The sequence below is a fragment of the Pipistrellus hanaki genome, assembly GCF_964339955.1.
Source record: "Pipistrellus hanaki genome assembly, chromosome: 6".
NCBI lineage: Eukaryota > Metazoa > Chordata > Mammalia > Chiroptera > Vespertilionidae > Pipistrellus > Pipistrellus hanaki.
In genome coordinates, this window is record NC_140508.1 from 67,836,227 (window position 1) to 68,124,584 (window position 288,358).

The 288,358-nt window shown below is 46.7% G+C and overlaps 3 protein-coding genes across 5 annotated transcripts; 2 read left to right on the forward strand and 1 right to left on the reverse strand.

The window, feature by feature from the left end:
• Positions 1-8,076: 8,076 nt before the first annotated feature.
• On the forward strand, positions 8,077-22,926 carry OSER1 (oxidative stress responsive serine rich 1). Its single transcript, XM_084888744.1, has 4 exons — positions 8,077-10,522; positions 14,401-14,513; positions 18,403-18,516; positions 21,719-22,926. Exons 2-4 carry the CDS (start codon positions 14,437-14,439, stop codon positions 22,404-22,406), a joined length of 879 nt encoding a protein of 292 aa, XP_084744870.1. The 5' UTR covers positions 8,077-10,522; positions 14,401-14,436; the 3' UTR covers positions 22,407-22,926.
• Positions 22,927-31,609: 8,683 nt separating this feature from the next.
• MEP1B (meprin A subunit beta) lies at positions 31,610-56,646 on the forward strand. 2 transcript variants are annotated; one of them, XM_084888709.1, is made up of 15 exons: positions 31,610-31,896; positions 34,010-34,028; positions 34,830-34,880; positions 34,965-35,008; positions 37,162-37,240; positions 40,402-40,519; positions 41,164-41,342; positions 43,764-43,982; positions 44,812-44,964; positions 46,114-46,329; positions 48,665-49,108; positions 50,878-51,057; positions 52,205-52,475; positions 53,558-53,762; positions 56,443-56,646. In XM_084888709.1, the coding sequence occupies exons 1-15, from the start codon at positions 31,834-31,836 to the stop codon at positions 56,455-56,457; spliced, it is 2,256 nt and encodes a 751-aa protein (XP_084744835.1). In that variant the 5' UTR covers positions 31,610-31,833; the 3' UTR covers positions 56,458-56,646. The 2 variants fall into 2 exon arrangements, with proteins under 2 accessions (XP_084744835.1, XP_084744834.1); XM_084888708.1 differs by lacking the exon at positions 34,010-34,028 and having other exon boundaries at positions 31,610-31,780.
• A 17,120-nt stretch (positions 56,647-73,766) lies between these two features.
• Positions 73,767-206,069, reverse strand: GAREM1 (GRB2 associated regulator of MAPK1 subtype 1). 2 transcript variants are annotated; one of them, XM_084888703.1, is made up of 6 exons: positions 205,611-206,069; positions 157,161-157,301; positions 102,297-102,427; positions 88,941-90,125; positions 76,967-77,130; positions 73,767-74,896 (listed from the first exon to the last, which is right to left on the reverse strand). In XM_084888703.1, exons 1-6 carry the CDS (start codon positions 205,723-205,725, stop codon positions 73,984-73,986), a joined length of 2,649 nt encoding a protein of 882 aa, XP_084744829.1. In that variant the 5' UTR covers positions 205,726-206,069; the 3' UTR covers positions 73,767-73,983. The 2 variants fall into 2 exon arrangements, with proteins under 2 accessions (XP_084744829.1, XP_084744828.1); XM_084888702.1 differs by having other exon boundaries at positions 73,767-74,899.
• Between the last annotated feature and the right edge of the window lie 82,289 nt (positions 206,070-288,358).

A 288,358-nucleotide genomic window follows, 5' to 3' on the forward strand; every position in this document is an offset into this window, starting at 1 on the left:
ATGGTTACATAAAGTTCCTCAATATCCCCTTCTTCCCTTACTATAAATATTGTGTTATACCTTATTTACCATTGAGCAAATAGATGCACCAGGAAAATAAGCTTCTTAGTTTCAACCCCTCCCCCAAGTCCCACTACCAAGGACCCCCGGCCACATTACCCTCCAGGCAGATAAGCATGGCTTTTGAGGAATCAATGGTGATCCTTCTACTCATTAACAAAAGTTCTGTGGCTTAAGGGTTTCTCTTTTTTCTTTGGCTGCCAAGGAAACGTGGAACTACTTTTTCTGCTAAGTCCCAGTCACCACATTAAGCCAACCTCGTTTAGAAAATTCTCTTTTTCAAAGTGTCTTGTTCAGTTTTATTGTGCAAAGAATATACTGTGCCTTGAGGGAAAATTCAGAGGAATAAGGCTTTAGAATTTGATCAAGGTGGAAAATCTGGCCCTGTCTGTGTCTTCCATCTGATGTATCCAGGGAGCCAGACTCAGCATCACACTCAGCGTGTGTTCATCCCCTCAACAAATATTGTGCACCCACCACGTACTAGGCATTTCAATGGCACAAGAGATATAGTGATAAATAGACACGGTCTGCTCACTGTCTTTTTTCCTTAGCAATACATTTTGGAAAGAGTTTCTTATCTATACAAGTCTACCCCATACTTTATAAGATCCAACACTGTATAGATGCACCATAATAAATTGAACAACTTCTACTGATGGACATATATAGCTGTTTCTAATCCTTTGTTATTAAAAACAATGCTGCAATGAACATCTTTATTCATATGCATTTGTGCACATGTTTGAGAATAGCCTGTATGATAATTCTTAGAAATGGAATTGCTGGGTCAAAGAAATGTCTTTGCCAAAGTTCCTTCAGAAGAGGCTGTCCCAATTTATACTCCCCACTAAGTCTATAAAAGTGCCCATTTCCCTACACCCTTGCCAACACAGTATATTTTAAACATTTAAAAAAATCTAGGGTGAAGAATGGTATCAGAGTTTTTATTTGCTTTTTGCCTTATTATAAAAAACATTTTCAGCCCTGGCCAGTTTTCTCAATGGTTAGAGAATAGGCCTGTGGACCGAAAGGTCATGGGTTTGATTCCTGGTCAAGGGCAGGTACCTTGGTTATAGGTTCCACAACCCCAGTAAGGGGCCTGTGCAGGAGGCAACCAATTGATGTGTCTCTCTCATGTCAATGTTTCTCTCACTGTCCCCCGCCCCCCCCCCCCCCCCCCCCGCCATGCCTCCCTCCCATCCACTCATTTCTCCCTTCCACTCTCTAGAAATCAGTGGGGAAAATATTCTCCGGTAAGGCTAAAATTTTTTTAAAATATTTTAAAACACATGAAACGGCCAATAAAAATAGCTCAATGAACCCCCATCATCTAGATATCATCATTATTAAAAACTTGCCAAATGTTTAATTTGGGGGAGAGGGTTTGAAGTATTTTGAAATAAAGTATAGTAATCATGATATTTCACTAACAACTTCAGTATTACTTTATATCTAACACAGGTAATTTTCTTACATAAACCAACACATTTTTCATATTAAAAAATAACAATAAGGGTCTAATATCTAGTTCATAATTAAATTTATCTAGTTGTACCAGAAATAAATGTCTTCATTGCTGGTTTCAACCAAGATCCAATCAAAGACCGTGTGATAAATTCTGTTGTTACACCTTAAGTCCTAGAATGGTCCTCACTCTTTTTAATTTTTCCCTCCATCACCTGGATTCATGAAGAGTCTGGTCAGCTGTCTTATACAATGCTCCACTTTAGGATTTGTCTGGTTGGTCATTGTGGTGTGTCCTTTGTCATATTCGGCCTTTTATTTCCTATAAACTAGTGCTTGGATCTAAATGATAGATTAGATTCAGATTAGACATTTTTGGGGCAAGAATTTAATACTTGATAGGTTGTGCTGTGCGTTTCATTTTGCCTCACATCAGGAAGTCCATAATATCTTGTTGTTCCACTACTAATGATGCCAAGTTTGATTACCAGGTTAAGGTGGTGACCACATCTCTCCATGCTAAATGTTTATTTCTCCTCTCCCCATCAGAAACTTGTGGGTATCCAGTTCCTCATCAATTGATGGTCCTTGTCTAAACCAATTATCAGGGACTGTAAAACGATTTTCTAATTTTGTCTTTTTGTTTGCATTTATCAGTTGGCATTCTTTATTTGAATTTCAATAATTATGAATGAAGCTGACCATCCTTTCAAATGCTTAAAAGCCATTTACATTTCTTTCCCAGCAAATTGTCCGGGTTTCCGTGGGACCTGGGCAATTATAACACAGCATGAAGAGTGCTGTGACTGGGGTGAGGACGGGGCTGTGGTAGAGCCTGGAAGGAACATCCAGCTTGCCTTGCCTCCTCAGGTGCTGCCCGTGCCAGTGAAGGCTTTCAGGTGCAGTGGCTCTCAGTATGGGTTTCTCTGAAGCAGATCCTGAGACAAGAATTCAAAGACAACCAATTGCTTTGGGAGAGAAGGGAAATCCCGGGAAATGAGACAGGAAAGGCAGCCAAGGAAGGTGTGTTGTCAAGCAAGTTAGCACTGTGAGCAGTTGGAGCTTAATCACACAGAGGAATTCTGAGGCTGGTATAAACACCTTGGCATTATCCCACCTGAGGAGGAAGAGAGCTGGGGAATTTATATGCCCAGTTGTTAGTCATTGCTCTAGGAGTGGTCCCAGGAATGTTAACCCCCCAGCACCTCAGGCCTGTCCTGCAGTTGGTAGAGTGGGTTCCAGTGACCACAAAAAGCTCCCTGGCAGTATATATGGGTGCTAGCAGCTGGGGGTTAGCTTGTGTGCACTGAAATGGTCCGAGTCAAAGTGTGTGTGTGTGTGTGTGTGTGTGTGTGTGTGTGTGTGGAGGGGGCGCGGTTGGGATGGGGAGAAACCGATAAGGCATCCAAGATCACCCAGGCACTGATATCCAATGGCCACTGAAAGCCAAAGGGCAGATAGTCAAGAAAGAGAGCAGAGGACCACGGAAGCATGCTTCACTCGCCCCACGTTCCTTCAGCCAGAATTCAATCCTGTGGCTGCCCTCTAGAGGCCAATCGGAGTGGGAAACATAGCCTCTGGCCTGTGCAGCCCCTTTCCAACAACTCTATCCTATGAACCTGGCACACACATCTCTTCCTCATGTAGTTATTATTATCTCCATTTTGCAGATGAAGGAACAAATCTCAGAGAGGCTATGTGAGCTGTAAAAAGTTTTGCAGTCAGAGCGCTGTCTTTCTGAGACCAATGCAGGGACATTTCCTCTATCTCAGTGCTTCACAAACTTGTCATCTCATCAGCTACACCAGTTGTTGCTCATACAGGTTCCTGGACCTTGCCCCAGACCTTGAATCCGAGTCAAGGAAGACTGTGGTAACCTGTATTTCCATCAAGAATTCCAGATGATTCTTACAGAAGGTTCTATACCAGGGGCTACAGCTTAGACTCGTCTTGGGAGCTTTATGAATGCTAATCTCTTGGTCCCAACCCTAGAAATGATGACACTGATATTTTGTAAAAATTCCAGGTGACAGGTGACTGTGATGTGCAGCCCAGACTCAGAACCACTGCCTTTGCTCCCACACCACACTGGATGGTTGTCAGAGCCACCTGAAAGAGCTTTTCAAACTAAAGCAATGAGAGAGAAAGAGCAAGACAGAGAGGAAGAGGGGGAGAGAGGGAGGCCAAAGGGAGTGAGAGAAATAGAGAGAGATCTATGAGTGGAAATTAGCATTTAAGAAAACTCTTCAAAGGATTCTAATGTGCAGTCTGGGTGGAGACCTACTGAATAAATGGATCAGAAGACTCTTAATCAGTATGTTTGGATGAACCAAACTTTTCGTATTTTTAAAGCACCCCCAAGGGGTTGTGATACCAATCCCTAAAGCTCTGCTACTCCAAGTGTGGTCTAAAGCACATGTGTCAAACACAAGGCCCGCGGGCCAAATCCAGCCCACCAGGCCTTGCAATGTGGCCCGCACCGCGCTGTCATCACTGCACTCCGCTGTCAGTTTATGACATTGTCAGTTTATGACGGTTCAGTAAACCATTCGGCCCGCGATTTAGGCTGAATTTTAGATTTTGGCCCCTTATCTGATTGAGTTTGACACCCCTAGAAAGTATCAGCACATTGCCCTGGCCAGTTTTGCTCAATGGTTAGAGTGTTGGCCCTCAGACCAAAGTGTCAATGGGTTCAATTCCTGGTCAAGGGCACAAACCTCAATTTCGAGTTCATGCCCCAGGTGTGCATGCAGAGGGCAACCAATAGATGAATCTGTCATATAAATGTTTTTATCCCTCTTCCTCCTCCTTCCTCCCTTCCACTCTGAAAATCAATGGAATCTCCTCGGGTGAGAAATACATACATATATACATACATATAAGCATCACACATCATAGGGAACTGGTAAGAAATGCAGAATCTCATTCCCTACCCTAGACCTACTGCATCAGAATCCACAGTCTAACAAGACCCCTGAAGATTAGCATACAGCTTAGTATGAGGTGTTGATCTAAGGCACACAGGCTTTTTCTGGGAGGACAGCAGACCAGTCCTCCAATTAGGGCTGGCTCATCTATTCTCCCTCCCCACCCACCTCTTAAAGCTGTAGAACCCTTTCAAGTGTTTCCCGCATAGTCTGTCCTCAAGGGTCTGGGTCTCACTGCCCCCATGCTGTGGCCATCTGTTCACGGATACTTTGTTGGAAGGTCTGGGCACGTGCACAGCGTGATGAATCAACAGGGAAGGACAGCACAGACGACTGGGTGCTTCACCTGAAGGTGTAAAGATGTGCAGGTTGAACAGACAGACAGACTTGCTTTAGGAATTTCTGGAGCCAATCAGAGGAAGTTAAAGGGAGGGAGGTTACAGTTTACTGAGCCAATCAGTCATGATCGCAAGTTTGGTTAGACACAAACTATTGTTCACGCACAATTTCTGTGTTGGTCTCTACTAGTTTATTTTATTTATTTATTTATATATTTTTAAAATATATTTTATTGATTTTGTACAGAGAGGAAGGGAGAGAGATAGAGAGCTAGAAACATCGATGAGAGAGAGTCATCGATCAGCTGCCTCTTGCACACCCCCACTGGGGATATGCCCGCAACCAAGGTACATGCCCTTGACCGGAATCGAACCCGGGTCCCTTCAGTCCCCAAGCTGACGCTCTATCCATTGAGCCAAACTGGTTTCGGCTGGTCTCTACTAGTTTAAAAGCTCAGTGAGGTCAGTGGCTGAGCTACCTGTGGAGTTCATATTATACAGTCTAGCATACTATAGCATCTGCCCAGGAAATATGTTTACTAGAATATAAACAGCTGACATGCCCATTAAGTCCTTGTCTCTTACTGGTAATTTTGTGCACTGTAGATTAGGCATCTTTTTGTGTTCTTTAAAGCATTTCTGTCAGGTGTTCAAACTATCCATTTTTGTTCTCAAGTTCTAATTCCTTTTCATCCAACTTATATTTGCACATTTTTAAAAAAAATATATATTTTATTGATTTTTTACAGAGAGGAAGAGAGATAGAGTTAGAAACATCGATGAGAGAGAACCATCAAACAATTGCCTCTTGCACACCCCCCACTGGGGTTGTGCCCGCAACCAAGGTACATGCCCTTGACCGGAATCAAACCTGGGACCTTTCAGTCCACAGGCCAACGCTCTATCCACTGAGCCAAACTGGTTTCGGCTACTTGCACATTTTTCGTAATGGCAAAATAAAGTATCTCAAATGGCCAATGAAAACAGGTTTGTTAAATAAACCAGGAGCTCTCTCCCACCAAAATACACCCATCCACCAATAAGAACTGTTTATCTGAACAGATCCCAGAAAGATATCAACAGCATGGTTTCTGAGTGGGTGGAATTATAGCTGTTCTCTATGAATTGCTTTTCGTTTGGCTGTATCTTTTTTTCTCCTGTTCTGAGCATCTATTACTTATGAGTAGGAAAAACTAACCAATAGGAAGTGGACTGTGTCTAAACACTATTTTAAAACTCTATACCATTATAGCTAGCTTTATATAACTGGTAATGCTTTTGAGAAACATGCAAGTTGAAAAACAGAGGGAATGTTTCCAATTACTAGTTAACAAGGAAGTTGAGGCCCAAAGTAGTAAAGTGATTTGTGTCAGAGGGTCCACAGCCAGGCAGGAGCAGAACTCAGGCCCTGACTTGCAGACTGGTGTTCTTTCCTTCTATCATTCCCTTCTCTTCCCACTGCTAACCCCTTACTGCTTTCTCTAAGTCAGCAGTGCAGGGGTTATCACAGGCATTCATTGCCTCACAGATTGTATACTCCATTCTGCTGCTGTTTTGTGTGCATTCTAGAGTGGAGAGCCACTAGACCAGGCAGGCAGCCTCCACATATGCCCTTGCTTACTGGGAAACCATAGCACAGATCCAGCGCAGAAGTCCTGTTCCCGAGACCAGGGCAGGAGCTGTATGCCCACTTGAGAATGTGCTACTGGGTGATCTGCAAAGGCTGCAGGCAAGCCCATGCCACTTTGGCCACATGGGACATTTTCTTGGGAGTATCCAGTTATTACTGGTAAGTCCTCCATGGACACTTCCTCCAGGCTGGCTCCGGCTTGCTTTGAGCTAAATGAAAGGAGGGGCCACTTCTCCAGGAGTCCTTGCCATGTTGGGCAGGGCTCAGGACCGGGCTCCACCTTTTTTTCATTTGACAGGACATATTGGAGGGAGTTCAATCATATTCATGCTGCACCTGAGCCTATGCCAGCAGCTCTGAGCTCTGCAGAAGCGCCAGGAGCTTGGCTCAGCTGTGCCAGCCTGGGGAATTCACAGAGTAAACAGACCACAAGTTTCACAGAGAGAAATGACAATGAGGATTTCTTTCCGGTGTTTGGGAGATGAGTCCAAAGGTGGGTGTTGTGGGCCAGTGCAAGAAATTTTTTTTGGAGCTGTGATCTGTGGTCAGGAGTATCTCTGGGCTGTGATAATGATTCTTGGAGGTGGTTCCTGGGTATGGGTGTCCATGGGGAGAAAGTGCTTTGTAGGGGCAATAGAGCAATTCTGAAGGCCAGAGGATGGAGACTTAAACCCGAAGTATTGATGACTTCTTAAGGCCTATATTGAGGATTATTTTCTATATCTTATCAGGGAAAAACCAACAGGCATGTACATAATTAAATCTTAAGAACAGAATGCATAGGGATAATCAAAGACATAGATTTTTTAAAAATTTAATGGTTTTTCAAAAACAAAACAAATAGATGTTCATTATAACAAATGTAAATAATATATAAAGTAATAAGTAAGTCTATTCTCCAGAAGAGATACAAAATAAAATAAGGTATCATTTTTCAAATGACCAGATTGGTAAGTTTAAAAAGAATGGAATGGGTTATAGGCAGGGTTTGCCAACTCCAGCATTACTAACACAATTCTTTGTTGTGGGGCGAACTGTCTTGTTTATTTTAAGATATTTAGTGACAATTAAATATATCTCAGTTTCCTCATTTGGAAGATAACTGTAGTAGTAATCTCTTAGGATTGTTGTGAGGATTAGAATGACACACAGTAAGAGCTATAAAAGTACTATCTTTTATTATTATTTTCCATTTTAATGTTGTTCTGCCCGGCCAGTGTGGCTCAATGGTTGAGCATCAACCTATGAACCAGGAGGTCATGGTTTTATTCTGGGTCAGGGCATATGATGGGGTTTTGATTAGATCCCCAGTAGGGGGCAAGCAGGAAGCAGCTGATTAATGATTCTCCCTCATCATTGATTTCTCTCACCATTGATGTTTTTATCTCTCTTTCCCTCTCCCTTCCTCTCTAAAATCAATGAAAAATTATATATGTATAAATTTATATATAAAAATTATCTATGCCGAAACTGGTTTGGCTCAGTGGTAAGAGCGTCGGTCTGCGGACTGAGGGGTCCCAGTTTTGATTCCGGTCAGGGGCGTGTGCGTTGATTGCGGACACAACCCCGGTGGGGGGTATGCGGGAGGCAGCTGGTCGGTGTTTCTCTCTCCCTTCCTCTCTGTAAAAAAAATCAATAAAATATATTTTTTAAAAAAATTATCTATGTTGTTTTCATCTGCTCCCTGTCAGCTAAGTTCAGTAGTTACATGAGAAATAGGCAACAACACCCATTCAGTTGCTCAAACTAAAAAGCAAATTATCAGCCCCCTTTCTCCCGCTGCTCCTTCTGTACACAATCTCTCACCAAAGCCTGAGCTATACAAGCTTTAAGCTGTTAACTTGTTCTCCATTCCTACCGTCACCTGCTCTAGGGAGCACTGCCATCTCAGGCCTGGGTCACTGTGCCATCCGGGTGGAAACCAGTGTAATCTTTCTAAAATAACATGGTCCTTTCTCTTCTCGTCCACAGCCTCCATGGTTATCAGAATAAATCCCTTGGCATGGTCTTTAAGACCCTTCCTGATTCCTACTTTCATTTGCACTTCAAATTCCTTGTGTCCAAAACTAAACTCTCTGCCCAAACCTGCTGACTCCCTGGATTTCCCTCTTTAGTGAATGGTGCCACCTGCTGATCCCCCAAGGGAACCCCGCCTTCCAAATGCTCCCCGAGTAATAAACCACATTCTCAAAAAAGATCCAAATTCATGACGGAGATATGCTTACATGAAGCACTTTAAAATATTTTGGGCTTTAGTATTTGATGCCATAATGGGTAAAAGTAAACTGAAGAATTCGCCAAAATTATATTTAGCACTTAATAACCTCCAGGAATTCATTAATCTAGATAGTCTTTGCGCCCAAGGATGTGTTTATCTGAAGGAATATTTTGAAATGATAGTTTAAAACACATAATTAGTCTTGATGCTGGTCACTTGGCAACTTCTGGGGGAAAAATGTTTATTTTCCTTTTCTAATCTTTTCTAAGAGATGGTGAGAGAGAGGGGTGTTAAAAGAGGTTAAATCCCAGTCACTTCTAGCTCTGTGTGACACAGGACAAAGGGAGCAAGAACAAGTTCTCAAACCTCTCAGAGTCCCCATCATCCTCATCTGTAACGTGTAAAACCACAGGATAGTAAATGAGAGAACATGTACACAGCTGCTGCACAGCAGAGGGCAGCCATTATCATCATCATTAGGTTTTATGTTGGAACTTTACCATGAACAGTTATTCTTTCATGTCCTATCAACTGAGCCTCTGGTCTGAACAGGAGAATTTTTAACACTTTATCCAGTCCACATTACATGCTTTACATTTGATAACCTTATACAATAGCCTGTAGATTCCACTCCCAAACGTGAGCCAGGCATTCCAAGGTCTGGCTATACTTAAGTTGGCTGTGCTAAACTATTTTCAGCAGCCTGTCTAGTTAGGTGACTACATCTAAGTATTGGGGAATGGAGGTAGGAGGGTCCAGTTTGGGTTCGGGTAACAACTCCCACCCTACATTGAGCCGAAACCAACTAACTCTACCCATTCTATTGAGGAAAGCCAATCTTTCCCACAAAGCTCAGAGAAGTGGAGACGTGGAGCTGTGGCACGATGAGCAAGGGGACACACAACTAGATCAGCAGAATCAGTCCCAGGGATGGAGGGGCTTCCAGCTGTTGCCCAGCTCACCCCTCCCCCGCCTGCCATCGGAGCAACCATCAGAATCATAAAAATGAAGAAAAAAAAATCCCTAAAAATCACCTACTTAGGTGGGCTGCCTAAATTTTTTTCTAAACATTTAGTGCATTTCTCTTCGAAAGGGTCTATTATTTCTCACCAGGTTCTTAAAGGATTCCATGCCTGAGAAAAACGAAATTAGCTAAGATTCTTCACTTAACAGATGGAGAAACCGAGGCAGAGAACGGTAAAAGCAGTTGCTCAAGTCCAACAACAGGAGCACTAAAGCGAAGGCCTTTTCAATGTCAATTCCGGTCTCAACTCCTGGCCTTGTCCCTGAAAGACCCCCCGGAGGCGAAGGCTGGGGTCCGAGCCCTGTGGAGGTGCTGCAGGCGGTCCAGATTGTAACACCGAGGAGACGGGCTAAGCGCTCAGAGGGGCTCCGCAGCCGTGAAGACTCCCACCCTGGCCTCATCCCCAAGGAATTCCGCTGCCTTGGAGCACAGCGAGCCCCGCGAAGTGGAGGCTGCTCCGCGACGGTGAGGAACAGCACCTACTCACGCGCCCGAAGAAGGAGGAAGTAGACGCGCCCCACAAGCCGGTCGGAGCGAACCCGCAGCGCACGGAGGAGGGAGCAAAGAGAATAACAGGAAGTGACGCAAGCGCACGTGCTTCCGAGAAGGCGGTGGCGAGGCGTCGGAGAGGCGGGGCCGCCGCTCCGCGCCTGCGCAGTCACCGCCTGCCGCGCTGCCGAGTCACGGAGGCGGGAGGAGCATAAACAGAGGGCGCGGCGCGTGCCGAGTGACGCAGGCGCAGTGCGACTCCGAGGCGCGGGCGGCCCCCTCCGCGGGTTTGGATCCGGGTCAGTCAGGCTCCGCGATCCGGGACGGACTACCCGAACCGGCCGGACTGGGTAACCGGAGTGCGAAAAGGTGAGCGTCCTGGTTGGGAGGGGTCGCGGCACCGCCCCTCGCCCCCCCCATGGCTCAACCTGGCCGCGGGCGGTTTTTTGGGGCCGGTCCGCCTCCCGTCGCGTCGCGCCCGGGCGCTGACTGCGGGGCCCGGCCGGGCCGGGCTTGGGCCTCTTCGTCACCTCGGCTGTTGCGGCCTGACCCTGCCGAGCTCCACTCTCTGGCTCCTTCCCGCCTTCCTGTCCTCTTGTTGCCCCTGCCCCGTCTTGCTTCTCCGTCTTCTACCGCTGGGCCGTAGCTTCCTCTTTTCACCCTCCTCGGCCGCCCTTTGCCCCCTTCCCGCCCTTTCCCGCTCGTTTCAAAGCCCCTGTCTCGTTGGCTGCCTCGTTGCCTTCTCCTGCATCCCTGGCGCCTTCGCCCAACTGAAATCTCTCATTCTGGACTGCGGAGGCTCCAGGAGGGGCAGCCTCCCAGCCGGAGACCCCAGGCGGCCGGACCGGGGGGTTCCGGGACAACTGCCCCCTCTCCGAGCCCCGCTGGGCTCTGACCTTTCTTCCCGGTCCTTCTCGACGGCGACCACTCCAGGTTGTGGGTGAAAAGAAGAGCACTGTGCTTTGGCTCTAGCTAGAAGAGCGTGTTTATGGGGTGTAAGTGGGAGTGTAGAGAGAGGTGTGAATGTGTTTCATCTCGGGGGGGCCGATTGTTTCAACCTAGTCTTGGCGACTTAGAGACTCGCTGGACGGGGCTTTCTTTCCCCGACTCCCCGCTTCCGGGGTAGGGGGCCGCTGGGAAAGTTTCTAAATCTTTAACATTGTGATGACGCGCTTACGCGGGGATCGTTTATTCTTTCTCCAGGTCTCTCCTAGGCTCGAGGTTGAAAGAGGTTTTGGGTAGAGCGGCAAAATATAAATAAGATTGTGACACATGCTATTCGTGGAAAGAGAAAACCAGAAATGTTGATGGAGGAACCTAGAAGGATTTTGCTTGTCGTTTTTGAAAGGTTGGGGAAAATCGGAGGCAAAAATTGCCCTGTGTGATTTGACTTAGAACAGTTCAAAGTAACTTCTAATAGGCCTTTAAAAGTTTTATCTTTTGGGAGATTGTTCAAGTTCAAGAAATCAGCGCTGTGAAAACGGCGAGAAAGTCTCCCGCAAGTTTAATGTGAATGAAGAGGGGGCAGACCCATTGTGTTTTCCGAAGTTTGTCCTGGAGCTCCTGATTTGAGCGAATAGGAAAGGTAGGAATACTGAGAGTACGAAGCCTTTTGAAAATTACAAACTGGCTCTGATTTAGCTCTTAGGATCGTGCTGAACACTTAACCTTGCTCAGGGTTAGTAATATAACTGAGAGAAAAGGTGAGTAATAAAAAAAATGCTGAAGTCTGAAAATAATTGAGATGGAACTTGGTTCCTAAACTTTTAGTCTGTAGCCAGTTTTTGTTTTGGTCTGCTTTGGTTTTTAACTTTTAGCATGTCAACAAGAATGTTAACTAAGTTTGTTAAGGTCCGGATTTTAGAGGTCACCTGCAGTGCTATTAAATTATCGCTGTATAATTGAAAGTTACATATTTGGGTATAGAGCTTCTTTTTCTTAAAAAATATATTTTATTGATTTTTTTACAGAGAGGAAGGGAGAGGGATAGAGAGCTAGAAACATCGACCAGCTGCCTCCTGCACAACTCCTACCGGGGATGTGCCCACAACCAATGTACATGCCCTTGACTGGAATCGAACCTGGGACCTTTCAGTCCACAGACCAATGCTCTACCACTGAGCCAAACCGGTTTTGGCTGTACGTATAAAGCTTCTTAACAGTTTTAGGGCTGGAAGGAGATTGCAGCCCCTTCAGCACGGGGCTTCACAGCCCCTTCTATGTCCAGTCCCGCCCATACATCCTTAGCATCCAGCCTAGTGCTGATGCCCATGGTAAGAATTCTGTATTTGTGTAAGGAGAGAATTTCTGCCTATAGAACTCAGCAGTGTATATTTAGATGTGATGTACTGATTTCCAGAGAGGCAGAAGAGGGTTAGCGTGGGGTCTGCAGGATTGGGGGAGACTCGGCTTAGATGACTTACCTTTATAAAGGCCACTAGTCTGAGTGAGCATTTGACTGACTGGTTATAAAGTACTTGAGGAAAACTGTAAGTCAAATTTTATTTTAGTTCTGCCCGCAGGATGAATTTGTTTACAACCTATGATAGCACTCTATCGAAGATGCTGTGGGCTTTAAAATTATTAGAATGTGATCTTTGTTCACCCCTCTCCCTAGGTATGTAGGACATTATTGTGCGTGTTTGGGAGGGGAGGGGGCAGCATCTTCCTCTACATCCCGAAGATTACAAACCAGTGAAGTATAGAATTGATAATGTCATACACTGATTAAATAAGCCAGCAAAATATATGTGGGATGTGATTTTTAAGTTTTTTTGTCTTTAAGAAGTTGAGGTGAAAGCTAACAGTTCTTTTGAGAATATTTCAGTGTTCAATGTTTCATTCCCGGGAGAAAGCTGACTAAAACCTTCCTCTATACGTAAATAAATAAAGGAAACAAGTAGTCTTGATTCCTTGCTTCGTTGGTACTACATAGTCATAGTATATCTAACATATTACAACACACTCTGACCTTTGGAATATTAGAGGTCTCACAATGCATCAAGCCCACCCCTGAGGAATGAGTGGAGAGAGAATCAGAGGATCCAGGACTCTCCAGAGGCACTGCTCTCTGGGAGTCCCTGAAGGGGGTGGGGGGGAGGGTAAGGGGTAGCAAGCAGGTTAAATAAAGAAAGAAGAGGTAGAGTGAATCCTTTGCTTCAAAAATTCCTCATCTTCTGTGGTTTTTTTTGTTTGTTTTTTGTTTTTAATGTTTTTCAGATTCTCTGTGATATTACAGTATAGATACTAGTTGAAAACAATAACTACTATATTGTACCAAGTGAAAGAATAATTGGGAAACTAGATTTAAAGCATTTATTAACATACTGCAGTTATGTTTCTTGTTGCTTTGATTGGTCCCCCGTTCCCTTTTCTTTGTTTTAAATGTAATAATTAGGGTGGTGGTGGGGGGGAATCTTGGTTATTTATTTTTTAGCTTTTAAAAAAATTGAACATCACTTAAATGTTCATCTATAGAACAGTAATTTCTCTTTTTTCTTTATTTCCTACCTCATTTATTGGAGGGGGGAGCTAAGTTTGTTCTTTATATTTTTTTGAATTGTAAGTATAATTCATTTAGTTTTTATCTTTTATAGTAAAATATTCAAAGCTATTAAAAAACAAACAAACAAGGCATCAACCTTATAGGTTGACTGTGGAATAACCAGAAATCATTAAACATGTTTGTAATTCTTCTTTGATATTCATATTCAGTTTGATATGTGGATATGAATATTGATATGAATAATGATATTCAGGTCAGGATAGCTTTGGAGAAATGCTGCCATGAAGTTACACATACAGTGTAACTAGAATTTTTAGGGTTAGATTAGATAAATAGCATTTTAAAGAATCAAAATTTGTTGATTCTTTAAAATAAATCTTTGCTATTTGTTGAGCTTTTCCCTTTTATTTCTGATGCTAAAGTCATTTTGTCTATAGGTTTTTAGACCTCTACAAATGGAGAGATTTCCCCCCCTTTAAAAAGTATATTTAAACAGAGATTTTAGGTGATATTGTTTCCAAAACTGTAATAGGATATTGACATCAAGTATTTGGGCATTTTAAATTCTATCTTAATGCAAAAAATCATCTATACTGAAACTTCTTTTTAGAAATAGAAATTTACTATTCCCCTCTTCTCTAACAAACAGTAATAGTAACAGGAATAAAGATTTTAACAAAATATATACTTTTGAACCCACCTGTTTCCACTGTACTCATTTTATTTTGATTTTCTCTTTTAGTATTAGTGGGAACAACATAGTGTAAAAAGTTTCACAATGAAATCCGAAGCCAAGGATGGAGAGGAGGAGAGTCTTCAAACTGCTTTCAAGAAATTAAGAGTGGATGCATCAGGGTAATTAAATATATAATATGTTATTTGGGAATTATTCACTAAACTTAAATAGCCTTTTTCTCTACTAAAATTTCTCATTTGTGGAAGATATAAATGTTAATAATGTGATACTCTACCAAATCTGCACATCATTGTATTTCTTGTAAAAGAAACTCTTCTGTTAAATTTTGAAAAGTTGTAGTTAATTTGTACTCCAAGGTTCAATGGTTTGATTTTCCTTCCTTAACTTTTGAAGAGAGCTTTCTCCTTCTCTCTCTCTCTTTTTTTTAATTTAAAATATATTTTATTGATTTTTTTTTACAGAGAGGAAGGGAGAGAGAGAGAGAGAGCCAGAAACGTCGATGAGAGAGAAACATCGACCAGCTGCCTCCTGCACACTCCCCACCGGGGATGTGCTCGCAACCAAAGTACATGTCCCTGACCGGAATCGAACCTGGGACCTCTCAGTCCGCAGACCGACACTCTACCACTGAGCCAAACCGGTTTCGGCTCTCCTCTTTTTAACCAAACATTATCAAGTGGTGTCCCATTAAGGATTTTCTCATATATCTCTAGGGAATCACAGTATTTTTCACTAAAAGTGAATTACCTCAATAGAAATCTCTGCAGATGTTGTCAATTTCATGGGTTCTATTGCTGAGACTATCACTATGGAAACCTATTCATTAGGGTTCTGTCACAGAGATCAATAATCTTGGACCCTTTGGCCAAACTAATTAGAGCACCTACAGACCAGCTGCTGTCTGAATGTTAAAATTTCACCCTTTGCATAGTGTTCTGTGCAGTATTCTTCTCATCCCCATTCTTTGCCCCAGGCCGAAAGAAATCTCAGATTTTTAATAGATATAAGAACATTTCTTTTCGTGAAAAGAAACCAAACACTGGAAACAGAGTAGAAAACTCCACAACAAGTAATAATAATAATCACTAAATATTTTACTCACTATGTCCTGGACACTAACCTGAGTACTTTATATACATTATGTAGTCCTCACTACCAACTTAGAAGATAGTTATTACTGTTATTCTAGTTTATAGACAAGATGAATTAAGCTACTTGTTAAAGATCACATCGGTAAGAAACCCAGACAGTTTGTCTCCAAAACCTGTGCTCTTACATCATTCCTTGCAGACAACTTGAAGAAATGCATGAAGCTTAATTTTATGTTCCAACAATAGTAGAAATTAAATAGATGTTGTTATAGCTGTCTGCTTATTGCTAACACTGTTTTGGCCTACGAAATGAGATTTATATTAATAGACTAATTTATGCTTAATATACTAATTGTGTAATAGCTGTTACAGGTGCACACATTTGCTTCCATGATACTTTATTTTTTAATTTTTTAATATTTTAAAATATATTTTATTGATTTTTTACAGAGAGGAAGGGAGAGGGATAGAGAGCCAGTTACATCGATGAGAAAGAAACATCGACCAGCCACCTCCTGCACACACACACACACACACACACACACACACACACACACACCCACTGAGGATGTGCCCGCAACCAATGTACATGCCCCTGACCAGAATCGAACCTGGGACCTTTCAGTCCGCAGACCAACGCTCCATCCACTGAGCCAAACCAGTTTTGGCCCATGATATTTTAAATAAGTATCCCTTTCCAGTGTTTTTTTTGTTTGTTTGTTTGTTTGTTTTTTTCAATATTGTGGTCATTTTGCCATGAAAGTTGATTGGCACTTCATAAGCCTTTTTGGGAAATGGAAACAGAGCAGAGAAACAGTTCCAGATTGTGGTCAGTGTATGCTTTCATGATTTTGGGTACAGAAAAAAAAAAAATCTAAAAACAGGAAAATACTAGGAATGCTGCATATATACATGTGCACAAATAAATTTCTTAATATATATATTTTCTAAATAACTCCTGATATACAGATTCTTTTCCTGGTATTTTAAGAAGTTGGGTTCTAGCTGATTTGGCTCAGTTGATAGAGCGTTGGCCTACAGACTGAAGGGTCCCAGGTTCAATTCTGGTTAAGGACACATGCCCAGGTTGCAGGCTCCATCCCCAGTAGGGGATGTGCAGGAGGCAGCTAACCAGTCATTCTCTCTCATCATTGATGTTTCTTTCTCTCCCTCTCCCTTCCTCTCTGAAATCAATAAAAATATGTAAAAAAAATATTGGAATATAAAATTAAGCTGTTTCAGTACTCTTAAAAATTACTTGAACGTTAAAAAATCTTTCAAGCCGAAACTGGTTTGGCTCAGTGGATAGAGCATCGGCCTGCAGACTGAAAGGTCCCCGGTTCAATTCCGGTCAAGGGCATGTACCTTGGTTGCGGGCACATCCCCAGTGGGGAGTGTGCAGGAGACAGCTGGTCGATGATAATCTCTCTTCAATGTTTCTAACTCTCTATTCCTCTCTCTTCCTTTCTGTAAAAAATCAAAATATATTTAAAAAAACACCTTTCAAAATATCTGTATAATATATGACCAAATATATATTTGTAGCATGTGATCTGCTTTGAGTACAATTATAGAAAGAGAAGTAGTAATGAAGAGCATTTGAGAAAACTGAACAAATAAGAGAAGGGGTGAGTCATTACCATGAGTAAGCAAAATAAGACTTGTATAATGTATCCTACATCTCCAGTTGTTTCATTGAGTTGCTGACTTACAAATGGGACATCTGAGGTACTGACTCATAAACTAACCAAGCCTTGCCTGGAATTTAGCATGAACCTGTTAAGCAGGTTTTGATTTCTAAAGGTATTTGTCTTATCAAGATAAATCTTCATATATTTATTATAAAACAACATAAATCTTTATATATTTATTATAAAACAACATAATCCTTTTTATCAGACTATAAAATAATACATGCTTATTATAGACAAGTTCACAAAAATAAAAAAGGAAGTAAACATCACATTTCACCATAATCACTGTTAATATATAGACTATATATAACACCATTTATTTTGTATACAGTTGAGATCATTATGTATAGATATTTATCCATGCTGTTTCCTCTTAATATTATAAGCATTCTCTTATGTTATTAAAAGGTCTTTATACACTTAATTTTTAATACTAATTAAGTTTCTAATATTCCATTGCATAGACCTGCCATAATTTATATAATGGAGTATTTTCTATTTATTAGATATTAAATTATTCCGTTACTTTTTATTTTTAATTATATTTCAGTGGATATCTTTTTATTTTACTTTAGTAGGTTTTATATTTCTAAAGGGTTTTTATCAGTACTACAAAATGTGAGGTAGAAGCGGGTGTGTGTGTGTGTGTGTGTGTGTGTGTGTTGAAAAGTCTGAAAGAATTCATACTAAAATGTTAATGTTGCTAATCTCCAGGTTGTGAGATTATAGATAATTGTTTTTTCGCTCTTTTATATTTTTTCATCTTCTTTGCTGGAAACCCATATTACTTGTGTAATTTCAAACTGCCAAGATTTAACTAAGTAAATATTTCAAGTTTATTAGTTGTAAAAATTGGAATATTTTTCTAAAAGTTGTATAATATTTGAAAATGTGTTCATTTTCAAGTTAGATTGAGTCTCCTAAAGCTTTGCTCCTAAACTTAATTTCCAGCTCTGGTTGCACAGATAAAATAAGTGGTCAGTGTCATTAGCATTCTCCCTGGACATAAGGCCTGATCTGCCCCAGATAAACAGCCTAAAGTCTATTTTTATCCTGGTGCTAGTTATACTTAAGAATCATTCTTTGGCTTGTGATTTTACAACAGTGGGCTTTTTAGGGATCCTCTAAATTTGGTTCTAAAGGAAAATTTGCACTAAAAGCTGAATAATTTTTGAGAAACTCAAACTAGAAAGAAAACGAGTTTTGTTTGGATTGGTGAAAGCAATAAGTTCTGTAGCTGTAAATTTTGTTATTTTCTTAAGGTTCATCGCATCTCTGTCTGTTGGAGAAGGCCCAAGTGTCAGAGCATCAGTCAGAACAGCAGCAGATGATACCAAACCTAAAACCACATGTGCATCTAAGGACAGTTGGCATGGGTAAGAGCTGCCTCTTACAAATGATTTTTAACTCAATACCTTAAAATATTACTGGAATTTTCCCGCCATGTATCCAGAAATGAGTATGTATGATACAGAACCCAAGACTCAATGTTTAGAGAAGATCCATTCTTCCCAATTATGGATGTGCTGAGATTTGCTGTATATTCTGGTGCATAGTCAATTTTTATAAACTTAGTTTCCAGCTTTATGTTTGTTTGAGAATGAGTTTTCTCTAATCATTCTTGAGTTCCATTTATGTCCATTAAACTAAGCTTTTAATAATTATTTAAAATAGTGTTATTTGAATTTTTAAGATAATTTTTTATTAGCTTGACCTATCAATTATTGAGAAGTAAGTTGAAATCTTTATAGGAATCCATTTGTCTGGCTTCCCCTTAAGCTCTATATTTTTGCTTTATGTATTCTGGGGCTATTTTGTAGGTTCATACGGCCTACATTAATTACAGTTTAGAATGTTTTCTTTGTGATGAATTGAGACATTCTTAATCCCTCATGATGGTTTTTGTCTTAAATTCTATTTTGTCTGGAATTAATATAGCTAATATAGTTGTCTTTTAGTTAGTATTTGCCTAGTGTATCTTTTTCTAGTATTTTCAATCATTCTGTGTTTTAAAATTTTAGGTGTGTCTCAAATACATCTGACTTGTTTTATTTATCTGATAATTTTTAACTGCTTAAACTCATTTACATAGATTTTACTTTATGCTATCAATTGTCTTCCCTTCTCCCCCCTTTTCTCATCTTTAAAAAATTGTTTGAAATGGGTTTGTTTTGCTCCCTACTATTTTTCCTTCTATTGGTTTGGAGATTATATACTTTGTTTCTATTATTCTAGTAGTTAGCCTTGAAATTTTATCATACATGCTTAACAAAGACAAAAGTTAATATTTTAACCATTTTTCTTAAAACCCATTTACTCTGATCTGACTTCCATGGTCTAGTTGCCTAATATTTTAGTTCTGTCACTTTTTAGACTTACAAATTAGGTTTTATTTAACTTCATTATTATTTAAATAGACAGTATTTACTTAGATTTATCTCATTTATACTTTGTTTGCTCTTACCATTCTTGCATCTCACACCTTCTATAGGATCACCTTTTTTCTTCTTAAAGTATTTCTCTGAGGTTCTTTTAGTGAAGGTATTATTGGCAAATAGGGCCTCTGTGTTATAGAACTCCATATAGAATAAATTTATTGGTGCCTCTGGAGTTATATAACATCACGTTCTATTGGTAAATACATTTTGCTTTGATTTATCTGAAAATGGCTTTATTTAATTCTTGTACTTTGAAGATATACCTGAGTTGATATATACATGAAATCATAGTTCTAGATAGATAGTTACTTCTCTTAGTACTTGTCTTCTGGCTTCCATGTTGACATTGAAAAGCCTTCTTTTCATCTAATTCAGTGGTTCGCCTAAGACCATCGGAAAACACAGATATTTACATTACTATTCATTAACAGTAGCAAAGTTAGTAATGACAGTAGCAAGGAAAATAATGTTATGGTTGGGGGGGTCACCACAACAAGAGGAACTGTATTAAAGGGTCTCGGCATTAGAAAGGTTGATAACCACTGATCTAATTGTCCTTTTGGAAATAATCTGTCTAGTCTCAAGCAGCTCTTACCCAGTTCCTGTTGGGTTTGGTATTCTATAGTTTGCTGTAGTGTATCTATCATTTGCTTCAGTGTGCTTTCTATATCTCTAGATTCTCTTTCGTCAATTTAAAAAATTTACCAGCTGTTATCTCTTTAAAAACCATTCTCTTTCCTTCTCTGTAGTCTTTTAGAGACACCAGATTTCTTAGTCTTACATCTCTTAACTGTTACTTTTTTCCAACTCTCCATGTCTCTGTATTGCCTTCTTGGTCAGGGGTCAGCAAACATTTTATTTATTTATTTATTTATTTATTTATTTATTTATTTATTTATTTATTTATTTAACTTTGGTAAAGGGCCAGACAGTAAATATTTTAAGTTTTGGTAGGCGAGAGGTGAGATCTGAGCATATTATGTAGGTACTTACATAAGGGAGAAAACTCCTGCTCTACCTGCCTGATCTCGGCTATCTTGCCTGGTGGACACACTTTGTGTTCTGCTGCTGAGAGTCTTAGGATGAAATGACTAGACTTGTGGGATGGCTGGGTTGGGGGCAATGCCAGGGTCAGTTTTACTTTCTGCCCTAGTGGTACTCAGATTCTAGTATGTCTTTCTCTGGCATAGGCCAGACACTCAAACTGAGATTCTGCTTCTCATTGCCCAGTGATTGCTGACAGCAGAGCCCCAACATGTTAATAGTAGCAGCATGGACCCTAAGCAGAGGTGTGGCATGTCTGATGTCTTTTGGCCAGGAAGGCAGGCTCAGGGAGTGATGGGGAGAATGGGCAAAGGGGGACACCTCAGCCTGGTCTCTGTAGCTCTCAGTGCTGGCCCACGGGCTATAATTTGCTGACCCCTGTTATACATAATTTTATATATCTTATAGTTTAGTATTTCTTTCCCTAACTGTGTGCTTAGTCCATCTGTTTAGTTTATTTTCAAATATAAAGTTTATTCCTTAAAATTCTATTTGGTTCTGTTTTCATACTTGCTTGACAGTTTTGTCTCCTTTTTGCTTTGCTCAGTTCTTTTGTTTATTAAGTATTTTTTAAAAAGTTATGTGCTTTATCTGATACGTTCCAGTATCTGAAAACTTCAGGAGTCTAAATCTGTAAGCTGTTAATTATTGATAGAAACGAAGCCTAAACCTGCTGCTCTGTTTAGAGATCTGGCATAATGGCCATTTGTAGCATTAACCTCACATTGATACTGAAGCTGCTGAATTCAGGGCATAGAAACATTTAGTTTTTACACCTTACAGTGGTCTATGCAGGATGCTTCTCCAAACCCCTTGGTTCCTGAGCCAAGGGTTGGGACAGGGTGAGTGTTCTGCACTAAGTGTTTGGCTCAAGAAATGCAGGTAAAAACTACCCTTTACCTCTCGTTTTTATAGCTGGCTATTATGGAGATGTTAACGTTTTGGAGACATAAGGGGAGGCGGGCACATCCCTTTGGGAGAAACTTATGACCACTTAGACTCATATGTCTGAGAGGGGGCAGGTTTCAAACTGTCCTAAAGAATTTGTATAGGAGAGCTCTGCATCCCAACATCTTGTATATTTTTTTCCTCTTAGCTCTACACGGAAATCTTCACGAGGAGCAATGAGAACCCAACGTCGTCGACGGTCTAAGTCTCCTGTCCTTCATCCCCCAAAGTTTATACATTGCAGTACAATAGCATCTTCTTCCAGCAGCCAGCTCAAGCACAAAGGCCAGATGGACTCTCCTGATGGAAGCAGTGGGCTGGCAATTTCAACCCCTAAAGACTTCAATGCAGGAGAATGCTCTACTTCTCTTGATACTAATCACACAGGGGCAGTTGTTGAGCCTTTGAGAACTTCGGTTCCAAGGCTGCCATCAGAGAATACGAAGGAAGACTCTTCTGATGCTACTCAAGTCTCACAAGCAAGTCTCAAAGCCAATGATCTCGCTGACTTTCAATCCGTTTCCAAGCTTAACCAGGGCCAGCCATGTGCATGCCTAGGCAAGGAGTGCCAGTGTAAGAGGTGGCATGATATGGAGGTTTATTCCTTTTCAGGCTTGCAGAATGTCCCTCCCTTGGCCCCAGAACGAAGATCTACGCTTGAGGACTACTCTCAGTCACTTCACACCAGAACTCTGTCTGGCTCCCCACGCTCCTGTTCTGAACAAGCTCGAGTCTATGTGGATGATGTGACCATTGAGGACCTATCAGGCTACATGGAATATTACTTGTATATTCCCAAGAAAATGTCCCACATGGCAGAAATGATGTACACCTGATAGCAAGAACCAGCTAATATGCTTTAAACCAATGAAGGGCTGTCAGAGAGATGTAGTTCATGGCAGACCTGGCAGCCACTTTGTGTGAGAAGACACCTCCTGCTCACTGTGCTTGCAATAAAAACTTTACTTGGCATCTCAGTTCATCTTCATTCTTTAAACTTACTCTCTGAGTTATCACATATCTACAGACTGATCAAAGAAAAAGCCCTTTCACTTAGTTATGTTCCTGGGGGATGAAGAAACTATTGTACAATTACGTGACTGGTAGCAGTGGGTATATGGTAAAAGCATTTTTTCAAATCTGTGAAAGATTTTGTGGCCAAGGAAATGAAATGTGGTTTTGTAATTGGACTGAACATTTGTTATGCAGTAGTTGCCAGCTCAGAATACTAGAACTTCTGTGACTGATTTAAGCCATCTCTGATTTAATACAAAATTTATTGTCTTTACAGGTTTCTTAATATTAAGCCAGAGATCCAGAGTTTAGATTTAATATGAATAAACTAGCTGGCTTGCCCTGTGTTGTTTGAGAGAATCATTAGCCATCACTACGCAAACCCTGCTGGTGGTGGTCATCCTGAGGCATGTTACATGACGTCTCTAATGGAAGCAGCAGCTTGGAGTGGGCTGCTTCAGTTGGAGCGAGGGGATGTGATATTTGAAACTAGTATGTCTTCTCTCTCTCTCTCTCTCACATTTTAATGTATATGGCATGTTTCAGTAGATCTGAAATGTAGATCTCATATTTCAGTTTCAAATGCTTTGGATGGATGTTATCTCTCTGCTCTGCCTTCCTACCCCAGGAACCTCTAAGAGAATTTTATACATGTGTATCCTATGTTTCTGGCCAATCATCCCAAAATGCCTTTTAAAGTTTGCTTAAAAAAAAAAAAAAAAAAAAAATCTGACCTCAATTTCAGCTGGAGGATGAATCCCATCTTTTTCATGTAGTTCCAAAGTGAATTTTACATATGCCACCTAACCTTTAATTCAGACCATCCTAAGCATGCCCATTGAATATAGTGAAAATATATCTAGCCATTTTAACACCATGTTAACAAAAAGTTTGTTTTATGTAGATTACAAAGTAAGATTTACTCTTTACTAAGACATCCCACTGCAGGATTGATTCATGACAGTGGAGTCTGGGCTTACAAATATGTGGACTTCTAGTGGGGAGGGTATTCATTGGAAAAGCCCTGAACTTAAGTAGTGAGAGACCCCAGGCCACTAGTTACTAGTTTTGTGTGGATTGAGTAGTATCTGAAGGCTGTGGACCAAGCAAGGCAGCAGAATGCCTTCCATCACAGCACTAGAGACTGTAACAAATACTGGACTCATAATGCTAACAAAAGGTGCAATATTTATACAGCTGAGGCAGCAGTTCTGGAACTCTCAGGTCTCAAGATTCTTGTGCTTACACATTGAGTATCCCAAATAGCTTTTACTTATATGGGTTATGTTTTTCATTATTTACCATATTAGAAACTATAAGAAATTTTAAATATATATTATAACTGGTGAGCAGAAGGTGATCTGCGGTTGGGGGTTTAAGCAATTAACACAACTTCCAGAGATTGTGAAGTCCACCCCTCTGTGTGAGGACCAAAGCAGCTTGGCCAGGGTGACTCAGTAGTCAAATGAAAAAGGGGGCGGGGTTTCTGGAACAAGGAAGAAGGTCCAGGTGAACAGCTGGAAGTGGTCAGGTCAACCAGGGGTTGTGGCCAAGTAAATAGCTGGAAGTGGTTATATCAACAAGGGGGAGGGGCCAGGTCAACAGCTGGAAGTGGTCATGTCAACGGGCTGGAGGGGCCAGGACAACAACTGGAAGTGGTCATGTCAACAGTGGGGAGAGGCCAGGTCAACAGCTGGAAATGGTCAAGTGGATAAGGCCATTTAGCCCCCGGAATGAGGAGGGTCACATGTGGATACAAAAGTCCCACCTTCCTGTGGTCTATACTGGATGCCAGCAAGAAGGTCCCTGTCCTCAAGAAGGGCATTCCCCATGAATGATGCAGAAAGCTGGCCCTCGGGGCCCCCTTGACCAGTTAGTAACTGGAGGGGGCTGGACAGTGCTCCCAGAAAGGAAAGTGTTTTCAGGGACTTAATACAGCTCTGTGCACTTTCAAAGCCCATAGACGACTCTGAGGGCCAAAGGACACTCCATTGTGAGAGGCCCCATGGTGGGGATGATGGGCAGTCCCTAGGCTCATGGAGTCCATGGCTGTCTTAAAGGGAAGCTGGTGTCCCCTGCTTGGGGAACTCACCCCTGGTTAGGAAGCAACCTGTGAGCAAAAGGGGGGGCTTTTGGGAGTTTTAGTCACTTAACACAATTTCAAGAGATTGGGAAGTCCATCCCTCTATGTGAGGAGCAATGCAGCCTGGCCAGTGTGTCTCATTGGTCAAATGATTAAGGGGGCGGGACTTCTGGAAGGAAGGGGTGGGCCCAGGTGAACAGCTGGAAGTGGTCATGTCAACAAGGGGAGGGGCCAGGTGAAATGCTGAAAGTTGTGATGTAAATGAGGAGGTGGAGCCATTTGAACAGCTGGCAGTGTGACTTAAACAGGAGAACGGGGTGTGGGTAGGAACAGGTGAACAGCCAGAAGCAGTGACATAAACAAGGGGGTGGGGCCTTGTGATCAACTGAAAGTGGTCAGGTGCACTGGGGCCCTAGTCTACTAATAATAGAGGACTATGCAAATTGTTTGGGACACTGTCACAGTAATAGTAACAATCAAACAGCAGGCTGCATGGGGTGACCAGGCCAGAAGTGGGGGGGGGGGGGGCAGTTGGGGGCAACCAGGCCAGTGGGTGGGGGTAGTAAGGGGTGACTAGGCTGGCAGAGAAGGGTCAGTTGGGGGAGACCAGGCTTGTGGGGAGGGTGAGGCAGTTAGGGGTGATCAGGCCGACAGAGGTGGGCAGTTAGGGGAGACCAGGCTTGCAGGGGGTGGGCAATAAGAAGTGACCAGGCCGGCAGGGTGTGGGCAGTTGGAGGTGATTAGGCTGGCAGGCAGAGGGAGTTAGGTGTGATCAGGTTGGCAGAGAGGCAGTTAGGGCGATCAGTCAGACATGCAGGAGAGCAGTTAGGAGCCAGCAGTCCTGGATTGTGAGAGTGATGTCTAACTGCTAGACTGGCAGTTAGACATCCCCTGAGGGGTTCCTGGGTTGGAGAGGGTGCAGGCTGGACTGAAGAGATTTTCCCCTCCCATGCATGAATTTCATGCACCGGGCCTCTAGTATGTATATAAAATGTTAAAGGGACCTCTTTAAGTAGGAGAAGAAAAATAAACACCCCAAAATATGAACAATAAAATGGCAATAAATACAAATCTATCAACAATTGAGTCTACGAAACAAAATAAATGAAGAAGCAGAACAGAAACATACTCATAGAAACAGAGAATATTTTGACAGTTGCCAGATGGAAGATGGCTGAGTGGTGGTTGAGAAAGGTGAAGGGATTAAGAAGTACAAATCTGTAGTAATAGAATTACCATGGGGATGTGAGGTACAGCACAGGGAAATAACATTATCCTAATAACTACGGTGTCAGATGGGTGGAGATTGATGGGGTGATCACTTAGTAAGTTATGTAAAGTCTCATCACTGGTGTGTACACATGAAACTAATATTATAATGTATGTTGGTTGTCATTGAAAATTTTAAAAAATGATTTTAGAAAACACCACATCTATGTAACAGCCACAAGGTGGCAGCTTAGAACTATGACACAGGGATGGATCATTCAAAGACCACACTATGGGGACCATGGGCAGAGTGGAGGAGGGAGAGCAGGTAACATGTGGCTCACCTCTGTGGCTCTCAGATGCATCACAGACTGCAGGCACTTCCTGAGGCTAATATCACTTTTGTTTGGTTTTCATCTGATGTATGCGCTTTAGAACCTAACCCTCTTAGTAAATACAACTCAACTCTGCTTGTAAAAATGTACATATGTCATGTTTAAAAAATATATTCTTGCCATAGCCGGTTAGGCTCAGTGGATATAGTGTAGGCCTGTGGACTGAAGGGTCCTGGGTTCGATTCTGGTCAAGGACACATGCCCAGATTGCAGGCTCAATCCTCAGTAGGGGGCGTGCAGGAGGTAGCCAGTCAATGATTCTCATCACTGAGGTTTCTATCTCTCTTTCCCTTTCCCTTCCTCTCTGAAATCAAGAAAAATATATTAAAATATATATTTTCTTATTTATTTTTTACAGAGAGAAAGGGAGATGGGTGGAGAGTTAGAAACAGCAATCAGCTGCCTCCTGCACATCTACTAGGGATCGAGCTCACATCCAAGGTACATGCCCTTGACCGGAATTGAACCTGGGACCTTTCAGTCTGAGGCCTGATGCCCCTGAGCCAAACCAGTTAGGGATGTACATATGTAATTTTTTTAATGTTATATATATAACATGTATTTTATATCTTGTAAAAATATGTAACATACTAGAGGCCCAGTGCATGAAAATTCATGCATTGGAGGGGAGGTCCCTCAACCCGGCCTGGCCCCTCTCACAGTCCGGGAGCCCTCATGGGTGGGAGGCAATCCAGTGATCAGGGGAAGGCAACATCCCCATCACACCTCAGCTGGCCCTGCTTACCTGAGTCTGGAGCGGCCCTGGGTGGCTGGGCAGCCACCATCCAAGACTTGCCTGTGCCTTGGGCATTGGCTGGGCAACCACTATTTGAGGCTTGCCTGCACTTCGGGCTGGCCCTGGGTGGCTGGGCAGCTGAGGGCAGGTCCAGCTGCACAGTGCACCTGCCACCCCCCTGGCTGGGCTGAAAAGACTGGGGACTCTGGCATGGCTGAGGGGACTGAGCGCCGCCATCTTGTGGCTAGGCACGCTGCCATTTTTGTCATGGTGTGATGGTCAATGATGTCATGGTGTGATGGCATATCTTTATTATATAGGATGCTCTTAAGTCAGGAGCCAGTGCTGTCCACCATGCCTGGGACACAGTAGGTTCTCCATATATGCTTGGAAACAAAGGGGAGGGAAGGGACAGACTTAGCAACAGAGGGAACACTCAGTGTAGCGTAGAGGGTCACAGAGGGCCATACACTATTAAATGCAGCGCAGGGAGCAAGACACCACGATGGAGAAGGAGAATGCTACCTTTCTTCCCTGTCTCAGTGTGCAGCTGCTGGGTTTTATGAACCCTGAGTTCCAGGGGCCCCTCCTCAATTTTTTTCCCCCAATTAAAAAAATTGGATTAATTGATTTAAGTGAGCAAGGGAGAGGGATAGAGGGATAGAAACATCAGTGATGAGAGAGAATCATTGATTGGCTGCCTCCTGCATGCCCCACACTGGGAATCAAGTCCGCAACCCGGCCATATGCCTTTGACCAGAATTGAACTGTGACCTCCCGGTTCATTGGTTGATACTTAGCCACTGAGCCATGCTGGCCAGGCCTCTCCTCAAACTTGATCCAAACTGTCTCCATGCCCACATGTCCTTCTAGTGATCTGAACTCCAGGTCTTCACACATGACTCTGACACACTGGGGAGAATAAGGGTGTCCTGAGGGTAGTTGCTGCAAGGCCACGTTTACTGAGCACAGGCATGCTGTTTGGATGCTGTGTTTCCTGTTCCCTGAACAGAGCAGGCGCTTCATGAAGGCTGATTACAAGGCCAGCCTGCCAAGCAGACGGCCCAAAGGCAGTCACAGACCCCAAGGATGTGGGGGTACTGAAGCAATGCAAAGGGCCTGATATTTATGATAAGCCATTTGCATACGACATAAAACATAGCTTTTGTTAAGGATCTAACAAATCAAAACTACATGTTAGCAAAGTCACCTTTCCTCAGACCCACACTGGCCTAAGAAAAGCTAGGCGTGTAGGGCAATAGGTATTGGGTACTTCTGCCTTCGAGGGACTTATAACTAGTGGGGGGAAGTCACTTGTCCCTAAAAACATTCAACAACGTATAGGATTCGGCGGGAGCTCAGAGGAGGGGGAGACCACTGTTGGTTTTGAGGCGGCTTTCGTGGAGAAGGCTGACCTTGACCCGCACTCTGGAAGGTGAGTCATACCCAGATACCAACAGGAGGGAAGCATTCCTGGCGCTGGGAGACAGGTCAGCAGGTGTGAGGAGAGGGTGGACAGCTGCTCCTGGGGGTGTGGCCGGAGAGGACGGATACAGATGGGGTGGCGCCGGAGGGCTCCTGGTAGCCATGCCCAGGCTGTTCTTCACCTCAGGGACATGGCGGGTCTTTGAGGAGGGTGGAGGCTGAGCTTTTTTAACTTCTTTGTAATTTTTTATTGATGTCAGAGAGGAAGGGAGAGGGAGAGAGAGATAGAAACATCATTGATGAGTGAGAGTCGTGGATCAGCTGCCTCCTGCACACCCCACACTGGGGTTGAGCCTGCAACCCAGGCATGTGCCCTGACTGGGAATTGAACCATGACCACCTGGCTCATAGGTCAATGCTTAACCACTGAGCCACACCAGTCAGACCAAACTGTACTTCCTTTTTTTAAAATATGTTTTTATTGATTTCAGAGAGGAAGGAAGAATCATTGATTGCCTGCCTCCTCTACGCCCCCTACTGGGAATAGAGCCTGATACCTGGACATGTGCCCTTGACTGGGAATTGAACCCAGGACCCTTCAGTACCCAGGCCGAAGCCCTATCCACTGAGCCAAGCCGACCAGGGCCTGGTATAGTATCGGGTTAGGCAGAAAGTAAGTGCCCTTGAATATTTGAGATGTTCAAAGTGATGCCCCATCTCCAGTCCAAGGCCAGAGCTATGACTGAACTGTACTCTCAATTCTCTGGGCAAATGACCTCAGGCAGGTCTCGTACTCTTCCTTAAAAGCTTTTAATTTTTTTCCCCCTGGAGTTTATTATATTTTTAGCTCTACAGTTCACATTTCACACCAAACTACCACTAACCTTCCCATCCATCCACCATCCATCCACCCATCCAAACACAACCCTACATTGTTGAATAATGACACTGTGCTGTAAAGGCATCCATGTGTAACCCATCTCCCTTGTTCAGACCTCATATGGGAGGTGTCTACATTAGCACCAAGGACCATCTGTCACAAAGCCATCCTCAGAAATTTCTAGGATACGTAAAGCAAATCATGCCGTTTCACTCTACAGGGCTGGTCTGAGGGCCAGTTGGTGAAATGTGCAGGTTCTTCTTAGCTCCTGGCCCTCTGACCGGAATGTGCAATTCTTGGTGGTAAAATTCCCCGCGTAAGTTGTCCCTGTGTAAGATGACACTTCTTCTCACGATGGCTCATTATTTCTTTTTTCCTCTCTCTCTCCTCCCTCAGATGAAATGGAGCAGCGGTCTGTACTTCCTGTCTGCTTGTCAGGAAACAATGAGGACTTAATCTGCTGTGTCCACGAGGTGCTGTTCTTTCTCCGAACCCTCCAGAGTCCCTTCTGGGGAGCAATTCCATGGAAACACTGACTGGAGGCTTAAGTAATGACACTTGAATGATGGCACTTGGAGCAAATGTGGTTCTTTGCCTTTTGTTCTCACCCAAAGCTGCGGAGAACCCTGTCTCCCTGAGTTCATTACCCCTGCCCTTCTGCTCACACAGAGAACTGGAGTGCCCAGAACCCACAGTGGCACCTGTCACAGCAGACCCCGTGGTCATCGGACGTGTGAGCATCATTCTTCTATATGCTCCCAGAGCTCCTGAATGTGGCTGCTCTCACCACCACGGTAAAAATCGAAAATCCGATGCTCACGACACAGGTGCCATGACTCTTTTCTCCACCTGGGGTGTGGGTTGTGGTTCAGAATGATAGCTTCCCCCACCCCCCACCCCCCCCACCTGCCTCATCAGGCACTTTGGTGAGCAGCAAACCTCGTCAAACCAGGCTCTCCGGAGTTTTCATCTCTTGGTCTGGCCCGAGAGTCCATCTTCTCTTTTCAATCGGCTTCCTAAATCCAGACAGAGACTCTATGCTTGCATTTCACTGCCCGACCTTGGCACTTGGTGATGCTTTAAAAACAAAACAAAGCACTGGTCAGATTGAGTCCTTACTGTTGATTCAAATGGCAAGTTGATTTACATACTCCTATAGCCCGGTGTGGCTCAGTGGTTGGGCATCAACCCATGCACCAAGAGGTAATCAGTTTGATTTCTGGTCAGGGCACATGCCCAGTTGTGGGCTCAATCCCCAGCATGGGGTATGCAGGAGGCAGCTGATGGATGTTGATGCATCTCTCTCCTCTCCTCTCCTCTCCTCTCCTCTCCTCTCCTCTCCTCTCCTCTCCTTCCCTCTCCTCTCCTCTCCTCTCCTCTCCAAAATCAATAAAAACATATTTTTAAAAATGCTATAGAGGCTTTCTTATTGCTCACCCATGGCCCTCTAGTCCTGGGAACTTCCTCTGACACTTCTGTTCCACTCTTGGCCCCACATGAGTACGTCGGCCGCCCAAGGTCTGCTCTTTCGTACTGCTGCCTGGTGGCTCTAGCCAGGAAATAGGTCTGCTGGGTTTGGGTCTCAAAACCCTATTGGGGATCCCAGAGAGCAAGTGGGACCTTGATGCACACATGGCATTTAACACCCCTTCACTCTCAGAGGGTGGGAACGCCTTCTTGTGTTCATGAAGCAGCCTCCATGCCCTTTGTCTCTGTTACATGTCTTCTAAGATCCTTGCTATTAACATGGGATGGGCCCGGGCCAGCTTGGGTAGGAAAGAAATAATGTGGGGAAAATAATACTTAAAAAATTGAACCTGCTCCACAAGTAAGTTGAGAGGGAAACTGGAGGAACTGAGTTAGTGTAAGTTGTCCCTAAAGGGAAGTTAGCCCAAGAAAAGAAGGAAAAAGTGAAGCAGAATTGAGAGATAGATTGGGAACATCAGCTTATCGGAAAACTGGTAACCAGCCCTGGCCTCTTTACCTGAAGTCCCACCTGAGTTTGCTTGAGGGGAATTTCCAGGAATGGAGTATGTTGGTATTTGGCTACTGTTTACCTGGGTCGCAAATGTACCAGATGTCTAGCACATTAATGGATTTTGTAACAACACATTTTATTAAACGAATGAACAATGAAAAGCTGTGGACACACTGGTCGGAATGGGCAGGCGGAGCCACACAATGTTTACTATTTGAAAGACGGAGCTTAAAAAGTAATCTGACATTTTCTTTCACTCAATAGGCACCCATTGTCTGTGGGCACCAGCAGGTATACATTCGAGAACTTACGTCAGGCACTTGCCTATGGAATGTTGACACACACAGAAAAAAATAGACAAGCAATCAACTCCATGGGCCGTGAGAGGGATACTGGACTTTAACTCCTTGATTGGAGGCATTACCACTGCGGCGAGTTGGCCTGCAAGATGGATCAAAGGCTAGAAGTTATGATGTTTGCCTTTTAAAAGGTAAGCACTGTTCTCAATTGCAGAGTTTGCAACTTGCAGCTGCAGGTGACAGCATGGATTCATGGGTTCTGCCTCGGCTGCTGCTCGCTGCCTCCTGCCTCCTGGTGTCTGGCCTGGTAAGAAAATAATGTGTGGAGGACAGTCAGAAAAATCTGGGCCGTTGATACCATTTGCTAAAGAAAAATTGGTTTGCTTTCTGTTTTTTTTTTTTTTTTTTTTTTTTTTTTACGAATGTTGATGTGTTTGGAATGAGCGTTTCCTTTTGGCAAGCAGGGGCGGGCAGGTCTGAGGAGTCAGAGACATGGACGTAACGCTAGGTTTCTCTCTGTGTCATTGGTATGTGACAAGTTTTCTGCTGATGAGATGGGAAACGGGAAAATCATTCCATTTTTATCGCTGAATGACATCAGATTGCTGGCCCAGGAGGTGAGGCGAGATTGGCGTGAATGGTGCCTGTCAGGGCACAGGACATGCTTAGGAAGGCAGGCAACATGGGATTTCCCAGCCGCTCCCTCATGAAGTGAGACCGGGCCTCTGAGTGACAGACAGTTTGTACCACCACCCAGCCGGAGGGTATACGTGAGGTTCCCAATGCCTGGGCAGCCTCTAGCTGTCCTTTAAAACGACAGTCATTATCATATGCTAATGTTCCGTGAACAGCCACGGTAGTGCTGAGAACAAGAGAAGCCATTGGGACAGCCTTCAAACTGCCATCGGGACAAAAGGCACAGGTTGTTCGGTGGAAACGCTTGCATGCGTGTGTCTGTGTGGCTGAAGCCTGTTACCGTCAGTGAGGACGGTCATGGTCCAATGTGCTCATGCCCACTCTCTCCAAAGGCTCCACGTGAATCTAGAACGTAGACACAGAACCTGCTTTTACACAAAATTGTTCCTTACATCTGGGTGACATTTTGTTATAGTTTAAAAAGTGCTTTCATGTGACATCATGTAAGCCTCACAATGCTCTGCAGAGCAGTGTGACTGGGTTTGACCGAGTGTTAGGAAGGGGAGCTGAGCTGCCTTCCTCGTAGCTGGTGGCATCAGAACTATAACCTAGATGTGCCATCTGCTGGCCCCCTGAGCTTTTTATAGCCCACCCTAGACACTCCCCAGGGCTACCTGATTTTCCCACCGATGTAGTCTAGGTTTCATTGGGTTGCTTCTGTCTTCAGAAGTGTGTTTGTTTGTAATAACAATGCTATCTACACCCATAGGCTTTTAAAAAAACAAACAAAAACGTTTGGTATTGTCTTTGAAGGCAGGGTCTTGAGTAAAATAGAAAAGTAAACCATGATTAATGAGGTCTTCAATAACATTTATTTTTAAAGGATTGTTATACATTATAATAATATTTCAACGTTGGGAATACATTTTTAGGGTTTCCAAACACAACTCCATGAATTCTTTGGAAATGTATGATAAAAGTGAACACATTTCAGGGCTGGAGTCCTATGTTCTGCCTTCTCTTCAATCTGTGAAGTTGGTTTCTAGTTTCTTTCATATACCAGGAAGTTTAAATTTTTTTTTTTTTTTTTTTTACTGATTTCAGAGAGGAAGGAAGAGGGAGAGAGAAAAAGAAACATCAATGATGAGACAAGATCGGGCGCGTTCAGGGTGGTATAGCCGTAGACGAGAAACATCAATGATGAAAGAGAATCATTGATCAGCTGCCTCCTGTATGCCCCACACTGGGGATGGAGCCGGCAACCCAGGCATGTGCCCTGACTGGGAATCGAACCGTGACCTCCTGGTTCGTAGGTTGACGCTCAACCACTAAGCCACTCCGGCCAGGCAGGAAGTTTTATTTTTTTTTTATATGAAATGGGAAGATGCTTTGGTCAGAAAGTCATCTTAGACTCCAATTTAACTGTCTTAGATAAATGTCAGAAAGTAATTCATAGTATTAATGCAGGGGTCTTCAAACTACGGCCCGCGGGCCACATGCAGCCCCCAGGGGAGTCTGATCCTGCCCGCCAGGTTTTTTGGGCAGTGAGCGCAGCCAAGGTGTTACAGTAGGAATTAGTAGTTCATATAGTCCGGCCCTCCAGCTCTCTGAGGGACTGTGATCTGGCCCCCACTTTAAAAAGTTTGAAGACCCCTGTATTAATGGAACCCCTTCTTCCCCCCTTCGCCCCCCTCCCCCAAATGGCTAGATATAAATTGGAACCCAGAAGACCATTAAATCATGGGCATCATAATAATATCTTCTTTTATGTGTTTATTTCCCAGCCAACTCCAGAACATTTTGGTGAGTGTGTTTTGAGATTTGCTCTAAGTTACATGAAAAGGAAGTTAGGTATATAATAGAACAGCAGAACAGAAGAACTTGGGACACATTTAATGCTAAGTGCTTGCATAATTGCATTGAACTTTGATCAAATACTGCCTTCTCTTGATTCATTGAGGAGCATTTTATTTCCTGATCCAGGGTTCTACGTACCCAGCAGAAAAACAAGATGGAGGAGTAGGAAAGGTCAAACACAGTGCCTGACACACAGACATCCATAAATGCTTGCTCTTATTAATTTAGCTATTTTGTGTCAGATCAGATGAACATTCTATTCAGCTGTACACTGAGATATTTGGCCATGTTATTCACCCCTTTGCAATTTAAAAGATAAATTTAAATTTAAGTTAGGGATTTTGCTTGAGAGTTCCAAGATACTCTATTGCAAAGAATATACATATATGGGTAGACGGAACTGGTTTGACCAATTTTAAATATTTGCTTTCTATTTCATCAATTCTGCTACTTAGTCTTCCAAATTGAGTTTAATATTATATGAAGTAAAGAATTTCCTATTCTTGAAGTCATTAGGGATTCAAGGGACAAAAGCATAAATGCAAAAGCTCCATAGCCTTAAGCCTGGTTCATGAGAAGTTCTCAACCAACCAACCAACCAACCAATCAACCAATCAATGTATATGTATTAATTCAGAAACAAGTAATCACTCATCTGATTAGAATCTTGCTCACTTCTAATCCAATAATTGATAAAGATTTCTTCTTTTAGAAACATAACATTCAATGTGTTTTTCTTTATTTCAGTTAAAGATGTAGATGGTGGAATTGACCAGGATATATTTGATATTAATGAAGGTTTGTGGATTTTTTTTTTACACCTTTTATTAACTGAGGAGTTTGAACACATTTGCTAACACGAATTTCTATCTTTCCTCTTAGCTTTGGGTCTGGATCTTTTTGAGGGAGACATCAAACTGGACAGGGTGAGTTGAGACAATGCAAGGAAGACTCTTCTATTAACCACTGGAAGCTAAGAAACATAGTATCCAATATTTTCATTATTGGAACAATATTTTCATGTTTTTAATAGAACCTCACTGATCCAATGTAGTTGAAGCAAAGCTAAACTAAACTTCTACATCTTCAGGGAATCAGGCTTTTTGCCATAAGAGTTGGGTTTTGTGACTTCTATCCTGACAGCTAACAGTCGTGTTGCCAAGTAGAGGTCCTCCCAGACTTTGCACAGAATCTCCCCTCTCAGTGAAGTCCTTACTACACCTTCACAGGCTGCCATTGAATAAGTGAAAACTCCAGGAGTCTCCTTTGCTTCTTCCCTTTCCCCACCACCCAATCTTCAGCAAGTTCTGTCATTGTTATCTCCAATCTATAACTCAAAGAATCCACTTTTCTCCTAACTTGTCCTTCTATTTCAAATATTGCCCCTTTCTAAGGGGAAAACTCAATGACACCATTTCACTTCCTGGCTTGAAACTTCAATAGCTTCCTATTGCATTCAGCATAATGTCCAAGTTTACCCATAGTCTTCAAGACCTCACATAATTTAACTCCTGCCTTGTTCTCCTCTCATTTATCCTCTTCTCCCCTCCCCTCCCTGTCCTCCTCCCTTATCTCATTTCTTTTCTGGCCTAACTCATTAGGCTTCGGCCTCAAATCATCCTCAAAACATACCAAGCATATTCCCCTGTCAGAACCAGGGCGAGCACTGGTTCCTCTTCCCAAGGTTCCTTTTAATTTTGGCTTCTTCTTATCATTCCTGTTCCACCTTAAATGTCCTCCTTTCAAAGACTTCTGGCCTGACCTCTTATTAACATACTCCCCTACCCATTTACTTTTATCTACACTCTCCCCGCCCCCCCTTAAAAAAAATGTCCTCCACTACAATTAAATGCAGCCTGTTTCATCTTAATGTGTTTCCTTACCTTCTACTTGTCTCTTTCACTAGATATTAGTTCCTTGAAGGTGAAGACCTTGGCAGTTTTGTTACCAGCGAACCCCTATTCCCTAGAACGGTGTTCATTCTGTTGACTGGATGATGGCATGGGCGAAATTAGTTCTTTACTATAAAAATTTCAAGTTGTTTAAAAATTTTAAAAATGTTGCCCCAGTTCATGTAACTTTTTCTGACTCTAAGATCAAGATTATTGAGGTTTTGCTATCACTTCCTTTTTGTATATTTGTAATCCTATATAATAAAGAGGTAATATGCAAATTGACCCTCATGCCATCATAAGATAGCTGCACCCACAGCATAGGTGGGGTTCCTGTATTGAGCTGTAATGAGCAATCAGCAGAAACCTGAGTCTGTGTGGGCTGGGGCAGGAGACCTGAGGCTACGCCCCCCACCTTGTGGGGCTTAATGGGGGAACCTCAGGTTCCCCTTCCCGATGCTGGGCCAGGGTACCTGAGGGTGCACTGAGGGACCTAAGGCTGTGTCCCTTGCTCGGCACCAGACTGGGGGACTTGAAGCTGTGCCCCCCACCCAGTGGGTCTTGATGGGGGACCTGAGCCAGCATCCTCTGCCTGGCACTGGGCTGGAGGACTTCAGGCTGCGCCAGGGGTAAGACTGACTGGGTCTGGATTTCACCCAAGGGGGGTGGGTCCAGCTGGGTCTGGGACTGCATGATTTTGAGGTGCACATGGGTGGGTAGAAACTTGACTCTGGGTCCCACAGTGTGCCCCAGACTCTGACAGGAGGAAGATTTTCATATACATTTTACTAATTTCATTTCATCTCTGACACAATATTAAAATATTTCCTCTAATGAATTCCCTTTTAATGTGCATGAATTTTGTGTACCAGGCCACTAGTCTCTTGTATAGGAAACTAGTCTACCAATATTTATAGTTCATTTTATAACAATCATTATTTACACAGTTTTGCATGATTTCTTCTTCAACTCTATAAACAAAATTAGTGATAGAAATTTCCTCCTAGAAACTTTGTTCTAATATGATAAAAGCAGAGGTACATACACAGGCACATGTGCATACACACAGTTTGTTTTAGCTGGTTGGGGAAGTTTAAAACCTCATTTACTGCTAGATTAAATATTTATTGCTTTGTAAACTTTTGCCTGATTCATTTAATTACCTTTTTCATATTTATGTTTTACAGGTGCAAGATAGAAATTCCATCATTGGAGAAAACTATAGATGGCCTCATACCATTCCATATGTTCTAGAAGATAGCTTGGGTTAGTACCCTGTTTCCCCGAAAATAAGACAGTGTCTTATATTAATTTTTGCTCCCAAAGATGCGCTAGGTCTTATTTTCAGGGGATGTCTTATTTTTCCATGAAGAAGAATACGGTACACATTTATTGTTAAATGAAAATAAAGGGAATTTATTACCTGTATACGGTACGGTAGTACGGTAGTTGTCAACACAAACCAGACAAACTGTGAATCCTACAGTATCAAGAATTTACTCATTTATTCAATGACAATCATGTCATCATCTTCTGGAACATCATCATAGCAATCCAATTCCTGAATTTCCTGGTGAATTTCTTGTGACTCCATTTCTTTCAGAATCAGTAGACCAAATCTCTCATGTTTAGCCTAGGGGGGGCCTTATTTTCGGGGGATGCCTTATATTTCACTCAGAAGGAAACCTGTAAGTAGGTCTTATTTTCAGAGGATGTCTTGTTTTCGGGGAAACACGGTATACACCCTGGAGTGTCCATAACTGTTATATGTTCCTGAAAGAATGTGATTACAGTATTTCTAAGAGCATGTAATTGTGTTTTTTGATGGTTTTTTGTTTGCTGCTTTCTGTAGGTATGTAAAGTTACTTAGAAAAATAAGCAAAGTGGACAATAAAAAGAGCCTAAGTGATTTTGTCTGAAATATTGGTTGAGCTTTGGACAATAAAGGAATTAATTTAACCAACATTCCAGGGACACGAAGATTAGGGAGCTAGTGTTTATTGTGAAGCTGTGGTTTCCCATATGTTCAGATTCTCATATGAGTAAAAAACAAAACAACCAAACAAATAAAACTCTAGGAACTGGCAATGCTTTACCAATGTTTCGTTTTGCCAAGTCAGGTGCTTAAACAAGAACCCACTATCTTTTATCACCCTCCTTTCATAAAAGAAATAGTGTTTTAATTGTAAAAAGTCAGAAAAATCTAATTCAAAACCAAGGATAGCTTTTAAAAAATATATATATTTTATTGATTTTTTTACAAAGAGGAAGGGAGATAGTTAGAAACATTGATGAGAGAGAAGCATCGATCAGCTGCCTCCTGCACACTCCCCATTGCCTCTAAATGTCTTCGATGTATCCATTCTTGTCTAACCTTACGTAGAGAATCTTGGCTCAAAAACTCTTCAGTTGTTCCCTAATTATTTCCCATAGTCTCCCAGCTGATCTCCCTCCCAACCAAGGTACATGTCCTTGACCAGAATCGAACCTGGGACCCTTCAGTCCACAGGCCAATGTTCTCTCCACTGAGCCAAACCGGTTAGGGCAAGAGTAGCTTTTCTATAGAAGAAATTTAATTATAATGGGCCACTCTAAAACATGGTCTTTATTTTACTTTTTAATATATTTTTATTGATTTCAGAGATAAAGGGAGAAAGATAGAGAGATAGAAAATTCAATGATGAGAGAGAATCATTGATTGACTGCCTCCTGCATGCCCCACATTGGGTACCGAACCCAAAACCCAGGCATGAGCCCTGACTGGGAATCGAACCATCACCTCTTGGTTCGTAAGTCGACACTCAATCACTGAGTCATGCCAACAGGGCCGATCCTCATTTTGTGTATGGACGAGTGAAAATGATATCAGTTTAGAAACTGCTGTTTGGAAGTTTTACCTTAGAGATTATGCATTTCAGTGGATATTCAGATAAACCCAAAACTAATTACAATAGAATGGAATAGTCATATGATTAGTCATATGTTAAAAGAGCTATGTGAGCCATTTCCATCTAAATGCATGAACATTAGGGAACAGCTGTCACTGAACAGCAGGGGTGAGTGAAGGTTGTGCAAGTTGTACACCATTTATGGGTGCTGGGGAGGAGGGACAAGTGAGATGGAAATTGAGTTTGCATTCTGTTCCTCAAGAGACATTCATTTCTTTGCGTGAAGTGCTTTTCACCCACCACAATGACACTTATAGCATTTCCCTGGTGAGATCCCTCTAGGGAAGGGTGCCCTAGGCCCATGTGCAAAGGCATGGGGAAGGGAAAAACAGCCACCCTTAGCTGGGATGCATACAGGAAGGAAGGAGATAGTGAGGGTGAACAGGGAGGCAGGATCTGGATTGGGAATGTCTATACTGATGGTAATGTGGAACCACCAAAAGTTTTTGTGGAAAAAGATTGTTACCCCTTTGAGACAGTATAGAAATGTATTATTTTAAAAATATATATTTTATTGATTTTTTTACAAAGAGGAAGAGAGAGGGATAGAGGGCTAGAAACATCGATGAGAGAGAAACACCGATCAGCTGCCTCCTGCACACCCCCTACTGGGGATGTGCCCGCAACCAAGGTGCATGCACTTGACCAGAAACGAACCTGGGACCCTTAAGTCTGCAGATCGATGCTCTATCCATTGAGCCAAACTGGTTTCGGCTAGAAATGTATTATTGATAGGGCAATAAGAAAGGAGGAAGATCAGGTGGGAGACTATAGAAGATAATTAGGGAACAACCAAAGAGTTTTTGAGCCAAGATTCTCTAAGTAAGGGTAGACAAGAATCAATACATCTAAGACATTTAGGAGGCAATTTTTAGGTTTAGTGATTGACAGCAAGAGGTCAAAAAGGTAGGCCCAGGTAAAGGGATGCTAGTGCCCAGGAATCATAGCACCTTTAACAAGAATAAGAAATATGTCTTAAAGTGGGTGGGTGGGATAGAAAAGTGTGGTGTAAATTAGTCTCTGGAATGCAGAATTTGAAGTGCATTAGGCTCTCTGTGGTAGAGATATTATGGAAAGTGTTGGTGGGTAGCCTGGTCACTCAGAGAGAGAAATATTTGGGAGTTATTTGGATGTAGGAAAAGGTTGAAACGTGGGCATGAATGACTATCTTTGATGGTGCCTTGCATGTAACAGGTACTCCACAGATAGTGGATCTGATTGAATACCAGAAGATGGTATTGAGTGAGATGTCCAAAGGTGAAATTCAACCTGGGGAGCAACTTTTAGGAACTGGTATACATAGAAATATGGGGTGAAATAAGGGGCCTGAAGAGTAATCAAATACTTGCATTATAATATGGCAGTATTATTGTCCATATTTTTCTCCAACGTCATTTTGTTTTAATGTTGATGAAATGTCATAGGGTTTTAACTCACGTTTATATGAATGAGCTACGTATTTTTGTTTTCTTCCCTCAGAAATGAATGCTAAGGGAGTTATCCTCAACGCATTTGAACGCTATCGCTTAAAAACATGCATTGACTTCAAGCCTTGGACTGGAGAAGCGAACTTCATATCAGTGTTCAAGGGCAGTGGGTACGTGAGGAGTGTTCTCTGAGGGTGTTAATGAGAACTGTGTGGCTGGGACAGGATATCACAGCAATTGCCCGAGGCCTTGATCTTGAGGGAGGGTGGAGTTTCCTTCCCTATTTGTTGAAGAATTAAAGACAGCTGGATCTAGTTTTTCTAGCCATAAAATAATATTTTCATACATGCAAGCCATCTGCCAATCTTTTTTTTTTTTTAATATAAGGAGAGTGGGATTGCATGGCATTCATCTCACAACTTTGTAAACTTCAGCTCCTCTTCAAGTAAAACATGAGTGTGTGTGTGTGTGTGTGTGTGTATTTAAATCTATTTTTACCTAATGACTCTTACTCCCTGAGTTAAGAAGGTGACAGTGCTATTAGCTTGGAGCGCAGCAATTCTGGGTGGTTGCTGTTCAGCATAGCAAGGACCATCAGCATAGCAAGGACCATCCGAAACACTTGGACATCTGGGGGGAACACTGTTCCTAGCTCACCAGGGTTAGGAGAGAAGGGACTCGTGTGCAGGTCCCTCCATGGTGAAGGATCCCTGTGGGTAACTGAGCAGATTAGCAACTAGGCATCTTGACCTGAGACCTCCACCTGCATCGTTATAACACCTTCTCTCCTTCCTCCTGTAATCTCTCCTGTAAGCTGCTGGTCTTCGATAGGAAACAAGCGCGTTGGGAACCAAAGTCTCTCCATTGGGGAAAACTGTGACAGAATAGCAACCATTCAACACGAGTTCCTCCACGCCCTGGGCTTCTGGCACGAGCAGTCGCGTTCTGACCGGGACGACTACGTCAACATAATTTGGGACAGAATTCAGACAGGTATATTCCTCTTGTTTTCTTACTTTTTTTATTTCGTTAAGGACTGAATCTAAGCATTGTGCCCTCTCCTGCCATCTGTGCCCACCTTACACACTGGGAAAACGCTGATGTTTTGATGTCAGTTCATTTAGCTCTAACTCAGTGAGTTGAAGTGGATGAAGGTTGTTGGGGCATAGCCATACCCCTTCATACATTTGAGCTGGACATGATCTTAGAAGCTAATGTTTCCTGAATCACGTGTTAGGGAGCCCTGCTCACCAACATGCTCACGGGTGTTGAGTGGAAAGGGATCCGCGGTCACATGAGTCTGGGAAATCCTAGGTTAAAAGAAATGAAACCATCATGTACACGGCTGTGCTGTTCCGAGTCTTTGTTAGATGAACGTGAAGTATAAATCTCTGAGGCAGGAGCTTTTCCTAAAGCGGCATAATTCCGGGTCTTTTTGTGTTTTCTTTTTGTGGAGTGTTTGGACTTACGGATCCACGGAACCCCCATTGGGGAACAGTGCAGTAGTTGGACAGCCTGAACGCCTGTGACTTTGTGTTCCAGCACTGGAAGGTTTCACACCAGGTCCGGCCAGAGCTCAGGCTCTCCACATTTCCCCACCGTGACAGCTGCCACCTGCCCTGCCTCTGAGAATAGCATCGAGGCTGTGTGGGGCACTGTGAAGTCTGCTCTGTACCGAGGCCTATGACATCATAATCTTTTTTTTCTTAAAGATATTTTTATTGATTTCAAAGAGAGAGAAGGAGAGAAAGATAGAAACATCTATGATGAGAGAGAATCATTGATCAGCTGCTTCCTGTATGCCCCCTACTGGGGATCGAGCCTACAACCCGGGCATGTGCTCTGACCGGGAATCGAACCGTGACCTCCCGGTTCATAGGTCGATGGTCAACCATTAAGCCACACTGACCTGGCTGACATCATAATCTTTTTAAAAAAATATATACTTTATTGATTTTTTTACCGAGCGGAAGGGAGAGGGACAGAGAGTTAGAAACATCAATGAGAGAGAAACATCGATCAGCTGCCTCCTGCACACCCCCTATTGGGATGTTCCCACAACCAAGGTACATGCCCTTGACCAGAATCGAACCTGGGACCTTTTAGTCCACAGGCCAATGCTCTATCCACTGAGCCAAACCAATTAAGGCTGACATCATAATCTTAACACCACAGCTCCTGCTCCTTCCCACGCCCTCTCCCCGTGTCCCGATCTCAACTTGGTAAGGCCAGCAGAGACGAAAGGATTTCTACAGCAAGAGCAGTGCTTGCCTTTACTCCATAGCCTCATACTTTAGGGTGCCTGGCGTCTCGTTGTTGGCAAAAACTTCTGTCTAGATTTGAAAACATATGTATGTGCTTTGGACAACAGACCTACCTCATGGTGTCCACAAAACCATTTGGTTTCAAGTTGCAATCAGTTGCCCATAGGTCATGCTAAGCAGCTTGGTACCTTCTCTAAATGTATTCATTTAAAAAATAGCCTCACAGCCGAAACCGGTTTGGCTCAGTGAAATAGGGGTGTCGAACTCAATCAGAGAAGGGGCCAAAATCTAAAATCCAGCCTAAATCGTGGGCCGAATGGTTTACTGAACAGTCATAAACTGACAATGTCATAAACTGACAGCGGAGTGCAGTGATGACAGCGCAGTGCGGGCCACATTGCAAGGCCTGGCGGGCTGGATTTGGCCTGCCGGCCTTGTGTTTGACACATGTGGAGAGTGTCGGCTTGCGGACTGAAAGGTCCCGGGTTCGATTCCGGTCAAAGGCATGTATCTTGGTTGCGGGCATATCCCCAGTAGGGGGTGTGCAAGAGACAGCTGATCGATGACTCTCTCATCGATGTTTCTAACTCTCTATCCCTCTCTCTTCCTCCCTCTAAAAAATCAATAAAATATATTTTTAAAAAATAATAAAAAATAAAAAATAGCCTCACATATCCCAGGAACCACAAAACCCCTGACTATGGGAATCCATTATATATGCATTATAATTCCCAGGTCCCATCCCACCGCACCTCCCACATCGTCTTCCTTTCACCTCCACCCGCTGTGGACGCCCCGCCCTCCCCTGGCCACCTGCCATGAACCTGCCTGTTCCCACAGCACCTTCTAGAACCCTCCTTTCCCTGTGCAGGTCTCAGAACTATGCGCCCAATGCTAACAGCTAACTTTGGGCTGTAATGAAAGCTTAGATATGTTCAGCGCGATGGCTGGTACCCCAATTCTAAGCCTGAACACTGCATTCTGAGACAGGCTGCATGGAACTCCCCTGAAATGATGTAGAGCAGTTATAGCAAAGGTTGCAGTGAGTTTATTACAGTCTCCGTTCCGACACTAGCAGCGTTCAGAGTAAAATAAATGGAATTCTGTGGCCATCAAGTAATTTAAACATTTTTTTAAATTTACCCTTCAGGCAAAGAGAACAATTTTAACATCTATGATGACCAAGTCTCGGACACTCTGAACGTCCCCTATGACTACACGTCAGTCATGCACTACAGCAAAACCGCCTTCAGAAACGGAACAGAACCCACAATCGTAACGAGGATCCCGGACTTCATGGATGTGATCGGCCAGCGGATGGACTTTAGCGACTCTGACCTCCTCAAGCTGAACCGGCTGTACAACTGCTGTATGTGACCGGCTCTGCGGTGACCTCTTCTCTCTCTGCTCCACAGAGGGGATTACGTTCGGTGCCATTTTGCTGAGCATTACTGAGCTCTCTGAAATGATCAAAGCTTGACTTTATTTTTTAAAGCACCCAAACCCCAACCTACCATGTGGAGGCCGCACTTTGCTTCTCACGCCGTCTGGCTTTCAGGTGCAAAGATACATCATGTCTTGCAGGAACACGTCCCACGCAGGTTTCTGAGTGGTCACGAATGCACACGTGGCCCAGTCTGATCTTCCAAACCCTTTTCAGCCCAAATGAGGCGCATCCATCCTCTAAACGGGACCAGAGGATGCGGGTGCCGGCTTGGTGATCTGAATAGGACAGGAGTGTAGACGTGGGTGCTGAGTCAGACGGTTCCACGAAAAGACTTGGGCCAGGCGGTGGATGCAGATCCGCGGAGCTGCGCCTGTCTTGGTCATGAGACATCCCGGAGTCTGCGAGCCCCCACCACCCAGAACCGGGAGGCGCCACCTTTGTTTGTTTGTTTATTCATTTATTTTATTTTTAAATGTATTTTTATTGATTTTTCAGAGAGGAAGGGAGAGGGAGAGAGAGTTAGAAACACCAATGATGAGAGAGAATCACCGGTGGCCTGCCTCTGCATGCCCCGCTGGCGATCGAGCATGCAGCCCGCGCATGTGCCGTTGACTGGAAGGGAACCCCGGACCCTTCCGTCCGCAGGCTGACGCTCTATCCACTGAGCCAAACCAGCTAGGCTTACGCTCTCTTTCTATTACTTAGATGATCATGATGTGTGAGTATCAATAATTGTTCTCTGCTTTTGTAGCCTCTTCCTTGAGCTTCATGGACTCGTGCAATTTCGAGCTGGAAAATGTGTGCGGTATGATCCAGGGCTCAGGCGACAGTGCGGACTGGCAGCGGCTGTCCCAGGTGCCCAGCGGGCCAGAGAACGACCACTCCAACATGGGCCAGTGCGCAGGTACCGGAGGGAGGCGTCTAGGCTCACGCCCATGGCGCTTCTAGCCTTGCCCTTGGCCAGGAGAGACTGGGGCCTGCTCTCTCTAACTCCTCTCTGCATTACTCACGACAGCCACAGGCTGCCGCCGGGGATCAGATCTGTGCCACAAGGACACAGCTAACTCTCTGCTTGTGGTCTGAGCTGGCTTTACTTCCCGAGTCTGAGCTGGGCTCTGCGAAGCCTGTTACCCCCTCTTCTAGACACCCATGCAGGGGAGGTAGTCTCTCCTGGAGGACCCCATCTTTGGAGTGAGCTGTTTCCTCCAAGCTTGCAGGACGCAAGTGACTTGCTAGGGAGCGGCACTGGGCCGTGGAGTGGTCAGCGTCAGGATTTCAGCTGGCCGTGACTGCATGCTGCCATTACAAAAATACTTGAAGGTAGAGAGTACAATTTATTTAATTTTATTCTCATAAGTATATTTTTCTATTATAATTTTCTTTTGATTTAAGTGGGCTTTTTTTGTTTGTTTTTGTTTTGTTTTTGTTTTTGCCACAAGTACCAATTTTTCATTTATTTGCTCATTTCTGTCAGCAAATAGGTGACAGTACACTTCACAGCCCAGAGGCACTGCCTGCAGCTCAGCTGGTCTAGGCGGGAGTGGGCCTCCAAGCGCGAGAGGCTTCCCCGTTTCCGGGTGGGTGGGTTGGGGAGAGGCAGGTGTTTTTTAAGGGTACAAACTTGCATGAGTAGTTAGTAAGCCCTAGAGCTCTAATGTGCAGCACAATGAATATGGACAACAATGTTGTATTATCACCATCAAGCTTGGTAAAAGGCTAGAACTGAATTATTCCAAAAGGAGGGAAGAGAAGAGAGAGAGAGAGAGAGGGAGGGAGAGAGAGAGAGAGAAAGAGAGAGAGAGAGAGAGAGAGAGAGAGAGAGAGAGAGAGAGAGAGAGATAATAGGACTGGAAGGTGACACATTTTTCCGTTTTTGAAAGTTAGCCTCTATAGATGGATGCCTGATACTGTCTCTCTTATAAACTCCCTGCCCCTGGAACCGTATGTCAGTGCCCTGTACCCTGTGGGCAGTGAAGGGAACTTGGGAGCCACAGATAGGCTTCCTGGACCCAGCAGCTGCTCTCTCTCACGCCTGCTGTTTCCCTTGTCCCAGGCGCTGGCTTCTTCATGCACTTCAACAGCAGCGCTGTGAGCACGGGGGCCATGGCGGTGCTGGAGAGCAGGACCCTGTACCCGAAGCGCGGGTTTCAGTGCCTGCAGTTCTATTTATACAACAGCGGGAGCGGCAGCGACCAGCTGAACATTTACATCCGCGAGTATTCCGCAGGCTCCGAGAACGGAACGGTGACCCTGGTGGAAGAAATAAAAGGTACTGTGCCCACATCCTCTCTGTGTGGGTCAGAGAGAGGCAGTCTAAACTCTGTTCGGTGCACCACCTACAAGAGGGCAGGGCTCGGGGTCATTGCTTTTCAGCTTAGCAGCTGCTCCTGTGGGGCCATGCTGTGGGAAGGAAGCTACGTCCAGGGTCCTCTGCGCTGCGGTGTGACTCACCTAAGAAACCGTAGCTCAGTCTCCGGCATGTAGGTGGCCAGTTCTTGGCCAGGATGGAAGCCAGCTTTGGCAACATGGGAAGCGTCCCCAGCTGGTGTGGCTGAGCTGTGGCATGGACGAGGGAGGAGCTGGCCTCGGCAGGATGGGACCTGTCCCTGAATGCAGCTGGGTGCCTCTCCTGCGTCTCACTGGGCTTTGTCCTCGAACCTGGGGCTTTGGCTGTTTCACTTCTTACCACTTCAGACTGGAAAGGGGACTCTTCCTCTAGTTCCTAGCTTACAAACAAGTCCCGCTGAAGGGATCTGATGTTTAGGGCTTGGCTAATTGAACTTCTGGGGTAATCCCTCTGTGGAGTGAGGGCCATGCCATGTGGGCGCCCACTGTCATTTCAATCATGGCTAGAGGGGGCATGCCAATCCCCTCTGAAAGCCTAGAGTTGGGAAGGGTTTCCTGTGGGGCTGGCAACGGCGTGACTGTCTGCCCACATGGTGGCCTCCTGGTTTGAATGAATTGAGTAAAACCTACTGTAAAATCGATCCATAGTATGCTATAGGTCTTTCTCCCCCCTCCCCCATTAACTAGGAAAAAACCATCTGAAAACAATGATGGTTTCCCTGTGAGCACCCACAGTGAGAGTCTCAATCTCACTTCACATATACACATAGCACACACTGTACACATACCTTATATGCAAGTATATATAATACAATACACAGCACATATATAAGACACAGATATGCCTTTCCATTAGCAATCTGTGCTATTCTCACTGATACACAATAGCACAGAAGGTACTTAAAAACTTGTTCACGAGTCCAGAATTTATTAATTTTTAAAATATATTTTTATTGTCGTCTAGTAGCCCCGCGCACCAATTCGTGCGCCAGTAGCTCTCTGCCACCCTCCTGTAGCTCCTCTCCGTGCCCCCTCACTGCTTGCTGCCCTGCTCTGTCCTGTAGCTCTCCGCCACTCACTTGTAGTTTGCTGCCCCACCCTCCTCCTGATCCATGATCCGGTTGTTATGTGGTCAGTTGCTATGCCTCAGGGTGTAACGGATAATTAGCATACTCCTCTCTTATTACATAGGATAGTATTATAGATATCTTCCATTTTACCTCCCAGCCCCTCCCGACACCTTCCCCAGGTCTTCACTACCCTGTTGCCTGTGTCCATGGCTATGCATATGAGTATAAAAGTTCTCCGGTTGATCTCTTCTAGGAGTGCAGAATTTAAACAGATAGTACTATAATAAAGTGGAAGCTCTCGTGAAAGGCTTTTGCTCAATCTAGAGTCCATCCATGGACAATGGCATTTTCTGTAATCTGGTTATTTCTAAGTTATTTTCAAGCAATTGTGTTTTCTCATTAAGTGCCAATATATTTAAATCTCAAATTGTTGTGTTAATTATGAGTCTCACATCAATTGAGCTGTTCTCTCCCTGAGGGCTTCTGAAAAAAAAAAAAAATGTGAATAGACTCTTTCTTATCTGGGGATGTGATACGGAAAAATAAGACAGGACAGCCTAGCCATGCAGCCAGCCAGGGGTGGGGACACAGTGGCGGGGAGTGCAGTTGGGGAGAGAGGAGACGGTATGAAAATAGATAAATATTTATAATGTTGAGTCACTGGTCTGATTAAGGAGTAAACTGTAGGATGTGGGCTTTGTAGCTTTTGGTGGGGTACTGTTTAACACTGATGAAAAGGTGGTTGGAAATGGTCCATTTAAAGGCAGAGGCAGAGTATAAGTACATTAAAGGAGGTTTTGACTGGGTGTCACAGGCATCCTGGGTACACGTGTAGACTATTGGGCTTGTGTGGCCGTTTAATGAACATAGAATTAACACAGAATGAAAGGTCACCCCTACATAGGGCGTGGAGTACTCATGAGTTTGATGCTGTTGTTGGCTCACCCATCTCTGGGAAAGGGTAACCTATCTGAGAAACAACTAGATAAACATACGAATGTTATAGAGAGGAGTCCGACCCCACAGAAATATGTGGAAGTGAAAGGACAGGGGCTGGAGGAGTGGGGAAGCCAGACCTCAGACCTGTGGAAATCGGTGGTCCTAGGACAAGCGTTCGTCCACCAAGGCTAGAACTCTCATGGTCCACGGTCCTGTGTCTTCTTTGCAATAATAATGTGTGTTTTGCAGATATACCCATGGGGAGCTGGCAACTTTACCACGTACCGCTGAAAGTAGCCAACAAATTCAGAGTGCTGTTTGGAGGGGTCAGAGGTGCTGGTGCATCCCTGGGTGGCCTGTCCATCGACGACATCAATCTCTCGGAAACGCGGTGCCCTCATCATATCTGGCGCATCAGGAACTTCACACAGTTGATGGGCAGCCTCGATGGAGCCCTCTATAGCCCTCCGTTTTACTCTCCTAAAGGTTATGCCTTCCAGATCTCCTTGACCCTAAGCAATCCGACGAACGCAGGGATATATTTCCACTTGATCTCTGGAGCCAATGATGATCAATTAGAGTGGCCCTGTCCTTGGCAACAAGCCACGATGACACTCCTGGACCAGAACCCTGACATTCGACAGCGTATGTCCAACCAGCGGAGTGTGACTACAGACCCGCTGCTGACTGATGGTTCGTGGCTCCTTTTCTTTATTGCACTCACACGGTCCTTACTCGTGGAGGGATGGGTGGCTTGGGAATGACTGCACAGCCTGGCACCGAGGGGTTCTGAGCCCAGGTTCAGGAGCAGAGGGGGAAAGGGGAAGAGTTTCTGCAGCTGTGGACAGTCTCCGGGGCAGGAGAGCATCAGGATTGTCAGCAGGGAAGCGGCAGACAGAGACGATACTGACTGCATTCCTGGGACTGGATGGCCATTCCTGAATTCCCAGTGTTGGGCCAGGAATGCTGGTTTTAGAGTCTGACATGCCTGCATGGAAATCCAAGGTTTGCTTCTCATCGGCTAAGAGAATAGATCTTGAGGAATAACCTCTTGGGGTGTATGTAGTGTCTCAGCAGTGACAGGGGGCAGTGACAACAACCACAGAGATTAGTTATGAGAATCACTCCAGATCGAGCACTGCAGTTTGGGGAAAGGCCCAGAATGAAGAGGCGCCCAGCTGCTGAGTTCTCCTACTCCGGGCTACCCTGATATTGCCACTGGGGGCGCCCAAGCCAAGGCAGCTCTTGTAAGGGGGGTGGTTTTTGTTCAGAACGCAGAGGAGCAGATGCTGTGGAGTGTCGGGAATCGGGGAGCGGATTACACCTTTTTATGGAGTTCTGGAGGACTTGCCAATGGGGGCATTTCCCCCATCTTTCAGTCTCAAAAGGAGCAGAATCCAGAAGGCTATCACATTTCTTCATTGTTTTTTTAATATCCTTGATGGAGGATATGTTTTTATTGATTTTAGAGAGAGGAGAGAGAGAGAGAGAGAGAGAGAGAGAGAGAGAGAGAGAGAGAGAGAGAGAGAAACATTGATGTGAGTGAGAAACATTGCTCTGTTGCCTCCGTAAGTACCTCGACTGGGATCAAACTCGCAAACTTAGATATGTGCCTTCACTGAGAATCGATCACCCACCTTTTGGTGCATGGGATGATGCTCCAACCACCGAGCCATGTGGCCAGGGTACAATGACCACATTTCTCATTTTAATAACCCATTGCCACCTTGGAACCCAATAAAAGGACACGTGGAATTATGGCCAGGTGAATATTATTGCCAGACCTGAACTCTACACACGAAAATAATGGACTTATGTGACATAGGGGGGGAAAATAACATCCACAAAAGGCTGTAAGGATGTGATGTTCAGAATTTCTTTCCTTTTTTTAAAAAAACACATTCCTCCCTGAATGACGGTGACAATGGCTCCGGGTTGGGTGGTTGCCACCTGTCCCCAGGGCACTGCTCTCTCTCTCTCTCTCTCTCTCTCTCTCTCTCTCTCTCTCTCTCTCTCTCTCTCGCTTCTACTCCTGAGGACTCAGCTGGTAGGTGAGCCAGTCAGTTAAGATAAGTCACTCTGCGCTGATATTGAACACTCCATCAGCAGCAAATTGGTTTAACTCAGTCAGCAGGATGATCTACACTCAGAAGGTCATGAGCAATGACTGTCCCGGGCAGTGGGTCTCTGTGCTGGCCCATCAGTGCAGATCTGACTCCCCACCTGGGACACTTCCTGTACCCTGCACCCGGGAGGGACCCAGAGCGTGGTCCTCCCTACCGGCAGCCTCATTTCCTCAGGGCAGGGAAATGGCCAGCGACTTGCAGGGACGCATCCCAGGTCCATGGCGTCATGTAGTCACTGGGGGCTCCATCCTAGTTGGGTTTCACGTTGCCTGTTTCCTACCACCGAGAGCCGAGCGGACGCTGAATGCAGGCCCTGCATTCGAATTGCTTTTGCAGACGATGGGAGCTATGTCTGGGACAGGCCTTCCAAAGTGGGGCAAGAGGCCCTTTTCCCGAACGGAACTCAGTTTAGAAGAGGTAAGGGCTCGGGAACCAGTGCCTTCATCACCCACGAGCGGCTGAAGAGCAGAGACTTCATCAAGGGAGACGATGTTTACATCCTGCTGACCGTGGAAGGTATGGAGATAGCATGGTGCTACCCAAGCTACTTGTGCCATTGCTGTATCTACTGTGGTCTGGCAGATTCTATTTTTAGGCGTATTAACTAGGGATGTGGGAGGAAATGGGCCTGGGTGGAAATCTTATTCTTTTATTTTATTATTTTTTTGGTATGAATCATTAACAATATGAAACTAATTGAAAGGGAGGGTTCCAGGGTAAAGATTTTAATTAGCACTACATGGAATAATAGTAAAAAAAAACTTTTAGCTGGGAAACTTTAGAAATAAGTTAAAGTGTGTGTGTGTTGGGGGGTAGGATCTGGGAGGAGGAGAGGGGTAAAGGGCGGTGGGTGGGAGATATCTGTAATACTATCGACAATAAAAAAAATATTTTTAAAAAAGGTAAGTTAAAGTATAGCCATTATACCCTAGAACTATAGTCTAGGATTCCAGAAATAAAAATGTCACACAAGCACATGAAGTTAAATTTATTCTTATTATATATTTTTTCAAATATATTTTATTAATTTTTTTTTTTTTTTACAGAGAGGAAAGGAGAAGGAGAGGGATAGAGAGTTAGAAACTTCCATCAGCTGCCTCCTGCACACTCCCCACTGGGGATGTGCCCGCAATAAGGCACATGCCCTTGACCAGAATCGAACCCAGACCCTTCAGTCCATAGTCCGACGCTCTATCCATTGAGCCAAACCGGTCCCGGCAGCAGTGCCTTTCCTTTATGGACAGACTCCCCCCCACGCTTCCTCACCAGCTCCCCTTGTCTCCTCATCAGCTCCTTGGGCTTCTGTAGGAATTCAGCTTCCCCAAGTAACTCAGCTGATCTCAAGTAACAGGAGGCCTCTGGCCTCTCAGAACGCCTCTTATTCTTAGGTTAACAGCCACCATGCCCTGAGCCCTTGGCGTTCAGCAAGCCCAGGACCCGGCAAATACGGGGTTCGGATGTAGCCCCCAGGCGGGCCCCGCTTTCTCTTTTATTAGATTTAAGCTGCCTCTGTGTAGTTCACTGTCTCAGGCTGTTGCTGGACTCTGCTGCATGATGACCTGCATCTCTCACCAGCCTGAAAGCCGATCATCTATTCTGAAATTTAGAAGTCAAATACTTGTGAAAGCAAAACCTGATTTCCACCCCTGCTCTCCGCCCTTAGACATATCCCACCTGAATACCACAGCCCCGCAGCCGGTCCCCACCAACAGCACCCCCACCGCCAGCACCTCCACCACCGGCACCTCCACCGCTGGCACCCCCACAGCCAGCACCCCCACCGCCAGCACTTCCACCACCGCCGGCACCCCCACCGCCAGCACTCCCACCGCCAGCACCCCCACCGCCAGCACCCCCACCGCTGGCCTCTGCGTGAACTTCGCCTGTGAGAACGACGGTGTCTGCACCATCTGGAATGGCAAAGCTGAGTGCAGGTGAGGGGTCCCTGGGCCAGACCTCCCCCCTTTTCTGTCTGAAATCCTGTCGTTCCCGCTCTGTACGAGTGAATACTGATACCTCCCATGAGTGAAATCAGCTCATTCCCATCTCAGAACCAGCCATAGGATATTTATTTCTTGCTCTTTATTTGGGACTTTGGATAGTCACAAGAACAATAAAATTACTTATGAAAAAATAGCACACGAGCCTGGCCAGTGTGGCTCAGTGGTTGAGTATCAACCTAGGAACCAAAAGGTCACAGTTTGATTCCCAGTCAGGGCACACACCTGGCTTGTGGGCTTGCTCTCCAGTAGGGGGCGAGCAGGAGGCAGCTGGTAGATGATTTTTCTGTCTCTCTAACCCTCTCTTCCTCCCTCTCTCTCTCTCTCTCTCTTAAAAAAAAAAAAAAAAAAAAAAATCAATAAGAAACAGCACATTATGTTCTCATTGTCTGAAAAAGTCCTCAAGAGCGACATATCTGAAGTCCCCACAATAGTCTGAAGTGGTCAGTGTAACTGCCCTGTTAAGTAGGTGGAGATACTTAAGTTTTGGGAAGAGCTTGGCCAGGGTGTAGAGCTGGGAGGTGAGGGACGAGGACCCTGAGAACTAAATTTTCTCATTCCCCACGCTCCCTTCCTCCTCGGAGCTGCTGTTCTGAGAAGTCATGGCTTCTGATCGTGTCGCCACCTGGCCCATGGTGCCAACTGGCCCGTGGTGCTGGTCCGACCCCCTCTAGTCCGGAGTGAAATGTCCCCACGGTCAAGGACCTGGACGTTGACACACACCTTTCATGGCGAAGATGCTCAGATTTATTTATTTATTTATTTTTTTATTTCAGAGAGGAAGAGAGAGGGAGAGAGGGAGAGAGAAACATCAATGACGAGAGAGAATCATCGATCGGCTGCCTGCACGCCCTACACTGGGGATGAGCCCACAACCCGGGCCTGTGCCCTGACCGAGAATCGAACCGTGACCTCCTGGTTCCTAAGGCCATGCTCGTCCACGGAGTCACGCCCGCCAGGCAGCAGATGCCTGATTTAAATGCCAGCTCCTAACAGAGCTTGCTCTGGCCGCGCAGGTGCCCGTCGGGGGACGACTGGTGGTACATGGGGGCGCGGTGTGAAAAGAGGGGCTCCACGCGCGACACCATCGTCATCGCGGCGTCTTCCACGGCCGCCGTGTTCGGGGTGATGCTGGTGGTCACCCTGCTCAGTGTCTACTGCACCCGGAGGTGCTACCGCCAGAAGACGGGCCCCAGCACGGTCGAAGTTCCTGTGGAAAACGTGAGTCGGGTCTGAGATTTGGTGACTCAAACCTAGGAATGAACTCGTATGAGGAAGAAGGGAGACTTTTAAAAAATATTTTTATTGATTTTTTACAGAGAGAAAGGGAGAGGGATAAAGAGCTAGAAACGTCGATGAGAGAGAAACATCGACCAGCTGCCTCTTGCACACCCCCTACCCGGGATGTGCCCGCAACCAACGTACATGCCCTTGACCGGAATCGAACCTGGGACCTTTCAGTCCGCAGGCCGATGCTCTACCACTGAACCAAACAGGCTTCGGCTACTTTTTAAAATAGACTTTAAAAATGCTTCTCTTCCTTCCCCGTGCTGGGGACCACTGCTTGGGACCATGTGTTTTGGTGGCCTTCACAATGAATCAACGGCTCTCTCTCTCTCTCTCTCTCTCTCTCTCTCTCTCTCTCTCTCTCTTTAAAAAATTATTTATTTTAAATTTTTTATTGTTGAAAGTGTTCCTTATGTCTCCCTTCCCCCACCCTCATTGACCTCTCCCAGCACCCCCAACCCCGCCCCCCAGGCCCTCACCCTTCATTGTCTGTGTCCACAGGCTATGCTTCTATGAATGCACGTCCTTGGGTTGATCTCTAACCCTCCCCTCCCCGCCTTCCCCCTGAGGTTGGACGGTCTGTCTGATGCTTTTGTGTCTCTGCATCTGTTTTTGAATCACCGGTTCTTAAACTGGGGTCCGAGGAGGCTCTGGGGGGAGTTGGTTATCTTCCTGGGATTGGGTCCCTGCTGACGGGCAGAGCCACCCTGCCCGAGCTCCCACCTCCGGGACAGAGGGTGGCCTGGAGGTTTTCGTGGGAAACACCTGTGCGTGATGGCGGGGCTCAGGCTGCGGGGAGGGGGTGCAGGCGCATCTGGGGCCCTCCTGTGAGAGAAGGCTCCCGCTCCGGCTTCACTTGCAGTCACACCTGTCTGGCCAGTTCCCATGTGGAGGGCTGAAGTCTGGCCTCAGACTTGCCACCCCCCCAGGCTCAGCTGGTTGCTGGAAAGCAGGCTCAGGTGGACACTGGCGGGCGGGAGCACTTGGGCCAGAGAGGGCAGCTGGGCTGAGGGCGGGCGGTTGGGCTGGATGTGGTCACCGCGATGAGTGATTAGTGGCCGGAACCGTGAGCCAAGGTGTTTCCTGGGTCGTGTCCCGGAGAATGAGCTCCTCAGACAGAGGATTTAAGTAAAAGTTTATTGCAAGCAGATTCAGGCTCCCTGCAGGGGAGGGGCCCCAAGAACGGGCTGCCTGGGAGAGCCTGGGAGGCCGGGATATGTATTTGCTGTACCTGCTCTGTGCTACCTGATGAGCGTCCTCAATTGTTCTTGCCCAGCAGTGTTTCTGAGTGTGCTTTCCCTGCTCCCGTCTGAACGGTCCCTGTTCCTGGGTGTGCTTTCCCTGCTCCCGTGCTGAACTTTCTGTGTTTCTATGCGTTCGTACACCTGGCTGCTGCAGGCCCGCCTTGTTTCCCCACGCCTCCCGCCTGAGTCCAGAAACACATTATTATTTCCTCGTGGTTGGTCCCTGTGGTCAGGCTGCTCCAGCAGCCGTGTCTGCCCTGCCTCTGTTTCCCCTGGACCCTGCGCTGTCTGCCTGCTTTTCAAGTTAACCCTCTCAGCAGCTGAGGGCTCAGCCCCCCTCAATCTCTGCAGCTGGGATGGCCCCTTAGGTGTGTCCTGAATGGAGGCCAGGGAGGTGCTCACAGCGTCAGTAGCCATTGGATGGGAGCTGTCCCCCAAGAAAAGGGAAACATTGACGAAACTGGTTTGGCTCAATGGATAGAGCGTCGGCTTGGGGACTGAAAGGTCCTGGGTTCGATTCTGGTCAAGAGCATATACCTTGGTTGCGGGCATATCCCCAGTAGGGGGTGTGCAAGAGGCAGCTGATCGATGACTCTCTCTCATCGGTGTTTCTAACTCTCTCTCTCCCTTCCTCTCTGTGAAAAATCAATAAAAATATATTTAAAAAAAAAAGAAAAAGAAAAGGGAAACATTGGGCAAGGGGGTTTGGGAGTAGCACATGTCCTACATGGGAGCCTTCGTGTTAAAGGGCAGGACGACGGGGCCCCAAAACCCACTGTGTATCCCAGTAATAGAGAGCACAGTTTCACATGCAGATTTCTATTCTCACTCACAAAATAGCACCAAAAAAATTGGCATAAGATCTGAACATCACCTAAAACTGAAGCTTTAAAAAATTTCCAGTTCCATTTCATTCAAAATAGTCTCTGAAAATGACTAGTACGTGAAACTAAAGAAAAACATGCCCCATTAGGGTACCTATGAAAATAAAACATTGCATGTAACAAAATTAAGAGTATATTTTCTTAAAAATGAGTATCCAAGACCTAATATATTTTTAGGTTATAATATTTTTTTTATTATTTTTTTTTAAAAAATATATATATATTTAAATATATTTTATTGATTTTTACAGAGAGGAAGGGAGAGGGATAGAGAGCTAGAAACATCGGCATGTACCTTGGTGGTGGGCAAATCCCCAGTAGGAGGTGTGCAGGAGTTTCTAACTCTCTGTCCTTCTCCCTTCCTCTCTGTAAAAAAAAATCAATAAAGTATATATATATATTTTAAATGGGACCACTGGATGGGTTCCACTGGAAGAGCAGCTTTTAAGGTTAGAGGTTAAGTCATCGTTGTTCCTTCCCCGCCAGGAGCATGCGTTTTGAAGATGAGCGCACCGAGGCGGCCTTCTGGCCAACGCAGCCCAAGAGGACTCTGTGTCGCGGATTCCACCTCACGCACCTTGCCACCCCCTCCTCCTTCTAAAAACGGACCCGCTCCGTGAATTGCGACATGCCCTGGAGTAAACCGTTCTTGTGGCAAATGGCACGTTAGTGGAATGTTGTTTGTGCTTTTGTTCTTAAAGGAGGGGAAGCAAGGAAAATAAACGTGAAAAATGAAGGCGGGGAGCACTCAGGCTCCTCCAGAGGCATCGTATTGTCTCCAAGGAGCCAGCAGCTAGGGAGCTGGCCGGGTTTCTCACCCACTCCTGGGCTGGCCCTGGTCTCACAGGGAGGCCTAGACACCCCCGTGGAGCCTTGGCCTTGCTGTGCTGTCCTGTCTCCTTAGGTTAAGGTGACCAGATGTCCTGCTTTTGGCAAGATAGTCCCGATTTTTAACAATTTGTCCTGCGTCCCGCTGGACTGAAACGCCACAGGACGCGGGACAAATTGTTAAAAACTGGGACTGTCCCGCCCAAAGCGGGACGTCTGGTCACCTTACCTTAGGGGGGCAGTGGGACAGCTCCGTGCTCTCTGGGGACACGTGTCCCTCTCTCCCAGACTGTCCACCCTCTTGCTTTCTCACGTAGATCCTGGGGTCTCTGGGTTTGGGTTAGAATTTGTTTGAACCTACAACTACAATCAACGAGGAAACATGAAACTCAAAGGCTTGGGTCTCCATAGCCCTCACCCTCTTAAACGTTATTCAGGGCCCCAGAGAGCTTCTGCTTATGAGCGTGACGTTTATGGACAACTTACTTTGGAATTCAAACTAGGAACATTTTTATTTTTATTATTATTTTTATTTTTTTCAAACCAGAAACATTTAAACCCGCATTTTTATTACTCATTTAATAAAACATTCCCGTGTATGGAAGCATACATCACATTTTTAATGGAAAAAAAAAAGTGTATTTTCCTAGACGAAGACACTCTAGCAAAAAGAGAGACCTTTTAAAGTTTTTTGGTTGCAAATTTCTAATGTCTGATGTAATAGAAAATAGCTGACTTCTCATATATATATGTCTCATTCCAGTCAGTCTGTTCTAATATATTATTTTAGCTGAAGGGCACGAAGAGACTAGCATCATGCGGGCACATAGTTGGAAAAGGCTCACATTTGAACAGTTTCCAGGAGCCTGTAGACATTGCTCTTGCATGCTTCGCTCCATGGTAACTTATGAAAGGTGAGTTGCATTTGAATCTGTGAACATTTCCACTCTGTCCAGGGAACCCACGGCTCTATCGTATGTTTGGATATATGATGGATCCTTCAGCTCTGCGTGGTTTCGTAACATTGAAAAGGGAAAGTTGGACTGGAACGCGGGGTGTTCCCTGGGCAGGATGGTCCGGTCTCTTGCCGGGTGGAGTCGAAGAATGAAACCACGGACAAAAGATGGCATAGGAAAGGACGGACATTTACTGAGAAACAAGCACAGCCTCCCCTGCGGGAGGGGAGGAGTCCCACAGAATCCCTTTTCCCACGGTTTGTGAAGGCTGCAGTTCTTTGTGCCTCGATAGTCCCTCTGATTGGTCACTATGCCCCTTTATTTACTTATTTTTTAAAACATATTCCCCCCCCCCCCCCCATTGATTGTTAAGGAGAGTGGAAGAGAGAGGGAAAGACAGAGAGAAACATCGATGTGAGAGAAACACATTGACTCGTTGCTTCCTGCACGAGTCGGGCTGGGGAGGAGCCTGCAACCAAGGTAGGTGCCCTTGACTGGAATTGAACTTGGGACACTTCAATCCGCAAGCCGACGCTCTATCCACTGAGCCAAACTGGCCAGGGCCCCGCAACTTCTTTTTATTGGGGTGGCCACACCAGGGACAGGTAAAACCTATTGTCCAGCACCCTTATCACCCTCAAAGTTGTCCCCGTTTAGATACTAAGTTATGTGATGGACTTGCCCTTTCTAAAAACCAGTGGGTGAGGATTAACAAAACAAAATAAAAAAAGCTGTAGGAAATCACTTTGGCAACAGGAGGAAATGATTGCCCACACACAGGTTACTCATCTCTGCTTAATTTCCTCAGGAGTACTCACAACGCTGTCGCAAGTCTTAAATTGCATTGTTTATGTCAAGTGCTTCGAACAAGCCGGGCGCGTCATAAGCACTAGGTGCTCGAGAGCTGCTATTGTTAGAAGAGCAACTATGGAGGGAGGGTAAGGAAGCAGGAGGAAAGATCCTGGGTGACAGTGGATTAATTTCAATGAATTGATAGGAAGAACAGTTAAAAGCTTTTCCTAAAGATCTTATTAGCAAAAGCAATTGCATATGAGCCTTTCCTCAAAACACTTATTTTATTTTATTTTTTTTTGTGGTTTGATGTTTATTTTATTTTAAAATAAATCTTTATTGTTCATATTATTACAAATGTTCCTCATTTCCCCCCCCCTCCATTGCTCCCCTCCACCAGGTTCCCACCCCACCCTCTGCCCTTTCCCCACCCCCCATTGTCCTCATCCATAGGTGCACAGTTTTTGTTCAGGCTCTTCCCACTCATGGCTTTTTATTTTTAAAATTTTTTATTTGAAGTAAAAATATTGGTTAAGAATGGAGCTCGTCAAGGTTGCTCTCGTCTTCTATGCATGCTATTGGTCTCTAAGTGTGGTTTTTGGGTGACTAACACTCCCAAGTTAGGGGCAAGCTGTTACTAATTCCCCAATGGAGACTGAGATACGTTTTTGAGAATTTTATATTTTTTACTCTAGGATCAATAGAGGAAAGTGTCCCAAACTTCTTCTATTGAGTTCGATCATATCACTCACATGTAACATATGAACATATTGTAAGGATAGGAAAGGAGCAGGTGTGCATATACTGTAGTAAAATGCCATTTATGGATATCGTGTAGCCATAGAGGGTCCAAATCTTAGTTGCCTGTTAGTTTCAGAATCAAACTTTTGGATCTTGTATGAATTGTTGCTTTAGAGTTGCTTCCAGCGGCTCAGGGAAGACACACACGGGTGGGAGCAGGAGAGGGAGGAGGGACAATATTTTTTTCTTAATTGTTTTAAATTTATCTTTATTATTAAAAGTATTACAGATGTCCCCTTCCTTCTTAACACTTTAAATGATTAGATTTTTAAACATGTTTTCTAATCATTGCATTAGGACATCTAAACTGTGAGAATACATTTTTTTAAAATTGTTTTTAATATATTTTTTAATCCTCACCCGAGGATATTTTTCCCTTGATTTTTAGAGAGAGTAGAAGAGAGAGGGAAAAATAGAGAGAAATATCAGTGTGAGAGAAACACATCAATTGGTTGCCTCCTGCCTGAGCCCCAAGCAAGACCCGGGCCAGGGATAGAGCCTGCGACCAGGTATGTGCCCTTGACCGGAATTGAACCCGGGAACTTAGTTTGCAGGCTGACGCTCTATCCACTGAGCAAAAAACGGCTAGGGCAATTAATAATTCTCCAGTGAAGTTTAGATAATGTGTTGTTAGCTACCTTTAAACAAATTTCCTAAGTATTTTCGAACATCTCAGAAGCTTTTTTGAGTTTACTTGTATTCTTACTCTGATGGTCACAATAAAAAAAATAATTTTTGTCCTAATTTTCTGATAATTGTATAACAGAACAAAAATAATTCCCAGGTTCTCAAGACTCAACTTTTCTGGATGAATAGCTTTAATCCTTACCTGAAGATATTCCCCCCCCCCCACCCCCCCCACCCCCCCACTGATTTTTAGAGAGAGTGGAAAGGAGAGGGAAAAACAGAAACACTGATGTGAGAGAGACACATCGATTGGTTGGTTGCCTCTCTTATGCCCCCAGAACAGGTCCTGAGAGGAGCCTGCAACCAAGTATGTGCCCTTGACCTCAACCCACCTCGGAGACCCTTCAGACTGCAGGCTGATGCTCTATCCCTTGAGCCAAACTGGCTAGGGCCTGAATGAAAAGTTTTCGGTCCAAGGTGTTCTTCTTCTGGGAAATGACCCAGTCATCATAAACCTGAGTGACAGTGGTTTGGTGTAGCCCCAATCAGCTAGGATCACGAAACATTTCCTTTTCCAATGAGCTTTGGAACCCTTTATCACTTGTAATGAGCACATGGAATTGTCAGGATGGTGCTGATAATGCGCTGACTGATAAGGCAGGCTTACTGTCAGCAATGTACAACCAGCACCTGCTGATCTGTAAACCTTAGCCACAGAGGCATCCTGCTCCAGGGAGGTCTTCCTTAGCTGGGAAGAATTTCCTGAATTAATTTTCATGGTCTCCTCTGAAAGCCTCAAGCCAATGTTAAGGTAACTATGAAGAAGGTAGTTGATGTCAGGAAAGATCAGAATACATTTCTCTCCTTGGAAGCTCTAATCATCCTAAGAAACTTACCTATTTTCTACTCTTTGAAAATTATTTAAAAATATTTTTTTGTTGATTTCAGAGAGGAAGGGACAGGGAGAGATAGAAACATCAATGATGAGGGAGAATCATTGATTGGCTGCCTCCTGCATGCTCCCTACTTGAGATTGAGCCCGCAGCCTGGGTATGGAATCGAACCATAACCTCCAGGTTCATAGGTCGATCCTCAACCACTTAATGCTCCTCCAATTGTGGCTTCTTTTGGCTGCTTCTGCCTGTCTGTCGTTCTTTCTCTGGGCTGTATCCTCTGGGATCATTTATAATCTACACCAGTGTTTCCCAAACTTTTGACATACGTGTATCCCTTCTATAATTTTCGTAACTCTGAGTACCCCTCGTACTCATGAGAACATAGAATTAGGTGCAGCTAAGCATGGTGCAGTGCATATCCCCACCAAACTCTTCCCATACCCCTGGGGGTACGCATACCACACTTTGGGAAACACTGATCTACACTAATAAAAGAGTAACATGCTAATTGACTGTACCTTTGTGATGCCCACAGGCCAATCAGGAGTGAGTATGCAAATTAAACCATCAAAGATGGCAAGTTAATTTGCATATGCAGGTGCCTAGCGGTGGGGTGCAGGGCAGGATACACCACCTCAGCTGCTATGGGCCTCTGGGCAGCATAGGAAGGGGGAAAGGTGGCTCTGGCCAGAGCGAAGGTGGTGCTGACAGCCTGGGGAAGGAAGGCCCATTCTTGCACGAATCTTCATGCATCGGGCCTCTGGTAACAATATAAGAAGGAAAAGGGAAGGAAGGAAAAGCTACGGAGTGACAGAATGAGAATGCTTTCTGGAGACCATGCTATGATGCGTGACATTCATATGTTCTGTGAGATGCCCACTTATAGGCGAAACACCAAAAGGACCCTCCATTCCATAGACCAGTGGTCAGCAAACTCATTAGTCAACAGAGCCAAATATCAACAGTATAATGATTGAAATTTCTTTTGAGAGCCAAAAACCGACTTCTGCGCACAGGCCATGAAGTTTCAATCACACTGTATATGCGCGCCCAGAAGTGGTATTTTGTGAAAGAGCCACACTCAAGGGGCCAAAGAGCCGCATGTGGCTTGTGAGCTGCGGTTTGCCGACCACTGCCATAGACCATTTAAAAAAAAAATACTTATTGATTTCAGAGAGGAAAGGAGAGTGAGAGAGATGGAAACTTCAATGATGAGAGAATCACTGACTGGCTGCCTCTGGCACATCCCTCATGGAGATCAAACCCCTAACTTAGGCATGTGCCCTTGACCGGGGCCCTTCAGTCCACAAGCCGACACTCTATCCACTGAGCCAAACCTGCTAGGGCTGCCATAGACCATTTAAATGGACCCCTTTCTCCAGGTTTCCCCACTGTGCTTTCATCTCCCCGCTCGTAAACGCATGCTCCAACTGAGATTTGACCAGAATCTTTGACTCAAGAACCTAGATGTTGAACCACTGCTACCTGGCAGAGCCTATGAGAAATGAGGAAGAAATCTCGTTGTCCCTAACGAGAGTACAGTCCCTGCTGGCTAGTCATAGACATGGCAGTGGGATTTCAGAGAACCGAGGAAGATAAGCTCCAGGAACAGCTGAGTAGAGATGTGACCTTTGGCTGTGCAATTCAGGGCTCCTTGGGTGATAAGCGAAGGAGTTACAGTTTGTTTAAGCGAATGAGGACTTTATGGGCCTGAAATCTTGACCTTCAGAAGAAGGCTGGCAATCAAGCTGGCCCCAGGAATGGCAGGAATCATAAACATGCCTGCCACCAGGACCTCCTCTAGACCCAGATTCTCCCATTTCCGCCTCTCCCCGTGTGCTGGCTGTGTTCTGTCAAACCAGCTGGCTCTCTTTCTGTGGCAGGGGATGTGGCAGAGGTTCTGGCAGCTCTGCCACAGATGGGATGTGGCGCTCTGCCTCCAGCTGCACTTTGAAGCCTGTGGAGAAGGATTTGTGATCCCCATGGTCTAGGTTCCTGGCTAAGGAGGTGGCCGGGCTATGGTGGTGTGATTGGCCCAGGGTGGCTCAAGTGTGCGCCTCTGTGGCTAAGGAGGGGGTGGCACCCTGGCTGCAGGGAAATCACCACGGATGGGGTGCCCAGTCTGTGTTGTGCCTGCAGTAAGTGAATGGTATTGGGATAACAGACAAAAGTTAAGATTGCATTTTCCAAGCAGTTCTTCTAGAAGCCAGATTCCATTCTTTACGCGGCTGACCACTCATTATCCTCTTATCCATTTGGAAAACAGCCACCAAAGGGCAGTGGGGAGAGTCAGGAGGGTAACTTCTGGCAGAACACATGAATGAAACTCAAAGTGGGGATTACTTTGAGGAAAGGTATTTATTATTATGATATATATATATATATATATATATATATATATATATATATATATATATGGGATGTTTGAAAAAACGTTATGTTGGTGTTTTTTTTTATTGTATTTTATTCCACACTCAATAAAATTCATCCTTTTAACATTAAAAACAGTTTTTAAAAAGATAGTTGAGAAAGAAAAAATAAGTAGAAAGAACTAAAAGAATAAACAGTTGAATTTTGTAGGTTTTATTAGTCTATCATTGAAAGATTCAAAGGAATTTTATCAAAGATTATCAGAGGTAACAACATATTTTAATTATATATAAAATAAATATACAACATTCATTATTTGTACATGTCAATGCTATATGCTAAAATATTCAATGATAATGAAAGATTCCCTTTTTTTAGTGTAAATATTTAATAACTGAGGATTACTCAGGACGTACAACATTTAAGTAAATTGTAAAACCCTAACATGAAGATATAGGACAAGAATAAATGGTATGTAATAGTCACAGTTGAGAATTTTAAATAAGGAAGAGAATTAATTCCTAACTAAGTGTAATACACTAGAGGCCCAGTGCACAAAATTCTTGCACTGGTAGGGTCCTTAGTGGCTGCTGGCTGCCAGCCAGGTACTCACTCCCTTTCCCCAGCCAGGCCCGCCCCCTGATTGAACCCCTGGATGACCTTTCTGTCAAGGGGACCATTTGCATACTGCACTTTTATTATATAGGATAGATTTATGCATTACTGATGCATTATCAATGGAAGTTATAACACCACTAGAGGCCCAGGCATGGAATTGTGTACAGGTAGGGCCTCTAGTCCTAGCCTGTGATCTTGGCCATCTTTTGCCCACTTGCTAGTCCCCAGTCCTGCTCTGATGCCATCCCCTGGTTTGCCATTGTTCTCCGATCTCAGCATAGCTTCGGACGGGAGGGAGGGGAGGGAGGGGGACGGGGATGACGGAACCAAGAGGTTGGCCATTCCACCAGCTCTCCAGTGCCGCCCTGCAGCCACTTACCTACTGCTGAGCCACACCAGCCGGGCCATGCACTAATCTTTTAACACGTTTGCTTCTTGTTCTTTTCTGTAAGTTCCCGAGGACAGCTTTGTGTCTCCATGTTTTGGTTCTATCTGTGCCTAGCAATTCCTGGCGTGGACTAAGTACTTAATAAATGCAAGTCTGAGGAGCACATCCGGCAGTGTTGTGTCTCGTGTATCTTTAATCTCCCGGAGTGCCCAGCAGTGAGAAAGACAGAGTCAGCTGTGGGCAAAGATGGCCAATTGCAAGTTCTTGGGCAAAAGCACCCTGAAATCTTGGCTCAAACTCCACTGGCTTCTGAGCCAAGGCTCCAAGGGAAGACTGAAAAGATGAACAGAGCCCAGGCTAGGGGGAGACTGCCAATAGTCAAGATTTTCCGGGTGTTTGGTGAATTTTAAAAATTATATATTTTATTGATTTTTTTTTTTTTTTTTTTTTTACAGAGAGGAAGGGAGAGGGAGTCAGAAACATCCATGAGAGAGAAACATCAATCATCTGCCTCCTGCATACTCCCCACTGGGGATGTGCCCACAACCAAGGTACACTCCCTTGACCGGAATCGAACCTGGACGCTTTATCCACTGAGCCAAATGGGCTGGGGCATGTTTGGTGAATTTTTGAATAGGTCACAGTTGTTCCTTCGGGTTGGATGAAGAGGGAGAGAAAGGAGAGAAGTTGCGAGTTTGGAGTTTGATGCATGGGACACAAATTATTTGTGAAAAAGGTCAAATGATGTTCTTGAGGATGAAAAATGTTTCTAATAAAAGGCAAGCACATTCTGATACCAAAAAATAAAAATAAAAAAAATGACACAGTAATTGTGCTAGTTTGGCTGTTTGTTTTCTCACCGAGTCATGCAAGCATGGTGAGGAAGGGAGAATAAGTTATCAACGCTCTATTAACTCAGCGTGCTCTTAGCTATTAACAAGACATTGATGTCTCCTCTTACGCTCATTACCTCCAGCCATATACGCAAGATGGCCTTCTTAGTATACTCGTGTGTGGATGCCTGGCTTGTTTAAATAGCCAAAGATACCCTGTTTAAGAAACAGGGAACACTTGCATTGCCCATTACCAACATTAGGGTAGAATCTCATTATCCATTAGCTGGTGTCTGCGCGATCTATAACTCTCTTTAGATTGTGTGTATTGTGGGATCTCATGATCTTTGCCACATCATCAGCAGGCAATGTAGGTGCAGTGTCTTCACTCATCAGCTGGTACTATTAGCCAGGCTGATGGCCCCGTGTGGAAATCCCCTAAGACAGGGGTCGGCAAACTGTGGCTCTCGAGCCACATGCGGCTCTTTGGCCTCTTGAGTGGGCTCTTCCACAAAATACCACGGCCTGGGTGAGTCTATTTTGAAGAAGTGGCATTAGAAGAAGTTTAAGTTTAAAAAATGTGGCTCTCCAAAGAAATGTCAATCGTTGTACTGTTGATATTTGGCTCTGTGGACTAATGAGTTTGCCGACCACGGTCCTAAGGGATGCTGCTGATTCACTATTAAGTAAATAGTTAATTTGGATAGTTTTCTTCTAATAGCAAGCTACTTGGAAATTGCTGTCGATAAAAGGCAGAGTTAAATTTCCTTCTATTTTTGTTCATCTCTGCCGCCTTCTCTGCATCTCAGACAGACAATTAGGCTGTGCATCTCTTTGTAGACTTGTGCTCTCTTAAAACTTTTTTAAAAAATGTTTTTTTTTTAAAATTTATTTTTAGAGAGAGAGGAAGGGAGAGGGATAGAGAGATAAAAACATCGATGAGAGAGAAACATCATGGATGATTGATCTGCTGCCACCTGCGTGCCCCCTCCTGGGGATCGAGCCCATCACCTAGGCATGTGTCCTGACCAGGAATCGAACTGTGTGACCTTCTAGTTCATAGGTCAGTGCTCAACCACTGAGCCACACTGGCTGGGCGCTCTCCTGCAACTGCTGAAAGAAGGGACTGGCAAGGAGACCCTCTCGGGAATGGGGAATAAGATGCATCCGGCGGTGGCTGGTTCCCTGCTTTCAGACAAGTCCCCATGATGCAGTTGGTGCTCCCACGGGGAGAGAAGGACACCAAAGAGTCCAATGTTTCAAACCACATCATCATTTAGAGAGAATTACATTCACCGAGGTGCGTTTTTGTTTTTTCCTTATCATTCTCAAGGAGAAAAGGGAAAACCAAAAAGCTTGGAAAATTGGGTGCCTTTTTAAAATATATATATATTTTATTGATTTTTTTTACAGAGAGGAAGGGAGAGGGATAGAGAGTTAGAAACATCAATGAGAGAGAAACATCGATCAGCTGCCTCCTGCACACCTCCCACTGGGGATGTGTCCGCAACCAAGGTACATGCCCTTGACAGGAATCGATCCTGGGAACCGTTAGTCCACAGGCTGACGCTCCATCCACTGAGCCAAACAGGTTAGGGCTGGGTGTCTTTTTTTTTTTTTTAAGCGACATTTTTTTCTTTATTAATTTTTCTCTGAGTTGCACTTTCCCCTGCATAGCATTATCATACATGTACATGGTATCTTTACTATTTGCGAATATGCTATTTGCACTTTCAAATCCCTCTTTCATATAATACGACAGAGCTTCTATTTAACATCTTTTCTTTGCATTTCTAGCACTGTAAACGTTTAAGGGTTTGGTGCCTCCAAACTAAAACAAAAAACACCCTCCTGGGAGTTTTCTCTGGGCTGGGCACCGTGCTAAGTGCTTACTTACATCCACGTGGTCCCATTTGATCCTTAAAGTCACCTGTGAAGAGATGGTCTTAGACCCATTTTACAGATGAACAAACAGGCCCAGAAAGATGAAGTGATTTGCCACGAGCCAATTAGTACTGATGGGTCAGAGCTGGGATTTGGACCTAAGGACACAATTCCAAAACTTGTGTTCTTTCCGTATGTGATCCATGATCCCACGCTGTTACACAATGCTATTAGCCAAAACAAACAAACAAACAAACAAACAAACAAATGCCTGGAAATAGTAGCACATTATCCATCAAAGAGGGTCTGTCCTTATAAGCTCCTCATAATTCTGTTAAAATTTTTTTTTTTTTTTTGGCTGGGTGCCTTTCTAAAAATGGTTTCCATTGGACTGAAAACTCGACACAGCTTCCGTGTCAAGAACAAAGTAGATTTCTCCGGCTGTCAGGTTCATACAGTCGCTGTGGGAATTAGACGTGAGCAGAGCCAGGACGCTGGCCCAGGCACGGAAGGTCACCCGGGGGCCTCGCAGTGGACGGTCACCTGTAGGATGGGACCTCCCGCCAAGGTGACTGCTCCTCCCCCAAGGCACATCCCTGGTCAGGCGGTTTGGACCCCTCACCTTTCCTGCCTAGAGATGGCATCCAGGCCTCACTGGTATCTCAGCTCCAGGCCCAGGGAAGCACCAAACCAGCCAGGGGGACGTCAGGACCAGCTGAGTGGAATAACGACCCCTGCCCGGTGCCGGCAGGTCAATCCGTGGAGACCACAGCCCTGAGTGGACACACCTGGGCAGCTGCTGCATCGTCTACTGCAGTGTTTCCCAAACTTCTCTCATGATGAGAATCACCTGGTGGAGTTGTTAAAACACAGATTCCTGAATCCCAACTAAGAAGTGCTAAACTAGAATTTTTGAGAACATATAGGTAAAATTGCATACCTTAGTGCTCTGTATATAACATCTGTCTTAGAGCACTAGTTAAGTATACAATTTTACCTATATGTTCCCAAAAATTCTAGTTTAGCACTTCTTAGTTGGGATTCAGGAATCTGTGTTTTAACAACTCCACCAGGTGATTCTCATCATGAGAGAAGGTTGGGAAACACTGGTCTACTGAGCTCTTCCCCTGAGAACTCCCCTAAAGTCCCTGCCTCACAACCCTCCGGAGGGAGGGCCCAGCCCCTCTCCCTCCCCGAGACACCCCTGTGCCTTTCACTGCCCCCCCCCCCCCCCCAATCACACACCTGGGCCCTCCCGCCGCCACAGCACAGGCATCTAAGCACTGCTTGTGGCAGACATTTAGCTTCTTGCTAACAAATACATACTTCTTAAAAAGGAGTTTATGTTCAAAAGCAGAATTTAAGTAAATGGTTAATTTGCTTAAATCCTCCAATCCAACAACTTAACTATTTATCGCATGTGGCAGGGAGGGACAGCTGGCAGCAAGGGAGGAGCAGGATGAAGGTAACGGAGACGGCGGAGCTTGGATCTGAGGGAGGAAAAATCAGAGCCTGAGCGCCTGTTTGTCTTCTGGTGGAGAGAGGCCCTTGATGGGCCAGCGTGAGAACGCGCCACTGGTTCCAATGGTACTGAGGTCAGGCTCCTCCTGTCCAAGGGCTCCTCCCGCCCACCGGCTCCTCCTCTCCACCGGCTCCTCCTCTCCACCGGCTCCTCCCGCCAACGGGCTCCTCCTCTCCACGGGCTCCTCCCGCCCACCGGCTCCTCCTCTCCACGGGCTCCTCCCGCCCACCGGCTCCTCCTCTCCACGGGCTCCTCCCGCCCACCGGCTCCTGCTCTCCACGGGCTCCTCCTCTCCACGGGCTCCTCCCGCCCACCGGCTCCTCCTCTCCACGGGCTCCTCCTCTCCACGGGCTCCTCCCGCCCACCGGCTCCTGCTCTCCACGGGCTCCTCCTCTCCACGGGCTCCTCCCGCCCACCGGCTCCTCCTCTCCACGGGCTCCTCCCGCCCACGGGCTCCTCCTCTCCACGGGCTCCTCCCGCCCACCGGCTCCTGCTCTCCACGGGCTCCTCCCGCCCACCGGCTCCTGCTCTCCACGGGCTCCTCCTCTCCACCGGCTCCTCCTGTCCACTGGCTCCTCCTCTCCACGGGCTCCTCCTCTCCACCGGCTCCTCCCGCCCACCGGCTCCTCCTCTCCACGGGCTCCTCCCGCCCACCGGCTCCTCCTCTCCACGGGCTCCTCCTCTCCACCGGCTCCTCCTGTCCACTGGCTCCTCCTCTCCACGGGCTCCTCCTCTCCACCGGCTCCTCCCGCCCACCGGCTCCTCCTCTCCACGGGCTCCTCCCGCCCACCGGCTCCTCCTGTCCACTTACTGCTCCACGTGGGACAGACATGAATTAGTGAAACACGGCTCCCTTCCCCAAGGCTCTGGGAGACCTGTCCCTTTCACTGCTTTCCTGCTTAAGGAGAGTTTGCTTTAAATGGCTCTTCAGAGCCACTGTGCTAACAAGGCGATCACTACATCAGATGCTGGTTTGAGTGGAGGAAGGGTGTGGAGATGAGAGAAGGCGTCGCTGCTTCAGCATCTCACCTGTAGACCTCGTTAACCGAGCAGGAGCTGCAGCTTCTGAAACAGGACGAGTCACGTTTGTCTGCTTCTCTCCCCATTTGCCTGAGACCAGCGACACAGCTTGCTGGGTTTGGTACGGAATGAAAATGGGGAGCGCTTTGTCCAAAAAGTCACTTCAAGGCCTGGCTGGTGTGGCTCCGTGGTTGAACATCCACCTAGGAGCCAGGAGGTCATGGTTCGATTCCCGGTCAGGGCACATGCCTGGGTTGCGGGCTCCAATCCCAGTGAGGGGCATGCAGGAGGCAGCCAATCAATGATCCTCTCTCATCGATGTTCTATCTGTCTCTCCTTCTCCCTTCTTCTCTCTGAAATCAATTACCCCCCCCCCCCTTTTATTTTAAAGGCCAGAGTCATTTGCTTTGTGTCTTTTATCCTTCCCACGTCTAAGCGTTCTCCTGCATGGCAGCCAGGAAAAATGCTTGTAGGTGTGGGATCCACGTGACTCCTCCCGCCGGCTCCTCCTCTCCACGGGCTCCTCCCTGACGGTGGAGAGGACAGAGCGCAGGCGCTGCCTGACTGAGCTCCCATTTTCCTTCCACGCAGGAAGGGTCCATGGGAGATTCCGCCTGGAGCATTATCATTTGAAATAAGATCAGCATCCTCTTTTTTCATCTCATGTCTCATAGCTCCAGAATACTGGCATAACATTAATCTTTTTTAAAAAATATAGTTTTAAAAATTCATTTCCGAGAGAAAGGGAGAGGAAGGAGAGAGAGAGAAACATTAATGTTAAGAGAGAATAATTGCCCTGACTGGTTTGGCTCAGTAGATGGAGCATCATCCTACGGACTGAAGGGTCCCAGGTTCGATTCCGGTCAAGGGCATGTGCCTTGGTTGGGGCACATCCCCAGTGGGAAGTGTGCAGGAAGCAGCTGATCGATGTTTCTCTCTCATCGATGTTTCTAACTCTGTCCCTTTCCTACCTCTTTGTATAAAATCAATAAAATATATTTTTTAAAAAAAGAGAGAATCATTGATTGGATGCTTTCTGCATGCTCCCTTCTGGGGATGGAGCCCGCAACCTGGCATATGTCCTGACTAGGAACTGTGACCTCCTGGTTCATAGGTCAATGCTGAACCACGGAGTCCCACCGTTCGACATAATATTAACCTTTTATTCCCCCTTTCCATATTGCATTAAAACGGATGGTGTATAGTAATTACAGCTGTGGGGAAACATATAATAGAAATAATGATTACAGAAAAACAAAAAATGTTGCCTGGACCAATGCCAGAGTAGTCATTAGCTGGTTGGAAAAGCCCGACACCATGTGGCCATTCTTAGTACTACAGCTGCTGCTCCACCAACGTGGCCCAGTGTATGAACTTCCTAGGGGCTTCCCTGGCTACAGTGGGGTGAAAGGTGTGTGCCCTCTGTGTAAATTTCTATACTGTTTCACTCACATCTCCAGAGTCACCCCTTTTGGTAAAAAAAAAAAAAAAAAAAAAGCAAGAAAGCAAGAGACATGTCCAGAGCTTCCATTTTATAAGCAGAAAGCGGAGGGGGGGGGGGGGGAATCTCTTGATTTCCAGCCAGCACTGCCTAGAGAGCACCAGGGTAAGGTCATCTTCTTTAAGGTCATATTTTTAAAAAATATACTTTATTGATTTTTTTACAGAGAGGAAGGGAGAGGGATAGAGAGTTAGAAACATTGATGAGAGAGAAGCATCGATCAGCTGCCTCCTGCACACTTCCCACTGGGGATGTGACCATAACCAAGGTACATGCCTTTGACCGGAATCGAACCTGGGACCTTTCAGTCCGCAGGCCGACACTCTATCCATTAAGCCAAACTGGTTAGGGCTATCCTGCCCTTTTTAAATATGATTTACTGATACTTAGAGAGGAAGGAGAGAGATAGAAACATTGGCGAGAGAGGAACAGTGACAGTATAGATCAGCTGCCTCCTGCATGCCCCCTCCTGGGGATCAGGCCTACAATCCAAGCATGTGCTATGCCCAGGAGTCATTCGAACCAATGACCACTTGGTTCCTGGGTTATACTCTACTGCTGGTCGGAGGTATGCACGTTAGGCCACCTCAGCACAGAAGAGAGACACCTCGTGAGTGTGCGAGTGCTATTGGTCAATTCTGAAGGACCTGTGCAAGTTAGATGCCCACGAAGGGGCTGAGGGGGGGAGGGGCTTAAGGGAAATTTCAGTCCATGCAGTAGAATGTGCCCGGGACACAGCATTCTTTTCAATGATCTGGCTTTTTCTAGCCTCAGGCACGGAGGGTCCCAAACATCCTTGATTCTAATGCAACTTACTTCCGAACGCTCATACTCACTGTGCAGAGTCCCGTTTGGGGGAGTCATACGTCCCAGGGTGCACGGGGTAAGAGTTCCCAGGACTGAGGCCGATCCTTGGTCACCTACGGCTCAGCCACAGGTTTTATCCCCGGGGAACAGGACGAAGGGTCGATCGAGCCTTAGGTACTAAGATGGGGTGAGTGACGTGGGGGTGCGCTGTCCAGGAAGAGAGAACAGCACGACGTTCTGGTGTGAAGCTGAGGTCGGAACATCTGACGTCATTGTCCTCCCATCCTCTAGTGACTCTCACTTAGAGTCTAACGGCTCAATAAAAAAAAAAAAAAAGACAAAAAGACAGAGAAATGTGGGGCATACATGTTGCGGGGAGAGCTACTTGATGCTCGTTGGAGCACAATACAAGTGCTGAGCCAGCCTCCACTGGCTCCCTTTTCTGGAAAATGTGCAGGTGTTGCAGGTGGACGCCACAGCACGCTAAACGCCCAGGCCTTTCTCCAGCCCCTGCCCCAATTTCTGCGCTCTGGCTCTGCTGGATAGTAAGGCACAGAGGTCCGAGAAGCAAAAAGCCAGCGCTGTGGACGTGTACTCCCTCTGTCCTGTGCAAACACGGACACTTTTTTTTTTAAGCTCTCCAGGTCCTCTGTCTGTGTTCTGGTTCTAACTCCCAATCACACAGGCGTGGCACGCTGTGTGAGGGCTGTCGGGTTGTTTGAATGCCCTGGGTCTCGGCTCTTGCTCAGACAGAACGGCTCGCAGCATTAAGACTCCCTTCAGACAAGTTCCCTGCTCCTTTATTTATTTATTCATTTTATTTAATTAATTAATTTAAAAAATAATCCTATTATTTTATTACTAAGAGGCCCGCTGCATGAAGAGATTTGTGCCATAGGTCTTCCTTCCTTCCTTTTTTTTTTTTTTTTTTTTTTTTTTTTTTGCCAAAAAGAAAAAGACAAAAGGAGGCAGTTGTCTGCAAGGCAACCTTCACCGGGAACCCCCCCTCCCCCTCCCCTGCCGTGAGGAGTGTGTCCACGGGCCACATGCTTCCTCATCGGAGGTAGCCCATCGTCACGGAAGATGGTGCATCTGGTGCCCGAGGAACGCCCTGCAGACCCCACTTTCGGAAATCGGGGGGGACGAGGCCCTCCACCCTGAGAAGCATCGTCATTTCCCTAGAGGTCAGCAGGGAGGGTAACACGCAAAACCCAGCCCCACCACAGCTTCGAGGCCAAGGGACGCCCCCACCGCCTCTCCCCTGATCTCGTCCACCCTCTCCGGGGGGGAACCCCCCACGCCGGGCTTCCAGGGGCGGGCTCCCAGCACCCCCTCCGAGAGTCCCCGCGGCCAGCGGCCCCCAACCTCCGTGGGCACGTGGAAGCGAACAAACATTGACCTTAAAACATCAGACTCACAACGAGGTGGAAAACATACACATATGTATTGCGTACACATTTACACACATATGGTATCTATTCTGCTTTTCTCTTCTTCTGCTCGATAAAATTAGCAGCAGGTACAGAGGAATGACCATGGCCAGGGTCGGTGTGATTCCTAAGGGCGTCCCGTGTCTTCCGTCCACGACTTTTGGAAAACGCCGTTGGATGCAAAGATCCACCCGTCGAGCATTTAACAGGACAGCGTCGTTTCATAGCACCGGCATGGCCAGGCACAGAGTCAGACAGCTCGCACTGCGAACCCCGACAGAGCACAGGACAGAGCTAACTACAATAGATTGTCCCCCCCGCCACCCCACCCCCTCCCCCAGGAAGGAACTGTTGGTTTGTTTTGTTTTGTTTTAAAGATCCTCATGTCTTTCCGCTTTGGCTATTTTGTAATAAATATCATACCTTCTCGCATCACCCTGCTCGGGGGAGGGCCCCGTCTCGGGGACACGCCTGTTGTCCTTTAGCAGCTGCTGAGTGTGGAGTGACGTTCAAGGCACCTCTGCATTTTAAATCGTGTTTGTTTGTTTTTTTTACAGCGTGTTTATTGATGTACAAAATAGCCTGCTCACCATCCAAAACACGTGGTCTGCATAGCGAGCGCTTCTCTGACCCCTGTTCACAGAGAAGGTGTTTAGTGCAAAAGAAAACACGAGCTCGGGTCCCAGCCCCGCGCCGGCCCACGCTCCCGGGTTCGCTCCTGGGGTTCGCGGTGCCGGCGCGGGGGAGGGGAGCGCTAGATCTTGGGCCGCCAGCCGCTGATGAACTGCAGGATCTTCTTCACCTGCAGCTTGCTCAGCCTGAAATCCTCCGAGAGGATCTCCTCCGTCAGCTGCACGAGCAAGTTCCCGTCGATCTTCTCGGTCACGAAGAAGGAGATGACGTCTTCCGACAGGCCGATGAAGCGCAGGGACTTGGACACCTCCTCGATGGAGAGGCCCGACAGGTCGGCGGGCGGCTGCCAGGGGGAGCCGTCCCCGCAGGAGCGGGGCGCCAGCTGCAGGTGCAGCGGCGAGGAGAAGGGGTAGGGGACCGAGAAGATGTCCTGCGCGCCCGCCTTCTGCGCAAAGTACTGGTCCTCGGCCGCCGGGTCCGAGGACCCCGCCGCGGGGTCCCCCTCGGCGCCGTCGATCTTCAGGGGCAAAGGCGGGGTTCCGGAGGAGGCGGGCTTCTCTTCCACCGGCCGCGGCGCCCTGGGGGGCAGGGCCGGGCACGAGAGGCTCTGCTTGGCGGTGCCGGCCGCCAGCGGCTTCTCGTCGGTGCTCCCCAGGGAGTAGCTGGCCGACTTGGGGCAACCGGAGCCCGAGCCGCCGCAGCCGCCGCCGCCCGCTGGGGCCGCGCTCGGGGGGCTGGCCAGGGGCTCGCAGCCCTCCAGGTCCAAGGGCGCCGGGCAGTGCCTGCTGGGCGTGCCCGGCGTCTTCTGCCGGGGGTAGCTGTAGCTGCGGCTGGGGTCCAGCAGGAAGTCGCTGCAGGCGTGGGCCTCCGAGCTCGCCCCCGCGTGGTGGCCGGGCCAGGAGAGCCGCGCGGACAGCGGGTCCAGGGGGCTGCCCGGCGGGGACTGCAGGTCCAGCGAGTCGGGCTTCCTGCGGGGGCACGGGTAGCAGGAGGCGGGGGCGCTGTCGGAAGGGCTGGCGTCGCTTTTAGTCACGCTGCTGAAAGCCAACACAGAAAGGGGGGTTAGCGGCCAGGACGCAGCACCCACGGCAAGCCTGTCCTTCCCCCAGAATGCTGCCGCCCGCGCAGCCAAGCGCAGCGAGGAAGGCAGACACCGTTTCTTACGAATTCCATCGGGACCTGTGAACCTCAGGGAGTTTTCTAGGAAGAGAATCTGTCCAGCTGAAACCGGTTTGGCTCAGTGGATAGAGCGTCAGCCTGCGGACTGAGAGGTCCCAGGTTCGATTCCAGTCAAGGGCATGTGCCTTGGTTGCGGGCATATCCCCAGTAGGGGGGTTTGCAGGAGGCAGCTGGTCGATGTTCCTCTCTTATCAATGTTTCTATCTCTCTATCCCTCTCCCTTCTTCTCTGTAAAAAAAAAAAAAAAAAAAAAAAAAAAAAAAAAATCAATAAAATATATATTTTAAAAAAAGAGTCTGTCCAGTAGGGGGCATGCAAGAGGCAGCCCACCAAGGATTCTCATCATTAATATTCCTCTCTCTCTCTCTCTGTCTCCATCTCCCTTCTTCTCTGAAATCAATAAAAATATATTTTAAAGAATTAAAAAGAGAGGCTTTAAATTGCTAACAGAGTGTTCACGATGGATAGGAACACGATTTAAAATGCCACAGTGGAGATGGCACATCTCTGGGTACACACCTATTTAACTAGCCAGACACCCGTGGTTGGTGGGTGCCTAGATCTTTCTGATGAGAAACACTGTTAGCCACGCTCCAGCGTATCGCCGGCAGGGGCTGGGCTGACGGGCGGCACACGCAGCGGCCAGGCCCGAGCGGCAGCCGGGCGCCTGCTGCGGGCCACCCTGCACCCGGGACACGGCCACCTGGCCACCACCATGGCTCTCTTCCCACCCAAGGGCTCGAGGCAGAGAAAACGCTCAGGTGCCGTGCTGGTGCTGGCCTGGGCCTCTGCACCAGCGAGTCACATTAGCACAGAGAGTAAAGTGTCTGCAGAACAGAAGGTACCTGCGAAGGTGAGCCACCTAAACGGTGAGGACCGGGGCGGGGGGGGGGGGGGGGTGCGGGGGGGTGCGGGGAGAGCGTGCGGGGTGCTCGGCGTGGGCCGTAGCCTAAGGGGACTGAGCCGGCCAGCACGTGCTCGGGAGGCACGGGGGGGGGGGGGGCACCAGGGGACCTGAGAGGATCACACCCGGCTCACCCCCCATCTCCACGGGCTCCCGAGGAGACGCGAGGGGCCCTCTGCCTTGTAGACGTGGGAAACGCCGGGAAGTCACGTGGCTCGAGGTGTCAAACGCGACGTGGTGAGAGGCTCCCTAGGAAAAGGGTGGGCATGTGCCCAGGGCGACGGGAGCTGTCCTGGGGAGAAGGCGCTCCCGGCAGGGGGGTCCCCGCGGGACGGGGGACGCCTGGCAGCGATGGGCGGCCCACAAGGGCTCGTCCCGCCTGGGGACGCTGACAGGGCGAGCCGGGGACCCTGGCAGGGCCGAGTCCCGGAGGTGCCGCCTGGGTGCTCATGTCGCAAAGCAGACGGGACGCCTGCTGGTTTGGGAGAGCTGAGAGCTGAGGGCAGCCCACGGATTGCTGCTGCTGCTGCTTTTTTTTTTTTTTTTTTAACTTAAATATATGCATTTAATTTACTTATATAAATATAAATTTAATTATCTATCTATCTATCTATAATTTATTTTAGAAAGGAAGGAAGAGGGAGAGAGAAACATTAACGATGGGAGGGAATCATGGATCGGCTGCCTCCTGCATGCCCCACACTGGGGATCGAGCTTGCAATCCGGGCCTGTGCCCTGACCGGGAATCGAACCGTGACCTCCTGGTTCCTAGGTCGATGCTCAGCCCCTGAGCCAGGCTGGCTGGGCTGGATTGCTTGTAAGAGAACCAGTCGGCCTTCATCACTGAACCCCTCAGGCTCGGGCTCTTTCCTCCGGGGACCCTGGCCCTCCTCCTAGCTCAAGCCCAACACGACTGTCTCCTCTCCCGCCACCGGCCTTGGGGATGCTCCCTCCATGCTGTCCTCGGACCCCCGACCCGGCCGGGGCAGGGCCTGCCGGCGTGGCCCTGGCGTGAACTTACATGTCGTGCAGCCCTGACGAGTAGTAGGACAGGGTGGGGCTGGGAGAGCGGGTCTGCGGCCGGGGCCTGGCTGCGCGCGGTGGGACCGAGGGGCTGGTGGACAAAGGCTTGGCACTTCGGGGCGGCACCGGCGGGGCGTTCAGGAGCCGGCACTCTTCCCTGACCTGGCACGGGAAAGAACACCGCGGGTTAGACAGGTGGACGGGGCCCGGCACTCCCCCTGCGGGCCCTCCGCTCCTGGCAAACGCAGGTGGTACCAGCAGGGCCTTGGGACGGGAGAGGGACGCAGGGGGTGCCAGAGGCAGAACCCATGCCTCCCCCATCCTTCCCGGACAGATGCTGCTGCTGAAACCCCGCAGGTCACTGAGATACAGCGGGGGAGAGGGGGAGTGATGGGCGAGGGTGAGTGTTGGGCGAGGGCAGGTGCGGCAAGAGGAGGAAGAAAATAAGGGCATAAGGCGACCGGGGTCAAACTCTCCTTGCCCTGCGGTGGTTTTCACTCCCTGTTCCAAGTGAGCTCGACCTGAGCCAAACCGGAGGGCACAGTGCTCCGTGCCCCGGGTCGGAGTTCCTTCGGAAGTCACGCTCAGGGCTGCTCAAGTGTAAATGTGCTCGTGGATCATGAATCCCCCGGGGACCCTGTGGGCCCTGTACACTGATTCTTCCAGGACCAAGGGTGGGGCCTGAGAGTCTGCGTTCCTCACAAGCTCTCCGCAGAGACTGAACCTGCGGGACCAGGCCCCAGGCTGTCACAGGAATAACGAAGGCACCTCTCCGAATCCCCAAGAGAGCAGTTTTGTAAAAAACACATATTTTTATTGATTTCAGAGAGGAAGAGGGAGAGGGAGAGAGAGAAACATCAATGATGAGGGAGAACCATGGATGGGCCGTCTCCTGCACGCCCCACACTGGGGACCAAGCCTGCAATCCGGCATGTGCCCCGACTGGGAATCGAACCGTGACTCCTGGTGGGTCGATGTTCAACCACGGAGCCACACCAGCCAGACCAGAACATGACTTTTTCAGGAGGTGGACATTTGCATGCACCTCTCTGTGCCTGCCAGCAGGGGGCAGCTTATACCTGGCTCTGCTGGCTTACCCTAACCGACACAGGGGAAAACAGCCATTCTGACTTGGGCAAACACAGCCTCGCCTGCGTTCAGGCCTGGTCCCCACGGGTTCCCTCCCCTTTGCTGTCAATGCCTTCCTGGCCCAGCAGCTCTGGGGGAACAGAGGCCACGAAACGGCCAGCTCCCCTTGGCCTTGCCTCTCAGTCTGCTTACGGCCCAGCGACACAGGTTCACGCTGCTGGGCATCCTCTTACTGCCCGCACGCACGCCGGCAATCCTGGCATGCGCCCTGACAGGGAATGGAACCGGGACTTCCTGGTTCATAGGTCTGACCACTCTGTCAGGAACACTGGCCGCAAGTAAGGGGGAGTCAGTTATTAGGGCACAGGATCGAAGGTGGCATGTGTTTTTAATTCTCATTTACTTATTTTTAAATTTATTTTTTATTGATTTCAGAAAGAAAGGGAGAGGGAGGGAGGGAGGGATAGAAACAGCAATGATGAGAGAGAATCATGGATTGGCTGCCTCCTGCACGCCCCCTACTGGAGATTGAGCCGGCAACCCATGTCCCCTGACTGGGGATTGAACTGTGACCTTCTGGTTCAACCACGGAGCCACACCGGCCGGGCTTTATTTTTGTTTTTCATTTAAGTTGGGAGGAATTTGGAAAACGCGCCGGGTGTGTACAGGTGACCAGGAGATTGAGTGCCCCCGGACTCCTGAGACCTGCGCTCTCCTCCCCATTGAGAGAGAAGCGAGGACACACGCTCTGCTGTTGCTGCCTGCCTTCGCCACCCTGGCCACGGAGGCAGCGTACTGCCGGCAGCTGAAGCGAGGACGGAGTGCACCCGCGAGATCAGATGGCGGGGGGGAAAGCCTTATGCTGCTAAGGGAAGGCGGTCCACGAAGTCAGAATGTAACTCCAATCTGCGGTCAGGTCAAACGCATCGCCAAGTGGGACTATTTGCGTTTTTCAGAACGCTGTCCAGAAGGCTCCACGGGACCACCTAACCCCACCCCCGCCCCCGCCCCGGCATGGGCCTTTAGCCGCCCTGTCCCCCCTCCATGGCCGACGTCGCTAACTCTTTAGCTGGCAGAGAGCGGAGCGGAGGACCGAGGGTCAGCAACAGGTGAATAGCGGCAGACAAGGTGGGCTTGCCACCAGCCGCGTTTGGATGCACCGGATCTGTCAGAAGGACAGCTCACTGGTGCACGGCTGGAAACAGGCAACACGCAGGTGTGCAGGACAACTCAGACCGCCACACAATCGGAGCATCTCAGACACATGACCTATGAACCGATGTCTTTCTCTTGTGACATGAACTTTCGCTGGCACTTCCTAGGAATTCCAGGAAGATAAGAAGCAAAACACACCCCTCCCCCGAGTTCATGAGTTAGCACAGTGGGGACGGGGGTTGTGGAATCATGATGCTTCTTGAAAAGGCCTTGCTTCTTGGAATTCCCTATTTTGCTCCCATGGAAGAAGTGACACTCACACGCCCCTGCACTAACGGGACCAAGGAGAGAGGTTAAGACGAGGAAATGGTACACTTACTATGACATGTTTTTTGCTTAACTGTCTTTTTCTTTCTGGAAAAAGAAAAAATATCAGCCGAAACCGGTTTGGCTCAGTGGTAGAGTGTCAGTCTGCAGACTGAAAGGTCTCAGGTTCGATTCTGGTCAAGGGCATGTACCGTGGTTGTGGGTACACCCCCAGTAGGGGGTGTGCAAGAGGCAGGTGATCAATGTTTTTCTCTCATCGACGTTTCTGGCTCTCTGTCCCTCTCCCTTCCTCTCTGTAAGAAATTAATAAAATATATTAAAAAAAAAATCTGCCCTAGCCAGTTTGGCTCAGTGGATAGAGCGTCAGCCTGCAGACTGAAGAGTGCCGGGTTCCATTCTGGTTAAGGGCAAATGCCTCGGTTGCAGGATCGATTCCCAGTGGGGGGGGGGGGGGGGCGTGCAGAAGGCAGCCAATCAATAATCCCCTCTCATCATTGATGTTTCTATCTCTCTCTACCTCTCCTTTCCTCTCTGAATCAATAAAAAAAAAAATTTTTTTTAAAGAAAATTTCATAGCAGTGATTACTCCACTGTTAAATCAAAGGCAACGAATCTGGAGACGCCGGCTGACCAGGCCACACACGGGGCTGAAAATCTCAAAGACGCGAGGGCAGTCGCTCCGGGATCCGGACACTTAAGCAGGGAAGGGCCACTCTGTTTGTGTGTGAAGACCATTCAGAAAACATAGAGTCAGATGGACTCACCTCTCCTGTGGGTTTTCTGCTCTAAAAAGCCAGCCGCGGGCCCCCACCAGCCATCGAGGACGGCCGTTTGGTGACCTCGCTGCCTCGAACTTGGTGACTTTGCCTTCGCTGCCTGCCCTCTGCCCCTGTGCTCCCTTTCCTCCCACACTCCCTCTCCCAGACAGCAAAACCGCCACAGCCGTCAGAAATCTTATTTATAAAGAGGCTTTTATACAAAGAGTTCATAACCCTGTGAGGGACCCATCGGGGCATTTGCAGCCCGACAGAAATTCAAGTTTGATCACGACAAAACGGCAATAGACGCGCCTCTATGTGATGGATGACACGAGGGCAGAGATGGTTTGCAGGCGCTCCTGACGCTCCGATGTGGAGGTTTCTTCCCAGCGTTCTGCACCGACAGGGAGCGGGGTTAAGCCAGCCTCCTTGTCCAAGCCCCCGGGGTGGGGGGCGGGGGGGGTGCAGGGGGGCGCTGCGGGAGCAGAAGGGCAAGTGGGTCTGAAAAGGGGGCTTGTTTAAACCCGAGGGCTCAGGGAGAGAATGTGCCACTGGGCTGGGGGCAAAAAGGACTTTTTCTGACACGATACATCAGGGGTCTTCAAACTACGGCCCGCGGGCCACATGCGGCCCACAGAGGAGTCTGATCCGGCCCGCCAGGTTTTTTTGGGCAGTGAGCGCAGCCGAGGTGTTACAGTAGGAATTAGTAGTTCATATAGTCCGGCCCTCCAGCTCTCTGAGGGACCGTGATCTGGCCCCCACTTTAAAAAGTTTGAGGACCCCTGCGATACATATACACTGAGCGGCCAGATTGTGATGGTCTCTGAACTCATAATAATCTGGCCACTCACTGTGTGTGTGTGTGTGTGTGTATGTGTGTGTATGTATATATACACATATATATTAGAAGTCTGCTGCATAGGTGGGTCCGGCCAGCCTGGCCAGGTTAGGGGAGGGGACATGGGTGGTTGGCCAGCCTGCCTGCTGGTCGAACTCCTGGTTGTGGGGACAATTTGCATATTAGCCTTTTGTTATATAGGATATACACCGAGTGGCCAGATTATTATGCGTTTAGGGATCATAATAATCTGGCCACTCAGTGCTTATGTTTAAATGGTGTATGACTCTCCTAGAAATGTGATTTTATGCAAATGCTATCTGAGAGTCAGATCTGAGACAAGAGCTACCCCCTAGAACATTCTAACAGCTTTATTAGCAGTGTAATCATGGCGACTTCCCATGGGCACAGGAGAATAAAAAAATAAAATAAAAAAAATCCCGGCCGAGGTTTCAATTAAAAACAAATTACCTACGTGAAACCGGAGGCAATTAGTTTCAAAACTATGAAAACACAACAATAATTTAGTCCTTATTTCAATGAACAAGTGGGAGCCTCGGTCTAAGGCTTGCTCACAGAGTACACCTCAAAGGCTGTGATTAAAATTAATTGGATGTCAGGTCCTCAGGAGACTCATTAATTAGTGAACTCCTGAGTGAGTCCTCTGGTAGAGCAATTATTTTGAAAAGTAAATAATCACTTCCAGATTAATATTCTTAGTACCAAAAACTTGAATATTAATATGTCAGGCTTATGTAAGAAAAGCCTGTCCTTTAGTGCCTTTACCTAATATTAATATTTGGCAGAGGGGAAAAGTCCAAGGACAAAATAAATAAAAATTCAGAGTAGAGTCAGTTCTCACAGCCACTTTGCCCAGTTTATAAGAAACCCTACCTTTAGCCCGGCTGGTGTGGCCCAGGGGCTGAATATCCACCTATGAACCAGGAGGTCATGGTTTGATTCCGGTCAAGGGCACATGCCTGGGTTGCGGGCTTGATTCCCAGTGACGTTTCTAACTTTCTCTCTCACTTCCTCTCTAAAATCAACTTAACCCCCCCCCCCCCCATATTGTTATAGCATTTATTTTTTTACATTATTATATATTTATTCCATATTTTTTTGCTTGCTTTCATTTTAGCAAAGTCAGTAATTATTATTTTAATCAAGATTTCACATAATGTGTACCCTATTGACAGAAATGTCAGATTAAAAAAAAAAAGTGTAAATGAGTCTCCTCGCCCCCCCCCCCCCCCCCCCCGGATTGGCCTCTCCCTGGCCGCTCCCACCCCCAGCACCTGCCCTCAGCCCCACTGTCTGTGTCCAGGGGTTTTGCTCACGTTATGGCATTTATTTTTGAGCCTTAGGTAGTCACGTGAGGCCCCGATTCTGCAGGGCAGACACTTGCGGGTGCTGACATCTCGGGGCAGAGCGAGTCAAGGCCGCTCCTCGGCCTTCACCTCCCTCTGGGTCTGCGTGGCACTGCCCGCGTGGGACCTGCGTCTGCAGCCTCAGAGCCACCGGGGGCTCCTCCACGGCCACTCTGCCCCTCACCCCGCCCCCAGGGGAGAGCCTCGTGCTGCGGGCCCACGCAGTGCCCAGCGTGTCTGTGGCTCCCCTGCAGGGCTATCCCGGTCCCACATCCGGCTCCACAGCAGGGGGACCATCACGCACCACCCGGCTTATCGGGTAGACGCTTTTACAATCAGATGCAAAGGGTGTTTGGTTATCTTCAAACTCAGGTTTTCGCAATATCCCAGGGAGAGGAGACCATCACACGCACTTCCGGAATGGGGGGACCACTGGCCCCTGCTGGGTGCCGGGGCCTGGGAGGGGAGGCAGGCTGTGGAGGCAGGCATGCCTGTTCCCATCCCTGTCCCCCTCAGCCTCCCTGACTCTCTGTAGAGGCTGGATCCCCTAGAGCAGTGGTTGGCAAAGTCATGAGTCAACAGAGCCAAATATCAACAGTGCAACGATCGAAATTTCTTTTGAGAGCCAAAGTTTTTAAACTTAGACTATATAGGCAGGTGCATTGTTATTAACTTCATTAGGGTGCTCCTAAGCTGGCCTTTGCTAAACACTCAAGGGGCCAAAGAGCCGCATGTGGTTCGAAAGCCGCTGTTTGCCAACCACGGCCCTAGATAGAAAAGGACAGAGGCAAAAACTCCCCCCAAATCATGACCCCAATTTGAAATCCATCCTGTATTAAGTGACTCCTGCTATTCACCGAGGCCAGGGAAAAGTGCCAAGGGCTTCGGACCACACAACCGTGCAGGGCAGAGGTTCCAGGCTCAGCAGGTTAACTATTTCGCCCCAGGTTCGCCGCTGCTCAGTGGTGGAGGGAGCTCCGCCTCTGGTTCCCGACCCTACGGCAAGGCCGCCCTCCCTGCTCCCTGTCCAGCGCCGGAGAGGGACGTGGGCACCCCGGGACGCGGGCACTCCCTCTCACGCTCCTTCCGTCCGTCAGCCCGTCGGAGGCAGGTTCAGACAAACCCGTCACGTCCGCCCTTACTGATCCGGGTCCGGTCACCACGGCATGAAATTTACCCTTTAGTTCGAGTTTTTCTCGAACCCCAACCACCCAGGAAGCTGCGTTACAGGAGCTCGATTTCCGATGCACGGCCACCCCTGTCACAGGAACACATGCTACCACCCATCCTGGACTCGGCCCCTCCGCTTCCCACAGGCTGGGGCCGCCCTGCCCGTCGGGGAGGGTGACGGGCGCTCCGGCACCGCCCCAGAGCAACGTGGTGTGAACCAGTGGGGGTGAGCTCGAGCTCCGTCCGTGACGTTCTTTCCCGAACCTCAGGAAGCGCCGCCGTGTCCACACCCACCCGGAGTGAGCACGCGTGGAGAAGGCTGTGGCCTGCAGCTTTGATCACGTGTGAGACTCACAGCCCAGCCCAGAACCGTCCGAGGTCAAACGTGCTATTTACAGGGTTCCATGCAATACGCAGCCTTCCCATCACAGCTCTCCACAGCGGCACTTCCAAGAGGAAAACCTACAAGGAGCAGGCCTCGCTGACCGTCCCCCTCACAGTCACCTGCAGGGACTCCGGAGACGCAGGTGCCCAGAGCACGGATGTGGGGAGAGGCCCACAGCGCGATGGAAGAGGGGACGTGTTTAGAATAAACGTGAGAGACAAGGGCGATCGTTCGCTTGAGAGAGATGGTCAGGCCATTCTGACGCGAGGGCGCTGGGCACAATTTGCCCCCATCTCCAGAGCTGGGCGTGCCCCTCGGGCTGGGCTCGCCGGCCACAGTGCCCTGGGCACCGACCGCGGCTGCTCCCCCCAGGCCGGGCGTTTGCCTTTCCCGGGGCTGCTCCTGTGAGGAAGGGAGCCGTCTCTCACCTGAGGTGAGGTAAGAGGCACCTTTGTTTTTTTTTTTTTTTTAAACAAACAGACAATATTTACGAAAACACACAAGGACTAGAGCATCTATACTAATAAAAGGGTAATATGCTAATTAGACCGGGAGACCTTCCAGACAAAGCCATGGTGGCGGGGAGGAGGCAGAAATGGTTAAGGGTTATCAGGTCGGCAGGGAGGAGGGGGGGCAGTTAGGGGTGATCAGGCCAGTGGCCGGGGGGGGGGGGGAGGGGGGGGAGGGTAGGGGGGTTGGCGGCAGCTGGGGGTGATCAGGCAGGCAGGTCAGTGAGTGTTAGGAGCCAGCGGTCCCGCATTGCCAGGGGGATGTCCGACTGCTGGTTTAAGATTGGAGAGAGTGCAGGCCAGGCTGAGGGACACCCCACCCTCCGTGCACGAATTTCTTTATAAACTAGTACTTTATAAACAGCCATATCAAGCACAGAAGAGAAGAAGGGGGTCAAGTTTCTGGGGATCTTGCCAGTCCCACACCTAGTTCTCTCCCGCAGAGTGTGGGTGGGAAAGCTGACCAGCCCAGCCTGGGTGACAGAGAAGCAGCACGATGGCTGAAGGGAACAGAGTCCTCCTCATTTGTACAGACAGGAGCAAAGCCCACCAACCCTGCTGGGCAGAGAGCTGCTGTAACGCAGGCCCCTGGAATGGAAGAAGGACAGAATGGACAGGACAGAATGAACAGGACAGAATGAACAGACGGGCACACTGCGAAGGGCCATTGTACCTCGGACTGACTGGGTCACGAGCCACGGCAACACAGAGCTCACCCCCGCCCCCAGCCCTGCTTCCCCTCCCGTGAAAGACGCTCTCTCTGCTCTTCCCTCGCCCCAGCACCTTCTATCCTAAGGACTGGGGTGCAGTGAGCTCTGTCCCAGACACCGTCTCCCTGGAAAGCTGAGCACCATCCTTAGTTATCAGGCGGAAGAGCTGGGAGACACAGGGATGGTGTCCCCCCTCAAGGATTCCCCCCTTGGCGCTATGCAGAGACTTCTGGTTAATTCTATGGCGCACTTGGATTTCTGCGCCATTCACGTTCCCTCCGGACAATCCCCAGGGAAGCCACACCTGACAGCCACGACACCGGGATTACAGCGTTCCGTGAACACTGGGCATGCTCTGAGAAGATTCTCCTACATCATGAGAAATCACAGCATAGACTGGAGGTCTATTTTTAAGATCTGCTTTTGGTTTTCACATGTAACACATTTCTCTCAGTACCAAGGTCACGGGGGAGCCTCCATATTTATGCTCTTACTCATCGTACGGGCCACCGGCCAACACGGATTCCTACCTTTAGACTTGGTTACACAAATGACTGGGTGTGAGCACCTTATAGGAGCCAGTCAACGACTCAACAAACAGGAGTTCCCACTGTGTGCCACGCAGGGCCAAAGTCCGACAGGAACAGCTCATGCCAGGGCCCGAGCTTCAGGAAACATTAACTATGTGGCTGAGGTGAGACTCCAGTCGCCCGGAGTCCCTGCCAGGAGGAGTGTCCTTTGACTTCCTACCTGTCTTTTGGGGAGCATCGTCTGACATGAAGGAAAGGACCAAGGACTCTAACCCTGTCAAGACTTCCCCCGCGTAGCCCAGCATCTCCACTGGGTAGAGGGGTCGCTGAGCTTGTGCCTGAAGGACAAAAAGCAGGAGAAAGTCGAGGCCTGCGGTTCCTGGGGAGTTCTTAGCTCCTGGGACATAGAGCCAGAAGCGCTCTCCTCTCAGGAAACTGCAGATCGAGGGCCCTGCCTGGGCAGCTGAGCATGGCACTGAGGGGCTAGTGCTGTCTGACGGCCTGGTGTCCATACCTGGCTCCAGCCGCTGGGCCACCACTGCCTCCTGCAGCCTGCTCAGCCCTTTTCTACCCGCCCATGAGGACTTCCTGGTTATCCGAGCCTGCCCCCGCCACCACACCTTTCTCATGCTGCCCCGGGGTGCCCTTCCTTCTCATCTCTCTGCTTTTCCAGTTCACGATATACATTCTGTCGGTGCACTGAAAATGTCATCAAGGGATCTTTCATGCATCACACAGTCAGAGCTTTCTCTCTCCTCTGAGTCCCCACACATTATCTATCATCCAGGACCACATTTTAACTGGCACGCTAGTCACCTCTTTTCATCTGTTACCTGCCCTACAAGGGGAAGGTGCTAGGATTCAGAGCCCAGGTCGTACTGACAGTCTTGTTTCTCGCATCTCACCCCTAGGTAATTCCGTGGTTTTGACACGGGGCTCTGTGCAGCGCCAGGGCGTGCTGACCCCCTGGTGGGGCGGAGAGCACTCTGGACGTGCTCTGGGGCTCCCATCAGGTGGGTTTTTATTTTGTCTGTGGACTGTGTTTGCTAGGAGTCCTTTCCTTTAAGGATCCTGCTGGAGGCAGGGGAAACCACCGCAGTAGGTACTGTCCAGTAAACGAACAGAATCCCACCCAACGCCTCTTGTGCTTTCTCCTTCAGACCTAATGGAAGCCAACAAGCAACAATGAGCAGCAAAGGTTCAGAGCGCCCGTCCGCCAGAGACTGTGGTCCGTACCGAGGGCCCTCTCTCCTCTCCGATACTGACCTCTCCTGCTCGACTTTGAGAGGAGCCGTTTAAGAGAACAACCCTGGCTCCTGGTTCTGTTGTGGTGTGTGTGTGTGTGTGTGTGTGTGTACACATAAGCACACCCACTGCACTTTGGTCTCCAGGGCACTTCGGGGATGTAGGTGAGATACAGATTATGCTGACGCCTCCTCCCCCACAGATAAATCTACTTCCTCCTCAGGCTGCCCTGTCACTGTGATTGGCACTAACCCCCACTGTGCTGCTTAGGCCAAAAATGGAGGGGTTCGCCGGGGCGCCTCTCTTTCCTTCACTGCCCACATCCACTTCATCCGTCAGGACTGTCCACCTCTACACCCTGTTCCCAAGCAGCTCCTTCCTCCCTGCCACCCTCTGCAACCAGCCTCGGAGCTAGGACACCCTCCCTCATCCCTCTGGGGCTGTCAGCACCTCCTTCTAGGCTCCCGGCTCCTGCTCTCTCCTCCCTATGATCTACTCTCTGCACAGCAGCGAAGGCCATGTTTAAATCTCTCCTATTTAAAAAAAAAAAAAAAAAAAAAATATATATATATATATATATATATATATATATATATATATATATGTGTGTGTGTGTGTATATATATATATATATATATATATATATATATATACTGATTTCAGAGAAGGGAGAGGGAGAGAGAGAGATAGAAACATTAATAATGAACGAGAATCATGGGTCAGCTGCCTCCTGCATGCCTCACACTGGGGAAAATGGAGCCCACAACCCGGGCATGTGCCCTGACTGGGAATCAAATTGTGGACCTCCTGGTTCATAGGTTGATGCTCAACCACTGAGCCACACCAGCAGAGGCATAATGATGTTTTAAAATTTTCAGCATCCAAGTACATACAATTTTCTTAATTTAACTTTGTCAACTTCTTTTTTGCAATTCTTTTTGCTTTGCATTTACTTTGGTTTGCTCTTGGGTGGAAAGTAATTTAGAGGGACTATGTGATGTCTTCTGGATGAATTAAGTTATTAAGTTATAAACAAACAACACCCAACACCTCTCCTATTAAGAACTCTCAAAGAAGTTCTCTTCAAGCACAGAGCAAAACCCTGCCTGGTAAAACGTGCAAAGGGAGGTGCACTTTTTATCTCCGTAAAGATCTTCCAGCAAGCTCTGATAAATCACTCTAAATTCGGCAAATCGGCTGGTTCTGAGCACCTTCGCTCGGGCAGTTAGCCTTTCCTCAGGAAGGAACATGAGCGAGTGGGGTACCGTCCAATAAATGAACAGACACCCAGGGACTGTCCAGTGAACGAACAGAATCCCACCCAATGCCTCTCGTGCTTTCTCCTTCAGACCTAACGAAAGCCAACAAGCAACAATGAGCAGCAAAGGTTCAGAGCGCCTGTCCGCCAGAGACCGTGGTCCATACCGAGGGCCCTCTCTCCTCTCCGATACTGACCTCTCCTGCTCGACTTTGAGAGGGGCCCCTCCAGCACTGACTGAGTTGGGTTAAGGGTTTAAGGGGCTTAATCACAAGGAACAACAATAGCCTGTAATTATTGGAATAGAGAGTCTAGGACTTTAAGAGAATCACCCTGGCTCTTGGTCCTGGTGCGTGTGTGTGTGTGTACATCAGCACACACCCACTGCACTTTGTGTGTGAGTGTGTGTACATAAGCACGCCCCCTGTACTTTGTGTATGTGTGAGTGTATGTACATAAGCACGCCCCCTGCACTTTGTGTGTGTGTGTGTACATTAGCACACCCACTGCACTTTGTGTGGTTTGTGTGTGTGTGTGTTCATCAGCACACCCACTGCACTCTGATCTCCATGGCAACGGGCAGGAGGACCAGCGCATCCCTACCTCCTGGGGGGCACAGGGAGGGACTTACGGCTTCGGACTTGGGCGGCACCGGCGGCGGTGGAGGTAGGGCGATCTCGGCGGGCGGCACGGCGGCTCCCAGCGGCCCAGGCCCGGGCAGCGGAGCTGGCGCGGGCGCGCCTGTGGCCCGGGCGGGCCCTCGGGGCGGCGGCTCGCACCGGCTCCTCTCGCTGAGCGAGCGCGCCAGCGGCGGGCGGCCCTCCTCCAGCCACAGCTCCTCGTAGGGAAGCTCCGGCTTGGCGGGCACCCCCGGGGGCTCCTCGCTGGATTCGGGGAACAGGTAGTCGCTCCCGCTGTCCCCGGGGGGGTCCTGATAGGGCAGGAGGTGGTCGTGCGGAAACGGGGCCCACTCGCCCCCCAGGTTTCTGCAGCCGTGCAGGTTCACCTCGCTGTTGCCGTGGAGGTTGTTGCCGTAGACGCAGACGGAGAGGCGGTGGAAGGACTGCGTGAGCTCGTCGCGCGCGTAGCTGAGCGCGCTGGGCACATGGCCGTGGCCGTGGCACCGGCCCTTCTTGGGGCTCTTGCAGTCCTCGCCGCTCCAGTCGGTCCTCACGTCGCGGACGGCGCGGGAGTACTCGTCGATGTCGACCTGCTCCTGGCACACGCCCAGCCAGTGGTGCACCAGGGCCTCGGGCCACGGCGCGCCCTGGCCAGGCGGCTCCGGCAGACTGAACTTGGGCACCGCCAGGTGCAGCGGGAAGTGCATGGGGAGCACCTTGTTGCTGCGCAGCACGCAGCACACCACCACCGTCTTGGTCTGGATGTTCACGAACTTGTAGCGGTGGCCCTCGCGGATGGAGTGCAGGTCGTAGGGGTTGCGGGGCGGCGGGCTGGGCACGGTCACGTTCACGGGCAGCCGCGTCCGCTCCACGATGTTGCGGATGGTGTGCTCGCCCTCCTGCATCTGCAGCTCCAGCGGGCTGCGCGTGCTGAAGCGGCCCTTGCACTGGAAGGGCAGGCTGATGCTCTCGTTGGTGCGGTGGTTCATGCAGATGAGGCAGGGCATCTTGCCCTTGCCCAGCCGGCTGATGGAGTTGAGCTTCCCGATCTTCTTGAAGATAGTGTTGAGCCGCGACTTCTCCTTGAAGGTCTTGGCGTACAGGATCTCTGCCTGCCCCATGAGCGTGAGCTCGTCACCCGTGCACAGCGTGATGTTGTACACCTCCGTGTCCTCGTTGCACTCCCCCGACGCCACCTGCAAGGCCAAGCACAGGGCAGGTTAGCTTTCCGCTGCCTGGTCACCCTGGGAAGCAGAGGGCTTGCCTCCTGAGACACACACAAAGGGCGGGGGGATGTGGTTTGGGGTAGCAGCAAATGTAGCCACTCCACTTAAAAAATATTTATGTGGCCCTAACTGGTTTGGCTCAGTGGATAGAGTGTCGGCCTGTGGACTCAAGGGTCCCAGGTTAGATTCCGGTCAAGGGCATGCACCTTGGTTGTAGGCACATGCCCAGTAGGAGGTGTGCAGGAGGCAGCTGATCGATGTTTCTGACTCTCTGTAAAAAAAAAAAAATCAATAAAATATATTAAAAAATATTTATGTACTGATGATCACAAGATGACGTTGGTTTAGACTTTTAAAAATATACTTTGTGCCGGAACCGGTTTGGCTCAGTGGTGGAGCGTCGGTCTGCGGACTGAAGGGTCCCAGGTTCGATTCCGGTCAGGGGCATGTACATTGGTTGTGGGCACATCCCCGGTAGGGAGTGTGCAGGAGGCAGCTGGTAGATGTTTCTCTCTCGACATTTCTAGCTCTCTATCTCCCTCCCTTCCTCTCTGTAAAAAAATCAATAAAATATATATTTTAAAATATACTTTGTTCTGAAGAGAAAGGAAATCTATGCACTAATGAAAATGAGGGAAATATAGAGGCATAAGGCAAAAAGAAAAAAACCCCATGAGCCGAAGGCACGGAGAGCAATGGCGAATGGTTTGCTACAGACCCTTCCAGCTTCTTTTCCTATCCTATGGATCCTTATTTTAGGACATTAATATTTTTATTACATCGTTTTACAGTTATAAAAACTGCTTTCATAAACAACCACTATAAAACATTCATTTTTTTCAATAAGGAGGTGGTAACTTTGTAAAAAGTCCTTTATTAAAAACTATTGACATTTTACTAAATTTCTAAAATTGGATTTGGGACAGATGCTCATTGGAAGAAATACAAAAATGAACAAAGTTGATACAATCTTACCACTAAAAATAATCTATGCTAGCAATTTTACATAAGTAGAAATTAAAAAAAAATGTATAAAATTACCTCAGAGATACACATGCACACAATTTTGTTCCTGAGTGTCTCACTATAATTTATTCATCTTGTCATATATACATATATATACCATCAATTATCAAATTAAAGTGACACAGGCCATTATCTATGGTATGCCTTTGTTTATTTGACCAGTTCCTTATTGTTAGATGAATTTTTTCCAGTGTTTAGCATTATAATTAGCACTGCAATGAACTTTTAAAAAATGTTTTTATTGATTTTAGAGAGAGAGGATAGAGAGAAGAAACATCATCTACTGGCTGTCTACTGCATGCCCCCTCCTGGGGATTGAGCTCACAACCCATGTATGTGCCTTGACTGGGAATCGAACCCTCAACCTTTTGGTGTACAGGATGAGGCTTCAATTAACTGAGCCTCCTGGTCAGGGCTGAGATGAGTTTTTTTTTTTTTGTTTTTTTTTTAAATCATAGTAAAGTATCTTTTCAATTCTAGTTCTCTACGTTTCTCCAAAGAAATACACATTTTTTAAAAACCAAATGCTATTTCTGTATTCAATAAGGTAGCTATATTTTTACTTTGAAAATGTTAATGCACTACTTTTAAAATAGATTCCCAAATATTAAATGGCTCTACATGCCTGAAGTAATCTCCATATTATCATGCTGTTAAAGCTCTATGGCACAGTTCTCTGATAATATTTGATCTGTGATTTATGTGTCTTACAGGTGACATTAGTCTATAGTCCTATTATGTTATCTTTACGATCGACTTTTTTCTCTTACGTAAATAAAAAGGCATCTGGGGAAAGTGACTGTTGCTGACTGAGCAGTAATCATCAGTCCGTGTTTAGGAAACGAGGTGGTAACAGTCTTTGTAAACAACTTCTCACCACTCCACTCTTCTTGCTCATCTCTGCATGATCTTAACCTTTGGAACAAGCCAATTGCCAATAAGAACAGCTCTGTGTTCTTCACGGAGCAGTTAATTTCTCTATAGGGGGCTTTATCAGTCCATAAATAGCAGCACACTATTGTTTCAAAGACAACTGAGGCTCCTAAGGTTTAAAATCCACTTTTGGTGACTCAATGGACTCCAAGTTAAGTATAATTAAAAAAAAATATATATATATATATTTATTATTATTTTTTTTTTCAGAGAGAAAGGGAGAGGACTAGTGCGGTGGGGTGCTTCTCCTTTTTCCTAGTCCCACATGGAAAGGGAGAAGAACAGGTTCCTGAGTGGAGGAGCTGGGGATTAAGAAATAAAAGAAAAAAGAGACAAGAGGTGAAATAGATCCAAAAGCTGGGAGCCGGCTGGAGGCTGTCACTCTGATGGGGAGACAGTCAACACCCACCACAGACAACACAGCGCATTTATTGATTTCCAGAGGGGCGGGTTTAAGGTCAAAGAAGTTTTGGGTGTGCCCAGGTCCTATTCATTCCCTCACTCCTGGGATTTAGCATATCAAGACCTGGGTAAGTCAAGGCCTATTCCTTCCTCATTCCAAGCACAGGGATAAAGATAAGAAATCAGTACTGATTTCCGGGGGACGCCCACGCCAGTCACCTCTGACTCAGCTGACATTAATTTAAAGGTCATCCATGTGCATTCCCAAAGGGCCCTCTACAGGATAGAGAGTTAGTAACATCAATGAGAGAGAAACATTGATCAACTGCCTCCTATACACTCCCCACTGGGTATGTGCCCGCAACCAAGGTACATGCCCTTGACCGGAATCGAACCTGGGACCCTTGAGTCCACAGGTCGATGCTCTATCCACTGAACCAAACTGGTTAGGGCTAAGTATAATTTTTAAAACTAAGATCTCCACTTAACTGGGCTTACTTTCAGGCTCAGCATTCACCTTGCCCTCCCATGGGTCCCGGGCTTCTCTACACTGGAGTAAGTTTAGGAATGTAAATAAATAAATAGATGTATGTTAGTTTTTTATTAGAAACAATAGTGGACTTGCAGGGAAGTTGCAAAGGCAGTAAGAGAGTTCCTGTACACCCTTCCCCTAGTTTCTCCCGCTAACATCTTACGTAACCCTGGAGCATTCTCAAAGCTCAGACATTAACATCGGCACAAGATGCTTAACTCAGCGACAAGCTTTGCTTGGATTTCACTAATTTTTCCCCCCTTTCATGCCCCTTTATACTGCTCCAGTATCAAACCGGCATACCACTTTGTGTTTTGTCCTTGTTTGGTACAGTCTTGGCAGCTCTGAAGAATACAGGTTAGGTTACTTTAAAGCTAATGAATAATTCATACATGACAGTATTTGGCACATATGAAGGCTGGCTCTTTTCCTGCAGCTTCGAGGTTTTCCAGTTATTTTATTTTTAAGGGTCACCAAGAATCCTTATAAAGATTTGTTTGCTATTAATTCTAACTTTTTGATAATATTTGGCTTTTATCTCAGCTAGCATCTCATTAAACTTACAGGATATAGACCAGAGGTCAACCAACTACTGTTCAGGGTCCCAATCTTACGTTACATTACTTACCAGCTAACTTTGTAAATAAAGTTTTATTAGGCCTCAGCTCTGCCCACTCATTTACGTAGAGCCTAAGATCTTTCACTCTGTGATGGTGCTGAGTAGCTGCAACAGTGACTGTACAGCCCACAAATTCTAAAATAGTTCCTCTTGTTTCCTACGGAAAAAGTCTGCTGGCCCTGCTGTAGGTACGTGGAAAGAACTATGGCCTTTGGAAAGCAATTGGTGCAATATATTAATGGTACAGTGCTAGTAACTAGAGTACAGGACGGGTATGAATTCTGCCTCTACTGTGAGGCGACCTCACACGAAGTGTTTTACTTTCTTGAATCTCAGTCTCCTCATCTGTAAAGAGGGAATATCGTCATCTACTCTGCAAGGCTGGATCAGTGTATGCTCTCAATAAATAGTGACTATTACTTTTACTTTTATTAATAATAAAACATGTTAGCTCTGGCCAATGTGGCTCAGTTGGTTGAGCACTGTTCTGTGAACCAAAAGGTTGAAGGTTGAAGGTTCGATTCCCGGTCAGAGCACATACCTGGGTTGCGGGTTTGATTCCTGGTTGGGGTATGTGTGGGAGGCAACGAATCCATGTTTCTCTCTCTCTCTCTCCCCCCCTCCCTTTTTATCCCTCTAAAAAAAAACCCCAATAAAAACATTTTAAAATAATAATAGAATAAAACATTTTAATCCTTCCAATTGTTTCATGATGCCTTCAACATCTTTGTATGTTCATGTTGGTTTCCAGTCCATTCACTACTGTTTTCAAGCCCAAACCACTACTACTACTTCTTCTTCTTTTTAAAAAAATATGTTTATTGATTTCAGAGAAGGAGAGGAAGAGAGAGACAGAAACATCAATGATGAGAGAGAATCATTGATCAGCTGCCTCACGTACGCCCCCTACTGAGGATCGACCCCACTCCCTGGGCATGTCCTCTTAATTGGAACTGAACCCAGGACCTTTCAGTCTTCAGGCCGACAGTCTATCCACTGAGCCAAACCAGCTAGGGCAAATCAAATCACTACTTCTAAGCGTGATCCTTTCTTCAATACTGTGAATTGTTTGAAGTTCTGACTGTTATCCCGAATAAAACTTAGTGTGAGAATAGGGCCTGAAAGATCATCACTGAGACACCTCTAAGGGAGGGGATGTGCTGTCTCCAGAATGCTCAGCCGCACTGCTCTGCTTCCTCTTCACTGGAACTTTTATTTTATTTTATTATTTAATATATTTTATTGATTTTTTACAGAGAGGAAGGAAGAGGGATAGAGAGTTAGAAACATTGATCAGCTGCCTCCTGCACACCCCCTACTAGGGATGTGCCCGCAACCAAGTACAGGCCCTTGACCGGAATCGAACCTGGGACCCTGCAGTCTGCAGGCCGACGCTCTATCCACTGAGCCAAACCGGTTTCGGCATCACTGGAACTTTCACAGAACACGTGGCCGTCCGTGCATTTGGATCAGGATGGAGAGTGGGATGCTGAGAGGCAGGGTTCTCATGAGCCTTGAGAAACACACACGTTCCCTCTCTCAAACACCACACTGGTTCCAGTTCACAGGAGCCAACAGCGTCTCTCCAATATGCGGAAACAACAACGTACGTGTTATTTAGCCCTTTAGGTTGATCCTATAATTTTCCTAATCTACCTTTAAAAACACACTCCTTCCAGAATGAACCCATGACAGGTCCACGGAGTAGCGCACACCGAATGGACGGAAAGCGAATGTCTACACAGCCTCTGAGATCCACAGCAGACAGTATGTGGAGTAAACAGATCAAAACGATCTTTTCTAAATGCCATGCTCTGGGCACGTCCAACAGTTCTGTCAAATTTCCGTGGATGGGTGTACTTCTGAAGGAAGCGATCCCTACTCCCCAGGACATGTGCGAGTACAATCGGACACCATCATCAGGGCTCGCAATTAGCTCTGCGTAAACGATGAGACTCACGTAGCCGCCGGTCCTGTGGTCACTGCCGGTGACAGATGAAGCTCATAAAGAAATGTTCTTCCTGTGGCAGCTGAGCCAAACGGTCTCCTCTGGCTCCTACAGATGTGATTTATTTGCATAATTCCTTTCCTCTCTATTCCTCTTTTAATAGCCAAAGAAACAATGTGTTCTGTCTAAGTGCTCTGGTATGCGTGTCTGGGTAACAGTTCCAGTCTCAATGTTTCCTGAGAGGAAGTAATTCAGAGTGTGTTATCTAAACAACTGTAATAGGTCTAATCCAGGAAACGATCAGGGTTTACTATGCGCAATACCATTCAGAAGGAACAGCCCACAGTCGAGCAACATTGCAAAAACACTGATGTAAGGTTTCTCTCTCTCTCTCTCTCTCTCTCTCTCTCTCTCTCTCTCTCTCCCCTTCTCTCTCTCTCTCTCTCTCTCTCTCTCTCTCTCTCTCTCTCTCTGATGGTTCTGGGTATCAGCAATCTGTTCTCTACAAATAGTTGTTCTAAAGATCAGCTATATCACAGAGGTTAAAATTTCAGCTCTTGGGAAAAAAAATTGATGTGTAAATTAAATAGAGAATATTAGCACATTGCTGCCCAAACTTCAAATGGTATAACTCGTTCCTTTGGGAAAATGGCAGAAAACGAGAAAGCACATGAAGAGTTCAGTAAATGTCAATCTCGCGTGTCTTAAAAAAAAACAAACAAAAAACCCCACAGGAAATGGGGCAAGGATGGCAAGCACAACAGAGATGATCTAATTAGTGATGCGCACCAGAGGCTTAAGATCTCAGATGGCATAAAGAGCGCCCGCCTGCCTTCAGACACTGAAACAATTAACCTCACAACTGTACCCAGTTTACCATCCGGAATGAATCTTAAAAATAAATGACATCTGACTCATCATAAGAAAGACTGAACATAAAAAGTAAAAATGAGCTACCTCTAGATTCATTCACTTTTAATTTTTAAAATTCATTCGTACACAGCAAAGTTCAGGTTGCATAGCAAATGGTAGTTTCTGATCTCTATGTGAGTACAGTCCTGCACCATATAAAGAAGTTTCAGGCAATGGTGGATGCCATGTATGACGGAAGATGGCATGTATGATGGTGGATGGCATGTATGATGGTGGATGGCATGTATGACAGTGGATGATATATATGACGGTTAATGGCATATATGATAGTGGATGGAATGTATGAGGTGGATGGCATGTATGAGGGTAGATGGCATGTATGAGGATGGATGGCATGTATGACGGTGGATGGCATGTATGAGGTGGATGGCATGCAGGACGGTGGATGGCATGTATGAGGTGGATGGCATGTATGATGGTGGATGGCATGTATGATGGTGGACCACAGATTATGACGGAGCTAAAAAATCCCTCTTGCCTAGTGACCTCATCGCTGTTGTATCTTCCTAGCGCTACACATGGCTCAGGTGTTTTTGGCGAGGCTGGTGTAACAAACCGCCTGCACTGCAGCTGTATAAAATTACAGCACGTACACTATGTATGGTACATCCTATTCGGTAAGGACAATAAATGACTATGTTACGGGTTTTTACTATGCTAGAGATTTTTACGTAAACATCCATTTACTATACTTTTTATTGCTCTTGCCACCTCTCTCGATCATTTCCCGTGTGCTTGACTTAGTCTCGTGCTGCTTGGTACAGTAACCTGCTGTAGAGGCTTGTAGCTGTACCCATGGCCCAGCCGAGCCATAGGCTACCCCATCTAAATAGGTCTGTGTAAGTCCCCCCTCCGATGTTCGCACGACGACGAATCACCAAGTGATAAGTCTCTGAGACTCACAGGCATCCTCGTGGGGCATTAAGTGGGTCCCGCTGCAGAGCCGAGAACGGGGCGCTGAGCCCACAGGCCCGAGCCTGAGCGGGGGCTGCGGGCTCAGGGGAAAAACCCTGAAGGACCGCCTCACTCAGCGTGCTTGCTCCTCCTCTCATCACAATTCTGTCCACGTGGTGGCTAGCTTCCAGCCCACAGTGGGACGGGAGTAAAAATTAAAACTAGAAACACAGACGGCCGAGGCAAGTATCCCAACAAACACCAGAGGCAACCACCAAAAACACTCCAACGAGGCCGCAGAACACGGCCTGCGGAAAGGCAGAGTCTCAGGAGGCGAGAAGAAGGTTCACACGAGGTTCAAATACTTCTCTCCAAGATGGCAGGGAGTTGCAGTCCGTTTTAAGAAACCGAACGGAAATGACAGTCACTTTGGACGGGGTTTTTGTTCCGATTTACAGCCACCCCCGAGCTGGCGGTCCGGAATGACTCAGGCTCCAAGGCTCCAGGGGCGGCAGAGGATGCGGAGCGAACCGGCCCGGACCTTTCCAAACTCACAGGGACCCACCCCGCCTCTCGGGCCTCAGGATAACCTCCCTCCGCCAGGAGGGTCCTTTCATGAACGTAGAGGGACAGATTTTAAACTAGGACGATGGTTATGACTAGACTCTTAAAACAACAAAACAAAGAAATCCCCAGAGAGCAATCCATGCTTCAGCACCATTCTATTTTCTAAAAAAAATATATATATATATATTTTATTGATTTTTTTTTTTACAGACGAAGGGAAAGGAGAGAGTTAGAAACATTGACGAGAGAGAAACATCGATCAGCTGCTTCCTGCACATCTCCTACTGGGGATGTGCCCACAACCAAGGCACATCCCCTTGACTGGAATTGAACCTGGGACCCTTGAGTCCACAGGCCGACGCTCTACCACTGAGTCAAACTGGTCAAGGCCAGCACCATCCTTCTGTATTACTTTACAGGGCGACGGCTGGTGGCCGCAGAGAAGAGGCTGCGGGGAGCTGTGTTTGCCTTTGGAAGACAAACGGGACCAGAGACGCGGCGGCAGAGAGCAAAGCCATGACAAGAGCAGAACCACAAGCCGATGGAGGCCTCTCCAGTAATGTGATTTCAAGGCCTCGTCTGACGTTTGCTCTGTGGAAAGGAGTCAAGAAATGGGACATATGTTTAATTTGTTAACTGCTGTTGGTAGGGAAACAGGACACAGTCTGACTAGCTGGCCGGAGGGGAAAGGGCGTGATTCCTTCAGCTCTGAAGGGGAACTAATGTGCTAAGTGAAAAGGCACACGGCTGGCCTCAAGTCCACAGCTGGGGGGCGGGGAGGAGGCTGGTTCCCAGTAACTCTAACGCCTTGGGGAAAAAGTCCCCCAAATCAGCATCCTGAATTCTATTCTACTTTAGAACTTTGGCGTATGTTTTCAGTAACACATGCCCGCCCCTTCAGCGTCTCTTTAACCATGCGAGAACCCACCTCTAGTCTAGTTTCTCTGTGAATACTGGTTAATATTCCAGGTGAATGTTTTACAGCAGTATTTTTGAAGGGGTTCATTCTGACACAAGTTCATCTAATCAGAAACTACACTGATGCCAATAGGGACGAAACATCAAATTAACTTGTAGGATCTTATTTTTAAAATCTTGGTATGATACTCGGGTATGAAATAAGGTATACAAATCTGCACGCATAACAGTCATAAAAGCCACCAACTCCTGTGTATCAGAAATACCAAAACAAGGATCTGGCTAGGGAACAATGATGGAAAACATTTACTTAGATGGACAACAAACTAGGTGTGCAAGCTCTTGTGTCAACGTGAAAGGGTGTTCCGGTCCCAATCCCAAGCCTTGTCCCAAACCCACAGGGAGGGAGCGGAGAGGGGGCTGGATGGAGTCAGACGACCTGGCTGGGCTGCTAAGTAGCTTTGTGGCTTCTTGTGACTCAGTGAAGCCAGCTAACATCTGTTTCCTGGTGTTCATGTTTGTCAAAAGAAGTAGGACGAGGGAACGAGGAAGGCCTCCAATTTAATGATTATAAACACTCAATGTCTGTAAACTTCCACCCTGCTGATTATTGATATGTTATCATTTTACTCTTTAAAAATATTTTTATTGATTTCAGAGAGGAAGGGAGAAGGAGAGAAGGATAGAGACATCAGTGATGAGAGAGAATCATGGATTGGCTGATCAGCTGCTTCCTACACGCCCCATACTGGGGATGGAGTCTGAAACCTGGGCATGTGCTCTGATGGGGAATCACACCGTGACCTCCTGGTTCATAGGTCGATGCTGAGCCACTGAGCCACGCGACTGGGCTTATCACTTTACTCTTGATTGCGTGTCTCAGGGTTGAGAAGCCCAGCTATCATGGATGCTGTCTGAATCCTGGATGATGCTTTTCCTATTAACAAAGACAAGCCTGACACCCTCACTGCTCACGCCACACTGGGCACTGACACCCCCGCCAAAAGCAGGTGCCGAAGCCGGGAATCGGGGACTGAGACGCAGGTGATAGGGCTGTCAGCTCAGTGCCCGTCCCAGGCCACGTGGGAATGTTTCCCAAGAGGCCTGTGCTGGCTGGAGGGGGACCTCTCCCCGGTGGAGACCGTGCAAACTCGCTCCTGTGCCCCTGGGGAGCTATCGCCACCGGAACAGCGGCAAGCGGGGGGCCTCAGGAGCTGCATTGGAAAGAGCAACGTGGTCGTGTCCAGATCAGGGTGTTGGGGTTCCCCGGGTTTGAGAGCCGTCACTGTCATGCAGGAGGTCTGGGGTGCCCGCAGTGGAGTCAGTGCCACTCACCACTTCCAGAAAGCTGCACGTGGTCCAGCGTGGACCCACAGGCCGCCCTCCCCGCCCCCTCCACCAATGTCACCAAAAAGGCAAGCTTAAATGAAGACTTCATTTGTTAGCCATCATTCTGATGGCAGGAAAAGACGGGTGAGGAAGTGTCTCATCATGGCCGGGCTGAGTCTGAAAAAGGCTGGAAGACATGTGAAATAATTCACTCCGTCCTGGTGTAAGAAGTCTCCACTTGAGATGGAGGGGTATTTCTGAAACCATAACAGCAAGGAACAGGTACGCTATTCTCCATATGAAGACGCTGGCTATAAAGCACTACATAGAGAGAAAGTGGGGAATTTTTTGAGAACAGGAGACTGACTTAGGATGGTTTTATGCTCTATATCAGGGGTGGGCAAGCATTTTCATACAGGGCCAAGTAGTGGGTATTTTATTTGTTTATTTTAAAATATATTTTATTGATTTTTTATAGAGAGGAAGGGAGAGGAATACAGAGTTAGAAACATCAATGAGAGAGAAACATCGATCAGCTGCCTCCTGCACACTCCCTATTGGGGATGTGTCTGAAACCAAGGTACATGCCTTTGACCGGAATCGAACCTGGGACCTTTCAGTCCACAGCCCGATGCTCCATACACTGAGCCAAACTGGTTAGGGTGATAGTAGTCCAATGGGATAGGAATTGATTAACTTCTGGCCAACTCTTGGTAAGGTTAAAAATGAATGTGTTCTCACAGATCTTCAATGTATATGAACACAAGTGTCTTGAATACAAGTTGACTGGGCCACGCAAAATCTTAGCGGTGTTAATAATACAAGTAGAGAAGGCAGACCACAGCCGCTGTGTTTTAGAGCTGGGAGAGAGAATGGCTTAGCTTAGTCAACGAAACGGACAGAACCACGTATCCACAAAGGAGGCTGTCTTGAGCGCTTCCCTCTTTCCTGAGAAGCGAGGGTTCTCATCCGAAGACACTGCTGTGTGTTTGGACTAAGATCCTGTGCATCAACCTGTCTGTCACAGACAGCGAATTGCTAAGAAAACCGCATCTTGCCCTCTAAACCTGGACATGTTCAGAGGATGGGACTCAGTTGGACTTTATTGCTGAAATGGGATCCAACAGAAACTCTTGGGGGTGTGAACACTGTCTAAGATGTCTTAGTGTCACTGAATGCCGTGCTGCTAAGGAAAAGGCAGAGGATCTGTAGCAATTCGGTAGGACCTCATTGCTGGCATGGCTTCTCTGGTTAGTCCTTTTCCAAATGCAAAATGAACGTAGATCCGTAAACACCACTTAGCTTTTCTCTGAAGAGCAAGGACCAGTCAATTCCCGCTGGCAATATCCTATACACTAATCCCTGCCTGTGTGTCCTGATACAGGCGGTCTCTGAAAAATGGAAGGACATATGCCGATCCCAGGCTGTGCTATGAAGTCTCTCTCTTTAAATAAGTGAATGGTAGTAGGTCCTTCATGATTCTTTTACAAAAATATTGTTATTGAAATCAGAGAGAAAGAGAGACAGAGAAACATATCAATGAGAGAGAATCACTGATCGGCTGCCTCCTGCACACCCCTCACTGGGGATCGAGCCCACAACCAGGGCCTGTGCTCTGACCGGGAATCAAACTGTGGCCTTCTGGTTCATAGCTCAACGCTCAACCACTGAGCCAGGCTGGCCGGGGTCTTCCTATGCCTTTTACCAGCTCCTACAAGAGGACCATCAGCCTTAGAGGAGATCTGGCCAAACAACTATTACACATTGGGGAATACAGTCCAAACGAGAGAAAGACCACTTTTGATCTGCCGTAACAGTTTAGCAAAAGACAGGGCTAATGAAGCGTCGTTACCCGTCTGGGCAGCTGGTCGGCTACTGCAAACGCAATGCTTAAGAGACCAGTGCTGGCCACTGACTCCTCAGAGGACAAGGGCCCCGCACAGGGAGACGGCCTTTTCCTGCGAGGCCCCGATGGGCACACAATGGCCCGAGAGCTGAGCTGCTCCAGGGGGGATAAATATCGGGTTCTTCCAGAGCTACCTTCACATTGAACGTGATCTCCTCCATGACGTACACGCGCTCAGGGAAGGCTTTGGCCACCTCCTCCACGCTGTTGAAATACTGCACCGGCTCCTTTATGTCCCGGTCCTGTTCCAGCAGCTTGAACTGGCCTGAAACACACGGTAAACAGAAGAGAGGTGAGATGGTGCCGGGGGGCTGCTGTCCCTGGGGCGGTGGCATCCCCCTTCCCCACTCCCACTCTTCTTGTCTAAGGCTCCTGATCATTATCATAAAAACAACAACAACAACAACAAAAGACCATGGCAGGTTTTCTTAAACACCGGCTTAAGAACGAGCACAGACGCGTACGTTCTTCTTTGCTTACAGCTCAGAGTTGGTTACCAGAGGACCGACGTCAAACTGAACGGATGCTCCCTTGTAATCAATCTGGCCTCCTGGTAAAAACTCGCTCTGTGTCGCTCACTTTGCCTGTCACAGGAAGTCGTGTAGTCCTCTCGGGGTGATAACCCAGGCACATTATATGCTAAAACCAAGGCCGGGCGGCTCAAGGGGCTAATTTTTCAGATGAGTATTCCAAAAATCCACAGGTAGCACCGCTCCGTCCTGTGGCCCCTCAGCTCTCCCAGGTTTCCTCGGTTTCAGCGCCACGCGGGCGATGTGGGGACCCCCCAGCTGCGGTAACCGGGGACCTGCTGGGGATGGGCACAAAGCCTGTGCACAGGGAGGCTGGCGGAGTGCAGGGGCTGCGTCTCCTTCTAATGAACAAGCCACTTGGCACCTGCAGCAAGTGGCTTCCTTCATTCTATTTTTAAAAAAAATATTTTAAAAATTGATTTCAGAGAGGAAGGGAGAAGAAGAGAGATGGAAACATCCATGATGAGAGAGAATCATCAATTGGCTGCCTCCTACATGCCCCTGACTGGGGATGGAGACCACAACTCGAGCATGTGCCCTGACCGGGAACCAAACCGTGACCTCCTGGTTCTTAGGTGGAAGCTCAGCCTCTGAGCCACACGGGCTGGGCTGCCGGTGACTTTTACTGTGCAGGGGGCTGGCAGACTTCCTCTGTAAATAGTTTAGGTTTCGTGGGCGACGTAGTCTCTGTCCCAACGACTCCGTTCGGTTAGCTCCCGAAAGCTGCCGCTGGCGATACGTAAACAAGTCAGACCCGCTGCGCACCGGGTCAAACGCTATTTACAAACACAGGCAGGAGGTCGGGCCGCACCCTCTGCTGCTCTGTCCCTTGGAAGTAGTGCACAGGACAGATGACGGTGGGGACAAGCAGGCAGACGTCAGAAGTGAAGACAGCCAGGCCTACACGCCAACGTCCCCGAACAGTTCTGCCGAGGTCTCTCGTAAGGCCCTTGAGACCACGAACCAAGCTGACCCTGTTTACTCGAGAATGGAAGTTTTCGCTTTGGTGGGAGTCTGACATCACGTGTGCCTCTAACGGGTGGACTTTACAAGGAGAACAACGCAAACCACCGGCTGACACGAACACCCACCTTCTCTCCCCACCGTTTACAAGACCAACGTTCTAGGACCTTGCCCCAAGCCCCTCTTCTTCTGCCAAAGACCACGCCCTCCCGGGGAGCCCACGCGAGGCGCTCTGGGAGGGATGCTGAGCTCCTGTGCCACCCTCTTCTCCGTGGCTGCTGCGGCCTGGACGTCCCAGCAACGTCCATCCAACCTCGGGGACCCTCCAGGCGTCAGGACCCAGCTCCCTGCCAGATGCGAAATCAATGGACAGAACCCATCCCCCCTGCCCCCCACGCAGGGGAACTAATTTCTTAACAGACCGTTTCATGAAGAGCAGAGACTGTGCCACCAAATACAAGCACGTGGAGGTCGCTGGAGCATCTGTTCTGAGATGTCACTGTCATCACACGCGGGCCATGCTCGCAGGGGGGAGCGCCTTGCCTCTCAGCAGCGTTGAGGGTTTCAGGAAACGCCTCCACGGAGAGCCATCCCCGCTGCAGGACCCGGGCCCCCGGGAGCGGAGGCAACACCCCGACAGGCCCATCGAGTCCCATTTAAGTACACCCACGGCGATGCCTACAGAGCAGAGATCGGCACCCTACTGCCCTGCTTTCATGCGTGTTTCCACAACTGTGCTGCGTCGTTCCGATGGGGACAAGGAATCACTGCCGTCCGGAAAACGTCAGTTGGTGTGTGTCACTCAGAGCCAGCACAGGGGCTCCCCTCGGCACGGACGCACAGGACGGGCAGCGAAGAGGCCCCGTCCCGCTGGGGAGTCCAAGTTCTCCGCTCCCGGCCCGGGAGCTGGCGGGCTGTCCTGCAGCACACACTTCCTGGCTTAGACATAAAAGGTCACTTGTCAGGAGTGAGACAGGGACACTGGCTTTGCTCATTCAGAAGAAAGAGCCAATGACGCCGAGGCACGCAGTACGGACAGGGAGAGGGAGAGGAGGTCAAGTTCAGGTCCGGCGGGTTCAGGTCACTGGCCGGGAGGCGCCAGCCCCCGGTTCGTGGGAGGTGAGTTCGGAGCAGCGGCACCGATGGGGCTCTGGGACCTGTGCCTCCCGGGTTCCCACCCTCGCGGGGGATGGGCACGGTCTGCGGCCCATCTTCTCTGACAGCTGCGGCTGTACCGCTCCCCGGCCCGCCCACACGGTGCCCATTGCGTATCAATAAAAAGAAGCAAGGGAGACCTGAGGCCGGTAGGGTCCATCCGTGGGCCCGATCCCCTGGGCATTTCCCTCCTCATCGTCGGGAGTGGGAAAACGCCACGTAAGCTAGCACGGAATGAGGAGACAGAAGAGGAAGGAGCAGCAGCAGCAGTGCTAGAAACGGCACCAGGACACCACAGCGCCCTGGGCATGGCTGCCATGGTTACGGAAAAGGAACGCCAGGATGCTGGCACGCCACGACCAGGTCTGTGCTATTTAGTGGGACGACCCCAGCCTGGCTACGAAGTTGGTGCTTCTTGAACAGGGAACAAACAGTGGACTGTTCTCACTTCTCTGTTCCTGGGCCTCTCAGAGGCAGGGCACCGCCAATAACGGAGATGGCCTCGAGCCCATCGTGTCATTGAGATGCAATCTGGTCCGAAGAACGGAACCGTAAGCCCACTGGGCCATTTCTAAATGGGAAGAAAGGATCCATTCTCTAAAGTCACAGGAACCACAAAGCCGCTGAGATTTCTCAGAAAGCAAACAAACCCGAGGAGGAACCTGCACTTATACTCCGGGTTCATCTGGACACACAAGGACTCCTGCATTGCTATCTCCGTGTGCGCGCGCGGGAAGCAGTGTCCGTGGGCTCGGACAGCCGGCTGAAAGGTAAGCTTCTTGTTATCGGAAAGGCACCGACCCATCCCTGCCTTCTGAACAGCCTGTGTGAACGCCCACCTCCACCCACAATGGGTGAGGGCCCGTCAGGGCTGGGGAGCCACCCTGATGCCCTCTCTGGAGAAGTGGGAAGAGATTTCAAGATGACTGAAGGTGTGTCCTTGCCACACGTCAGTCCCAGAGGGTATGGAGTGAAAAGTAAGTCCCCTTCCAGTCTCCTCCTAAGCTCTCCCCCCAGAGGCAGCCCCAGAGCTCCTGCCACCTCCATGCAGACATGGTCTTTGATGTTATCTACTGGCACACATAATGCCGTTTTTTTAAAAAAAAATTTTTATTGATTTTTTACAGAGAGGAAGGGAGAGGGATAGAGAGTCAGAAACATCGATGGGAGAGAAACATCGATCAGCTGCCTCCTGCATACCTCCCACCGAGGATGTGCCTGCAACCAAGGTACATGCCCTTGACTGGAATCGAACCTGGGACCTATCCACTGAGCCAAACCAGTTAGGGCAAACGCTGCTCTTTTAACAGCAAGCAGTGGCTTTCTGTGTAGTCTGTGATCGTTCCATAAGAGTTTGCTTCATTCTTAAAGAGCTGCATGTATTCTCCGTTGTGCAAACACCGCACCGAATGTGATCGGCCCTCTGTGGATGGGCATCCAGGTCAGTTCCGGTCCTGGCAGCCGCAGTGATGCTGAAGTGAACATGCTTAGCTGTCCTGACGTTTGTGTACCCAATGCAAGCACACTGGTGGGAACAGCTCGATGTGGAGTGGCTGGGCCAAAGGGTAAGTGCTTTTTTATTTGTGATAGTTATTGCCAAACTGATCCTTCTGGACGCTCTGCCCACTCATATTCCCACTACTAACGTGTTTCCTCATACCTTTCCTAGTGCTTTGAAAAAAATGATCACTGCCAATCTGATAGGTGAAAAATAGTATCTCATTGGGGTTTTAATGGCATTTTTTACTAAAAAGGTAGATCTGGGTTTTTTTTGTTAAATGAAGCAATTTATATTTTATATTCCTTGAATTTTCTGTTCATTTTCTTATTACCAATTTTTGAAATTTCTGCTAATCTTAAGCATAATTAAAAAATACAAACTTGAAATATTACAACGCAGCGCTTCCCACTCTAAACTCTGACTCCCTACGTCACTTAGCATTAGTTCCTAAAATTATGGTTTGGTGGGGAGGAGGGCGAGTGGAAGTGAAATTGGGAGAAAAGAGAGAGAAAGAACAAAACTCAGCACAGAGCCTCAAAGCCTAACCACAGTGAATCAGAATTAAAGCTAAAGAACAGAAAGAAATCATCAACCAAAATATAATGAACTTCAGCATAATCGTCTGTGGCATTTCTATTTATTTCTCCATCTGAGGTTATATTAGAACAAGTGTCAGAATTTCAGCTCTGAAATCCTATCCTTGAACTTAACCAGACTAAACGGGATTCAAAATGAAATCATTCTGGGACACATATTCTAACCCACCAAGCTACTTCACACCATGCAAATGGTTTCCTTATTTTCTGAAATTGGGAGAATGGGATTTTTCATCACACCTAAGTGGTTAGCCGGTTAATACGAATGATCGGAAAGTGTCTGAGGCACAATGATCATAAATGCGACGGAAGCTAAAAAGGTTGTAGCCGTGAACAAGGTCGCTAACACGTGAGGGTGGGAATCTCTAGGCCATCTTCACCTTTCTTTTAGATGCATTCTCCTGCAAGTCTTGCCCTTTCTTTCCTTGAAATCCCTTTGCCCTCAGCACTCACTGCTACTGTCCTGTTTCGATCCTCATCCCTTCATGGTGGTACCACTGCTTCGGACTTTAAGTCCATCGCTGCCTTCATCAGAACTTCACTCATCCTGAAACACAACCCGAGTGGGTTTCACGGCACTCGGGGACCTACCCCGTTTCCCCGAAAATAAGACAGTGTCTTATATTAATTTTTGCTCCCAAAGATGTGCTAGGTCTTATTTTCAGGGGATGTCTTATTTTTCCATGAAGAAGAATACGGTACACATTTATTGTTAAATGAAAATAAAGGAAATTTATTACCTGTATACGGTACGGTAGTACGGTAGTTGTCAACACAAACCAGACAAACTGTGAATCCTACAGTATTAAGAATTTACTCATTTATTCAATGACAATCATGTCATCATCTTCTGGAACATCATCATAACAATCAATTCCTGAATTTCCTGGTGAATTTCTTGTGACTCCATTTCTTTCAGAATCAGTGGACCAAATCTCTCATGTTTAGTCTAGAGGGGCCTTATATTCCACTCAGAAGGAAACCTATAAGTAGGTCTTATTTTCGGAGGATGTCTTATTTTTGGGGAAACATGGTAAGTGTCCACTACACGCTGGTAGACTAGCCGAACAAATAAATATAGTAGCTCTTCCATTTTGAATCCACACCCGGGTTTCTGCCTTAGCATCCCGGGACAAGAGTCAGGGCTGGATCTTGGAGGGTCATGTATTCATTAAGAAGTTAAACTTTATAGGATGTAGAGAGTCACCAATGGCTTTTAATCAGGGGATGGAAGAGCATCTTAATCCATTCTTTGCTGCCCAGAGGCTGAGCTGTAGGGCTAAATTAGCGGCTTCTCCTGCCCTTTGATTTCCAGTTGAATCACCCGTGTGCAGTCAGCACTCACACTCTCTCTCCCCATTGCCTCTGCTCATGTTCTTATTCAGTTTGTGCAAAACTATGGATCCTTTGGTGACAGTCTAACTTCTGTGCACAGCTGTCACCCTCTCTTATTCTGTTTCTTCTCCCCCAGTCTCAGTTCTCCTGGGGGACCTCCTCTATCATCGTGGCTTCAAGGACCACTGATAAGGTGACAATAGACTAGCCTTTCTGCCCGCCAGATGGTTCCTGAATTCCACATCGTCCTAACCAATAGCTGCTGTGTACCTCCAACAGTGCTCTCACGAAGATCTCAACACGGACCCATGCAAAGCTAACCTCTTTATACTTCTTGAACCAAGCAGCCACCCAAATCAGAAACCCAGGTGGCCACATTGGTTTGAGTGGGACAGAGCCCATGCTGGCATGGAAGAGGCTCTTTTGTTCATTGCATTGGACTTGGCTCCCTGGTGGTCCTTGGGGATCATGAAGTCTGGGCGTAACACTCCCTACCCCTAACTTCTCTCATCCAGTTGGTGTCAATCCAACTTTGTCCCCCGTCCTGCATCAATCAGTTCCTTTGCGTCTCCACAATTACAGATTCCCAACCACATCATCTCCCACTGTGGCCAGTTGTCCTAGTCAATTGCTTTGCCCCGTGGCTTCCATTCCAGGAAACCATCTTCTTACTCTACCACTGAACGTTCAAAATAAAATCATATTTTCAATGAGGATGATCTGCAGAGGATTTATGTACAACAGGACAGCTGATAATGGCATGGGTGGGCTGTGAGGGAAGCAGAGTGATAACAGAGATGAAGACAGTACAGAGATGATTGTGTCACCACCAAAGCTCTAAAGGGACAGGGGAAGGACTAGTTACAGGAAGGAGTAAGTTATTTAAATAAGGTCACCTTCTGAAGGAGATGAAGCTGTTCCCTGGTGATTCCTCAAGGGAGGAAGCCTGGAGAACAAAGACCTTGACCTCACCCTCTCTTGCTATCTCCTATCTCCTGCTGGGACTACTTAATCACTGGCTGAACTCAACTGGAAATCAAAGGGCACGAGAGGCCGCTAATTTAGCCCTACAGCTCAGCCTCTGGGGTGTAGCAGGGTGGAGGCAGCAAAGAATGGTTTAGGGATGTGTGCTCTTCCGTCCCCTGATGAAAAGCCATTGGTGGCTCTCTACGTCCTATAAAGTTTAAGTTCTTAATGAATACATGACCCTCCACGATCCAGCCCTGACTCTTCTCCTGGGATGCTAAAACTAGCGTAGATACACCCACGATGAACCAGGTCTTCCCAGACTGCACTCACAACATGGATTCCCAGGTTCGGTCAATCTATTCACCCAAAATCAATTTACTCATCACCTACTCCAGAAAAGACCTTCCTGTCTCAGGTATATAATTGGCCACATTCTTTTGTGATTTCATTATTTATCTACAGACGTTTATCTAAGCATGTATAATGTCTTATTGTCCTTATTTGTTTACATATTTATTTTTGTACACTAAACAGTGCAAGATGCTGAGTAGGAAAATCCACTGATGGCCGAATGAAGGAATGAATTTAAGTATCAGCTCAAGTCCAATACCATCCAGGAGGTTTCCCTGACCCCACCCCATGCCGATCTTTTTTTTTTTTTTTTTTTTTTTAAGTATATTTTATTGATTTTTTTTTACAGAGAGGAAGAGAGAGAGATAGAGAGCTAGAAACATCGATGAGAGAGAAACATCGACCAGCTGCCTCTTGCACACCCCCTACCGGGGATATGCCCGCAACCAAGTATATGCCCTTGACCAGAATCGAATCTGGGACCTTTCAGTCCGCAGACCGACGCTCTACCATTGAGCCGAACCGGTTTCGACCCCATGCCGATCTTCACGGATATTCGTTACCAGGGTTTAATGTTTAATCATTCCCTACTTATTTTACTGGTTTTTGAATTGTTTTCTTAGTTAGACCACAAGTGCCTTGACGGCAGAAATCATGTCTGCTGTTTCCCTGACAACACAGTTTGAGACCATACTAGAAATTAAATAAATACTTGCTTTGAGGAGCAGGCATTTAGAGCAGGAAATATATATATACATATTTTTGGAATCTCAAAATCAAATACTTATGTGACCACAAAAGTTGAGTCAATTGGTAAAATCGATAACAACGGTGGAGATGGTGACCTCATAACTCTAATACCTACTTATTCCCAGGGACAGGAAACCTGGCTTTTATGTAAACATGTCCACTTTTTAATGGTTGGTTCAAATAAAAAAAAAAAATCTCATTTAACCCAGGGACCACTCTACCTTTCTGAGAGAGGAAGGCACAGCTGTCGTTTGACCAAGGGCTTCTAACTTCACTGATTTGGGGGATACTAGATGTGAGTGGGTGGTTATTGGTCAGGAAACGTTAAACATTTAGCTGGGAAGTCTGGGCACTTGAAGCACTTCATTCTCCCTTAAATTGGAACCTTAAGTGGAGGCTTCTGTTTACAGCTTTTCCCAAGAACATTAAGGGCGCACTCATGTAAGACCTACCCTGTTGACGACTGTCTGCCTGGCTGTATACCGAGTTCCCTTTACTTTGACCTACCAAATATGTTCAATTAAAAACAGGTCATAAAGGACAGTGAGTTCTACTGACCCTGAAAGCCAGAATATGTTAAATGCCAGAACTGACAAAGAATTAGAGGCTCACATACCAAATGACCAACTTCTTAAAAAAAAAAAAATTAATATATATATATATATATATATATATATATATATATACACACACACACACACACACACACACACACACACACACACACATATATATATATATATGTGTGTTTTTTAAAAATATATATTTTATTGATACTTTACAGAGAGGAAGGGAGAGGGACAGAGTTAGAAACATCGATGAGAAACATCGATCAGCTGCCTCTTGTACACCTCCCACTGGGGATGTGCCTGCAACCAAGGTACATGCCCTGACTGGAACTGAACCCGGGACCCTTCAGTCCACAGGCCTACGCTCTATCCACTGAGCCAAATCGGTTAGGGCATAAAAAAAAAAAGTATATTTTTATTAACTTCAGAGAGGAAGGGGGAGGGAGTGAGAAGAAACATCAATGATGAGAGAAAATCATTGATCATCTGCCTCCTGCATGCCCCCTACTGGGGATCGAGCCCGAAACTGGGGCATGTGCCCAGATGGGGAATCCACTGGCTGAACTCACCTGGAAATCAAAGGGCATGGCACCTTCTGGTTCATAGGTTGATGCTCAACCACTGAGCCACACTGGCCAGGCAGACCAGCTTCTTAATGAAGAGGCTCAATCAGATGTGGAAAGACAAAAGAGAAAAGAAAGAGGAGTCGGACCTTCTGGACCAGAGCCATGTCAGGAAACATAATTTCTCCAGCAGCATGCTTACACACACACACACACACACACACACACACACACACACACTATCTCACTCAACAGTCCATGGAGTGGGCGGGGATTACACAGATTGGACCAATGAGGAATTGAAGCCTGCAGAGATGCAGGAAGACGCCTTGGGGCAGTAGCAAATCCAGGATGGGCACTTCTGTGTGCTGACCTCAGCTCTACCTTTACCACACTGCTTCACCCAGGGCTGGTGTCTCCCCCCTCAGGAGGAAGGCAACAGGGTGAGGAGCAGCTAGGCCTTGTCTATTCCTGAAAAAATACACAACAGTCAGTAGGAAGAAGGGTCATTCAGCAATGAATTCTCCTCTGACAGCTGAAGGGCTCTTAGGGTTGTTTCATTTAATCCCCAGAATGACCCTGGCAGTTGATTCAACGATAAAACATGTCTACAGTTTAGTGTAACTTTGGGAGTGTGGTGTGGCTGAGAATTCACCCCACTCTGTGGAACCGGAGCCCAGGTGTTCTTCTTAGTCTCTGCCACTGTGACTGGCTGTCAGGATGAAGTAGCTGCTTCTCTTCGGGTCAAAAACCTACCTTAAAAAATCCCCACAAAACCAAGGTCCTAATATGTAAAAAACAATTCCTCTTGAGGTACCATCCTTTTTGGGAAAATATAAAACGAGCCACATAAAAATTAAGAGCAGCAAAAATAAGACTTCAATTTTTAGTTGTAGAATTTAAAACCCTATCTTATGAAAGGAGAAGAGGGAAGAAAGGGTTAGAAAAATGGAGCGTAGGGAAGAGAGCGTGAGGAGACAGGGAGATAGGAAGAGGCATTAAAAAAAAGAAAGAAAATGAGACCTAGAAAGTGACATAATCAAAACGAAATGCATTATTCCACACAGAGACACACAATTTCAACCCAGACCCAGGCCAGGAGGACCACACCAACGCAGAGGGGCCAAATGCGAATGTAACACGACACAGCAGAGCGTCTAGCTGTCATTTCACAGCTCCAGGCGAAAAGAAAGGCGCACTGTATGGACTCGGAGCCGGGGGCCAGGAGTTTTCAATACAGTGGTTCTGATGATGTATGCTTCTCTTTCATGCCTTATGGAAGCGTTTAAAAAGGAAAAAGGGAGCCAAGCTGCATGGCCAAAGTGTGGGGAGGGTGCGGAAAACACTCAGGGGCTGAACGTTCCACCATTATTTCTCTATTGAAACATGACCCGGTTCTTGGCTTCTTATTTGCTCCCTTTTCCACAGCCCGACCGTAAACTCCCACACACCAGTGTAGCCGCGGAGCGGAGACAATCATCCCAGCAGCTGCTCAAGCTGTGGTTTTCATTAGGAAAAAAAAAAAAGTGCCTGGGTTTTAAAGGATTTCTTTTTCAACCCTGGGGCCCAAACTGGAGTGATTAAAACTCCATGTACAGGGACACGAATGGTTTCTTAAAAGAACGATGGGAACACAGTCAGCGTTATCTATGGGGGGTGAGAACAGTTCAAATTTTAATGCCCAGCATGGCTTCGTACATGGAACTTGGACATAGGAAAGCTGGCAAAAAAACAACAATATAGAAGCCTATGGGATAGGCCCTACATTGCATTTCTGCACATATTAGGGGTACATTTTCACCTCATTCATCAGCTACATAAAGCAAGACCGGCAAGCCACGAAGAAACATGGAGCCTTAAGTATATATTACTAGAGGCCCGGTGCACAAAATTCAGGCCTGCACCCTCTCACAATCTGGGATCCCTCGGGGGATGTCCTACTGCCGGTGTAGGTCCGATCTTGCAGCGGGTTTGGGCCTAACCCAGCATTTGGATATCCCTAATGCAATCCAGAACCCCTGGCTCCTAACCACTGGCCTGCCTGCCTACCTCATCGCCTCTAACCACTCACATGCCTGCCTGATTGCTCCTAATTGCCTCTGCCTGCCTGCCTGATTGCCCCTAACTACACTGCTTGCCTATCTGATCACCCCTAACCGCCTCAGTCCCCACTGCCATGGTTTCATCTGGAAGGATGTCCGGAATGATATCCAGAAGGTTGTTTGGCTGTCCAGTCTAATTAGCATATTACACTTTTGTTATTATAAACTAGTGAAAGAAGATAATCTGAAAAGGCTACAAACCCTACGATTTCAGCCATTTGACATTCTGAAAAGGCAAACCTACTGGAGACAGTAAAAAGATCAATGGTTTCCAGGGATTAGTGGGCAGGGAGGGATAAATAGATGGTGCATAGAGGGTTCTTAGTGTAAATACTCTGTATGATACATAATGGTCGGTTCCTGCCACTATACATTTGTCCAAGCTCACAGATTGTACACCAACAGTGAGTGAACTCGAAGGTAAACTCTGGACTTTGGGTGATAATGTGTCAGTATAGGTGCATCGATTGTAACGAATGTACTGCCATGGTGGGGGAATATTGACAACGGGGGAGGCTATGTATGTGCTGAGGCAAGGGGCATGTGGGGACATCTCTGTACCCTCCCCTCAACTTTGCTGTGGACCTACAATTGCTCTACAAAATGAGGAAGGAAGGAAGGAAGGAAGGAAGGAAGGAAGGAAGGAAGGAAGGAAGGAAGGAAGGAAGGGAGGAAGGAAGGAAGGAAGGAAGAAAGGGAGGAGGGAGCGAGGGAGGAGGAGAAAGGAAGGAAGGAGAAAAAAAGAAAGGAAGGAGAAAGGAAGGAAGGAAGGAGGAAGGAAGGAAGGAAGGAAGAAAGGAAGGAAGAAAGGAAGGAAGGAAGGAAGAAAGGCGGTTCCTTGAAGTCTTGCATTTGACACAGGAGCAGAGCTCAGGTCTGGCAGCCCCAGAACCAGGCACGTTCTGTTCTCGGGGCTCAGGATGAGGCTCGGTACCCCTGATTCCACATGTGCTCACTGGTTATCATTTTGCCTCCACATCTTCCTACAGCCGTCACGTGCATAAACTTCTAGAGTGGAAATCCTGGCTTCCCCCTATTGTGCAACTTGGGTCAGTCCCTAGGAATCATCCCCACCTCCACCCATCTCCTCGGTCTATCTGATACAAAGGCCATTGCCCAACCCCAGCCACTGGATGCGTAACTACATCGAAAGGGCTTAGCGCCCAAGGTGGCACATGATGAACATCAGAGAGAGGTCGAAGGTAACAGAGATAGCTCGCCATGAGTGAAAAGGAGTCCAAGGACCCTAGTATCCCGAATTGCCTACTGGTTAGGGGAAAGGGCTAGCGTCTTCTTACACGGCATCTGGCAAAACTCCTGGAGAAGCAGAGCCAGGAAAAAGCAGCCTGGATCTGACTTCGTTACACGGCCCATTCGGTAGTCAAGCAGAAGCGAGAAGAGAGATACTCGGAAGATGTAGGCACACGGCCACCCGATTGGGCCCTCAGTTCTGGGGATGGGGGATGGAGGATGGGGGACACATTATCTCTTCTGGGAGAAGCTGTCCAGGGAGCCCTCTGCTCCATGAAGAGCAACGGCCACCGAAGGCCTGCTGCTTAGACCGTGGCTCCGTGCACTTGCGGCCACGGTGGCAGCGGGTGGCGGCCCCGGATGGTTAGGAGTTAGCCGAAGCTGCAGTAAAAACGGAAACGCCGGCCCAATAAAAAGAGCCTCCGTGGCGGAGAGGCCCTCCCTCTTGGGAGATCCTTCCTCTTTATTTTCTTTTTCTTTTTTCTTTTTTAATAAATCTTTATTGTTCATATTATTACAAATGTTCCTCTTTTTTCCCCCTCCTCCGTTGCTCTCCTCCACCAGGTTCCCACCCCACCCTCTGCCCTTTCCCCACCCCTCATTGTCCTCATCCATAGGTGCACAGTTTATGTTCAGTCTCTTCCCACGCCCCCCTCTCCCCTTTTCCCCAAGAATCGTCAGTTCACTCCCCTTCCATACCTCTGATTCTATTATATTCAACAGTTAATATTGTTCATCAGATTTTTTTAAATTTTATTTATTTTTTATTTTATTTTTAATTTTTTTATTTTTTAAAAAAATATATTTTATTGATTTTTAACAGAGAGAAAGGGAGAGAGATAGAGAGCCAGAAACGTCGATGAGAGAGAAACATCGACCAGCTGCCACTTGCACACCCCCTACCGGGGATGCACCCGCAACCAATGTACATGCCCTCGACTGGAATCGAACCTGGGACCCTTCAGTCTGCAGACCGATGCTCTACCACTGAGCCAATCCGGCTTCGGCTCAGATTTTTTTTTTTTTAAATTTCCTTGGTTTTTAGATTCACTTGTTGATAGTTACGTATTTGTTGTTCATAATTTTTATCTTTATTTACTTTCTCTTCCGAAAGAACCCCCTTCAGCAATTCATATAATTCTGGTTTGGTGGTGATGAACTCCTTTAGCTTTTCTTTTTATTAATGAAGCTCTTTATCTGGCCTTCGATTCTGAGTGATAGCTTTGCTGGATAGATTATTTTTGGCTGTAGGTTCTTATCATTCATCACCTTGAATATTTCTTGCCATTCCCGTCTGGCCTGCATGGTTTCTGTTGAGAAATCAGCTGACAATCATATAGGTGCTCCTTTATAGGTAACTACCTGCTTTGCTCTTGCTGCTTTTAATATTCTCTCTTTGTCTTTTGCTCTTGGAATTTTAATTATGATTTGTCTTGGTGTGGTCTTCTTTGGATTCCTTTTGTTTGGAGTTCTGTGTGCTTCCTGGATTTGTAAGTCTAATTCTTTCACCAGGTGGGGGAAGTTTTCTGTCACTATTTCTTTCAGTATGTTTTCGATATCTTGCTCTCTCTCTTCTTCTGGGACCCCCATAATTTTGATGTTGGTTCGCTTGAAGTTGTCCCAGAGTTTTCTTACATTATCTTCAACTTTCTGGATTCTCTTGCCTTCTTGCTTCTGCGGAGGAGTGTCTTCTGGCTCTTTATGTTCCAAATCTTTGACTTGATTCTTGCGATCTTCCATTCTGTTTTTAGGACTCTGTATAATATTTTTTATTTCAGACAATGTATTCTTTATTCCTTGTTGATCCCTTATTATTTCTAATTGATCCCTTTTCATATCCTCATAGGTCTCATTTATTTTATCGGCCTTTTCTAGGAGATTCTTGAACAACCTTATAAGTGTGGTTTTGAACTCTATATCCAGTCGCTTTTTGTCCTCCATTTCTTTCGTTTGTGATCTATTTCCTAGTCTCGGCGTTTTCGCAGCTTCCCTGATGGGGCGGAGTTAAATTAAAGAAGAGGAGAAGCAACAGCCTGCCACTGCTCGGAGCTTCGGGGCTCCGTTTCTGCTCCTGTGTTTAATGGAGGGCCAGCTTCCAGACAGGAGCCCGTCGTGTCCCACACTCCTGAATGGGCCACGGCCAGCCCTGCCTCCTCCCTGCCCCCAGCACTGCTCTCTCTCTGCTTCTCTTCAGTCTGCACTGACAAATGGCCCTGTGCTGGCTCCCTGCGTCCATCCTTCCTTCTCATCAGACGCCTGCGCTTCTGTTCACACAGAGCCAGCCACTGAGCATCCTGCTCTCCCTCTTCCACGTGAAGCAGGCTGCGTGCACCTGCAGGACTTGGCTCCGGGAAACATACCCCCATCCTGGGCCGTGCTGTGAACAGGCTGCTCCGGGCGGGGGAGGGCTGAGGGGCACACAGGGGCAGGGCCCAGGAGCACACAGGGGGCAGGGCCGAGGGGCACACAGGGGGCACACAGGGGGCAGGGCCGAGGGGTACACAGGGGGCAGGGCCAAGGGGTACACAGGGGGCAGGGCTGAGGGGCACACAGGGGGCAGGGCCGAGGGGCACACAGGCTGGGAAGCAGTGCCCTGGAGGAGGGACTTGGCAGGGCAGGGGGTGCATTTCAGATGAGCACACTCCTGTCTCTAGTGGGCGATCGAACCTTTAACAAACCAGAGTCTCTGGGGAAAGCTTAAAAAGCGCCATCAGCACTGAGTCAGCAACTCTGGTTTTTGAAACTACTAAGGAAACTTCTTTATTTCCTGGTCTTACAGTTCTATTTCTTTTTCTTTCTTTCTTTCTTTCTTTCTTTCTTTCTTTCTTTCTTTCTTTCTTTCTTTTTTTTTTAAATATATTTTTTATTGATTTTTCACAGAGAGGAAGAGAGAGGGATAGAGTTAGAAACATCGATGAGAGAGAGTCATCGATCAGCTGCCTCTTGCACACCCCATGTTGGGGATGTGCCTGCAACCATGGTACATGTCCTTGACTGGAATAGAACCCGGGACATCTCAGTCCGCAGGCAGACGCTCTATCCACTGAGCCAAACCGGTTTTGACAAGTTCTATTTCTTTAAAAATAAAATCCAAAGAACACTTAAAGGGCCAGAGATACATTAAGAATTTAAACTATTTACAAATTCATATTGCCCTAGCCGTTTTGGCTCAGTGGATATAGTGTTGGCCTGTACACTGAAAGGTCCCGGGTTCAATTCCGGTCAAGGGCACGGGTCCACCCCAGCCCCGGTTGCGGTGAATGCAGGAGGCAGCCAATCGATGTGCCTCTCTCACATCGATGTTTTTCTTCCTCTGTCACTCCCCCTTCTCTCCACTGTCTCTAAAAGTCAGTGGAAAAATATCCTCAGGTGAGGATCAACAACAAAAAAAGAAAAACAGAAAAACAGATTCTATATCATTACTGAATGGAAACTATGGCCAACAAACTGTCAATCATCAGAAAATGAGTACTTGTCCCAGGTCTATGTGTTGTGTTGATACAGAGGCTTATGGCACTGTCTTCATGAATATTGGGTCCGTAGGAGAAGGGATGAAAATGCTGGTCCTATATTTTTGTGTAGACATAAGTACATCTTTATTCAGCAAGATATCACTTAGGTTTAGTTTGTGTTGATAGAAGGCGATGAGTAGAGAGGGAGAACGGGGTGAGGGGAGGGGGAGCGGGGGTGCGGGGAAAAGAGGTTCAAGGACGGTCCCAGGAGTGTCCGGTGTTGCAGTCAAGGAGCAGCGATGGAAGCGAGCACAGCCCTGGCCTTGAAGCCAGGAACATCAAGGTCCAGCTTTCCAGCCGAGAAGACCAAGGCCCCCTCCCACACCAGCTTCCAGGTCAGAATCTCAAGATTCTCTCGCAGCTTGCATGCCTTTGTGAGCGAGGTCACAGCCTCCGGTACAGGGGAGATCTGGCCTACATGTCCCATTCGCTCCTGGTCTCTATGACCTCCCAGAAGAGGGGGCGGCTGATGGCACTCCATCTCCTTCTCTGCATCCCCACCTGCTCCCAGCTCTCCTCCTGGGCTGCCAGGAACACCCCCAAGTCCTCCCCCAACCCCCTCAACATGGATTCATTTATTGGCTGATTTTGGAAATTCTCTTTAGGGCCCCACCTTGGTGTAGACACCGAGGAGGGTGGAAGCAGGGCGACCAGCTCACCGCGAAAGGTGACTCCTGTGTCATTTGAGCGTGAGCCGGCACCGCCCAGGCAGCCCCTGCCCAGCTGGGGAGGGTGCCTCAGGCTGGGACTCGGGATGCGGGGACCATGCTGAGCACCGAGTGGCCGAGAACATTGTGAAATTATGGTCAGAAACAAGCAGGTGTGTATAGAGAGGGAGAGCAAGCAAAAAAACCCACACAGGCTGTCACCAAGCCAAACGCGTCAACTCCCAACCTAATTTAGCCCCTTTCCCATCAGAAAATAAAAAATCTGGCAAGACAAGTGAAGGCTTTCCAGAAGGCGTGGTCCCTCCGACCCCGAGGGGCACGCTTCCCAGGCGGATCTGCTTAGGGACAGAACGCCGGGGTATACTGAGGCTCCCCTGGGGACAGCGTTGAGACAGGTGACACCCGGAGGTGTCAGAACGGTTATTTCTGTGCAAGTAGGATCTGCTGCCAAGTTCTTGTTCACCGAAACGTCTCGCCTTAAAGGAAAAAGAAACAGAAAAGTGCAAATGCTCTAGAGCAGTTCCGCATTTGACCAGGGTGAGGATGCAGCAAGGAAAGCAAGGCTGGTCTTGCTCCTCTCCCAGCCCAAGGGACACCTGCAGGGGGAGGCTGCAGAAGATTTTAGGCGGCAGAAGGCAGCGCCCCAGAGGGGGCCCACGGTGTGTGTGTGTGTGTGTGTGTGTGTGTGTGTGTGGAGAGGTAAAAGAGGAAGGAGATTGTAAACAGATGGAGTCCCTCACAGGGCACAGGCTGTCCTGACATGACATCAGACATACACCTCTTACACATACATCTGCTGGTTTTTGTAACTTTGACAAAAAAAAACTAAGGATATCCCAATTTGTCTTCCTCCTTTATAACATCTTTTTTTTTTCTTTTAAAGAAAAAAATATTTTTATTGGTTTCAGAGAGGAAGGGAGAGGGAGAGAGATAGAAACATCAATGATGAGACAGCGTCATGGAGGGGCTGCCTCCTGCACCCCCACCCTGGGGATCGAGCCTGCAACCCAGTCATATGCCCTGACCGGGAATCGAACCGTGACCTCCTGGTTCGTAGGTCAATGCTCAGCCACCGAGCCACACTGCTGGGATGTAGCATCTATTTTTGGCCAAACAGGGAAATAATGAGCCCACCAGGGGACTACTTCTCCGTGAGAGTCCTGTCGTTCTTTCCCTCGGTAGGAGGGGAAAGCAGTTTTGCGGAGATGTGAGGGAACCACAGAGCTGACAGAAATATCGGAGACACCTGCAACACGAGGGTGGCTGGTCCCATCCCATCCTTTTTGAATGCCCACCCAGCCTGGGAGCTTTTAGCAGCGCTATTTCTGCCCATTCCTTCCTTCCTCCTCAAATATAGCCACCTACCCCCCACTGCCCATTTCCAAACTGGCACCATGATTAATGGTCCAGGCGAGAACTTAATTTCCTGTCCAGTGGGTCCAGGCTGATTTCCAATAAAAGAACTCACTCCAGACAACCATTTCCTCTCCCCACAGCTTCTAATCTTTTATTCAATTGTGGGCTTTCTTCCCTCTCAGTGTGAGAGCAGAATCGATTTTTGAGCCGCCACTCGGTGACTATGCCAGAGCATCAGAGAAGGCTGGAGCTGGGAGGGACCCTGAAGGCAATGCAATCCCCCCTCCCCTTGACATTCAGAGGGCACGGACCCGCCCCTTGTGTGTGCAGGCGGCAAAGTGGCCAGGGACGAGGGGCCTCCTGTCACTCGGGCACACGGCGTGGGCCCGCGCGGCTCTCACTGCGCAGCCGCCTTCAGTGAAGCCGTCCGTGTTCAGTTGGGAACTGAGCGCCATGGGAGAGCATTTCTGCCACTACGGCCCCCGGGAAAACCACAACCAAGTGTCAGCCAAACCCCTCAAGTCCAGCAGCACAACTGCCAGGTCCAATGACTTCGGGACTCTTCACACACCCACTGCACATGCCATGCATTGTCCCAATAAGAACTGCACATCGCCGAAACCGGTTTGGCTCAATGAATAGAGCAGGGGTCTTCAAACTTTTTAAAGTGGGGGCCAGATCACAGTCCCTCAGAGAGCTGGAGGGCCGGACTATATGAACTACGTACTAATTCCTACTGTAACACCTGGGCTGCGCTCACTGCCCAAAAAACCTGGCGGGTAGGATCAGACTCCTCTGCGGGCTGCATGTGGCCCGCGGGCCGTAGTTTGAAGACCCCTGAAGCGTCGGCCTGCGGACTGAAGGGTCCCAGGTTCGATTCCGGTCAAAGGCATGTACCTTGGTTGCGGGCACATCCACAGTGGGAGGTGTGCAGGAGGCAGCTGATCGATGTTCCTCTCTCATCGATGTTTCTAGCTTTCTATCCCTCTCCCTCTCTATAAAAAAATCAATAAAATATATTAAAAAAAAAAAAAAATTGCGCGTGTCCATCTCTTGTATTTCTCTCCCAGAAATGCTTCCCGGAGAACGCCACCACAGTGGGAGGTGTGCAGGAGGCAGCTGATCGATGTTCCTCTCTCATCGATGTTTCTAGCTTTCTATCCCTCTCCCTCTCTATAAAAAAATCAATAAAATATATTAAAAAAAAAAAAAAAAGAATTGCGCGTGTCCATCTCTTGTATTTCTCTCCCAGAAATGCTTCCCGGAGAACGCCACTGCCCTTTGTGAAATCCATTCTGAAAGGAAGAGGCCCTGAGCAAGATGCCGATGACCGCATCACAAAGTACCTTCTTTGGATGCCCCGTGTCCCACAGGGAACCCCACTTCTTTCTGAGGCAGTGAGAGCAGCGGCGGCTCCACCTACTGCACAGATCTGTGGTGACATCCAATGAGCCGACCTAGGCAGAAGGAGGTAGCAGATACCTCCCTATTCAAGGCAAACGTTACACGTTGGTGTTGTCTCTGGGAGATCAATCCCTCGGAAAATACAAATCTCATTTTTAACGGCCTGATTTTTAGCTCCAAAGAGTTCAAGAAGGTGCCAGAATCAGGACCATCAAAGTCAGACACAACCTCCTCTGTGCATGACCAAAGGGAAAGACAGCTACCCAAGTAAACTTCACTCACACAGTCAGAGGCAGAGGGTGTGCCCAGGAGTATTTTTTTTTTTAAGTTAAACCAGATAAACACGCACACCTCACACTCATTCGGCACCACAATTCCATGTCTGGCGTACACGCGTGAGCGGGAGACCATGCTGTGGCCCCGTGTGTTGCTCTCCAGCTCACACGCCGGAGGGTGAGACTGTGCCCGAGGCTCACTGCTTCCCAACCACATCAGTCACAGGGAAGAAGGACATGCTTCCCGCCCGTGACCTTTGAGATCTACAGGATCTAAGGCAGAACGTTACATTTTCAAAACTCACGTCCTTCCCACACTTAATATGATAATGAGCGGGGATGCGGGCCTTCCAAGCGGCCCAGAGCCAGGCGGCGGGAGAGGAGCGTCCCAGAGGCGATAGAATGTCTTCGCAGGGTATGATTATTTTCTGTTGAAAACTCAGTTGGCGCTCCAAGCTCCCCAGCCTGCCATTAGTGGGTGGTTTGCTCAGCCCTCGGCCAGCCCGCCTCTGGTGAGCTGGACGGCGCGTCTGCCCTCGCCGCCGGCGCGCTCGGGTTTGGACCTTCCTTGCTTGAATGCAAAACACATTAGCTAAGTAACCGAACAGGCTGGAGGGAGGCCTCGCACAGGACCCAGCCTGGCCGGCTCCGAGGCTGGGCAAACACTCTCCGACGCTTCAGGGCAGCGGGGAGGGGAGTCCCCGAGAGCGAAGGAGGTGGTTTCTTTCAAGTTCGAATACTTATCCGCCCACAAACAGAGCCCTCAGAAATGCATCACTAGAAAGGAATGGACTGGAAACCTAAATGCCTCTAACGTGGAATACCCACACCCCCAGAGGGGGTAACGGAAGGCATATAATCTGGCAAATCTCTGAATTTCCTTTATGTTCAGATACGAGTGCTACTGTAACTATACGTTCTCACGTTCATCTATATGCTACCCCCCTCCCCCCACCTCCTTTAGAAAGAGGGTGTCTGGGGAGGACAGGGAGGGGAAGGCACAATGGAAAGGGGGAAGACCAAGTTCTCATAGACACCCACCGGGCTTCTCACCGGTGAAGCAGAGAGGAGCTGGGAATGCTGGTTTCTGTGCGTGAGCATACAGCCTTGGCTTAAAAAAAAATAAAAATAAATAATATATATATATATACATATACATACATATATATATATACATATACATACATATATATATATATATTTAAAGCCAAGGTTGTATGCTCACGCACAGAAACCAGCATTATATATATATATATATATATATATATATATATATATACACACACACACACACACAGTGGTTGCCATGGTTAGTGCTGTCTCGATCCATCTCACACTTAGATGTACATCCAAGTGTCAGCACCCATTCCTGCAGCCTGCTGGGGGCAGCCGGGGAGGAGACTCACAGACACCCCAACTCCCAGCTCTCCTGCCCCAGGCCCAGACCCTGAGGGCTGCTTCCTGGTCCCCCTGCATCTCGGGCGCGGGAGCAGGGTTTCCCAGTCACGTCCTAGGCACACACTGGCCGTCTCCAGATCCCTGTTCCTGCCAAGGCTCAGATCTCCGGGGCCTGCGAGCATCCTGTCCTGGCCTTTTCACATCCCACCCCGGAGGAAGTCCTGGAAGTGTGCAGCTTGGTAGCGGGTATTAATATCGCCTCTGCGTTATATGTGCACAGCTGCGCTGCCTCCCCCGGCCCACCTCCGGACCCCACCTGTCAGACTGTTTCTTTTGAACTTGGTCTCTTTTTGGACCCAGATATCCAGCTGGACATAGATTGGCTGTATTCCTGCAACCTTTCGGTGCCCAGGATGATGCTCTAACCAACGGAGCCGCCCGGCCAGGGCAGGCTGGCTGTTTTCTTGCTGAAACCTGGGCGCGCACTGCTGGCTTCCTCCCAAAAATGATGGAGAATCCCATCTCATCATGCTAAATGGGGAAATGCAACTGCTCACTGTGCTGAGTAAACGGCAACGTACTCTATCTAGAAATGCCTAACTGTTGGGATAATTATTTTGGGAATTAAATTACATGGGTGAAAAAAAAAAAATTAAGCTTAAGAATTTCTCATACAAAAACAATTTTCAAAACAAAATACTACCCAATGATAAACCACATGCATTTACTTGCACATATATTTGCAGTGATGCCGTGTCAGGTCAGAGAACCAGTGAGTAATCTGCAATAAAGTAGTCTATACTCTCAAGCAAACCAGAGAAGTAAAATGTATGAGCAAGTCAAGTATGTGCACAGTTAACTCTATTGTCCAGGCAAATGAATGACAGGCGCATGGCCTTTGTGAACAGGTTACAATGACCACACTCTAGCGAAATGTCTAGAAGACCACTGTTAGGAATCCAGTATTACTACCGCAGCAATCGTTTTTTTAAATCTAATTACATTATTGAAATCTAAAGCAGCACTCAAACTTGGCAAGTTTTAAAAACTGGTCATTAGAAATATCATCTAATGACACAGTAGTAGAACAAAAAAATTTATGTGAAAAAAGACAAAGGATGAATCCATTCCTTTTGAATCCAGACTGAGTTTGGAGGAGGGACAAAAAAACAAAAAAAAAACCCAAACAAAACAAAACAAAACCAGGAAAACCTGTAAGAAGTCTCACTACAACCTGGACAAGGTGACACTGACTTGGTCAGACGGGCCATGAGCACACAAAATGGCAGTTTCTGGTTTAAATTGACTGAACAAGCCCGGCCAGCATAGCTCAGTGGTTGCATGTCAACCTATGAAGCAGGAGATCACGTTCAATTCCTGGTCAGGGTACATGCCTGGGTTGCAGACTCAATCCCCAGTGTCAGGGGTATGGGAGTCAGCCCATCGATGATTCTCTCTCTCTCTCTCTCTCCCTCTCTCTCTCTCTCTCTCTCTCTCTCCCCTTCCCTCTCTGAAATCAATAAAGATATATTTAAAAAATAAATAAATGTATTGAACAAGCCTGTGCTTATTTGACTCTCAGGATGAGAAGCAATTGATGAATTTCTGGCTGGGATTCACACGGACAACTTGATGACAATATCACAGGGGCAACGTGCCTGGAATCTCAGAACCAGGCAAGGATGGCACTACTGACACAGGTGGTCACCGGAAGGGTGCAGCCAGGCACAGCAGGCCACCTGTGTGCAGTGGTTAGCCTCAACGTTCTGAACATTGGATGTGCTGACCACGAAGCTTATAGTAAGTCTACCATACACTGCACTGTGGCCTGGTTTTATTTTAACTCTGACTTGGGTCAAGGTCTGGCGGTCACCCCATAAATGGCCATGTTTATTAAAAGCTGACTACAATATCAGCATCCACATATTGCTAAACTTCAACATAACTGAAAAAAGAAGGAAACAAGTTAGGGCTACCCTCACACAAAATAAAATTAAGTGACCCTAACTGGCCTAAATCTACCCATACGTACTCCCAATATAATTGGACCAGCCTTCTATGAGAAATCTTTTTGGTATCCTGCAGATGCTTTGTTAACATAAGGCAATCCTCTTGAGGATCAATATTGTTAGCGGTAACCTGCTATATGAAAAATGTGTCCACACCCTGGTTGATGGTTCTTTTGTTTCAGACTATGTATCTAAATAAAATTCCAATACAATCAAAGGAGTTGGGCTCTCCTTTGGTGGCAGGAGAACAAGTAGCTTATTGTTCTGCTTGTCTTTTCGGTGCATGAATATATGGAGATCAGACTGTTTACTTCTGGTTGTGTTTCAGACGCTAAAAGATGAAGGCGGGTGGAATCATTGGATTCTGGAGAACCCAACAGCTTGTGATTCAAGGACTTTGCATAGGGTCCTCCAGTCGCAAACTTAAGCGGAGCTCAGCGGAAGGGGCCAAAGAGCCTTGCAGAAGGCAGCGGGTCTGAAAAGACTCTCCCACAAAAGGGAAGGAGGCAGTGGCCAGGGTGAAAGACAAGGGAGGAGGCACCTTGTTCACACCACCTCAGTTCAATTCAGTCTCAGTCTCTGCTTTGTTTACAGCCCACTTCTATATGGAAATAGATCTTGGAGAAGTCTGAATATAAGCCCGCCCCAAGAAAGCCAAGGTTGAGGCCTTCATTTACGGAAATATGCATCTGTCGTGTCTCTAACTATTAGACCTGTGCATACTACAATAAAAAAAAAAAAGAAGTGATGTTAAGACAGTTAAAAATAAAAAAATAGTTAAGAGAATATAAGATCAAAGTTTATTAACAAGAACATGAAAGAACAAGAAATGAATATAATGCCACTCTGTCCATACCAAGCATCATTCTGCAGCCAAGGGGATGCAAGGGCCTCTTGTCCTTGCTGAGCCAGGACCCCACGCCCTGGGTTCTCCCCCTCCACGCTCCCCCCGGCTGCTGGTGAACAAAAGGAAGAAGCGGGAGCTCATGTTGAAAATAAGGAGACAACAGAAATATGAAAAAGAACCAAATTTAGAAAAATAAGCTTTTCAAAAGCGAATTGAGAGAACTGTATTAATTATAATAGATACTAGAGAGTAAGTTTGAGTGAATGGAGGACTTCTTGAGAAAAAAAAAAGAATCTTCCTTCTTTAGGTAGTGTCACAGGATGCACAAGACAATCAAACAACAACTGCTTTAGCTCAAAATCACAGAAAAAACCCAAGTCAATGTCAATGAAAAAACACGTGTTATGTGCAATGCATAAACATAGGAAAAAGGAGTACCTGTAATAGGGTTTATAAGACAGCTTCCGCCCACACTGAAGTAACAGGAATATTTAAAGGAGCACAACAAAAAGTGTGGCTCACCCTCATCTCCGCCATCCTTTCATGCCAGGTTACAGCCTCGCTTGCTGGAAGACCCCTGTGGTGTCAGTGCATTAGGTACATAAACCTTAAGCAGTTCACCAGTTTTGACCTGTCACTGCCCTGGGGAAGGCAGGACCTGGAAGTTTGACACAGTGCGACTTCAGGTCTCTTTCTAGCGCTGCTCTGCAAATTCACTCTTGAAATTCCAGAGAACAAACCTGGCAGGTGTGGCTCAGTGGCTGCGCCCTGATCTATGAATCAGGAGGTCAAGTTCAATTCCTGTCTGGGCACATACATGCTGCTTGTGGGCTCCATCCACAGTGTGGGGAGTGCAGGAGGCAGCCTGTCAATGATTCTCTCTCATCACTGATGTTTCTCTCTTCCTCACCCTCTCTGAAATCAATTAAAAATATATATAAAAAAAGCAATTCTAGAGGATGTGATGAGGAGTTCTAGGAAAGAATGACACATGGGTTGAGGCCTCTTGCTAATTTGAAAACGGCTTCTGGAATCTGCAATTATTTCTTAAAATAGAGATTTGAAAATCTCTGTGTTCAAAGTCGACTTTAATTCGCCTAGCTTTAACTTGTCTCGAAACTTTTGTGAAGAGCCACAAGGGAGTGCTCTAGAAATTATCAAAAGGATACATTATGCCGCTCAATGAGAAGACAGGCAGAAGGCCAGGCAGTGCCTGCGGTGAACAATACGAGTCTTAGTTTTGGCCAGAATCTGCCTCAAGAAGTTCTATTATTCTGGATGAATCAAAAGTTGGTGATTAAAAGGAAATTATTTATACCTCCCATTATCACAGGAGAAATGAAGAGTAGGCAACACCCAACATCAGCCTACAGAGTCAACCAGAGTTCAATTTAAAAGTGAATATACAGAAAACCCCCTGTCCCGCAGTGTAATTTACCAACTCCAAGGAGAGGATATTAAAGCACCAAATGCAGTTTGAATATAAGTAACTATGTGACTGGCCCTTTACCTTTTAGGTTAATTAGGTCAGTCATGTACATGGTGAGAAACCCACGGGCACACACTCCTAGCTCTTTGGTATTTACAAAGAATTCTGTCTGAGGACAAATATATTTTTTCAAAATTCATCACGCTCCCTCCCATTTTCTAACATGTCGTTAAAACGTCCGGAATGACTGTTATCTAGGCCTGTAACTCTAAAATTTTAGACTATTTGTCCCTCAAAGATCATGAGAATGGAAATTGCACACATTGCTTGGGATTAATGGGGATCCCTAGATCCGACGTAGCAGACATAACATAGAACAGCTTTCGTTTCAAAGCCGGGTCCTCTGCACGTCCATAAAATTGATCTGAAACGCGTTCTAAATGCTGGAACCACTGAACTCGTCATGGTCCCCCGCTAAGGTCTCCACAAACGGGAAGCCCGTTAACTTACCAGGACGGGAGTAGACAGAGTTAAACTACTATTGTGGATGGGAACTCTCTCTCTAAATAATCTTAAAAAAACAATGAACCAGGCTTTGCTCATGTTTGCAGCTCCTAGGCCAAAACCATGTACTAAATAATTAGAAATAAAGATCTGCACAGTGGTTTCCAAACAGCCTGCTGAGAGCCCAGGAGCGCTGGAAGAGGTGCGAGAATTCTGTGCATCCGGTAGCATCTCCTACGGACAAGCCATTCTTCCCAAAAATAGGAATTTGCCACTGTCATTGGTCATAATCTAAAATCCAGTAAAATAATTTATTACAAATGAACATAGTATAACATAGGCATAAAAGAAAGTGGGTAGCTGCTGAAAGAGGGGATACTAACTTAATACAATTTCAGTCTGATCAGACCAAGGATAACCTTACTGGTTTCACCGCCTGATAAACTTGGGGTCACTCTGTATTTCCTTAATCCACAACAACAACATGGGTCACGTGGGCTTTTCGACTGTCACGCCGTGAACATCGGACCCTGGATTTGGAAAAGGCCGCACAGAGGACTGAACACAAGGCGCGCTGCTGTTTGAACCCACCCCTCACGCTCCCCTGAGCTCCCAGGAGGAGCCTGCGGGGAGCCGGGAAGGGAAGGAGGAGCTCCGCCTGAGAAATCTGCGCATTCCCGGCCGCTGACATCACCCGCCGCCTTGGCGGGCCTCCAAGCCTCTGAGCAGCCGTCTTGTTTGTGAAGCGGGCGAGAGAGCGAGGGACCTGGCTTTCTGGTTTCCACCTTGGCAACAAGCGGTGATGGTGCAAAGAAGGGATCCCTTGTTACGGACAGTCACTGGCAAGTGTCAGTGAAGAAATCGGAAGAGGAAGAAAAAAAAAAGGCTATTTGAAAAGTGAAACATCGCCCCCCTCCCCAGTGACTCATTCAGTCTCTCTCCTCTCTAAATATACATACACATGGAGACATAAAAAAAGTCTATTTATGAAAGTCATAGAACCACTCTACAGTGTGGAAAGTAAGGCATAAAGTAACCCCTAACAACGCATCCTCAATGGAACGACTATGACAGGAAATATACCGATGAGGGGCTTGGGCTGGTGTTAGCACATGCCTGCCCCAGTTCCTTTGAAAGCAGAGGCAGGGTCTTTGTAAGACATTACCTACGGACTCACAGACAGCTAGCTGAGGGCTAAGGAAGGATAAGCGCTTCTGTTCCAACGAGCGGGTGTCTGTATTTGCAGCCACGCGTGCAGGCTCCCGGATGCTGCTTCCAACCAGAAGCAAGACCCCTTCCCTCCAGGAAGTCTGAAAAGTGTGAAAAGCAGCTTTAAAAACGGCTGTCCTTGCCAAGTCCCCTCTGGGAGGCTGCGGATCCCTCTCTCAAGCTCTTCCTGGGGCGTCTGTCCTTCGTGATTTAGCAAGTTATAAAACGAAGCGTTTTCATTTTCACTCCACGCAATAAAAAGGATTATGTGAGTTATAAAAACATCAAAGGCCCTGATGTAAAAACAAACCGAGCGATGGCCTCCTGGTTTCAAGATACACATGGAACCAAACGGTCAGGGTTTTACGTGTCTGTTCCACATTACGTTTTACGGCGTAGCAGGAATGCGAGGCGTGATGTTTTCATAAAACCGCCATTTATTTATTAGGCAAGGTTCGGCGTTCTGATTAATGTGCTGTGGCTTTGAATGGTGTGTCTATTTTTTTTTTTTAAACTGGGAAGAGAGCAAACATGAGAGAAATAGTTTATGAGAAAGTTGATGCACACACCGATCCAGGAACCTTTATGTTAAATGAATTTCTCAGCCCTCTGGTTAAACTTCTGGTCCTGCTGGCTTCTCAATAGTTGGTGTTTATGGTGCACTGTTGTAATTCTTTTTTTTTTTTTTTTTAATATATTTTGTTGATTTTTTACAGAGAGGAAGGGAGATAGATGGAGAGCCAGAAATGTCGATGAGAAACATCAACCAGCTGCCTCCTGCACACCCCCTACCGCAACCAATGTACATGCCCGCAACCAATGTACATGCCCTTGACCGGAATCGAACCTGGGACCTTTCAGTCCGCAGACCAATGTTCTATCCACTGAGCCAAACCGGCTTCGGCTGTTGTAATTCTTTATAGCATTAAAGAGAGTTGGAAGTAATCAATAATGCCATTTTCACGTAAGGAGGAAGTCGTTTTCATCCAACTGCACTAAACCAGAACGGAACACCCAGGCATCACAGGACGTGCCTCTGAGACCCCAAGTCACATGTCCTTTCACCTCACAATTGCAGATCCACTTTCTTGGCTCGTCAATGGTTTGAAAGGTTATTTTTGGATTTATTACTCACTAATCTGACTCAAATGTATTAGGAGAGAAGACGTATGTTCAACTATTGAGGCAAGCAGGAGGATAACAATGACAGTTCCTGGCGCTGATTCAACTCGGGTATAAATAATACATTAATCAAGGACCAGACATTTTCCGTGAAAAGCGCTAAAGTATGGATTACAGGGCCTGGATGACGCAGTTTTCACACAATTCGGCCGAGTTCCTGAACACCGACTTCACTCGGCGGAGTTTAAGCCAGCGAAGTGTGCAGACAGGTAAGTTCAAGGTTGACCTGAAACATTCAATGTCCTGGAAACCCGGATATAAATATTCTGAGTAACATCCTGAAAGGCAAAAGTATAAGTGTTACTAATGCAACACCTCCTCTTTCTTTTTTTCAGGCTTCTTCCTTGAACAAAAAACATCGCTCCCACACAATTTTGCTGGCCAGGATGCGGAACCACAGTTTCAGTTCGACCAGTTACCCTCCATGAAAACTCTCAGTACATTCTCTGGAAAGATGGATTAAAATATTAGTTTCGGCTGGTCCGAGTGCAGTGGTGTCTTACAACTAAAATATTAGTTTCCATGCCAGACAGAAATGTGTGTGAAAAGGAACTTCCCTTCGGTGTAGGTACACAGCTGCTGATAGGCAGACGTATAGAATTATATGTATCTGCAAGACGTGTTTTTCTGTGCAGAAGCGTTTTGTATAAAAATGCCCAAATTTGCATGGAAAAATACCATGAAAGGATTGAAAAAGTGCTTCGAGAGCTAACAATTCCCAACGGCCAGACAGAAACAACAACCTCTTTTTCCTTCCCCACCCCAAAGCCTTTTTGAGCTGCAAGCTATCGATATACCCTTATCAGAAACCAGGTAGGCCCATGTTACAAAGGCATGGCATTCTAACCGTTCATGCAGCGTCAATGCTTCAGGACGGTAACATTTTCCCTGGGAAGCGAGATTACAGGTGGGGTTGGATTGCCAGATAAGTGCACAAAACCTTATTAAAAACAGTAGAGGGCCGGTGCATGAAATTCGTGCACTGGGGCGGGGGTAGGGGGAAGTCCCTCAGCCCGGTCTGCACCCTCTTGCAGTCCAGAAGCCTTTGGGGGATGCCCGGCTGCCGGCTGTTGGACATCCTTAGCGCTGCTGTGGAGGCGGGAGAGGCTCCCACCACTGCCGCCGTTCTTGCCAGCCATGAGCCTGGCTTCTGGCTGAGCAGTGCTCCCTCTGTGGGAGTGCACTGACCACCTGGGGGCAGCTCCTGCATTGAGCGCATCATAGCAACTGGTCATTCTGCTGTGCAGTCGATTTGCATGCTAGTCTTTTATTATATAGGATGATACTACCATGGGAGGGCCAAGTCCCACAGGACACTCGGGGAAGGCGTCCCAGGACCCCTCCAAGCTGTGAGTGGGAATCCTGTCCTCACGGCCGGTCACTGCTGAGGGATTTGTGTGTGTTTGTGTGTGTGTGTGGGGGGGGGGGGGGAGGGAGGATGTGAGCTCCATACAGTAGGACTGGGGAGTGGCCTGTAAGAGAGCCACAGTCTCAGGAGATGAGGGGCAGACCTGGGGGTTTGGGGATGACAAGTTGAATAGGAAGGTGGGAGAGGGTGTGGGGAGGAGGTGGGAGGGAAAGTGGAATAGACAGACCAGGACCAGGAGTCCAGGGGAAGGTTGGTGAGAGTTGACGTGAGCCAAAGCTGACCTCCTCCTTCTGTCACTGGATCTACCATCTCTCTCCCCAGGATCAGACGTAAAGGACCAGGCGTGCGAACATCTGTGATCACGAGGGAAGGTAAGCATCTTCATGAAAAAAAGAGTTGGAAGTGTGGGGTGGGAGGGAGAGAATCCCAGAATTCCAAGAGAGTCTGGGGTTTACAGAAGAGGCAAGCCCCCAGCAGGGGCCGGGGGCCGGAGTTCCCAGGTACCTCCCTCCCGGAGCTGCTCGCATGATGTAGTAAAAACTGAGAACACGCATGTGCTTAGCACAGACAGAACAGGATAAAATAGTTCAATTAATGCTTTTTATTAACAAGAGATCAACTCCCCCTAAATCTTTCAACTATCACTTTCTATACCCCAACCAGGTCATCTGTTGCTTTGGACAGGATACTGCATTTTTCAGAGTCAGTATCAATAGTTAGTATCAAAGGAAACAATAGTTAGACGGATTTTCTACGTAGAATGAGAGCCTATACAAACATCTTTTTTTTTTTTTCATGGACTTTTATTCCATTAATGTTCATATTTTCACATGTTCCCACAAAAAGCAATGTGCAAAAAGTTCTAATCAGCTGCTAAAGAAATCAGAAGCATTTTTTTTTTTTTTCAACAGAAACCTTTTGAAGGCCTACTGTGTGCCAGGCATTTCCTTAGTAGTTCAGGGGCAATCGAAGCGCTCGGTCGGAGAAGTCCTAAGTGCTGCCTTTACGTCTCAGTGACAGCTCTCCGACTCCTGGCTGGCCGCTGAGAGCTCACTACTATTTATTTACACAGTAGCTATTTCATTCTCGCATGGCCAACTCCTCTGACCTTGGCCCGGCTCGAAGACTTACAAGAATGTGTCACCCTCTGATAAGTTCCCAAGTAACTTGCACAACGCACGGACTTTCTTGCTTTGATTACACCCGCAGCTTCCTTAGAGACTTCCCGAGTGACATTAGGTTTCCTATAAAACGGACCAACAGGTGAAGGGGGAGAAGGCGACGGAAGGAGAAATGGTTATTTAATCAGCTCAACGGCATTCACATCACATCTGTGCCGTTGGCCAGTGGGCTCTGGGGTGCCTGCTGCCTGGGAAGTGATTTGATGCTGTTCTATCTGGGACTGTAAAGACACGGGCCAGTGGAACCATAATCACCATGACTCGGGACTATTACAGGGGGGGCTGGGGGGATGTTAACCTGGGAAGGAGAGGGAGCAGCTGAACGGTGAATGGAAGAAGGGAGGAAGGGGGGAAACAAAGTTTGGCCCTTAGAAAGATTACACAATCTTTTATTAATAAACTAGAGGCCTGGTGCATGAAATTCATGCACGGGGGTGGGGGTGGGAGCCCTCAATCAATCTGTGCCCTCTCCAATTTGGGATCCCTGCAGGATCAGGCCTAAACCGGCAGTCAGACATCCCTCTTGCAATCTGGGACCTCTGGCTCCTAACTGCTCACCTGCCTGCCTGCCTGCTCACCCCTAACCACTCTGCCTGCCTGCCTAATCACCCCTAACCGCCTCTGCCTGCCCGCCTGCCTGATCATGCCCCTAACTGCTTGATCCCCCTCACTGGCCTGATCTCACCCCTAACTGCTTGCTTCCGTGCCGGTCTGATCGCCCCTAATTTCTTGCTCTTCTGCCAGCCTGATTGCCTCGGCCCCTGCCACGGAGGCTTTGTCCAAAAGGAAGTCAGATGTCCGGAAAATGTCCCATTGATCCGGTCTAATTAGCATCTTTCCCTCTTATTAGTACAGATGGACTGGTTAGAACGAATGATTACAAATAAAAACTGTCCTATATGGTCTATGTTGGGAATAGAGGAATTGTTAATGAGGCCAAAGGAGCCACAGGTGACACGTGAATCATCTTGATAATCTAAACCGACCAATTCACTAGCGTCATGAGGTGCAATGGAAAAGGAAGAGTAACTCAGCACCGGAGCCTGTGTTTTGCTGAGTTACTTTTCTGCTCTGTGTTTATGTTTTGTGTCTCCTATACTGAAATTCCTTTTCGTGGTGCAGGTGTTATTTAACAACATAAGCAAAACAAAATGAGGGAAGGTTACGTGCCTTTCATGGATTCTGTGTGCGCGTCTAAATATCAGCAGTTTAGTTTGAAAGTATGAAAAAAAAATAGCTGAAATACACAGAGTTGCCAATTTTAACATCATTGTATTCTCTAAAATATTCTGTTTTAGTACCTACAAGGATGCCTGGTACCCAGCACACAGGTCAGTAAATATTTGCTACATGACTAAACGGATGTGAAGACAAAGGAGAGAGAGCTACAGCTAGAAGAATTGCACTTTTCATTAAAATTAACTGTAACTGCCACCAGCCCTACCTCCACGAGAAAACTTGTTTCTTTGCTATCTACAATGCAAATTTAGAACGTGAAGAGCACATTGTAGCCAGGAGATAAACAAGCTATAATTCTCTCTCAACCTTGTCCCCAAAAGCAGGATTGACATTCTGGTCACCCCACAATGCTCCAGAAGATACCTCAGAGAGGTCCCAACCTCCCTCAGCTCCTTGGCTGAGCCAGGCCCAGAGAGGTTGAACCGTTTGCCTGAGGCCACACAGCCAACAGCAGGTAGGATTTAGGATGATAGTCTTCTGACCTCCTTCCTGTGTCTCACGGATGGCACTTAAATGTTCTGCTGGAAGCCATAAGTCACAGGCAAGACCAGTGATGAGGGAGTGTCAGGAAAAGCTGCTGAATTTGCCCGATGAGAGATGGACCTCGGAGATCACTGTGCCAACAGGCTCTGTCCCAGCGAATTCCAGAAACAAAACTGCCTCCATAGGCCATTCAAAGGATAAAAAGTGGGAGTCAGAGATGGCGGAAAAACGTTTATGAGAAAATAGTCTCAGGGTCATCACTATAGGAAGACACTCATGTCTAATGATGACATACTAATAAGCTTTTCCCAAAATAATCTAGCAGTTACACAGCTGACAAATCTATGTTTAATCCCTTAAAAAGAAAACTCTCAAGACAAGAAGCTTATGACGAAGAACAAAATAATGCTTCCTGGAACTGGACTTTCAGAGAAATAGAAGTTTCTTAGATTGTGCCTTTGGCGTAGATATATTTCAGATCTGGCTAAGTTTCAGATTATGGCTGTTTTACCTGGATTTCTACATATGGTAGCTAGCCAGGGACTTCTTTAAGGAATCAGCAGAGAGGAAAGCGGAGAAAATGACTAGCATTCAACTCAGGTTTACACTCAATGCTTCTGTCACAGACAACAGCTGGGAAAAGGCAACAAGAAACATGCAGACACATTAGACATTTCTTATTTCATTTTTTGTGTGTGATTCGTTCCTTCTTTTTTTGTTTTAAAAAAATATATATATATATTATTGATTTTTTACAGAGAGGAAGGGAGAGGGATAGAGAGTTAGAAACATCTATGAGAGAAACATCGAACAGCTGCCTCCTGCACACCTCCTACTGGGGATGAGCCCGAAACCAAAGTACATGCCCTTGACCGGAATCGAACCTGGGACCTTTCAGTCCACAGGCTGATGCTCTATCCACTGAGCCAAATCAGTCAGGGATATTATTTCATTTTTGTCTTTTTAAACAATGACACTGAAAAATTACGGTTTTACTCTGATAAGTATAAATATGGGGAAACAAATGAGTTTTTTCCTAGTATCTTGCCATCCTTAAGCTTCTTTTAAATTCACAGAAAGGCCGAAGATGAGTGTGTTAACGGGTTAAAAAAAAAAAAAAAAAAAAAAAAAGACACTGTATAGAAGAAACAGGGGATTTCTAAGCAAACAGAAGTAGTCAGAAGGTTATAGGTCTCCCAAACTGATATGACTGGGCCCATGCGCTCACCAAAAACCAGAACACGCAGCCCAGCGACGTGGAAAATTCCACACGGCTTAGCATCCTAGAGGCTCATTTTAGAGAGTGAACGTCCACCCGTGTTCTGTGTTGCCATGAGCAACGCCCCTCACCCGCCTCCCCTGCTGCAGGGGCATCGCCTCCTGCAGAGGCCTCTCGCTCCCCTCTCCCCCAGCCTGGTCCTCAGGTGGGGTTTCTAAGGAAGCCGGAAGCAGCTCCTCCCAGCAAACGGAACATCTGGCTGCCCGGGTTGTTTTAAGGGGCAGAATGGGAAACGAATGAATCACCACCAAGCAGGTCAGGTTAGCAATACTTTCCTGTTTCCAAAAAAGCGACGGGCTCCGCAAACTTTCCCTTGAGACAAGGAGCCATTCCACATGCACCGATGACAGGACGGGCAAGGGCTTTTCAAACACGCCGAGGCCCCTGGCACCAATCACCCGCGCGTGCCTCCGAACCCTGATTCTAAACCCCCGACTTTAAACCCTGCCCTGCGAGCTGTTCACCTGGGACCCGCCGAGCGACCCCCAGCGGGAAAGGGAGGGGATTACTCCAGTTCTGCTGCTGGGCCTCTGAGCTCCCCACCCAGGGGCAAGGACATGCCTTTTCTTAGCTCTTCCCTTTGATGGAAGAGTCAAACACTCTTCTATTGATCGCTTTCCCATGCAATGACGAAGTAGTTTATGGACTGCTCTGTTCCTCCTCCCACGGACACTTGTCTACACACCTCAAGCACACAGCAACAACAGCAGCAACAACAACAACGGTGGACTGCTGCTGCTCCCACCAGCACCAGCGAACTTACTGGGTGTCAGATCTCTCTATAATCCGTGGATGGCAAACTGCGGCTCTTGAGCCACATGCGGCTCTTTGGCCCCTTCAGTGTGGCTCTTCCACAAAATACCATGGCCTGGGCGAGTCTATTTTGAAGAAGTGGCGTTAGAAGAAGTTTAAGTTTAAAAAATGTGACTCTCAAAAAAGTTTCAGTCGTTGTACCGTTGGTATTTGGCTCTGTTGACTAATGAGTTTGCCGACCCCTGCTCTAGGAGATGCCTTCAGGCCGCGGCTGGCAGCTGCCATCAGCATGCCCATGTTATAAGAAGTGGAGGCTCATGGAAGAAGCCATTTGCCGCAGGCCGCACGGCCACAAAGAGCGAAGGCAGGAGCTGAACCCAGGTCTCTCCGACTAAGCCAAAAATCTCCCGTAGGTGTGAAAACTGCCTCCTGGGAGGACACTGCTAGGATAATATCTGAAGGTCTAAGAAGCCTGTTTTTGCTGTTTAAACCTTTTCTTCAGGTATTACTGATGGCTCCCACCGCGCGTGTAACTTTAAGAAATCCCATGGTCCTGGCTGCGCCCCCCCCCCCCCCCCCCCCCCGCCTCTGCAGTTCAGCGCCCTGTCCCTCTCCTCCTTCCTTTCTGGCTCCAGGGACAGACCCTCTCCGAGTCCCTCATACAAGGAGCTTGTTCTTAGCCTGGCTGGCGTGGTTCAGTGGTTGAGCGGCAACCTCTGAACCAGGAGGTCCCGGTTCGATTCCCGGTCAGGGCACATGCCTGGGCTGCAGGCTTGACGTCCAGTGTGGGATGTGCAGGAGGCAGCCAGTCAATGATTCTCTCTCATCATTGGTGTTTCTCTCTCTCTGTCTCCCCTCAGGGCATGGAGCTGCCCCGCTGCCCCGTGGCTTGGTGGCTCAGGGAGCGCTCACTAGTCTTCGTTCATCCAAAGCATAAAACCTGCTCCATGTGATCAGACCCGGAGGCAACACAGCGGTCCTCCCTCCACAGCAGCAGCGCAGCCTTTCCCTGAAGGATGTGAGCACTGAACCCGCTCAAAGGCAAGGGCAGGACGGCGACGGGTTAATGTCGTCCCACGGCCCCGCTCTAGGAACATTCCGAACTTCTGGAACAGACAAAGCCTCACAGTTTGTGGATTTTCCATCATCAGCACCCGGAAGAGAGGGTAGGGCCCCTTGGCAGAGGCTCAGGTGACTTCCTGAACTTTCTCAGACCCTCGGAGAAGCCCAGTCAGATCGGACTCTAAGGCGCACGCCAGCCACGGTTACCTTTCTGGCACCACGGAAAGAATAGTTTCAGGATCTCGCTTCCACAAGCATTCATCCCCCACCCCCACCCCGAGCATGCAACACACACACACACACACACACACACACACACACACACACACGAGTGTGTTAGGAATACAAAATCCAAAAGCAAGAGCTGTGTTTATTGATTTTATATCTCGGGAATACATTTAAGTTAGTAGAGTGCATTTATAAAATTCTGTTTTAGCTCGGAAGACTGATGTACAGAAAACTACTTTAGAAACATCCGACAAATGTTAACAGCCATGGAAAAGTGTAGAAAAAAAAGTACACCATGAGATGAATAAAATCAGGTCAAGGTTTTTAAAAATAAGAATACACCAGGTGCTAGGCACATACAAGCACACAAGCAAAAATAAAATAAAATCCAACCCTTGACATATATGATCTCTTAGGGAAGGGGGGGGAGGCGGGGGTCAATAGGAGAGGGGAAAGGGGACATATGTAATACTTTGAACAATAAAGATGAAAAACAAAAAAGAATCCTCAGTGTATTATTTCCTAAATAAATTGGCAAGGAAACTGATTGCTAAGGTGTTAAGTTAATGAAATCACAAAGTAATAAGCGGCAAAGCAAAAACTCAAACCCCAGACTGCTTCGAATCGGGGCACGTAGTCACCCACAGAAATTGTTTTAAGGGCAGATGTCAGTGAGATGGCGTTGTGTTCGCTCCTAGCTTTCAGAGAGAACGTGGGTCAGAACAATAACTGAGAACAGAACCAGAACCTTACACAGACTTACTTTTATTTTTATTGTGCAGCAACACACATCATTCCAAGGGACTTAACCTTTGATGTTCTCCTAGTGTGGCGATGACAGACAGTGTGGTTTATTCAACAACAAAAAACGACCGGCCATCCACAGCATCGTGAAATACAGCCACTCCACACCCACGGCGGATGCGACAGCAACAGAAACTATACACGAAGGCATTATGAGATTTTCTGTAAACTCAATACTGAAGGATCCAAATATTTCACAGGAAGTGGTAAAGAATGTGTTGAGAGATTATGGCTTAAAAAAAAAGTGGACCACATCGGATTTTTAGGTTTATGTTCGCCTGATCTACTGTGCCCGTCTTTTATTTTTAGCCTTTCTGAATCACTTTGTTTTATTGATTTATTAAATATATTTTATTGATTTCAGCTCCCCTTTCCTCTTCTTCAAATCACTGGCTCCAGTAGTTTGCAATGTGTAATTTTATTCCATTGACTATATACCACCATCACTCCCTGCCTAGGACACCTCTCTCCCTGCACCCCCCCTCCCCCTGGGCCACCTTGTAGTTCCACCAACTCGCCCCTAGTCTAGTCAGGGGACCCTTCTAGAAAGTTCTGGAGCCGTGTTTCCCTCCCTAGTCCTCCTGCTCCACTACCATTCATCCCTAGTCCTCCTGCTCCACTACCATTCATTGTAATGGTGAGTACGCTCCTGATTTCCTTGCATGTCCGTGATCTGTACAGGGCTTAGCATTGAAGGAAAAGTCCTCAAAAATATCTGCTGCATAAATGAACTTATAAACAAAGTCATAGCCAAGGCCACCCAGGAGAAGGCAAAAAGAAAAGGCTCTAAAATATATTAAAAATTTATTGACAGGAAGAGACCGGTACGTAAAAGAGAAACACTCTTGTTTGCTAGGATCCATCCACTCGAAAACCTCCAGCGCTGGTCGCCTGGAGAGCCACGACAGGGCAGAGTTTAATCCCCTCCCTCACCCGCTTCCCAATAACGTGTAACCACGGCATCGCAATGAGTGATAAACTTGGGCGAGGAGCATGAACTAAAACTGAGTACTAGAGTCAGCTGGCAGTTATGCAACTAGGAAGAGCGACTTAAATTCTATTTTGCTTCCAGCTCGTTGGGAGGTCCACATACCACAACTGGGCTGGCAGCTCTTCGTGGCTGAGACAGCCCCACAAACACTCCGGGAAAAGCAGGGGTGGAATTCAGGCCCTCAGTGCTACAGCACTCACTGTCGGTAGATGAGGGCAAGGTCGAGAAACCTTATCATCATCCTATCGGGGTCATACACTTCACACTCCACACCCTGCACATAAAAAACCCCACTCTGAATGCTCCTAGTTCTTTTTAAATATCTTTTTATTTTATTTTATTGATTTTGGAGAGGAAGGGAGAGGGAGAGAGAGAGATAAAAACATCAATAATGACAGAGAATCACTGATTGGCAGCCTCCTGCATGCCCCATACTAGGGATTGAGCCTGAAACCTGGGCATGTGCCCTGACCAGGAATTAAACCGTGACCTCTTGGTTCAGAGATTGATGCTCAACCACTAAGCCATGCCAGCCAGGCTAGTTCTTTTTATTTAAAAAAATTTTTAAAACAGAGAAGAGTTATTGATGTTAGGCTATTGATATTAGACAAGTGCAAGTTGGGAAGCTACTGGAACAACATACTCTCCCCAAACCCCTCCCCACTCCAGAGCCATCCAGCAGTGCTGATGTTCTTCATTTATAAACGAGAACTCTAGGTTTTTCAAATTGATTCAAGTCAAGCAAAACCAGCGACAACAACAACAACAACAGCCCACGCAAAGTAAAAACAGTAATCACTTTCTTTTAAAATGTCTGTGTAAATCCTTTCATTTTCTGCAAAGCCCAAGACGGTAGTCTATTTAAATAAAACGGATCAATTACTGTTTTCAAACAGTATATAAAAAATACCATGTAACGAATAGCATCATGCTTAGGGTGACATTAGATACTGATTCCTGACGGGTAGAACATGCTTAGTAGATATGTATACACAAGCAATACCAACTGATTTAAGTAAAAATATCCTTTTCCTCACTACACATTCACAGGCAGTGAACTGGGTGTCTAAGACCAGGATAATACTGGGAGTAGAAGGCTCAGAATAAGCCTTTTTCTTCTCAGATATATACACTGAGTGGCCAGATTATTATGATCTCTGAATGCTTGTTTTTAAAAAATTCATTTCCCAGCAACATTGACAAGGTACAGAGATTTCCCCACACATGCATAGCATCCCCTGCCATCACCACAATCTTCCAGAATGTTCCATGTGCTCCAACGGATGGACCCACATGATACATCGTTAACATCCATGGCTGACACAAGAGTTCCTTCTGGGTGTGTGCAGTCCTCAGGTTTGGACAAATGGGTAATGACATGTGTCCGTCCGTACAGTGTCATACAGAGCAGTTACACTGCCGCCAGCCTCTTCCTGTATCACTAGTGCTTGGACTCCACACCCCGCCTCCCAGGGAAAATGTTTCATTGATAAGTGTCTGCTAACGACAAAGAACACTGGCTGGAAGTGAGCTATATTGATTATTTCAAAACTGTGTCTCACTTCCGTGAAACGTGGATTGTCACAGCTGTAGGCAAGGTGTCACGGTGGGTGACACGGAGGAGCATTCATGGAATGTCAGGCAAAAACGCTGACAGCAGAAAACCGGAGTCCTTTCCCTACTGCCTCACTAATAGCCCCCGGATTGGGGGTGCGCTGCATCTATGAGGCCACAAGGTCTCTCAGTCCCCGGGGCAAAGAGCCACGTAGTTAAAGGATGCATTTGAAGGACTGGATGTGGGGGAAGACCCCTACAGCCCAGCTCGTGCTGCTTTTCCAGCTCGTTCCTGGCCACCCTCTCTCACTCCTTCACATGCTCCCCCCCCACCCCCACCCCTCATCCTCACGTCACACAGCATGCTTGGCTTGTCAGCAGTTAGCTCTGCATTTCCACCAGGAACCAGATAAACCGAATCCCTGGCAACAATAATATCAGAAAACAAAGCGGCAAAGCATCGCCGAGCACTCGAGTATAATAGCACTCGAGTATAATACCACTCCCGGAGAGCACCTGCCTCCGAGCTCAGCACCCAAAGCAACGGGGTCCCTTCAGAAGGGGGACCAGGGCCCCAATGATGTGAACAGAGCGCCTCCGTTTCCCGGGGAAAGCAGCACGGAAGGCGAAGCATCGGACGCTCCAGCCAATGTCCCCTCCCTCCAGTAAGCTCCCACAGGACTGTCCTGGGCCCTGCCTGCTACCCCGCGCCCCGAGGGGGAGTGGAAGGCAACAGATAAAGAAGTTCACGGCTTCCTGGGAAGATGTGGGGAGAGAAACAAAGGCCAGGGAGGCCCCTCACGTGGTGAGTTTGTGCGATGACCCACGCGGCTGGAGTCTGTTAAAGCACCCCGTGTGCTCCAGGGGAGAGTTTAGCGCACAGAGAGCTGCTGAGGGCCGCCATGCTTTCCTTCTCCTCTTAGCCGCAGAGGGACAGGCCGCTGAGAAGCCATTTGTTGCAGGTCACCGATCTGTACCTGTCTCAAGCCCCCTAGAGCTTTAAATGGGAAGAATGACAATCGTATGGTTGCTAATCATCAATGCTCTTAATGGAAAAGATCAATAAAAAACAAAGGAAAGAAAATATCAAGAATCGGGGAGGGGGGTTGGATCAGGTATCATTCAGAGTCAAGACTCCTTCTTCCTCTTTTAAAAAAAAAATATATTTTATTGATTTTCCACAGAGAGAAAGGGAGAGGGATAGAGAGCTAGAAACGTCAATGAGAGAGAAACATCGACCAGCTGCCTCCTGCACACCCCCTATCGGAGATGTGCCTGCAACCAATGTACATGCCCTTAACCGGAATCGAACCTGGGACCTTTCAGTCCACAGACGGACGCTCTATTCACTGACCCAAACTGGTTTTGGCAAGACTCCTTCTTGAATTATTTCCTGATGACCTCACCACACCCCAAGACCTCTGGGACACAAAGCAGAAACCACCCGAACCCCAGTGAGTTAGTCCAACGTTCCCCCGACACAGTCACTGCTGCGGCGTCTTTCTCCCTGGAGACGGATTTGCCCAGGTCACGCGGAAAATAATGAGAAGACTGTGCAGTGGCCCAGCCACTGGGCCGGCATCGGATGCTGACCACACATGCCTTTCACTTCACTTCCACTGTCAAACTTGGGGGGTGAACAAGATCATCCTTCTCTTTGAGCTGTGATGGGTATGAGCCTCTTCAGAAAGAGCAGCAGACAAGGCGTTACCTCTACAGGTGCTAGATGAAGGACATCATAAAAGTTTTCCCTACCTGGTCATCTACTAGCACACACTACTCTGCGGCAATTTTAAAGTAAACGTGACCACGTAGTTTATACCGACAAGCTTATAAAAGTATAAGACGAAGTTTAACCAGTGAGAGTTTACGTGACCGTAAACTCTCACTGTTTACGGTCACGTTCTGTGAAATTCCTGAAGCCAGTGTTCCTCAGTTTACAAGCCACACTCTTTTGACACCTAAGTTGCTATTTTCCTTGTATTCAAAATTTCAAGGTAAAAGAAATACTGTCTAGTGCCCACAACAAGGGAAGTTTACACTTGATCTTCACTAAAAGGCCGAGAAGTGCTTCGAGGGAAGGTTACATATGGAGTATGCCACTTTAAACCGCTCACGCTCCATTTCTGTCACCTGCATCGCGCAGGCTGGCTGCCAATGACAGCGGCCAAGGTCATACCAAGATTATGTCCAGCTCCCTGCTGTTTACAGCCTCTGAACATCCCAGCTCTTCCTCGCCACCAAACCACATACACACGTCATGGATTCCCGTCTTCATACACTCTGGGTCCTCTGACAGGCACGTGAGATGCGCAGTAGAAAAGGTACTTGCCCTCCGAGAACTCAAGATGTCCTGGGGAGAAGATCATGATAAATGTGCCCCATCGCAGACAGGGGTACAGGAGTCCCGGGAGGCACCTAGGTGACGGGGTGACCTCTGCACGTTGTGAGGAGAGCAGGCCAAAGGAGGGGCACAGCAGGGCCACCCCCCTGGGCGGCAGAACTTGGGTCACAGAGCACCTCACTTTGTTATGCTGACTTCCGATTGTTGGCCTGGGGGGCCGAGGAAGGGCTTGAAGCAAAGGTGTAAGGTGGTTCAGTGAAAAACACTGCGTGGCTGCACACTGGCCACCGTGTGGGCAGCACATTTTAGGGGAACAGAACTGGAGGCTGTTCAAAGGCTTTGAGTCAGGGCAGCAGAAACATGCTTGTTAAGAAGGACACATTTGATATGCAGAGAAGATAGACTCCGTGGGACCTGGAGCCACAGGATGTGGGGGAGGAAGTGGTGGGAAGACTCCTAGCTTTCTGGCTCGGGTGGCGATGCCACCCAACAGGATGCAGGAAGGAGAGCAGGTTTAAGGGCGGGGGTGACTCTGGAGTCGGCTACCCTGAAGACCTATCTCAGGGAGGGCGGGAAGGGGCCACAGATGGCACTCTGGTGACACGGAGCACCAGGGGCAGGTGACACTGAGGGTGAGAGAGCTTGGCTACGGGCCAGGAGCCCATGGAGATGTCCTGGCAGCATACTGGTGCTGAATTTCAAGGAGAAAAAGGCAAATAGTTTCGAATGTGGTAGGAAGATCCAGCCTGGGAAGGATGGAAAATGTTCATCACAGAGAAAGTGGGGCGCACCAGGGACCTGAGCAAAAGCTATTTCAAGAAGTTATTAAACGAGAGTCAGGCCATAATGAGTTATAAAGTGAGTAAGAAGGAGCAGACATGATTGGCTGAGGAGCTCTTAGATGTAGAAATAGGGTTAAAGGCAGGATTTGGTTTGGGTTGGTTTATTTTTTAAATCAGCTAAAATTTCACTACCTTTTAATGCCCAACACTTTCATAATTCCTCTGTGTTCATGTATATCCTATATAATCTTATATAATAAAAGCGTAATATGCAAATTGACTGAACGGTGAAATAATAGGTGGAACAACTGGTTGCTATGATGCATACTGACCAACGGAGGGCAGCTGCTCAATGCAGGAGCTGCCCCCAGCCCTCCGGTCCCAGGCCAGCCAAGGCGAGTGCCAGCAGGGGTCCCCCCTGATTGCCCCTCCTGTTGCCCCACAGAACTGCCCTGCTCTCAGGCTGGGCCTAGGGACCCTACCCATGCACAAATTTCGTGCACCGAGCCTCTAGTAAGTGTAAATATATACATACATAGATACATACATACACATGTAATGATGCAGATACAAAGGTCACTTATTGCTGAAGATTATTATGTTCTAATAAAGTGAATTATGTCTTTACACTGAAATCACTCTAAGTTATCACAATCACATGCACAAAAGGATAGTCTCTCTTCTACATCAAAACCCAAGACCTTTCTGTGACCTATACTCCGCTTTGACAAAACCGATCTGTGTCTTACTTCTGAGAAATGGAACAGACACACACCCAATCCGATTGCTTTTTAGAGGGTGGAGAGCAATTACCCACTTGGAATGTTTCCAGGGGTTTAAACATGCAATTGTATGAGTAGAGCCCTAGGAGCGGTACCTCTGAGGGCACACCACCCCCTGGCAAGGGGGTGCTGACAGTATACACCCAGAGCGGCACCCAGTGAGTCACCACACAGGGCAAGTTCTACCCTGCGAGGCTCCCACACCTGCCTCTGTCTCAGCACCACAACAAAGAACACGCACAAAGCTCTCTTGTGTGTGAGGCAATGTCAACAAGGCTGGGAATACTGGTTCCACTGGCCCCGTCAGCTGAACGGCCACAGGACTTGGCGTGGGTTCGCTCCACCAGGAAACGGGGCAAGAGGTCAGGATTGTAACTCAGAAAAGGCATTCCCTCAAGGACTTGCCGAGAAGGCAGCACGGCAGGGGTTGTTAATGAAAAAAACGGTGTGTCATGTCGTGTTTTTGCTTTTTTTTTTTTTTTTTGTAGAGGGACACAGACACGTCACACTTTGGTGACGGCTCTCTCCTCGCCTTCTCACTGTTCTTAAGCCAGTTTCCTTCCTACTTCATTATCCTATGAAGTCAGTACAGGAAACAGCTGAGCTTTTATTTTCAACTAGAAAACGAAGAACTCATTAGTCAAGGAGCCTAACTGGAGGAGACACAGAAAACTGTTCTATCAACCTGGAAGATAAGCCCATCTATTACTTAAAAGGTCAAAACTCACCTCTTCCTGTCTTAATAGACATGTTTTAATAGAAGGAAACATTATGTACGCAGGTAAATAGTAAGTTCCATGTGGAGGGGAGGAGATGTCTCTCCACCACCACTGGGCAGACACAGGTAGAGTCTCGGGGACCCTGTAGACAGTAGACAAGACTACGTGGACCTCCAAGTGCAAAGCAGGCCACTGGCAACCAACAGGTTCTTCAAGGGGGATGACCAAGGGGGATGACAGGTAAGGGGCGTCCTGCTGGGCCCATCACTTCCTAAGTTTCCTTGGCTGAGCTCTCCAGGGAACAGAATGACAAAGGGGATTCCATGAATTCACTCATGAAAACAATTGGGAAATAGTGTAGAAGATAAAGAAGACTTTCCTTTTCTGGTTTGGTCAAGTTTTAGGGGGAAAAAAAAAAAAGTATCTACATTTTCTCTTCCTTCACATTTTCCCAGGACTCTGATAAGAAACAGCGAGAAGTAAATTTTTCAGTTTTTAAGGACATATTTAAAAATTTTTTTATTTTACCAGCAAAGCCACCTGAAAAGGTATCTAGAAGAAGCAGCCAAAATGGACCAGCTGTCTCCCAGCATGTTCTGGCTGCCCACACACACGTATTTCCATGAGAACATCACTGAGGTAGGTCACTATGTGTTGTCCTCATTGTTTTCAACCGGGTAATTTTCCATCACCCGCTTTACAGGGAACCAGATTCACTGTCACTTATGAGACGACGCCTACATTATTTTTGTAAATCAGTCTTCAAGACCTTATAAAGCCCCCGGTAAGACTTTCTGGCAAATGAACAGATTGGTACGCACCCTGAATAAACTAAGCAGCCACTCATTATTGGTGGAGGTTGTACTTACTCATTTCACGTTGCCCATACCCTGGCTGTGAGCTGTGGCCAAAGCTTGGAACCGGGCATGTGGTTCCAGCAGCTTCACAGCAGAAGTGATAAGACGGGGTTGAGCTCTCAGATGTCAAATGCTCAGGCTTCCGCGGAAGAACATGAACCCGGTGTTCACGCCATGAATTTGCTATCAGATGTTTCACGCATCATGTCTTCAAAGACATGAGGAACATTCAAGTAGGTGCTGGAAAGGTGACACTCTGTCACCTCGTGGGGTCGCGTGGTTCATACATTCCTTTGCTGGTCGTCAGCCTGTTCTGTCATCATACACCACCCCCTTCTTATCCTGTATCTGTACACTAAGTAGACAGATTCCTGGAATTTGCAGGTTTGTGTGTTTTGGAGCAATGATTTAGCTCTTACCTCCCTGGTAAGCAATATTCTCCTTGATGGCCTGTGCCTATGTAATATGATAATATTCTACCACTAGCTTATTTAATCCAAACTAATAATCATCAATTACTCACCTTATACTAGACCCTTCCTAGGATTCAAGCATAAACAATACAGCTCCAACAAAAACGAACTCTGCATTAACTGTACTATATACAGATATATATATGTAAATATATGTAATGTCAAGATGATGAAGGAAGATAAAAAAATAAAGGATGAAAGGCAAAAAAGAAAATGACTGAATGATTCTAAATACAAAAAATTCTGTATAATATGTGCCTTTGAGAACAACTCTAAATGGTAAATGACATGCAATTTAATACTTGTTCATGTATTCCACTGTTCAACCATTAGACAAGCTAATTTCTTAATGGTTTCTGCCACAGGTAAAATGCATCCTCTGATTTTCCTTCGATCTCACAAAAAAGGCTACTCTCTTGCTGCCCAGCTGGTTGAGCGTCAGGACAGAAAGGTTGCCAGTTCAATTCTGGGTCAGGGCAGATACTTGGGTTGTGGGTTCTATCCCCAGCAAGGGTAGGTACGGAAGGCAATCGATCTATGTTTCTCTCTTACCTCTCTCTCTCTCTCCCTTCCTCACTCAAAGCATGTCCTCAGGAGAGGGTTTAAAAACTAACAAATGAAAAGCATTATTAAAAAAAGAAAAAGAAGGCCACTCATTCTCTATTCACCGGTGTGGTGTGTATGCGGGAGGTGAAGTGCAGTTACACCCAACAGGAAGTGAGGTTCTGCTGAAATGTCTTTATTCTTTACACACAGACAGGTGACTGTGCTGGTAATCCAGACATGGGGTTTTTGTTCAGATAGAAGGACTGCTCTTTCCCCTACCTGCTCACACCTGGGAAACACCTAGAAGGCCGGCCTGCACGCCCCAATGGAATGTGTGAGCTTCTCCTGCCAGCGGGGCAGAGGGTGAGAGCCTGTGGTTGACCAGAAGGCCACAGGTGGGGGACGATGGGAAAACAGAGACAACAATGACAGCCTCGTGGCCATGCCTTCTTATGGCTGAGATTTACCTGCTTCGTGCCTCACCAGCCCGCCGAGAGCCTCTGGGGGAGCGCCCAGAACAGCCGGAGTTCTTTTTCACACCCGCCTGACTTAGCCACAGGGCAGCCCCACCTGCCGCCAAGGCTCACATCCAAAACGCATGGAGTAAACTCCCTACAGATGAGACATCCCAGCCCGGAGGCTCCTGGGACCCTGCTCTGGCCGCGGGGCAGGTCCCGGTGAGTGTTCTGGGTGTGAATCTCGGCATCACCTCCCATGGACTGTGGGACCTCAGCAACGACCCCCGCCTTGGCTCCCTCACTTAGAAAGGGGCCGTTTCCAAGGTTAAAGGAGGCCAAGGGTCAGAGTGCCACACGCACAGCGCCACAGAGCAAATCTCAGATGATCTCCCTCCTCTGCCTTGCTCCTCTCATCTAGCTGTCAGCTCTCACTTCATCAGCATCCCTCAGCCGCTCAGCTCGGTATCTCTCATCAGGGCTGTCTCAGCAACTTTCCATCCGGTTTCTCTCACCTCCTCACCTCCATTACACACCAGTGGGGAGGTGAGGGGGAGGGGGAGGGTCAAGTGGTAGAGGGGCCTCCCCTCTGAGTGTACATTTTGGAATCTTTCCAAAAGGAAGATGATGTGAGGGATATCCCCTCCCCCACCCCAAGGCCCAGAAATTACAGTTCCCATTAGTCCTCCCAGAACTCACACCCCTTCATGCATGTTCCCAGCCAGGCTTGTAGCCTCGCTTCCTAACGCTCCTTCCCCTCTTGCTGACAAGCGATTGGAGCCGTCTTCCCCACTGCCACCCCAACCTCTGTCCAGGCTGCTGCTCTGCCTGGACCGCCCTCTCCCCGGGTTCACGTGGGTGGAGGCCCTCACCCCCACCCCAGGCAGGCCCGCTGCCCACTTGCTGGCTGGTGCCTCTGCTGGAGCACTGGGCACGGGTCCCGCAGGCTCCCGAGGTGAACGGAGGCCTGACACCCCTGCCCAGTGACCACCAGCTTCCTGCCTGGGAGCCAGCCCACGGGGGAGCTGGTGTCAGGGCTGGAAGGAACACACCTGAGCATCACACTCAGGAGACACAAGGCCGGGAAGAGAGACATGGCCACTTCACATGCATGGGCCACCACATGGCACTGGCCTACAGGGGTGCTGAACATCCAGAAGGCAGAGCTCTGAGTGTCCTTTGCTCATCTCACGCTCACTCCCTGGCCGGACGCCCTTGCAGGGTTCAAGCCCCTGCATTGCCCATCCACCAGTTCTAACAAGTTGGAGGCCCGCCGATGGCCACCCTCCCGCAGACGCACGTGGGAGTGTCTGAGCCCTCTCCTCGGGCCTGACGGTCAGGAGCGCCTGCCTGGTGCACAGGGTTCGCTGTCCTTCTCCGGATGAGCACCGCTGGCAGCCACCCGATGGGCGAGGGGTGTCCCAGGAGGCCAGTGCTCGGGGTCACCGGCCACGGAGACACAAGGTCAGAGGCCCCAGGTCTTAGAAACGGAGGGGAGCGACGGCAGGAGGTTTTGCCAGCACAGCAGTCCGTTTTGGAAGGCACTCCTCCGCCTGCCTTCCGCAAAGGGAAAAATAAACCCCCAAACTCGGAGCGGTTCCTGAGAGCTGAAAGGGATCCTTGTAAAAGGTCACTACCTCTCGGAGGCACACATCCCAACGGGAAACTGAATGACGGAGTCAGCGAGCCGCACCCGCGCCGGGAACTCTCCACCAGCGGGCGGCTGCAGGACCCTGTCCACGCTTTCCACCCGACGCCCATCGCGCTCTCTCCGAGGCTCCCTGACGCGCGAGCTTTCCATTCGGCTCCCACACACACGCAGCAAGGAGCTCGGAACCCCAGGCGCCACCCTGTTTCGGGCCAGAGTTTCTGTTTTGCTTTCTTTTCTTGGTCCTCCGCTTCCTGTTGGTAGGCGATCTGTTGGCAAGCGTTCTGAGAGTCAGCAGCGTACAATGTGAAAAGAGCCATCGAGGGGTTCTCCGATTTTTTATTCAAGTGACTTTACTAATGTTGTAGATGGAGAAAAGCCACAATATAGGGCACCCAGCAACTTCCCACTGCACTTGCTCAGGCTCCCCCTTTCCGTAGCTCCCATAGAGCTCTTATTTTAAAAAGAAACACATGTCTTTCTCCCCAAATTTACACACACGCACACAACCACACCCCCCCCTCTCTTTAACCCTTCATATTTAAATCACTACCCACAACAGGGTGAGCCCCTGGAAATTAATAAAAGAAAATTTCTTTCCGTCCTCTCCCTCCTCCCACACACACACACACACACACACACACACAGAGAGAGAGAGAGAGAGAGAGAGAGGGAGCACTCTGTGAATACTCAGGTCCTCCTGGGAAGCCACTGGCTGGACGGTCCCACCAGGTTACGGAAACAGAATCGTGTCTTTCTCAGTTCACCTTTCATTGACGGTTCCCACACACACTTCACACCAGAACCAATCAACCCAGTGAAAGGAAAACCCTCTTTCCTTCTCCCAGAAATTACTCAGGATTCTAACACAAGTAGGATGTAAGGAAGGGGCAGAGTGGTTTGGTAAGGACACCATTTACAGTTCTACAATACGATGAACTGTGTCTCTGGTTGCTATGTCAGGGTCAACTTTTCCCTTTTTATTACAAATACCTTCTAACATATAGAAAATTAGGGGAATGTGAACACATATACCCTTCACCTAGGTTTAACAACTTTATCAGCTTGTCAGTTATTCCTCTATTTTTATGGTATTTTTTGCAAAGCATTTTACAAATTTTAATCACAATTCTTCCCTAAATAATTCAGTATGTGCTCCTAAAAAATAGAAGTATTTTCCTTCATAACTATCATACTAGTGTCACATGATCAAAATCAAATAATTCCCTAATATCATCTCATCGTGATATCAATCAAATTCAAATTTCCTTGGGTGATTATTCTCAAGCATTTAGGAGCAAGACCAGAAAGGTTGGTAACAACCCTTAAGTCATTCTCCTATCAAAGGTTAAATGTCTTTATCCTTGTTTTCAGTTAAAATACCAGGCTGAATACCCAAATGTGAAAGACACAGTCACCTAACCTTTGATCACAAACACCATATTAAATCAGCTAAAAACCAAACAAATAAAAAAAACAATAACCTCATTTAGACAAGACGTAGAGTAGGAGAGAGTCACAACTGTCTCTCTTGGGGGGGTGGGGGGGGAGAAAGGCAAAGACAATTTCCCAGACAGCAAGCTATTATATCAATCAGTCCTCCCTCTTTTCTCCTCTGAATCATTCTTCCTAAACTAGGAGATTCTCCTGACTCCGTTATTCTGAGAAGACGAACTTCAGAAGCTCCATTGTGTCTGCCTCTTGGCTTCCCTTAAACAGCTCATTTTCCCTTGACAAAATTAGCTGATCCTGCGTGCAGTCCCACTGCCCACACATTAACCCCCGTCATCGTCTGATTTCCTCCCTTTGATTCCCTGCTTTCCTCAGTCACACCTGAAAAGCCCATCACCCCCGGGACGGCCTCCTGGGTGCACCCCCTCCTTCACGCTCTCTGTCCTGAAGGCTCGGCAGGGCTTTGGCTCTTCCTGGTAATTTACTCAGATGGGAACGTCACCTGGAGGCGGAGGATGTGTCACCGTGGGAAAGGCCGTGATAAGATGTCTGTACTCAGACCCCCGAGGGATGTGTGGGGAAGGGGAGCCAGCTGAGCCTGTGGTGGACTGGCTCATTCTGGCAGCTCCCGGGTGGTTCAAAGCCTTGGGGTGGGAAGTGACTCCCAACATCCTCCAGGGACCAGTGGTGGGGGAAGCGGGCCTGAGGGCACACCGGGTCATGGGTTCCAATCACACTGATTAGCTGTGTAATATTCCCACAAGTGTACCATCTCTAAACCTCAGTTTGTGCTTGTGCAAAAGGCAGGTATTAACAGAACCCGCCTCGTGGGATCGTTGTGAAAGTTAAAGGCAGAAACCAACGCTCCTCGAACACAGGAAGCAGTACATACATCGTAGTTATGGTCCTTAGGTATCTAATATTCATTGCTGGCCACACCGGCTGGGACGACGCTCCTTAGCAACCTCACCTGTCCTTGAGAACTTCTCCAGAGAAGGTTTGGTTGATGCCCATTTACCACGTGCGCGTGATCCCACGGAACAGGGACGGCGCACAGGGTGTTGTTCAACGCTGGGAGTTACTTTGCAGGCGGATGATTCATGCTAATTAAACTCACAAGCCAGGGGAATAAAATTAGCCTGTTTCGACATTTCCTTTTGTTCGGTAATTACAACTCAAGGTTATGTTAGATGCCGCATTAGGATAATTTTGCCCGAGAGAGAGACAGAGAACATCTACATGCCTGGTGCTGTGTGTGTGTGTGTGTGTGTGTGTGTGTGTTTGTGTGTATATATGTGTTTGTTTGTTTGTGTGTGTGTGTTTGTGTGTATATATGTGTTTGTTTGTTTGTGTGTGTGTGTGTGTATGTGTGTTTGTGTGTATGTATGTGTTTTCAACAAGCTCTGCACACAGGACTGAGACCATCTGAGCTTGTTATAGCTTCACCGGCTTTACAGGAAGATGGGAACTCAAAAATAGAAGCCAAACAGGGCTGAGGTTTATCTTGGATGCGTCTGTGCAGGTAGCAATCTGTTCGTCATCCTGACAGCACACCCTCCATCCCCTGATCACATTGTCATACACTCAACCCCAATCCCACTGCTTCTCCCGCCGACAGGCCGCGGGCCCACGGAGCCTCCCGTTCCGGTACATCTGGTTCCCAGCACTCTGACGAGGTGACGTTACCGAGAGCTCATCGCTGCAAGGCAGCTGTGGAGGCAACCGCACCACTCAGGCCTCGAATACTCTCCCTGACACTCCCGGAGGCGCATCTCCACGTTATAGGTCGGAAACGTGGCGCTTCGGAGAGCAAATACAATCCCAGAAGCAATGGCACCCCCAGGTTTTGGGGGGCTTGATTATGTTCGTTTTAAAGGGGAAATAATGCCCAATTGTGAGGACTACGTTGCATTGAAGGCCCCAGAAGGGGGCAGCAGGAAGGAGGGACCCTGAGCCACGAGCTTTAGTGGTAACCAACGCAGGCAGCTTGCCTGGCCACTCTGAGCGGCAGAGAAGAAAAAAATCTGATGACCAGACATATGAGCGGCAACATGAAAGTCATTCACCTTTATAAACTCTTGCTATAATTCAGTGGCACTGGGTTTAAAATGCTTTAAAACAGATTTTATTGTTGTTTAATAAGTCAGGATCATTGGTGGTTGCAGGGCGGGACGGGGGGGGGGTTAGGGGGTGGGGGAGGGGTGCAGGGTGGGTTAACTGTCTGATAAAGTGCCAAGCAGTACTTAGCCGGTCTGAGTACACACAATGCAGAACAATTCCGATTTCTGTGTGTACGTTTCTCAGGAAACACTGCCCTTTCGGGAGCACCGAGAAGTTAGAAGTTTACCGGAAAGTAACCTGGGATGCCTTCTGCATAAATCCTGGGTGAAGGCAGCAATCGCTTTCCTCCACACTCTGCCCACTCTCCTGAGTGGTTTCTCACGGTTAGCAAAACCCGCGATGCTGGCTGAACACATTCTCTCTCTCAGAATCAACTGTGTGCTCTACCAAGAAACGCCTTTAATCCAAAACGAAGAACTTACTTTGCCAGAACGAGGGAAGTCTTATTCCCCCTCCCCCCCCAAAGCACATCTAATAATAAGGCGATCTGATTACCACCCGATCAGAGGGCCATTCTGATCAACACTTCAGGTCACATTGATCTTTTCTCAAAGTTTTATGACAGTCTTTTCACATGGAAATGTCTGATAAAGAATTTGGGAAAAGCACTCCGAGTGGCGATTTTATAAAAATGCTGAGTTTGCTACTTGGCAGAATGTGTGTGAGCAGAGCTGCGTACGGCTGCCCCACTGGGCTCTGCCTGATTCCAAGGGACCCCACCTACAGAGACCCCCCAGGAGGGTGCTGCCCGCAACAGGACCTTGCAGTGGCCCTGACTGGACAGTGGACTGACGGAAAAGAAGGCTGTACCTGTTTCAGAAAATAGGACATGCTTGAACAACATGGGGGCGTGTCACAGAGACACATGAACTAGCTCGCATCTGCGTGGCTAAATGCGGGACAATTCGAGCATCAAAATAAATGAAAACAGGCATATATGCTACCCCAGGGAACGGAGAAACCCTAATACCATGATGATAATGATAAGTGGACATATAAATGGAAAAGGAAGGAAAAGCTCTTTCTAACAGTAGATGACAGCTAACACGTGTAAGAAGGAATGGTGGAGTTGAGGGAGAAACACACCATTTTCCCACCTTCACGGTGCAAACAGTGAAGACAGGAACAGCAGCCCCAAGAGTGAGGAGGAGCCAGAGAAGGAACAGGATGCACGCTTATAGAATCACCAAGTGTTTCCTTTAAATGCTCCAGGAATCACAAAGCGCAGGGTATTGAGACAGCAGAGAAATCAGACAACATTTTAGCCAAATGATCAAACCCATGTCACCATGGGTTTCTCCACTGGTGCAGCCACACCTCCAGATGTGACGGTCCGAGAAGGAGACCTCACGCACACAGCAATCCAACCAAAGCACGCAACCCAGGTCCACCACGAGGAGCCTCGGGAATCCACGAGGGGCTGTTCTATGACACGCCTGGCCTTTGCCCGTCATCCTCAAACGCGCCATGCAACACAGGAGGGCTGTCCTGTTAAAGGGGCCTGGAGGGACCTGACAGGGAGGTACAGCAGTGGCCCTAGCCTGGATGCTGACCGGGAGGGAAGAATGCAACCAAGGCCATTTTGGGGGCGTCTGATAAAACGGGCACACGGACTGTGGTTGAAATATTAAATGTCCTGTGTTTGCTAAGAGCACTGTGGTTACGTAGGAGAACATCCTTGTTCTTAGGAAATACACAGTGACGTATGAGGGGGTGTTGGCTGCCTACTCTCAAATGAGTCAGAAAAAAATAAATGTGTGCATGGAAAGAGAGAAAGAGGGGGAGGACAGGAGGAAAAGAATAAGACAAACACGAAACAATGATAGTAAAAATGTGTAAAACTAGGGAAAAGGTATAAGGGAATACACCATACTATTGCAACCTCAAAAATAAAGCGTTTAACAAGAATAATAAAAGCAGCCAAAACAACTTGGAGGGGTATCAGTGTTCCGCTTGCTTTCATGAGCAGGAAAGTAATTGACTTGTAATTAGTGGTGCCAAAGAGAGAGAAACATTCTGTTGCTGTCATCTTCATAACCACCCCCGGGAACACATCTGGAGCCCATACTCAGGGATAACTGCTCTGAAAGGTGTTTTACTTGCGTGACCCCTTTTCATCTTCACAACGACCCTAGGAGAAAGGCCCTGGAGTCACCCCCACGTTACAGGCGAGGAAACCAAGGTTTACAGAAGTGTAGTAACTTGCCCAAAGGAATACAGGGAGTAACTGGCAGAACCAGAAACCCAACGAGGTTGATTACAAAGCTGGTGGGGTCCATTGCTTTCTTAAACTTAATTTTTAATTATTTATTAGTTTTCCTCAAAGAAAGAGAGATGAAGCACAACCTAGAAGACATTCTGGTAAATTAGCAAAATGTGCTTGAACAAGGGTGGCAGCCTGGAGCCTCTGAACACACATGCGGAAACGAATGATCGAATGAAACTCCCCTTTGGGAGAAAAACTGAAACTCTACCTATTAAGAACAAAACACACCCAACAGATTAGGTAAAACAGTAGGTTGAAGAAGCATCATTTGACGTATTCCTTTTTAGTTTTCCACAAAGGACAGGACCCACACACTGAGGCCTGCTAGACTAGAACCCGTGTGGATCTCACCAGCCGGGGACCCACTCGGGAGGGACTGGCAGCCTGAGCATCGGGCTCACCCTCGGCTCCTCTGGCTTGGTCCCACCCTCACAGTAGTAGTGCCCCCACACTGTGCCTGCCTCCCTTTTTCAAAAGGCGACTCCTATGGATAAGAAATAGAATCCAGAGAACAAAGTTCCAAGCCACAGAAATGCTTTCTCATGCTTTTTTGTTTTGTTTTGTTTTGTTTGGAATAAGAAGTACTTTTGAGAAGCTGAATCATTGCTAGGCCATCCTGGAAGTTAAAGACTTCTAGGGATGCAAAAGGGGACCACCACACACATTCATTCATTCATTCATTCATTCAATAAATACTTATTGAACAGGTGCTGCTCTTTTAGGTCTCAGGAAGAAATACAGCAGGGCCTTTTCCAAAGGGAACACTCGGTGGGTGAGTGAGCAACCACACTCAACAACATCACAGCAGCCTAAGGCTACACCATTTACAGCTAACTGACTAAAGGGTCCTGCTACAGACCTTTAAAAAAAAACGAACAGCCAAAAAACAACAAAAAAGAAAGTCAAAATCCTTTATATAATTAACTGTATGTACCAGAGAACATATAGGGTAACAAAATTCTTTTTTTAAAACTGCATTTATGTAAGTATATTAAGGCCACTAGATGTACCTAAATTCCAAAGAGTACCAGCACATCCATGTGTTCAATGACCCATCAATTAGCCACAAGGAAGTGACTGCTTCTTCTCCTCCTATGTCACATACCCTCAGTTTATTCCCATTTTCTTGCCGTGGAGAAAAAATTAGCTCGAGCATATTCCAGGCCCCGCGCAGAGTCTTACCTGCGTAGTGCACCGGGATCTCTATCTTCGGCCCGATGACGTAGTGCCCCTCCTCCAGGCTGTGGGCGGTGATGGTGGTCCACTGGCGGCAGGAGTGGATCAGCAGGTAGTCGTTCTCCCGCAGCCCTTCGATGCATTCTCCTAGAAAACGAGTTTCACACGAGAAACTTGGAATTAGCAGGTGCTTACTCCGTCCTATGCAATAAAATGTCATTTGTTAGAACTTGACTAGTGCACACATTGATAGATCATCTGGAAAGGAGAAAACGTTCACGTAAGAACTAGCAATAAAAAAAAAAGCATTCCAAGTGGTTCAGTGGTTGAGCACAACCTATAAACCAGGAGGCCATGCTTCAATTCCCCGTCAGAGCATCTGCCTGGGTTGCATACTGGATCCAGAGAGTGGGGCGTGCAGGAGGTAGCCAATCAATGATTCTCTCTCATCATTGATGTTTCTATCCATCCCTCTTTCTTCCTCTCTGAAATCAATAAAATAGCTAACTAAGAAAAGAGATATGCAAATTGACCATACCTCTGCAATGCTCACCAGCCAATCAGGAGTGAGTATGCAAATTAACCCAATAAAGCGGGTAGGTTAATTTGCATACACAGGTGCAGAGTGGCTGGGCAGGGCGGAACTTCTGCTATGATGGGAAGGGCAGGGGCCCCAGGAAGCTACAGGAGTGGCGTTCCAGCCAGAGTGGAGAAGACTGAAGGCTCCAGCTGAAGCAAACACTGAAGGTTCTGGCCAGAGTGAGGATGGAAGGCGGCAGACAGAGCGAAGGCCTGGGCTTAGGTGCCAGAGGAAAACTGGTGCCAGCAGCCAGAGGAAGTATATATATTATATATATAAACTAGACACACACATATTTATAAAGCATCCCATGACATGTTGATAATGTCACTCAAGCTTCCATAAAAATGTTTCTAAATTATTTGCAAAGAGATCTTCAAATGCCTCATTTTATCTAAAGAATTATATTCCAATGAGTATAAAACAAAGATTAAGTGGTTAAGTTAGGTAATACCTAGATGCTCTGCATATATTATGACATGTAATACAGTAATGATGAGGGAGGTACGATCCCTTCCTGGCAGGCGGAGAAGAAATCAGTGCGCAGGAGGAAAGTGACATGTAGAAGCCACAGGCTGGAGAAGCGGACAAGAGCAGATTCGGGCCTGGGCCGACTGGTTCCGAAGCTTCTGCTCTTAAACACGACAGGACACAGCTACCAACATAAAGAAGAAGCCTAGCTGTCTCTGCCGAAACACCAACAAAAACACCAGCCTGTTTCTCCTTTGCAACTTGATGTGTTTTGTCAGTTCTCTCTGGCCTCCTACCAAACATCCCCATCAATTAAATACACGTAACATTATTTTCCATTTTAATAATTCTGATGGACCCTTTTCACCTTTGAACCAATGACAGACTATTTCGAAAGAGAAATCCACACCCTGAAATGGAAAAGTTAGTTTTCTACACGCAGGAATGATCCCATGAATCCCACTTAGGAATTTTCAAAGCTCCAAAAAATAGCCGGAAAGGCTAATTCCTTGATACAGAATACCACCAGCCTGCCTTATTTTTGATGTTATCATATTTCAAGAATGAAAAGTTATTGGTGATTTAACTGTATGTTTCCAAATGGCATTTACCAATCCCCCAAACCTTCTTAAAAGTTGCAGCAATTTTTCAATTTAAAAAAAAAAAAAAGAAGAAGAAGAGAAGAGACAGCTGGACAGCTGTAACGATCAACTTGGTTATTACAACCATAAGCCATCAAACTGTTCCCAAACTAACAAGGCCATCATTTTTAATACAGTCTTACTGCAAGAATATGCTATCTTTGTTGCAGAAAAGGCTAAGAGTTAAAGCTTTTATGTGTGTGTGTGTGTGTGGGGGGGTGGTGGTGGTGGTGGTGGTGGCAGGGACTGGAAGTGGAGGTACCTGAGCAGGAGGGGGAAGGTCCCGTTGTGGGGACATATGTCCAAACCAGATGCCCCTGCCCCGCACACTTTGGGAGACCAGGTTCATAAAGACACAGTCTGGCGAGGCCAGTGTTACTCAGCAGCCCTTTCATCTCTCGAGCATATGAGGGCAGGAACGAAAGGTCTAGAAGCACTGCCCATCATATAGACCCTCAGGGCTCCGTCCCCCCAAGGGCAGAGCGGGGAAGGGCATATACCTGGTAGTTGGGAGCTACAAACACGGGCTTCAGAGCCCAGGACTCCTGGTCTAGCCAGGCTCTGCCCCAGCACAGTGTGGTCCCGGGCAGGCCCTTCCTTCTCCCAGGAGATAGGAATGGACCTGCTTCCCAGCGGTTCAGGATGCCTGGAGCCAGCGAGGGGCCCTGGGGAGGACCACTCTGTCATGTGATGTCAGCTATTGATTTTATTTGTTGTGAGATTTCCCTCCCTGAAGGTCATCCTGTTTAGAAACCCTGTCATTTGGGTCAGGTCATCCTTTCACAGGGGAGGAAAGGATCTTCAGAGCAGTCAAGACCCTTGCCCAGAGCGGCACAGCTACGTGGCAGAAACTGACTTCAGGGTCTCTCACTATCTCCCCACCTCCCTCCTGCTCTCCCAACACCACACCGACTGTCGCCTTGAAAACCATCAACAACCCAAACAACAGGGAGACTGGCCTATGGTTCCCTGAACATGCCAAGCAGCATTCCCACGCTGGGGACACACATCGGGGGACAAGACCAAGACCTCTGCCCTAGGACGCTCAAGGTCCCACAGGAAGGAGACAGCACCGTCAATGAGAATGCTTGGATTATGGGTTAATCAGGGGGTGAGAGGGGCTGCGGGTAAAGGGGGAGAGGATCAGGAGAAAGGAGCAATTCACAAGTTTGTCATGTTTTCCAGCAAACATATGTTTACTTATTTTGCCTTTAAAAAAACAGCTTTGAGGTATCATAATAGACAAAGAAGGATAGGTACTTAATATGCACAATTTGATGAGCAACAAACACTTACTGAGTCTCTTTTATGCACAAAGCAATGGAAGGGTGGGCAAAGCATAACGCTTCGGGGCCTGCATTCAGGAAATCAACATTCTCATTGGTGAGATGCATCCTTATGTCATTTCATGAAAGGTAGGGCAGGGTGAGTGCCAAGCAGAGGAAGAAGGAATCAGGAGTGGAGATGGGACATCAGCAGAGACGATCAAGAACATGGTAACAGGAATGGAAAGCATTAGGGCTGGTCCTTTGATGGATGAGATGGTCTTCGAGGAGAGGAAGGCAATGGGGAGCCAGGGGGAGAGTGTTAGGTACGAGAACGGCCAAAACCCCACTTCAGGAAAATGCATCTGGTGGCGCTGGGAAAGAGGAGTGGGAGAAAGGAGAAACCACAGTGCCATTCAGGGGGAAAAGAAAAATGTCATTTTCTGAAACAAAATTGTTACATCATAAAAACTGTTTTAATTTTATTCCACAGTGGGTTCTGAAGAGGCAGCAAAGGCACAATTGCAGTCAAGTTAATCGAAATGAAAATGTAATGTTAGATCCTACTGCTAGCTGATGCTGTAAACTCTAGCAGTCAAGAGGATTCAGAATGATCTGCGAAGCCATAAAGTAGTAAGAAATCAAGCTTATTTTTGAGCTTATGCCTTTTAATTTTTTTTAAACAACTTAACCATGTGCCTGCTTTAGGCAAAAAAAAGTTTCACAAAAATTGTCTAGAAATAAAACTTAATATAATCACTTAAAATATCCTAGGGTAGGCCACTAATAGAGAAATTATATATGAATTCATATAGTAAACAATTTTTGTGATATAATTAGCCCATTGCTTAACTGCTATGTATAACTTACTGAAATTATATATTTAGCTTAATGATGTAACAACAGTAAGTCTAAAAGAATTATGTGTTAAACTAGAGGCCCAGTGCACGAATTCATGCATAGGGGTGGTCCCTCAGGATGGCCTGTTGGGATGGGGCCAAAACCTGCAGTCCAATGCCACCTGTAGCTCCTACCTGCCATTCCTGCTTATCCTGGATGTGCTGTGATGTGGGGCAGCCAATCATTTGAACTGTTTTTGATTTTCCACATTTGTGTCTCCTCGTTCTTTTTTTTTTTTTTTTTTTTTTTTTTTTTTTTTTTAATATATATTCTATTGATTTTCTACAGAGAGGAAGAGAGAGGGATAGAGAGTTAGAAACATCGATCAGAGAGAATCATCGATCAGCTGCCTCTTGCACACCCCACACTGGGGATGTGCCCGCAACCAAGGTACATGCCCTTGACCGGAATCAAACCCGGGACCCTTCAGTCCGCAGGCCGACGCTCTATCCACTAAGCCAAACCGGTCTCAGCTGTCTCCTCGTTCTTGGTGTTGCTTCTCACACCAGAGAAGCAGGCTCAGCCAACAATGTGTGGATGTGCCTCGGCGGGTGTGCACTTTCCATCTTTCCAGCTCCCAGAACCCTTCCTGCCTCTGCACTCCGCACAGCATGCATTCCTTTCATCACACCAGGGTGTTTCCTAAGCACGCTCTTCTCCCCACTTGCCTGCTTCCTTCTCAGCACATGGTAGGACTGGTCTCCGGTGGGCACCTGCATCTCGTTGGCCGATTAATGAGGCCCCACTGGAATAATTTGATTTGTTAATAATGTGTAATGGGAATCAGATTTACTGAACAGGGCAGTGTTTTTATCTGTTACGGACATAAGATCAACAATGGACCCATTAATAGGCTCTGTGCTATCTGTTCTCTACTTACTACAAATCTAATTGCAGGGCTGCGCATTGTTTTATCTGGCCAATGTTGAAGGAAAGCTGGTCCGGCAATAACATTTTACGTGTACTTCCTCATTGCAAATAAATAGAGCTGCTTAATTTTAATTATGCGCTTGCTTGACCTCCCGCCCCTTTCCATGTAGACAGGCATCCTGGGGAGCTACAGACTCAAACCACCGCTTTTCTCTTACAACGCCAACATTTTATAAAATACCTCCCTGGCAGCGGCCAGCCACCAGACAGGAGTCCTTTCTTTCCGAGTGCCCTCGCCACGCAGGGGGCCACGCTGCCCAGTGCTCACCAAGGGGATGAGCAGAAATGACACTTCCCACTTTCTGTCCCGGCCTTGCCCACCAAGACTGCCCACAGCCTCCTTGCCCTCTCCTCAGCCCAGGGCCGAGCATCGATGCCCAGGACGACCTGGGAACAAGCTGCCCACAGCTCACTGCCAGCTGCCTGGGTCCCTCAGTGAACCACAGGGGACAGACCGCCGTACTGCGCCTGGCCACACCCAGCTGGGCCGCTGAGATACACTGGGCCTGGGACACCCCACCCAGGAGGGGCTGTAGTTTTCCACAGGCAGCTAGAACTGAACTTCCTTCTCGTTGTTCTAGTGACATTTCAGCCCAGACATTTCAGCCCATCTAATCAAATGCTATTTAATTAGCATCCCCAAATATTTTCAATGCATGAGACCCTAGCTGTTTTAGCATCTCCCAAACACGGAATATTTGCTGGGAGAATGGAACATGGCACTATGATAACATTTCTTTGTTCCAAAGAACTACAATCCAAACACCATGGCGAGTAAAGAAAGGATAGGTAAGGGTAAGGAGGTAAAGGACATTTCTATCACTCCAAAAGAAACCTCATAGCTATTAACAGTCATTCCTACTACTCACCACAACCTTAAGCAACCACTCTGGTTTCTGTATCTATACATTTCTCTATTCTGGACATTTTGTATAAGTGAAATTATAAAATATGTGACTTCTGTGTCTGTTTCAAGGTTCATCTATGTGGTAGTGTGAGTCCATTCCTTTTTATGGCCAAATAATATTTGACTGTATGGACAGACCATGTTTTATGATGCTGAACATTTGGGCTGTTACAGTGTGGGAAATTACCGAGTACTGCTGAAATGGACATGTATGTACAAGTTCTTGTGTGGACATATGTTTTCATTTGCCTTGGGAGGGGTGGGACTGCTGAGTCATTTGGTAACTCTAAATTTAACTTTTTCAGAACTCCAGGCTGTTTGCCAAATTGGCTGCACCATGTTACAGTCCACCAGCAATGAATGCAAGTTCCAATTTCCACATAACTCCCCAACCTGGGTTATCCATCTTTTAATTATCGTCATCTCTATGGGTGTGAAGTGTGCCTCACTGTGAATTTGATTTATATGTTGAGCATCTTTTTGTGATCTTATCAGCCATTACTACTTTTTGGAAAAGTGTTTATTCAAATCCTCTGTCCGATTTGAAAATTGGTTATTTGGCTTTGTTGTTGAGTTGTAAGGGGCTTTTGTATATCGTGAATACAAGTTCCTTGTCAGCTGTGGTCTCTGTGATTTGAAGCTAAATGCAAGTCTAAATTAATACAGGAGTATTGGAATAAAGTAAGAATTGCAGTATCTGCAATAATTAACCAAAATATGTAAGTGAGTTTCAAAACAAAAAATAACTTTTGGTTTTGATTTTTTAAAAAAACCAATTTCATGAAAGGTGCCCATCTAAGGAAGTACTTACTATTTGAGCCTTTAAAATTGAAACAATGTCTGGTATCTAATGTTTGTTTTTACTTTAAAATAATTCCACATGGTTTACAGGACACAGCATTCATCAATATTATGCTTCTGATAATTCCTTTCAAACTTCCTAACGAGTTTGGAATTGTGAAGGCTGAATTACTTTTGCTAACTCAAATGTACTCCATAAAAACCTGAATATTACTCAAAAGTCATTTAAAAAAAATCTTGTCACACATTTAATAGAACTATTTACGTGTACCTAATTACAGGTAAGAGTTGTATGTTAGCTCACATTTGGATGGTTATATTCACATATATTATGAGCTTTGGCTGTAAGTTATTTATGAAACCAAGTTAGGTGCATGGTTCTAAATGGTGAAATATCAAGTATCCCTACTGTACAGAGAACAATAGTGTTTTTATATTAATGGCAAGAAAAAAAATAAATAATGAGGAATACAGAGGAAACAACTTTCCTAGAATTTATCATTAACAGGAAAATGTAGTACCGGCATTAAGCACCTCAGTGACGTCACACAGTGAGCCCCATAGAAAGCAAAGGCCATCTACAGCCTGCACCCCTTTGACCATTATTACAAAGAAGGAAGACCTCATAGCCGACTCTCCTCACCTCTACTAGGACCTCACTTTGGCCAGGAACCCGTAGCACAGACATGCTAGTGCAACCATAAGTAGGAACTCCCAGTGTCCTGAACATGGTAAGAATTTAAAGGAAGCAACTTCATCCTTTGGAGCAGACTCTATAATAATAAGCCAACCTAATCAGAAAGGATATTTTATTTTAGAAATTACTCTGACTTTAAATCAAGCCAAATACTAGTATTTGCTGCCAGTTCCTTCAATGATGGAAAGTACTGGAAGTTTCGGGTGATAACACAAATGCTGAGGAGGTAGGTAGAGCCCCATCACACCTATCTACGTTGGGTGAATAAAAGACAAGGAACCCTCAATTCTTTGGGCCCAATATATCATCTCTTTTTCTGCTCTGTCTGCGTTCCACGAGATGCTGAGCACAGAGTAGGGGTATAAGAAGTGCTTTCTCAATGAACAATCTCTGGTGGAAATTGGTGAGTAGTCACAAGTAAGTTTAAGTATGAATTAGACACACAAGTCTCATTCAACATTAAGGCCTCAAGGAAAGCAGAGTATTTAGAAAAGGCCATTTCCCCCCTAAGTATTTTCTATTGATTTCTTACTACCCTCAACAAACATCCACAAATTTACCCTGTCTAAGAACCCCTTTTAGACACACACTCTATAATCCTGGGTTCTAAGCAAGTGAGAGAGTTGTTGTGTTTTTGTGTTTTGAGTTTTACTGTGAAATCCCGGCAAGAATAGAAAGGAGTAAAGATTAATTTCGACAAAGCACTAAGTGGTGCTCAAAGAACTTTGTGGTGAAATCTAAGCAAAAAGGAATAAGTGAAAGGAGAGAAAGCTGTTTGAAAGAGAGAGAGAGATTAGGGATATATGATTACCTCTTTTCAACGAGCCCTAGGACAACAGGGCTCTTTTCAACCGTCCACAATAGATCCTTGCTGTGTGAAACAGAAGTATGCCTCCTGAAGTTCAATTTGAAATTTCAGAAATACTGAACTGTACCTCACATTGAAAAGATAAGAAACCTATGCCAAGTAATTTTAGAAAAACAGGAGAGCTAGCAGTATCAGTATTTCTACAAACACTCACACTATAGCAAATCCCTGGCACATAGCACGGAATCACATTACCGGCAGGTGAGAGAGGGGGCAAATATTTACATAAGAAAAATACTCTTTGGCGATCCCATAAAAGCCAGGATACAGATATTCCTCCCTCAGTAAGGGCGATGCATCTGGTGTTTCCCCCAGTGTGGGACGGTGCATGTAAGATGATACACTTGGCTAATGTGATGTATGTATTCACCACACGGTGTGAGATGTTCACGCATGAAGGCATGCAGAGACCAAGAGCAACTGAGAACCACAGAAGCAGGCAGGCTCCTCCAGACACTTGGCGATGAGAAGGCCACGCAGGCAAGGCCAGTGCCCAGGTAAATGTCCTAGGACCTGCTTCCTGCCCCCAGCTCTCTGCTTCCACTTATCGAGATGCATACCTGATGACTCCACCCATTAGGTAGTGAGACAGGCCGGTAAGCCAGGACAAGAGGAACAGGGAAACTGAGACAAGCTGGCCATTCACAGCAGGTACGGACGGTTGCCTTCCTGGAGATAATCTGGGTCTCCGTTGTATTTCAGCTCCAGGCCCAGAAAAGCAGCGCAACCAGGTGGGCGACACCAGGACCCACTGCAACGACCAACGACCTCCTGCCTGACACTGACCCATCAGTGCAGACCACCACCCTGAAGGTGCTCATCTAGAAAACTGGTGAATATTGTGCTGAAACCCTCCCTTTAGACCTCCCCTAAGATTCCCGCCCGTGAGAAAGAGAGAAAGCCTCAAGACAAAGAACCCAGCTCAAGCTCTCCCCCTAGGGTGGCCACCACTCTGCCCACTCTCCCCCCCCCCCAGCGCGCCCCCCCACGCCCCCCCTCCCCCCGGCCCCGCTATTCCCTTTCCCACTTCTTCCCCCATAGGCACAAATCTCCTACACCCTAAAGCAGTGGTCAGCAAACTGCGACCACATGCGGCTCTTTGTCCCCTTGAGTTTTTAGCAAAGGCCAGCTTAGGAGTACCCTAATTAAGTTAATAACAATGTACCTACCTACCTGTATAGTTTAAGTTTAAGAAATTTGGCTCTCAAATTTCAATCGTTGTACTATTGATATTTGGCTCTGTTGACTAATGAGTTTGCCAGCCACTGCATCCAGGGGAGCAACAGGCAGTGGCAGCTCGTCCCAGGCTAACCCCTGAACCTGTCCCACAGTACCCCTTTTCTCTGACTCCCTGAGAGCTAGGGCAGCCCAGCCCAGACTCCCCTGTTGTTTCTTCTATGCTAATCCTGCCGGTGTTCCACTGTCCCCGGCTTTAGCACACTTTCCCTCACCCTCACCTGGGCTCACGTGATGACATTTTTCCTGTACGAAGTCAAGAACCTACCCTCTGCCAGTCGGCCTGCGGCTCTGTTGACTAATGTGTTTTCTGACCACTGTACTAGAGGGTCTAAATAAAACCAACACTAAACTAGAACAACCCCCAGATAACAGAACTAACAACCTGTGTTCTTTTCCCCTGAGTGAGAGAATCAAAACGAGTTCCTTTCTCCTTGTCGTGCTAACAGATGTCACTGGTGGGACCATGTGGTCTGTTGCCCCTCGTCACTAGGTAGCATACGAGTCAATGCCCGAGGCCCAGCCCACACATGTTGCTGGTCTAGGTCCCAGTCCTACCTCTGCCATGGGAGAGCTGGACACTGCTCCTTGGCTTGTTTTCTGCATGTGAAATGGGAATAACAGACCCACTGCAATGCATCATGTGGTAAACGTCTTCTGCAGTGTGCGATAACATCCCCAAGAATTATATCAGCAAAGTGAAAAGGAGCAGAAACCCACATTCACAAATGACTTTACGCATGATGATACTTGAACAATATAATCACGGAGAGAGCAAGGCTTTCCCTACTTTCCCCAAGAGGGTGGGACCTGCCCCAAGCATCACAATGAGCTAGAACCAATACGATTGGGCTCAGGATTTTATTTATTTTTTATTCTTTTGGGGCTCAGGGTTTTAAAAGAGAAAAGGAATCGAACTTGGAGTCTCCTTGATTCAGTGCAACAGGGCTATTTTACAGATGGAAAACACACTGTAAGCTTGAGACATGCTAACATGGCCACTCGGAAGACCAATAACCTGTATTAGCAGAGAGACATGGAGCGAGGGACTCTGTATTAGTGTTCTGTATTAGTGTTCTGTTGCTGCATAACAAGTTGCCATACACTTAGCAGCTTACACGAAGGTTGGAAATTTGGCATGGCATGATGGGGCTCTCAGCTTCGGCTGAAATCAAGCTGGGTGGCTGGCTGAGTTCTCCTGCAGCTCAGGATCTTTTCCTAAACGCACTCCTGCTGCTGGCAGAATTCCACTGCAGTTGTAAACTGAAATCCTTGTGTCTCTCTGTCTACTGATGGGAGATGACTCCACTCCTGCCCTGGGGCCCCAGGGCTGTCTTGCTGATGGAAACCCAGTCTCCTGGTGAATGCCTCTCATGCCTGGATGATCTCTGAGCTCCTTTTCTGTGACTGAGGCCAGAGAAAACTTGATTTTAAAGGACTTGCCCGATTAAGTTGGGCTCACCAAGATGACCTTCCTATCTTAAAGTCAACTGATTAGGGACCTCAATTACATCTGCAAAAATCCTCTTTGCCTTATAATGTAACTATCTGGTGTAACACCGAGGGATGGAGATCAAAGGGGCCGTGTTAGAATTCTACTCCCCCTCCCCTATATATAGTAATATGGGAAGGAAGCCAGTTATTCTAGTATAGAGCAGATACAGAATTTGAGTCAAGTATTATGGGTTAACTTTGTGCTTGTAGAGTAACTTTCAAAGCGACCTTTCAAAGCAATCAAACCCAATTTAGACTTTAAGATATTAGGCCATGAGAACAGTTGCTACCTCACCCAAAGTGAGTGGAAAAGCCACGTGAGAGGGCAACTCTGCTTTATTTTTAACATCTCGAGTAGGCTATAGTTCACTTAGACTCTGGAGACAAATAAAATCTTATAATCAGATAAATTTGAGAAATGAATGCAGCCAAAACTTACTAGTCTGTATTTAAGAATCAGGTTTTATGTAATTTCCAACTAATTCACTTGGATTTTTAAAGTTAATTTGATATCCTCATCACAGCTTTAAATAGCTTCAAAAGGATGACTCTATGTGCGATGCTTAGGTCTCAAGACTTCTTTGCTATGCTCCTTTGTACTTTACAGTGCTAGACTGGAGGGGGAAGAAGAGAGGGAATCCCTATTCTGAAAAGAAAGGAGTCAGTTACCGATGTGGGGGAAATGTGCTACTCTACCCTCCAGATGTATCTGGGCACTGGCTCCTGCTGAGCCCTCTGCTCTTTGCATTTCATGTTCTTGACCCTGAACCGCCCTCCTGGCTGGGATGAAACCCAGGCACTCGCTCCTCCATTCAGAGGATCCCACACGTCTTCCGGGAGGTTCATAAAGAACATTCCCATTCAAATGGCAAAGAGTGGAATCCAAAGCTGATGCAAGACATCCATCTCCTTCTGCCTAGGGTGCCCCCTCACCCTTCCTCCATCTCGTACCCCCTTTCCTGGGGAAGTCCTTGTTTGGCACCCCGAACCCATCTTGCCCAGTGTCCTTGTAATTGCAGTGACATTTCATCTCTGGGGGCCTGCCTTCCACGCCTGGCTGGGAGCTCAAGGTCTTGGCAGCCCAGGTATTTAATACTAATACTCATTTTACCTTGGCTGAACCAATTCCTGTGTAACTCTGCTGTGATTCCCATTCTTCAAACTCAGGGTGAGAGTCACCACGTGACAGTATAGAACTTGTCTAAGAATTGTTTTCCCCAACTCACCACAAAGGGATTCTGTAATTACATAATACAAAACTCAAAGCTTACCAACCTTAGGCAGTCTTGAGCCACTCAGACCCGCCCACACTGCCAGCGCGATGCTCAGGTTTCACACGAGCACGTGCTCTTCATTTAGACCTGTGGTCGGCAAACTGCGGCTCGCGAGCCACATGCGGCTCTTTGGCCCCTTCAGTGTGGCTCTTCCACAAAATATCATGGCCTGGGCGAGTCTATTTTGAAGAAGTGGCGTTAGAAGAAGTTTAAGTTTAAAAAATGTGGCTCTCAAAAGAAATTTCAGTCGTTGTACTGTTGGTATTTGGCTCTGTTGACTGATGAGTTTGCCGACCACTGGCCTAGACTGTCTCTCCCGATGTCGCTTCAGAGCAAACCTGGCCGAAGTGAATCCGAGGAAGCACAGAAGGACCAGCAGCTGGCTCTGCAGGCTCCGGCGGATTTGCATCCTGGCCCGACACCGGCTGTGTAAACTCAGTTAAGTCACCATAATCTTGGGGGCTGTTGTCTCTAAGTGAAGTGTGTAGAACAGCACCTCTTTCATAATGGTTGTGAGGATTACATGAGAACGCTGATGAATGTATTCTATGAATCATAAATGTCACACAACTGCCAGATAGTTATAAAGTAAAATGCAAGGTATTAGCTTACATTATATGTACTTTTCAGCATTGAAAACTTAACACTATTTAATTGTTCTGTTTCTCTCTTCCTTTCTCTCTCTTCCCCCCTCTCTCTCTCCTCTGGCATTTGTTCTGCTCTTCAGAATTGCACTTACTAGTACTCCTAAGGAAGGAAAAGAAAGGGGAGGAATTTGAATAGGCAAAAACTTAGGTGTTCCATGAGCTACACAGCTGACAAGACTTCGAATAGGTCACAAAAATATCCAGCCTACAGCTGCCTGCCACATCGCTCTTCTACCATGCATTCAGACAGACTACAGTTCTCGCACAAGGTCATGGCCAGTGAAGGGCAGATCTTTAAGGTGCGAGAGGCATCAGGGATTGTCTACAGCCTATCTTCTCTTTAAAGCACATGTCAGCGAGAAGCCTAGCTGGAAAACAAAATCAGAAACTAGACTATTGTGTACTTTCACACGCAAGTCATTTCATAGTGCTGATACCTGACTCTAGATTACAGGTATCTGATAATAAACAGAACTACTTTTGACTGTCCCATGGAAGTACCTTCCTGTATCCAATTGTTTGCCCTGTTGGTTTGAAATGTATTGAGTCCTGGTAAATGTATCTTGAAATATACGATAAACTAAACTTGAGATACTTAGCTTGTGATTTTGAAATGTAAACAGAGCTATTATAAACAACCTTTGACAGTAATTTCTTTTTTGGACATTAAATCTCACCGACCTTTAATACTCCAGTATATTCATAGAAACATAAACATATGAATCATCCTAATTTCCATTTAGGAAGGAAATCATAGTTCCTTATGGTTAGAAACTAAGATAAGATAGTAGGATAAGATCAAAGTCAAGGTTGACAAATCCGTGTGCATGAATTTGGTCCATATAAGTCAGTTTACCAGGACTCGATACATTTCAAACCAACAGGGCAAACAATCCGATTCTGAAATAGCACCAGCTACACCAAGGTAAGGTATATATTTGGAACCAGATAAAAGCAGTTTCCCTCAGCATGCATATTCATGTGCCTTGAATAAAATTTTAAAAGTAAAGCTTTAAGCATGGCTTTATGGCGCTATCAGCTTACATATAAACAGAACTTGTAAACATCAGATGTTTTACTCACTTCCCTTTGTGAACCATCCTTATAACATTCTCTTAATTCAGCATGTTGTCAAATAGTACTTATTAAGCACTATTCCCAGCAGAGAAAACAGAGCAGGCCCTTGTTCTGTGCTGTGATTTTCTTCTTCTTCTTTTTTTTTTTCCAAAGAACCTTTTCCATATTTAGGGATAGGGCACACATTTACGTAACCCATTTATTATATGATCATTAGGGCAAAACGTTTATTTGGAGACTCTTCTGCTTGACAATTGTGAAAACTTCCCTAGAGAAAGATGTTCCTATCTTAGATGCAATTTACCACTGTTCGAGGTGAACAGTACTTCCAAGTTCATTGGCAAATATTGTGGGGAAATATTTGCCTCAGTCGTCTGCTGACTGATGGATCAGGTCCAAGAACCTCTCCTGGGAGCAGAGAAAGAGGGAGTTGGAGAAGAAAAAGAGAGAGACTAACATGTGCGAGAGAATCAAGACATGCACGACAGTACAAGATAAAGTGCTCCTTTGGTGGCCAAGATTTTAAGTCAACAGATGTTCAGGAGAGGCATGGAGCCAGCCTCACAAGCACAGAGCCCCACAGTCAGGACCCCAGGGCTGCCTCGTCCCCAAGAGACGCGTGGACAGTAAGTCTGATAGTCGGTGGCAAGCCTTAGATTCCTCTGCAAGTCAGAGCCTTCAAATGCATTTCTGCCATCTTCTTTACTTTACAGAAATTCCCCTTTTAATTGTACTTAGAGCTTCCATAATTCAATCAACCCGGCCCTGTTAATAATATTCCCGGAAGAGCTAAAGAGCTTGCCACTTATTTCATCAGTTCCCTCCTAAGTCTGCATTACCCTCATTGCCCCATCATCCCGAGAGCTTCTGGGAGCTCCAAGTTTTGGCAAGACACAGACAGTTGCAACTGCAAAGCAACAAAGCAGACATCACATCAAGGAGGCGAGGACCCTGCCATTGGTGAAGGCACATTTTGCAAGAAAACACATCATTTACCAAAAATTAATAGCTACCACCACTTAGTGAAAGGTCGTTATTTTCCAGGAAACGTGTTAAGTATTACTTTTAACGTTCAATAGCTCTATGAACTCCTTCCCCCAAATTTACAGGTGAGGAAAACTGAAGCTCAAAATGGTGACATAATTAATCCAATGCCACTCTGTTAATAAATAAAGGAGCTGGATCCCTGGCCAGTGTGGCACAGTGGTTGAGCATTGATAATTGAACCAGAAGGTCATGGTTCTATTTCCCGTCAGGGCACTTGCCTGGGTTTCAGGCTCAACCCCTGGTAGGGGGGGTGCATGAAGCAGGCAATTGATGATTCTCTTTCATCACTGATGTTTCTATCTCTCTGTGTCTCCCTTCTTCTCTCCGAAATCAAGAAAGAGATATTTAAAATAAAAATAAATAAATAAAGGAGCTGGAGAGAGAACCAGGAGTTCCTGTCTCCCTTAGCTGGAGGTAGAAATGGAGAGCTCAGTTCTCAAATGGTGACACGTAAAGTCAGCCATGGTCTGGGTGTAACACTGCTACCGTCAGCTGATACAAGGAACATGCTTACCACCCACAAGTGCACATGACAAGTTCTACTCCAAAGGCCTGTAATATTATATGCAGTCATGGCCTAATATTAAAATCAGGCATATGGAGATAAGTGATCCTCTGTGTTTAAATTTAGCATCTAACCTTGGAGAGAAAGCTGGCATCAAACTCACTGAGACAACTACAATGACTCACAAATATTTCCAATTTTCCTTCCAACCATAAAAAAAATGAGACCTTTCCAAAATGCCACATCATTTATTGACATGGTAAAGCTTTAGTTTCTAAAGTTGAAAGCTAAATTTCTTACGTCTCATCAATGTTCTAGCTCACAAAAGCACAAGGAAAAGGAAGGAGATGGGGTACAGTGTAATTTGGTAAAATCGCATGTAAAAATATGACTATATATGGCGGAAGAGCGTACGATAGAGCGTTCTAAAAATGGGATGGATTATGTCAGAAGAAGAGAAGTCATCCTCTTAAAAATAGACAATCCCACTAGGAATGCAGTGATCTCTTGGGACACAGGGCAGCCACCTGGAGGGAAATCGTGGGAACAGTATGACAGCTTGAGAATGGAAAAGGTGGAAAAACTTGTTTGCAGGTTGGATAAATTTTGTCACCTTCCTAAAGGCTACAGGCCATCAGAGGCTCTCATTGAAATCGGCTGGAGAATCGAAACATGGGTCGCTTTGGGGCTTCTGTGTAGTCCAGCCCTTCACCATTAAATGTCACTCCTCCCCACAGGGGAGGAACCCCAGGTACCACATTTGGAGGACGTGCCCAACCTGTGACAGTAAGGCCATCTGCCATCTTCTCTGTCCCTCGGTGTAGTCTTTTGTAGGCTCTGGCCCTTGGTCCCAGGACACGCCTGCCCTCTCCTTTTCGGTTGGAGTAGCCTGAGCTTGCGTGTATCATTTGCAAAGCCCCAGGGAAAGTTCACATGTAGGAAAGCATTTCTAGAATACATTTTTTGTTTGTGTACTGCCCCTTCCCCCTCAGAAATAACCCAAAAATGAAGCCCGCGGTGATCACTTCTTTTGATTGATGGGGGGACAAAAGGATGAGGTCAGTTTTGGGGACCCTAATCTACTAGCCACACTGCCATTTGCTATCTCCATCTGAGAATAAAGGGAACGTCCCCACTTCAAATCTGCATCCCAGGCGAGCCCTTTGTATATCAATAGCAATCAGGTAGATTAAAACCATATATCATTCCACATCAGCTACTGGAACTTTACTCCTCGAATGTCTCCCCAGTGATATCCCAAATCATCTGAATGGCTTTGGTGCCCATGACCTACCTGTTAGGGTTATTTCTATCAGGAGAATCAAATATAAAAAGCTCATTAAAAAAATAAAAAACACAGCACTTCAGCATTCTGGGTAATAATGTCCACCTTCCAGGATCCCTGCCATTGGCCCTCAATAAGCAAACCTAAAACTTGGCTCCCAACAGAACCAATCCTTTCCTGGAGGGCAGCTCCCTTCACCTCCAAGGAAGCAGCCCTGCCATCCTGCACTCTGCTGCTGCCATGTGACCCTGAGCCTCACAGCACAGCGCCCTCAGCTCCGAAGGGGAGACCCTGCTGGGCAGATGCCTGAGAGAAGCCAGGAGCACAGTTCCTGGCTGTGTTTCCGGCTTGGGTTCCTGATAAGGGTTTAATCTATGCTGATCAAGGGCAGTTGGCTTCTTGAATGAAAAGCACTGAATCCAGCCAGAGGTGATCTTTGATTCTCAATGTACAGACTTTCCAGCTCACCTGGTGTAGGATGACATTCTTTTTAAAAATATATATTTTTATTGATTTCAGAGAGGAGAGAGGAGAGGAGAGGAGAGGAGAGGAGAGGAGAGGAGAGGAGAGGAGAGGAGAGGAGAGGAGAGGAGAGGAGAGGAGAGGAGAGGAAAGGGAGAGGGAGAGGGAGAAGGAGAGGGAGAGGGGGAGAGGGGCAGAGGGGAGAGAGAGAGAGAGAGAGAGAGAGAGAGAGAGAGAGAGAGAGAGAGAGAGAGAGAGAAACATCAACGATGAGAGAGAATCATGGATCAGCTGCCTCCTGCCTGCCCCACACTGGGGATCAAGCCTGTAACCCCGGCCTGTGGCCTGACCGGGAATCGAACTGTGACCTCCTGGTACACGTGTCAGTGCTCAGTGACTGAGCCCACCGGCTAGGTTAGGATGACATTCTTTAATTGCTGTGAGCCTACAGTACAAGCAAAAATGAGATAAATACTTGGCCACTTCCTACACTACAAATATTGGTTAATATGTTCAAAGAAGACCAGAAATCATGCATTGTCATGGATGATCTAGTAACATAAAACTAACATGATACATGAACAACTTGGTTTCAAACATCATGTCACAGTGTTATATTATCATGCAAATGCCAAATCACAATAGAGGACATATGAGATTTTAAAAAGCTTTGTCCTTTTCGGTTAGCAAGCCCACTGCAGGTCAAAGGTATTGGCATAGTCACCAGTCAAGTCCTAGAGTACTATTTACATGCCAGTGCGTTAGTCCTGCCATGAGAATGGACCACAGCTGTTGGGTGGGGTCCAAAGGAGAGGATGGGGATCACTGGGAAAAGTGATTACCACACAAGTACAACTTCCCACTAGTGGCTTTGAAAACAACGCTCTCTCTCTCTCTCTGTCTCTCTCCCCCCCCCCCCCCCGCCCCCACACACACACACACACTAAGGTTGAACATAAATAAATATGCTGAAAGCCAGGGCCTTAGTCTCAGCCCGGCTGGAACCCACCCTTTCCAGTTTCTTTGGCAATAAGATGGACGAAGTGTGCTACTGCCTCTCCTCTGAAGGCGGTCCCCACCCCGGGCAGGATGCACGGAGCAGACTCAGTTTACAGAGGAGGTGCTAACAGAGCTGGGACAGGACGAGAATGTGGCACAGAGAGCTGCGGAGTCTCCAGCAGTCCAGGGGCTAGTGAGAGCTGGGCAGGTCCCCAAACTCGAGGAGAGAAGTGGTGGCCCCAGACAATGGGCAAATCGCTGCTGTTTCTTTGTTTCTGTGTCTCCTCGCAACGTGGTCCTGGACACAGATGTGATTGTGGAAAGAAGTGCAGGCAAGAGGAGATACAGGAGCTGTTGACTTTTGGGTTAGAGCAATGGGAAGGGGGCCCAGAGGAGGGAGAAAATGCCAGGGAGATGCACCAGAGGGAGGGCGGCTCGAGGGAGCAATCCACACGGTTGTCTAGAACTCCGTGGCTCACCTCTGCGAAGAGCCTACACCTGACCTTCAGCAGCCTACCTGCACTCCGAGAACCGAGCTACAGGGTAGACCAGGGCCCAGACCCAATGACCACGGGGCGGACATAGGGAGGTCAGATCCCATCAGCCCTGCAAAGGCTGTGCGGACAGAGCTGACCTTGGAACCCAGACCACAAGGGCAGGGTGAAACATGTAACCGGAACCTGAGCTGTGGAATGCCTGCTCACACAAGGCGAAGCCAAAAATCAATGTTCTGCTTAAAATTTAAACAAGACCCTGGGTTTCATCAGAGAACATTCAGCATGGCCACCACGTGGCCTACGACCAGAAAAAACATCAACGTGTAAGGGAAGAGATGGCCACCAACCCAAACACTGGAATGATTAGAAAAAGACTTTAAAGCAGCTGTTAGGACTGTGGTTTATGATGTAACAGGAAACACCCATGAAACAAATAGATAAAAAGTCTGCCAGAAACCAGGAAACATAAAGAAAGAGCAAATGGGAACTTTAGCACGGAAAAGTTCAATAAGTGAAATAAAACATTAACTGATGGGTTCTACCGCAGAATGGAAACAACAGAGGAAAAAGTCAGTAAACTTGTAGAAATCATCAGTACATCAATAGACATGACCCAACAGAAAGAAAAATAGAGATATTTTTAAAAATGCCCAGGTCCTCATGCTTCTCGGGGACACCACCGCAGGGTGGGACCTCCCTGTCCTCAGGCTCTGAAGGAGAGGGTAAGGTGGTGCTGAAAAAGGGCTCCAGAAAGCACAGCGGAAACGCTGGCAAGCTGCAAGATATGAACTTACAGGTTCCAAAGTCTCAGCGAACACCAGACAGAATCAGCTCATAAAAATCCATGCCCGGACACACCCAATCAAACTTCTGAACGTTTAAGACAAAGACCAAAATCCTGAAAGCAGACTGAGTATAATGACATAAGGGGAAAGAAAGGGAAGGAAAAAAAAAGACTGACATAACTGTTGACTTTTCACCAGAAATCATGGAGGGCAGAAAGAACACTTCTCAAGTCCTGAAGGGAAAGAACTTTTGTCCAGTGAGGATACCCTGACAAATGAAGGGGAGAGACATTCTCAGTGGAAGAAAAATGGAGAGAAAGTTCTTCACACAGACGGGAAACGGCACTAGAAGGTAACCTGGAACATTGGGATGAAGAAAAGCAACAGAAATGGTACAAATCGGGGTAAATAGAATACACTATTCTTCTCTTAATTTCTATAAAACAATAGAGAAAAATCAATCAAACCTAAAACTAGTTCTTTGGGGGAAAAAAAAAAAATCAATGAAATTGATAAATCTCTAGCCGGATTGATAAAATACAAAAGGGAGAGATTAAAATTATCAATATCAGACAAGAGGGGATATCAAGGCAGGTCTGAGCAGGAAAACAAAGGAACTCTTAAAAACAACTCTGCACACGTATAGTCAATAGTCTAGATCCGTGGTCGGCAAACTGCGGCTCTCGAGGCACATGCGGCTCTTTGGCCCCTTGAGTGTGGCTTTTCCACAAAATAGTATGGCCTGGGCAAGTCTATTTTGAAGAAGTGGCGTTAGAAGTTTAAGTTTAAAAAATGTGGCTCTCAAAATAAATTTCAATCGTTGTACTGTTGATATTTGGCTCTGTTGACTAATGAGTTTGCCCACCACTGGTCTAGATGAAACAGACTAACTTCTCAAAAACCACAAACACCCAAAACTCACTGAAGAAAACAATTGGTAGCCTGAGTAGTCATATATTTAAAAAAATTAAATTTATAGTTAGAAAACCTTAAAAAAAAATCTCAAAGCCCAGATAGTTTCTACCAAACATTTAAGGAAGAAACAACACTACTTCTGCAATCCCTTCTAGAAAACATAAGAGAAGGAAATACTTTCTAGCTCATTCTATGGGGCCAGAATTACCATAAAACCAGGATCAGCCAAAGACTGTACAGGAGAAGAAAACTGTAGCAACATCCCACATAAACCTAGAGGTAAAAGTCACCAATGAAATATGAACAGTGATAGTAACAGGCCACTTCTGCCACTTTTTATCTGTGGACCTTGCCTGTGGCCGTGCTACAGTGATGAGTTTATCGTGGGACTCCGTGGCTGGATTGATACTTGAAGTCAACTACTATAATTCACCACATTAATAGACTAGAAATAAAACCCACACATGATCATTTCAACTGATATAGAAGCATTTCATAAAATTCAATACCCATTCATAATAAAAATAAATAAAAAAACACACAAATTTTTTTTAGAAAATTAGGGAGAAAAGAGAATCTTTCTAATCTGATAGAGGACATCTACAAAAAATAAAAACAAATAAAAATCCAGAGCTAAATCGTGGGCCTTGAGAAAGAGAACACACGTTTTCCCCTAAGATCCAGAACAAAGCAAGGATCTCCATTCTTGCCATTTTCATTCATCATAACACGGGAAGTTCTAGCCATTGCAATTAAACAAAGAAAAAGAAATTAAAAAGTATAGATTAGAAAGGAAGAACTAAAGTGGTCCCTATTTGCAGAGAACATGAATATCTACATGGAAAATCCTAAAAAATATACAAAAGTTCTCTAAACTAATAAGAAAGATTGAAAAATACCAAGTTAACTCACAAAATCCAATTTCTGTATTGTAGCAATGAACAAATGGAAACACATTTTAAAATGTAATACCGCCTGGTCGGTGTAGCTCCGTGGTTGAGTGTCGACCTATGAACTAGGAGGTCCCGATTCTATTCCCAGCCAGGGCACATGCCTGGGTTGTGGGCTCCATCCCCAGTGGCGGCATGCAAGAGGCAGCCAGTAAATGATTCTCTTTCAGCATTGATGATTCTATCTCTCTCTCCCTCTCCCTTCCTCTTTGAAATCAATACAAATACATTAAAAAATAAAATAAAATGTAATACCACTTACAATAGTTTCCAAAGAAAGAAACAGACAAGCATAACTCTAACAAAACATGTATAGGATCTTTATGCTGACAGCTAAAAAACCTTTGAAAGAAATGCAAAGAAAATGTGAACAAATGGAGAGACAGAATATTCATGGATTGGAAGACTCATTATGATTAAGAATATCAATTCTCCCCAAAATGATTGATAAATCTGATGTAATTACAATAAAAATCCTTGAAGGAGTTGTCTTTTGTTTGTTTGCTTGCTTGCTTGTTTGGTAAATACAGACATGTTGATGCTGATATTTATAGGAAAATGCAAAGAAACTGGAATGCCAAGCAGTTCTGAGTAAGAAAACTAAAGTCAGAGGACTCACCCTACCTGATTTTGACTTACTAGAATCAAGACTGTCCTGTTGGTGAATGGACAGACACAAAGATCAATGGAACAGAATCCAAAAATAGATCCACACAGATATGGTCAATTGCTTCTTGATAATGAAAGCCAGTTTCTTACTGCTGGAAAAAGAAGTTAAATGAGCAAATGAGGAATATTAAACTGCACCCTGTGCTAGCTATGAATCCCAGGTTATGCAGTCTGAACCCCCACGCTCATGTACAGTGGATATGAAAATAGAGAGAGAGATGTGTGTACACATTGCCAGTTTACATACATATATGTTTTCACTCTGCTGAGAGGTCTAGACGCAGGGACATCCCTGTCGAAATCAACATCCCTTTATCAAAAGGAACCAGCCTCTTTGAGGAAGTGATTGATCCCAAGGCTGAGGCAGGGAAATAGAAAGTGCCTCTGGAACATCTGAAGGCGTCAGAAAGTGAGAAAGGGCTGAAAACAAAGACAGAGGCACAATGAAGGCCACCGAAGGCAACAAGAGCACTCCCTACAGCCAAAGCTGGAATAACTGGAGCAACAAATAGTGATAATATGGACATAACCCAAAGGAAAAAACGCTCATGATTCTATAGAGAAGGATTCCAATTCTACGTGTGGAAGCGATGAGGGAAATAGAAAAACCACTATTTCAAGAACGCCACCCTAAGTGCTGCGGGCAAGACCCACCAATCTACAATGAGTGGGCCAAGTTTGAGGACAAACAGGACATAGGCATAGTCTGAAAGAGTCTCCCCCGAAGTTTTATTAGTTACAAGGGGAACAACAGTAATCTTACAGTGAAGAAGCCACAACCGGCTGGTGTGGCTCAGTGGTTGAGCACTGACCTATGAACTAGGAGGTCTTTGTTCAATTCCTTGTCAGGGCATGTACCCCAGTTGTGGGGCCGATCCCCAATAGGAGGGGTGCAGGAGATAGCCAATAGATGTTTCTCTCTCATCATAGATGTTTCCATTTCTCTTTTCCTCTCATTTCCTCTCTGAAATCAATACATATGTATGTATATAAAAATTAAAAAATAAAATGAACTAACTCTTAAAAAAAAAGGGGGGGGGGGAGGAAGGAGAGGACCTGACAGAGACTAGCTTGCCCAAAGGATCAAGGCTAGCATCATCAGTAATAGCTGTATTGACATCACGTATCACTGATGTAACTCAGTGAGAGACCATCATCTCTGTGGTATCCTCCCCAATAATGCCCGACAGCAATCTTGTCAAGAGAAACCATCAGACAAATCCAAATTGAGGAGAATTCTACAAGATCAATGACCATAACTCTTCAAAAGTGTCAAGATTACCCAACACAAGGAGAGCCCAAGGAACTCTCACAAATTACGGAAGCCTAAAGAGACGGGAAAACTGAATGTTAACGTGGGATCCTGATTAAATCTGGGAAAAGAACAAGGACAATAGAGAAGACACTGGTGAAATCCAAAGGAAGTCTATAGTCTAATTAATTGTACTGAGCCAATGTTAACGTTGTAGTTTTGATAGCTGCACTACGGTTATGAGGAGAAGATGAGTTAAGGCAATATAAGAACTTGCAATACTATTTCTTGATTCGTATAAATCTAAAACTATTTCAAAATATAAATGTAAAGAACAAAGCAGAAGTTCTCTTTCCAACATTTATTATTAAACTAGAGGCCTTCATGCACTGGAGGGGGGGAGGTGTCCCTCAGCCCAGCCTGCCCCCTCTCACAGTCCGGGAGCCCTCTAGTGGGGGAGGTGACCCTGTGATCAGGGAAAGGCGATGCCCCCATCACACCTCTGCTGCTGCCACTGCCAGCAGCACAAGCCTTGGCCAGCCCTGGTTACCTGGCTTTGGGAGACCCAGGGCAGCTGGGCAGCCGCCATACAAGGCTTGCCTGCACCTCAGGCTCACTCTGGGTGGCTGGGGGGCTGAGGGGACTGGGGGAATCTGGAGACAGGTGTGTGGAGAAGCCAGACCCTGGCGGGGCTGAGGAGACTGGGTGCCACCATCTTGTGCCTTGGGCATCTCCATCTTTGAGGGCATGAAAGTCAATTAGCATATTCCCTCTTTATTAGATAGGGTTGGTGATAATGAAAATGGGATGATTTGTCTGCAGAAACATTATATGTGGTGGTTAGGTTTACAGGATATCTAGCAAAGTCTACTTTAGCAATAATTTTTTTTTTTTAAAGTAGATATAAGGGTAGTAATTAAACAACAATAATAATGACATAGAATAAAAGTTTGTGTTTTTCTTTTCTTTTCTTTTTTTTTTTTTTTTACAAGTGTTGTTATATAAATGAAAGCAGTACAGTTAAACAGGGGATAGTGTTTAATAGACGTAAAATGTCACGGAATCCTTCAGAGGGACTACACCCAGCGGGCTGGCGAAGGCCTGGGGAAAGGAGCATCTGTCCTGAATTCCTAGGGTGGGCCAGGCGCGGCTGCAGGTGCTTTGCAAGCAGCATCTTAACTCATCTTTCCTCTCCCTGGTGGGGGAAGTATTTATAGTCCTTAAAAAGCCTGCGGACAACCTCCCCTTACCATTCTCCCCTGGGAGGCGGGACAGTGACAAGCTTCACTTTGCTGTGAGCATGAAAGAGGCCACTCACAGAAAGACACCGCTGGTGCAGAGAGAAACACAGTGGGTGTGAGCTTCCTAAGTGCAGTGCTGGAAGAAATGGCAGCAGCAGAGGGACAGCAGAGGGACAGGCGCGACCTGCTGTGGGCAGGCCCACACCAAGTGGGTCCTCTGTTCACGGCTGTTCACCCGGACACCAGCGGGTTTCCAGCAGCCAGAAGCCTGCCCGCGGACCCGGCCACAAAGGCGGCCCCCCTGCGGCTCTGCTTCTCTGCTTCTGTCCTCAGATCTGAATCTGAAAGGGTTCCTTCTTTGGACACCAGCCAGCCCACACGGCCAGGCTGTGCATCCGGAGCCCACCCTCCCGCCTCTCAGTCATCGGGAGACACAATGTGCCAATATTTTTGCTCGCATTCCGAGGGACAGCAAACTTCCTGCCCCAGTGCAGCCTGCCTGGGCCCTCGGAAAGGTCACGGTGCCGGCCTCGAGCAGTCCCTGGCGGCCCCCGGGTTCAACCCCGCGCTGCTGAATGCACCTTCTATCCGCGCTCCGGGCAGGTGCGCACGGCGACTTCTGCAGAAAAAAACACACAAAAAAACCTCTGCATTGTCCAGAGGCAGTTTGGCCAAGGACTAAACTAAGTGATAGAAGTGCTTCATGAAAGTCATGACTGATCTCTCATTTGAAAGTAAAAATCGGTACTGAAAACCCGTTGTTCTGGTCAACACTGCTGACAACCCACATTGTATGGCTTTCCATCTCGCCCACTACCCTTTGCATCACAACTGGGGCAGCATTAGCAGCGACGTCTCCATGTTTATATTCTTCGCCATAAAGTGAGAAACTAAGCTACTTATAACAAGATAAAGTCTTTAGCGGCCTGAAAAGCTAAGTAGATAAAACAAATAACCAAAAATATTGTAGAAACCAATGAATCTGAATTCCGTGCCAAACTTACACTTCAGCTTTTCATTCACTATGTGATAATCCCGGGGTAGCTGGAGCTTTTAAAACATAAACTGCATTGCGAGAGATCTTGCCGAAACCAGTTTGACTCACGGTAGAGGGTCGGTCTGTGGACTGAAAGGTCCTGGGTTCGATTCCGGTAAAGGGCATGTACATTGTTTGCAGGCACATCCCTGGTAGGGGGCGTGCATGAAGCGGCTGGTCGTTGTTTCTCTCTCATCTACGTTTCTAGCTCTCTATCTCTCTCCCTTCCTCTCTGTAAAAAAAATCAATAATATATATATATATATAAAAAAAGAGAGAGATCTTGGTAGCCTCCCATTTAAAAACATTATTTCCAGAAGGAGCCATGCCACAGAACATGGAACTAAGCCTATGAAAGCCATTAGTAAGGAACCGAAAGCCACCCTGTTTTAATGGATAAAAATAACAGGCGACTTTACGAGAGAACGTGGCCATGTGCCTGAGAAAGAGGTCACAGGGTTTCCCAAGCTCAGGTCCGACGTGGAGGTGCGTTCCCAGGCCTGGCAGCATATGGGACGCGGCTGTCCCGAGTCACCTGCACGCCTCCGGCGTCTGCCCTCTCCGCGGCCGCTTTGTTCATTGTGCCGATAAGAGGCCGATGGGAAGAGAGATGCTTTCAACTGAAAGATCCCAAACAAATGTTCTCAGAAAATGAAGAGATTGTTCTCGAACAGAGAGCAACTGTTCAGGTTAACAGAGCAAGAGGCTCCAGCATACACGAACTTGTGTTCGGGGCTGTAACAGAGAACACGCGGGTCCCTCCGCGCACAATAGCGCGAGGTTAGGGAGATGAAATTAATCACCGTCTGTCAGAAAGTGGGCCCCCCGTCCCCCCCAAACGGCCAAACACAGTGACCAAACAGGCAAGTGGAAAATGGAGTTTTTTTTCCTTAAACGTTTCATGTCCTTTCAAATGGGTTGAAATGCCAGCAATACTTTCAAGACCAAGTACCTGGGACACATAGACAAGCTGTCCTTGAACATGTAAAATCGTTCGTCAGAAAAGCTTAACAGCGCCTGCCCCTCAAATGGAGAGCACCACTCACATATTCACATTGTTATTTGAAAAAAAGAAGAGAGAAATGAATGACATAAATAAAAAGTCTTGTGGAAATTATTGTCTATGGTAATACTTAGAATTCATGAATTAATAATTTCTTGCCTTTGGATATAAACCAGAAATCTTCCAATGAAAGATGATGAAGTCAAGCTGAATGGCTGAAGCTAACGATGCCTAGTTCAAACTGCCCGAGTTCGAGGTGCAAATATGGGTTTAGTACGTCTTGAAATCTTCTAATGCAAAACCAACCGTCTTACTATAGCGTAACAAATTATTTCCACCTCCTAAAAGTAGTTTAAAATCCCTACAGTACATTTAATTAGCATGTGTAATAATCTCAGAATCAAATCACATGGATTCATCTTTCCTAAGAAAAATCATGAGACAACAGTAGCATGATAGAAATTACTCTCACAAATCATCATTTCAGGAGCAAAACCTTGTTATCCCAGGAAATGCCATGTGGAGGTAAAAATGCACGTTGCTAATCAAAAGAATTGCTCTAAATGTTAACGGATGCTCTGCCATGAGGGGACCGCAACCTTCAGATTTATTCAAATAACAGATGGGGACACTGCTGTGCAGGAAAAATCTCAAAAGTCACAAATACAGGAGTAATTATTCTTTTCAAAATACGGAGAAGGCTGATTACCGACACACAGTAAATGGCTACACCAAAACAGCCTCTCCAGTTCTCAGAGCACTTCCTCAGAGCATGTATTCTCTCTCTCTCTCCCTCTCTCTCTCTCTCTCTCTCTCTCTCACACACACACACACACACACACACACACACACAATAAAATTATTCAATGTTATTATAGAATCCAAGGTTACCCACTGCAACAAAAAATTGTATTTTGTGAATCAAAGCAACTGAGATGTTCCCTTTCACATTATTTCATGCAGTCACACCCTCACAGTATCTCCATTTTCACCCACAAACGGGATGTCCATAGAACACATTGCCCGAACCAGGACCCCTCAGAGCATGAACGGGGGGGTGGGCACTGCTATTAATTCTGCGGGGCCAAGAGGCGCAGACGGGGACTCTGCCCAGACCAAACTGGGATTCTCACAGAAGGACACACATTCCAAAAGGCTCCTTCACTTCCCAAACTCACACGCCAGGTCCAGAGGGAATTGGGGTGGAGACCCAATTCTGACCAGGGCCCCCAAAGAATAAGAATTTCCCCCCCCCCAAAAAAAACAAAAAAAAACAACGAGCGAGCGAACAAAAAAAACGGGAGGAAGGCGATGCATTTGGTACCAGGGCTTCTGCCTTTTACACACCTCGATACCTGGGAGCACAGCGGATGACTTGTCCGAGGCTTCCAGAGTGATTATCCTTGCTTCCACCAACACTTTCTCAAATCCCTGTGCAATTCCTAGAACAGTCAGGTAAGGACACATGGGAGTTACAATTTTCAAGACACACGGATGATGAAACTCAATGAAGTGCAGCATGGAAGCAGAAAAATCCAGCCCTGGTGGGTTACCAAGCAATCTCCCCACGGTGACGGGCAGCGGTATCTGATTAAGGGCCGGGTGCTGTATACATCATCCCAGCAGGCCCCAGGGCTCCGGCCATCAAAGGCCCCGATTGTGCTGTCTGCAGGGAGAGCCCCAAGCCCATGCGACTCTGCTGCTTTTAAAACTCTGTAAGCTGTTCCGACGGCAAGCACACACAAACTGCAGTCCCACGGCTCCCCTCGGATCCAGCATCCGTCACCGTCTAATTGACATGCAGTAGGAAGCAGGAAGTGCTTGGTCTCTGGTCATTCATTTACAGCTACTACACAAGTCATTCCTCCGGGTTTTAAGCCAAAGAATCTCTGAATATGCACTGCCGAATCTAAGTGTTCTTTCTGGTTGCAATTTACGATGGATAGCTCTAGTAAGAAGAAATCAGTTAACTTAGCTATCTCAAAAACAGTCAACAAAATTCTCCATGTTCAAAATGTATTTCTGCGTATTTTAAAAGCTTGCTAAACAAAAAAACGATTCAGCGAATGCAATTTTAGGTCATAGTCCTACTGGTATCATCATATACCCTGCTCTCCATATTCTAAAAAATAGTTTCTTTGGCTTTATTGAAAAGTGAACGTTTTAAGAAGAAATATAAGCATATTCATGTGGCTTTCCCCTTTCTTATCGTGTTACTGTAAAACTAGACTTGCTTTACAGAAAAGCAATCCATGTTTATTAATACCTCTCAGGACTGGTATAGATTCAATTCTCTTTCTTAAATCTCTCAAATCTCCTGTAACAGTTGTAAAAATGACAGTAACAAAAGACACAGCATTTGATTTTCCATTTCTTGAGGACAGGGGCCTAATGCTTGTTTGTTCTTCCCACTAGTTCACAGATTGCAGGCATGTTCTCCAACTGCTCTTTGTTGGGGAATGTCTGGCCCTCGGGCTGTAAAAGGCCCTCCAAACCATTTGGTCTGGCCCTGCCAAGGCATTCGAGGGGAGTTCACGAAATGTTTGACAAACGATAGCAGGCTACTTCTTAAGCTGGTAATTTTTGTATGGCCCGAGAGTGATGTTATCAATATCCAGATGGCCCTTGGCAGGCAAAAGGTTCCCACCCCTGCTATAGACTGTTCCTGCGTCTCTGATAGAAGGTCTGTGGATGATAAAGAGACCCCACAACTCAGAAACGATGTTGTTAAAATTCATTCTCTGTGGTGACTGAGTGGCTTTCCTGTCCTGGTCCCATGCTATGTCGTGTTGCATAAACAATGCAGTCTGCATCGTGTGGCATAAACAATGCAGCCCGCATGGACGAGGTACGCTCTGGAGGGCATTGGAGACCCTGCCTCAGAGGAAAGTTAAGCCATTTCACACAGAGACGGGATACAAATAATAAAGAATCATGACACTGTCTGTCCCCAGGGGTTTATTTTGGAGCTCTTGCCCAATCTGCAAAGAGCTAGCCACCACTCATCAAACCACTGCCAAATGAGTGTCGGGGAGACCGGTCTTGTCCGCCTTAGTTTTCCAGCCTCTATGGACATATCTGCTTCCATCCATGTCAACAAACGACACTTCTCCCGAAGAGAACGGGGCAAGCACGGCTGGCTCAGGGCCAGGGTGAGTGCCAGAGAGGAAGGATTAGGCTGTGTGGGCTACCCGACCTGTGCCCCCAGGACTCGATTCTGCTGCTGATGCACAGAGGCAGCCGTGGACCCATGATGACATGGGTGGGACTGTCTTCTAAAATAATATTTCATTTACTTAAACCGGCATCTTTACCATCACTGCTACTGTGATTCTGCAGAATCGCCTTCAAAGAAATAACGGCGACACGCACTAAAACAGGTTCGTTTGCTTTTCGTTTTCCTGAGAAGTGCATAATCTTGAAAGGGAGGAGAGGTCATTTGGGGAAATCACAAATATCCACACGAAAGGTTTAAAAAGTGAGAACCTCGATGGAGGTTGGGCAGGCAAAAGCGCAAGAACCATTTGAGAGAAAGGAGACTAGAAAATGCATGTCTCCTTCTGTCCGCGCACTGGCCAATGGGGAAAGCGCTCTTAACCACCTCCCTCTGCCGGGAACTGGAGCTGTGAAGACCATCCTTTACAGCCAGGTGAACCTTGTGTGTTTGTCTGAAGCACAGCCAGTCAGAACATTTTATAAGGTATTCCAATTTTCTGAGTACCCAGCAATCCCAGTATCCATCAACTTATAACTGATCTTCAATCCAAATTACCATGGCTATTTGTAGCAATATTTTTTCTTCCAAGCCAAGTCAGAAAGTTGGCTGAAATCCCACTGCAAAATCTAAAGGCACCTTTTAAATGACCAAACACGAGTCAGCGATTTGGGAGTTTGAGAAAGCTAAATTCCGTTTAAGTGATTAATTCCACTACCATGCCAACAGTTACTTAAACGTATTTAAAAGTCTATAATAAACTACTAGAAAAACATGGCCTCGGGGTTGCCATATTGGTAACCACAAACGATTAGCCTTGACTTTTTACCATCATTAGAACAGGCTCTATCCCCCGCTGATCAAAGTTATTCACTCGCGTGGCTTGTTTCATGGCCATGACATTGAAACCTTCCCATACTGTTTCTCTGGCCCTGAACGCTCTCAAGATGCACGCCCAGATTCTCAGTTTCTTCCGAATGGAATTTCCCTGAAATATTTCGTGTTCAACAGATGAACATGCGGCCTTCCCACACCTCCGTCACCACCGTCGTCACTGGAGTCACGGGGAGACTCCAGATGGAAAGACGACAGATCTCTACCCTCTTGAGAGTGAGGTGCGGCCATGGGGCCTGCTGCTAACGGTGAAATGTTACAGGGGTTTTGAGGGCATCACTTCTGGGCACAAGCTGGAAGGAGCCGGTGTGTGGCCTGCCACGTGCTCTCTCCTGCCTCAACACGTGTGGAAGTATGCACCGGGCCCGCAGGCCTGGGCCCTGCAGTGAGGATAGTGATCCCCCAGCCAACTCGTGACAAACACGTAGGAGCACGAGGCACAGATGCACCTCTGCTGTTGCAAGTACTGACACTGTGGTCAACCCCTGCTTGGCCAATCCTTCCCCTTCCCTCTCCCCCACTGATGGCTCTACGTGGGCTCTAAATCCAACGACAAGGGTCCTTCGAAGCGGAAAAAGGTGGAGGGAGATTTGAGACAGAGAGGAGGCCGAGATTGGGGGGATCCACCCTGAGGCCAAGGTCTCCTTAAGCTACCAGAGGCAGGAGGAGTCCCCTCAGCTTGTCCCCACAACTGCCCTGGCGAATGCACCCCCACCTCCTGGGTTCTTCCTCCAGAGGCATCAGCACCTGAGCCAGTAACCCCCGAACTGCAGACCACTTCCCTCTTTCTTATGCCCCCTACTCAAGCATGAGTCCTAGGAATCTCACCTGCAAAATCCCCTCCCCTCCATATCCTCCCTTATCTAGTTTGGGCTAGAGGCCACCTCTCTTCTGATGACAAGCCTACCGTTTCCAAATAGCTGTTCTATAATCCCAAATGTTTCCTGCTGGAAAGGACATCCAAAATGGCGCCAGGACGATCCTTCTGGAGACTAAATCTGACTGGGCCTTTCCCATACGGAAAGCCGTCCTCATCTCCTCGGGGTTCGAATTCCTGGGCATTTGAGGAGCACTGGTCAGCAGCCCCGGGGTGAGGCCTCCCAACTGCCAAGACGCGTCACTGGTCTGCACGCTGGTCTCGAGGTGTGATGTGGCCACGGAACTATTTGTAGACTATGTCGCTCACAAGCAGTATTTTGTAAAATGTTCGAGTTTATGAAATAATTGATTCTTAAAATGAAAACTGGAGTCGATTCAATTTTCCCTATGAAAACATGATCTCTCACTCAAATTCTGAGAGAGAGAGAGAGAGAGAGAAAGAGAGAGAGAGAGAGAGAGAGAGAGAATGAATCATTAGCTGAAAGGATGTGTACCAGGCCCAAAGCGTGTACACTGAGCCCCTTGGGAGAGGGGTACTGATGGAGAAGTTCACCTGCTCTCAGAACACACATCGCTGTAACATTGCTGTAACTCATCATGTGCTCGTTTTTACATGGGAGTTCATAAAAATTGGGGCACCAGTGGATTGTGTTAAGGCACCATCTGTCATTTGGAAGTGGGGGTCGGGGAGGAAAGCCACCAGTTTAGCTACAAGATAAAGGTCAGACTTCAGCATGTCACAGCTCCTTGGCGTTTTCATACACTGAGCACTGGGAGGCCCCAAGTCCAAACTCAAGCCGCCAGCAGGGCTCCGCTTCCTGCAAGACCCAGGGGAGACTCCTTCTGTCCCTGCCAGCTCTGGTGGCTCAGGCAGGCCTTGACCTTGGGCTGGGTCCCTCCAGTCCGGTCTCCTCTCTGTCTCAAATCTCCCTCCGCCTTTTTCCTCTTCGAAGGACACTTGTCATTGGATTTAGAGCCCACTCAGAGCCATCTGTGGGGGGAGGGGGAGGGGCGGGGCGGACCAAGCAGGGAACTTACATGCAGATAGGCAAAACCCATGGACACAGACCCTGGTGTGGGAGGCCTGGAAGGGGCAGGGTGGGGTGGCGGGGGTCCATGGGGAAAAAGCAGAGAGGACATGTGTAATACTCCAACAAGAAAGATAAAGAGAAAAGACTGCTCATGACACCCTCAAGACCCCTTTTCCAAATAAGGTACCCACCTTCCAGCCCTTCAGACACAGACATAATTTTGGGGGACCCACTACACTGTGGACGTGTGGGTGCTGAAGAGCCCCTAAGTCAGGCCCAGGGGACACCTCTGTGTGGCTCAGGGACAGTCTGGGAACTGTGTTGGATGCTGGAAGCAGAAGGATGAACATGGAAGACACGGTCCCTGCTCTCAAAAGTCGGAGTCTGCTGGGGGTACAGACACCAAGCTGCTCCTTGAAGGGGGAAAGGGAGCAAGAGGAGAAATCACAGTACGGGAGTACATGAAGGGAATCATTCAAATTTAAGTGGAGCCCTGATAGCTCCTCCACCAGAGACGAGTAGTTCAGAGAACAGCCCCTCGTGTTCAGCTTCGATGATCGCCCCCTCTGCTCTGGGCGACCACGAACAGTCCTCACTGCCCACGTGTGCTTTGCCCGTTAAATGTCGGCCTCAAAGGCGCTCCCAGGAAGGACCACCGCTCCTGCCATGCAGGATGCCATCTCTTGTCACACAATCATTATTTTACAACCACCAAGGCATAGCTGAGTAAACTAGGACATGTCATTTGTTATGGCATGTCCCAATTCCAGAGAATCCCACATGCCCGACTCCCCCCTAACAAAGTCCTTCATCAAATGCAGGGCTGAGATGGGTTGTAGTTGTACACAAACTTCACGGAGTAAAGAAATGAATGTCCCAGAGAAGGATGGGTGCTGTGGGTTCTCTCTTCTCCCCGATTCTCCTCTACGTATGCCCACCATCGGGATTTGACATGGAGACCGAAGGCCCACATTGCCCGATGTTTTCACTGATAAGATTTAACTTTGGTCCTTGCATGTGAAATTAGGAGGAACCAGGAAGACAAGCTCATCACTTCGGGGTGGTAAGAAAAATGGAAGAGAAATCTGCTCTAGGTCTTTAAAAACGACCTACTGGGTGTCACTAGGGAATTTTTAAAGCAATGGACACATGCATATCATGCATAGTGTGTTAAAGCGTGCCCATCATCCATAAGAAAACGGGGAAATGCACTTTCAATGAAAGGAGTCTCAAGTTAAGTGCAACTTGCAAATGCTTCCTGAATTCTGAAAGGCTCTCTTACACACACACACACACACACACACACACACACACACACGCACACACACACGCACACACACGGCAGCTTAGTCAAGTATCATTTTAAAACAAATCCTTCCCTGGAGAGAACTTACTGCCAAAGCATCTGGACTGTGCTTCCAGGAGGCATATAACAAGTTACTATCATTTCCCAGGCTCAACAGGGAGGCGCTGGCTTTCAAATGGATTCAAACCTCTCCAGGAGAAAAAACCTCAGGCCTCCTGCAGCCACTGGGGATGAGGCGGGAAGTAAAGTGAGAGGAGGGACTACTTAGTCACAACTCTGGGGAATAAAGGATTGTTTTCAGATTTAATTAACCATCTATGTTCTTTGATCATAGCCCAAGACAGGTGTGGCTGACGTGTGTTACAAAGCAAAATAAATTCAACAAAAATAGTTCAATCCAGTAGTCAAGCATTCTTTTGAATACGTGGGTTGGCACCACAACAGTCTGGGAGAAAATAAAATTCTTACGTCATATGCAAAAATTAATTCCAGGTGAATTAAAGACTTACATTAAAAAATTCATACACCTTCCTAGAATATCTAAGAGAGTACACGTACAACCTAGGGGTCAGGGAGGTATTTCTTAGCCAAGAATGAAGACACAGGGAAAAGAGGCTTGTCTATCCATGTTAAAATGATAAACTCTGAAATGGATAATTATCCTATATAATAAAGAGGTAATATGCAAATTAATCCTCAGGCCCACCTACGAACAGGCCGGATGGGAGTTAGTGAGGGACAACTAAATGACTGAACAAGCAGGCTGTGCGGGGCGACCGGGCTGGTGGGGAGGCCATGAGGGACGACCTAACGACTGAACAAGTAGGCTGCGTGGAGCGACCAGGTTTGCAGGGGGGCTGTGAGGCGTGACCAGGCTGGTGGGGGGGAGGGGCAGTTGGGGATGACCAGGTCAGTAAGGGGGGCAGTTGGGGACGACCAGGCGGGCTGAAGAGGTAGTTAGGGGCAATCAGGCCAACAGAGGGGGGGCAGTTGAGGGTGACCAGACAGGCAGGCAGGCAGGTGAGCGATTAGGTTAGAAGTCAGCCCTGCCACAGAAGTGTCTCAGGTTCAATCCTGGTCAAGGGCATGTACCTGGGTTGCAGGTTTGATCCCTGGCCTTGATCTGGGAGTGTTTGAAAGAAACCAAACTCTCTCTCTCTCTCTCTCTCTCTCTCTCTCTCTCTCTCTCTCTCTCTCTCTCTCTCCTTCCCTCCCTTCCATGCTCTAAAAAAAAAAAAAAAAAAAAAAAAAAAAAAAAATCAAAGGGAAAATTATCCTCGGATGAGGATATGAGAGAGATATATATGTATATGAGAGAGAGAGAGAAGGCTGGGGACTGGGGGGGAAGGGCACTAAAAGATAATCTTAAAGCCAGCTAGTACTTCACTATCAACAACTGTCACCTCAACCCTCTGATGAATACTATTTATAGTCCTCAGGTGCCAATGTGGTAAAGGAATACGTATTTTATTCCCCGTCAATCACAGCCCATACATGGAAAGAAAATTAAACTAGACCCCTCTTCTCTTATCTCTGGGTTTCTCCCTCATAGCCGTTACATTGACGTTGACATTTATAGAGCTATTAAACAGGAGAAATGAAATGACATTCAACTTATCATGTTTGCTTCTCTCCAGTCTGAACGTTACCTGTGAATCTGTCCTTATCCTTTCACACCCAGTCTAAGCATCAACAGGCTCACAAGTTGCTATAGTCCATCTCTTTCAAGAGAACAGGAATTCGTGCACAAAACTCTAATGGCACAGCATGTAGAACTTAAAAGAGTTCGTTATGGGTTACATGTGAAAATTTTTTTTCTAAATTTTATAGCCCAGGGTGGTGTGGTTAAGTGGATAGAGTAGAGGCCCATGTACCAAAGGGTTGCAAGGTTCAACCCCTGGTCCTGGTCAGGGCAAGTGTGGGAAGCAACCAATTGATGTGTCTCTCTCATATCTATGTCTGTCTGTCTGTCTGTTTGTCTGTCTGTCTCTAGCGCCCCCCCCCCCCCCACTTCCCTCCCTCTCTCCTCACTCTCTTCCACTCTCTCTAAAAATCAATGGAAAAAATCTTTGGGTGAGGATTACAAAAGAATTGTTTTATGAACTTGTCAATTTATTTTTATTCTTTTAAACCACAAAGGGATGAACCTGGTTTATCAGTTTAGCTTCACACAAAGCACAGGAACTGATCAGCAACGACGTGTCTGTGGGGACTGCCCCGTGACTTGAACTCAAATACAATGATAGTTATAAATACTCAACAGAGTTTACCAAGACTGGCATGAGGTTATCTAACTTCCTACAGTGGACGGGGATTCCTTCTCTCAGAGGACTGGCCACCACTTCCATCCCATCTCAGGCTGGCTGAGAAAATAGAGTAATCACAGTCATTCAATCTCAGAAACAGAGGTAAAAAAAAAAAAAAAAAAAAAAAAAAAAAACAACAACAAAACAACTGAAGAAAAACAGAATGGAAGTTTAAAAAGAGTAAACTCAAATGAAACCTGGAGATCCTGTATAACTATCCTGCATAAAACCATCAGAAAGGACACTAGGTTTTAATTTTTATTGAAAAACAACTCTCCCAAAAAACTGAACAAATGGCTCAGAAAATTCACAAAAAAAATATAACAAAATTATTGATGCTATTCTACTAGTAATCAAAGAATACAAACTGGAATAAGTATCAATTGTTAAAATGTCTAAATTAGCTAAGTTTATATAACTCCTATGATATCCAATGATATACTAAGTAATGGACTCTACTCACTCACTGGTAATGGTATAAACTTTCCTGGGTACAAGGGAGCAATACATATCAACAATCAAAAAATAATAAATATTGAATACTATCCCCATTTCCAGGAACCCCAAATAATGAAATGATGTGAAATTGACAAATTTAGCTACAAAGACATCCTCAAAAACATGACACTCAAAACAACCAAATGCCTAACAACTGGAAAATTATCAGGCAAATAATGGTTTATTTATACTAATAAAAGGATAATATGCTAATTAGACTGGACGTCTTCTGGACATCCTTCCGGACAAAGCCATGGTGGCTGAGGCCAAGACAGAGGTGGTTAGGGGTGATCAGGCTGGCAGGGGAGAGCAATTAGGGGTGATCAGGCAGGCAGAGTGGTTAGGAGCAATCAGACAGGCAGGCAGGTGAGTGCTTAGGAGCCAGCAGTCCTGGATTGCAAGAGGGATGTCCGACTGCTGGTTTAGGCCCAATCCTGCAGGGCCTACACTGGCAGTCGGACATCCCCCAAGGGGTCCCGGATTGGAGAGGGTGCAGGCCGGGCTGAGGGAACGAATTTCATGTACGGGCCTCTATTGGTAATAAAAGCATTCCACTCACTCATGACAGTTTTATTTTCAAAGAATATTACTAAGGAAGGAAAACGCTGATGATGTAATGCAAAATTTAAATACAGTTTCATGTATAGTTTGGTGTCACTTTTAGACATAGTCTCCATTTACATGCTATGCATGCACAACAGGGAAATGTTAATAATGGTTCCATAACAAGTCATGTAAAAGTACGCATGCCAAAAAAGAATGCGAGGGGTGCCTTACAACAATTTTCCCCACAAGAGCACACCTTTGCCTGGCTCCCTTGTGAAGTGCTTCCACCTCCGATAAAGGGGCCCTTCAGGAAAACCACTCAAGCTGTTCGCTCATGCTGGGGGACAGAGCGAGGAAAGAAAGCTGGGGCAAGCTCATCCTCTCTGTTCTGCTAAGCCCGTGGTGGACAAACTGCAGCTCACCAGCCACAGGTGGCTCTTTGGCCCCTTGAGTGTGGCTCTTCCACAAAATACCACGGCCTGGGCGAGTCTATTTAGAAGAAGTGGCATTAGAAGAAGCTTAAGTTTAAAAAATTTGGCTCTCAAAAGAAATTTCAATCATTGTACTATGGATATTTGGCTCTGTTGGCTAATGCGTTTGCCGACCACTGTGCCAAGCGACCTAAGCCAGTCAGAGAAAGATGAGCACCACATGATCACATGATTTCACTCATATACAGAATATGATGAACAGCATAAACTGAGGAACAAAATAAACCCAGAGCCACAGAAGCATGGAACAGACTGTCGAACCTCAGAGGGAAGGCAGGGGAGGGTGGGTGGGAAGAGATCAACCAATGAGCTTGTCTGCACATATGCATCACCCACGGACACGGACAATGGGGTGGTGAGGGGGAGGGGAGTTGGAAGAGGTGGGGTGGGGGGGAGAAAGGCATATGTAATACTTTCAACACTAAAGATTAAAATAAAAAGAAGTTCATACTCTCATGGCTGAGGAAGAACCTGAGCAAAGACATGCCAGGGAACCAGGGGCTGATACAGGACTAATTTATTAGAGAGTTTTGAACAGGAAAGAAGAAGTGAAGGCGTCAGAGCCAAAGTGTGAGTGGCAGAGGCCGTGAGGTGGCTCTGAGCAGCCAATGCTCCCTCCTCCCGCAGCAGGAGTGCCTGGGCAGAGCGCCCACAGAGGAGCCTTCAGCTCCTTGCCTTCCTGCCCACAGCCGACGTGCGTGATGTGCAGTGAGGAACTGGTGGCCAGCCACATCCCTCTGCCTTGCCTGCTGTCTGGGATGCAGACGTGAGGGCCGGAGCTCCCGCAGCCATGGAGGACCAGGAGGAGGAGACTCTGCTGAGGATGCCAGAGCAGAAACGCAGGAGCAACCTGCCCTTGATTCTGTGGCTCCGCAGGTCAGTCCTGGACGCTGTCCCTTCGGACGTCCTTCATGTGGAAAAGGAAGAAGGCTCCGTGTGGTGAGCATAAGCCACTTCTTTTGGGTGAGGTGGGGTGTGTGGGGGGGTGAGAGGTGGGGTGGATCCTGAAATGAACCTTGTCTGATGCACCTGGCCACAAGGAGCCTGTGAACACTGCTCCTCTCAGCGGCTCCCTTTCTGATAACGAACCAAAAGATGGGACAAACATAAATATGGGAAAACAGCAGCGGAGCATCTGCCTGGAGCTCGATGCCGCTCACTTTACGTGGGGAATCTGAACCGTCGACAGCTCTCTCTCGCGCGGCGTCGCTAATTAAATTGCTGTTAACCTGGGGTCTGGCGCTTGCCTGGTTTTGTGGGTCAGTGGTCCAAGGTAGACATGGATCTGGCGTTATTTTCAATGTCAGCCTGAAACAGACGGACACGGGAGATCCTGGCACATAAGAGGCTGAGGCCCAGGAATGAGGATGGAAGGGATGTGGGTTCCTGGACGCCAACCGCCCGGGCCCAGCGTTGCTGAGGGAAGAGAGAAGGAGCTCGGAGTAGCCCTCCGCCAGGAGCAGCCCTGCACAGGGGGGGCGCCTGGGCCATGCCAGGGGCCCCCTCCGCATTCCATTAACCTGTTTTTTGTGTTTTATTTTTTTAATGGATGACAGAACCTGTTCTAACTAGTGCTTCCTCACTACCCATGAGGTAACAGGTTATGTTTAAAACTAGGAAAGTAAACATTTGCCCTGGTCTGGTTCCTTGTGATATTTGAACCCAGTTCCCCGCTGGAAGGAAAAGAAGGTCCATGTGACCTCATTACCAAGAGCAAATTTTCCTTCCTGCCGCCTGAAGTCTGGCACTGAGAAAACAGTCATCTTTAAAAAAGCCCTGACCCTGCACATTTTCCTGTGCTGAGTGGGCGGCCAGGGATGCAGACACAGGCCCCGCTCACAGACGGCGGCAGGCCCTTCCGAGCTACAGCCAGGCTCCGGCCCTGCAGGGGTCCAACATGAACCCCAAAAACACAGGTCTTCCCAATTGAGACTGGCGTTTCAGATGCAATAAACAGGTAATCATTAAACAACCATGATGCCCAAAAGTCCAAGTATGTTTAAATACTTCAAACCAGCCCTGGCTGGTTTGGCTCAGTGGATAGAGCTTCGGCCTATGGACTCAAGGGTCCCAGGTTCGATTCCGGTCAAGGGCATGTGCCTTGGTTTCGGGCACATCCCCACTGGGGGGTGTGCAGGAGGCAGCTGGTCGATGTTTCTAGCTCTCCCTCTCCCTTCCTCTCTGTGAAAAATCAATAAAATATATATTTTTAAATAAATAAATTAACAAGTAATTGATACTTCAAACCAGGCTTAAGAACGAGCAGCATCTATCACAGGGACTGGCCCTGTAATTGTCCGTAATTCACCCACGGTGCCAGAAAGGGGTGCGGGGCGGGAGTGGCGGGGAGGGTGGGCATTTTGTCCTCCTTTCGCTGTGCGCGATGCTCCTGAAACGGCAGACAAAATGCAGTGTCTGGGAGTAAGACACCACGGTGTCAAGTCCGTCCTGGGCTATTCTAGGCAATGACAAATGTACCAAATTAGCCGTTGTAGGGTTGTGACACTATTTAAACCAAGTGGCTTGCTTTGCCAAGAAGTAAAATCCCGTTGGTGCCCTGAGAAGATGAGACAAGGATGGCTCAGTGGTTAGCTGAGTAGCCAATCGGGCCTTTTCGTGATTGTGGTAAAAGTTGACGAGTGCCAAGGATTTATGGCATTCGAGGCCATGTAAGGTTAAAAACTCAATGGCATAGCTATGTGTCATGGGTAAAGGCAGCATCTTATTTCAGAATGGAAGAACTAGCAAGGAAGCAAAAAACATCCAAAAATAAATTGTAGCCCTGATCGGTTTGGCTCAGTGGATAGATCGTCGGCCTGAGGACTCAAGGGTCCCAGGTTCGATTCCAGTCAAGGGCATGCACTTTGGTTGCAGGCACATCCCCAGTAGGGGGTGTGCAGGAGGCAGCTGATGGATGTTTCTCTCTCCCTCTCCCTTCCCCTCTGTAAAAAAATCAATAAAATATATTAAAAAATAAGTTGTAATTTCTAGAAATAATTTAAAATATTGATAATTAATAACCCTAAGAATCATGGTTTCATCATAATGGTCCAACTTTCCTACTCTATCTTTCCTACTGCTAATGTTAGGGCCCACCATCTTAGTCCCAAGGTCTATGTTTACATGAATAAAGACTGTCTCCATTGAAACAGAAGTGAAATTCAATTTCAGACTCGTGGAGGTCACAGACAGCTTTAGTAATATATGTTGGACCTTAACATTTTTTAATACTAAAATTTGCTCGCGCATTCATCTATGAAATGCTTATCAAGCATCTTCTACATACTGAAATATTTTAGTGGCTATTTTATATTTTGCCAAGTATGACAAACTAATACACAACCCAGCAAGGAAAGTTATTTTTTTAATATACTTTTATTGATATTTTTACAGAGAGGAACGGAGAGGGATAGAGTTAGAAATATCGATGAGAGAGAAACATCTATCAGCTGCCTTCTGCACACCCCCTACTGGGGATGTGCCCACAACCAAGGTACATGCCCTTGACCGGAATCGAACCTGGGACCTTTCAGTCCCCAGGTGGACACTCTACCTACTGAGCCAAACCAGTCAGGGCAAGGAAAGTTATTTTTCAGGCTGCACGTAACAGCTGGTGCTCTTACGATCTACAGCCCTCCTAAAGAGAAGGACTTGATGAGTTTTCCTAGAACTGCAGCTCTGTCAGTGAGAAGACAGAAACCTCAAACCGAAATAAAAGAGTTTAACCAGCCGGTCTCCTAGAACGTGCTGTTTCACAAAGGCAGCCAAACGCACAAGAGACCAACGTACTCTCCCTTCAACTGTGACGCGGCCCCTCGCAGTGGTGGGGCCAGCTTTCCTTCCACCGATGGCCTGGGCATCTAAAGACTTCTACTGGCCGTGGAGCTACTCGTTGAAGACTTTCAAAACAGCCACCTTACTTGGAAAGCAAACAGCACTATGCCCGACTCCAGTCTGGTGGGCCTACATGTGTATCCCCATCCACGGTCCTCTCCAAGGCCCTCTTCCATTCCTTTTCATAATCGTTAGGCACGGACCATGGGAGAAGTGGTCACTAGACGAGAGGAACAGTATACAAAAGAAGACTCAAGAAACCTGAGTAGTATGCCGAAGCCGGTTTGGCCCAGTGGTAGAGCGTCAGCCTGCGGACTGAAAGGTCCCAGGTTCGATTCCGGTCGAGGGCATGTACACTGGTTGCGGGCACATCCCCAGTAGGGGGTGTGCAAGAGGCAGCTGGTCGATGTTTCTCTCTCATCGACGTTTCTAGCTCTATCCCTCTCCCTTCCTCTTTGTAAAAAAATCAATAACATATATTTAAAAAAAAAAAAAAAAAGAAAAAAGAAAGAAAGAAAGAAAGAAACCTGAGTATATATAACAGGACCGTCGGCACATTTCTCCTCCTGACAGTTACGTAGGCACATGTGCTCCGGAAGTCCCCGCCGACGCGGAGAAGCAGCAGTGAGAACACGCCACACGGGTCCCGGCGACTCGGAAGCATGTGACCAGACTCACAGGCAACTCGGGGCTTCGGCAAGAGCTCCTTTCCTAACTCCCCGCGCTGGTTCCTCCCAGGCTCAATCTTGGCTGAGTTAGTTGCTAACACTTTCTCTCTGATAAAGACCTTATACCACTTTTTCTTTTTTTTAAAATAACGTATGGATTGCTAGATCAATAACCTAGAATCCTCACAAGAAAATAGACTAGCATTACCCGGAGCATTTCCCTCCGTTTCTTTATCTGCACAAGGACAAAAAGATCTATGACTGGTGGGCTCCTGCTGCCTAAACGATACCCTGTGAGGCCCGCCCAACACTGGCCGGCACCTCCGTGCATCTCATTTTGTAACACACATGCCATTTCACCTAGAGCAGTGGTCGGCAAACTCATGAGTCCACAGAGCCAAGTACCAACAGTACAACGATTGAAATGTCGTTGGAGAGCCACATTTTTTTAAACGTAAACTTCTTCTAATGCCACTTCTTCAACATAGACTCGCCCAGGCTGTGGTATTTTGTGGAAGAGCCACACTCAAGGGGCCAAAGAGCCGCATGTGGCTTGAGAGCCGCAGTTTGCCGACCACAGGCCTATATTATTGCATTCAATTATCAGAGTGGGTAGATATGCAAAAATATAAGCTCCCGGAGGCCAGCGGGTTTGTCTCAGGTTTGTTCAGTGGTGTCGTCCCAAAACCTATAACAAGACTTGACACATGGTAGGGGCTTCAGAAACATCAGCTGCTTGAATAAACAACTAGTGAATAGCCATGAGCTACATGGGCAAAGTATAATGTTTGCCCATTTCTTCTGCGTGAAAAACCAAACCAAACCCACAACCAAAGGGGTTAAGAGACCTGGCCAAGATCACAGGACTATGAAATGGCAATGCCTGTAACTGAACACAGGTCTCCAGGTTCCAAATCCTTTCAACCATCACCTCTGTCATCGGGGGTACAGGCACCCTCTCACAACAGAGAAGGCCGAGGGACATGAAGCCACACAGAAGCACAGAGCATCTTCCCGAAGCAAGATTCATACTAAGTTACTTTAGGGAAACATAGTCCAGGTATCTATAGAATAAAAGCTAAACATGCTAATTAGACCGGATGTCCTTCTGGACGACCTTCCGGATGAAGATGGGGGCTGCAAGCAGAGCCGGAGTCCCGGGTGCCTGCCGGCGGCCAGAGGGAAGTGGGTGCCGGCAGCTGGGAAAGGAAGCCGGCTCTGGCATGAATTCCGTGCACCGGGCATTCTAGTATACAGTAACATCAACGGCGGAGCAGACTTAGAGAACTTACATTAATTCCAAAGAAAAAAAAACATGGATCTAAACGCACCTCTTATATCTGCATACAGCCGCTTGGAGCCTCTCTTTGGTCTGAATGTTCATGTTCCTGCCCCCGTGGCTCTCCAGGCACTTTGGTGATAAAGTGAGAGAAGCGGGCAGCACCAGGCCAGGGCCGGGGCCAAGGCGCCCCAGTCCCAGCACAGCTGGAGATCAGAATCCGCTCTGAGTCCCCCCTCCCCCCTCCCCACACACAGCTGGACAGCAGAGCTTGCTGCTGATCTGCCTGAACAGCTGCCTGGACTCCCACCTCCTCTCTCTCTCCTGAGTCCAGCGGGAATCTCCTTCCCTCCGGTCAACAGGACCACAGCCCCTCTTTCCCAGCTCCAGGCTGGCGTTCCCAGAACTGGGACACATGTCTGGGGTATGCCAGCAGTTCTCGGGGGTCCCCCTCACACCGGTAAGAGAATCGATCTCTAGGTCCCCAGCTTCCTAATAAGTGGTCTGCCTGGGATGTGAGTCAGGGCTCCTGTCCCAGGAGGGAGGGGAGCTGTCCTTCAACACCTCCCATCCCGAGGCCCTTCCCCCACTTTGCAGGAGTCCTGCACTGGCTTCACCTTCCGGGTGTCTAAAGGGCAGGGCGGTCTCTAAAGGGCAGGGCGGAAAGGCCTCGGGCCCGGAGAAGAGGAACCGCTACCATGAGGGGTAATCTCCCGATCTGGGTAACCACTGCCTCTGAGAGTCAGGTAATCCCTAAGTCCTGGTGTTAAACAGCCCGGAATACAAGTCCAAGAGCCCTGTGGCCAGAGGTAACACAAACACTGGGTGTGAATCTATATACTTTGTGTTGTTGTCACAGGAAGTATCACAGAATGACCAGGACACCTTTAAAGATGAAAACACACCGGAAACCGTACAACCTATAAAACCTTGGGGTAGAATTCTGTAGGAGGAAGGGAAATACAAATTTAAGGAGAAAAACGAAAGGTGTCAAGTTTTTAACTGTTGAAGAATGTATTCATGCATTAAAACAACAACAATAACAACTCACGATTGATACCAAGAATCAAATATAGATCCCATTAGAATTCTTAAATTCGTGTAGCCATTTAATTTAAAAGGTCCGTATGTATAATATGCTGCAAATGACGTCCTTTCAACTGTTTAAATTTAGGATGCAGACTTCCAGGAATTAGCCTAAAGAATGTGCTTAGGGAACAGAGTGTCACAGGATTTTTAGGAGCACGGGGAGCAAGTCAGCTGGAAGAGCACTGCTCGAGACCAAGCCTCCAGAACATTCTCCAGACAGAGAACGGAAGGGACAGAGCAGGATCGGTTTCCCACCGCAGTTCTGAGCACCTGCTGACCCTGGTCGCACAGCCGAGCTCCTAAGACCTGCGGTCACCTAACTACCTGCTCTCATTGCATCTCTGGCCGGGGCCGGCCCCTGGCTGCCCAGCTGTGTCTCACTCCTCACAAGAATCACCAGAGTCCGTCGCTCTGAGTTCTTGAGGAAGATTCCCTCGGCCATGCCCATTAAAGCTCACTCATGCTGTATTTACCTTATCAGACGATGACAGGTCTCGCCACTGGGGACGGAAGAGCGAATGCATCTATCGGACTGGCATTTCATGAGCGACAGGCACAACGCACAGACGGGAGGTGTGCTCCTTGGCATGTAGTTACTATTCTAAGTGTGGCAAATGTATGGAGGAGTGACCTCGACACGGGGACATACCCTGAGCCTCAGCCTCCACTTTTTCCCTTCTTCCTCCAATTTCATACTCTCGTCCTCCCTGCGGCCCCCTCCCTCTCTCCAGCCCCTCCTCTGGGAAGCAGGATGTGGTCTACACATGATGGATGGGACCAACACTTAAGTCAGTGTCTACACTGTTTTTAAAATATTGACTTCCCGGGCCCCGGGCTCTCCAAGAGACAGTGGGGCTGTGTAGAGCAGAGGTGAGCCCCACTCTACACCTGCTCCCCTTTCGTCGGCGGAGGTAGGATGCTGAGCTACACAGTCTGTCTTGAGTCCAAAGGCCAGCTGGAATCCCCCGTCAGCATTTCGCAGGTATGTCCATTCCTCTGACCCTTGGGTTCTCACAGTCCTTTCAATCAGGCTGCTGAGGACTTCGGACAATATGCACCAAGCACCTAGGGGTGAACCCCCACACAGTAGGCATTCAGTCGCCAGCACTTACGAAATCAGATGTTTTAGGTTCTTTAATGATTGCCTAAAAGTTAGCCAACACTTTTCTCTTGGCAAAATGTCAACTGGTGGCATGTTTTCTAATCTCTTCCTAGCGTCTTTTAAAACGAGTGATTTGGAAAATGACTACCTTTCTCGTCTAAGTATAAGGTGTGTGTGTGTGTGTGTGTGTATGTTTAAAATGTACCCGCGGTACTAACATCGGCAGAAGGACAGACACAGGGCGAGGACCGCAAGAAGCTGAAGATTCCCCATGTAGCATCTGTGCATTTATCACTGTGGCTGCATGGCCTAAGCACTGTTATGAATGAAACATGTTTAAAGTAAGCATGGAATCTACGACCGATGCTTCCAAGTTTATCCAAATTTAATGGGTAAGCTCGCACCTTTCCCCATCAAGCAAGCAAAGTTTTTGTTCAAGATACTTAACAATTCTTGTGTCACCTTTAGTCTCTAAGTCCATGTGACAATGTGTGTGTATACCAAGGACTTGGAAAGGACTCCCATGCATATTCCACAAGGCCGGAATACATCCTAACCCAAACTTACCGAATCATGTCCGTTAACTATCTCACAACTTACAAAGCAGCTTGCTGACCACCACGGGGGACGAGGCTGCATGGTACAGTCATCCCACTGGATGTTACACAGCTATTAAACGCAAAGCAAGAAGCATTTAAATAAGATGTTTAAGCGGCAGAAGCGAGGCATAAAGCATTATGGAGCTGTGATTCCAGAGTTGTGTGTGCCCCTGTGATTCTCAGTGGCAATAAGAAATCCACAATAAAGAATTGGAATTGCACACAGGGATCAAAACCCGCCCCCCCCCCCCCCCCCCAGCCTGAAAGGGCGCAGTGTTGGCCCGGCTACCCACGTCCTGATGTTAAACAGCCGTGTGGGACGAGCACACTGCTGATTCAGACCCTTTTTATGAATGGCGGGGACGGCAGAGTGGTTAGGAACGCTGGAAGTTATGCTGGCAACTGGAACTCGGCCTCCTTCAGCTTTCCGCTGAATGGAGCCTTGGGGAGACTTCACACCCCATGCCCGCCCCAGTGCTCTCTGCCTCACTGAGAAGTTTTGGGGGGGAGTGTCAGAGCTGAGACCAGGCTGGGAAGGTGAGCAGGGCTTACAGCCTTCCACTAGACACAGTTCTGCACAGGGAAAAAGGAAATGAAACACTACACACACACACACACACACACACACACACACACACACACGCACGATCCAGGTCTGCAGATACATATGGGAAGCACACACTTTCCCACCCCCATTCTAAGCAGAACTCTCTGGAAACACCGCCTGTCCCTCCCTTTCTGGGGGGATCTGTACTTCATGACAGTTTTAAAACCCCCACTTCGCTCCCAATGCCCACCACGACCACCACCCACCCAGCCAGGCCAGCAAGCAGGCCAGGCTGTCCTCCAGCTTCCTGAACTTTCCTCCAGGCATTTGTCACATCGGAGCTTCCAATTCTAACCCTAACCCCACACAGATCAGGAACAGAAGAAAAGTGCCCATTGACACGCCTCCTGTGACACACAGCTCCTGTGACACAGGCTCGGGCCCCACAGGAGAGAGAGAGAGAGAGAGAGAGAGAGAGAGAGAGAGAGAGAGAGAACCACCCAGATCCCTGAGACCTGGAATAACTAACACCTTCCTGCTCGGAGCTCCTCTAACCTGGCCAGCGTGACCTTCCGCAACCAGCCCAGGGCCCAGGTCCCCCCAGGGCCGCCCCGCTGCAGGGCGGGCTTCCCTGTGCAAACAGCCCGCGATGGTGGGAAGCCAAAGTCAACTGCAGCCACTGTGCACACACAGGAGGAGACAACACACAACCCCACACCTCCACGGCCACCCCGCAGGCCACTGCTCCCCGCCGGAGCGGTGCCTGCTCGCTGGCCCGGATGCACAGTAGCTACGGGTTTGCATATGTCACTGCAGACCAACAGCTGGGGGGGGGGGGGGGGGGAGAATGGAGGAGGGGAGAAGGGGGGGGGGGCTGTCTGCTTAGCTGCTGGTGGTCCGTTTAAAGAAACACCTACAGGCATCTCTTCGTCCCTAGCTCAGGTTCCATCGGTGCAGTTTCGGGGGCTTAGGCGATTTCCAGGCTGGACACGCGCTCACCAGGGACCTCAGCGTGCCATCACCCCTGCGGAAAGCCTGGTCTACACCCGGCACCAAGTGACTCCCAATCCGGTCCCACACAGCAGCCAGCCGGCGAGGACAGGTCCCCGGGACCTGCGACCCCTTTCCTGGGCCACCCGGAGCCTTTCCCCTGAAACCCGCTGCTCCTTGTGGGGGCGAGAGGGGCGAGCACCCCACATGCGGACCCTCCGCCCCCCCAGCAGGAATATTTGGTAAGAAAGTTGCCTAAGAGACCTCTCCAGGGTTTCCCAGGCTGGAGGCGGGCGGGAGGGACGGCTGGCCTCCCAGATGACCGTGTGCGGAGGGTCCCCCCACCCCCGGGTTGGTGTTTTCCGGGCGTCCTTCTCCATGACCCGGCCCGGGCCCGGCTTCCCCGTCTCCCCGCGGCGGCCGGGCGGAGAGACCGCGCCAGGGTTGCGGCAGCCGCGCCGCCGAGTCCACGCCAGGCGGGCACCCCTCCCTCCCTCCCTCCCCCCCTCCTCCCCGCCGGGACCCCCTCCCTCCCCGCCGGACCCCCCTCCCCGCCGGACCTCCCTCCCCGCCGGACCCCCTCCCCGCCGGACCCCCTCCCCGCCGGACCCCCTTCCCCGCCGGACCCCCTCCCCGCCGGACCCCCTCCCCGCCGGACCCCCTCCCTCCCCGCCGGGCCCCCTCCCTCCCCGCTGGCCCCCCTCCCTCCCCGCCGGCCCCCCCCCCCGGCCCCCGCGGGGCGCACTCACCGCTGTCCAGCCGCGCGATCTGGGGCAGCCGGTACGTGCTGACCAGCAGGTCGAGCGGCACGGCCACCGGGCTCCACTTCACGTCCTTGAGGCTGCAGCCCAGCGCGGGCTCCATCGTCCCCGCCGCCGCCGCCCGCCCCGCGCCCGCCGCCCGCACCGCCGCTGGCGCTCTGGGCGCGGAGGCGCGGGCACCCGGGCGGCGGGAAGGGGCGCTCAGCGGCCGCCGCGGGGCATGGCCGGGCGCCCCGCTGCCCTCAAGCCCCGAGCTGCCCGGCGATGGCCGCGGTGGCTCCCGCTCCGCCTCCTCCGGCGCCGGGTGCGCGGCTGCGGCTGCCGCCGGCTCGCCTCCTCCTCGGCCCCCTCCTGCCCTCCGCCCCGAGCGAGTGAGGAGGAGCCGAGGGTCCGAGCAGCGCCATAGCAGCGCTCCCAGCACCGACTGACCGCCACGGGGCGAGCAACGCCTGCGCGGCCCAGACACCGCCCCCGGCCCGCCTCCCGGCCCGCCTCCCGGTCCCTCCGGTCCCTCCCGGTGCCCCTCCCGACCGCCCCCCTCCCCTCCGCGCCCGGCTCGGCGGCAGCTCCCGCCCGCCCCGCCGGCGCTCCGCGAGCTGGGCTCTCGCTCCCCCTTCCGACCGCTCGGTGCCCTGCAGCCTGTGGGTGCGCCGCGCGCCCAGCTCCTCCGGGTACCCGAGGCCTGGCGTCAGGCTCCCCCCCACCCCTCCCGTCCCTCAGTGGCTAATGCGGGCCCAAAGGGACCGGCTGGGAGGCTCCTCTGCAGAGAGGCTGGCAGGGCCGGCGGGCACAGCCTCAGCGTCTCCCCACCCTGCAGCCCTGCAGCACTGCACACCGCTGACCCTGCAACCGGCTGACCCTGCACACCGGCTGACCCTGCAACCGCTGACCCTGCAACCTGCTGACCCTGCACACCGGCTGGGAGGGAATCTGTCCACCCAAGTGAGCTTGGGCTACTGCGCAGGGTGAGAGGCCCAAGCTGGGAGGAAGCCCATGGAGGAGGGTACCCACCTAAGGGAGGGTGACCGTCCTGTTAGGACCTCCATGGTCTGAGCCAGCTCCTGGGGACCCGGGCAGGAGGCCGCCAGGGCCGCCACCTCTGGGCACGCGCTCAGGGAAAGGGCTGAGAGGTTCTGGGAGCCCCTGAGGCCAGCGGTAGTCACACCCTTCTCCCACTCACTCCTCAGTTCTTTCCTTTTACAGATAGATAGATAGATGATTGATTGATAGATAGATAGATAGATAGATAGATAGATAGATAGATAGATTTCCCAGAAGAAGGAAGAGAGAGAGAAACATCAATGATGAGAGAGAATCATTGAGTGGGGCATGTGCCCTGACCTGGAATTGAACCCTGATATCCTGGTTTCACAGGTCAATGCTCAACTACTGAGCCACACTGGCCCAGCTGAGTTTTTCCATGCCAGCCCCAATTGCTCCACGCCCTTAGCGGGTGCAAGCAGGGCTGGTGAGGTCAGTGCATGGGAATGACAGCAGTGGGATTGGGGCTGCAGGCAGAAAGGAGACCAGGGCCTGGCAGGGGCACGGAGGATAGGTTGAGAACTACCCCTGTGCCCACTGCAGCCTTGTGGTCCACAGTTCCTTTCAAGGTGCACAAATTTGTGCACTGGGCCCCCCTAGTAGTTCCATAAAGTTCTGAGATTTGCTCACCTAAAATTGTTTTGAAGACCATAAGGAGCAAACGCCAGCTAATTGTCATTCTATCTAAATAATTCATCATTTCTGGAAATAAAACGCAGACTCCAAAAACCATGTAGGAAACATTTTAAACTAAACAGGGTCAGGGGTCCTTCAAGCAGTAAGTAGATCCTAAAACTTTATGTGGTAGGTATATTTTTAAAAAATAATAACTGTCAGCTACTATTAGATCTTTAAAATCTCCAGGGAATATAAATACTTCCCTGCCACAGAAAGATTGGTGACTTATGGCCTACAGACAAGATGAAAAGTACAAGTATTCATGCCACCAACATTTTTAACCAATAGCGAATTTACATTCACTTTGCTCTTATTGCTGACTTTGCAGAAAAAGGTCACCTTTTCATTTTTAATATTGAAGGGAAGAAATTTTAATGAGATACAGATTCTTAGATAAGTCTCATGTTCTGATGGAACTCTGCAGAAAGATCTTAATTGTGAGATGGATAGGGTTTGGTTAGACTGTAAAAAGCATCAGCAGAGAAGGGTAATTTTTTTGGTCTGGCTGTTTATGCTGATGGAACGATGCGGTAAGCCCAAGGGTGAATCAGGCATATGATACAATGGGACTCACGAGGGACCCTTCCAGCCTCCTAACTGTGAAACTACTGTTTCCACACACACAACTGGTTGGTTTTCTGCATTATCAGCTTTGCCAGATAAAAATATTACATGTTGGTTTTCCTCCTATCAGAATGTCCTAGGTCACATCGAGTGCTAGCGGTCAAGGGTGATAGCTCGCAACCCCGTTGTTCTCTGGGTCTTTAAACTCCTTTCCATTTCAACGAATTGCCACGCTGTTGCTGGAACTCACCTGAAAGCCACTCCCTGGCTGGAGCCTTGCGCAGTGCCTGTCTCCCCGCGTGGTCCAAGAGGCCCTTTCCCAATGTGGCTGGGTCTGCCTCCCAGTTCATTTAGCATGCCTCCCTTCTCATAGTCTAGGATCTGGCAGTCACACCTGTCGCTGCTCCGGATGAAGGGGTGCTCTCTCAGCGGAGAGTGCCTTTGACCTGCTGTGCGACTCCTGCTCCAGCTCCCCATCCTGGCATCCCCGGAAATGCTGTGTCTGTCACGGAGCTGCCACTCCTGTGTTACCATTGTACATGTTCTCCGCCCCCCTCCCCCCGCTTCCCCCCCGCCTTTAATTGTGCTCATTGCAGACTTACTGTCTGTTCTTATGAAGTAGACCAGCTGACGTTCTTCCCACCTAGACCAGTCTATGGTTCATGACATAATTTAGAATTTAAAAAAGCAAAACAAAACATTTATCTATTTTAGGTGATAGCACAGGTAGAAAATAATTTTGTTTTTATTAGTGCCCAAATCATAGCTAATATTAATAAATAGTTACGAGTGTCCAATGCCTTTGCAGGGTGTACACACGTGTGCTGCTGGCTTTCGGGTGAGTTGAAGCTTCCAAGGCTCTTTAGTGTCAGGGACACTTGGAGCTTCTGTTTCTAAGCCTCTCCCTAGACGGGCCATGCGGTCAGTTCCCTGCAGACAGAGCCTCGGAAGAGAGGCCGTGGTGTGCTGTGGCTGCCCTCTTGGTAGGAAGCAGTGGCGAGAGAACACAGGAAGAAGATGGTTGTGCTGGGCACTCTTCTGGACATCTGACTGACATCCTGACTGTGAGCCGTTTCCTCCTGATCACGCGTCATTCAGGCTCCTGGTCATTCAGGCTGGAGAGTGTTTACTTATTTAGAATTAACACTTAACTTCTCCAGTCCATTTCCTACTTATTCTCAAACCCACTTCTAAAACATGTTTTTATTGATTTCAGAGAGGAAAGGAGAGGGAGGGAGAGAGAGAGAGAAACATCAGTAATGAGAGAGAATCACTGATTGGCTATTTCCTGTATTCCCCTTAATGGAGATCAAACCCAGGCATGTGCCCTGACCAGGAATTGAACCACGATTTCCTGGTTCATGGGCCACATCAGCCTCGGTCTAAATCCCACTTCTTAAAGAATTTATGCTGTCCCCTCATCTCAAAAACATTTAAATTTCCCCCAGAATGGTGTTTTATAATATTTTATAAATTTTTTAATTAAAAATATGGAAAATCCAATGAGAAAACAAAAGACCTATAATCCCATCATTTAAAGTCCTATCTACTATTTTAAAATATTTTATTATTAAATATCATCTGTTCTCTATAGTATCTTTTTCCTTCCTTAACATGTACTTCAGGGTCACACCTGAACTTAGTACTGTCAATCTTTTCCAAGGATTCAAGACATTGGTCACCTATTTTTGAATGGAAAAGAGTGGAAATGAACTCACTGAAAAGGGAAAGAGATACAATATTAGTATAAACTTTGCTCTTTACTTTCTGGACTCTAGTGTTATAAATGCTTTGCATTTGCCATTTAAAAAGAATCTAGCCCTGCCCATGTGACTCAGTGGTTGAGTGTCGACCTATGAGCCAGGAAGTCATGGTTCAATTCCAGGTTAGGACACATGCCCAGATTGCAGGTTCAATCCCCAGTAGAGGGCGTGCAGGAGGCAGCCATTCAATGTTTCTTTCTCATCGATGCTTCCCTTCCTTTCTAAAATAAATTTTTAAAAAATAAATATACCAATTTGAAAATATTGACTATGTTTCAATTTATTTAGTACATATCTAACATAGAAGTTTTAGCAGGAAAAAAAAAGAAAATACATAAAATGATTATTGGAACAGCAACCAAATCTATCCCATTGTTGAAGATTTAATCCTGGTAATTTATGCCCTTTCAAAAGAGCATCATATTATAGTCTATGTTTCAATTCATTTAAATTTTAAAAGTACTTTGATTAATCGCTGTATAAATATTCATAGCTCACTTCCCACTCTTGGTTCATGTGTCTATCTATCTAACTCTCTACTCATTCAATAAATATTTACTGAATACTATGTGCCAGGTACCATTCAAGCCAATAGGGCTGTGAAGATGAGTTCTTGTTCTTAAGTCTTAATCTAGTGGGGAATCCAGAAACACCGTCAAGAAAGATAATTATTACAATCCAGTGTGGTAAAGGTTAAACATGTGTGGTGATATTTTGAGACTACAAGGGGAGCCTCTTACTTGGCAAGAAATGGAATGAGAACATTGTAGACATCTTTGGAAAGATGGACAAGTAGAGAAGCATACGATAGAACAAATTTGCTAAGACAGGACTCAGGGAGAAGCCTGGGGAATGAACACCAGGGGAAAGGAACGTGCAAGGATCAGTGTGAAGTCAAGAAGCAACATATTGCACCGGAGGAGCCATAATGAGTGTGGCTTTGCTGACTTTTGAGATTTGAGGTAGGTTCTGGTTGAGAGTGCAATATTGCTTGGCCGGCATGGCTCAGTGGTTGAGCATTGATCTATGAACCAAGAGGTCACGGTTTCATTCCTGGTCAGGACACATGCCCAGGTTGTGGGCTGAATCCCCAGTGCGGGGCATGCAGGAGGCAGCCGATCAATGACTCTCTCTCATCATTGATGTCTTTAATCTCTCTCTCCCCCTCTGCCATCCTCTCTGAAATCAATAAAAAACATATTTTAAAGAGTGCAATATTGAACTATCCAGTCAGCTGGTCAGAGTGGAGATAAAGCAGACACCCAGAAGAGACAAAGAGTCTTTATTGACGATATCCACACTTCACAGATTCTAGTTGCGTAGTTGGTATCAGGCTGATATTATAAGACTTTCCTTGCTCTGATGACAGGCCGGGAGGGCCTTGAAATGATGATTCCTCTCACAGTTAGGGGGAGGAAGAGACCAATGAGTAACTCTGGGGAAGAGAAAGGATTTGTTACTCTTGGCCCATCAGGTGAACTTCATGTTCGCATCGATTCTTTTTTTTAAAAAATATATTTTATTGATTTTTTACAGAGAGGAAGGGAGAGGAATAGAGAGCTAGAAATATTGATGAGAGAGAAACATCAACCAGCTGCCTCCTGCACACCCCCCTACCAGGGATGTGCCCGCAACCAATGTACATGCCCTTGACCGGAATCGAACCTGGGACCTTTCAGTCCTCAGGCCGAGGCTCTATCCACTGAACCAAACCGGTTCTGGCACGGTTCTTGTCCTCCCAGTTTCTCATGCACTCAGAGTGGCCCAGGCGGATGCTGTGCACACAGTGGTTTTGTTAGAGCGAAGAAACCCTGAGCTTAGGGAGCCAAATCCTTACCAAGCAAAGCTGACCTACCTGTTCCCCAGAAGGAGACGGTACTTTCCGGAAGCTAAGCCTTCCCCACCCTGCCCTCTGCTCCAAAGGGAGACAGTATCTCCGCCTCCTAAGGCTGCTCATGTGCCAACATCCTCGAAACGATGGTCCGGAACAAAGGCTGCCCATGCCGCCGCTCCCCAGAGGTGCAGGCACGCGTGCGGACGTGGCTCCCTGTGGACACACTAGACGTCGTGTATATTTTACTTCCAAGCTAGTGCCTTGCAAGTGACAGGTGCTAATAAATGTTTGTTAAAATGATGCTTTAGAAGTTACATCCACAGCAGGGCAGCTTAGAAGACACTCCCTAGAGTTCTTGATAATGGGCCAGCACGAAGGCTGCTTTCAACTCCTGCCCTGTGCTTTCTAGATAAACAGTCTGGTTATAAACTGTAACCGCTTTGAGAACAACCATGTGTATTAAACAGTCTTTGCTTCCGAGAGCCTAAAACAGAGCGTCGTGCATAAGCAGAGATACACAAAGCTTTGTGAAATAAGCTGAAACCTGGAGCAGATCACAGAGACCCAAAGGATGCAGGATGAAGTCGACTGGCCTTCTCCGGCTCCCCACTACTTCTCGGTGACAACGCCAGCAGATTGTATTCTCTCCCCACCACCCGAAGCCAGGAAGGCGAGAACCCCAGCTCCTGCTCAATGCTGGTAACCTGGTGGAGTGCAAGGGCAGACTGGATGTCCAGCATCTCATACCTTGTGGGTAGGAATGTACATTGGTATAATCGTTATTTACATCGTGGGCCATTTTCCATGTCCCTTTCAGTGCCTACCCAGCAATTCAATTGTGGAGAAACAGCCCTAAATAAATTAACTATAGAAAATAAGTTTCATACAAAAATACATTAAACCTAGAAATGTATTTGAAGATTCTTACGGAACTTAAGAAGCGGTTGTACCATGAACTTTTGTCATGAAGGTGAATCTCTATAGAGAGCATGAAAGAAACTGCCAAGTCTCACCACTTCTTCCCCCCCCCCCCCCCCACACACACACACCAAGATCTTCTTTGCAGTAGTTTGCAGAGGCACTGGAGCAGGATGTGACATAAATTTCATGCAGATGTTGTACATTAAATATACATACTATCACAATCCATCTCGAATGACAGCAACATCAGTTATGAGCATTAGCTGCCAGTCTGTCTTGCAGGCACTCTCCATATACACACTCAGGCCCTGTGGTGGTCTCTCGGAGGCTTCTGTGTCCTCCCTCCGCCCCACTCTGATCCTTTTAGGCTTTTATGAGACATAGTTGCTCAGGACTAAAAGCAGCTAAGTGCACTCTTTCCTGGTGCTTAGCAGATCGACAATTGCGCAGCCCTCCACGCCAACGCAGCCCAGACTTAGTGAGTGGGGAGGAGCACGCTATAACGTTAAGGAAACATGGCCTTTCGGGAGGACAAACGGAGACAAATATTTCCAAGGCAACATTGAAGTCACATGGCTGGGCATATTTTCCTTCTCAGACGTCCTCGGTAAGTGAATTCTGGGCTCCTGGCCTGCAGGGGAAAGTCCTGAATAAAATGGAATATGGTAGTTGTTTAAATGATAGGGATAGAAAATTGTTCTTCATGTTATTTTTGTTTTAATATATATATATATATATATATATATATATATATATATATATATATATTACCCAAGGTTAGGTTTATTTGTTTATTTTTTTTTTAGAAGAGAGAGGGAGGGAGAGGGAGAGAAAGAAACATGGATCAGTTTCCTCCCCCATGTGCTCTGACCGGGGATCAAACCCGAAACCTAGGTACGTGCCCTGACCAGTAATCGAACTTGCCACCTTTGGGAGTATGAGATGACACTCCGACCAACTGAGCCAAACTGGCCAGGACGTAAGAATTGGTCAGTTGCACATACTAACTATCAGATTGTAAGAAGATAGAAAAAAATCTCCTAAATCCTAAGATAAAAATAAGAGTAAATTCCGAAGTGAACCCCACACAATCAAGAGGGAAGATCCCTTGAGAGAGAGGAGCCCTGTCTGGGTGAGTGCCCTGCAGACGGGGACAGCTGAGCAGTATCATTGCCTTGTCTATGATGGTCACCCACTTGAACATCACAGTCACTAGAGAAGATTGGGTTGAGTTCTAAAGAGACACATTGATTCTCTCCTTGGATTAGTCCATTGTTTTCCCCTGCCACCAAGTAACATAGTATTGCTCCTTCTACTAATAATTTAACTTTGGACATAGAATTGCACAATTAGGAACACAGGCATAGATCATATCAATGTTAATGTTTTGAAGGAAACATTGCGTAGCTGCTGGGATGTGTTACAATAGCTTATTGATCAGGAAGTGTTCCTAGAAATAAAACAAACAGGCAGATGTGGCTTGACATATGTAGACAGAACACTCTAAGAAATCTACCTTGAGTGGTTGCTGTAGGTCTTTGTAGGCACCTACCAATTTCCTCTGCTAAACATAATGCAGACCCCTGGAGGAATTGTCTAAGAGGAGCTCTGCTCTGTAGCCACAGATATATAGATCAAGAATTTTCTCCTGGGGCCTTAACTGGTTTGGCTCAGTGGATAGAGTGTCAGCCTGTGGACTCAAGGGTCCCAGGTCTGATTCCGATCAGGGGCATGTACCTTGATTGTGGGCACATCCCCAGGAGGGGTGTCCAGGAGGCAGCTGATGGATGCTTCTCTCTCATCAATGTTCCAAACTCTTTATCCCTCTCCATTCCTCTCTGTAAAATAAATAAATAAATAAACAAATAAAATAAATCAATAAAATACATTTTTTTTAAAAAAGAACTTTCTCCTGGTACTTACCCAGGGGAGCCTGTAGTGATGATGATGGATTTTGCATTCAGACTTTATGGAAGGGAAGAAATGTGACCTCAGCCAAATAGGAGAATATTTGAGCAGACATTCATGAGCCTGAGAAATTAGAACTTTATCACTAATCCCTGGAGACCCAAAATGCAACTGCGATCTGCCCGTGAGATGGAGACTAATGGAACTTAAATGGTAAAGTTTGGGTTCCAATTTGTCTCACGGTGTGTCCAGTGAGACTGTGGGCCCACTCTGTGACATTCCTCCCAATGTGAGAGTGGATGACAGCCATAGATACTTAATGAATGGCAGAACCCCCACGGTGATGCCCTGACCCATGATGTGAGGGCCTTTATGTGAGGGATGGAGGAAGTCTCTGGAACAGACCTCTCAAAATAGAAATAGTGTCATGCAATGTTGCACCCTGAGACAATCCTGGTGTGAGTGACATTCTGAAAGACGTGGGAGAGGCAGAGGTTGTGATTCCGAAGACATGTCATGGATCTCACCTGGGGCTGGGGCAGTGCAAGGCAGGCTGTGGGAGAGGACAGCGAGCTGTTGTCAACTCAAGCACACGATGGGACCCCGCATGGCTGTGCTTCCAGGCGAGGTATCTTCACTGGAGCAAATCATCAGACCCCGAGGTGTGATGTGAAAACACCCTCTTTTCGATGTCCGTCAGCGGGTGACCGTGGCAATAGCTTGTGTTGACACTGCAGGGGCAGCGGTGTGCCATCGCCATCATGCTCCAGGGGCCACAAATCGAGGCCTCCAGGAAGCACCCTCTAAGGATTTGGGTGTTTAAAATGCTCATTAGGAACCAACACCCATGGAAGGAACAGGACATATGCTTGCCCAAGGGTAAGAGAGAAACTGTGTGAAAACTCAAGGGCCAAAGCAACATTGAAGTTTATAGGGGACCGATGGTCTAAAGCACATGGGCCCTAGCTGGTTTGGCTCAGTGGATCGAAGGGTCCAGAGGTTCAATTCTGGTCAAGGGCACATAACTCATGCAGGAGGCAACCAATGGATGTTTTTCTCTCACATCAGTGTTTCTCTCTGTCTCTCCCTCTCTCTTCCACTCTAAAAATCAATGGAAAAATATCCTTGGGTGAAGATTAAAAACAATCCTATCTAATAAGGAGAGAATATACTAATTGACTCTCATGCTATTGCAAAGATGTCAGCACACACAGTCAATAAAGAGGGAAAATGCTAATTGACTGTTCCACCCTCAAAAATAGCCAACAGCCAATAAGGAGGGAATATGCTAATTGCTATCCCGCCCTCAAAGATGGTGGCACCCATAGCCACAAGATGGTGGCACCCAGTCCCCTCAGCCCCATCAGGGTGCCTGCTTCTGGAGTCCACAAGTCTCCTCAGCCCCCTGGTTGCCCAGAGGCACAGGCAAGCCTCAGATGATGGCTGCCCAACTGCCCAGGGCCACCTGAGGCTCCGGTAACCAGGGCTGGCTGAGATTTGCACTATTGGCAGTGGCAGCAGTAGAGGTGTGATGGGGTGTCACCTTCCCCTGATTGCTGGCTCACCTTCCACTCCTGAGGGCTCCTGGACTGTGAGAGGGGGCAGACCAGGTTGAGAGATGACACCCCTCACCTCCAATGCATAAATTTTCTCACACTGGGCCTCTAGTAATAATAATAAAGCATACTGGGACCTCCTTCCTGAAGTGAGAGAGAATCTATTGTACCTTTTATCACTCATGCTTTGTAATCCTTTTTGGGGTTTTGAGACTTGCTGTATCAACATATACCACATTTAGGCATGCTGTATCAACCCATTTTCAGAGTAACTCCACAAGCTGACAGTTTTTAGTGGGACCTGAAACAGGAAAGAGTCTGAATCAGTTCAGACTGAAGTTAGGCCATCTTGCCACATGGACCCTGTGACTAAGCAAAACCAATGGTCTGCTCTCTGGGTTGATGGCAGGTGGAGATGCCACACAGCATCTGGCAAGGTCCAACAGGAGGGTCACGGCAGATACTCTGGAGTTTGGAATGAGGCTCTGTCCTTTTCTGCCAACAACTGCTCAAGGCAAGGAAGATCCTGACTGGCTTCCGGGCCTGGGACAAATTCAGTTCTTGACCATAGGGTGTCCAAATTGCCAAACTCGTGCTTTCTGATTCACTGAGCCACAAAATTGGATGTCCACAGCACATTCCATTGTAAAATGGAAGTAGCATGTATCAGGGTCAGCACATTATATCTCTACAGGGCCAGAGAGTAAATACTTTAGGGTTTGTGGGCCATAAGGTTTCTGTTGCAACTGTTTGACTTTGCTGCTCTGGCTCAAAAGAGGCCATAAGCAATATGTAAATGAAGAAGTGTGTCTGGGTTCCAATAAAACTTCATTTCCAGATACTGAAATGTGAGTTTCATTTCATTTAATCTGTCATGATATAGTATTCTTATCCTGTTCTCCCCACCTAACCTTTTAAAGATGTAAAAACCATATAAGCTTTCAAAGAATACAGGCTTCAAATCATAGGTAGGCTGGATTTGGTTGGTGGGCTCTGGTTTGCCAACATCTGGAATATATGTAACCAGACCCAAGGAGGACCAGTAGGCACAACAGACTGCCTAGGCAGCTCCAGTGGCTCAGGCTCCCGGGATGTTTGCTCCTCTGGCACTTCCCCTCTCCTTCAGACCTCTCTATGATGTGCCAACAGAAGAGACAAAGACGTGGGCTCAGGTTGTGGATGGGTGTGCATGGTATCCTGGTGACGGGAAGACCCAGGTGGCTGCTGTCCCATGATCTCCCTAGTGGACATGTGGAGCAGGACATGTGGTCGCCAACCTCACAGGGGGGGAGCAATGACCTGGGAAATAGCTCAACAGTCACCCAAGAGCATCTGATTACAGGCCTTTACACCTAGGAACTTGGAAAGCAGTCTATTGGGGTATCGATCACGATGTGAACGTGGGGAGAGGTATGCAGGTGGACTTCAAGGAATGAACAGAGAATGAAGGAATTTGTGTCCCATGTGTATGCCCCTCAGGGACCCTCAGAATTGGAAGAGGCTCTCCATACTCAGGTGGACAAGGTGACTCATTAGGTCACTGCCAGCTGGTATCTTTCTCCAGACACCCAGTACATGTGTACTAGGCTATGGTGGCAGGGTAGGGGCTGTGCACAAGCTCACCACTTTTGTCTAACCCTGATCCAAGTTGATCTACTCCTAGCATTTGCACAGTGGATTAGATATCAGGTTGGGGTTATTGTATTTGTCCATTAATAATTAGCAAGGGATGGCACAGTGACAAGCATTTTCTTCTACACTAAAATTATATAGCAGCAACTCTATACCCTTCTAATGATCACTGGGAAGGGCAATTATCCTTCCCAGTACGTTAACCCATTTTGTACCCACTGGTCTACTGGCACAAAGAGCCCAAAGTGACAAGTGCCAGCAGTGGCTTTATATTTAATGGGGCTCTTAACTGTGTACCCCAATGAAAGCACCCCCCCTTTGAGAACCAGAATCTCTAGACACGGAGCCTCTCTTGGTCCGTTTGGGCTGCCCTGACAAAACACCGTCGATTGGGTGACTTCCAAACAACAAAAATGTATTTCCGAAAGTTGTAAGTTCAAGATTATGGATCCGCATGGTTGGGTGAGGACTGTCTTTCAGGTCACGGGCTTCTTGTATCTTCATAGAAGATGGGCAAGGGGCTCTCTGGAGTCTCTTTTATAAGGGTATTAATCTCATTCATGAGCGCAACCTCATGACCTAATCATCTCCAGTTCTGTAATGACTTTGTCAAAAACCCTTCTTGCCTCTGGTTTCTGATTGGGTTTGGCTGAAGAGGAAACCTGGCAGGAGCTTGGGGAAGGGGGAGAGAGGATAGTGAGGTGAAGGTAAGTATTCTCTCAGCTTTTTTCAGGCTTAGGTTGGCTGTGACCCTTGTCCCAGACACACTTTGCCTTTCAAGGTCATGGCTCCTCTCAAGGTCATGGCTCCTTTCAAGGTGGTCTGTTAACCACAATACTCCTTTGGAGTGTCAGTGCCTGCTCTCTCCCCTCATCCTTCAGTTCCAGGCGTGGTAACAACTGTACTGTTACTACCCCCTGAGCCCTGAGCTGCCCTTTACGTCTTCCTATGCCCTGCTTATGACTTTGTGAACCCTGCTTTAAACTATCCTAATTAGTATGTGCTTCCTAATTTATAATCCCTCCCCTTTGCAACTCTAATTTATAACCCCTTCCTTTTAAAAAATTAGTCTAAGCCTGGTGTCCTCTAGTCTTAAAACTTTGGAGTCATCCATTCATGGTGATCAATTAGTGAATATTCCATTGACTAAGGTGCTTCCTGGCCCACCCTCAAAATATGCCAGGTGAGGTTTCTGAAGGCAGATTGTAGCTAATCCCTTCTCTCCCTAAAACCCCCAATGGCCTCTGTCACCTGCAGAAGGATGTCGACCTGCCCTGGCGTGCTCTGTAAGGTGACCTGCCCACCTAGTCTGATTCTGCTTTCCCCCAGGAGCTGGGCCGCCAGCCACCCTGAACTTGACCTTCCTCATTGGCCGGCCTCGACACAAACAGTTGTGTCTTCTCTCAGCTTTGCAGACTCTCCCTTCTCCTTCAGGACCAGCTACAGTGTCATCTCCTCTCCGCCAACCCCCGGCCCATCCCACACAGGCATCTTCGTTCCCACAGCATTAGGTAAATTCCGTGTTAAAATGTGATGCATCTTTGAAAAACTGTTCTTTGACTTCTCTCAATAGACGTAGTAATCTTTAAGGGACAGAAGGGTCGTTTTTGTCTAATACGTAATAAGACCTTTGTAACTGCTGGTTTAAATACCTGTTCAATATTTTAAAAAATGAGCTATGAGTTTCTCATTATCTATGGTCAGCCTCTTCTTTGGCGTCTGGGAGGCCGGTCTTCTTTTTCTTTAAAAAAAAAAAATATATTTTATTGATTTTTTTACAGAGAGGAAGGGAGAGGGATAGAGAGTTAGAAACATCGATCAGCTGCCTCCTGCACACTCCCCACTGGGTATGAGCCTGCAACCAAGGTACATGCCCTTGACCGGAATCAAACCTGGGACCCTTCAGTCCACAGGCCGACACTCTATCCACTGAGCCAAACTAGTTAGGGCTGGTCTTCTAAACCATCCTACTTGTGCAGTAAAGTCTTCCCTTCTCCCCTCAAACACAGTCACCTCCTCTGAGTGTGTGCTCTCACTTCTTTCCCAGAGAAAGTCTCCCGCCAGTGAGGGAGCAGATCTTCCCAGAAATTTCCAGATTATCGCTCTACAGGAAGACCTGTAGCGATGACTACTTCTCGGATTCCAGCCAAATCCTAGAGAAGTCTCCGGAAGTAACCGACCAGGTCGGCATTTTAAGCCACACACTTATTTGAACGCACAAACCATTAATTGTATCCAATTCCAGAACCTATAAAAGCTAAACAAGTAGATGTTTGCACGTCATCACAGACTTCCTACAGATTAATTTTCTGCGAATTCTTATAAAAAGGTCTGCTGCTTTTAAAGCCTTTAAACTGGGTGGGAAATAATAGCTGATGTAGGCCACAATAAAGCGAGGTGGTCAGCTTCATTTGCTAATCTCCTGAGTTATGACACAAAACACGCTGATGGGAGCAGCCATAGATCGCCTTAACATTTAGGTCAGGTGTTAGTAGCCAGCGAAGCTAGAGGGTCAAAAGCTGTGCCCCCATGCTAAATAGAGATTTCAGAATCCTACGATGGGCAGGCAGATGCAGAGAGGATGAGATGATCTCCTTTTTACCCCAAAGACATAAACAAGACCCCCCCAAAACAGGAACAGTGTATAATAGCTCTTTATAACAATCCTTTTTTTTTGTTCCCTCCGATTTTTCTCTCCAAACAAGCTTTTAAGTTTACCTGTCTTGTGTTTTCATGGACAAAAATGAGGAAAGAAGCCAAGCAGATGACTCATTTCATTAGATATGACTTAGAGTTTGTAGCTTCACCGTAAGATTAATTGGGCTTTCAGTCTAAATCCCTAATGCAAGGGCAGATCTAAGTAAGGGAATACACTTCCATTAGCGTCTTTTCTCTTGTTTCCATGAGATTTGGAAAAAAAAAAAAAAAAAAAGTGGAGGAGATTGAATTACTTGCTGGAATTCAGGGGGAAAATGTCAATTTAACTCAGTGTCATCATTCAACACAAATTCTACATTGAAAGAACAACATATTCAATTTACTCCAAATAATATCTAATTGCTTTCTGAACCTCTTCCAGTGCCAATTAGTGCTAGTTTAGAGGGTAACTAACTACATTACCCTAAAATAATTAGGAATGGCACAGCATCCTCCATCACGTATGTGATTTGTACCAGGGGCCTTGCTTTGGAAGAGTCTTAAATAGGGAAACAGACGCAGGAACTATTTTCTCAATGGGATCTGTTCTCCATGACACAGACTAAATTAGCAGTAGATTCCTTTAGTCATTTTGGGCGCACTGGCTATTCTTAGTTATGTAGAACACTAGAGGCCTGGTGTCTGAAATCCGTGCACTTGGGCAGGGTGTGGGGGGTGTCCCTCAGCCTGGCCTGTGCTCTCTAGCAGTCTGTGTGCCCTTGGGGGATGTCTGACTGATGGCTTAGGCCCACTACCCGGACATCCTTAAGCCATCAGTGGGACATCCTTATCGCTGCCATGGAGACAGGAGAGACTGCCACCACCATAACAGTGCTTGCCACCTGTGAGCCCAGCTTCTGGATGAGCAGCGCTCCGCCTGTAGGAGCACACTGACCACCAGTGAACAGCTGCTGCATTGAGTTTCTGCCCCCTGGTGGTCAGTGCACGTCATAGCAACCAGTTGTTCTGCCATTTGGTTGATTTGCATATTAGCCTTTTATTATATAGGATGGTCCAAATACCTTGACATGGCATACTAGTCCCTCCTTCATATGACTTTCACTTCATCTTGGATCTCATATCCTGCACTTTGATTCCACTAATTTGACATATTTTTTACGCTGCTGTGTTTTTGTTTTTGTAGTGCCACCTGCTAAAGTGCCCTCCTCAATGTGCCACACTACTCACATTGCAAGATTCATATCAAGTGTCACTGTGCTACAGTAATCGAAATAGCATGGCACTGGCATAAAACATATAGACCACATGTGTCAAACACAAGGCCCGGGGGCCAAATCCAGCCTGCCAGGCCTTGCAATGTGGCCCACACAGCGCTGTCATCACTGCACTCCACTGTCAGTTTATGACATTGTCAGTTTATGACTGTTCAGTAAACCATTCGGCCCGCGATTTAGGCTGGATTTTAGATTTTGGCCCCTTCTCTGATTGAGTTTGACACCCCTAATATAGACCATAAGACATGCAGATCAATGGAACAGAATAGGGAGCCCAGAAATAAACCCTTGCCTTTAAGGTCAGCTAGTATTTGAGCAAGGAGGCAAGAACATACAATGTGGGGAAAACAATAAGTGGTATTGGGAAAATTGGACAGACACGTGCAAAAAATGAAACTAGACCACGTTCTTATGCCATACACAAGATTAAACTCTAAATGAATTAAAGACTTACTGTTAGACTTGAAACCATAAAAGTCCTAGCAGAAAACATAGGCCATAAAATCTCAAACATTTCTCTTAGTAATATTTTTTTCTGACATATCTTCTTGGGCAAGGGAAACAAGAGGAAAATAAATAAACAAATGCAACTACATCAAATAATAATAAAAAAAAGGTTTTGCACAGAAAAAAAAAATCCAGAAAATGGAAGGGCAACCCACTGAATGGGAGAACATATTCATCAATGATACATCTGATAAAGGTTAATATCCAAAAATTATAAAGAACTTTTACACCCTCCCAAACAAACAATCCAATTTTTAAAAAAATGGGTAAAGTACCTGAATAGATACTTCTCCAAAGAGGACATACAGATGAAAAATAGACATATGAAAAGATGCTCACAGTCACTGATCATCAGAGAAATGCAAATTAAAACCACAATGAGATATCACCTCCCACCTGTCAAAATGGCTGTCATCAACAACTCAACAAACAAATGTTGGCGAAGATGAGGAGAAGAGGGAACCCTCATGCACTGTTGGTGGGGATACACACTAGTGCAGCTACTGTGGAAAGCAGTGTGGGGTTTCCTCAAAATATTAAAAATGGAACTGTCTTATGACCCAGAGATTCCACTTCTGGGAATGTATCTGAAGAAACCAGAAACACTAATCTGAAGGAATATACACACCCCTATGTTCATTGCATCATTATTTACAATAGCCAATTTACAGTAGATGAGTGGATAAAAAAAGCTGTGGTAATTTACACTATGCAATACTACTTGGTTGTAAAAAAAAAAAAAAAAAAAAAAAGGAAATCTTATTTTTTGGGACAGCATGAATGGACCTGGAGAGTATTATGCTAAGTGAAATAAGCCAGTCAGAGAAAGACAAGTATCATATGATTTCACTTATATGTGGAATCTCATGAACAAAATTAACAAACAAAATAGCAACAGACTTATAGAGATAGAGAACAGACTGATAGCTGTCAAAGGGTAGGGGTTTGGGAGGCTGGGTGAAAAAAGGTGAAGGGATTAAACAACAACAAAAAAAACCCAACTCAGACACAAAATGACAGTATGGTGATTACCATAGGAAAAGAAGGTGGGGGGAGGTAGAAGGTACAGGAGGAATAAATGCAAATGGATGATGCATTATACAGTTGTACCCCTGAAACCTATATAAATTTTTTGCATTTATCATCATTTTTAAATTTTATTTTTATTTTTATTTTTGATACTATTACAGATTTCCCCATTTTCCTCCCCTTTGCCCACTCCCACACTTTCCCTTCCCTCTGGCCCACGCCACACTATTGTCTGTGTCTGTGGGTTAAGCATAAATATGTTCTTTGGCTCATCTCTTTACCTTCTTTCATCCCCCTCCTCCCCTCCCCAGCTGTCAGTCTGTTCCATGCATCAATTAATGGATTTCGATTTCATTCGTCAGTTTATTTTGTTCATTAGATTCCACAAGTGAGATCATATGGTATTTGTCATTCTCTGACTGGCTTATTTCACTTTGCATAATAATCTCCAGCTCCATCTGTCTACATAATTTTATTAACCAATGTCACCCCAATAAATTTTAAAAATAAAAATAAATAAAAGAGTACAGAAGAAATCCATATAAAGCACCTTTATATTTATGACATACTATATACGAGTTGACAGGCATATTTTATGAAGACTCTAGGATACTAGTTTCATGGCCATTTTATGGATGAAGAGACTGAGGCCTGAAGAGGTTAAAACGCTCAGGTGGCACCATGCAGCCTTGTCTCTAGCAGAGATGAAATCCAGGTTGTTCATTCTCACTGTCCTTTTAAAAAATATATATATTTTGATTGATTTCAGAGAGGAAGGGAAAGGGAGAGAGAGAGAGAAACATCAATGATGAGAGAGAATCATTGATCAGCTGCTTCCTTTATGGCCCCGACTGGGGATTGAGCCCACAAACTGGGCATGTGCCCTGATCAGGAGTTGAACTATGACCTCCTGGTTCATAGGTCAACGCTGAACCACTGAGCCACACAGCTGGTTTCTGTGTCCTTGTTCTAACCAACCATATGAGTCCTTTTTGCTGTAATTAGCCTTCAGTCATAGAAGTTTTGGTATGGACACAGATTTATTAATTCATTCAGCAGAATAACTTGTTCATTCCAAGAATCCCCCAAGGAAAGTACTTCCGGGGGTGGGGAATAACTTCCTGCCTCTACAGCAGCCTGAGTGGAAATGTGTTTCTATAACTTATTCTGTCAGGTCCTGGTTCCGTCTTGAAAACTCTATAGACAACCATCACTCCTCCTTTATATAACAAGCGCCTTCACCATGGGTGACAACTAACATTTTCCTCCCTCTTTGAATGATTTCTGCTGAATTCGGGTTAAAAACTTCCTATTCCATAATGATCTGGAAGTAAAAAAATAAAAGAAATGGAATGATGAAAGCCTTATTTCGTTCCTTTCAAAGTTGTTCCCAGTGCCACATTAGACAAAAGAGAACAGAAGGCCGTCCTCAACCACAGCAGCATACGAGCTGTGGGATGTCATTCTGCATGTCACAGAAAGGCTAATGGAACAGAGACGTGGATTTCCCAAGCACAAGAGATTCACATTCGGAAAGAAGCCACCTGCCTGGGATTGACACATAACTTTGAAATTTTAAGGAACCTGGAAAAGAAGTGCATAAAGGTAACCTTTGGACACTTGGGCTCACTGAAGGTGAGGAAACTTAGCAGAGAGTGGAATCTATACTAATAAAAGGGTAATATGCTAATTAAACAGGTTGTCTTCCAGACATCCTTTCGGACAAAGCCACAGTGGCTGTGAGGGCTGAGGGCAGGCAGCTGCAGCAGCCGGAAGTGGCAGCAGCAGTGGGGTAATGAGGGTGGTGCCTGCTCCTAATCAGCCTGATCGCCTTCCACATAGGGAGGCCAGGCTGCAGTTTACCATTAGTAGGACATCCCCTGAGGGATCCCGGACTGTGAGAAGTGGCACACTGGGCTGAGGAAACGCCCCCCCCCCCAACCCCCCAGGTCCCAGCTGCCTGTGGTTGGTCAGAGGAGGAAAGCCCAGGTGCAGGGGCTTAGGCAGAGGCAGTTAGGGGAGATCAGGTCTGCAAGGAAACAGTTAGGGGTGATCAGAAGTCCCAGGTGACTATGGCCAGCCCAGGTGAAGCCACCTGGGATCCCAGGTGCCTATGGCCAGCCAGAGGGAGGGAAGCCCGGGTCCTGGGTGTGGGGGCCAAGGCAGAGGTGGTTAGAGACAATCAGGCAGGCAGGCAGGTGAGCAGTTAGGAGCCAGTGTCCCAGATTGTGAGAGGATGTTTGACTGTCAGTTTAGGCTCAATCGGGCAGTTGGATATCCCCCAAGGGGTCCTGGATTGGAGAGGGTACAGGCTGGGATGAGGACCCCCTCCCTCAGTGTACAAATTTTGTGCACCAGGCCTCTGGTCTATTTATATAAAAGGCTAATATGCAAAGTGTCCCCTCGGGAGTTTGACCAGGAGTTTAATTGCTTGCTATAATGTGTGCTGACCACCAGGGGGCGGCATGGAATGAAGGAAGGTCCAGGCCGGCAGCCGGAAAGCCCTGATCACCAGCCAGATCTAAGGACCCTACGGATGCACGAATTTCGTGCACCAGGCCTCTAGTTATTTAAATAAAAGGTTGCCATAAAAAATCATTGGCATTGAAAAAATAAATTTCACACTGAGGAGCCAAGGACTAATTATTAGGGAAGTTGTAGCAACAGTAGGTCTGGTTTGTATCTCAGACCTCTGGAGGCTAGTTACTTCTAAGAAAATAATAGGTGTTAAAAATAACTATATAACTATTTGATTTTTGTTCCATGTAAAATTTTAATAATGGAGGAGTAAAAATTATCTTTTGTAGCATATCACAGGAGGAATAAAATGTTAAAGCCTTTTGTTGCAAACCCACTTTAATTATGGTTTGAAAGTTACTTGGATAAACCTGAAATTATGGGTCAAAATGGGAGCATATCTGTCAAAATAGTCTCAAATGTTTAAAGAAACCCCAAAGAGAAGATACATGTAGTGGATAAGACATTTGGGGTCTTGGCCTCCTTGACGGCTACCCTGGGACAAAAGAATCCGTTTTCCATTATTTAAAAGCATTAAAAAAAAATAAACTGGAAAGAACATATTCATATGTGGTTTTTAAAAGGCTACATTTCCGTTATACGTGGGGGTCCAAGTAGGAAAACGAGTTTGACAGTGCTCACTTGACCTTTATGGCATAGAATGTCCCTTCTTTATTGGATGGCTTTGCTCTTCTCATTTCTTTGTAATCCGTGGATGGCCAGTCTCCTCTCTCCTGTTACAGCTCCTGCCTTTTAATTAGGCCAGCGCACGCTAATGCACAGCTGATTGCAGGAGAACAGTTGAAGTTTTACTTTAAGTGCAATAAAATAGCCGTGCTAAATATTTGCAAAGGTCAACATGCCCACATGAAAAAGGCACTTCTCTGGAGAGTGAGAGGCCGTACTGAGGAACTTTTCACACACCCAGCACGTGGTAGGTATCTGAGAAATGTGTCGTGTGAAGGAAAGAGGGGGATGTATTATATGTTGAGGTTCTCCTACAATGATGCTGTCAGTTCGTTCAGTTAAACTCTTGCTGTGTGCATTCTTTGCGCCAGCACCAGTGTAATGGACAGATTAAATAAAAAAAAAAAATTAGCAGGATGTGTTTGTCTTCAATACCTTAGCAAACAGACAAAGAGACCTACTATTTCTAAAACATGAATCGCCCTACCTGAGTAACAAAGGAATCATGCCCATCGGTGAAGAGAAGGAGGCGAGAAAGGGCAGTGCAGGCATGGAGACAGCAAGAGGGAAGGCACAGAGTGGTGAATGGAGGAAAGCACATCCGTGAGAAGGGAGGACTGGGAAGGGAAACCATGGATCAAGGTGCTGGCCTCCCTAGCTTTCCGAATGGGGAAGATCGGACTTGATGTCAGAACTTGGCCAATCTGCTGACGACAGCCCTGGCACAGGCCGTTTTACTGAGCTGAGCTTTTTAAAGACATCAGGCCATTACTCCTAAGTGCAGATCCCCATCTCCGTGAAGTAACGGGGCATGGCCTGCATTGGATTGGGGTAGTTCAGGCATTAGGTTCAGCAGCCGCTGGACCCGGAGTTAATTAGTCTGACAATTCCTGCTGGCTGTTTAATCAAAATACTGCAACTTTCAACTTCATCAGTAATTTAGTTCATTTGTCTTTATTACGATTCCATGATTATTTCTGGTTGAAAGACTAGTATTTTTGATAATTGGAATATTAGTGATGAATGGCAACAATAATGTCAGTGTCAAGAACACGCATTAGCGTATCTACAATAACATCCTGGGCTTTAAAAATAAATTTCTTCAAAGAAAAGAAGAGAGCAACTGTTTCTCCAACGCTCACACCACCTTTCCTGTCTTGATCGTTTAAATTACCATCAGCGATATGAAGGCATTCCATCCAAGAAGAGAAAAACAATTTCTTCCCCAAAATAATTTCAATGTTTTTGAAAATTGTACAAATAACTTTATAAGAAGTAGAGTGTCTTTTTTTTTTTTAAAAAGACATTTCTCCAATCTACTTCTTGCACAAATCAGTCATTTACATTTTCCATTTTTCCCCCCAATCTGGTTTGCATGCATAACCAATTTTATACAGTTGCAATTACAGAGTAGATTCAATTTTGTATTCTGCTTTTTTCATTTAGCATTATTCTTCCATAATAATTTAAAGAGAGTTTTATTTATGGTTATTTCAAATGTAGAGACTATAATTTTCTAAACTGTACTTAAGTGCTCAATTTAAACATTTTAATGGCCAACCCAAATCATCAAACGTCTTCTAGATAAGGGTGCATTCTGGTTAATGCTCAACATTGCAGGAAGCAACGTGCATATACATTCCATTAAAGTCAAATGTTATACACAAGTGGAAATGAGGACATTCAAGGCTGGCTGTTTTTACGTGTTTGAAAATTTTTCTCCAGTCACATGGGCTGCTCGCCTTGGTTAGTCTGGCTGCTAAATGTTCCTGTCCTGAACGAAGTCAGCCAGTGGTAAAATTGTACCTTTCTGCACATGAGTTGACATGTGCCCCTCATTTGGAGTTGAACTTGCTATGATTCAGATAGCATTATCCTAAATGATGTTAAGAAATTGTTTATTTTCTGTGTCAGTGAAAACTGCGGAAAGGCCAAGTACATTTCCCCCGAAGAGAGTCCTGTCAGAACTGGCCTCTTGGCAGATACAAAAATGCAAGTCAGACACTTTACCGGGGCACACTAAAACCAATGAACTGGAGACCAATATCTGCTTCCACACTGTATTAAAGTGGCATCTACTGAATTTACAAATGTCAAAAGACATGCTTTATTAGTTGCTGCGAGAGGCCTGCTTCATTTTGGTTTATCAGTTAGAAAGGAAATTTGCTTGCCTTTTGTGCCACTTTTAACCCTTATTTTAAAAAGTGGCCAAGACCGGTTTGGCTCAGTGGATAGAGCGTCAGCCTCCGGACCGAAAGGTCCCAGATTCCATTCCGGTTAAGGGCATGTACCTAGGTTGCGGGCACATCCCCAGAAGGGGGTGTGCAGGAGGCAACTGATGGATGATTCTCTCTCATTGATGTTTCTAACTCTCTATCCCTCTCTCTTCCTCTCTGTAAAAAAAAAAAAATCAATAAAATATATATTAAAATAAAAATATAAATAAAAAGTGGTTTGAGAACACACATTTTAAAAATTAACTGTTCTGATGCAGAATGGTAATAGGGAAGTTGACTATTTGCCTCTATGTACTTGTTAAAGAAACGAAAGCTGAACGATAAATTCTTTTATGTGATGAAGTCAGTAGCCCAACGAGGTCTTTTAAGTAATATTATGCTTTCATTTAAAAAGCTAATTTTTAAATGGGATATTTTTAAACTATCAGGTTATTCAAAAGAGCTACGTAAGACTATGTCTACTTAATTCACTATTAGGCCCTTATGAATATATGATACCCAATTTTAATTTCTACATTCATAAGGGGATTTTTTTTTTTTTTTTACTCAAAGATTTTAGGGAAGAGCAGTAGAATTGATGAAAGAGATATCAGTTAGAACAGTGGTCAGCAAACTCATTAGTCCACAGAGCCAAATATCAACAGTATAATGACTGACATTTCTTTTGAGAGCCAAATTTTTAAACTTAAACTTCTCTAACGCCACTTCTTCAAAATAGACTCGCCCAGGCCGTGGTATTTTGTGGAAGAACCATACTCAAGGGGCCAAAGAGCCTCCTGTGGCTTGAGAGCCGCAGTTTGCTGACCACTGCTCCCGGGGAATGGGAAAGCTGGGGTTCCAGAGGACGATGGATTCCTTTCACCTGCAGTCACCTACACCCGCGGTCAGGGGACTTGGGAGTCTCCCGAGTGAATGACTTTGTTCCTGACAGTGTCCCAGGTTCCATAATGAGGTGACCTCCAGGTAAACACGAATTTAATCTCAGAACACAGCAGCACACATATTGCACCCGAGTCTGGAGTATAAGCTTTTAAATTAACAAGGAATCCGACCTGATTTTTATTTTACTTTATGCATGGAAGGTGGATGGTCCAAATCTTCAAAAAGAAAAGCCGTCTACCGCTGGCTGAGCTCGCTCGTGACCGTGCTTATGAAATACAGGCGACGGCGTGCCCATTTGAAACGCAGACGCGCGCGGTGGTTGGTGCCTGAGCGAGGTGAGGCATTGCTTGCTCGGCAGGTCAAACAGTGTTTTCTCCCATGCTTCTGTACGTTATTAATTCCCCTGGCATTAAAAAGGAATAAGTGAAAGGTGAATTTTCTCAAGGTGAGATTTATCACAATTTCCGAATCCCTGGGAATCTGACTTAAAGGGTTTTCCACCTTCACCCACCACCTCCCTTTGCCAGACTGGGGTTCACCCTCACCTCCCTGACCAGAGGAACCGGAGGGGACCGGATCTGGGCACCAACACCGTAACTCACCCGCACCCGCGGCGACTCCCTGCCTGCGTCTCCAGGAGCAATCAAGAGTGAGTCAATAATCAAATTATTTCTTTTTTTTTTGTTTGCAATAGGAAAGAGAATTTGCTTCCTCCTCTCCATCAGAAACAAACAAGCAGAGCCTTGAGTCATACCGAGGAGGACTTGCCAATGTTTTGAGAACTGCGTCTGTCAACACACTGACTGAGCAGGGCTGGGGTTGAGAAATGCCGGGCAAGTGGGCAGGCGGGAGGCGGCTGCAGGGCCAGCCCCCAGGAGTTCCTGCTGTGTGAGAGCAAACAGGGAGCCTGGGAGACCCTCTCCAGGTAAGTCAGTCTTGGCAACGCCTGGCTGCCCAGGTCCCCATCCTCCTTCCCAATTGCCCTTAATTTTTATGAGGCTCAATTGACTAAACTGCCTGATAAGGATCTCGGCCGGCTCTTGGCACTGGTGCTGGTGGGTGGGTCGCTCCCTGTATTCTCTCTGGAGGACGCCCCTCCCGCTCCTCCACCCACCGCTTCCTGCCCTCGTGCTCCTGCTGGCAGTTTCCACGCTGGCAGCTCCTTCCCGCCCACGTCCTTCTCCCACAGCGGCCCTGCCTGGCCTAGGGCCTGTGAGCGCCGAACCTGGAGCCGTCCTAGGAGTGACAGGTGCTGCGTGTGCACGACAGCGGACCTCCCCGTGCCTTCCCCGCGTGTGGGCCTCCAGGGTCCCCTAAAGGAGCTGCTCTTCCAAAGGGGCGGGGTGTTAAACACAAAAATGGATGTACTTTTGGCAACAGCTTTGTGGAGATAGAAGTCACATACCATCTAATACACCTCTCCTTTTTAATCCTCTCCCAAGGACATTCTCTTTTCTGAGAGAGAAAGCAGTGATGAATTGCCTCCAGCACATGACTGGACCAGGGATAGAACTGAAACCTAGGTATGTGCCCGACCTGGAATCGAACCCATGACCTTTCCGTGTATGGGACAATGTTCCAAGCAACGGAGTGGCCCACACTGGCCAGCCCAGTTTGAGCAGTTTTTAAAAAAAATTATTTATTTATTTATTTATTTTTAGGGAGAGAGGAGGGGAGAGGGAGGGAGGGAGGAGAGAGAGAGAGAGAGAGAGAGAGAGAGAGAGAGAGAGAGAGAGAGAGAGAGAGAGAGAGAGAGAAACGCCAATGAGAGAGAAACATCAAATGGACCATCCGGTGTGGGTAAGTTTAAACATATCCACAAAATGCTACTATGACCAGCCAGGGGAAATCTCCGCCTTCATTCTGATCTAACTTTAGGAGAGAATTTACCTGAAGTCTTCCCCCCGCATCCCTCTATCTGATCTCTTCCCTGCCCTCCCCACTGCCGACCTGGCTCTGTGCCCTCGGCAGACGCTTGGAGAAGTCTCTTACCCACTCCCTCCAAACGGTGTGATTTGACTTTCAAAGTCTAGTTCTCGGCGAGGGAAAGAAATCAATAGGAAGCTTGTTTATTATTCTGTCATGATTGCTTTATCATCGTGGCATGAGATGCTAAATGATGAGGGTGCAGACACCCATTTCGCGAGCACATTGCGATCTTCCCTGGATAATTAATACCTATCATTAGCCGGAAGCCACACCACCTGCAGCCTGGCGAGCTTGCTGTCCCAGGTCTCTGTGGCTCTGGGGAGTTTATGGGCTGGTGCACCTGTGGCCGGTAATCGGGTTGTATGAGATGAATGGGCCTCTGGCCCCCGGCCCCCCCTCACCACCCATCTTCTCCGAAGGGCACTGGCAGTGGTGGAGAGCGGCCTTATGTTGGCTCCTTTGCATAATGAGGCGCTCTCTCCTTCTGCCTCCTCACCTCCCACCGGGAGGAAAGCCTGCACGGTCCTCCTGGGAGGCCCCCGGGGTGGATGGCCTTGTTGACAAGCGCAGGAGCTGGCGGCCCATCCATCTCACGCGTCCCCGCCAGGACCTGTCTCCCCGCTCGGGCTCCTGCCTGAGCTCTGCTTTGTCTTATTCTTGGCCACGAGCTGCGGCCAGCATTCAAAACTCCGCCTCTTCTCCCCGTTTCTTATCTCGCCTCTTCATTGCTCGGACAAAGCCGGAGAGAAACTGGGTCGCATGTTCCCAGGGTGTCAATTTACACGGGACCTGCTTTTTGCTTTGTCTGAGGCTCCGAGGTAGCTAAGCTGTGGCTGATCTCATCTCTCAGGACAGCACCGCCCCTCCCTCCCCCGTCCCCGTGCCCTTCGGGGTCCCCGCCATTGCTCACCACGGGCAGAGGAGCCCGGAGGTGGGCACAGATCCAGCCCCGCTGGGAACTGGCACTGCCAGGCCCTCCTGACGGCGGGCAGCAGCAGCAGCCTGGCCCGAGTGTGAAGCATGGCCCCCTCCTTCATGGGACAGAGCTCCCCCCGACCCAGAGCACCGCAGGGTGAGCTCACCCCAAACCGAAGGCCCGGCTGAGCCTCCAGCCGCCCACCCCACCCATGCACCGCGGCCTCCCCCACAGCTCCTCGGCCTCTGGTTCGGAGGTTTGCCTGGCTACAGCTAAGAGACACCACAAGGTGTGCACGGGCCCTTCTGCGAACATCCATGAGGGTGTGTGCACGTATCTGTGGAGGAGCCCACGTTCCGTGGCCACGCCTAGCGTCACAGAGTGGCTTCTTCTTCTCTCTTTCCCTCTCTCTTTCGGAAATGAGCAGTTTGTACCTTGCACTAAGGACCTCTCTCCCTTGTTTTCGATGGAGCAGATTCGTTAAGGATGCTTCTGGGGACATAGTCCAGGAAGTGGCTCAGACTGCCCAGGTCTCCATGTGTTCTTCAGCACGCTTCATAGATTTGTGGGCAAGTTACTTGATTTCTCTAAACTGTCTTTTCCCCACCTATGTAATGGGAATGGCCAACCTATGAACCAGGAGGTCATGGTTTGATTCCTGGTCAGGGCACATGCCTGGGTTGAGGGTTCGATCCCCAGTGTGGGGCATGCAGGAGGCAGGCAATTGATGATTCTCTCTCATCATTGATGTTTCTTTCTCTCTCCTTCTCCCTCTCCCTCTTTCTTTCTCTCTGAAATAAATAGAAAAATACCAGATAAAAGTAAATAAATAAAAGGAGAATGATTGTGGCACCTGTCTCATTGATGTGTTCCTGTTAGGGACTCAAAGATGCCGTAGCAAGCAAGAGCTGTGGAGACAGACTTGGGGTTAAATCCTGATCTCTTCTCAGCAAGCCACATGATGGTAAGCAAATAGCTAACCTCTCTGAGCCCCATTTTTTTAAAAAATAAAATGGGGAAAACTATTCCTACTGGAACAAGCAGCATCTATTTTTGAGCTTCACTTTCCTCATCTATAGAATTATTACATTGCTGGGAGAATTAAATTAAAAATATACATTATATTTATACTGGAGGCCTGGTGCACAACATTCATGCACTGGGGGGGCGGACTCCCCCCAGCCTGGCCGGTGCTCCATAACCGTCCGAGACCCCTCAGGGGGTGTCCTCCTGCCAGCGTAGGCCACTCTCTGAGGGGTCCTTAGTGCTGTTGTGGAGGCAGAAGAGGCTCCGGCCACTGCGCTCGCCAGCTGTGAGCCTGTTTCGTTTCTGGCTGAGCTGTGCTTGCCCTGTGGGAGCGCACTGGCCACCAGGGGGCAGCTCCTGCATTGAGTGTCTGCCCTCTGGTGGCCAGTGCGCGTCATAGTGACCAGTCCTTCTGCCATTCAGTTGATTTGCATATTAGGGTTTTATTATATGGGATGAAGTTCATGGTTCATGGTCACTATACACTCTCTCCTCCTTCTTCCCTTGAGTTGCTACAAGTCAAGTATTTTTAAAAGAAAGCATCGAACAGACTGTCCAACCTCAGAGGGAAGGCAGGGGAGGCGGGTAAGAGAGCAGCGAAAGGACTTGTATGCAGGCATATGAGCATAACCCATGGACACAGACACTAGCGGGACACAGTACTGGGGGATGGGAGTGACCGGGGAGAGGTCAATGGGGGAAAAAGAAGACTCATGTAATACTTTAAACAATAAAGAATTAAAAAAAAAATAAAAATAAAGCAAAGCGGGCAGTGCCCTGGGCGGTCCCAGTTCTGCCTCTTCCTTCACTAGTGTTTGGACGGAGCAGACCAGAGACACCCCTGCTTCCAGCCTCCGGTCTCCCTCCGGCCTCTTCCCCAGTCCCCCCTCCGAACCACCTCGGCCTCCGGCTTCCAAGACCAGCCAGCATAAGTTTTGACCTGAACTCCTTAACCCTCAACCTGAGCCCCCAGATTCATCGGAATTAGTCCCCGAGGTGGAGGCTGCCCTCACCGCCTGGCCAGCTGTCTCTCCGGCCCACACCCACCTCGTTCGGGGCTTCTGTTTCCTCCGAGACCCGTGGCTCGGGCGGGCTCCTCGGCCCCAGCTGGTGGAGAAGAAGCCGAGGGCAGCGTCTCTTAAAGATGCTACACTCCCTCCTTGACTCCCAGGAGAACCACTTCCGGGCGAGGAGGTGAAACTCATCAGGAAGATGGGCCGCACCTGGCGCCCCTCCCCACACCGGCCCCAGACGGGGCTGCCCAGTGTCTCTTGGAAAGGCCCCCCCTCAAGCATGACCAGGAGCCCGAGGAGCCCAGAGGCCTTGGAGGGGGCCCTCTGCACCCCCGGTGTCTGCCTTCTGCCGAGCCTCTCCCCAGAACCAGTAGGCATCCTTTTAACCTCCCTGGAGCCCTCTCCCAGGCATCGGGCCACATGGACAATAAAGCTTCTGCAGCAATAAATAAATAAATATAAAATAAAGCAAAGCAAAGCAAAACCAAACAGCCATAGTAACACTTTGAGCTCTGATAACCAGGGGAGAAAGTTTAGCACAGAAGAACTAGCACTTTATTATTATTATTATTATTTATTTTTTTTTTTTCTGATAAAGAAACATCCATCAAACCAAATGCCCAGAGATCTTCTGGCCTGAGTGTGGAGGTGATTCTAAAGCACAGGGGTGAGCGTTAGAGGAGATGGTTAGGGATTGAACTGGCCCTTGGGACACGCTTTCTGGAAGAACCTGGGTCTGACTCGTAGGCTTGGCCATTAGAAAAAGCCGGGCACTTCTTCTCCTGTGTGTGGGGCAGCTTCAGAGAAACCCGACCTCCAGGATCCCAGTGACATCCGTGGGGCTTTGCAGGTCAGAGGGAGCCAGCGCCCCGCCCCGCCCTCGGCTCTTTCTTTTTTCTTTTTCTTTTTCTTCCCTATTGTCTCACATGTCCTTGACTTCATGGCGGAGTATTTTCTTTCTTTCTGTCTTTTTAAAAATTTCTTTATTAATTAAGGTATTGCATATTTGTCCTCATCCCCCCATTCCCAGCCCAAATCCCTCCCCACACATGCCCCTGTTGTCTGTGATGTGACCACTGGTTAGGCTCATATGCATGCACACATCTCTCCCGCTTACCCCTACCATCCCCTACCTTCCCTCTGAGGTGCGGAAACTTTCCATGCACAGGGAACTCGAGACTTCATGTGAGGCCCTGCAACAGAGGCCCTGTTCTTTCAACAAATGTTACAAGAAATGGGAGAGGGAGCCTGCCCAGCGGGGGGCTGTGAGCAAACAAACAAAACCAGGATGAGCTGGCCAACACCAATGCTCCCCAGAAAGCAGGGCACGAGTGAGGGCCTCGGGCCAGAGGACGTTCAGGAGGTCAGAAGCCGCACGAGGGCGCCAGCGACGGGTTTTGCTCAATGCTCATGGTTTCTCACGTCAGATTTCCAGGTAACATGTAAGCAAAAAGACTCTTTTCCATGATGTCCTGGCTCTCACCCTGAGGTGCTGAGTATGCTGAGTGCACATTATAAAGTGTCCTCCGGGGTCCCAGGCCAGACAGCCTCGGACACTATTGCCCCGCCCCGGACTCCGTGAGAAAGTCAGGGGGACCTCAGGCTGTACTGCTGCAGACAGAAGCTCCGGACTTGATGGGCTTCTCAGAATCAAGACACACAGGCTGAGGAGACGAGTTTAGAGCTAGACACGCCTCTGCCCTGTGCTGTGAGCTGTACCTCTCTGAGATCCATTTTCAGTTCTTTAGGTGCACACCCTGACGTGGAATTGCTGGGTCACATGGTAAATCATTTTCTGAGTAACTTTCATGCTATTTTTCATAGTAGCAATGCCATTTTACATTCCTACCCACAGTACACAAGGGCTCCAACGTCTCTGCATACCCGTCAACACTTACAATTTCCTATTTTTAAAAAATAAAATTCCGGTCAAGGGCATGTACCTTGGTTGCGGGCACATTCCCAGTAGGGGGTGTGCAGAAGGCAGCTAATCGATATTTCTCTCTCATCAATGTTTCTAAACTCTCTATCCCTCTCCCTTCCTCTCTGTAAAAAAAAAAAAAAAAAAAAAAAAGTAAATAAAATATATTTTTTAAAATATTTTTTTAAATTGTTTTAGCATTCAGAATTGTTGAACAGTTTGAGAAGAAGAAAAGAACATGTTTGACAGCTGCCGATCACCACGCTGGCCGTGAGAGCAGGCCCTGGAGCGCCTGCCCACTGGCCTGGCGGCAGCGGCCAGCTCGGAGCCAGGGGCCTGCGCAGGAGCCAGCGTCGCTCGGGCAACCAGGCTTTCAATAGCAGTCAGGGGTCACGGGGCTCCGGGGGCCAACGGGTGTTTTCCTTCTCAGCCTGGACAAAGGCAGGAGGAGGAGGAGGGCCAGGCTCTGAAACCGCATCTGGATGCCAAGATCCTCTTGTGAGCGCTGGCTGAAGTGGCTGGCCTAAGCCTCCTAATGAGGGACTTAATCCCCCAGCAGGTGGGCAGGGCCCGGCGCCTTCTCCGCGGACAGCATTGCCAGACGCGAAGGCTCAGCACGCGGTCCGCGGGCTATTCAGTGTCCCGCCAACAAAAGGATGAATTGCAATTAATACGAGGGGATGACAAGCCCAGGTTGGATTACGTTAAAAGAAATAATTGACGGCCGTTGAAGGGAGTCAGGAGGTCACGTGACGTGTACCTAAGTTGTACATCAGCTGTACATTCCGAAATGAACTACATTAGCCTTAGGCCCGCATTCTAAATCTCTCCCTTAAAAATCAGACGAAGCATACTACTCTTTGTTACGTCCAACTCAGGAAGTATTAGAGAGAGCCTATTCCCTAGGGTCAGGCAATTCATTAATTGTACATGAAATCTTGTTTCAAGTCACATATATGACGGTTGATATGCACATGCAGAGCGGTTCAGGTGGACTCTGCAGTGACTGTTATTGTATAAGATCCGAACATGACGGAAAGCCGTGTTCTGGGAGCAGAGGCACCCAGGACCCCCAGACCAGGGATCGCCTAAGAGGCAACACCGCCTCCTGGTGGCTCCTGATGATGTGGCAATGCCCCAGGCTCGCGATGCCTGCAATTTCTGGGGAGCGCTTCTTGCAAAAGCAAATTCTTACCCTGCAAATGATTGTCGCAGTTGCAATCCTGTCAAAGAGAGAATATTAACAGAGTGCCTGCCGCAGGACAGCAGCTGCCGCTGGGGCGCTGTGTAGCTCCTGCTCCCAGCAGCCCTGCGTTGGTGACACAACACCAGTCACCATTTTGCAGATGAGGAAACGGAGGCCGAGTGAGACTAAGTGACAAGGTCAGAGAGCTAAGCCTGGACCTGCGGGTTGAAATCAGAATTGCCTGACCCTAGGGAATAGGCTCTTTCTAACACTTCCTGTCTGAGTTTGACATAACAAAGAGCAGCATGATTGTGTCTGATTTTTAAGGGCGAGATTTAGAATGTAGGCCTAATGCTAATGTGTGAAGCACTGAAGGGCAAGCATCTTATCAGACCAGGTCAGGATAGTTGCGGGGAATTTTCAATTCTGAGAAGAGATTCTAATTTAGAGACCACACTCCACCTGGTGGCAATTTACCTAAACTGCAAATACCTTTCCCCTCTTTGCTTCCTCTGCTTTCCCTGGATCCTCTTGCATGAGTGTGCTTTTCGGATTTCTCTCCTTTTGCTGTTCAATAAATAGCAGAGTTTCTTTGGATCATTGGCCCTCTTATTCGCCTAAGAGATCAACACCGCCTACTTACTCTCTGGGGCGGTGGGGAAATCCATCTACTCTGAAGATTCAAATACTATTTAGGTGCTGATAACCCTCAGGTCTTCATCTTCAATGAGAGTGTCTCTTCTGATCCCCACCCAGGGCACCATGTAGTTTGGACAGTCTGGGCGGGCCCTTCCATGAAAGGCCATTCCCACTGCAGGCCATGCCATTGGCGCCCCCTGGTGTTGAGTTACAGTAGCTGCAGTTGTACGCAGCAGCCTTTCCTTTTTATTTTTTATTTTTTTATTTTATATTTTATTGATTTCAGGGAGAGAGAGATAGAAATATCAATAATGAGAGAGAATCATTGATCTGCTGCCTCCCGCATGCCCGGGATGGAGCCTGCAACACTGGCATGTGCCGGTGACCAGAACCGAACCTGGGACCCGTCAGTCTGCAGGCGACACTCTATATCCACTGAACCAAATCGGCTAGGCTGCAGCATCCTTTCTTTAGGATCCCAAATTGAACCCAACTGTTTATTTTTGCAGGATTTCCATACCAAGGGGTGCCACACCCTTTGTTCCTTTGTCGTCCTGGACTCCTCTTTTCCTGACCACCACCCCATCCACTCGATGACCAGTGCTGTGACCCACTCCCTGATAATGCTGTGACCGCGTGCTCGTCTCCACCTCACCTTTCTTACCTTAGCTCGAGCCTGAGTATCACTGATCTTGGTTCCTGCTGCAGCCTTCTAACTGGCTTCCCGGCGCCAGCTTGCCCATCTTTAATCTCATCTCTGTGCTGCTTCCAGAATAAACTTTCTGGGCTGTATATTTGGTTCTGTCATTTTTCTGTTGAAAACCCTACAATTGTTTCTCATCGCCCCAGGGTTACATTTAAGTTCTGTTAGTGGCTTATAGAGTCCTCCGGGACTGGGCCTTGATTTCCCTCCCAGTTCCCCTCTCCCCCTTTTGCCGGACGCCCTTCCCCCCTTTTACTCATTGTTTTGGAAAAGGTCCTCCAAGTGACACACGGTCACTCTCAACCCCAGAGCCTTTACTCACCCACTCTGCTCAGGATATTCTTCTTCCCCCTTTGCCTGGCTCACCTCTAGGGCTCGGCCGCTCCATCACCTCCTTCTGGACGCCCTCATTGGCCTCCCACAGCTGGGTTAGAAGCTCTTCTATTCTTCTGGAAGCCACTACTGTCCATTTACAAAGCCTTTCTCTCTCTCTTTCTTTTTAAAATATGTTTTATTGATTTTTCACAGAGAGGAAGGGAGAGGGATAGAAAGCCAGAAACATCGACGAGAGAGAAACATCGACCAGCTGCCTCCGGCACAACCCCCACCGGGGATGTGCCCGCAACCAATGTACATGCCCCTGACCGGAATCGAACTTAGGACCTTTCCACTGAGTCAAACCGGCTTTGGCAACAAAGCCTTTCTCTTATTGTATGGTAGTTTAGCTGCTCATTCCCTGCCCCCCCCACATTAGATTTATCTCCTTTAAGGCCATGGACTTCTTCACAACTGTATTCCCAGCACTTAGTATCCATCCGGGCACACAGTAGGTGTTCAATAGATTTTTCTGGAGTGACCAAATAAATTAAAAGAAGAAAAGAAAGCCTCGTGAATGTTCCTTTGCAATTCTACATCTTAAAGTGATGGCAAATGCCTGCAGTTTTATCTGAAGGCACCAAGTATGCAGGCTGGGCTCTTCTCCCAGAGACGCCCAGCGTCCCATGCAGGGTGGACTCGCCTGCTCCGTGGCTAATGGCCTAGAAGACAGAGGTTGAGTTTCAGGATGGGAAAGTCCTCTCCACCGAAACATCTTTTTTTCAGGCCCACACCTGAAATTCTTATGTAGAAAAGCCATTCTAGCTTAACGATTAACTTTCAATTCAACGGGAACAGCCTATATCCCCTTGCCCACACAGTGAAAACAATCAATTACACTCTAATGTGAATTAGTCTCAAATATTCTTGCAAGAGGCAGTTATAATAGGGAGGGAGCAAGAATTCGGGGCACAGGATAGGGGAAAGAGGGATCATTTTAAAGTTAGAAGAATTGCTCAAAACTAAGAGGCTAAAGCAATAGAATTAAAGGTTGAGTATTTGATACTATTATGTGGATTGGCCTTTGTGCGTGTATCATTGAAAATCCATCAGCTCTACTGCATGTCCTTGGCTTCTAGACAAATCAATTCTCCTGATACTCAGAGAGAAACTAACAGAATGAGTTAGCAATAGTGTTTAAGATGGTAGGATGCTTAGCGTAAGAAATAGCATGGACTACAGGATAAATGGATTGCTCTAAAATTGTCACTGTTAAAATGACATGTTAAAAAGAGAATTTGAAATTCGTAAAAATAAAATTACTTTTAAAGCTATAGAAGCAATGAAATGAAAAGGCTAAAGATTTATTTATTTATTTATTTATTTATTTATTTTTTCCGAAAGCTAAATTCAGGTAATTGTTTTTCATAGTTTCCATGAAAATCACATTGAAAGTCGTCGTTTTTAAAAACAATATTTAAGTCAGCTGTGCATTTAGACAATGGTGTTTCAGATAATGTAGCTTGATTGCTTCCACATTCCTAAAAGAATTCCTAAAACTCAAGAAACCATTCTGTGGTAATGGCAGTCATACAAAGTGTTATTATTCTTTAAGTATAGGACTTCCATCTACTCTAGACCCCATGAGAGATGGACTCACTTAGGGCAAAAGTAATGATTCTTAATATAACCTTTTTATTTGTTTTAGTTTAATGCACAAGAAGGCATACCTCACTTCTGTAACAGTAAGAAAGAGAAAAATATATGCATGGGTGGGTGTCACCAGAAAATAAGCTACAAACGATTAGAAGGACACACATCTGAGTGGGCTTTTGAGTGGCCTAAGGATGGAGAGGAATGCATGCCTGTCAATGATGATTTCTGCCTGATCCCTGCAGGACAGGCTGAGGGACCCCACCGCTGCACGAATCCATGCACCAGGCCTCTAGTGTATTATAAAATTTTACAATTATTAAATGTAAAATGTAAAGTCCACTGAAAATGTATCTGATATTGTGATGGATCAAGCAGTTCTCTCCTGCCCCATCAGTTTATGAATCTACAGATGAATATAATTTATCACTAGAACATGACAGAGTTCAACTTCAAGTTTCTCTCTCTCCCATCCTCTCCCTTCTCCTTTCCTCTCCCCTACTCTGCCTCTTCCCCACCTCTCCTCTCTTCCTTTCTCTCTTAATCTAGATGTAGGTACTGAAAAAATTTGCTGACAAAGTTGATAAGAAGGGAAATAATTTTGATATAGGAATAGCACCCAGTTATTTGAAGTTCTAAGTTGCATGCCAAAAGAATATAGCAATCTATAGTAAAAAGTGTTTTTTAATTATTTCACATCTAATAACTTCATAATGATAATTAATTTTGTAAAAAAAAGGAATTGAAAACGATCTGATTTGCAAAAGGATCTGGGCAGTATACTAAAAAGACTTTAATATAATTTATCAGTTATGCCTATTAATTTTTAACTTAGAGATCTCTTGTTTATGAAGCCAAAATTATATAAAACTGAGATAAAAAATAACTCTGTGTAATTGGACTTTTGTACTTTAGGAATTTACCCATCATTTATGAACACAGATCTAGATATCAATGCCAAATTTAAAATATCTTGGGAGTCATCTTACAGTTTTTAATGTTATGATACTTAAGAATTACTATGTAAAATAAATTCTAATTTTATTTCATAATGAAATATAATTTTTATAACTATATATTTGACATAATTAAAATGGATTTGAATCTGCACAAGAGGAACCTATGCAAATGAAATGAAATTGGCTTTCTAGAATTTAAGATATCATACCCTACAATACACTTTAGAAACATTTTGTCTGACATCTACATGTAAGAGGATGGTATTTTTTAAGACTATAGGTTTATATTTTTGTAAAAATTGTTACAAAAAAACTATATGAACAATATTAATTGTAGGGTATATAAATGCCACATTAAATTTAAAGATGCATCAAATTAAGAGATGAATTAAATATTATGCCTAAATGCATGACTTACAGTAGAATTCTATAACATAATCTACTTTTAATTCAGCTTTAAAGTTTCTGGAATAAATGAACATAGGCAAATGCAGACAAGTGAGAGGCTGGTTAAAAATGAATATGTGTTTACAGCAGCTAATGTAATGCGAAGGTTAATGCAAAACATAGGTTAATGCAATGCTTTTTCTACTTGGGTAAATACCATAAGAAAATATGAGACATTAATTTACCTATTCCCCCTGTGTCCCTTTTACTTAAAGATATACTGCCATGTAATAGAAATAACCATGGAAATGTTTCCTTCTTTTAGAATCGTGCAAACATGCAACCGAGACACTCGGGCCTGTGCTTCCTCCAGCACTGCTCCTCCAATTCCTACCCACATTGGCTTTTCCCTGACCCTCCCTCAGAGTGCTCCTTCTGGGGTGCAGGAGGTGGGACTGGTTCTCACGCCTGCCTCCCCATCTTTTACAAGAGTACGATGAGTGAGGGAGGCCTGGCCTCCATCCATGCTTGGAATCTTTCTGTTCTTTGGCTTCCTGGAAGTTTTTTCACCAGAGCTCCATTCAGGTAAGACTTTTGTAGAGGGTGCCCGGGGAGGCACATGGACATTCTCTAAGTTGTTGTCAGTTGAGTTCGAGGCAGAGCTGGGTCTCGAATACACATTCCCCAAGAAGGCGAAAAGTGCTATCAGTACTGGCTTTTACATTTGTCCAGGTGTCAGGAGTGGGTCTAGATATGTGTAAATCCAGTCAAGCACCAGATATGCTCGGGCCCACTCAAGAATGCAAATATGCTCCTTTGATCCTAAGTTTTAGTGATACTTCCTGACATCTGGGGGTATAAAATAAATACACTGCGTGGCTCAGGGTCCCTGCCTCTCCGTCATTGAGGATGTCATCCCACTCAGCTAGCAGTTTTGTTTCTACCTTTCTATCTGGTCTCTTTCTTTCTTTTATTTCTTAATCCTCAGCTCCTCCACTCAGGAACCAGACCTGATCCTTTTCTGTGCTAGACGCAGAAAAGAGAGAAACACCCCACAACTTTCATTCCGGAAGTGGAGCCCCACAGGGCAGGGCAACTGTGAAGGGAGGTGGGGCAGGAGAACCAGGGCCACCCTCCCAGGTCCTCAGGCAGGTCAGCTTGAGGAAAACACACACTGCTGGAAGCTGAGGGCATGGAATCAATTTCCTTACAACGATCCTGGCCCATGGACACCGCAGAAAGGCGGACTGTCCTGAGAAGTCTCTCTCCTAAGTTGGATGCCTGAGGTCCATGCCATCCTTACCTGCTCTGTGGTTGCTTCCTGCAACCTGGATGCCCCTCAGGGCCAGTACCTAGAAGGGCCAACTTCATTGCCAGCAGTGGGCGCCTGGGGACCGGGGCAGGGAGAAGATGGCTGGACTGTGGAGGTCACTTTCCTTAGAGAGCAGAATGTTCTGGAATTGGCGAGTGAGTAAAAGCAGATACCCTTGTCTTCATGCTCAACAGCATGGCATTTGCACACTTGTTCCGATTTGTTCTTGGAACTTGTTTCTCAGACAATTGCGGGAGGTTATTCCCCAAAGTCAATGAAACAGAAATGTTCTCTGTCAGCAGGAGAATCTGACTGGATGTGCTCTCATTACAGACACTGAGAGCATTTCCCCCCGATCCTCACAATATATTATTACATTTCCAACGGCATTCAGAGATAAGTCTTTAGTCACGGAGTTCTAGTAGGAGGGGGGGAAAAGTAGTTTGGGTTATTTCCATTATGATTGTTGTTAAAATGTGAATCATGCCCTTCAGTTGATGAATTCTCATTGAAGCTTCAATGAAAGGGGGGGATGAAATAACATAAGCGATAGCTACAATTAATTTTATACTAAGCTTCTTTGATGAAATTAATATTGTCAGATGGAAATGTAATTTAAGCAAAATATGCTTATATGCTCATGTAAGCTGAGCTACACATTTGGACCTTAAGAAAAAAAACCAGTCTTGCATTTCATAGAACTGCTTATAAAATGATTTAGCTTAATTGTTTGTACAGCTTTCCCAGACATTATAGCTCTGTAAAGGGAATAAGGGCAATGAGATGAAGGGGCAAAAGACAAAGGGTCATCTTAAATATGCTTCAGTTTGAAAAAATGAAAAACACTGCACTATTGCAGGGTGCTTATAATTTGCAAAGAAACTAGTTTTTAACACTTATGTCAATAGAGTCTGGCAGTAGTTTTCTATTTACAACAAGAGGGGGAAATTCTGGCAATTGAAGTCTAAACTAAAAGAAATTCTATTGACTTGTTAAGTAAACTTCAAAACATATTGACCTAAAAGGTCAGCAAATGTTAGTGAAAAATATACAAGTCAATATCCATTGCATGCCCGAGTTCTTCGTCTTTATATGACATTTCAAGCAATTTTCATAACTGGTCAGGAAACAGCAAAAAATAAGAAACATCAAGACAGCTCACTGATTTCAGATAAAAATCTCCCATGTTCTTCAAAAAAACCTCCCCTCAAGCATCATAAACAGGCATTGATTACGATTCTGAAAATATCTACAACTTGTTTCTTAATATGAAAGCAACCATTATGTAATTAATACTAAAAAATTCAAAATACCAGCCACTCGTTCATATGTCTTCCCTAAAGAGTCTACTCCCAGGAGACAGTCAATACGGCATTTATTAAATCAGCTAATTATGAGTGCTCAGGGTTCAGACACGGAACTCAGAAACTCCCATTGGTGTGTCAGCGGGAGGGTGGGCACCGGTAAAGTTCTCACTACACCTTATTAAGCCATATTTGCTCATTTTAATAATTGTTTACTTAATTATTTTATATATTTTTAGACTGGTAATTATATTGTCAGCATAATGATACTATTGTCTCCTTATGAATAAACATTGGAATATTGGGGGGGGGGCCCAGCAAGTGTGAAACACAAATATTGTTAACATTTTCATTATTGTGAATACTTCATTAATGACTGTTAATAATTAATACTTGAGAATTCATTAAATAACATGTAGTTTTCTATGTGTTGGAACAATTTAAATGACATAGGAATTATGGTTTTTTAAATAAGAATATTGGTAGAAATTACCTATAAAGTCAGCCAAGATGTCTGCATTTTTGTAGGAATAAAAATGTGACTGACCTAATATTTCTTCTCTGTTGATCTATTGAGCTTTATGGTGCATTTTGAATTGTTGGTTTATATTTTCTTTAAAAATGGTATCTTTTATGTAAATTTTCTAATTTTCTGCATGCACCTGTGCATCTTCCTTTGTATTAAACTTTTCTTTATATCTATACCTACTTATTCTTTCTTATTCCTATTATCTTTTCCAACTTGTATCTTCTTTCTTTTTTCCTTAATAATGCAAATATATGTGTTAAAGGCCACACACAACTGCTCTTTTCAAAGAACCTGCTTTTGATAGTTTTGATCATTTACTTTTTAAAGTCTATATTATTTATTTACCTCCTTACTATTAATTCATTCCTTTTACTTTCTTCAGAGTTATTTTGTAATTCTCTTTCTAATTTTTTAGACTGAATGTTTAATTTATTTATTTTCAACTCTTATTTTCTAACAAATTTATTTAAGTCTGTACACTGTTCTCTTTGTCCCCATCCTACATATTTGTATCTATAGTGGCTTTATTTTGTTAATACCTAAATGAATTGCGGTTCAGTTTTGATTTCCTCTTTTATCTTAGAATTATTTGGGCTTGGTTTGAAATTGTGTAAGTGGTTGAGTTTGTGTGGTAAAAAGGGTGGCTCCTATGACTCATGTAATTCCTATTTGGATGAAATTTTTTTTTATATGCAGGGAAGGGCAAAAGTAGGATTATAATTATTTGTATGGAAAATAATACAATGATTAATGAATAATAATAATATAAGAATGAAATCTGTGTTTTGCATGCTCACAACTGTAAACCTACTTTTCCATCACTCTGTATTTGTCAACTAAGAACATTATTTTATTATAGTAAACATATTTAATATACTAAGTATGTAAGACAATGCTCTTAAATACAGGTGTGATATTGTCCCCTGTGATGAAGAGAGACCTGACCACAGTATGTCAGGCCACAAGAGACATTTCCCAAAGCATGCTGGGAGAGGCGCCGCAGACAAGAGAACTTCAAGTTCATGTGCCGCTGACAGTACAGGCCGCAGTGGGAAGGGACCAGGGGGACCGTGTGTGGCGGAGCGCTAACACCTGGTTGGCTCACTGTGCATCCTGGGACAATTCACCTAACCTCTAGGCTTCAGTTCCTTCCTATTTTATTGACCTCAGAGAGGGAGGGAGAAAACCATAAATGATGAGCAAGAATCAATCAGCTGCCTCCTGCACGTGTCTCTCCCCCCCCCCCCCTCCGGGGGGGTGGGAACCTGCAACCAGGCCTGTGCCCTGACCTGGAATGGAACCCTGACCCCCTGCTTCCTAGGTGGACGCTGTATTTTTTATTTTATGTTCCCTCCTGTCCCTATATTCCATTCCTCTTTTCGGTGTCATTGCCTGAGCTTGTTGAGCGTGCTTTGTCGGTGTTTGCATGTGTTTTGCATGAAGGGATTTGGATAGAGAACATTTCCTTGCATCTCAGGCCCTCCTGAGGGTCACCTCCTGTGCTTTGTATTTTTTTGTGTGTGGAGGATCTGCTTCAGCGTGAGCCCCCGTAGCCCCGCCAGGGGGCCCCCGTGCGCAGGGCGCTGCGGGCTGCTCCCCGCAGAGGCGGGAAGGGCCGGGCACTTTGGAAAGGATGCCATGCTGCTGTGCCCGCTGGGCGGGTCCCTTGGTGCTGATGCGGGAGCCGATTGCGTGGCCAGGGAACCGGGAGAGGAGCTGCCAGAGGAAGAGGCTGCTGTCCCTGCGGCGGGCGGCTCGGCACCGCGCCTTGCAGGTCTGGCCGGGGCTGGAGAAGCTGCGGAGAAATCGCTCAGCTTTGGGGGTGGGCCGGTCCGCACCGCTCCTGCCTGGAGGTGTCCCCGCGGCAGTGGATCTGGCCCCGGCTGACAGATTCATCTCCCCAAACCCTGCAGGCACTGCATCCGGACCCGCGCTCCCAGCCTGCGGAGCGCCAGGCTCCTTCCCATGTTAGGGAAGGCAGGGCCCTGTGACATTTGTAGAGTCAGTCACCGTGCTTTGAATGGATTTGTGTTTCAGCTTTTTTGACAGCATCCATGCGCGCTAACACCTGGGAGAAAGGGCGTGCCCCACGGTCTGACTTGGATCACTCTGGATTCCGGGACCCTGTGTCTCCAGGGTTCCAGGACCCCAGGGTGGGAGGCATTAATCAGGCCGTGGTGGGCAAACTCATCAGTCCCCAGAGCCAAAGATCAACAGGACAATGATTGAAATTTCTCTTTTGAGGGCCACATTTTTTAAACTTAAACTTCTTCTAACGCCACTTCTTCAAAATAGGCTCGCCCAGGCCGTGGTATCTTGTGGAAGAGCCACCCTCAAGGGGCCAAAGAGCCGCCTGTGGCTCGCGAGCCACAGTTTGCCGACCACGGCGTTTAGGGACTCAGCCAAGTTACGTGGCTTTATCTATCTTATAGCTTCATTCCCAATTAAGATGTTTTTATGGGTAATTCAGGAAGCGGTTGCTTTCGGGAATCTGGCTGTCTTGACTATGACATCTCATTCGTAGTCAAGGGTTATTTCTTTCCCCAATGTTCTAAGACTGTAAAGCATATTACAACACGAAATCTCTTGGGAATAGTCTTGAGTTATGCCTATTGTCAAAGGGGGGGGGGGGGAGAGACAGGAAAACCTTCTAAAATGAAAGCATCCCCCACAAGCCTGTTCCAACCGAACAGCCCCAGTAACATAAGATGGCGGCTAGATTTTGCTAAAAGTTAAATGTTACTTTATGGGTGAGCCACGAGCTATGAGAAGTATTTTTTTTCTTTATTTATTGATTAAGGTATTACATATGTGTCCTTATCCCCCCATTGCTCCCCCCCCCCCCAGCCCCCCTCCACTCATGCCCTCACCCACCTGGTGTCTGTGTCCATTGGTTAAGCTTATATGCACGCATACAAGTCCTTTGGTTGATCTGCCATGAGAAGTATTGAAAGATAAAGCAACTACCTACCTCCTGAAATAAGTATGTGCTCCCCATAATAATCAAACTGAAAAGAACCTGGAAAAATTACATACAGTCAGCCATTTTTATACTGATAAATCCAACTCAAGCAGAAACACTTGGCCCTGCTCCAGCCGAACCTACTTTGCGTCAGAAATAGAACTGTGGAGGAGGGTCATTTCCTTTACTGTCCCCACCCCACCTCCTCTTCCCGAGCCCTATGGACATCGGTGTTCTCAGGTAGCCCCGGGGCATCTGCTGTTTCTAAAGATGCTGCTCTGTGGTGTCTTGGTTTACTCTAGGAGTCAATGCTCCAATCTATCTTATCTCCTGAGGCATTTTATAGATGGCTGCTTAGAAAGGAATAGCCCAAAGGACTAATCTCACAAGTGAAGAAAGTGGATTTGCAAGCACTTTACTCCTATAGCCAGTGATGGTTTGGGGTCAGGGGACATTCTGTGGCCCTTTAATTTATATCATGAAAGTGACAGTTCGTCCTGAGTATGCACAAGGCAAGCCCTTTATAGGAATACCAACACCTCTGCTGAAATCAGGGCTCACCCAAGGTGGGCCGCAATCAGGAGAGCCTCCTGGAAGATGGAACCCCCGGGGACCACAACGAGGGGTAGCATTTTATAGATGGAGAACTGGACCCATGTTCATAATGCATCAGGCCTACAAGGCCTGACTCTTAACAAGGCCCTCGCTGCTTTTCCTGATTTTCAGTTGTGCTCAATAAGTGCTTGGTAGACGAAAGCATAAATAGCTCTGACACTGGGATGGGAAACTTTTTTATAAATTTCTTTTTAGAGAAAAAGGAAGAGAGAGAGAGAGAGACATTGATGTGAGAATGGAGCATCTATTGGCTGCCTCTTGCATGTCTCCTACCGGGGATGGAGCCTGCAACCTGAGCAAGTGCCTGACCAGGAATTGAGCCAGAAACCTCTTGGTGCCCAGGACATCCAACCAACTGAGTCATACTGGCCAGGGCAGGATGGGAAACTTTTGGGGTGTCCATTTTACATTTGGGGAGACTGAGGCAGCACTGAGAGGAACTAAAGTCAGCCTCTCGCTTTTATTTATTTATTTATTTATTTATTTATTTATTTATTTATATTTTATTGATTTTTTTACAGAGAGGAAGGGAGAGAGATAGAGAGCTAGAAACGTCGATGAGAGAGAAACATTGACCAGCTGCCTCATGCACACCCCCTACTGGGGATGTGCCCGCAACCAAGGTACATGCCCTTGACCGGAATCGAACCTGGGACCTTTCAGTCCGCAGACGGACGCTCTACTGCTGAGCCAAACCGGTTTCGGTTAAAGCCAGCCTCTCTTGAGGCCTACTGGGGGCTCTTTCCATTACCCAGTGCTTACCTATGGATTGAAACTAGAGGCCATTATTTTAGGTAAGATTTAGGGATCATCTTCTCCATCATAACAAGTTAAAGAACTATCATCCTATTTAATAAATAAAAATATAAATAATGAGCCCTAACCAGTTTGGCTCAGTGGATAGAGCGTCGTCCTGCGGACTCAAGGGTCCCGGGTTCGATTCTGGTCAAGGGCATCTACGGTGGTTGTGGGCACATCCCCAGTAGGGGGTGTGCAGGAGGCAGGTGATCAATGTTTCTCTCTCATGGATGTTTCTAACTCTCTATCCTTCTCCCTTCCTCTCTGTAAAAAAAACAATAAAATATATTTTAAAAATATATAAATAATGAGAAAACCACCTAACATACAAAAAATTTCCAAGCATTTCCCCAAAGAATGGAGAAAAGGATTAATGTGGTTGAGGGGTGATCCGTTTTCCATAAACACAGCAGGTGGCATTACTTAGGTCGTTATATATCATGTTAATAACTTGAAAACAAGCTAAACTGCATATAAACTATTTCTTTTGTTTGCAATTCACAGAGCCCGGGAAAAGGGGACTCTTAGACAAAGATGGGCCACGTTCCCCATGAGAGACTCCTGGAAACTGAAAAATACGGCCTTTTACCATTTTGTGATATAACTGTTTTTCTTGGCTTAAGCGTAGGCTTTAAAAAATGGTGCTCATTGTTTTGCTTCTAGTTCGTTTATGCATGGACAGCCGCGCTGATGGTGCATCCAGTTTGGGAGAATTTTCCAATTGAAAAAGTGCTCCGAGAAGTTTAAGCGCCATGAATCACCCGAACCTCATCTAAGCCTCGTGAAGGCACGGGCTGTGAAAGGCAGCCACGGAGGAAGACATATTGGAGCCGTGCCGCCCGATCCCGCGGAATAGAAAAATATTTTGTAAAGACACGAGAGTCTCTGGCATCGGACAGAGTGGTCAGGATAAATGCTACCTCCTGCCGGGAAGGGGAGAGTGAGGGACCTGCCGCTCACCCTCCTCCTCCTCCTCCTCCTCCTGCCCACCGCGTGGGGCAGACCTGCAGGCCCAGGGGGATTCCTACGTAAATTACAAACCTCATGTCTCTTGGTGACACGTGGTGAGCACTGCAGATGCCACGGGGCACCCCCCCCCCCCCTCAATTATTTCCTGATGGCGCTGGGACATCCGGAAGGGTTTTGATCAGGTGACTAAGTCCATCAATACATGTTTCCCGTGTGAAGGAAGTAGACTGCTCAGAACCGCACTAATAGCAGCAGCAGCAAGTGTATTCCCTCCAGCAGGGCGGCTGCCTCCATCCTCAGCCGCCCGGGGGAGACCAGGAACGGAGGGGAGAGGCTCCTGTGTGCCTGCTCTTGGAACCAGCAGTTCATTCAGAATAGAGTCCATGTCTTCCTCTCTCTCTCTCTCCACGATGGGAGCGCAGTGCACATGCCTGCTGCCTGGGCCCGCCTCTTCCCTGCTTCCCTAGAGCCTGGCATTGCCTTACACAGTGTCCACCTTGGGACTGAACCCCTCTTCTGTGCCCCTGCGCCCCTGCCCGCGGGACCTGCGTGCTGTGGTGCGCTGCCCGCCTCACGGCCTCAGTGCAGATTGTATAGTGAAGGGGTTTACTTGTCTTTCTGGCTTTCTCCGCCTCCAGTTTACAGAGGGAACATGTGAACCATGTGGTCTGTCTCTTTGTACGTGACCTGAGGACAGATTTGCAATCTTTCAAAAATATTTTTCTCCCTCCTCCCCTTCCCCCGATCCCTCAGCTAAGCAAAAAAAAAAAACAGTGTCCTGGGATAATTTTACAAGATGCCCGCGACTTCTCCAGAATTTGCAAGGTTTTTCTCTGAAGGGTGTGTGTGTGTGTGTGTGTGTGTGTGTGTGTGTGTATGTGTGTGTGTGTATGCGTATGTGTGTATGTGTATATATGTGTGTGTGTGTGTACAGGGCTATCCTGAGCATCGGATCGCTGAGCTTCGGAAATCCCTGCATCTACTATGGCCTCATCTCTTTAGAGCCACTTCATTGTGGGGCTGGACAGCCAAGGGAGCGGCTAATGAGTGGAAGGGGCTGAAGGGGAAGGAAATGGGAGATGTCTGTCGTACTATCAACAATAAAAACAACAATAAAAACAAAACTTTGTAGAATGAAAAGTATATAATCTTTGATGGTTAGGACAGTTGCTATTGGAATGCCCTTTGTCTTATTCTTCTCTGACTCTCACGCTCTGAGAGAAATCCTTGGTATCCTATATAATAAAAGGCCAGTGACCATAACGACCCGAACAACTGCTGGACCAGTTGTTACGAGGTGCATTGAGCACCTCTCGGTCCCTCCTTCCATCCCCTAGCCCTCCTTCCATTGCAGCATGGTGAATGGGAGCCACAGGGGACTGGGTGGGTAGCAGTGGGGTCGAGGGTGGGAGGAACTGGTGAGCGGGTGGAATTCTGCCTCACCTCTTGGTCCCCTCCCTCCCTCCCCCCCAGCCCACAGTTCCAATTGTAGCATTGTGAACGGGGAATTGCAGGGAACTGGGTGGGTGGTGGCAGGCAGGGTGGGACTGGGGACTGGCTGGCAAGCAGGTGGAATTGACTTCTTGGTCCCTCCTTCCATCCCCCAGCCCGCAGGCTCTGATCGCAGCGTGGTGAACGGGAGTTACGGGGAACCGGGTAGGTGGAGGTGAGTGGGCAGATGTCCCTGATCATAGGCTAGGCCTAGGGACCCTACCCGCACACTATTTCATGCACTAGGCCTTTAGGTTATATATGTGTGTGTGTGTGTGTGTGTGTGTGTGTGTGTGTGTGTATATATATATATATATATATATATATATATATATATATATTATTGATTTTTTATAGAAAGGAAGGGAGAGGGATAGACAGTTAGAAACATCAATGAGAGAGAAACATTGATCAACTGCCTCCTGCACCTTCCCCACTGGGGATGTGCCTGCAACCAAGGTACATGCCCTTGACCAGAATCGAACCTGGGACCCTTGAGTCCACAGGCTGATGCTCTATCCACTGAGCCAAACTGGTTAGGGCCACACCTCTAGTTTTTAATAAGAACTTGGGAAAATTCAAAGGCTATTTCCAACCATAATTTCCCCCACTCCTCCTCACTAGTATTTATTTCTTCCTCCTATCCCATCTTTAAAAAAAAAAAAAATGAAACTCATGTGTTGGCAGAGAAAACAAACAGGGCCTTGCTTTCTCTGATGTGTGAACTGTGTGCCAACCCAAAGATTTCTCCCATCATGTTAGCAGCCGATTCCCATTATCTACAGCAGTTAGGTCTAGAGTTACCAAAAACACTGAATTAGTGAGTACTAATCCATTGCTCCTAGGGGAAATATAGGGTTAGGTTCCTGTGAGCCTCTGGCCACAACATTTTTGTCAACCAATCAGCACATACCCTTGTGTTATATGTGTATTTTATTAGACAACTTATTTACTAGATATTGTTGGGTCATAAACATTGAACTCATGACCAACCAACACTTGTAACTCATTATTGAACAAAACTTCTCTAACGTATATTTTCCCCTTTAAGGTAAATCACAGCCTTCTTTCACTTTGGAACACTAGACAGCACTGTGCTTGGGGGCCATTTTCAACATGGAAATCACCAACAAAAGCACAAAAATGTAAAAACTGTGGCCGTGCCAATGACAGCTGGAACAGGCAGGCAGAGCGTTTTCCTGTGTGACCCCAGGTAGGATCATGTGGTTTGGGTCAGTAACATTTTTCGCTGCTCTGCACATGTACAGTTACATAACTGTAAACTATACTAGAATCAAAGGTAACTGTAACAGGGGAAATGACTCCAAACTGCCTGGAATGCATATGTTTTACTCTGAGGAAAGTATTTCGGTAAAAAAAAAAGATGGAGGACAATCACCTCTGATTTCTGTCCATTCATTGGTTTTCCCATAAACAAGATTATTTCTCTGGCTCTTCCCTCACACTCCGTCAGGGGAATTGATTTGTATGATATATATTGATGAAGATTGGGTCTCTCACTGCTTGGTCTGTGGACCCAGCTATATTTACACATGAACATGTGAGAACCAATGATCCTTTGACCTGTATAATCCTAAAGAGCATGCAAAGAATAGACAGTAGCCATTGGAAGGAATGTCAGCTTGCCCTGTCTGGGGCTCTCAGAGAACTGGCTTAGGGCATCCGGAATCTCCACACGGCCTTTTATGGGCTGTGTCAATATGTGCCCAAATTATTGGGTAAGAAATTTTGCCTCTCTAAGTCTATTTGCATACTGAAGATAAACTTGAGATTCAATGAGATGAATGTCAAACACTTAATGCAGAGTTTTATAAATGGTGTTATTATTATTCACCTTCCTGCTCTTGCTTTACACACACACACACACACATCCCACTGCTTTATAGGTTAATTTAAATGCCTATCAAATAAATATCTTTACCGTGACTTCAACTGGACAGATTTGCACAAACTCAAACGTGGTGCTGTGAATTTTATCTCCAAAATACACCAGTATAGGAAAGTATCAAGGTGTAAAATCCTAAAGAAAAATCCTCTATAATAAAACCCTAATATGCAAATCGATCACATGGCAGAATAATCATTTGCTATGACACACACTGATCACCAGGGGGCAGATGCTTAATGCAGGAGCTGCTCCCTACTAGTCAGTGCTCTCGCACAGGGGGAGTGCTGCTCAGCCAGAAGCTTGGCTCACCACTGGAGAGCACAGTGGCTGTGGATGGAGCATCTCCCACCTCTGCAGCAGTGCTAAGGACCCCCTCAGAGGATGTCTGACTGCTAGTTTAGGCCCTCTCCCCACAGAGACTGGACCTCAGCCATCAGGCAGATATCCCCTGAGGGATCCTGGACTGTGAGAGGGCTCAGGTCAAGCTGAGGGACACCCCCATCCCCCGCCCCAGTGCACAAATGTCATGCACCAGGTCTCTAGTTTGAAATAAACAGCAGTTTGCATTGATCATCAATATAAAATAGCTGCTAGTAACACTGCTCCTGATTATCATAGTTAAACTGTTATATGTATTTGTTTAGGAGCATCTACTCAGAGGAAGGTTCCAGCATTGCACTGGGACTGTGCCAGCAGCATGGAATCCTTGTGGTACATAGTGACAAAGTCCTCTGGTTGACTACATGATGTCCAAGCTAGAGCAACATCCCTGGTCTTTGCTGTCTTTTTAAATTCTTTATGCTTATCTCTCTAAATTCAATTGAAAGATACAATTATAAGCCTTTTGGTACATTTCCTTGCTCTGCACAAGGGTTTTTTAAAAGCAACTGTGATCGCTTAGCACATTCCTGTTAATTGACATGCATTTTGCACTCAACTGGTAAGATCTGGCTCTTTGGCTTGGAAAGCTGGAGTGAAGCAAGCACATCCTAAATGGATTCTGTGCAAGTTTTCACCATTACTACTTCTCTTACCACCCGACTGCGAGTGCTCCTGAGTGTCCCAGGAGGCCTGCTGCTCGAACAGGCTCTTGGGAAGCAATGCGCCCGCAGGGCCCTCACGCCGGCCAGCCATGACATGAGTTCTGAGATGGGCCTGGAGTTGGTGATGAGAGGAGAGATTTCACTGCTCAGGACTAGATGCTCTCCAAGAGGCAAGTCACAAAAACAAAAAATGACCCATACAAGGCTGCACATTATTTTGAAGAATTTGCCTGAACATTTTGAAGAAAGAAAACTAAGATCTTAAAAAAGATAACAATGAAAGCTGAACTATGAAAAGCTCATTTGCTTTCAAATGAAAGCTTTTACCAGCAAAGGATACCCCAAAATGTAAGGGGCATCATCTCTCCTTTAAAATTTCTCCTGTCACCCAGCCAGCATGGCTGAGTGGTTGAGCATCGACCTATCAACCAGAATGATGGTTCCATTCCTGGTCAGCGCACATGCCTGAGTTGTGGGCTCGATCCCCTTTGTGGAGTGTGCAGGAGGCAGCCTATCAATGATTCTCTCTCATCATTGATATTTCTATCACTATCTCTCCCTTACTCTCTGAAATCAATAAAAATATATGAAAAAAATAATTAAATTTCTCCCATCATGTTAGCAGCCTTAAAATTTTTATGGAATTAAGCGGAGAATAAACAAATGTAATTTAGAGTTCTAATGCAAAATGTTTAGACTTCATCATTCTGTAATTATTTTTTACCGTTTCTTGTTTTCTGTTTAAGTCACTTATGCAGTATAAGTTAATTTTGTAGAGGTCTGAGATTTGTGTCCATATTCATTTTCACCTACAGATGTGCAATTGCACCAGCATCATAGAACTGTTTTTGCAACTTTGTCATAAGTCAGATGGACATCTGTTTAAAGAGCTATAAAAAGATATTTGGGTAATAATTGTGGGATTACAAGATGGACTATATATATATACATGGAATTAGTGCCAAGTGTGTGATAATAGTCTTGTGATTATGAGAATACATGCTGAAATATTTACAACCACCCTCTAACTGGTAGGGAGCCATTGAATGCTTTCATCGGACCAGGGAAGATCCTGAGCAATGTGCTAATGGTCCCATGCTTTTGCAAAATTTGAAAGATAAATCCTTCCTTTTACAAAAGGCCTTATAAATGGAGTGATCTTCAGGATCCACACACCTGGAACTGCTTCTGGCATGACCTGCAACTTAGAAAGCTCTCCCTGACAAGGAGGTGGAGGATGAGAGGAGGGGAGAGGCTGGGCAGGGTTTCTCCAAAGGTCTGAGAGATGCTGAGCCCTGAGCTAAGGCCATGGCAGAGGTGAGCGTGAGACATAGGCTCTTATGGTGCAGGATCAGCAGGATTTGGGACAGTGGAATTTGGGGACAGAGGAGGTGGAAGGGACTTTTGGAAGTTTCAGATTTTTAATTGGTTCTGAGGAGAAAGATGTTGCTATTAACTGCAAAACGAAATCCTATCCAATAAAAGGGCAATATGCAAATTGACAGAATGATCAATTGCTGTGATGCACACTGACCACCAGGAGGCATATGCTCAATGCAGGAGCTGACCCTTAGTGGTCAGTGCCCTCCCACATGGGAAGCGCTGCTCAGCCACAATCCTGGCTGATGGCTGGTGAGCGCAGTGGCCTAAGCCATCAGTTAGACACCCCCCTGAGGGCTCCCAGAATATGAAAGGGCACAGCCTGGGCTGAGCCCCCCCCCCCCCCCCCCCCCCCCCCCAGTGCACAAATGTCATGCACCGGGCCTTTAGTTTTTATATGAAAGACACTGAATTTTCAGTGGTGGGAGAGAGGATCATGAAAGAGTGTTCAACAATGTTAAATACTGGAGAAAAGGTGGAATAAAATGAGAATTAAGGATAATCTTCTGAATTTGGTGATGAAGAAGCCACTGGTGCTCAGCCAGTGTGTGTTACTGGTTGAGGGTTGATCTATGAACCAGGAGGTTACAGTTTGACTCCTTGTCAGGGCACACACCCAGGTTGTGCAGGAGACAGCTGATCATTGACGTTTCTACGTCTCTCTCCCTCTCTCTTCTTCTCTGAAATCAATAAAAATATATATTTAAAAAAATTAATGTAACACTGGTTACATCAATAAACAAAGAATAGATTCGCTGGGTGTAGGTGGAGCTCAGACTGTAGCAGGAAGCAGGTCATAGTCCTATACCTCCCACCACTTCTGTGAGTCCAGAGGGAGAAGTGCAGTTCCCTTTGAGGAGCTGGTGATGAGCTGTCAAATAAAACAGGTCCCAGTTCAAGAGGAACTGAGGAGGTGGGCAGGCTGCGAGGAAAGGGATTCGGGATCAGGGAACCTAAGAGAGACTAGACTGTCCTAGAGCATGGGTCTTCTAGAATCAGAAACTCAGTTACTCAGGATCAAGGTGCTTGGAGGGATGGAAGTCAGGCTGCATTAACGCTGAATCCCAGTGCTGCCAGAAAGTGTCCCAAATCCCCTGGGATGAAGAGGAGGTTGTCCCTGAGTCCAGGGCACATCAGAGCCCATGGTTACCGGCAGGAGAGCTCAGAGATGCCGCAGGCAAGATGGGGAGCAGGCACCGAGGAAGGAAAGTCGGAAGAATTTATGGCTGGGGAAGGCAGGCAAGGCAACCTCAGGCTTAGGGCTCTGCAGTCAGCACTTCCAAACTCAGAGGGGAGATTCGGGGCCATTGCCCTCTGCACTTCTAACAAAAGTACCACAGCCTTTTAATTGATCATGTGATCATCCTGAAGGTCCCAAGAGGAAAAACAGGAGCGCTTACTGTAAAGATTCCTGAGGGGAATCAAGAAAGACATAGGGTTGGTTTGGGGACTATTCACTGGAGGACTCCCGGCAGCAAAACCCACAGACACACAGCTGGAATCATTTTATGAATTGCAGGCAAATGGGAAGATTGAGTTCAGTCAGGATAATTGGTTTTTAAGTATGTCCTTTTCTCTTTCTCCTCTTTGATATTATTAACATGAAGTCTTTTTAAATGTCAATAATTTAAATGTAATTTAATTTCTTCAATGAAATTGTTTAATCATTGGAGAATATAAGATAGCTCTTGAGCAGGAGCTAGGATGTGTGTGTGTGTGTGTGTGGCGGGGGGGGGGGGGGGGGGTAACGATGTAGGCCTGGAGAGCACCCAACCTTGGAGGGGGCTCCCCAGTGACTAATGGTACCAGTGGAGCCCCTTTGAAAGGCATTCTGTTTCAAGTTACTCCAGCTCAATGCAAGGGAACTGCTGCCAAACGTCACTCAGAAAATGTGGGGTGTATCAGAACAGGCAGCGGCCCAGGAGTACTGGGTACGGCTCCCCTGCCCACAGAATTCTAGTATTTAAGTTCAGTTGAAATCTGCAAAACAGATCAGACTTCCAGCCCCATAGCCTGGCATGTAACGACCTCCACAGCTTACTTTTTGCAAAACATTGAATCCTACTCAACTTTGAATCATATTCAACTTAACAACAACAACAACAACACAACAACACAGGGCTGAGTTTCTCTATCATGTAATTCATGGAGTTAAATGTTTGTAATCTAGAAACAAGTAGCGGTCTTTTATAGTCCCCCCCCATTTAATGCTATCTTGTGATTTTGAAGTTTGGCAACTTTCCGGTCGGTTTGGTGCTTTTTGAATATTGGTTCAACCATCATTAAGAAATGACCACAAAGGAAACTCAATTGTTGTGTTTAAAAGCCAACAAATAAAATGAAAACAGATATCGATTTCTCTTCTTTGTTTTCAACACAGTAATAGGTGCTTTGCCCGCTCAAGGGCTGGATGTACCCATTTGAGCAATCCACGGCTGACCTTCCTAACGAGGGGACATCCCGAAAAAGCCCTCGGGACTGTAAGGTTTGAGGCGCAGGAAACTCACCACCAAGGAGTTTTAAAGTAAAGTTTATTCCCCAGTAATGATATGGAGATAGAGAAGTCAGAATTGAAGGAGTTGGGGAGTGGTGATGGACCCAGCCAGGCTGCCACCTGGACATGGAGGATCAGCAGCACGTGGCTGGTCTGGGGGTCTTTTTTAAGGGGAGGAACAGGAGAGGGTTGGACCCAGGGCAGAACAGGAAGGGGTGGGCTCCAGGACACTTTGGCAGGTGCTGATCGATGGCTCAATGTCTTGGGGATGTCTTTGTGACAGGTGCCAGCAATGTCATAACTCCACCCACCAGTTGGGAGGAGGGAGAACCTTATAGGGACCTGACCGCTGAGTCCCGCAGCCTGGGAAGAGCCAGAGCACGTTGCTGTGGCCATGTTTCTGGTACACTGATCAGCAGGGAGATGATTAACAGTGTTGGCATTTAAGTGATCATAATTAGGCTTCAAAGTTAACAGCCCATTGAGATAAATGGTGGACGTTCACACCTCTCTCAGGGCCTCTGTTTATCAGGCTGTCAAGGTGCAGCGGCAGGAAGACAACATTAATGTGGCTTTGGACACGAATTGCCCAGAGCCCGGTGACATCCACCTGGGAGAGTCCTTCAGGTATTGGTTCAGCTGAAATGCCAGGGGACACACCGTGCTGGGGGTGTGTGCTGCCTACCAGCATCCAACATGGCACTGAGGTCCTGATGCCGGAAGGCAGATGACACTGGAACATGTTATCATGTTCTGGAGGAACCCCCTGGCTTACTAGTACATTAGCCCCAGTTTCTCCTCTCAAACAGCACTGAAACACTCCCTTGGACACATGGTTTTTGAGAGAAATAAGAAATTTAGTGATTTAAACAACAACAAACCCCTTGACTCATATGAATTAGATTTCATAAGCCATGCTATTGTCCTAAAGGAGTTCCATGCGCATTCCGTCAATAGAAGAATATTGAGAGTGTAATTAAATTAATTTTCATAGAATTCTGAATTATTTGTTCACAATTAAGTTGACACGCATGGCCGCATGCTGCCTGATGCTCAATAAAGGTGGAGACTGTAGAGTTTCAGTATTGATTTTCCTTTTTCAAAAGACGTTCAATACTGAAAGGCAGCAAAAATGGGGACAAGTACACCGAAGATGTAGAAAAGAATGTGCTGCCACATCATAGTAGTGGTTGTCTTTTCATGAAATAAAGTTTCTTAAAAGAACAAAGTCATTGGTAGTTCATTATGGTCATCAACATGAAATAATTCTCCAATGATTGCAACAGATAAAGGACAGGTAAGCAGGTGTGAGCTTACCTTTTTATTTACCATTTTTTAATTTTTAATATATTATATAGTCCTTCCCATTTTTATGTATAGTCCTCAAATGAGGCTTTCCAAATAAAAAAATCCCTCTTAACCTAAAAAAAAAAAAACAAAAAACCAAAAACACACACAAAAAAACAATAAAAAAAACAACACATGAAATAATTATGGAACATTGCTAAAAAATTACATCGTTAATGAAATTTAAGGAAAACTAAACTTTAGATTTTCCATTTCTTACCATTTCATCTTAAGCAGAGTTTTTCTTCCCCCCTCTTTTTTTTCCTCATCCCTCTACCAACAGGTTGGAAATGGCCTGTGGCATTTTCTTTAACTGAGTGCCATGATGGGGCTTAACGATGGCCAAGGACAAAATGAAGGGGCCCCAGGCATGCAAAGGCAGGAGAGAAGGAAGAGAGGAGGAGTGGAAAAGAAGCTCAGAGCAAGAATGTGGAGAAGGGATGAGGACAGATACACCCAGTAATAGTGGGGGTGGGGGATAGGGTTCATCCACTACCTCAGGTGCTGCGACCATTGCTTTCTCACACCTTAGAAACTACTGTCTAGCCTCTGCTTCTTTGGCACAGTTTTGGTTTGGGAAGCTTGTCATGAAAAGAATTATACCACAAAGAAATGGCTCTGATCTTTCTGAAAGAACAGGAGGTGTTTTTGTTTCTTATTGTTTTCCAACTTGTACACTCCAACACCTGAGGTTCTGAAGCCCATGAGTAGAGGGTATTTGCATAGACATCTGAGCCAGGGTGGGCTGCAGGGCATACCTGGGCTGCCTGTGGGATCCATTATCTAGTGATTGTATAAATAGGAGAGAGAAGGAACTCTCTGAGGCCAGGTGTTGGGCCTTATCTAATATATAAAAAGCCAGGTTCCATCACTACTGACACAGACAGATGACGGAACGGCAGGCTGAATGGGGTGACCAGGCTGGTAGTGGGGTTAGTGAGCGATGATCAAATGACTTGAACATCAGGCTGTGTGGGATGACCAGGTTGGTGGTGGTGGGGGGAAAGTTGGGGGTGACCAAGCTGACAGGGGGCAGTTGGGGGTGACCAGACTGGTTGGGGGGCGGGAGGGCAGTGAGGGATGATCAAACGACTGAACAGCAGGCTGCATGGGATGACCAGGCCGGCAGGGGGGAAACTGGGGGTGACCAGGTTGGCAGGGGGGCAGTTAGGGGTGACCAGGCTGGCAGGGGGGCAGTTGAGGGTGACCAGGCTAATGGAGGGGCAGTAAGGGGTGATAGTCGATGTGTGGGGGTAAGTAGGGGGACCAGGCCAGCAGGAGGTTCAGTTGGGGGCGATCAGGCAGGCAGGTGAGCAGTTAGGAGCCAGTGATCCCAGATTGTGAGAGGGTTGTCCAATTGCCGGTTTAGGCCCGATCCCTATCTGGCAGTCAGACATCCCCCTAGGGGTTCCAGATTGGAGAGGGTGCAGGCTGGGCTGAGGAGACCCCCCCCCCCTTCCCCATGCACAAATATCATCCACTGGGTCTCCAGTTAATGTTAATATTCTCAATCTAAGCTCACTGCCTGGTTCATAGACTATTTTAAAGGGTAGATGCAGATTTTATGGCAGACACTTAAAAATCCATTAATCCTCATCTTTTGTTAGGAGATATTAAAAGCCACTGAGTAATTATAACACTAACAATTTTCGTATCACACATTAAAATAATTTATATATTTCAAAATGCTTCGATAGTACTCTTGGATACTTTTGAACTCTATTGAAGTACTTGTCTTTGAATGCATGTCAATGTCAAGGGCAGGAAGAAGATGCACCCCTACTATAAACCACGATGTGATGGTCCATTTTAGATGTCTAGGGCTTTGGCTAGGGCACAGCCAGTTATTCAGTCACACACTCAGCCTGTGTTGCTGGGAAGGCATTTTGTAGATGTGACTAGAATGTATAGTCAGGCACTTCCAGAAAGGAAGATTGCTTTATACAGCCTGGGTGGTTCTGACCCCTCATGCTTCCCTGAGGAAGAAGGATTCCTCTACCCCGACCCCCTTTGGGGAGGGCTGGCTGGAGTGGCGGAGGACCCCCCACCCATGCTCCAGCCAGCCCTCCCCAAAGGCCCACCCCACAGATTTCCAACTTGCCTACTCAGCCTTCACAAGTGTGTTAAGTCAATTTCTTGCAATAAATCTCTCAAACGGCTTTATTGAGATATGATTCTCATACCCTATAATTAACCCACTTAAAATAACAGTTCAATGGTTTTTTTATTACAATATTAATTTTTTTTAATTGTAGTAAAATATGTACAATATAACATATAATTTGCTGTTTTAGTCATTTTATGTGTACAGTTCAATGGCATTTATTCCATTTACAATGTTGGGCAACCATCAACATTATTTCCAAACTTTTCCATAATCTCAAATGGAAACGCTAACCATTCAGCAATAACTCCCTATTCTCCCCTTCTCTCCAGCCCCACTAACCTCTAATCTACCTGCTGTTTCTATGAGTTTTCCTATTCTAGACATTTCATATAATGGACTCATAAAATACTTGTCCTGTTGTGTCTGGCTTATGCACTGACCATAAATTTTCCAAGTTTATCCATATTGTAGCATATAATAGTATTTCATTTCTTTTTAAGGCTGAATAATATTATTTTGTTGTATGTATAACCCACATTTTACTTATCTACTCATCAGTTGATGGGGACTTGGGTTATTTCTGTCTTGGGTTGTTTCTATTGTGAATAATGCTTCTGTTAACATGGGCACACAAATATCTGTTCGAGTATCTGTTTTCAGTTCCTTTGGGTATATACCTAGAGGGAAATTGTTGGGTCATATGGTAATTCTAAGCAATATGTTGAACATGACCCATTTGCAGGACTGAAAGTAATTCATGGTGATTGTTTGCTGTATTTGATCCAGTTAAAAGTTTTTTTTTTTGTTTTTTTGTTTTGTTTGTTTTTGTTTTTGTTTTTTTAGCCCTAGCTGGTTTGGCTCAGTGGATAGAGCATTAGCCTGCAGACCAAAAGGCCACAGGCTGGGTGGTGGGCTCGGTTTAATGTGCAGGAAGCAGTCAATTAATGATTTCCTCTCATCATTGCTGTTTCTCTCTCTTCCTCTCCCTTCCTCTCTGAAGTCAATAAAAATATATTTTTAAAAAGGTGTTATTTTAAAGATAGAACAACTGATGCAGTTGAAGCTCTTACAATCCCTTTCTTTACTTTCTTATCTCCTAGATAAAAGGACATTCTATAGCCAGTGTGGAGCCTTTTGACCCATACTTACACATTGGACATACATTGCAGAGCATTATATTTTGAGTTTGAGCAGTTTACATAAATGGCTTCATTTTTTTGTAGCTTACTCTTTGTACTATTAGTTCATTTATTTTAACTTCTGAATAGCATTCCATTGTAAAAATACATCATTATTTCTCATACACTTTCATATTGACTCTAATTTTTCACTACTTCAAATAGTGCTGAATAGTTCCATTTGCATGTTTCCTTATTAAAATGTGCAAAAATTTAGGATATAATTAAAAATGAAAATTTTCTTGTTTTATCTGTGTTTAATATGATGCTTATGACATCCATTGAATTCTTAATTTCAAAAGTACTTTTTGAGATGTTTTATTTGGCATTTTCCCCCCAAATTCATCTTTTTGTGAAAGCATATTTTCCTATTATATCATTTCGATATTTCCTCCACTCTACATAAAGTCAGTGGTATGAAAAGGAGAGAAGATAATTAAGGAAAAGAAGACGTAGCGTTAGCAGGTCTTGTTAACTGACTAAACGTGGGAAGTAAAGAAAAAAGAACACAGGATGTAACTACCCCGTTTCCCAGAAAATAAGACAGAGTCTTATATTAATTTTTTCTCCCTAAGTTGCGCTAGGTCTTATTTTCAGGGGATGTCTTATCTTTCCATGCGCTAGGTCTTATTTTCGGAGGATGTTTTATTTTCGGGGAAACACAATATTAACAACAACTAACATTTTCTGCGCACTTGACATGTGTTTGGCACTGTGCTAGACATGTTCCCTGCATGAATTCATTCATTCTGCATGTAGTAAAAGATTTGGCCCTGGACAGTTTCAGGGGAGTAGCCTCTAGCCTGATAAGTATAGCGTCTGATCATCCATAGGTGCACAGTTTGTGTTCAGTCTCTTCCCTCATCCACCACTCCCTCTTTCCCCAAGAACCGTCAGTCCATTCCCCTCCCATATCGCTGACTCTGCTACAATCAACAGCTGGTATTGTTCATCAGGTTTTTCAGTCTCCTTTTTTTTTTTTTTTTTTTTTTTTAATTAATAAACTTTTACACTTCTGAGAATAAATTTTAAAATCTAAAAAATAAAAAATAAAAAAATAGCTTTGTTTACTGAAAGGCCCTGAGTCATGCAAACAGTCTATGCCAACAATAGGATTTATTGGGCTTTGGGCCACACAGTGTCAACTTGACCTCTGAAGAGGCTGGAGAGGAAGGTCAGCCATGTGAGTGGCCAACCATGTCTATGTGACCAAATCCCATTGCAATCTCCGGATGCCAAGGCTCGGGGGCTCCTGGCTGTACTGCCTGCGTTTCCCACTCATTGCTGCTGAGCAGGAAGTGCTGTCTGCACGGCTCTCCTGGAGAGGCTACTGGAAGCTGCACACCTGGTCTTCCCTGGACTCTGCCCTGCGCCCTGTTCCGTGTGTTGGCTTTAGCCTGTATCTTCCACTGTGACTGTGCGTTTACTGGTTGTGAGTTCATCTAGCCCACCTTGGGATCCTAGGGTGGTCTTGGGGGACACTGGAATTGCATATTCATAAAAGCCACTTAGGTAGTTATTATTATTACTTTCATTTTTATGGCTGAGGACACTGAAGCTCAAAGAAATGAAGTAAGAGATAATGGAACTTGAATGTAAATGAAGATGCCCATGATTCCCATGCCACAACCCTAAACTTCCTAAACTAATACACTCTGTGTGTTTGGCTTGGCACAGTGGTCGGCAAACTCATTAGTCAACAGAGCCAAAGATCAACAGGACAATGATTGAAATTCCTTTTGAGAGCCAAATTTTTTAAACTTAAACTTCTTCTAACGCCATTTCTTCAAAATAGACTCGCCCAGGTCTTGGTATTTTGTGGAAGAGCCATACGCAAGGGGCCAAAGAGCCGCATGTGCCTCGAGAGCCGCAGTTTGCGGATCATGGGGCTTGGGGAACTGGGTACAATTCACCAAGAATAGCAATCGAGAAGGAATAGATTTGGGGGAAATTGCTGAATTGTATTGTATTTATGAGCCTAGAGCTTCAAAACTAGGTGTGGAATGGAGATAAAGATTTAGGAGTGATAGGTGGGGGTTTACATCCCTGGAATGACTGCCATCATAAAGGTTGAGTATGTAGGGAGAAAGAAGATGAACTGAGAACAGAGTCCAGGTTTCACCAATATGGAAATGTCAAATAAAGAAAAGGAGCCAGCAAAGATTGAAAAAGAATAGCAAGAACTGGGAGAACCAGAGAGTCAGGCCAAGAGCACCAGGGAAGGACATGGCCAATGATGTACAAATATGTCACATGAGATAAAAACTAAATAGTGTACATTGGATTTGGGAACTAAGAGACTTTGGCAAGAGCAGTTTCAGATTAGCCATGGGTACAGAAGCCAGGCTGCAGGGGCCAAGCAGCAAGGGAGAGAGGGGTATGGGGCAGAGAGGCAGACAGCCATTTCTTTGTCATCTGCACTATCATTTGTCATTCACATGGTCCTGGGATTGCTATTTTAACTGCCTTGGTGTCTATTTGTCATCTCCCATGGGATCGGCTCTGATTCTGGGTCCCACTCGGAAGTGAATACTCCACAGGTGGAAGTTTGTGGTGCATGAGGGAGGAAAGCTGAGGAAGGGGATTGTGGAGGGATGAGAAGCAGTGCAAAGGGGATCATTCCCGTGGGGTTCAGGCAGGGGTTCCCAGGATGCAGTCATGCTTGGGAGTTTAAAGGGAGCCCTGAGTCAGATAGACCCCATCTCAAATCCTGTCTCTGGCACATTCTGTGTAACTCAGTAACGATTCTAAGTCTCCATTTCCTTATCTGCAAAACAACAACAATGGTGCCTTAGTTTGCTGGGGCTGCCTTCACACAATGCCACTGATCAGGGTGGCTAGATAATAGAGACGAACTTTCTCACAGTTCTGGAGACTAGAGATCCAAGGTCAGGGCGTCGGCAGGGTTGGTTTCTCCTGAGGCCTCTCCTTTGCTCGCAGACCACTTCTGGCTGTGTCCTCACACGCTCGTCCCTCTGTCTGTGTGTTCTAGTCACCTCTTCTTATAAACATACCAGAAATATTGAAGTAGGGCCCACCCTAATGACTCCATTTGAACTTAATTACCTCTTTAAAGGCCCCATCTATAAAAATAGTCACCATCTGAGATACTGGATGGGGGCCTTCATTATGTATTTTGTGGTGACACAATTCAGCTCATAACAAAGAGGATAATTTGAAACCTATTGCACATCGATCTTGGAAGAAGAACTGAGAAAACGCAAAGAACATACTTAGTTCAGTATCTGAAACCTCGCCACTACTCAGTAACCTAGAGAAGAAGGAAATCTCCAGACCTATAAAGGAAGTGCTTGCCTGGCTCTAAAAGGAAGTAGAGGGAAAACTCAGGCCTGATTTTGTTTTTTAAATTTATTTTATATACATATATACTAGAGGCCAGGTGTACAAATTCATGCACTGGTGGGGGTCCAGTCGGCCTGCTGCAGCCGTTCTGCCATTTGGTCACTGGGCTTTTATTATATAGAATAATTGATATCAGAGAGGAAGAAAGAGGGAAAGATAGAAACATCAATGATGAGAGAGAATCAATGATCAACTGCTTCCTGTACACCCCACACTGGGATAGAGCCCACAACCCAGGCATGTTCCCTAACCAGGAATCAGATGACGACCTCCATGTTCATAAGTCAATGCTCAACCACTGAGCCATACTGGTCAGGCCCAAGGCCCACATTCTGAGTGATTTCTTCTGGAACACATTCCCTGACCAACCCTTTTGCCTGCACACAGGTCACCCCTTCGCCCTGGTCCTGTCCAGTAACTTCCATTCTGCCACTCTTTTTGTAGCTGTCTCCCCCGATGGTGGTCATTGTCAGAGAGCATGTCTATCTTGGTGATATCATCAGCACAGACGCAGGACAAAGGGCACAAACATGCTTATCGAATGACTGCATGACTGTCAACATTTCCCCGAGATAACACAGGGACTCGCTCCTCCCCACATTTTTACAGCAAAAGAGAGCGGAAAATAAATGAAGACTTAAGAAGACTAAAAACATTTCTTTGTTTCCTGGGCAATGTGAGTCCACTTTCATTCAAGGCATCTGCTGTTGAAGTTTCTTCCTTTGAGTAAAAGAAAACCTGATAAGTTTGCATAGCACGCAATCCACACAGTTATGCTTTCTCAATATTTAGCTGGCTTTCTCCTTTTTCCTCGGCACTGCCCTGGAGCAAATGCTGAATTTTAATTTTGTGGTTTTTATCTAATTTTTAGCAGTAGCCCTTACACAGGTATGAATATTTATATATATATATATATATATATATATATATATACTCCCCACCCCCCAAGAAAAGAGAAACATTAAAACTCAAAACAAGCTTTATGCAAATTTGCTTTCTCAACTTTATGCACCTGAGTTAAATGAAGCTCATAAGAACGGTTGCAATTCGGTTAATGTTTTCCTCCTGACACAGAATTTTAATTTGGGATTGTATTTCTGAAAGTACCATTTGGGAGGCTGACAATTCAGGAGGCCGGTGAAAACGATGCCTTCTCTATTACAGGTGGCAGGAGGGCTTCTTCGGGGCATGAACGAGGCCAAAAGTTCACCAAGGTCAGGGGGCAGCAACTGTCCTTGACACTGAAAAGGGCTGTTTGGAAATCAGAGAAGTAGGTGGGACCCCGGTTGTTGTTTTTAATGCTGTTAATAGGAGGCAGAATGCTAATTAGTCAGGTTGACTAAGTGGCTGAGTCATGCAGTAACCCTTCTCACCAAAGAAGTGCCCATTCTGAGATGCTAAACGAGGCCATAAAGGCAGCCAACCATCCAGTTCTTATAAGGTAACAGTACCCATGAGGCTGTTAGCATCCCAAGCAAATTAAGTTTTGTGTATGTTGTGTGTGTATGTGTCTATGTCTATGTCTATGTCTATGTCTATGTCTATGTCTATGTCTATGTCTATCTCTATCTCTATATCTATATCTATATCTATATCTATATCTATATCTATATCTATATCTATATCTATATCTATAGACATATGTGTATGGAAGATCCAGTTTTCATATCTCTGGCTTTCTCTAATAAACACGTAAATTAATCCTGCAATAAACTTAGGTTTTTGAGATACTGAATCAGATAAATGTGTTTTTTAAAGAAAGCCCATTGACAATTTTTATTTGAAATAAAAATTCTAAAACTCAAGAATTGAATGCCTTTTGTTTGAAAGTTGTGGTTTGGGGTTGTCAGTAGAGGGCCCAGCATGGTGGAGGCAGGTTCTGAGGCAGGACTGGAGCTCAGTTAGGGACATGTCAGGGGTCTGGCCTGCTTTCTGGAGAAGGATGTCCTAGCAAGGCCCTCTCAGGCTGTCCCAGGAGACTCCACTGTCCCAGCTGCCTGTTTACAAGCCCTCCCCCAGCCCCCCCTTCCCGCCCCGCCCTCAGCGGCACTTACCCAGAGTGAAGTCTGCAGGGGTCTTTGTTCTTCACAGCTGAGACCGAGTGTCCACTTATCCCATCCCCAGCGCAGAGGATGGGTAACGGGATAACCAATTGGGGTCACTGATGCCTCCTGACCGGGAAAACCCAAGAAAAGCGGTGCCAGGGCGGCTCTGACCACAACACCAAGTCACCACGTGCTGCTGGTTCTCTCAGCACAGCCACACTGAGAACACAGGGCTTCGCTTCCACAGAGGGCGTGATTCGGAAATTCGTTTCTTCCTTCCTCCCTCTATTATCTTCCTTCCACACTGTTCTTAGGAAAGGAGGACTTTCATTTCATCCAAAGCAAGTAAGAGAAGGAAAAAAATTGAGTGCAATGGTGGTGGGCTGAGGGGAGGGGAACCAGGAGGCACGGGGTGAGTGTCACCGAGCTGACCTCCTGGGAGGATGTGGCCTGGCCCTGCGTGCCTTCAGGCTTTCCGCCAGGAAGGAGGAGAGCCCGGGGCCTGGTGGAAGCCGAGCCCTTCCACGGAGTCCAAGAAGAGCATCCGGAGACCCACACGAGAGAGGATGCAGTCTGCGTGGAAGGGTTTTTGGGGGGAAGTGGGAGGCAGTCCCCAGGTCCCCAAGGCACGTCTCCTTCCAGCCTCAGTGGGAGAAGTTCAGCCTTGTCTTCCTCAGACCCAGAAATAGAGACAGGGCCAGACATTTCTCGCCTTTGGTTCAGTCCATGTCTCTATGCCCTTCCGCTGGCTTAGCTTCTGCTCCTGGGTGCATCCCACTGGCTCTGTGAGGCCCGCCTGGCTCTGAGAGAGAACCTGTGAGCAAATGCCATCGGTGCACCAGGCAGAGAGAGGGTGCTTGGAGAAGTCTGGGCGAATATTATCTTGGACTGGGGGCCAGGCGCCCTTCCCAACTAACCAATCAACTTCCCAATCTTCTCAGGCGTCTGATAGGTTTGCCCCCTAACCAATCTACTTCCTAGATCTTCCGGGGTTTTGTGTCCCTTATCCAATCTGGTCCTTTCCCAGGGCTAGACCCTCCCCCACCCCACCCCCCTTTAAGGTCATCACTTTAATTCCTACCGCACCTGCCTTGTGGTAGCAGCACCTCCCCCTGTGCCATCTTGGCCTTTACTGGGCACGTGCCCAGCGGAGAATTTCCCCTGCTGGTTCTCATCTGCCCTTGGCAATGACCGCCTAGCAATCCTTCCTGCCTGACTCAGGACCCAGAGGTCCCCTGAGGCGTGGGAAGTGGTAGCTTCCTCGTGAAGCAAGCCCAGTGTTGGATTCTGCTTCCCAGTTTATTGGTCTTTGTACCAGGCCATTCCCTTTGCCCCCAGGGCTTTAGGAATATCCAGCTACCTACACTCACAGGATCAGGGGAGACGGTGTGTGCTCCCCCCACGGTGCTACCGGGGGTGAACACAAAACAAACCAGGCCTACTAACTCTGCTTTCCTGCGCCACGTGCAGCCATCTGGGTTCTATTCGCAGAGTTAATGGAAGTTCCCAACCTTGATTTGAGAGGAGGGATGACAGATCTACTCAGGTTTTAGAAAGCTCATTCTGGCAGCCAAAGAGGCTGAAGCAGGGAGCACAGGGAGAAAGAGACCCATGAGGAGGAGGTCTGAAGGCCGGGACTCTGACCAGGGTGCCTGCTGTCCCTGGGAGGGTGAAGGTGATGGCCACCTCCCACAGCCCAGCTGTCCCTGGGGAGCCTGTTAGAAGGCACTTCCATTGGCCCCGCCCCAACCAGGGCATGTAAATCTCTGGAGACGGTCCAGGAACCATGTCTCATGCTCTCAAGCAGATTCGCAGGCACATCTGAGTTTTGGGACGTGCTGTTGTGTAGAAGACGTGCTATTGTGGGAGCTGTTGCCTGCCCGCCTTTGGCCACCTGCGCGCACACCTGGGTCCGTCCCTGCTCTCCTGCTCCAGGGACGTGTGCTCTGAGGGTTAGCTTTCCACCCCTGCACCACGGGGATGCTCTGCGGGGATCAGAGTTCCACTTGGAAAGTCACCACTTCCCAGGAATAAATCAGGCCGCCTGGGAACAGTGCAGTCTCTCTCGACTTGAGAGGAGGCTTCATCAGCTCCGATTCGTCAGAGGATCTGGTCTGCATTGCAATCATCATCATTGTGATGACAAGCAGCATTTGTTTAAGGGGGAGTGGGGGATGGCGGGTGAGGGAGGCCTGGAGTGTTGAGCAGCAATAAATCCTCTCTCTTTGTCTTTGTGGGCTCGGAGGGTAGCAGTCATTCTCTCCCTTCCTTGCTCTCGGGGCTCGCCTCGCAGACAAAAGTAGGGGTGGGGTGACTCAGGGATGACCGCGAAGACCCCCAGGAAAGCCCGGCTCCTTCCTGTCTGCCAGAGTGCCTTGTCGGTCCTGGTCACTCTGAAATGTCCTTACGTTCTTCTGTTCTTCTATTATTCATACTTGGGTTACTTAAAATATTGATGTCCCTCTGAGTGGGTTGTAATTGAAGAGTGACCTTCAGTCAATATGAGGACCCCAAATAAGCGTATATGTATTTTAAAATATATGTGTACTACAGTACCAACATTATATACAATACATTGGACCCATGCAAAGCTAACAGTGAAAACATAAATGTATATAAATTATACATTCTCCCCTAGCCCCCAATGGATTGGGTGGCAAATCCTGCTTCATAGATTCCTCCTCTAACACTGAACTTCCACACCGGAGGAAACCCACATATGGGCTCAAATGGCCAGTCAGCTCCCTGAAAGGTAGGCGAAAGGGAAAAGGCACTTTTTCTGGAGGAAAATGTAGCTTTCTTAGGGGGGTTTTAAACTCCAAAGGTGTTATATAATCACAGGTAAGAGAAAGAAGGACCTACAGGTGAGACCGCTCATGGGGTAGAGGGGAAAAGACATGAATGAAAGAAATGAAATTATTTAAGGAGCACCTAATACACATTAGGAACTGTTTCTGACTTATCTTCTCTCACTTGATTTTCACGAGTCTTGCTGAAGTAGGCATTGCTTTCTCTCTTTTATAAATAGGGAAGTTAGATGATTTCTTCACGTTTACTCAGCAGGAATGGGATGGATCTGGGATTCAAGGAGGGAGAGCACTGGGCGCTTGACTTTCAAAGACGTCAAACAGGGAGATGAGGGACATCAAAGAGGCACTTTCCGTCTTCAGGTCTCTGAGAAAGACGAGCATCCCCTTTATCCAAGGGTAACCACTCCTTGATGCCTTGATACTCCCTCCTCCTGCCTCTTCCGGGACCATCTCTCTCAAGCAGCCCCTTCTCCTTTACCCCTGGTGTCTCTGCTGCACCTGTGACCACCAGGAGGGCCGCAGAGGGGATGAGATGTGGAAGGAAAAGCAAGCCACACCCTCTCAGGGAGTTCCACCGGCTCTGCTTCCTTCTCCCTTCCTCAGGCAGGAACTGTTCTCTCTCCTCAGTGTTTCTTCCCGACCCTTTGCCTGTGGGCATCCATAGCATCCCTATCGCAAGAAAACTGCCTTGAAACCCACATGTTTTCCCTTCCCTCAGGCTCCTTCCCCACCTCCTTCCCCCCAATATTTCTCAAGCACAACTCTGTTCCTCTCACTCCAGTGCAGAAACACCTTTGATTGAAGTACATGTCACTTACTGTTGTCTATGGTTTCTGTGACTAAGCAAAATCCACAGGATACAACCAATTTTACCATCAACTGATGGATATGAACAAGAGTTCATTTCTTACATCTCAACTAGAACGCAACGAAACGATGTTGAGTGAACCCGTGCTATTGGAGGACCTGCCGCCATGAGATAATGGATTGTCTCCCTCTCTTTCCCCTTCAGGAGATCAGGAGGGTCTGGGATATGGTGTTATTTTGTCTGCCTGGTCCTGGGCGTAAAACATAGGAGCACACGTATGGCGAGGCAATCGCTGGGTTCTGTCATCTGAAGTGCCCAGTCAAACTCCATGCTTTCCAGGTCTTCCCAGGCTTATGTGGTTTCTCAGGATGCAGAAGTCAAAGCCTTGAAACTGGGTCCAACTGGTTGCCTTCAGCCTTGACCTGCTCTTCCAGACCCAGTTGGATCTGAACCCAACTCAACCTGCTGTTCTTCCACACAGAAGCCCAGCATTTCAAGAAGAAAACAAAGCACATCCTGGAAGTTCCCCGAAGGGGGATGTTGCTGAACCTGGAAGAATGCAGGGCCTCGAGCTTCTCGCCACGAGAAGATGGGGGGCTGCTGTGGGTACATCGGTTCAGCTTGAAGCTTGAGGTCACGTGCGTGGAGCTGACCCAGACTGTAAGAAGCTGGCATATTTGGAAGGTGGCGTGTGGAATGGTCACAAAGCAAGAAGGGAATCTAGAGTCATACAGGGGTTCTCAAAGTGTGGTTCTTGGGCCAGCCACATCAGCCCACCTGAAATGCGAGTTCTCAGGCCCCGCCCAGACCTGTAGACATTCTTGGGGTGCTCCCTACATCTGTATATTTTAACAAGCCATCTGGGGGATTGTGATGAGCACACACACCAGTTTGAGGCCCGCTGTCTGGTGGAATGAACACCGTAGAAATGAGAAAACCTAGATGGTACCACCAACTGTCAGATCAGAGAGACGGCGAGGCCTCTGATTCCCTGTCTATCAACCAAGGGGATCGGAAGGGAAGATTTCTGAACCGTCCTTCTCTCGATGGAAACTCTTTTACCAAAGAACCCCAGGGTCCGTTCATGAAACATTCTTTACCGTGGAAGCCAGACCCTAATTCCGCAGTGCCTGCCTGCCCAGGGCCGGCCTTCATTCTGACACGGCACCAGGGGCCTCTGAGAGAGCCAGTGGCTGTGCTCTCCCTTGTTTGGGAGAAGGAAAGTGCCTTCCCTCATATATCGCTCACTTCCTCTTCTTAGCCAGTATGCAACCGTATTCCTACTTATCTCTGCCTGTGCCCAAACCTTAATTTAACTAAGGGCTCAGCTGCCTTCCCATTTTGTGCCTATTGCTGTGCCAGGCGCTGTGCTAGAGGGATGATGGGAACTGGCCTGTACCAGCCCAATCAGTCTCATGAAGCTTTCTGGGGAAAGTACTGGTAACTTCCAGCAGCTGAAAGCTGGTAAGAGGATAGATCTTTCAGACTGGGACATCCATATGCAGATTCCCAGGCCCCTCCTGAGGAGACACAAAGGAGTCATATGACCTGCCCTGTAAGCTTGATGGCATCCTGGCTCCGGCCCCTCCAGTGCTCCCCAGCGCCTCGCGGGGGCGGTTCACTGAAGGCAAAGAGGCAGTCTCTGAGCTGCAGGATCCAGCTGGCATCTCCCAGATGCAGATGAGGAGAACCCCGAGTCAGCAGCAGGGCCCGGGACAATTTCCGAAGCCAGCCTCAGGCGCCACTCCTACCCGCACAGCCTGGGGCTCGCAGGTCCTCACCCGCCTGTCGATACCCTCATCTCCATCATCACTCATCTCACCAGTGAAGAGCCACTCCTGACTTCTTCCTCTGACAAAGGAAGTCTCTGGAGTCGATCGGCCATAAAGACAGCTCAAGTGTTTCGAGAGCCTCATGTGGCGGGAAGGTTCCATTAGAGCTTTCCATTTTTAACCGACTGGGAGGAGTGGTCTCAGCGAGGGCCTGACCCCCTCCCTCCCACAGATGAAACTACCTGACACACTGTCTATGGGGAAAGGGAGGGTGCCAAGTGTTTTAAAGGAACTATTGGTAGCATGCCTGGGAAAAACAGGAATGTAATGTTATTCTTGTAACATATGAAAGTGCTGTTTTTAGGCCAGAAGTTTCTGGTTAGGGTGATGTCACATGCTTCAACCTAAAAACACAGTCCTGGAGCATCTGTGAGTACGTGGCCTTTGTTGTCCCATCTCTGCTGGCCTCCCCAGCGGCTCTCCTGCATCTCCCAGCACCCACACATGCACTGCCCTTTCTTCTCTGCCGAGAGGGTTCTGTCCCAGCTCTTCCTGTGACCTGCTCCTTGTCCTGTCCATCCTGTCTTAGACGTCAGTGATACAGGGACCTCCTGGGACATCTAACCCATCCTGTGCTGACTGCCTCTGAGCGCTGGACTATAAGCCCTCTAACCTCTTTGTCTGGCCCCTCGGTCGGCCAGGAGCTCCCTGAGAGCTGGGGCTGGGCCTTCCTAATTGCCAGCACCCAGCAGCAGGCAGCACACAGTGGGGGCACTTATTCCCCGTGCAGCCTTAGTTTCTTTCGGAGGCAAAGGCGAGAACAGTGTCCCCAGTGGAGAGCACCGCCGCTAACTGTTGAGATGGGCCACATGTGCCGTAAGCCGTTAGGGGCACGAGAAGGAGGAGGGTGCTCACAGAAAGCCAATGAAGAACATTTGGGAGATGGGGAGATGTGCCCTGGTCCTAGGTCTCTGGGTCTTAAGAGAATGTGGGGGAGAACCCAGGCCACTAAGATGCACCCTGATGATCTGACGGGCCCTGGTCTGCAGGAAAGTGGGACCCCCCCCTTCACCTCAGAGAGAGCTCTGGGCGTCACCAGATCCCTGCACAGGCGACAAATGGGTGACAAACGGAGGGACAGGGAAGGAATCACAATAGCAGTCACACCAATTAAAATAGAAATGATATCATCTGGGATCGCTCAAGCAATTAGCGCACAATTTGGTGTAATAAGAAGTCAGAGAGAGGGAGGAAGAGAGAATGAGCACACGAACACACGTGCCCGCCAAGAACAGGAGAGGAAGCAAGAGATGGAGCCTGTGGGGTCCCAGCACGGAGCGGAGCCACAGGGCAGGCTGACCGGGCCCTGCTGGCTGGGGGTCTGGCACATGATGCATCTTGGACTTCGATGTCTTACTCAAGCCCTTCCTGGCCCGATTTTAGGAAGAGTGTACATTATTTACATGAAAACAAATATGAGCATTAGGAGGCATGTCTCCCCTGCGTGCAATTCCTGCTGAAGAATTTACATTCTTCTAATTTGCTGCTTTACCGCATCGCTTGGTATCCGCCCGAGATGAGCGCCATGTCCTCAGCGAGGAAGGTGCTGGGGAAATTCACCCTTTTTTTGCACTTAATCTCTCGCTCTCCTCCTAGAAGCCGCCACACTCTCACCCACTGGAGACTCCCCCTCCTGGGCGCCCGCCCGGTCTGCAGGTGGCAGCCGCCCCCCATCACAGTGCTGGCTCGGAAAGCGCTGGATTTCAGCCATGTTGAGGGCACGGCTGCAGCATTGCTCATCCGGTTCAAAATGGCCTTTCCCAGCACAAATGCAGAGGCATGTGTTTTATTTACGTCGCAATCGAGGCATTCTTCTTAAAAATGGGGATTCTGAGTGTTTTTCAGCAACACGCGAACATGCATACCATATGGCGAGCCGCCTCCTGCGGAGCCGGGATGAGCATCATGAATAGCATTAATGTAAACCACATGTATTAGCGGGACCCACCCGACCGGCTCCACACACTCGCAGACTGAAAACGAAGCAGGAAAATGTCTGACGAAACCTACACATTGGACTTCTGGGTGCCAGGAGGCATGGGCGTGCTTTCCTCTGGGAAAAGGAAGGAGCATTTAGGATCTTAGCTCTAAATGCCCAGGAATACCAACGCCGTGCTTTTGTGTGTGGCACTTAGATGTGAAGGACAAAGAACACCCCAAGAGGCCAACCTTGAAGGCAGCTGTGGACGTGATTGTGGGCTTCTGTCACTTGTAAATCCCATTGCAATGCAGACCGTGGGCAGCCGTGGGTGGGAGGCTGTGCAGGGCCTTGCACATAGCCGGGGCCTGGCCTGGGCAGCGCTCATATGCTTATCCAGGGCGCAGTGCAGAGGCGAGGCTGACAAGGTACCATCAGGACAGACTGCAAAGGGTGATGGGAGCCAGCTGGAGTCACAGGAACACAGGCTGGTAGCTGCATTTAATTTTCAAATACCAGCAGGGAGCTAACTTTCCTGCTGAGTTGTTTTTGCTCAACGTTTTATGAATGTGATGTGGCTTGGCTGGGTTATTAGAATTATCATCTATGGGAACTGTATCCATGGCTGCAACCTAAATATTTTAACATTTGAAGTTTTCCCCAAAGGGGTTATCCTTTCATGGTGTCTGTCTCCTGCTGCTTCAATCCCCCGCAGATGCAGGGACATGAGGACAGGGTACTCCTGGCTCTCCCCGCTGTCCATGCCTCTCTGCCCTCTTATTTATTGAGTCTCTCCTACACGCCAGATGCTGTGCTTGCTGCTTTCCATTGTTTGCAGGAGTGAACATCGCACTGCTCCTCTTTCGAATCTTACCTCTTCTTCTTAGTCGCCACTGTTGACCGTGAGGAGGACGGGGTCCCATCCTTTTTCATTTTTTACTACCCACCCTCACTTTCCTTTTTCTACACCAAGACCTTCCAATGTCTTGGTGACATTAAAATCCACATCAATAAGATTGACCATGAGTAATTAATTGTCAATGGTGGGTTAAAAGTATGCCAGGGCTCTTTCTACTATTTTTCTACTTTCATATAAGCTTGGAAATATTTATAACAAAAAGTCAGAACAATTCATGTTGATGGCCCTTACAAAATCCTTGTCTTGTAGTTCCTGAATGTCGTCTTCAGCTCCATTTCAGCTGCCAAGGGTGAGGCGACATGCTCGACTTCAAGATCAAGTGAGATCCCTGACTCAGGAGCTGGACTCAATTTCCACCTTCCTTAGTTCTACCTTATCCCCCGACTGTATTCATCGCTGACCAACATCCAGATCTCAAATCCCTCTACCACTCCTACTTCTCAAAATCCATTTGTTCTCATTTTTGGCTTCAATTAAGACCTTGCCTGATCTCAGTCCCTTAGATTGGGCAATGAAATGATTCTTGTACCAGCACTCGTTAATTTCCTACTCACTTGCCTTTATACGAAACCTGATATTCCAATATTTAACCCCATTACACAGTTTTACTCCTTTTTACTTGCATAGCAAATACACCGTAGGCCACATTACTTATGTATAGTCCACAGAGCAGGAAGTAACAAATGTTATTCTTTTAGGAAATATCTTATGAGCTTTAATCTTTCTTAATTTTAACCTACATCTTAGCCACTGTCCGTTAGAACCTTCTCTGATGATTGACATGTTCTTTGAGTCTTTTCTGTTCAAAATGGGAGCCACAATGCACAAGTGCCATTGGGCAGTTGAAATGTGGAGATGGCTAGTAGTAAGCTTGAGAAATTAAAATGGAATTTTATTCAATTTTTATTGATTTATACTTAAATCGACACACATAGCTAGTGGCTCCCATGCTGGAAAGCACAGCTCTGGAGCTTGGGGGCAGTGCTGCTACCTGGAGAGTCTGCCCGCGAAGGTGGTCTGTTTCCTTCTCGCCCAAGTGCAACCCTTCTGTTCTGTGGATCTTTTCTCTCCTTGTGGGGCCTTTGTTTCTGACTCTGGGATGGAATGACTTGATGCTGGGTACAAAGACTGAAATCCTGGGTTTCTTGTCCATGCCTAACCCTCTCCTGCAAGGCCAACTTTCATACTTTATTTCAACACCAAATGCCTGGAATTCATCATCTCTTTCCAGACCCCCTGCATTGACGGCAGGGATGTTCACTCTCTCCATGGGATGGAAGATGATGTAGGTGAGAAGCAAAGGGAGCATTGCTCTCCTGCATGTGCTGAACAAGAAAAGCCCAGGACTTAAGCCTGTGCAAGATCCTGGCAGCTCTGCAGGTCGGTGTCAGCAAAGTGCTCAGGGTCTCCTACAACTAAGATCTCAGATGCTCACTGGGTATTTTATTCCAGGCACTCCCAGCATCCCTACAGGCAGCACAGAATAGAGTTCACCCTATTCACACCCTGGGAAACAGAAGTTTGCGGAGGTGAAGTCATTTGCCCGAGGTCACAGGCTTCATCGCTGTTAAGAGCAAGGACCAGGCACTTAACCATTTCTTTACTCTGAAATTAGAGTTTTATCTAGTGGATGCTTCTGCCTAAAGAGCCGGTGTTACAGTTCTTTTATGCTAAGCTCCATTTCAGCCTTCCTTCTGATGTATGGCCCCAATTCTGCTCCAGTGGGTCTTGCTCAAAACTCATTTCTTTGGTGAACCATCCTCTAATCTCATATGACCACAGGCTCTCCTTAGACCGGAGCTCCAGGACATGGTTTTTGAAAAATGACATCATAATCCTCCAAAGAAATGAAGGAAATTGAAAGCGATCTTTGTGACGCATGATTTTTATTTGCTTGCTTGTGCTGTTGGGATGAAGAGGGTACCGGATAGGGGCCATAGCTTTCCCACGTTTTACAGCATGCGTAATAAGTTCACAGAATATAATAAATTTTCCACAGGCCAATGACAAATTCCAAAGCACATAACCCACTGCAGAGGCTGTAAAATTATTCATGGCTGGCACTGATGAGAAGGTCAGAGTTTTTATCCTGCAGGGAGAAGACACTCTGACCCCAGAGAAGCAACGAGCGATTCTCAGGAAAACCAGGTGTATAGAATATCTCAATAAACCTATTTCTGGAATGAATGTTAATAAGGCACATAACAATGGGCGAATTTATGCCATAGTTGGCGTTGGTTACTTCTCATACGATGCACTAATTGGAATGTAGCTCTTAAAAGAGAACGTTTAAAATGGTATATTGCTGGCCGAACGACATAATATATGTGCAGAAGTGCATATGCATATTCATATTATATGTGCAAATTCTTATGTAATGATGGAATAACTTCCGATGTCTGTCAGCTTTGTGGAATTAGTAGAAAATCAAAGTGGAAAAATGTTAGAAAAATAGGATTTGAATGTAACCATCCACACCACATGATGGCTGTGTGGGGTGTGGGAAAAAAAGGATTCTCTAGAATGGGAGGGAGGAGACGGTACTTTACTAATGGGCATGGAAGTGGACAGTGACCATTTTTGAACATTTGCTTCTTTCATGTATCTATTATGATGTCCTAATATCGATTTCATTGCAAACAAAACCACTTACTAATGTGTGTCTGTGTTACTAAAAGGCACAGTGCTTATGCATACTGTGACAGTCCAAGAAGAAATATGGGAAAAGGTGAACACAAAGGAATGTGGGGGTTAGTGGAAAAGGCGGTGCATGGAACCATTGAAAAGCAGAGGCTGTGAGGGGCCCAGTTCCAGGTCAGCAGTCAAGGCTGGTATGAGCTGAGTGGGAGCAGTTACCTGGTGTGGTTTGTGTCCTCAGTTAAGAGGCAGGGTTTGGGGATCTCAGGCTTGTGATCTGTTAAATTAATAAGTGCAAAGTGCTAGGTGCCATGATAATGATGATGATGATGATGATGACGATGATGATGATGGCATTTCAGGTGAGAGCATTTACCAGGTGTCAAGTACATGGCATTTTACATGCATCAAAACATGTTGTCTGTATGTGTACACACCCGTAGAGAGGAGTGACTACAGGATGGTATGAAATCACAGAGGAGGGCTCTCTACCCGGTCCAGGAGGATTGATTTTGGTTCCCAGGAGCAGTGAATGTTTTAAATAAGAGTGGAGGTGAATCAGAAGTACCAGAGGGTTCCACATGGAGAGAGGAGAGCAGTCAGGTGGCACAGCAGAATGGTAAAAAGATGCAGATGATTTCCTTGTCTCCAGACATTAGTCCCACTCATCAGGTTACGCCTGAAGCAATCCCTGGCTTGAAGTCATCCTAAAAAATAGTCAGAAAGCTTGAGTTCTCCTCCACAACCTGCTCTTACTCTCAGTGCTAGACACTGTTCTTGTTCGCCAATATATTTGATCCCCTCTCCATTCCCAGGAAAGATGAAATTTCCTTATCCCGAAGACAGAGCATGGGATCTGCTTTGGCCAATGACATGTGAACAGAAGTGTATTGGGCGGTGGCACGTAAATGTTGGTGTGCTATTCTCCACATTCTCCTCTGTTCTATTGAACCAGGAGATCATGTGCTCCAGATGGCTCAGCTGCAGGAGGATGGGGCCCCTGCTTCACAGTGACCTTCCTCAGTGTCCAAGGGAGACTCCTGAGGGTCACCTTGACCCACAGTGGAGTTTGAGTGAAACACAAATTTTTGTTAAGTCACTAAAATTTGGGGGAGTGGTATTTATAGCTGCAATATAACACTATCTGTTTGTATTTATTTCTGTTGAAAATCTTTTTGTTTTGTTTTTCAGATTTGCATCTTTTATTTTTGTATCTTTTGAGTTACTTTTACTATAAAGTGTTGTCTATGGGTTTTTAATGGCATCCACATTTCTGTTGGAATCAAATACCTTTTGAAATAGCATCCTATTATGTACAAATATTGTGCTGAATTTCAGATAAAAGTTAAGAGTTAAAAATACAAGAAATCCTTCTGTTAAAATCCTATATGGATAGTATTCTGCAAGAAATTCTTAATATTATATTGCCTTCAATGTTTTGACTTTTTCCTCTTTACTGGCATAATCCATTCTATAATTTTCTCATAGTCACTAACTAAATTTAATTTTCAGGTAAAGTGACATTCCTTTATTCATTAGAAATAAATTTTTTGAAAATTGTAAGTGTGGTTAAATCCCTGTATCCTTCTGCAATTATTTTTCTCTTTAAAGGGAATGTTTCCACCACATAGCTAGACCTCATGGTTCGCATTAATTAAAATATGCTTTCGTACACTTCGCTGAAGCTGGAATTTCAATATTAGACACTTTTGGATGATGCCAGAAGGCTGTATCCAAACTTGCAATTTGGGCCAGTTCATTGCTTAGAACCTGCTGCCGGTTTTGTTTCCCAAAGTGATTCACAGCAAAGTAGGAACAGGTTAATAAAGGTTCAGGTGCAACCACATCATCAGTGGACAAATATTGGACGTCTCTGATGAGAGGATGACCTCAAACAAGGGCAAACTTTCCCATAAAATTTACAAATGATAAGGAGAGGAGAATCTTTTTTGTGATGCTTTTATCTGGAGACCCAGAGGAAGAGGGTCTCCAGATAATAAGATTTTTTTTCCCCTATAGAAAAGCCCTCCTCCACCAAACACAGACAAGATGCATCACCAAGTTTTCTTTCCTCCCTCCCCCATCTCTCGTTCCCTCCATCCTTTCTTCCCTCTTTCTCTCTTTCCTTTGCTTCCTTCTTCCTTCCCTCCTCTCCTTCCTTTCTTTTGAGCACCTGTCACATGGTTAAACACCCGAACTAAACCATGGAAACAAAGATTGAGAGGACCAAGCAGAAAAGCAATGGGTTATATCTCATAGTCATGATCATGACTAAAGAATGGGCTGTCCTGATTCTGTCCACATTTGCTTTTTCCAGGTCCTGCCCATTTCCTGCACTTTTTACTTCCTGTTTCTCTTCCACCTCTTCCGGTCCATTTCCCCCTTCTCCTCCCTCCTGCTGCGGCTCTGCCTGACACCCATCGTCGTGCTCTTTCTACCTATTAGCTTTTACGTGGGGAATAGGATGAGGTACTTCACACTTCTTTTGGTAGAAAGAAGCGTACGTCCTGATGAGTAGTATCAGCCCTCTGACGCAGCAGCTGTGGGGGTGCTTGTTGGGATATTTGAAACAACCGTTATCACGCGGGCTGCATCCTTCGCTGCCTCGCCAAGTCGGGCTCTGAACAGAGATATGGAAAAGTGCGAATGAGAAGACCTACTCCGGGTAAATAATGTAGCACCAGACGGCTGATGTAGGGCATATCGCACTGCTATACACGAAGGTCTAAATTACGTCGTAAGATCATTATAGATTAAGAAATCACGTCTTGGAGATAACACGTACAAAATAAAGTGAAGCAAAGAGGGACTCACTTGAGAGCAGAATTGCGCCATTACCAGAAAAATTTCCCTTGTGGGGTTCATCCTGAGTGCACTCCTTTCCCTTCCAGCGGGTTTCTCTTTCCTTGCAGGGTCCTCTGAGAAATCATTGTCTCCAGGTAGTTTGCAAGCACAGCCACTGGCGCTCTAAGCAGGGAGCCAAAGTCAAGTGCAGAAATTGGATTGTCAGTGATGGAGCCTGTGGGTGGTCTCCCAAGTTCCCCTCCCGTGTCCTTTCTGGTACGTCACGTGGTCTGTGATATCTACTTAATATCTCCTTGGCTTAGAATACAATCAAAAGCTGTAGGCTTCTCCACGTGGGTGAGCATGCAAGCATATACATGGGGAGCAGTCTCTTATATACAAAGGCACAATGCTTTTACTTCAGGGTGTACACATGTTTTAAATACTTCTGTTTCTTTCACACACACACACACACACACACACACACACACACACACATACTTCTGTTACCAGATCTCTCTACAGCTGTGCAGGTGTGTGATTGAATTTGGCAGGACAGAATGTCCAAGGTAATCATAAATACTATTCTCAAAATACAGGCAACCTGCTTACCATGAAACAGGGTAGCAATTACTCAACTACTGGGCTACCTCCCCAGGTGAGAGAAAATGCCTGGCACATTTTCACCTTGCAGACTAGTTGTTTCATGAATGAACTGACTCCACCAGTTGAATATGTACCCAGACAACAGAGCTCAATATCTCAGACCCTCACAATTGGATTTAGAATGCTCTCCAAAAATGTACTTGTTTTGTAAAACTTACACAGCAAATTTCCCAATTTCAGTTATACTTTATTTTTCACTGATGGTGAAGATTTGTGTTTCCTGAGCCTAAATACTACCTGAAACTGGAAGAAGTTGGTCCAGGATTGTACTGAGTGCAACGGGAAAATGAGGTGAATAAAAACATAGCCTTGGCCAAGATGTCTATTTTTTTTTTTTTGTTTTTTTTTTTGTGGTGGTAGAAAGGGGACTAAGAAACACTGAAACATTGATAATTTTTTTTTTAATCACAAAACAGGAACTTATTTACCTGATTTTTGAATTATAAGATTAACGACTTATTTTTTCCAACAACATATTGTTTTTATTACAAAGTAACACAAACTTTATAGGAAAAATGCAAATAATCTCACCTAAATATTCGCCTCAGTTGACAAATCCATTGGGATTAGACCTGCACTAGCGGGTCTGTAACACAGTAAGAGAATACCCCTGGGGAGGGATGGCGGGGGCAGTAATTTCATTTTTATGATTCCTTAGGAGAGAACCAGGAGTTGCTTTAAAAAATGCTGTTGAATTAGACAGTGGGAGATAACTGTAAAGTATTTGAAAAAAGAAGGAAAAAAAACAAAAACTGAAAATACCTATAAAATCTTAGACCTGGAGTTACTCTGGCAGGGCGTACAGTTACCCAGACTGGGCATCATCTCGGTTCATGGGGAAAACCACTGGGTGCTGGCCACCGGCAAGGGACAGCAGTGGGGTGAGACACAGAACTCACAGATGGCCCATCTAGAGCCAGCGTGAGCCAAAGACACGTGAGGATGGAGCAGAAACTGGGAGAGCTGCTCATTAGCTCACTTCACTGTCTAGCAAGCACTGAACCAACTTCGGTCAGGCGTTTGGGGTGTCATGGACGTGTCACAGAGGAAGGTGTGGGGTGGGAGAGTGTGGTGCTCACCGTGGAGGTGTGAGTCCAACAGGAAGTCAAAGGGGACAGGGCGAGGCCTCAACGATCAGCTGGTCAACCCCTTCTTGCCTTCCTAGCGCCTGGGACCTCCTGGGGGTGGTGGTAAAGTAGGGGTTGCAGGTCTTGGGCACCAGGTGGGCCACCATGCTGGATGGAGGCTCCAGCTGCCAGGGCTCATTACCCCGGGGGCCCTGGGTGTGAGCTTCTGGGGCTCCTGTGCAGATCCCTGACCTGCCTGGGAGCTACGCCCATGACCTCCCCGCCTGGCAGGAAACCTGGTAGAACAGCATTGAAACCTCAGGCCCGGCCTCAGGTCATGGGTCTGCAGCGGCTTGGTCAGGATTTGAACCCAGCCTGTGTGATCCCAGAGCTCCTGCTGTGGACTGTGTTGTTCCCTTAAGGAAACCCAGGTGTTAGCTGAAGATTTTCTGTTAGTGACGGCAGCCACCGCACCTTATTGGACAGTTTCAGTTTATTTTTCATTGGTTGCTTTCCTGAGCCCAATCAAAGGTATTTGCTTTGTGGAGCTGCGGTGGATTAATCCCAAATAAGTAATTGGGAAAGGTTTTTATTCATTTCTATGGAAACCATCCATTTGGATTTTCATATATCAAGATCACAGAGATTTGTCCCAGTCCAATTGCAGTCTTAGTCACAGCAGCGTCGGCTTACACATTAAGGGCAGAGTTTTGCTCTGATGGCACTTCAGAAATGTGTAACTGGTGTGGAACGCTGACGCTCACAGAATGCGGCTCTGAGGGCCTGTGACTTCGGCTCCTGCAGATTAGCGGAATCTTTTTTTTTTGACGGAACAAGCCTTTTGAAACTGATTAACACTATCTGCCTCTCCTATTAACTACTCCCTTCTCACACAATCTCTCTGACCTGCCTTAGCTGCATTTTAAAGAGTAAGATCTGAATCTGAGGGTTTAATTGATACCAGAGGTAATATAAGCAATAGATGTAAATTCTAGGAGAGTTTATAATAAATATGCAAGATTATTTTTCTATCTATCTATCTATCTATCTATCTATCTATCTATCTATCTATCTATCTAATTCTTTGGTGCAATTCTCCATCATCCTCATCATCATCATCTGTCATCTATTTATTTAATCACTTATCATCTATTTATCATCTTTTTTATCTTTTCTTTTTTCTTTCATGTCAAATAAACTTTACTAAAAAATTATTTCTTAAAACATTTATTACCTACAACTGACATATAACATGCAAAACAGCATCTAATATGCCAAAATATTACCAACTCAGAGTTGCTGGGCTTTTAATAAATCATGCCCATTTTGGTGGACTTTATTCTGTCTCTATACTATATCAAATGGTATTATAGCACATTAGCTTTCTTTATGTCTATTCTTATATTTAAATTTTGTCTCCTTTAGTATCATATGGTGTTTTTTTTTCAAACCAGTCTGACAATCTTATTTTTTGACTCCAAGTATTTAGTCCATTTATCTTTAATAAAATTATGAACATTTTGTTTAATATTTCTCATCTTATTATTTGTTTTTTATTTTGTCTGTTTTGTATTCTTTTCTCTCCTTGCTTGCTTTTTATTGAATTAAATGTTTTTATTATTCTATTTTTCTCTTCTTCATTTGTTAATTTTACCTTTTTTATTATCCATTTAATGATTACCATTTTACCAAGAGATCACTATATGCCTCCTTAATTTATTACAAATTCTTACTTTTATCTCTTTCCTACCAGTGATAGGAACTTAGAACATTTAAACTCTACCCCGCCCTCCTGTCCTTTGAATTGGTCTGCAATATCATTGTTATAATGGTACAAGAAACCATAATTACTTTTCGTATGGCCAATACTCCTCTTTTATCATTACCTAAATATTAATTTTTTCTGTGTTCTTAATTCTCTCCTGTTTTTTTTTTTTTCATGTTTCTACTTATGATCATTTTCTTTTTTTCTGAAGACCTCTCTTTCAGATTTCAGAGATTTTTTTCAACAGATATAAATTCCAAGTTGACTTTTATTTTCTTTCAGCACATAATAATGTCTTTTGGCTTCCATAATTTCTGTTGAAAACTAAGTTGAAAGTGTAATTGTTGTTCCTTTAAAAATAATTTGACTTTTTATTCTTTGCCTTTGGTTTTTATGAATTTTACTATGATATATTGTGATTTTACCTTTATTCAGCTTGGGGCTGTGGGTTGATATCCTTTAACAAGTTTGGAAAATTCTTGGCCAATATTGTTTAGAATATGGATTTACCATCCTCTCTCTTCTTTCTTTCTGGAATGATAATGATGAAATGGTAGACATTTGGAACATGTCCCAGAAGTCTCTTTTACTATAATTTTCTACTTTGTTTTCTCTCTGGACTTCATTTTTAGTTGTTTTCTATTAACTTCTCTTCCAGTTTACCAATCCTGTGTTTGGCTGTGTCTAATTTACTATTAACTCCATTCATTGAGTTTTTAATTTAACATATTCTTTCTTTTTAAATTTTAAGATAACCATTTGATCTTTAAAAGGTCTAATTCTTTGGTGCAATTCTCCATCCTTTCACTTATTTGTCTACTTTTTCTTCATTTTAACATGTCAATCATAGTTATTTGTTTGCTAACTCACAACTCTGGATCAGCAGTGGGCCTATTTCGACTCTTTGTTTTATTCTGTTATTTTTCTTGTCTGGTAATTTTTGACTGAATATACTGTTTATGTATAAAAGAACTGTAGTGGCTCCATATAATCTTACCTTCTATCGGAGGTTTCTGCCTTTCTCTGTTATGCAGATGGAGCATGAAGGGGATTATTTGAATTCCACCAGGGACTGAACTCGGCTGGGGCTCATTTCAGTATTTCTCAGTCGATTGTTGGTCTGACCTTAATCCTAGGGCAGGTTCTCTTGGGCTTTTGGCTGAGAGTCTGGTCTTTCCTTCTCATTCTTAAAGTCTGAAGATTCAACTCTTCCCTTCTGTGGTTTTCAGGTTAACTCTTTCTCCTCCTAACTCATACAACTTTCCAATCTGCAATTGAGCAGCCATGTATTTGAAGTCAATCTCCCCACCTGGCAAGTCTTTCGTTCCGAAGCACTGTGAAATGGTGGAAACGTTTTCTTGCCTTCTAGAAGTTTTGGGTCCTAGTTCCCCATCTTTCTGTGTAACACCAGAACTCCAGAGATTTCCTTCAGGGGAAACTGGCTGCATGAGTAGGGCTCCCTCAGGTTTTCATTTTGTCACTCCAGTTCTGTGTGACAGCTAAGAGTTGGCCAATTTCTGGTTCCCACAGTGTAGGTCCTCTGTATGGGCCAAGGTTGGACAACTTGTGGCCGGGACTTAGAAATGTCCCAGAGAAAAAAGTTACTGGCCATCATCAGCTCACCTCCAAACACTATCTCTCTCTGTGGAACTGTAGTTCATCAAACCCTAATTACTTTAATAGCTTTGAATTGCCCTTGCCCTACTGCAGATTTGCCTTGTTCTAGCTAAACATGAAAAGTCCTTGCCCTCACACTTCTTCATTTTCTCCATCAATTATACCAGCATGTAATATACTAAACTGGAGATGATTAGAATATCTTACCTAGTAGCTTTCCATATGAAACTGGTTTTGTTATTTACTTTATTTTCAAGGATTATCTTACAAACATTAGTAGAAGAATTTTTTTCTACCTGTTTTTCAGGACTGACCTTGTATACTTTCTCTGGCCCTGCCTTCCCAGATTCCCTAGTTGGACATAAATTCATCATTTTGAGAATTCCCACATTACCTTGTTTGTATTTCTTTATGCCATGTACCTTGCATTACAGTGACTTATAGATATTTATGTTCTCAACAGGGGATATCATACGGCTTTGTCCAGGGTGGAAGGAATAAATGAATGAAAGACTGATAGTATAATACTGAATATATTGCTTGGGGATACAAAGAGATTTATTACATACTCATCCTCACCATTTGTGTTTTCTGAGCTGGATGCCAGAATTTCACAATTACTATCCCATTTAGGTACTGGGCCAAAATTTTCATAATAGTAAGGCTTTTATACAACCGAACAAGCGTTTTTGCATTAAAATTCTGGTTTTCACAGTCACTAAATAGAAAACA

What these genes read in the sequence shown, in the direction of transcription:
- OSER1 (XM_084888744.1), top strand. Translation starts at nt 14,437, where the DNA reads ATGAAATCCGAAGCCAAGGATGGAGAGGAGGAGAGTCTTCAAACTGCT. An exon ending in TTAAGAGTGGATGCATCAGG is followed by an intron (nt 14,514 to 18,402) that starts GTAATTAAATAT and finishes TATTTTCTTAAG; the next exon opens with GTTCATCGCATCTCTGTCTG. An exon ending in TCTAAGGACAGTTGGCATGG is followed by an intron (nt 18,517 to 21,718) that starts GTAAGAGCTGCC and finishes TTTTCCTCTTAG; the next exon opens with CTCTACACGGAAATCTTCAC.
- MEP1B (XM_084888709.1), top strand. Translation starts at nt 31,834, where the DNA reads ATGGATTCATGGGTTCTGCCTCGGCTGCTGCTCGCTGCCTCCTGCCTC. An exon ending in TATATTTGATATTAATGAAG is followed by an intron (nt 34,881 to 34,964) that starts GTTTGTGGATTT and finishes CTTTCCTCTTAG; the next exon opens with CTTTGGGTCTGGATCTTTTT. An exon ending in GAACCGGCTGTACAACTGCT is followed by an intron (nt 43,983 to 44,811) that starts GTATGTGACCGG and finishes CTGCTTTTGTAG; the next exon opens with CCTCTTCCTTGAGCTTCATG.
- GAREM1 (XM_084888702.1), bottom strand. Translation starts at nt 205,725, where the DNA reads ATGGAGCCCGCGCTGGGCTGCAGCCTCAAGGACGTGAAGTGGAGCCCG. An exon ending in GATCGCGCGGCTGGACAGCG is followed by an intron (nt 157,302 to 205,610) that starts GTGAGTGCGCCC and finishes CTCGTTTTCTAG; the next exon opens with GAGAATGCATCGAAGGGCTG. An exon ending in GATCCCGGTGCACTACGCAG is followed by an intron (nt 102,428 to 157,160) that starts GTAAGACTCTGC and finishes CGTGTGTTTCAG; the next exon opens with GCCAGTTCAAGCTGCTGGAA.